Source organism: Cygnus olor, chromosome 25 (assembly GCF_009769625.2).
Source record: "Cygnus olor isolate bCygOlo1 chromosome 25, bCygOlo1.pri.v2, whole genome shotgun sequence".
In the NCBI taxonomy this organism is placed as follows: domain Eukaryota; kingdom Metazoa; phylum Chordata; class Aves; order Anseriformes; family Anatidae; genus Cygnus; species Cygnus olor.
In genome coordinates, this window is record NC_049193.1 from 5,010,491 (window position 1) to 5,249,606 (window position 239,116).

The window sequence follows — 239,116 nt, forward strand, 5'->3', positions numbered from 1 at the left end:
AATAGAACTAGTCTGACTAGAAATCTGTATGGAAATTTGGGATACAAATGGTTGTGTTTGCAGTTGTCACAGGTGACTCAGGAGGGAGGAGAGGAGGTAGCATTTACCTTTAGGCACAAGTTCTTTTCTGCTGGGAAGCCTGGACACGTGGGAGCTCCTTCCAATTTGTCCTGGTGCCCATGGCCCCACATGGTGTCTAATGGGTCTTGCCACCCCCTGATTAGCACCCAGGCACAGATGTGTAGCTGCTCTGCTCAGTGATGAGGTACACCCATGCTGTTGCTGCAGCTCCAATACCAGCAGACCCCCAAATCTCTGCTGTGTCCCTGTCATTCACTGTACAGTTATGCCCAGCCTTTCTCCTGCTGAAGGGTTGAGCCTGCACTTCAGGATGGCCCCGTGCTATTTTTGTACCCCCCTGGCTGGACCTATGTGTTACACAGTAATGGGAGCACAGCATGATGCACAGGCCTACATGGATCAGCGGGGAGCCAGTCTGTTTCCCAGTTCTGGGCTCTGTGTTCCCTATGGGCTGTGATCAAGTCAGCTCAGCCAGTTTCCTGTACTTCCCTTTGTGGGGGCTCTTGCTTGCCGCATCCTGCGGAGTAAGACCCTTCTCCACGACTTCGTGGTCTGGTTTGGGGTGCCTAGCACCTCTCCTTTTGGCCACAGACTGAAGCTGGAGCAGGGATGCCATGAGCAGCGCCTTCTGCTACTTCCCACGTTGTCCCTGTTGTTCTCATCTGCAGAACTTAGCACATGCTTTCCCTCAGCAGAACCACACTGGCACAGGGAAAATGTCCTTTCTCCAGTCTTCCCCCTCCTCTCATCAGCTCCAGAGCACTGAGGAGGTGGTTTTCTCCCTAGTCCACTGGCTAAAGCCAGACTTGGATGCAAACTCATGTGTTTTTTTTTTTAACTTCATAGTGTTGGACTAAGTAGGCAGGAGGGCTCTGCTTTCGGCTACACGTCTTTTCAGAGTCAAGGTCTGGATAGGGTGACTTTAGTTACTGCATCCTGTCCTTCTGGCACTCAGCAGTTTGTACTGCCTAGTTCTCTGGGCTTTTTATTTCTGGCACCAGAAGACCCTAGAAGTCTATGCAGTCTTTGTTTACAGCGTGTGATACCTCTTTATCCTTCTGTCCCGTTCCACTTTCCCCATAGTCAAGATGTGTACTAGCTGCCTACAATCCCACAGAGATGTATTCACAATTACAAGTGTCCATATGCATGGTTCACGTCCACAGTTCACATTAATCATCATAGCCCTGGAAAACACACTCTCCTTCCTCTCCCTCCCAGCAGTTCAGACTATCATTGCTTTCCTCAGTGCTGTATTCAGCTAAGGGGGATTTGAGGTAGTTGTGTTTGCTACTAGCTGATGTCCAGGAGAACAGCACTGTCCAGTGTCACATGCACATCAAAGGGGGCAGGGATCTTTGTTCATGTGAATAAAGAAGCTTTGAATCTGATCAGTTAAATCCTGCTTAGTCACTGTTGTAACCTAACCATCACATACAGTACATAAATACAGGGTCTTGAACTACATTGGCACATACCAAGTGCAGAAGCTAAGAGGGTGAGAAGAAGAGAGGAAGATGAGGAAAGTTCTCCGTCACATGGCTTCTAATAAGCAAATGAAGTGCTGGGTGTAGGAGCGAGAGAATGGAATGGATCTGCAGGGAAACACCAGCTGCAAAAAATGTCCCTCCATGCATGTTCTGGAAGGTGAACAAGCTCCTGGTATTGTTTTGCCTACAGATTTCTGTATACAGCTCCTTTGTCTGTGCTGTGGTCAGGAAGCGTGGAGGAGAAAGGGCTAGGTGGTGGTGGGGACCAGGCTGTCCAGGGAGTCTCTCCAGAGACCACAGCCCTCATGTTCCAGGTATAGCCCAGCTGTGCAGCAGCAGGTCACCTGAGGTTACATTGATTTGTTGGATGCAGTGTTTACTTTAACTCCCTAGAGAACTAATACCTGCTTCCAAGCTTCAAGTTCCAGCAGGTAAGAATGCCTGCGGTTACTGAAGGCAGCGCAGAGTCTCTTTGTTCTGGCAGATGAGGCTCTGGCCCCAGATCTCAACTTTAAAACAAAACCACATTCAAGAAGTTGTTTCCCCTTTCCCAGCTTTTAGTCAAGGTTATAACCCATAAAACCAAAAGCACAAGCTCAACTTGGAGGTCTTTTATAACTGCTGACTCAGCAATAGGCTGAAAATCAAAGCGGTGACTGCCCGGCCTGCCCACACATTGGCTGCAGCCACAGAGCTGAGCATGTCTTTTGAAGAGTTAGCCAAACCATGCAGACAAGGTGTCTCCTTGTGCAGGTCTGATGTGCATGTTCCAGAGCAGGTAAATTGGAACAGCCAATTGACTTCCTCTGCAGTGTCTTGGAAGGGTCTTCCTACATGGAGCTCCCAGCCCTGCCAATGTCTCACTGACCTGTGGCAGCTGTCCTATTTCCCTGGAATGCATATGTCACCGTGAGAAGGACAGTGGCTGTGTCCCATCTTGCTGTTGTGATGTCCCTCTTCTAAGAAGGCTGCTGTGAAGTACTGGGACAGCAGAAGCTTGTACGCTCATCCTGGAGCCCTGTCACCAAACCAGGTGGGATCCCAGGCTCTGCAGACAAACTCCTTGAGGTTTTCTGCAGGGCTCTTCTCACCTGCCACTGGCCAGCCTGGCACCCTTCCTTCCTTCTGAGTAAAGAGGGGAAGCACTGAGCCAGAACCTGAGTTACTCTTGAAATACTAGGATGGCCAAGGGCAGCAGCATGCCTTTACTCTGGCCGGTACAGCTGTCTGTCTCTGACAATATAACTGCCCTGGATTTTGCCAGTCTGATATTATCTGAAGTTCATCCCGATTGTCATTTCTACAGCCCATTTCCAGACTATTGATACCACTTAGTGTTCTGCTCTGGTCCCCTGTCACTGTTTTATTATCCTCTGCTCCCTCTCTTTTGCTCCTAGCTCTTCACCTCCATAAATCAAGGTGCAGAGAAACCCAAGAGTAGTGGAAGAATAAATGCCAAATGATTGCCTGGAGAGGAAGAGGGCAGGATGCTCTCAGGAATCCACCTGGGTGTGCAGCAGTTTTTGGTTTGCTAGGTCCAGGGAGAGCTGGAGTTGGGCCGAGGGTCTGTAGAGATACCACAATCTCAGCAAAAGCACTGATAACAGCATATCAAGCTAAATCTGTCTGGACCATCCTTTCCACACCAAATCAGTACGCGGGAGATAGGGAGGAGAGGACTGCAGACAGGTAAGTTTTGGGGTGGGTCTTGGCTCTGCATCACTACAAAGCAAAAAGCAGGAAAAACTGCTGGGGAACAGGGAAGGGCTTGAATACCCACAGACCTTGGGGCAAGGCAGAGCAGAGTGAAGCAAGAGCACCCTCTGTACAGCAGCTATTGAAAGTGCTATATTTACACAGTGTTATTGTGAAAACATGGTATTATCTTTGGAATATTACAGCTTACAAAGATAATTATTTTTCTTTTATGGTTGAAACATTCAATATTGTTACTATGGTCGTGTGTAACGTTATCATTGTTTTTGTTTTACTGTAAAGCAGGTGTCGATTTCTAACACCTGTCAGTTGTAATCATACATAGGGTTAACCTTTGGAAACAGTACACATATATAGGCATAGTGCTTAAGCTTTGGTTACCAGACAAGTATAAACAGCCTCTAGTACTTACCTGTACTATCTTCCTTCTAAATTAATTCTACCCCATCTAATGCACTCTATAGATACCTTAAAGGAGGCTGTAGTGAGGTGGGGGTTGGTCTGTTCTCCCATGTGCCTGGTGACAGGACGAGGGGGAATGGGCTGAAGGTGCACGAGGGGAGATTTAGGTTGGATATTAGGAAGAACTTCTTTACTGAAAGGGTTGTTAGGCATTGGAATGGGCTGCCCAGGGAAGTGGTTGAGTCACCATCCCTGGAGGTCTTTAAAAGATGTTTAGATATAGAGCTTAGTGATATGGTTTAGTGGAGGACTTGCTAGTGTTAGGTCATAGGTTGGACTCTGTGATCTTGGAGGTCTCTTCCAACCTAGATGATTCTGTGATTCTGTAATCATACAGTCATTCATTAGCTCGCCTCCAGTCTGCAAATACCTTATCCACAGTTCACTCTCCTTTTAACTACTGAAATACTGACTGCAGTTAGCATCTTTGTTTCAAAACTTTTACCTGTTTTATACCCTCCTAGATTTCTCCTACACCTATACTTACCACCTTAAAGAACACAGCTGAATCAATGATACTATTTCTAGTCTTGAGCTACCTCTTATCGTACTGAAATCCTTTAGGGGGCCACCCTGGAAGATAAACCATGAAAACCTGTCTCAGCATTTAGGTTATTAAATGCCTTTTTAAAATTATTTTTCCAAAGCTTTAACGGAGACTGCCAGAGGGCTATCTGATCTATGTATCTAGTTTATACCTGCTTCACTAGATTAAATTTTTATTTTTTTCCATTCTTTGCTAGATATTTTCTGATTTAATGATTGTTTTGTAGATGTGGGGAACTTGAATTACTGCAAAACAAAACAAATTTCAAGAAAAAGATAATCTAATACATTTTGCCCTCCAAGTTGTTCCGTTACTCTCCTTATTGAGAGCCAGGAAGGAGGGGTTAGCAGAACACCAGAACTCCAGACCTTACCACCTGCATTACTAGCCGGTAGCAGACAGGAGAGGGGTAGGCCTGGCCCTACTGCAGAGCCAAACCAGGAGCAGGCAGAGCATACGGAGGTCCTGGGTGTCTTCCTCCACAGCATAGCTCCCACTCACTTCTTCTACCACGGAGCCAGCAGAGACCACACCATTTCTACCACCCTTCTGAGCCACCACCAGTTTCAGTGCCATACAAACCTGCTGTATCACCACCGAGATCCATCACACTGGTTACCTGGCCTGCAGCCAGCATGCACACACTCCAACACGCCACAGTGGGACCAACTTTCTGCTGAAAGTCCGTGTTACCCTTCAGCATCCCTGCGAGCCTTTCTCTGATGCTGTCTTCTTCTCTGCAGAACCCTTCTCTGTTTTCCATCCACAATCAGTGAATTAGAAAGAAAATCCACCCCATGTTTACCCTCTAGCCTGAGTGCACACTTTCACCGCTGTACTGGGGCTGCCTGGGACAGAGTTAACATTCCCCACAGCAGCCCCTAGAGTTCTGTGCTCTGCACCTGTAGCTAGAACAGCATTGCCTTTGCACCAATGTTGGGTCTATTGTGGAGCAGTGCTGGCACAGCATCAAGACTCTCTCCAAGCCCCCCAAAGGCAGGAGGCAGGGGGTGGGCAAGAGGTTGGGAGGGGACATCACCAGGGCAGCTGAGCTAAACCAACCATTGAGCTATTCCACACCGTATATCATCACACCCAGCAATAAAAGCTGAGAAAGGGGAAGGGGTGGTCTCATTATGAAAACATCTGTCTTCCTGAACAACTGTTACGCTTATTGAGGCCCAGCTTCCCAACACATGGCTGAACATTGCTTGCTGGTGGAAAGGACAGAATAATTGTTTTCTCTCTGCTTCCATGCAGCCTTTGCTTGCTTTTCCTTTTCTTTTTCCTTTAATTTATCCTTATGTAAACCCATGAGCCTTTCTTTCCATCATGTTTTCTCCCCCTTCTTTCCCTTTGAGGAGGGGAATGAGAGACCAGCGTGGTGGAGTTTAGCTGTCCATCAGTGTGAAACCACCACAGTCCTTTTTTGGTGCCCGACATAGGGGGCGAAGGGTTGAGGTAACTATAGATTTGGCCAGAGCACTTCAGAGGGAACTTAAAATTAGTGTATTTGTCTAACAGTTGCTGGTCATGATGTTGACTGATTTGCTTTTGATATTGTTCCATGTCATTCTGCTATATGTGATCTATGCCATGTTCTCTCTTTCTCTATATGTCAGATCTGAGAGTTTATTAAAGGCTGTGTTTGTTTGTTTGTTTGTTTTTCAGTTTGCTGTGCTGTAAATCACTGGCCTTGAGCCTAATCTGCTGTTCAGGCCCTGCATGTTGTCATCGCTGTACATTGGGAACCATCTCTTGGAGAATATTAACAACTGCACTCTCTTTTTCTCCTCTGGGAGTGAATTGGTGGAGGATATCAGGAATGGTACCTCCTCCTCCTTTCCCTGTGGGCTAATTACAATAGCTTTCCAGTATTTTGAACATCCTTAGGTAACCAACATACTCCTATTGCTACGTTTCCAGAATGTTTCTGGTTTTTTGCTAAGGTTAAACAATTAATTAAGAATACCACCCAGGAATCTGCCCCTAGGCAGTGTGTTGATGGGTGGCAAGGTGTGTGAGAAGATACAGGCAGGTACCTGTCATGGTTCTCTCCACCAATGGTTTTAAACTTCACCCCTGAGCAAGTGCAGAATCCTAAAAAAAGTGTTAGAATGTTTAAAAGACACATGCCGTGACCCTGGCAATGCTGGCGAACTCCAGCTTGCTGCACTGTGCTGGGGCCTGGCCTGCGCTTTTCATTCAATAGTCAGCACTATTCAGCACCTGCAAGGGGAAGACAAGGCCTCTGGATCTGACAAGCAAATAAGAGAGACAGTAGCTAAAACAGAGGGCCAACTGTCAATGGAATCAGTGGCTCCTGTAGTTAAGACAAAACAATCGAAGCAGAAGTCAGCTCGTTTAGTAAGGGAAGAAGGAGCTCCACTAAGAGGTTCCAGAGCAGTAAGAGGAAGAGGAAGGCCGCTCTGGAGCAGGGCCATCACACAAACAGGAGGAAGACGATATAGAAATCATAAGGCAGAAACCACCTGATCTTTATCCCTGAGTGAGTTGCAAGATATAGGAAAGCATTTCAATCATCACCCAGGTGAGCACATTGCCACCTGCCTGCTCCAATGCTGGAATACCAGCACCAGTACCCAGGAATTAGAAGGCAAGGAAGCCAAGCAGATGGATCTTTCTCTAGGGAAAGGGTCATTGACAAAGCAACTGGGAAAAGGGGCACCAGTCCTCCACCTGTAGCTGACCTCTGTCAGGAATGAAGGCAAGGCATCCCTTCAAGGGAAATGCGTTATCAACCAGGCCCACAGGACCCACAGGAGTGCAAGGCTCTAGTGAGCATCATTGCAGTGTACCCTAATGCCACCAAGCTATACAGGGGCAGAACCTATCTGTATTTCTGGATTGACAGGGGGATCACAACAGCTAATTGTATTGGTGGCTAAAGTGAGCCTGACTGGGAACGAGTGGCAAAAGCACTCCATTGTGACTGGCCCAGAGGTTGCATGCATTCTTGGCATATACTATATTAGAAGAGGGTATTTCAAGGACCCAAAATGGCTTTTGGCATAGCTGTCTTGGAGATAGAGGACATTAAACAGTTGTCTACCTTGCCCAGCCTCTCAGAAGACCCTTCTGTTGTGGGGTTGCTGAGGGTCGAAGAACAGCAGGTGCCAATCGCTACCTCAGCTGTGCACCAGCAGCAATATTGCACTGACTGAGATTCCCTGATTCCTATCCATAAGCTGATTTGTTGACTGGAGAACCAAGGAGTGATCGGCAAGACTCACTCACCCTTTAATAGTCCCGTATGGCCAGTGCAAAAGTCTAATGGTGACGGTGGACTATCATGGCCTGAGTGGAGTGACAACACTGCTGTTTGCTGTGGTGCTGGACATTCTAGACCTTCAGTACTAATTAGAGTCAAAGGCAGCCAAGTGGTATGCCACCATCAATATCACTAATGCATTTTTCGTGACCCCTTTGGCAGCAACATGCAGGCCACAGTTTTCTTTCACTTGCAGGGGTGTCCAGTCCACCTGGAATTGACTGCCCCAGGGGTGGAAGCACAACCCTGCCGTTTGCCATGGACTGATCCAGACTGCAATGGAACAGGGGTAAGCTCCTGAACACTTGCAATACATTGATGGCATCATCATGTGGGGCAACACAGCAGAGGAAGCATTTCAGATAACAGAAGCGTCATTACACGCAGCAGTAAAAGCTGGGAAGGTAGGGGAGGAGAAGGGAAAGCTCCGATTATGAAGACATCTGTCCTGAACAACTAATTGTATAGAGGCCTGGCTTCCCAACACATGGCCGAACATCACTTGCTGATGAATAATTGAGAATTGTTTTCTCTCTCTTTGCAGCCTTTGTTTTTTTTTCTTCTTTTCAATTAAATTATCCTTATCAGATGAGCTATTTTCTTTCATATCATACTTTTTCTCCCCACCTCTTCTCTTGATGAGCAGGGAGTGAGAAAGCAGATGTAGTGGAGTTTAGCCATCCATCACAATGGAAGCACCACAGCCCTCCATATGTAGGACTTTTCTGGGTTGTTCCTGTGTGCTTCCTGTGACCTCAGCCCTCACTGAACAGGGCACCTGCCACCACAGTTCTGCCTGTGTGGGCAAACAGCCCCAGAGGCTGGAAGAGGAAACACCGTGACCCAGATACCTCCTGAAATACCCCTGCCCTATTCATGGCTGGTTCCTCTTGCTAGCAGTGCATTCATACAAGCCTTTATCTCTCACTAGTTTCAATGCCAATTTCAAATTGACTTTACAGCTCCATCCCTGAACACTTGAGTAACATTTATCCATTCCTCCTGAGCAGGCCACCCATTTGCACTTTCTGTGAACTTCTGTTTTACATCTGAGCTCAGGCATGGGTTCCCCATTCGACCAAGCCAACCTAGTACCTCACCTGCCTGTGTCCAGAAGAAGGTATTTGTCCAGCTTAAGTAATCAGGCATCAAATGTTAGCCAAGATAAAAAAGAAAAACTTAATTCTGGTTGAAAAAATCTTTATTTACATAACACAACAGATGAATCACATCATGTCCCACCCTTGTCCCCTTATGTATAAAATACTGGTTAAAAGTGTTTTGTTTTTTTCCAGAGACTAGTTAGTTTCCACAATGCCCTCTCATGAGAGCATTCCATTCAACAGCTGGAACACTTGCTGTTCCACAGAAGTTCACAAGCAAACAGCTCCACTGAAAGAAGCAGTCTTAAGAAAGGAAACGTCAGAGACAGCAGCTGCAGCAGCAACATGTGACAAGCCACCAGGATTTCAGCTCTGTCATTCCATGGTAGCACGGATGTTGATCCTACCTGTACTTTTACTGTGCCACACTAATGACAGAAGTTTTGAGGGTTTTACATTAGCCATCTGAGATGGCACAGGTGCTCTTGTAAGTCATTTTGGACTTAATATCTAGTACAAATTTGTTTGAAGTTACACATCATCAAATCCAGTCATCTAAGTGCTTCCCTTCCAGCCCACATCCCAACTCCAGATAGTGAATAGCAAGGACACTGCATACAACAGGGAAACTAGCCTACACAGGGAGACTCTAAAAGGACAAAAATAAACGGACAGAGAAACATGAATAAAAATGTTAGTCTAGTCCCTAAAGAGAGAAAATCCAGTTCCATTCATTTTATTTTATTGCTCATACCACAAGCTGAAAAGAAGAAAAACTGACTAGAGTCCTTACCTTGGTATAAGACGATTCCTGCTACGCCAAGTCACAAATATATAAACTTTAAACAATAAAGTTGTAAAATCAAGGTGGAGTTGGATCAGGACAGAAGATTTGCCAGGGATCCTTTACAAGGTGCCCAATTGATCTAATAGAAAATGATTTAACAAGTGCATTCTGTGCTAAAATCTATCATGATGAATTTCAGATGTAAAATAAATTCAAGGTAAATTTAGATTAAAGATACAGTAAGACACATGATCTCTCATTACCAACTTTCTGATTCCTTAGTACTTGTGGCTGACATGCAAAGTGATTCTGTACATGGTCTGCTAACATGTTTTCTTGAGAAAGTGCAACAGATTGACGAACACAAAGAGCTTTAAACACTTGGGAAACATCAAACACATTAAGAACAAAACGGCCAGCCAGAAGGTGTGCAGCACATAGGATATTCAACAACCACTGACACTTTTCTGCTTTCTTCTGCTGAACCCCCTGACAGGATTGTCTAGACACTGATGGCATCTTGGCCTCTTCCACTGTTGTGTCTGCAGGGCAGCAGCTAGTGCTCTGACTACTGACATTTTACTTGCCCTGGATTCCAAATACGAAGCTGACTGGACAGTGACAGCTGATCAAACTGGGGAGTCTCATTCTGGGCTTTAAAGTTATGCCACAGCACATGGATCAGTCAATACTTTAAACATGCAAACGTAAACAAGCACTGCTGAAGCCTCTTTAACTTGTCCATATTAGCTGAAATTGGAGGAATGGTATTAATAACTGAAAAAAAAAAAGTGCAACTAGCTATGTAATTATAAAAGCAAAACTTACTGGAGCAAAGAAATGCAGGATTTGTAAACTGTTATTAATTAAAAGACCCATAACCATTCCAGACAGAAAAAAAAAAAATGAACACCCAACAGAATGCCACATTATCTGAACGTGACACTGTCAGACATTTGGAAATGCTCCTGACTTGTACACAAAATGAGAATGTATCTGAAGGCTGACTGAAATGGATGATGCTTGAAATGGAAGGCTGTTTCAAACTTCACGATGGCCCTTCCAACAGAATCCCCAGTCTTCAGGGAAATGAGTACCACAGGAGGCATTTCTTAACTGTGTACGTTTAAATGGATAAATATCTACAGTCAAGAAGATACAAAATCTAAGCTATCATCTCTGTGAGATGATTTGTATGAGAATGTCCTTCACAGTAAATTCACAGGTAGAGAGAATAATGGAAATACCCTTCCCAAGGACAAGGGACATGTTTACCATCCCAAGGCACTAAGTTAAGGAAACTCTTCTGATGATCACACTGCTATTTTGAATGTTAAAAAAAAAAAAAAAAGAGCCCATTCCAGCTCTATAAACACAAATATCACAAGTTTCAATTTGAACACAGCAAGAACTTGCCTGCTTCACTGAATTCAAAAATACCAGCTATGGATCAGAAAACCCCAACCAACCACCTCAGATAATGAATACAATTCACCACAACACGATGTGCACTAGCACCAAAAACGCTCCCAGTTTTTTGGAGGTTGAATTTGGTATTGCCCAGTTTTTTGGAGGTTGAATTTGGTATTGTGTGCAGTGAGATGACACTCACTGATCTCCACCTGACTGGAAGCAGGGAGGAGTACAGCATTCAGTTTCCACTGGGAAGCAGCAGAACATAAAAAGATACCAAAACTTATTTCAAATAAGATGAGAAGCATTTCAGTCTTAACTGAAGATTGCTGGGTAAAACCGTATGGGTATACAAAAAACTAGCAGAGGTTATGACCATGCTTTTAGAGTTAAGACCCTTCCCCACAAGTCCTTTACCCTCCAAGCAGAAGAGTGCATTTGCAAATGGGAACCCTTCACTTCCTCTTTTTGCACAATCTGTAGGAGCATGCCCACAAACAGTGCAGAATTCTCCAGTGGCATTTTTTCAACAGAAAATACACTCACGAGGATCATTTCTAGCTATCACAGGAAAGGCTCACTTCATCTTATGTTGTACCTTTGCATCCTCTTCTCCCCTATCTACCCAACACTCCTGACTTGCATAACAGCCAGGCAAAAATTTCACTTCTGCCTCCTACTTAACCAGATTCTTAAACTTACAGACAATAATATGAGAGTAGTAATGGCTAAGGATATTTTTATAGGGTCATCTTAAACTACAGTGTCTCCAAAGAAATTTGTTCCCCTATGTGCTTTCCACATGACATGTCTGAGTGTGATTTGTAAACTCTGAAGTTCTCAGGAGGGGCTCATCCAAAGCAGCACTCAGAGGAAAGCACATTTTGGAGGGCAGTCCATTTTGCTCCAAAAGACGATATCCTCTGGCAATAGCTTAGTAGCTCATGTCAGATACTGCACAACGAGAAACATAATTACACAAGTCAAAATCATTCCCCCAATCATAAAATATTTATCTTGAAAGGCTCGCTTCTCAATCAGCCGCATTACAGTATTGGATAAGCCCAACATGTTGGCAACATCCAGGATCTTCTTGTGAGTACCCTAAGAATAAAAAGACAGCAAAGAAACAATTAACTCCATGGTATACTTCTTATTCTATAGAATATTTTATCATGGATGGCAAGTGATGAATTCTGAGGGAAATACTGAGGGATTCCTCAGTAAATGAAGGAACTTTCTATAAGTTCCTACAACTTCTTTGCCATATTGTTCCTACAATTTAAGAGAAGATAGCCATGGGACCCTGGAAATAAGTGGATTATTAGACTAATTCACACACGAGAACAAGAAAGAGGTAAAGGTACAAAGCAATGTGTCCAGACAGAAACATCACAGACAGCAGCTCAGAGAAATGAACTCCCTATGGAGGAATTAAGTCCTTCTGTTCCACTTCCAGACATACAGTCTAATAAGAGCTTGAAGCTCCAGACAACCTTTCTTGCAGAACTTCCCTCCTGCTGGTCCGAAGTACAGTTAATACCAAGAAGAGGTTCAAAAGGAAGTCCAGAAACTTGTAGTGTCAGTGGTCAAGTGCAATGAAAAGGCTGTAACAGTGTAATTAATGCAATTTCAAGAAATCCTTCAGGATAAAAGCAGTGAAAAGAGACCGCTGGCTGGTATGCTGCATGTCCGTATTTGTTTTGTTTCACTGCTGACGCAGCTGGTACTAAGAATGTCTGTGGATCCTACCAGTTACCGTATCACCACTACTGTGTGTACCCAGTCACTACTGCAGCACTGCAGTAATACTCTTATTTCAAGGCAACGGTCAAAGTAAACCGCATGAAATACAGGCTCATAGATGTACTTTGGACACTGTTCAGAGATGGGTATCATCCTATCTGGGAGGAAGGTAGAAAACTCATGGCTGCAGAGTCCCAGCGGTACAGGTAGATGAAAAGCACCATTCTAGATAAGCTAGACAAACAAGTGACATACAGATGTGCATTCAGAGATGCTGCACTCAGCACCACAGCTCAGCCCAGCTCACAGCACGCAATTAGCTGAAGCATGCCTCAGAGAAACACTGGGCAGAACCAACTTCCATCATACCTTGCAAAAAGATGGGCGCTGCCAGAAAGAAGCCTTATCACCATGGTGAGGATAAATGGACCTAGTCTTTCAAACTGACTTTCAGGTCCCAATGCTTAACAGAAAACCCTGCTTCAGAAGGCTGTGAGACCTTCAGGGAAGTTACTTTTTCAAGAGAGCATTCAAAACCCTGAATCCTCTTCTGGCACTAATAACCCATCCTTCCCTGCCTTTTCTTCCATGTCTGCTTCATGAGAAGGTAACAGAACCTCTCTTTGTTTCCACTAGTCCTATGGCTAGACCACTCAGCTACAACCTATCTCAGGAATGAATGCTTAACAACCACAGTAAGTTTTTCTACTGACTGCCTTTGTGTAAGAAGAAACATATATTCACTAGGTCAGTGAACAAATAATCTTAACCTTAGCTATCCTTCATCTCAGAGAAGAAAGACCTCAGCTTCAAACTCTGCTATAATGCATCAGTGTAACACTCATGGATGCAAGGACTCATCACCTGAGTATGGAGTAGAAAAGGGGCTACATTTATAATTGCCGTTATACTCTGCAGATTTTTGAGAACACCAGCTAGCCTAGACCTCTGTAATCAAGAAAGGAAGTACCCAGCCTGTAAACTGCAACGGACATTAGGATTAAAGGAAACACCTTGCAACTGTCACCGGTAACCCTTACGAAACGTGTACCATAGGTACTAGAATTTGTTCCAGCAAAATGCCTATGCACTTTCAGGGCAAGATCTGTATGTGTCTACAGTTCAGCTATCTGTATGTAAGCTGGCTAGACTGCCTTTAAAGCCAGTGGTACATTAGTCTACACAATCCATGGAATATGAGGTGTGATTCATCTGACCACGTGTAGGAATTTATGAATATCTGTATAGAAATTTAGCAATTAAAAATGCCTAAATCCTCTGACAGCTACATCCCAAAGCAGCAAAATCACAAAACAGGTAGCAATAGTTATCCCCATCTTAAGATGAGCATAACAGAGACAGGAATTTCCCTTTTCAGAGATCTAGCCTCCCCACCCCAAACACACACTTCTTATTAAAAAGCTCAACTTAGTAGCATGGTTTAGCGGTGGACTTTAGTACTAGATTAAAGGTTTGGACTAGATGATCTTGGAGGTCTTTTCCTATCTCAATGATTCTATGATTCTCTTTTTGTACCTTTGAACTCTTAACTCAAAATTTAACACCATCTTGAACAGTCTTTAAATTAAAAGACAAACATTCGTTATCTTTAACAGTAATTTGGGAAGATATATATTATTTAGATACATTAGACTTGAGTATTATCTCCATTACTGAACTTAAACATAAGTACTTTATGTGAGCTTTGTGGTTGCTCTCAGTGATATTTACCTGTACCAACGTCTTATCTGTGAGCTAGCCATTGCTTTCTTCGTTTGGAAGAAAAACAAACAAATCAAAAAAACACGGAACAGAACAAAATAAAACACAACATTTAGCACTCCAGATACTGACTATTTTGCAGACGAAGACTGCTAGCCTACCAGGACATAAAAAAAAAGAGCTTAAATATGTTCCTAGTAAAATGACAAAATATAAAGATTTTAGGCTTAGCTAAATCAGAGTTTAGGCCTTTACCATACTTATTTCTTCTACTTAGCCTGGTCATCTTAAATGCAGAAATGTGGGGTCTTTTTGGTAAAAAATGATGCCCCCACCTTTAATGTCACTCTCTGGTCCCTCAGCCCCTGAAGGATGTTGGTCCCACTGCCAATAAGATCATCCATGCCACGATGGGCATTCTGCAGGGATTCATTAAACCGTAATGTTTCGTCGATCGGTATGGTGGTGTCAGAGTCCTGTAGGGGAAATGCAGGGTCTTGGTTACCTTGCCTACTCACTCATACTCATAGATCCAGAAAGAGAACATACAGAAACAAACACCCCTTGACAGGACTAGTGGGATTATGGTTTTTTTTGGTTTTGTTTTTTTTTTTTAAATAGGGATGTTAAAACAATATTAATATTTGAGTGAACAAAGTAATTTAGAGAAGCCTATAGGAAGCAAGTCAAAAGGCAGAGTTGATCAGCTATTCAACTGCAATTAGATTTCAGGAGATAAAAGGTCAGATTAAAAATTGAGAATTTTCATAATCTATGACATAGATAGGAAAGAGTATTACAGTAGAGAAGATCAAAACTATCAGAAGGGATTAAACAAGGAAGTCATGTGATCGCTGTAAGCAAAAGATTTTTGAAAGACAATAGCACATTTATAATGACAAAAGGCTTGCAAAACACATGTCTGGGAGATGACATTCTATAAACTTGTATTAACAAGGTGCAAATTTCTGATAGGGAGGGCAAACAGACATATGAACCTAGTTCCCTGAAAGTCTCACTCACTCACTACCCAAGGCCTTATCTAAATAATAATTATAATTAAAAAAAAAAATCCAGAAAAGATGCGTTAGTGCAACTAGAAACTATAAATTTTGAAATGGAAATAACTCGGTAAAATTCTCTAACCTGGGTCACATAAGAGGTCAGAGGATGTCATCACTTTTCAAAAGGTTTCCAGTTTCATCTTCTCTGACACTACTCCACTGAGAGAGTCAAGGTAATAGTTCACAACTCCCACATTGTTTTGTGAACAGTAATCATTATATTGGTTAGAGCTAAGTGTGGAAACACTGGCTTACCTGCTTCCACGTACTCAAGAGTGGCGAGAACTACTAAAATGCATAATTCACATATTGGGCAGAAGGTGTTTAATACCTGTCAGCTGTAGGTTACTTGTGTGTAACAATATCAAATTTGCCCTGAGCAGTCTCTGGTGATTATTGTAGAAAAATTTTTAATACGGGAATCACATGTACAATCCAGTGTTAGATGTCTGACTGCCTAGATGGATATTCTGCTTACATAGTGTGAAAGAATGAAGAATAAAGGACAGAGCTATTCCCAGTTAGATGGTCAAAGATACTAGATGAAGAAGGCTATCGACGGTGTACACAACTCTTTGATCAAAAGTCAATACAGCACAAAGGTTGAAAAAATTATCTTGTCTTACAAGAGTCTGCAGAGCAACAGCACTTGGATTTGCATCTGAATGGCTATTCTTTCAGATATTTATTAAACTTCAAATCAGAAGGGATTCTGTTTCCTATGCAAGGAATTTGCAGTTGGTTTTCTTTTATACACAAGGCAGCAAGAAAACTATCAAAGTAGATCTTTGTTCATAGAAACACAGAATGTGTTGGAAGGGACGTTAAAGATCACTTAGTTCCAACCCCCTGCCACAGGCAGGGAAGGACACCTTCCTCTAGAGCAGATTGTTCAAAGCCCCATCCAACCTGGCCTTGTACCCCCTCAGAGGGACACTAGATGGCAGCATATTTTTCATTTGCTATAAGTGGTTTTCTCCAGAATTCTTCAAGGGAAGGCTTTAAAGACAACATTTATCTTCGAATTAAACAAAACATTCAGAACACTGTTACAGCTTTCAAGAGCTGTTATGTACACTACCGTGATTTATTCAGAATGCTTACACACTCACCTGACACTCCTATTTAATAAAATAGGGTAGTATATAAATAGCTATGTAAACTTCAAATGTAAACAGGCAGTAACTCACAAATACACCATTTGCCTATTAAAGGGACAATATACTTTAGAAGTTATGTTTTTGTAATGATAAGTTAAAAAAAAATAAAAAATAATCACACACCTTAATTACATCTTGAGACACCTTTCAACATGTTCAGGAATAAAAAATAGTTTGTCATGTATTTTGTGTTTGCAAGACTGCTACTCCTCTTCAAAACTGTTCTATTTACTCATGCATTTTCTTCCTGGACAAGCTTTCCTACAAGAAAATTTCCTCCCATTTGCAGAACACCACAGCTTTTGAAAACAAATCAGGTTTCAAGTGCCAGTGGTCATTTCAAGACTTGTTTATAATTTTGAAATAGCCAACAAAATGCTAGACGTCATTTATGTTGGGCTTTGAGAAGTGCAGTGAACTTTCAAAATCTCAAGAAAATATGGCCATTCACATTGCATTTTTCCTTGCCCTAACAGTGAAAGACAGCACAGAAAGCAAACAGTAAGATAAAAAAGACATGCTTTTAGTCACAGAAAAGCAAAGAATGAAAGAAAACCTACATTATTCAGAGCAAAATTTATCTGGGAATTTGCCGGGGGAGACAGCAATGGAAGAACTCAGAATGATCAAGAACAGGTTGAAACACATACCTGTCATTAAAAACTTTTGAATCATTTATAGTTAAAATGGAAGATTTCTTTCCCAGCTACACAATTTATATTTGGACAAATGAAAACTTGCTAGCATCTAACAGCAGGGTGCATAAAAGCCACTGATAAACATAACCATTTTCCAGACATTTTTTAAGTCCTGGGATTTGACAAAGACTTTTGACACAAATCCAATTAAAATGTATTCTTTGTTACCTACCTCATTCAACTTTTTGAAACTGCTATACAAAGTCAGGTAGAGCTGCACTGGATAAAACTGGAGCAGCAATCTCGAGTCTTTCACTACTGCCTCTTTTTTGACCAAGTTTTCCTCATGAAAGAGTTGTACTTTTTCAACACGTATTATTACTCTTTTCTATCTTTATTCCACTTACACCATCACACAGCAGCAATCTAATAGTCAAGCCTAGCTCTTGCTCGAAACTTCTCTGAAAGGTGAAGGGCTCTAAAACAGAGAAATCTAAAATAAAGAATATTTACATTAGTAGTGAATGTACGTGCTAGTAACTCTTCTCGCTGTCGTTCCTGCTGCTCCCGGATATAACGGCGATGTTGAAAGTTCCTCAGAGCTGTCTGCAGATGCTGAACATCATACTTCAGCTGGTCAACTCGGCTAGACAGGATCAACAATAGGAAGACATTCCCAGGGATAAAATACCAATCTTTTGTGGTGTTTTTAATGAACAACGGAGCATTATAAATTAACAGCGACAAATAGTAAGAATGATGGATTCTACTCATCTAAAAGATAAAGGACATTCAATGTTATGCTTACATCCCATACTCAGATCATTTGTGCCTCATTTTACTACTAAAGAGGTGATTATTTAATTGCAAGCTAAAGATAGAATGTGAAGCAGAATTCTTGAGCTATCTTATACATTCTATCCCATGACTAGTCTCTTCAGAGAGATTATATATATATATATATATTCTTCATTTAACACAGATTTGGAAAGACAGTAGGATTTGAACAGTTTCTACTTTATGACCTATTCACACAAAAGATTAGGTTTGCAAGTTTCATTAGTTTACATCACGTTCTTAAGGCTGAGTTTTTACAAAATGTACCTAAAAGCCAATTGGCAATAGAGGACATCTCCATTAGGCTAAAATAAATCATGTCCTGTATGAGTCCCAACTCTACTGTTTCTGATTCAATAACTACAAAGAAAGCATAGATGACTGTTTCAGATAGTGACTTTTATAATATAGGTGACATGAAATCCACCCTATCTATGAAGGCATTGGGACTAAAAATTAATAGCAGAGTCATAGAACAATTTAGAATGGAAAGTTCTCTGATGGTCTCTGGTTTAAGCTGCTCAAACCAGTGCTATTTTTTGAAACCTTATTTTAGTCACCAACAGCTAGGAAAAGTTTTCAGAAAAAATTACAACTACTGAAGTAATTTTACTCCTTACCTCCACAAATACCATTAAAAGCAAAAGAATTTCAACTCAGTATGTCATTTAAGCATCAAAGTGCTGTATTTTGCTAAGCAGCAAAGTACTCATCTCGGAACAGAGCCATGAATCCAGCTCAATCGCCAGTCTGCAGGTAAATGCAGGAAAAAGATTTTGCCTCTGTGCCTCAGTTCTGTTACAGTTGAGCAGAGATTTAAGTTGTAATGTGAAAAGGTTCAACTCAAATGAAGAGGAAAAGGGCTACAATAAATTTAATGAAAATAACTACAAAGACTACACCATTATCAAAGCAAAGAAGGTGAACTTACAGTTTAGCATTTTGTCGCTTATTGGGAGGTTCTTTACTAGACAGGATTTCCAGACGTTCCAAGTTGCTGAATATATTGTCTATTCTTGCTTGAATCTCATTTTCTACTACTGCAAGGGAACAAAAATATGTTTTGATTTGAATTAAAGAACTGCAAATTGAGTGAAGGCAAAAGTACAACAGCATTCAAACTAGTATTTAAAAACTGAAAGACACAAATTCTTGCTGGATGGAAACAAACAAACAAACCAGATGAACTAAGAACTGTACAAATCATGAAGAGCCACTTCTTCAACTGGCTAGTTTGAGACTCTTGCTTTTTCCGCCCTCCTCTGAGAAGGGAACAGGGAAAGCCTTTGCTCCTTCAAGATTCATGAATTTCTTTCCCTATCTGCTCTATATAATAGGACTTAAAAGTTCCACATTTCCCTCTGCAGCCCCTTCCTGTTTTCCCAGGTCTTGCTCATAAAAGCTAATAGCCAAGATGATTCTCACAACAATGGCAATTTAAACTTCTGAAAACTGTTAACGAAGAGTTCCATTATCCACACCTATAGCATGGGAGGTTGACAAAGCAACCAGAGGAAGTAAGTGTTGATGGGAATTGGCAGACTAGACAAACAGTTCGGAAAAGCATGCCCAGGGTTGGGGAGCCCTTACAGGTGGGAAAACAAAACATATATCTGCCTCTGTGATCATCTACTTTGCTATTGCTTCTGATAATGTGTGTGTAGAAACAGCAGAGAGACGAGATCAAAATGCAAACTCAAATACTTGTACTTTAATGAGGTGGGAAGCACATACAACTAGGAGGAAAAAAACGGATTTATATGCTTTCAGTTACTGTCACTGTACAGCAAAGCCTGGTAAAAGTCACTAAACCTTTCCTCAATCGACAACCACATATTCTAACTGTGTCACAATCCAGCATTTCACAACTTGAACTGTACAGGGAGACCTTTAATCATCTGTCATTATTGTGCTTAAAGAAAGTGAGCTTGCAAGGCTGAAGGTACGCACCCTCCAGAGCACATCCACAGAATGATTATTAGAGGACAGTGAAGCACCATCATGTCTGTGCAGTCATGAAGACAAGTCTCAGACTACCATGGCCAGTCTTAGAATAATCAACAAATTCTTTACAATTTGATCTCACACAATCAAAGAGTAGCCAACTCATATACATAAACACAGATCAATCAAATCATGCTAATTCATTTCTCCATCATTTAGTACAGCTAAACTTCACAGAAGAGCAGCCAGAACAGCAGATAGACAATTACATCACTATTAGCTAGTCCAAACAACAGTGTTACTTCCTTGGTCGTCGTATGTTTTTTCTGAGCAAGAAGGGATTATTTGCCCAAAGCTGGAAAAGAAAAGCTGCAACTGAAACTTTGATTTCCTGACACTTTTTCCTGACCTTCCGACTAAAGCTAGTTCTTTTTCCCATAAATTCTTGACTACACAATAATATCTAGAGCACATATCTGTATTTTTATATATAAAATAGTATGTTCATTTATTGACTATATAAAATGGTACATAATCCCATCTCTCACTTCAAGTAGCAGAGGCAAGACAGCAAGTTATGCTAATTTTCAAGGGGCTCCAAAATCACATTTAGTAAACAGCAGTCAAGGAAGTCGTCTGACATTGTACTAGATGTACAGGTAGCAACAACCATCATAGAAAATAGAACCCTACTGGTTCTATTTTCTATGATGGTTGTTGCTACCTGTACATCTAGTTGTTGTACCTGTACAACAAGTTGTTGTTTTTTGATAGGAAAAGTTATCACAGCCTTTTCTACAGTGAAGTCATGTTTCATGAATATAGTTAGGGTAATAGAAGTCAGTCGACCTGTGGATAAATGTATCTAGTATGCCTTCACTTCAAAAGTTTTTGATCAGGCCCATTACCAACTAGTTTTACAGGAATTCAGACTTCAAATGTGTATCCAAAATGTATTTGCCAATTCTGCACTAGGGTGAAAAATCTTGCCACAATAAATCATATTATTTTATGACAGTCATTTTATTAACACAACGTTATAGTCCAAACTTACTGAGGCAATTTCAGACCTAGTCGTTCCACATATTTCTCATAAGCAAATGGAATTACGGGTTCTCTGGACTTGATGCAAGTCTCTACAGGACTCTCATGCAAGCAGGAGCCGTTAGAATCATCCTGCTTAAATTCCGGCACATCAAACGACAGTCTTTTCCCCAGAAACTGGACTAAGAATCTTTTTGGGAAGTTTGCCAATTACTGGGTGCTTGAGGAACAGTGAAACAACAGGACAGATATCTAGTGATATTTTTCAACTTCTGAGCTTCTAACAAACTAGCTTGGTGATGTCTGAATTTGCAATTCTGCCAACATCTGTGTGTTATATTACACCTCCCTATATGCATCAATTTGATCACTTTGATTCTTTTAATCTGTTTATAACGTATGTCTCCACGGCATACTCTGACAATGCATCAAAATCTCACAGCACCAAAAAATATCTGACATTCCCAGTTCAAGACGCTTGTAGAAGCATTTACAGCAAACACCACTTCTCAATTCAAGAACTACCTACCATAGGAAGCTGACTGGAAGTAAATTTTTGTTCAGTCTTTTCCACTCTGTCCTACAAGACATCACCTTAATCAGGTCAAATGGTAAAATAATTTTAATGCATTCCACATCAGCAATTTGTCTCACCTGTTGATCATAGTAACTGAAAAGCCAAATTAGTTCACGTAATGATTGTAAATATAATGATAAAGCATACGAGGTTGAAGGTTCAGGTTACATCAGCATTGGAGTGGGACTTTTCCCTCTAATTACCTACTTACAGTGTACTGACTGTTTGTCTGAAGTTTCCAGACGTCCCATGTAAGATTGGACTTCATGGACTTGTCTATCAAAAGACAAATAAAGAAAAAGAAGTCAGTTAACATCCATAAAATGAAAAACAATTTTTCAATATCTTAACTTTCAGCTTCTCTTAAAAGTACCTTTCAGAACATAATAAGAATCAGATACATGGTATTCAGTGCAGACAGCCCATCATTAAACATATAAAAAACCCACAAATCTTCAGTTTGAAGACAGCTGTGCTTCCAATTAATATGCATCTACAAAGTAACTTTCAGTGTTAAAATAAAAATCAAGGTGAAACGGATTTTTTTTTCCTTCAATGACTTCCAATCCAGTTTTAGCTCCCTTCTTGTATTATAACCTGAATTGAGGTTCTCTCTCATGTCACACACCTGGTATGCTCAATGTCATTTAAGATCTACCTACCCCAAGACAACCATGGAGGTATCAGATTCGCAGTAGGAACTCATAAATAATAAGTATAGCAGAGGAAAGGTCTGACTGGTAGAAGAGCTGGTACAAAGGAGACCTTAATAACAGGTCTGCAGTGAAATACTACCTAAATACTCCACTAAAGTGGCAAAGAGACACCACACCTTTACGGCACTGCAGAAACAGGTAGTACGCATGTTCAGCACAAGCTTTGTCACCTCCTTGTCACAAAGAAAATAACGGTACAGGCAAAGGATCAGGGAAGGACTATAAAGATTATGAAAAGTACTGAACAGCTTTAATACAATAGAGTTGTTCAGTCTGGACTGCAGATAATAGCAGGGAGACATTCTTGAGCACAAACGGCACATGGGAAGGTGAAGCAGGAATGACTTTCACCATCTCTTACAGTACATGAATCACAGAAGCATCAAAATAAAGTAGAAAGCTTAAAATAGACGAGAAGGAATTCCTGATGTTGCACAAGCAGTGACAGAAGTAAATAAATAAATAAATAATAAAAACACATTGATAGTTGTTAAATTCATGTGTTTCAACAAAAAAAAGCCTCAAATTTCTGGGAAGCCAGGACAATATTCAGTGAAAATATTCACTCTTAAGTTACTTTTTTTTTTTTAATAACACTGTGCCACTAACCAGGTAACTCCAACTTTTACAGTACTTATGACATGTTCAGTTAACTAGAGAACCAATTCAATATCCAGTATCTTGCATCCCATACTTGTTCGATAGTTTTCTTTTCAATCAGTTTCTCTAGGATGCCTCAGACATCTTGAGACTCACACTGCTTTTAAAATGCCTGTTTAGAAATCCATGCGTAGGAGCAAAATCAGATCACAGGCAACCAGCCTAGAAAAAGATACTTCATATTTACCAGGACTTTTCCAATGGAAGATAATACAGTAAGTCTGGGAAAAGGTGGAAAAAGAGTTTACAAATTGAGATTACCTTCAGACTGACAATAAACTACAATAAAAAGCAGAGCTCAAGAGCTACAATCAGAGCAAGGCAATATGGAAACTGGAACAAGGCAAAAGCATTCCCCTTATCAACAACAGTTATATCAAGGGCTTGCATTTCTGAATCGACAGCAGGATTTCCAGCTCTTCCCTATATCATTATTTAACGAAACCCATTAACAAAAATACTAGGCTGGAATATTTGGATTAACTCCCTCCTTTGGCCTCTTTCCCATGAGTTATTTCCACCACACTGACAGGTTTTCTGCCTTATTTGTGGTTTGCATTTTTCCTACCACTTAAACCTCACCAGATTACCCTCATCTCCAAAACCGTTTCATATCTCACTGACACGTTTCCTGAGAGGGTTTAAATGCTGGCCCCGGCCATCATCAAAGCCCACTGCCATAAAAACCCTAGCAAACGAGTGTGCGTTAAATTCACGCGCATGTAGTAAAACAGAATCACTTTTTTTTTTCAGTGAACGCTTGTAATCCCACACTTTAAAACCTGAGGCCAGTAACTCCTGCCTTGACTCGGGCCTGACGTGGCTAAAGGCACGCCGGGACTTTGGACCCGGTCAGCCTGGAGGACCCGGGTTTGCTTCGCCCTGCGACCGAGAAACGACACAGCTCCCCTCAGCCCCTCGGGGGGTCCCGGCCGCTACCGCCCCCTCCCCGCCGCCATCCAGGCGGCCTCGGCCGCTCCAAAACGCGGCCCGGCCCGGCCCCCGCCTCATGGCGGCAAGGCCGCCACGGGCGCCCGCCGCAGCGCCGCACGCACGAACTTGTTGGTCTGGTGGTAGAGTGCCTCCATGGCACGACTCGGCCCGGCACGGCTCGGCTCGGCTCGGCACAGCCCACTCCTCTCCGCTCCGCCGCCCACGTCGCATCCGGCTTCGCCACCCTCGGCTTCCGCCGGCCGTGGCCCCGTCAGGAGCCCGAGCTGCCGCCAGGGGGAGCCGCGAGCCCGCGGCCGGGGACAGGGACAGGGACAGGAACCGGACGCCAGCGCCGCGCCCCGAGGGCTGCGGCCGCCATCCGTGTCCCCGCACGGCCCCAGCACCGCGCCGCCGGCCCGGCCAGGCTTTCCCCTTCGTTACTCGCCTGCAGCAGCCTCTTCGCCCCATCCCTGCCTTCCAGGGTGCTTCGCCAGTCCTCTCCCATAAACCCTTCCCTTGCCCGTTCCCCGATGCCTTTCTCTCAGCTATGCCGAAGCTGCTGCCTCCCCTCAGGCTTTGGCCTCCAGCCATGCTCACCAGAATGAGCAGGGGTCGGAGGAAAGCCCTGTCCTTCCTCTTTCACCCTGCGTGGGGCCCGGGGCCATCTTCCTCACATCAGGGCGGCTGCCCAGGAGCTATCTCTGCATGGGACATATCTTTGCCCCGGGTGTGTAGAGGCCATTTGGTGTTGATCCTGCCCTTCACCTTCCTCTTCACCTCTTCTACCTCTTCACCTGCCCTCCTGCCTAGCACCCTGTCTCTCCCCTTACATGCCGATCTCTTCCATTGCTGCTCTTCTACTTCCTGACAGGATCTCACCTTCCACCACTAAGTCTCCTGTGAGCCCGGCTAAGCTGGATGAATTGTAACTGTTCTTAATGCCCTCAGTGTATTTTTTTGTGCACTAATTTATCCACATAAGTTTTCAAGCCATAAAAATTTTTAGAATATTCAGTATCTTGCACCAAGGAGTTCCTTATCTTAACCTCATGTTCTGTAACAAAATGGTTCTATTTCTTTGTTGTGAATCAGCCACATGCTAGTTTCCTTTGGTGATCTAATTTTTGTATTGGGATAAACAGTGGGCTATTGTTCCCTGCTCTCTTTTCCCACATCAGTCCTCACTTGCAACTATCTTCACATCCCCACAGCATGGTCTTTTTCCGGCTCAAGACTGCCAGGAGAAAGGGATCACCTAACTAAACGTGGCTGTCCAAAGTGTGGGTACGCACACTGTGAAGTAGTTATTTCAGATGCCTGTTACAGACGGTGAAGGTGTTGTCAGCTAAGATGGCTGTCTTCTGTGATATGAACTGCATTCACTAAATCTCGAGAAGTCTAGGTGACCAGTTCAAACGGAAATGCAAATAAGCAGATACCTACAAGAAAGTAAGATGAATCCTGCATGTAGGCATCCCTTCTAAAATAGCTGTTCCAGCTCTTTGATCATAATGACCATCTTCTCTTCTAGCTATATAGCTGTCCTAGCTAGTCTTGTGTTCTATTTCCAGTAATTTCTGATTTCCAGTATTCTGCTTGTTTTGGGGACTACTACATGTAGCACTGATCAGACATTTTCATAGATCTGCTTACTCTGACTCCAAATACTTGTTCATGAGTGGTCATGGAGAGCTCAGGACTGCCATTGTGCAAATAGGTTTGTTTTCTTAGGAATCCCATTTTTCCACTTACACTCAGACACACTAAATACCTTGCACTGTGTTATCAGCCATTCATTTTGTAACAGCAGGTTTCTCCATAGGTTTTTTCAGGGCTGGCAGCTTAGTCCTTGCTCTGGGGTTGTATGAAAAACTGTTTTCAGTTATCTCATTTGTACATAGTTTCTTAATTGTTTTGACAAGATAGTCAACCACAACCCCTTCTTATATGTGCTGGACTACAAAAACTAACGTGCTTTTACAGTAGTAGCCTGCTGAGTCTCAAGAACTCCTTCAACCTTTTAACTTTATGGAAGAAATAGTGGGAAGATGTATTATCCAAAAAAGGTAGATAAGTAGGTAGATATGGGGCAGCTTGTCTTGGGCCGCAGAAGAGTAGAAATGCTGATACAAAAATTGATGGATTAAAAAACTAAAGTTAGGACTATAATTTGCTATTGTCAGTGTACTTCAGTGGAAAATAATTCTTGTCCGGAAACACGACTTCATGCTAGTAAGACTGAGCTTGATTGGAAATCACAGAATCATAGAATGGCTGAGGTTGGAAGGGACCTCTGAAGATCATCTGGTCCAACCCCCCCTGCTGAGCAGGATCACCTAAAGCACATTGCGCAGGATGGCATCCAGGCAGGTTTTGAGTATCTCCAGAGAAGGAGACTCCACAACCTCTTTGACCCCAATCAATCCCTCATTGAAAGATATTTCATAAAACATTCAAATTAATAGCACGAGGTCAATAATTTAAAGATTAGCAACATGCAGTATCAGTAAAATGTTAGTTTATTTGAGAACTGACTAGATGACAAATCTCCAAAACCGCTTTCAGCGGGATTCTGTTACAAAAATTGGGATTTTTGAAGACTCAGTTTTCATTCTGATAAGAATATGAAAGTCACAGATGAGTAGCAGGAAGGCAACCTGTTATGGATAAGCAGCTGGAGGGCAAGAGGAGGACTTCAACCCACTTGGGCTTTAATTTAATTATATTTAATTAAATAATAATTTAATTATGCAGTTCAGTGCTCCCCCTTTGAACTGGTGCTAGTGAGATTCTAGAGTCTAGAAACCTGAAGTAATTGAACAGTGTAAAATCAGAACAAAACAAAAAGTTTGCTTTCAATTTAGCTTTCTAAATTGTTTCACTTTGGATTCAGATGAACACCACTACCAGCACAAGGAAGGCAATGGATGTATGCAGCTTGAGGAAGGATTGCACAGCTGGAATGCTTCAGCCATGTCAGTAACTCATAATTTTAACTTCTTACTCAGTAGCGAATCATCCGTCTTTGGTTTTCCCTCTTCTGAGAGTCAAGAGATCTCAGCACTACTTGCATAAAGCAGCAAAACAGTTTTCCTAACAGGAGCAGGCCCTGCCCTCACAGACCAGGCAAGTAGGGTAGTCAGCTCTACTCTACTATTTCTTCCGTCTGTTAACTTTGTCTTTTTATGTTCGTTCCTGAGGCTATTAAATCTCCCTGATGGTGGGCTAATGCTACACTTTTCTGGATTTATGCTTGAAACTTTCTTGGACCATCCTGCCCTGCCATGCAGCCAGCCAGGTGTTTGGCAAAAGATTAACCCCTGGATTTCTAATAGTAACTCAAGCCACAGAAATAACATCAGTCCAAGAATAAAGTGTATCCATAAAAACATTAACTACAGCAGTAACAAATTCAGTTCTTGTTCTTTGCTCTCTTTTATCTGAGTCATTATAACCTGTTTTCAAACACTGTCTGCAAATAGAAACCTTGAATGAAAGTAGATGCTGGGACTTCCCTGCTGGCCAAGCCTTTGAGAAGTATCACAGGAGTTTTGATGAAGTGGCAAGCACTGAAATGCTTTTGAATGAATTTCTGTTCTTTTCTGAAGAACTTGATTTCTGCCAGGGAAAAAAAAATGCTGCAACCAAACGTCTGTTCTTGTTATACTTCAAGTCCTTCCAGGAGGAGTCCTTCAGCAAATTGGCTCATTTAGACACAACAGCCAGAAGCACGGAGAGTAAAAAAGGGTTTTGTTCAAGGAAAGCCTCTGTATTGTAAACAGGATAAAAGGGGATGGAAAGAGTCACTTATCACTGTCTAATGTGTCCCCAGGTCATTCCCATGTAGCACCTACTGGAGAAAAAGGATTTCATATTCACTGCTCACTCTGAAACTCCCAGCCAACTATGGGGATTTTCTTTATCAAACAATTTACAAACATTATGTGCATTCAGCAATGGAGTTCAAACACCCATTGGTGCACTCTCTCTTAGCCTCTGTTTGGCTTGTAGTTTAAAGCCTTGCGGCACCAAAGGAAAGATGGATCCTTGTACAGCCTCCTTTGTTCTGCCTATAGCAGTCTGTTTTCCCCTCACAGCTATGGGAGTTCTCTTTCTGAAGGAAAGACCCTTATGTTTTGCTTAAAACCAGACCCTAATAATAGGTCTGTCTCTTTTTCTAAGCATGATTCCCAATATGTGTAGAAATTCTTTCCTTCCCCCTCCTCTCTCCCTCCCTCCCTCTCTCTCTTAGGCACACAGACACAGTATTCCCCAGCTCTTTGCATGCTTTCTTGATACTAATAACTGTGGCTTTAAAAACGAAGGAGTGCTGAACCTGAGGGCATGCTGCAGGAGCAAGACATTTAGATGAATTCTTGATGGAGACTCCTCACTTAGTCCAGCTGCAGGCCATGGGGTCTGCATGTCCGAACTTTGACAGACTCTCTGACATAAGCCAGACCTCACAGCACGCCTCACAGCATTTCAAGACTGTGGAAATGGAGAAAAAGAGAGGGAAGACATGACAAGAATGTCGGAGACTCATCTATCAAATTTCTTGAACTGTTGGGTGATATGCTGGTCTCAGATCTTCCTGAGCAGCAAACTTTTTAAAGACACATTGCACTTCCTTCTATCTTTCCAAATTAATAATATTTAAGCACTAATTCTATCTCAGTCAGTTTTGAGACCAATCCATGACCAGAAAAGCCTGCATTCAGGATATATACAGCTTTGCCATCATGCAAGAGACATCACTGGGTTTCAGAAAGGAGAGAGGTGGGGAGAGTTGTGGTCTGTGCACTAAGAATATTGCAGGTCAAGACCAGGCAGAGATGAACCGTGGCTGCTGTGAAAGACCTGTGACCACACAGCATGGCAGGAAGCCACAGATACTTAGATCATCATTCCCTTGTTCATAAACATACCTGGTAAAGGGATATGGCAAGGTTTTGGAGGTCAGGCCTAAGGAAAAAGAACTTGTGCAACATCTCTACCACGTCACTAGTTCCCTCCCTTCTACAGTGATGCCAGGAAAATATGATAGTATGAAATAAAAAAAGTCACCCAAGGGTAAGAAACACTATAGCATCTCCTAGTATTAAGGATCTTTAAGGCACAAAGGGCTGGAGGTTCAGAGAATATCCAGGGCAAGCATATTTGCCTCATTCTTTAATTCTGTCTTGGGTGTCAGACACAGATCATTGCTGGAGGTGAAATACTGACCTAGATGGGTTTGTGGTACATACAGTACATTGAATATCTTTGGTATCTCCATGCCTCCATTACAGTAGAATGTGTTATATTGTTATAATAATGATTAAACATGACTCAGTTATCCATGCAGGAATGAGTTCCCTGTGCCTTCTCCCTGCTGATCACCTGTGTGACCATTTCAATGAAATTCCGAAAACAGGAACAGAAGAACCTCCTCCAACAAAGCCAAGGAAGGAGATAGGGCAAGAAACAATGTTGCCTTATCCAGCCAATGAACAAATGAATTATAATCCTGCCAAGAGATGTACCACTTTGTGTTAATTTGCCCAGCGCCAGGAACCTGTAACAAGCCTCAAATGCCTTCTACTGACATGGCATTCCCCCTATAATCCCAAAGAGCTTCCTCAGAATTCAGAATGGCAATCTCTGGATTCAAGTTTTAAAAGCTCTAGCTTCAAAAACATGAACTAGTTACTGGACAGCCCTGATTGATATATAAATGGATTAGGAAGGAGTCTGTTTCGGCACCAATGTAGTCCTAAACTCTATGTATAATTTAACACTTACATAGGAAAATTTTAAAATAGGTGAGCAAAACCATTATCCTGTTTTTCGTTTGTTTGTTTGTTTTTTCTGGGGTCAGCTACCTGACAGTCAATCTCTCTGAAATGGGTCAGGTTAAGAATGCGATCAGAATTAGACAAAATTATCAACTTATTTGGGAAATATGAGGCACAGATCTTTTATGTACTACTCCTTTTTGATGTATAAATACCCATGTGCCAGGTCAAATTTTGGCAAACCAAACTAGATAACTATACTGCTTTTTTCATTTGTTTCATAGGTTACTTCTGAACTGATTTCCAAGTCTTAGATTCAATCTGGCTCATGCTCACATTTTGTTGATATGGGGGATCTCAAAATTTAAAAACTATAAAAATTGTTTTAATCCACATTTCATAAACTGGGTAATCAACGCATAAAGAGACGGGCATGCCAGACTTCCCCTCCCTGCTTCTCACATGCTGGACTGGGTGCTCCAGGGGCTGTGACATGTTTGTTGTTAAAACAGCTTGACACAGAGAGCTGCACCCCAGGAGCTGCATGCATCCACGGGATAGGTGTATTCTTCTGCCAGCCAGGCTGGAGTCCCCCCAAGAGGGACAGCTGGGTTATCTGTAAGGGTGAGGGGAGCGTGGGGAGAGTCCTCTAAATAATGTAATAGAGGAGTTTTCCTAAAACCTCCAGTAGTCTGGGCAAAACCTTACCAAGTCTTTTGCTATTAACAAAGGCCAGAAGAAAGTGTGAGGGCTGACACAATTTTCAGTTCAGTAACTTCTATTCCAAAGAGTCCATTGTAGCCATCCTCACTGGGAGTTGCTCAGATAGAGTGTAAGGTGCAATAGTGTGGTGTTTTTCAGCCCATTTTCCAGTGCCCAAGTAAGACTAATGCTCTAGGGGCACTCAGTAGGCTCCCAGGTGTTCCTTATATGTAGTCCAAAACATGTAGACTGCTACGCCAAATGTGGCATTTAGGAATGGCATTCAAACAGACTGTGTAGCACAAACAGTGGTTTGTCTCTTCAGGAGGTTTTCTTTCTATGAAGCCCACACTCATCATCCAATGTATTGAGCTCTATAGAAAATGTGGCCCTAAAGCTGACTTTCCTGGTGCTTCTGCAGACTTTCTCCTTCGGGGTTTAATTTTGCCATCTTCTCAAAAGATGGTTTTGGTTAATATATATTATATAAATCTCTCTTTGGAGCTGAAAAGTTCTCACATATTTCTGAAAAGGGAAGAAAAGCAGGCTGTATTGCATTGGCTTTTATATTCTTGAAGCGAGGCACACCTCAAAGGCTGAGAAGTATTGTTTGCATCAGTTTGGTTCAGCCTCCTTGACAGCAGGAGTGGACCAGGTGCTGATGCAAGCAGCTGCAGCTGTCTCCTTGGAAGTGAGGTAACCCCACTGGTGCAGAGGCATTTAGCTGCTTGCCTGGATGTCTACAGGGAGAGGGAAGGTGCCACAGCAAGAGCTGTTAGACAGACTATTGCATCACTGTGTTGGAGATCTTATCTCCAGTGATTAGCTTGGCCCTGTTGTACTGCTCTGTTCACTATCCTGAGCTATCTGTCAGTTTGCTACTTCTATTTCAAATTCAAAGAAGGCCTTGTTTTTCCTAGAGCTTATCTTCCTTTCCTGACCAGACTAGCTCATCTAATTGCAAAAAAGTCTACCTCCAGCAGCCAGCCTTGGCTGGCTTGTAATCTCTTATGTTACTGTTCAGTCTTCTTCCAGGTTCAGTTGCACTTGCCTGCTCCAGTCATTGATTGCACTGGCAATAGGATTATATTTGCCACAGCACAAGGCAGGTTTATTTAACAACAAATGAGGTCTGCAAAATTACATCTACCAGTCTCCGCTGTTTAAATAAAATGGTTTTAACTTACTGCTCCTTCAAGTTTTCCAACACTGCTGGGGTGATCCAAGCGTCATGGTATAACTAGGTGCAGCACCTGTGTGGCATATACTGGGACAAAAGCACCAAGATTCATTACAGTCTTCAAGTGATTTGGGATTGTTCATGTTGGGAGGAATACATAATCCCATTAGACACTGGTAAACTAATGTCTCATGAAACTAACCAGGGGTGTTCACTTCCCTGATTATGCTGATCATGGCCAGGAGAGCTCTGCAGAACCACAGACTATTTCTTTCCTCAAAACACTTCTTAGGAAGTGGGGATGCCCTTATCTAGACACTGTCCCAGAGTGGGAAGTTGCTTGCTGGAGTTAAGTGCTGGGCTAGAACTTGGTCAGCGGCATCCTTACCTGGCTGACACTCACATTCTCCTGCCCCTCAGCAAGGAGGTTTCAGCCCTGTGGGTGCCACTGCATGTAAGAGGGAGAAGAACAAACAGGGCAAACACAAGGGCAAGAGAAAGCCTTTGAGAGGGGAAGCCAGGACCATGAGCTCTGTGAGCAGCCAGGGATCAGTGACTGTGGGTTTCGGTGGAGTTTTCCAGCTGCTGGCAAGAAGCTGTCAGCTGGGTGTTCTCTGTGCAGGACAGGATGGGCTCTGCTCTGGAGATCTGGTTAAGGCCTGTCCACAGTGGGTGGGAAATGCTCATCAAAAGGAAGGAGATGGTGACTGCGCAAGTTGACCAGAGCACAGGAGCACATTTCTGCAGTGTGCGAGCCTGTTCACCTGTGTTCTTGCTGCCAGTGTCAACATAGGGTTCTGTACAGCAGCACTTTGCCTTCTTTCATCATTACACCACCCACAGATATCAAAGTGCTATCAGTTTCTTTGTGGGAGAGTTTGAGGCAAAAGAATAAGACCCAAGTTGTCTAATAAGAAAACTGAGGGAAGTCTAGAGCACAGCCCTCTTGTCCCTGCTGCTCTGGCCACTGATCCTCACTGTTATCTCCTGCTCTCATTACTAAGGTGCCAGCTTGACCTGCCACCCTGAACTGGGATACTTTGCCCACTTGCAGACTGGGCAGGAGCCACTCTGCAGCTCCTCCCAGAGAGCTCAAGGTGCAGCAGTGCCTCAGGGCACTCAGTAAATGAATGAAAAACAGAGTCAGAACTGATTAGGGAGCTCAGGTTTTGGCTCGGACTCTCCAGAGCCTCCAAGGCATTGCAGAGGCTCAGAACCTCATTACTTCTATAAAGTGGATTCAGTAATTAGCTCAGGTCAAAAGTTTAAGGCTTGGAGACTGCTACTGGAGAAATGGTCCCTCCTGGACATTAGAAACAAAACTGCAGAAAACAGCAGTATCTGGCATTAAGGCAAAATACTTAATTAAGTAGCCTGTTGATAGGACTGCCTTTCTGTATAGTCTTACTGGACACTGATTCTTGCAGCGATGTCCCCTCAGAAGGAAATGCATCACATTGGAGAAGTAGACGGGATATTGCCACAAGTATTTGTGAACCTAGGAGTTATGAATCCAGGTCTACCTAGTCCAAAATCCTATAACAAGCAGAACACAGTTTTTCAGACAAAGCTGCAAGTACCTGTTACAGGCTGTATCCTATTCCTGTTACCTCCATACACTCCAGCTAAAGAGCAGCCGAGGCCTGAAGTAGTAATTCATTACAGTGAGATAGTTTTCTCATCGGTTTAAATAGCCAATCTCTGCTTAAATATTTCTAAGTTCCCGGTTTCAAAAATATCCCAAAGCAGTAGTTCTATATCCTTGATTAGTCCTACATACATAAGTCCTTCAGTGGATTTTATTTTCCAGTTTCATGAATATCCCCCCAAAATATGTTATGAGACAAGAAAGCACAGTATCATCTGCTCTTTAATCATTTTGGCTATGTTTTTAACAGTTTACCTGACTCCCAGACCATTAACTTTGATTATGATGGTCAGAACTCCAGGTCTCAGCCCACTCTTGGAGGTCTTTGCAATTCTGCTGTATATCATGGGACATACTGCAAGCAGTCAGAGCTGCACTACTGAGGTCTGGCATGGCACTGGAGTGTTGTCCGTCTTAGCCTTTATCTGGCATTATGCAGCTTCACATCCTGCCCACTTTCAGATCACACTGCAGAGACTGTGCCACACTGCCCAGCATGACACCCTGCCTCCTTTCCCTTGCCTGACTATTGTGGAGAGAAAGTGGAATGGGGAGGAGGGAAGGGAGGTGCTGAAGGATTAAACAAGACAGACCAGAAAGCCTTGAATTTTTCCCCTAATACTCAGCCATTTAATGACTAGTTTGATGGTAAGCATGAAATTAAATAGACAAGGAAAATTCTCACATGTCTAAGAAGTCAGCAAATAATTAGGCTTTGATGAGGACGTTCTGGGATACTTTCTCCTTATTTTGTGAGTCTGTTCTAATGCTGTGGCTGCCTTGTTTGTTCCTGCAGTTGAACTCTGCTGATCTCTCCTGGCCAGACCTTGAATAGATGCTAGTTCTGGACATTGGACCCATGTCTATTAATGCCTCCTTTATTCACTGAGGTGCTAGTTCTCTGGAAGAAGCTTCCTCAATGTGTAAAGCTTTCTGTTCCTTTCACTTGCCATTTTCCAAGGTGCAAAAATGTTCTTCCTCTTTTAAACTTGTTATAGTTCACTTCAACCAGAGCAATATTAACATTAAAGATGTATGAAGAATTTGGTATGCACATTTATCTTCTCCTCTTGTGAGGGTAAAACCAGTAACAGCAGTGTGATGAACAGTCCAGCATCTTTGAAGCTCAAATACATTATTTTTGTACCTATGCAAGTGCTTTATTTTAACTCCAAAGGTTTTGAAAGCCAGAAAAAGAATGGATTAGCTCAAAGACTCAGACCTCAAACCATTCGCTTCAAAGGTCTGAGAAATCAAGATGAGAAAATCACTGCATAGTGTGTGAATTCCCAGTACTCTAGTCCCTGCCAACGTAGTTTTGCCAGGAAACAATCCCTTTTCTTACATGTGTAAATATAGAGTCACAGAATGGTTTGAGGTGGAAGGGGGATCACCAGGTGCCATCACCTGCCATGGGCAGGGACCCCCACCACCAGCCCAGGCTGCCCCCAGCCCCATCCAGCCTGGCCTTGGGCACCTCCAGGGATGGGGCACCCACAGCTCCTCTGGGCAGCCTGGGCCAGGGCCTCACCGCCCTCATAGGAAATAAGTTCTTCCTTATATTTAATCTAAATCTCCCCTCTTTCAGTTTAAAGCCATTCGCCCTTGTCCTGTCACCACACTCCCGGAGAAGTTGTCCCTCCCCAGCTTTCTTGTACCCTTTCTTGTACCCTTTAGGTACAGGAAGGCCGCCATAAGCTCTCCTCTGAGCATCCTTGTGACTTCCTCCAGACCTGCTCCAACAGCTCCATGTCCTCTTGTTGCTGGTGTCCCCAGAGCTGAACGCAGGCTTCCAGGTGGTGTCTCATGAGAGCAGAGCAGAGGGGGACAATCCCCTCCCTCGCCCTGCTGCCCACATTGCTTTTGGTGCAGCTCGGGTTATGGCTGGCTTTCTGGGCTGCAAGTGCATGTTGCTGGTTTATGTCAAACTTCTCATCAGCCTACAACCCCAGGTCCTTCTCCTCAGGGCTGCTCACAACTGTCAGCTGTTAAGTACGCCTAAAGATATATTATGCTTTATTTTCAGGCAAATGCTGCCTCATTATGCCAGCTCTCCTGGCCAAAATCACCAAATGCAAGCTAGCTCCAAACTAGAGACCAAGAAATGCCAGGTGATTTAATGCTGCCTGCAAAGTAAGGCATACTGGCTGTTTGCCAGGAGCATCTTTAAAATATTAAGATAGGAAAGAGATGATTAAATGAGGAAGAACTAGGGAGTGGGAAAGAAGTGGAAGGAAGGGAAAGACACAAGAAATCCCATTTGTAAAGCAAAAGTGGACAGCATGACTTTTGACAGAGGATTTAAAAAATAACGCAAAGCAGAGTGCAGGAGAGAGGGGAGGCAAACCTGAGGCTACTGGCTTTTTCACCGTAAACTTCAGACTTGGAGAAAAGTAGGGGAACTGCCTGGCTTTGGCACATGGCATCAGAAGTCATGTGTCATGTCAGAGCCTGGAGAGCACAACCTTTGGTAAAAGTCACTGTTCCAAAAACAGCATCTCTCCAGGTTTCAAAAAATAGTTGTTGTCTTTATTCCATTCAAAATGCTCCAAGAACCCCTGAATGACAAATTTGATTGAACCCATTGAAAAAGCAGGCTGTCAGCTCACCCTGACAGTCCACAATTTTAGCTTTGATCACAATATATGATGGGGGAAAAAAAAAAAATCCAAATCTTGAAAAATGCCCCAGGAAGGAAAGAAAACCATTTCCTACTAAGCTCTAATCTCAAATACATTTTGCTGTTTATTTTTGGAAGGAGAAGACCAGCAAACTTGACAGTGCCCATAAGGAATGTCCAGCTGCCAGCGAGCTGTTCACGGCTTTCAGCCTCCTGGAGGAGTGATGGGAGGCGGGGGAGGGAGAGTCCACTTCAGGAATGCTGCTGGGGTGTTTAGGAAGGCTGAGCTGTGTTTGACAGTGTAATAGACCCCCAGAGAAGCACTGAGTCTTATGCATAGCCCGCAGCTATTCAAGAATTCAAAGCTCAAATATACACACAGAAAGGTTAGCTTTTAATGGATGGTAAATGTTTGGAGAAACCTTTGACCAGCTCTAATACTGCAGCTGACCATTCAGAAAGTCTGTAATGAATGACCACACATTAGGCTCGGCTGCTCACTTTAGTGGACAATAACTGTCAAGCCTTGCTGCTTAACCTCCAGCGAGCTCTTCTGCCTGTCATGTGGTAACTGAGCAGATACCAATGGGGGTTACACCTGGCTTTGGAGTGCACTTGTTCTGTACAATCATCAAAGTAGTCCAAAGCATGATGCTGAGCCAGAGAAGATGCCATGTCCTTGGATGCCTACAAAAAAATAAAATAAAATAAAATAAAATAATCTTATTTTTCAAAGGAAACAAACCTGTTTCAGCCCTGGCCACTGTGAATAGCTCCATCTGCTCCTGGAAAATTTTAGAAAGCAATCAAATATCTGGGGCTTAGGTCCTGGCTTGGCCTTTTGAGGAAGCATGAAAGGAGGCAGTTTGCTTTCCATGTTCTAAAGATATACCAGGGCTCATACTCCCCCAGGAATCTGTCACTTGAGGACTTGAAGTTCAGCATGGACACATGTGCTGATTGCCTTAAAATTTTCACTGCAGAAATTTCTGCAAGCAGTTTCTGTCAGTCTGGAAGCTCCTGGAGCTCCCAACTAAATATTGCTCACAGTAGCCATACCTCTGTGCCCTCTTCACTAGTCTTCCATGTCAGGCATTTCAGTTTTTCCCTTTTTAAAAATATAAGCACTTGCAAGAGACTTTTGACTTGCCCAAAATCATTCTAATAACCAAGGGCAAAGCCATTGATACAAAATGAGTTCTAATTCTTACTGCCAATGCCAGTCCTAACTCTTACTGTCCACAGAGCAATGCTGTCTCCATTTATAATGCCCATGTCTGGCCTGCTTTGATGACTGATAGAACAGCAGTCTCCATGACTTTTTGTCCAATGTCTTCTACTGAGAATTTCAGGAAAAAAAGTATTTTACAGAAAGGAGTCAAATGAGCAACAAGTGAGTAAGAAAGAATGCACCATGTTCCATGACATTGTATCATGGATGAAACCTGGTCAAAGTGAATAAGAAACGGTAAAGGCTCCAAGCCTTGGGCCAATTCAGGCATGGATTCTGTTGTAGGCATTGTAACACCTGCTATTTTTGGAACTAGAGAATGGTTTCAGAGGATCACGATTTAAACACAAGTGATTCTTCAAAAGATTTGCAACCTCCAAATGAAGAAATTCACAGAGATGTACATGAAGGGAAGTGCAGGAAACATCCTTCTTCCTTTTGTTATACAACTGCTACTCATTAAGCCCACTTGTCCCATAGTGCTGAAGTCCAAGGTCCCCAAATGCTCACCCCAGACCTGAAACAGGGTTATATCCCGTATATCCCTCTGAATCAGCAACCAGAAATGACTGACTGATGGGTGAACCTCTGACACAAATACTAGCTTTTCCTTGTCTCTGTGGTTAAAGTATGAGTATGTGGTTTCATGAGCCTATTGCCTATTGTCTGTTTTCCTGGGAAACTTGGAGATTCTGCAAGTTTTCTGAAGTGCCACCAAACTGCAAAACAAATCAAGAATATTACAGCTTAATAAATATCTTGGAGTGCCTACTGTCGAGATCAAGCAACATGAGTTTGTCACTGGGCCTTACAAATGGGGTGTCACACCAGTAGCAACTGTTGTTAACCCCACCTAGATCAAGGATCCACTATGCTTCTTTTAACATCATCCTGCCCACCAGTTGCCCCACTGCCTTGAACTTCCTTAAATACCACCTCAGATGCTCTGTATGACTGTTCAGTGTGAGTAATCATCTGATGGACGGCATTCAGTATCAGATTTAAGGTTGTTCTTCCTTTTCGTAACCCAGTAGTGTTTGTCTGTACATAACAGTGGGAATAAACAGAACATTTAGCAGAAGAGGTAGGATTAGGGTCAGGGAGGTGAGCTGAAACTACCAGTAACAACAGAAGCTTTTGTTGGGTGTCTCTGCTTTGAGAACTGAGAAGGAAAATCATCATGATTGATTTACAGAGATTCCCTGAGGGATGCTTGATATAACCTGACATTTTGCATGGTTGGACAGAAACAATAAACTTGCGATTTTGCTACATTTCTTATTGGCAGGTGGTATTTTCCCTTGTGGGCCCCTGGATCAGCCCTGCAGGCTCTGCCAACCCAATCCTTGTGACTTTTAAAATTCCAGCTACAGAAATAATCTCAACTCATGTGAGAATTGAAATATTTGCTGGCATTGAAGTGCTAGAACCAAAACAAGTGATATGCAAAAGTGGACTGGAGGGGAGAAAAGAATGCTTGAAGGGTCATTCTACCAGTCACTGTAATGAACGTATGGAGCTTCTTGTTGCTTGACTTTGCTTCATGAGTCCAACCCAGGTCAGAGTGCAGGAGGAACATGAGGTGCTGACAGGCTGAATGGCTGAATCTCAGTGCAGAGGGACAAACAAAGCCTGATGAAGGAAATTAAGGAAGAGCCACCCATTGTTATACTGTCATCCCTTAGCCTTCTCCTCACCCATTCTGTATCAGGGTCATGATTATGCCCTGCATTGCTATGGACTGGGAGAAAGCTGACCAAGCAACAATCCTACTGCCAAAGACCAGGGTGGCGGTGGATGCCAAGGTGAACGTGACTGAGCAGTCACTCTCTCTGCAAACAAGACAAACTGCTTGCTGGACTACATGTGAAGGAGCATGGTCAGAAAGTAGAGGGAAGTTACATTCACCCTGCTGAGTTCTGGGAAAGCTGCACCTGGAACTCTTCATCTAGTTTTGAGCCTACATTTCAAAAAGATTGTACAGAAGCTGGAGAGAGACCAGTGAAGGCAACAAGATAATCAAGGCTGGGGCATGTGATCTGTCAGGAGTGGTAGAGGGAGCAGGACTGATACAACAGAGAAGTGGAGAAAAGGCTTCAGTGCATCTCTTGGTGGAAAGTAGACTGAGAAGTGTCTAACACCAGCTTGTAAGTTTTTGAAGGGCAACTACACGGATGACAGAGCCAAACTTTTCTCAGTGGTGCCAGACAATATAGCAAGGGTCAACAATCTAGAGCTTAGGAGGTTTGGGTCAGGCATTAGAAAACACTCTGACCGCAAGAGGGTGATGCAGCCCTTGGCCAGATGTCAGGAGAGTCTTTATCCTTCAGTGTGTACAGGTTGCAGTTGTATAAAGCCCAGTTTTTCCTGCTCTAGTGCTGGGGATCATCCTGCTTCAGGGGAGGTTTGTTTGGAGACTTTGAAGCATCCCTTCCCACCAGTACTGTTGTAATTCCTCTAGTTCAGTTTCTTGAAGAGTTTTTTCCTATGGAACTTCTCCTTTTGGTTGCCACTCTTTTGTGGAGGAGGACTTGTCTTAACACTCTTGCAAGGTTTCTGCCACACACTCCACAGTCTCTGCCCTGTCACAAGTTCCAGCTAGATCTTTGTTTTGCAGCATCCTTGGCCTCCCGATAGGTTTTTTCTAGGGCTTTGACCTTGGTCCCACACTTCTCCAATCCTGCAGTACAGCAGCCATCCCACACGAAATTTCCTGGATGTAGTCAGAACTGCAACGAACAGAATTATGTCTGCAGTAGCTAAAAGAAGGACATACTGCATGCCATGGAGCTCCATGGCTTGGGGTGTGAATCTGGCTTGGAGAAGATAATAAACTGCAGTATCAGAAGGTCAACAGAATTGTGACAGTAAAACGTGATGTAGGGGCAATGAATAAGGCAAAATTCATTGGAATGTCCATGGCAATGTCAGGACCAACAATGCTGAATGTCCAAAATACGTATAAGAAATGTATAAGGCTCTAAGCTGCCCATGGAGGGTGTGGTGAGACATGGGGCAGTGACTTGAAGATTATATGAGCTGGAAGATAGCAAGATGGGACTGGTGAAAAGGCCTAGAGACAAGCTGAGAGAGGTCCAACAACATGCTGCTTCTGTTCGTATGCTGGTGGCATATATGACATGAAACATGCTGGCACAAAGTTAAGCCATCAGCCCTATTTGAACAGATCTGAGCTGGCACAGAAAGTTTGTTCCAAATGAATGCTTTGAGTCATGAGGCTATGGCATTTCTACAGTAGTGCTAAAAGCCCTCAAGTTAGATTTAGCGTATCACTGAACTGCAGCTTTAAATCACAGTTTCCCCATGTACTCTTTCAGGAAAAAACAAGCATCAAAGGACTTTATAAGGAACTTCCCCTCCTACTCCCTTCAACTCATTTTTCAATCTGAGGAAATAGATTGTATGCTAATTTCAACTCCCTTCTCTCACTTTTCCTCTTCAGTTTGGTTGATGTCTTTGGATACTATTCCAGTGTCAGTGAATATGCAAATACCATTTTGTTTGGCTTGCCTTGGGACAACAAAGTCTTTGAAATGTAGATGTGGGATCTCCAATTTGTCTTCCTAAGATCCTACTTTCATTCAGCTCTTAATTTTTATATAGTTCTATAGGAAGGCTCTTCTCTTGTCTTGCCAACTAGCTATTCACTCTCATTTAGACAAAGTGGGATATATTTTATCTGGTCAGCATTTTTGTTTGTGGAAGCAAACAAAAGCAAATGATATGTTTTGAAAAATTCTCATCACGTCTAAGCAGCAAGATAGCTGAGTATTTCTTCCCAAAATGAAATCAAGCCTGCATAATATACCTAAACATACCCAAGAGATGGACAATGAGGGCTCTCCCTATACACACTGCTTGCTGGTTTAGATATGAGGACACAAGACTATCAAATCTGAATCAAGTCCATTTGGCCCAGTGCTGTTTCCCTGGCAGTGATCAGTAGAAAACTCTAAGGAATGTGGACAAGAACAGGATGAGTAGAGAACAAAGCCCAGGCAATGAAGCACCAGGGCACTTGCATAGCAGGTGGTACCTGGGATTCTGGAACCTCCATAAATGCAGTGAATCTGGATTTGAGAAAGGACCAACACAGAAAAGGGCTATCCATGTATCAGCAGAGATCTACCTGTCCCTCACTAGAGGACCCAGTCCCTCCTGACATACCCAAGTAGAAATACTGGCAGTCCCAGTGTTATGAACCAAAAATGTCTAGGTGTATGATGTATCCTGTGGTGCAAAATCCTTTCACACTTTAAGAGTGGATATGGTCCTCTTTGAGTCAACACAATGACTGCTTGCTGATTGCTCTGAGATCCAATTTCCTGTTGACATATCATAAGCCCCCACATCCTTTATGTGGTTGTTTCAAGAAAGGACTGTCTAGCTGTGCTGGCCTTGCCACCCCTTATAGAGACACTTCTCCTGGTAAAGTACCTCAATCTAGTGTAAGTTTGTGATGAGGAGCTAATCTTGCAGCTTCCACCTCGAGAACCAAACTAGTATCCCATGAAATTTCATTCCAATGCCTTGATTTCCTTAGGGCTGATTTAAACCCTGTTTAACCAAGACTTTGTGGAATACCTGGGGAAATGTCTGAACAGGTGGTTTTATACACTTATATATAGCAGCTCAGGATCTAATATTTTTCATTCTAGTAAAGGATAGAAATTTGTACCTGGCTGTGAATTATGAAACTTCATTTAAGATTATTATATGCAATGGATAAACCTTGACCCTCTATGAAGAACAGAGAACAGTTAGAAATACCACTGAATTATTTGCCAAATCAGATTCCTCAAGCAGTGAAGGAAAGAGATAGTCTAGTGTCTTCACAGAGCACCAAATATCCATAAGGCATTTTCAGTTTACAAGTCCAGATCTGGGCCAGGTCCACTCATCCCTAGTCTGTACCTGGATCAACTTCACTTTGGTTTATCAGCAAGCCATCAAACGTAGTAAACCAGAGGCTTTTTCCTGAAAGCACAAATGTTTTGTACTGTGCTAATAACCAAGTCCATAACCTTCAGCCATGGGTGGAAATACTGAAAAGGTTTTGGTGGCTTTCCACCTCAGTGGAAAAAATTGCCACATTCTGTTGCAACTGGCCAAAATTTACTGTGTATTAATGAGCCAAAGGAGACGTAACTGTTGGGAAGATTTATACTGTATCATTACTCTCCTCTGATTGAGTACTTTCCTCTCATGAAAAGCCTTTCTGGTTGACTTGCAACTTCCACTGACCCAGGACTGTCATACTGCTTGCTCTGGATCTATAACTGCAGCATGGTGGTTGCTCAATTTACTACATACTTACTGCATCTCCACTTTGTCCCTCTCCATAGCCACGATAACCACAGAAAATATTTAATTTAGTTCTTAACATCAACTTCCATTGGCAGTTTCATCCCAGATACCCATGCCTGATCTTCTGACTAAAGGGATCTATTTTTTCTCTTTATTTAAGAAGTTTCAGTCACCCCAGAGATGGACCTTTGATCCAGGGTAACTCTTATGTTCTTTTGGCTGCTCTGCTACTCACAAGACTCATACTGACAAGTACACATGCAGCACATGTCCAGTCCCTGGGACAAAATTTCACTGCATTTCATCCCATTTAGAGAAAACTATTGGATCAGGTTAATTGAATTTAGAAGAATATCACATTAAATTCTCAGCTAAGTAATACTAGCTAAATTTTCTTATAACTCTAGATTCCTTTGTGTAGCAAACCACATTTTTATTTCAAACATAATTTTCACCTGTGGGTTCAAATGTTCCTACAGCAGCTCTTTTTTTTTCTTTTTTTTGGCTTCTGCATACGTGGTACAATGTTTTAAGAGGCCAGGGAGGGGAGGAGGTGGGGGAATTTAAGACATGGGTCAAGAAGAACTGCAAAAAATACATAGATAAAGATCCACAGGATGCATTTACCAGTTCTGGCTTAGCAGCCAGAACTAAAGTTCACCCACACAGTGCTCTCCACCGTGTTGGTCTATCATCATAAAATCTTAGCTTAAAGAAAAAGCTCATCCCGTCTTGTTACTCCATGAAGATATACCTAACTTACAGTGTCTTGTTAAAAGCTCGCATGATAAGCTTCTGTCCACACGCCCAGACCACTGACAGATCAGGCCCTGGAAGAAATTTTTGACTGACCCTAAAAAAAATCTGATACAAATTATAATCTGTACTTGACAGGGACATAAGAGCTAAGAATCTCAAAAGCAGTTTTACAAGACCGTATGAAATATCCAGGAAACGTCTGTGATGAAGAAATTTCTTCACCTGTGTTGCAGAGGAGCCCACTCGGAGCAGACCAAGCAGAACCAGTGGAGGTCCTGTGGGCTCACCTATACTGGGACAAATTTACCCTTCCTGCAACTTTGTCTCCATGCTTGATTAGCAAACACCTGCTGCTATTCTCAATAAGCTACTGGAAAGCTGCAATATATTTTATGGTTTGACTCTTGGCTTTTAACTCCACTCACTGATTCCTGTCCTGACTTAATTCATGGATTCAGCACAGTCCCCATGATCTGCCTATGACCCTCATTCCCAAAAGAGAGAGGATTTTTATCTCTTTTGCCTAATAAATTACCTCACGCTATCCTACTTTGTAAGTAACACAGTCTTCACGTACGCTGTATTTGGAATTGCACTTGATTCAACACCTTGAATTGCACATTGCACAGTTTGTTCAGCACTACCAGAATTCCTCTCATGAGTCTAGTTAGAAGTTTAAAAAAGGACCCAGAAGCAGATTTCCAGCACAAGTCAGGACTGGGAAAGAAAAGCTAAAATAAGAAACAGAAAACAAAAATCTGACAAGTGAAAAGCACTTAAAAATATAGAAATGAGTACAGATTCATTTCAAAGACAATTTAGGGAAATTTCTACTGAGGCCTCATTTATTGTCTTTTAATCTCAAGATATGTTTGTTCATTGTTGTTCCAAGGTCTCCAGAATTTAAGGATGCTTGGAACGCATTTTTGAAAAGAAAATGAAACATTCTGTATTTCATAGTAAAATGGCAAAACCTCTTTAAAATATTTTCAAGAATAGAAACAGCTTTGTTAAAAGAATGAACTGCCAGTGCAATGAAGGGTGAAATGCAATAGGAAACTAACTTCATAAAAGGATAATACCAGTAAATGAATAACACTTCCCTTGTATCACAAAATAATAATAAATAAATAAATACATAATGCTCAGTTCATAATAACAGCAACTGCAGCCCATGTTCTGAATTGTTTTTCTGGCAATGGTCAACCTGGAGGCTGCCAAGGAGAAACCTTACAGCATAGCCTAGCTGAAGAGGATGAAGTCCCAAGATCAGAAGAAATCCTACATGATCAGCACAGGTGAAAATTGCTTCAATTCATGTTACCTAATGCAGTTACAAATGCTACCCTCAGTCAGCAACAGGAGGAAGAGATATGCAGGTGAGTGTCCAGGGCCTGAGACCGGGCGGCTGGCATTCATCTTAGTTCTGGACCTGGAAAATGAGATGTCAAGTGTAAGTCAGTGGCCTTTGGCTCTGTTCATACTCAGAGAAGAAAAAATGCCTGGGGCAATTCATTTGGCTCTTTGTAGAGGCCATTTATCATTCGAGGGTCCAGTCCTTCCATTAACAATAAAGGGAGCACAGAGTAACTGGCTTAGGTAGGGACAATGAAATACTAGTCGAAGAAGCTCTGGCAAAGAGCCCCTACTTTGTCAGGACTCATTAAAAAAGATGTTTGACTAGATGACAAGCCCTAAAACTGAGTATCCCTGAAGTGGGAAGTCTTCAATTCAGAAGGAACTGAAGCCTTCTCATTCAGAAGGAATGAGGAGTCCCGTGTTTTCTTCACGGCTGTTTTAATCACTCAGCACATTATTCTAGATTAATCTCTTCCCCAGATCTTCTTTTGCTAATTACTCAATGATGGCAGTGAATTCGAGGCTCAAAGAAAAGCTATGGCTCTGGGAAACCAAAGGGCAGGGTCTGCATGATGGCTCAGCCACCACAGCCCATACAGCTCCAGACTATTAGCTAAGGGTAAGGCATGCCATTTTCCTGTTTCCCTAGAGTGCCAAGCTTTGCAGTCAGCCTCTAAAAGCACAGCTCATAGAAACCCAGGCATATATATGAACGTACTTCCATGGCCTCTGGGAGTCAGAAAAACACATTAGACACTAACATGAAACACACTGATTAGCCCTGCAAAGGACACTAAGTCATCTCTGAAACTGACACCAGTGTATTCAGAGCCATTGGATAAGCTCCTCTGCCATGAAACACACCTCAAATGGAAATTATTTTCCTATTCCCATGAAAACGTTTTAACTTCAACAGGGTCAGGAGTTGCAATGTGCTGATTTTAGAGGTTGAAGGCATTAGGAATTAGTATGTCAAGCAAGGTGAACATTTAGTCCTCCCACTTTAGAAGAGAGGTACGGGTCCTGTAGTAAATCTACATGACTTGGTGTTGGTAAGTGACAGACACTCAGCTGAGCCAACACTCAGGCCATGCTCGCTGTGTTCACACTTTTGCTGAAAATGGTGAGCTAGGAAGAGGAAGGCTCTGTGCCCAGCCTTCTTAAGAAGTGGGCTTCTGTTTCAGCTTGGCCAACCACTTTAAAACTCTTCTTCTAGCTGCTATGTTGGTGGCAGAAACAGCTGGAGCCGTTCTGAGGTCAGATAGTGGAATTTTAGCTAGAGGCATTCTTTGTCTCAACAGAGATGCCGCCAGTTTGTTCGGCTGAAAGATCTAAGGTAGGGGCCGCTGCAGCAGCAATCCACTTGCTTGGGCCAGCCACTGCCCACCCACCCTGGAATTACTCCAACACACTCACTAGACCCCCCACCTCTTGTTTAATCTTTAATGCACCTCCAATTGCCCTAGGCTGGACACCGCAGCCAGGCAGGCAAGATAGGAGTGATGATTAGCTCCCTGACCCTGTGTGCTATGCTGGGCATTGGGAAATGTATGTCTAATGGCTGACACTCCATCGATCCCGACCGTGTCCCCGGGCAGAAGGAATCATTAGCAGCGGCTTACGATGGAGGAGCATGCAATACCTCTCATTCTCCTGGGTGCAGGCACATGAAAAAGCCACATGCACAGCAGACCTGCCCTACCTGTTCTTGCTCCCCGACTCAATTTGGCTATTCTTAGGTATCTAGTGTAATAAGGAATGGGGGAGGGATGAATGAGCGTGTCCTTCACATAGCCCCTTCAGAGCTTCCATAGATCCTTTCCTTCCTGTGATCTCCATCTTGTACCACAGGGAATCAGCTCTTGCACTAGTAGGACAACAGTCCTCACTAAACTTCACAGCCCCTGATCTCCACCCAGACACTAACACATAACCTCAGAAATTCCAGGTGTAAATTTGGAGACAACTGCACTTCACTGCTTACCCAGTGCCTGACATCTATGCTTAGGGACTGAGAACCTAACTGTGGAAGAAGAAATCAGAAAGAAAAATCAAGAGATGAGGGAGCTTAAAAGAGAGATTAATAGTTCCATTGCTATCATATCCATGTGGATTTTTTGCTACAGTACAAAAGCTTCCTAGAGGCTAGACAAAGATAAATTCCCTTAAGTGAAATAATTTCTACAGGAGAAAGCAACTGGATGAGCAAAACTGAAAATGTGTTCTGTCCAGGTTCTATCCAAGGTCAAGACGCAAGAGCAATTACAGCCTAGAGGGTCAGCCATACAGGATTAAAAATATTAAGGTCCATCTGTGCAATTTCTGACAAGCTTACCAATCTTATTCCAAGGCTATAGTTCTCTCCTTGTATCCGAGAGCCATCTGTTAACCAGAAGTTAACATCCTCAATCCCACCATTATGGGTGGCAAACATTAACCGCTAGCTACTACCACACTGGAGCAACCTGATGACAACAAACCTTCTAGGTTTGTGCAGTCTCCCACTCTCTTCCCACCCTCTGAACAGCCCACTTTGGTTTTCATGGCTGCATCATATGAAGTTTCAGATTTGTTCAGTGGATGACTCTACTCATAAGCCTTTCTTCTCCACTGATGTTTCCTGGAGACAAACTACAAATTTACAGCAGAAGGTGCTGTGAAAAGTTCATAAATGTACATCTTTCTATTCCATACTCCAGAGTTACATCTGATTTCTATTACACATTGTCAGGGACATAGAGACATACTCTAGGTTATAACCATTACTTCTGTCTTGGCAGTGCCTCCTTGCTTTGTGCTATTAATACATTAAATAAAGACACATCTGACATGGATTTTTCAAGAAGAGATCATACCAAAGCAACTCAGCTCCACTGTGAGGGTAACAAGACTGGTAGTTAAGTGGGTTCATATGTTCTGAGTCACTGAAATCACTTGAGTCACTGAAGTAGAAAAACCTATGTTATGTCCCATGACAATAAGATGTATCCAGGGAGTGGTATGAAGTTTGAAGATGAAACTTTTGACAATTCCTCAGGTTCAGATGTGGTCCTGATGTTATAAGAATGTGCATTAGTTAATGGTTAGGATACTGTAATAAAGAATACTTTATCTAAATCTACAGGTGCTGGAGCATGTCCAAAGAAGGGTAACAAAGCTAGTGAAGGGTCTAGAGAACAAGTTTTATGATGAGTGGTTGAGGGAGCTGGCGTTACTTAGCCTAGAGAAAAGGAGACTCATGGGGGACCTTACCTTCTCTTACAACTACCTCAAAGGAGGTTGTTGCAAGGTGGGGGTTGGTCTCTTCTCCCAAGCAACAAGTAAAGGGACAAGAGGAAATGGCCTCAAGTTGTGCCAGGGGAGGTTTAGGATGGAGATTATGAAAAATTTATTCACTGAAAGGGTTGCGAGGCATTGGAACAGGCTGCCTAGGGGAGTGGTTGAGTCACCACCCCTTGAGGTATTTAAAGATGTGTAGATGTGATGCTCAGGGACATGGTTTAGTGGTAGGCTTGGCAGTGCTAGGTTAATGGTTGGACTTGATGATCTTAGAGGTCTTTTCCGACGTAAATGATTCTGTGATTCTGTAATGGCAGCCAAGCAAGGTCTTCCCACGTTAATGGTGTTGTGATATAACCATGGTTTAGGATGGCCAGCACAGCTCCATAAGTGTTTTCCTGGATGTGTATAATGCAGATATGGGAGTGAGGAGACGCAAGTAGGGCAGGAAATCAGCCTTTAGGACATTAAGGGAATACTACATTGTCTATATTGCCCACCATTGTTTATATTGCCCATGTGTCCACCAGCATAGATATTTTCTTACTTTTGTTCTCCACCTGCTTACACGGTTGGTGTAACTTGCCCACTACTTTATGCTCCTTAATATGACTTTTTTCTCCACCTGTGGAGTTCACACAAGTCTCTCCCAACTTTTTCTTCTATTTTTCAGTTTGACACTTAGTTACTTTAGTCTTAAGTTCATAGAATTATCAAATACCCCAAATCAGAAGGGACTCATCAGGATCATTGAGTCCAACTCCTGGGTCCCCAGAGGACAACTCCAAAAATCAGACCATGTGTCTGAGAGCGTTGTCCAAACACTTCTTGAACTCCGTCAGGCTTGGTGACCACTGCCCTGGGGAGCCTGTCCCAGTGCCTGACTACCCTCTCAGTGAAGAACCTTTTCCTGAAATCCATCCTGAATCTCCCCTGTTGCAGCTTCAGGCTGTTCCCTTGGGTGCTATTGCTGGTCACCAGAGAGCAGAGATCAGCGCCTACCTCTCCGCTCCCTCTCATGAGGAAGTTATAGACCGCAATGAGGTCTCCCCCCAGCCTGCTCTTCTCCAGGCTGATCCAAGTGACTTCAGCCGCTCCTCATACGTCTTACCCTCTTGATCCTTTACCATCTTTGTTGCCCTCCTTTGAACATTCTCTAACAGCTTTATACCTTTCTTATACTGTGGCACCCAAAACTGCACACAGTACGAGGTGAGGTCGCACCAACACAGAGCAGAGCAGGACAATCACTTCCAACCAACTAGCAATGCTGTTCTTGATGCACCCAGGATACAATTGGCCCTCCTGGCCACCAAGGCACACTTCTGGCTCATGTTCAGCTTGCTGTCATCCAAAACCCCCAGATCCCTTTCTGCAGGGCTGATCTCCAGCATCTCATCCCTCAGTCTGTACCATATTCCCAAGCTGCCCATTCCCAGGTGCACTTGCAAGAGTTCCTCCAGCAGAAGTTATTCAGGAACTCTGTGACATGGGAAGGACCAAGTCCAGTCAACCAACCACAAGAACGTTTCTTCTGTCACAAGCACAATAAGAAGCAAAGGAATCAATTTCCATAAAAACAACTTCAGTTGAGCATTCAGAGTTTTGGTGGGGTTTTGTGTGTGCGTGTGTTTCTGTTTGGTTGATTGTTTATTTGTTTTCTTTTCTTTCCCTAACAGAAGGAATAGCAAAGCCATGGAAGAAATTGCCTAAATGACTGTCGAAACTCCGTCATTGGATATTTTTTAAATGCAATATCGACAAAACTCTGTCGGGAATAGCCTAGTGATCCTACCTTCAGACAGCAATGAGCAAAATGACTCCAAAATCCTACATTGTCTTTTCTTTGTAACAGTAACTGAAGACCTACAGCTCCTATAATTCAGATTCCATGAGCTGGCAGCTCCCATCCCAGTTTGTTTGGACAATAGCTCCATTTGCTTCTAAAACTCATCTAGAATAAAGGCAGGAGATTACAGTTACAGTTCACTCAGTTCTGAACAAGACCACTCTCATCTTCACCATCCTGTGGGAATCTAGATCTCAATACTTTAAAAACCCACATAAATAGGAAGAAAAAAAAAGCATAGTGTCTGTATGTGTAGGACAAGGACATTATTGTGAAGCCAGCATGTGTCCACAGCTTCAAGCAGACACTAAACACCTATAGTTTGATTTCTCTGTCTGGATGTCTAGTGTCCAGCACTTCACTGTGGTTCAACCCACTGAATTTCTGTGTCTGAGATCACACACTCTGGTTATAAGCACTGCTAATCTGCGTTTAGACATATACAGATGTCTTTAAGACATATCTACATGACTGTTCTTCTTAGAGAAGCACAGTCAGCATCATGAAATCTCAAGTCCAATGTCTTTTCCTGCCTTTTCAGCCAGATGCATGGCAATTCCATGTTTGCATACCCACTGTCTTCGATGTGTCAACACCTACCATAGACTTGGCTGACGGCATTTTACTCTTACTCCCTTTGTTGAGAAGGTTTGATTAAAGAGCATTAGAAGATGCAGCAGTCATCTCTCTCCATCCCAGCTGTTCTACTAACTTCACTAGGGGAAAAGGAGCTCGTGCAGAGTACATGAACGACCTGTCTGACAGCTCAAAGAGTGCTGGATGCTGGCAGCCTGAGGCTAACCATTAAGGCACTCTGCAGAGGCCATCTAAAGGAAGCAGATGGGGTGAAAATTCTGCTGTACCTGAGACAAAGTGAGATACATTTATACAAAGGCAGTTCCTCCACAAGGACTGGAGTCACCAACCCTGGGAAGTGTCAGTCCCACGTTTCAAAGTATAAATGGTTATCTTTGTTCAAGCCACATGCTCGTCTTATCTTTACCACATTATGTAGCTCCTATGAGAACTCCGTTACCCCATCCTGTTTACTCTCTCCCTATATTTTTGCCCTTCAATAAGTCCTGAAGAATCCAATAAAGACTTCTACAGGAATTTGTAGCAACACATTCCTTTTCCATCATCATCTGCACTTTGAGAAAAGTCCTCCTCTTATATATCTCTTCTGACAGAATATGAAACCACAAGTATTTTAAGCTGAAACAAAGAAAGTAAAGTGCTGTAATCCAAGCTGACAGGAACGTTATTAGTCAGGGAAGAAGAGGCTAAGCAGAACAGATTGCTCAGAGATCTAAGAAACAGCATCATGATGAGAGCAGACTCCCAGGTAGATCTGGGCACTGGGGATGGGCTGCAGAGCCTCTTGCCTTGAGGACACCAGATCAGTCCCCAAAGGTAATAGCAGGAACAGAGATATAGCACAAGCTGGTGTTAAACCACAGCAATTTCCAGGGTCTGCTTCAGAGCATGGTCTGAATGCCCTTGCTCTGACCAGGACACTGATGTAAGGAAAAAGAGGCACAGGCACTTTTTTTTCAAAATGTGAAGTGGATGAGTCCCAACCATGCAATTCAAATAAGCTGTTACAATGTGATCTAGAGTACTCTTTACACCTCGCTTCTGTTTTTAATTATGTGAGATTATTTAGGTCTCCTGCAGCTTTTACTGATAATAATTTATACTAGTCAAGTAACCAGCATGTTTTGAACATCACTGTTGCAGGAATAAATGCCTCTATGGACATCCCTATTAGAGAATAATTCCTCTATAATTGCTTTTTCAGTGTCATTTTCATTGAGTTAGAATGGGCAGTAATTATTTTGAATGTTTAAACAGAAAATATTCTGTCACTGCATCAAATGAATGATTCTAGATGTGGAAAGTGTCCTTCATAACTAGTAAAGAGAATCATATTCTACTTAATTTATCAAAGAGAGAGTTAAATGGCAGACGTATAAGGAAGAGATTTTCAAGAACAGATGTCTGTTTGTTCTAACAGGCAATGGACAATGAAGATGAAGCTAGACATTTACATTAGATTTCATGTATGCTTTCCCATCATTTTTTGGGCATGAGCAAAACCAGTCCACAAATCAGCAGGAGCTTTCCCCTCCTCCCCATAACTTTTTCAGTAACCCAAGATTTGTTAATGTTGTGGCTTAGCCCCAGTACGGCAGCTAAGCCCTACACAGCTGCTCACTCACTCACTGCCCGGGAGAGAATCAGAAAGGTAAAATCTGAGAACATTTGTGGGTTGAGATAAAAGAATTTAATAGGTGAAGCAAAAGCTTTGTGTGAAAGAAAAGCAGAATGTCAAATTCATTCAGTAGTTCCCATCAACAAGCAGATATCCAGCCATTTCCAGGAAAGCAGGGTTCATCACACATAACGTTTTCTTGGGAAGACAAATGACATCACTCTGAACCTACTCCCTTTCCTCCTTCTTTCCCCACAGTTTTTATTGATTAACATGATGTCATATGGCAGACTATTCCTTTGTTAGTTGGGTTCAACTGTCCTGGCTATGTTCTCTCTCAAGAATCACAGAATCATACAATATCCCAAATTGGAAGGGACCCACAAGGATCACAGAATCATAGAATGGTTTGGGTTGGAAGGGACCTTAAAGATCATCTAGTTCCAATCCCCCTGCCATGGGCAGGGACACCGTCCACTAGACCAGGTTGCTCAAAGCTTGGCCTTGCACACTTCCAGAGATGTGGCATCCACAACTTCTCTGGGAAACCTGTTCCAGTGCCTCACCACCATAACAGTAAAGAATTTCTTCCTTATATCTAATCTAAATCTACCCTTTTTTAGTTTGAAGTCATTATTCCTTGTCCTATCACTACACTTCCTGACAAAGTATCCCACAATCCTTTTTATACTGTAGCACCCAAAACTTCCCCAGCTGCGAGGTCCTGCATCTGGGTTGGGGAAATCCCAAGCACAAATACAGGACAGGCAGACAATGGATTGAGAGAAGCCCTGAGGAGAAGGACCTGGGGGTGCTGGTGGACAAGAAGCTCAACATGAGCCGGCAATATATGCTCACAGCCCAGAAAGCCAACCATATCCTGGGCTGCACCAAAAGCAGTGTGGGCAGCAGGGCAAGGGTGGTGATTCTCTCTTTCTGCTCTGCTCTCGTCAGACCCCACCTGGAGCCCTGTGTTTTGGTCATGGGGCCCCCAACACAAGCAGAACATAGAAGTACTAGAAGGAGTCCAGAGGAGGGCCACAAAGATGATTAAGGGGCTGGAGCACCTCTCCTACAAGGACAGGCTGAGGGAGCTGGGGTGGTTCAGCCTGGAAAAGAGAAGATTCTGGGGAGACCTTACAGCAGCCTTACAGTGCCTAAAGGGGGCCTACAGGAAAACTGAGGAGGATTTTATGTGCATGCCCTTGTTTACTAATGCTATTAAGAATTAATATTTGCTCTTTGGTAACACCTGGAAGCTTACTTTCAGCCTGGGCATCTTTGTATAATGCTGCGCAAAACACTAATAGTTGGGGGGGGAATGGGGGGCTGCCCATGGTCACAGACATATCAACAGTGGAGTTAAAAGATGACATTGGACTCCTGTGCCATGAGGCAGAGGAGAGGCTGGCCATGCTGCTTTGTGCCCCTGAAAACCTATGCTTGGATGCTGGGGGCTGGGGGTTGGGGAGAGCGTTGGGTTATCGTTGTAAAAACAACCTAATACAACATGCCACTGTCTGTCTTGCAGAAATCTCATATGACCTTGGGCTATGAGCCACAGACTAAACCTCCTGTTCAAACCTGATCCATCTCTTTCCACAGCCTGAGCAGGAGGAAATGTGAGCCTAACATTGGCAGCTCTGGTTCCTGATGTGTGTCACCCTTCCCCTTCAGCAATTCCCCCATCTTTTCCAAAGCCAGGGTGGGAGAAGAGCCCTCTGTCCTCCACAACACCTGCACAGGCTATGGCTCTCAGAGCCTCTGGGCACGCAGGGCGAGCCGGAGAGCAGTCTTAGCAAAGGGTGAGGGGAAACATGTTTAAGGAGATTTTTTATAAAAAGGTGCTGGTTCAGGTGACCTCAGGGTGTTTTGGATAGCAGGAAGGGATCATTCTCCCCCACTCCCAGGTTAGTGACACAGCAGTCACAACCTGGATGAGAGCAAGCTGCTAATCTTTATTTCTCTGACTTCCATGCTGCTGGGGCTTCTCCAGGAAAACAGGCAAGCATCTGCTGGCAAACCTAGCTGTGGAAAGGTTTTTCATCTTATCTACACTTATCTCCTGGTTTATGCTACTTCTGTGGGTCACTTGTGCCATAGATGTTTTTTATCGCTCAGTTTTTATGTCCAATTTTCAGACACTGTCTTGCTGCTCTTTTCCTTTCCTCCATTTCTTTCTCCCATCTCTAGACCTGCTGAATTTGTGGAGGAGTAAAAGGATTAAATGTCAGGAGAAAATTATTCCCATATTGAGAGAGAGAAGAAACTCAAAACAGGCTTAGATTTTGACTATGTAACTGAGGAACACAAAACAGACAGGTTACTTTATATATCTCCTGCTCTGAGAGACCAGTGACTTTCTGATGGGAATTGGAGTGACTATGTGAGTACTCAAGCTTACACCCTGCTGACAGCTGCTCTTCTCAAGACAAGCCAAGTCCCAGAAGTGCCCTGCAGATGAGCAATAAACCAGAACATAAATACTGGGAACTGGGGGACAACAACGGTTCTCCTTTTCATCGTATAATATGTCTTACCTGCATGGTTTGAGCAGCCTTACAAGGTATATCTGGATTGGCCCAGCTTGCCCTGCTAACCCCAGCCATGCCTCCATGCTCTCTAGGTATTTTTGCACTGGAGCTGCCTGGGGCAGTGCAATGCCATGAATAACTTTCCTACTAACAGCAAGAGGGGATGGAGAGAAAGGAAGATGCAGGTGGGTTTGGGCCAGAGCAGCAAGGGAACGATAAAGAATCTGGGTTGAATTAAGGATGAGGGAGGGAACACAAACAATAAAAAGCAAAGGTAAGGGACATGGAGCAAAGCCAGCAATCAGCTCAAGTGGCAGACAAGAAGGTGGTATCAAGGCAACTACAGGCCATGGATTTATATCTATACAGCAGTATCACAGCAGGACTCCAAGGGCTCCTCCAAGGGCCAACATTGTGAGTCAGAAGAATAACTAAGTTAATGTGTAAGAGATGAATCCATGAAACCTCCTTCTGGAGATGTTGTCAGCAGCACAAGGTGTTTTCTTGGCTAGCTTCTGCATCCTATGCATACACAGAATTTTGTCACTTGACCTATCAGGGTCAGACAGGTCTTTGGCAAAACTCCCAAGAGTAGTATATGTAGCTGGAGGAGTAGAAGTGATTTGGGGGGGAGAGGGAGGAAATGCAACAAAATTGTTTAAGCATAGTTTTGCACAGACATCTACAATTTCTCTACATAAGCAGGGGTCTATCGAGGTGCAAAGCAAAAGAAACATGAGAACACATGCCACTACAAATGATATCACACCTGGCACTAAAGTAAAGGTGTCGTCTAGCTCAAAACATGCAGTGCTGGACCTAGGATCTAATATCTAAGATCAATTCCAGCTGCCTGTAATGATATAGGAAAGAACTTAGCAGCAGATAGAGCAAAGCTGACAATCTACGTGCCATATTGTACATTCAGTTAAAGGTGGTCCCTGTAGGTAGTAATCTTGGTTCTGCAAGGTCTCTAAAACAAGGCTAGCAGCTGAGCAATTACAACTTTGAAAGGGACCTTTCCCATGTAGTCTTAGGGGTTATTTCTGCATCCAAAATGTTTTACCAACATATACTGTCAATATCCTCAATATCCGAGAGAAAGGAGGCATCAAAATTTTCAGACCTGATATTCTACTAAAACAAAAAGGAGAAGAATCTCCAAAATGCTCTGAAAAACTTTTGTGACAATGTTTGAGAAATGTAAGAGAAATGTAAGTTCAGGGGAAAACCATGCAACTTGATGGGAAATGAGGAATATCAGTAGGCACAGAAAACAAGTGACCTGTGCCTCTATACACAGCTGAAAGGAACACATAGGTTTCAGAACTGTTTATTTTGATGGGTAGTTTCTATCAAGCTTGGCTGCCAAAATGTCTTATCTAAAGGCTCTAACATTTAAAATGTGCTGTAAAACATTAAATGCTGATAGGAATAGGTAGTTTCTCTATGAGCTGATGGAAATAATATCATCCAACACTGTCAGCTCAGGTTTCTGATGGAAGCCCTTGGACAATGTGGGTGCGTGGAACTAAGAAACCTCGTACTAGGTCCAGAAAAGCCTGCAAAAGATATCATGACTTTTACATTTCAAAAACAAGTCCTGGCAGAAAGTTTTCACAAAATCTTTGAGACAATTTCAGAAGAAAGGCACTAGCAAACACATCACAGACCACAGAAGGTACCATCCCAGCCACAGTTACATGACTTACACCTAGCATAAGCTTGGAAAAAGCCACAGGAGTTCATTTGCCTTAATTTTTTTACTATAGATGGCCTTATCCGGGAGGTGTCTGTTTCTTTTCACTAACTCAGATTTACAGCTCAAGCTTTCAGCTCTCAAAAGTTTGGTTGGAAGTCCCTGAAGCACTCAGCTTTATAAAACCAGAATCTGAAGCAAGTACAAACATACACTCAAGAATGTCTTGAGTACTGGGGAGGAAGTTCTTTGCCATTACAGAAACCAGAGCACAAAAAGAGGTTTTGTAAAAGTTGTACAGGGCAGCAAAGGCTCTCTATATGGTAGTAACTAGGCTGACCTCCAGCTATGGGGTTGCTTTGCATTAACCTGATGTTAGAGCACGAGCATGAAGAAGCTACAGCATCATCATATTTCAGCATGCGGAATGATAATGTGAATGCTAGCAAATCTGTGCTAAGTACACACAGCTCACACTTTGCAGCTGTCACTGAATGTTTGCTTTGCACAGTCGTTTAGATGCAATTGTAGATGAGAGGGAAAACATCTTGACTGGGAATTGCCAGAGTCATCCATTGCTGGTAATCCCCTTGACATGAAACAGAAACCTGATCTGTGCTATTTATTAATTGCTGACACTGAGCTGCTTGCTCCCCCAAAGCAATGGGACATTGACTGTCCATGATGCTACAGAGAGAGCCAATCTGACCTAGAAGACACTAATCTACCATGAAGAGGTATTGCCGTCATTGTCTATATCTAAGATGTGACTTGCATACTAGCCCGTGCTGTTTGTGCCTGCAGCCCCTGATGCTGTCTTGCCTAGTGACAGCTGTGCCTCTAAAGAGTTTGCTGAAGGTCTCCACTACCTGGGAGAGATGGCAGGGCTGGCCGAGACCTGTGGCAGCATGTCTGCCCCAAACACAGCACACCTCCAAAAGCAGGAGTCCTGCCTGGCCATAATGTCCCAGCTTTTCTCCATCCAGCAAGGTGGGGGATTTTCAGCATGGCCGCACAAACAAGCAGGCATCCTACTTGCCTCATTTGCCAGAAGCTCTTTCCCATGACATTTTAATCCCACCGTGACAGGAACAGCAGCACAAGGAAGTTTCATTGCACCCACCCAGTGTGGCACATGCACAACCCCTCCGCTGTGTGTATGCCTGATAAGACTGAGAAAACAAGACCTCACATCACGATTAGCCCAGCTAACAGGGCACAGGAACAGATGATCCCAGGAAGATGACCTGCCTGCTCAGGGCTTGCCTTGCTCCATGTGTGACCAGACTGGCACTGCTGAGGGACCATGTCATCTCACTTGTTCTCCAAAAGTGCTCCTTCTCTTCTGGAGCCATTTCCTCCCACAGCAAAATTTGAAGTTTCCATTTAGTCCCTGGCCTTGGACCTAACAGCCTTGCTGCCTTTTGGTGCCATGAAAATGCTGACAGGCAAAACTATCCTGTTAGGATATTTATGCTTAAGGCCATACTCTGGGAGAGATTCAGGCTGCAAGTGACTCAGAACAGCACAAGGTCAAGCCTGCTTCCCCTCAGCATCTTTTCCTCATCTGCCTGAAAGTTAATTTCTTGTTGTCTCGTTGCTGAGCATCTAGGAAAAGCATGGCAGACACTGCAGTTCATATGACAGCAGAGACAAGCTAGGGAGGAGCTCTTAACACACGTTGTCACAGACAAAAATCCCCAAGATCAGCACCCCCTCCACTGAGAAGAAGGTTAAGTAGATACCACTGCCTCAGTGGGGTAGGGGAAGTATTAACTGGGAAAAAATGGGGATGCATAATCAGCCATAAGAAAGGCTGCCAGGCATCTCCCCAGGAAGCCACATGTTGCCATCAGTGAAGAAGCCAGAGGCTGCTATGAGAACACTGTGTGGCTCCCCCCAAACTTCCAGTGACTACCTCATTACAATTGTGCTAGTGGGTTTTTTTTTGTTTGTTTTTGTTTGTTTGGGGGGAGGAGGCAGAGGAGGAGAATGGTGGGGGGGAATTCCTGGGGAAAACAGGCTGGTCAGTGCCATGAGCCATGCTGGTGCTTGTGGCAGACAGACATTCCTAGCCTGGGGCTTGTGCTTGATCTGCTACTGTTTGTCTCATTAAGTTCCCCAGAAAATGTCACTGACCTTATGAAGCCTGTCCACATAGAAGTATTGCTTTTCATGAGGACTTCACGACTTTGGTGAACCCATGCCTATGGCAGACCTTAGGAGACAACAGGAACCTCCAGAGGAGAGCAAAAGGCTGGCAGAGGACCCACGAGTGTCTTGAATTATTTATCTTCCCAATGTGCTGGCATGCTTTACCTAGGAGAACCCAACTACTCTGAACAGTATTTTTGGCACACTTTCAGCTCAGTATGTGCCAAGGAGCTGGACAACTCTGTGTAGAACTTTAGGGCTGAGCAACACTATCCTTCTTTCTAACAGGCCAGAACTGGAACTCAGAAGTTATGTGCAGAAGCTGACAAGTGAGCTGGTGGGGGAAGGATGGAGCAAAAAGATCCCAGCAAGCAAGCAATGCACAGCATGAAGTGGCTCTGCTGTGGCCCATGACTGGCAGCTCTGGGCCATGCTATGCCCAGGCAGTTACATACATTGGCTATGGATTGTGCTGAGCCTTGGACACAACAGCTATCCATGCTGCCTGTAGGGCTTAGCTTGGCACAAGCATCAGATGCATCCTGTGGCCACGGCCCTTCCTCTGGTCTTGCATGGTCACTGTTGAGCACCATAATGAGGTGTAATGAGGTGACAGCATGCTGTGGTGGCCTCGTGCCAGACCAAAGTCTGGGGAAGCTATCTGGGATCACCTGGTAAACCCACTCTCAGCCAGTGCTCAGGAATACTGGTGCCAGAAGCTCCCATGTGCCCAAGCTGAAGGGCAAAATAGCCACTGGTCCTGGTGTCATCCCTCCCTGCAGAAGGTATGATCCTCTACACATCCACAGGCTTCCCTCAGACAACTGCCCCAGGGAGAGTATGAGGAACAAAGGCTAGCCATAATCTTCCAGGCTGAGCAACATTTGCATCAGTCCAGTTGCCCAGTCACATGCAAACAACTTACAAGGAAGCACCAGGGGCACCAGGGCAGAACTGAGCAACAGTTTTGCTGCTTATGGAAATGCACCAGCCGTAATTATGGTGGGATTTGTCTCACTAGAGTCACATCTCTTCAACACAAACATACCTGAACTCAGCATGCCTGGACAGCCCTTAGTGTTGGATGGGCAGAAATGGACATTTCCAGGTAGGTTCTGGAGAGGGTGCAGGTAAAGGAGAACTAAAGGAATAAAGTCAATGTGCCAGTGGAGGAATGGAGTTATTCAAAGGTATTTCCCAGTGATTTTCCTTGAAAAGAAATGTACACTTTTAGAAATCAACTGGTATTATTGACTGACAAGAACATCAGCAGAGCAGACACTAGTGCAATACTGGACAACACAGCCAGCTACACAAATACGTATTTATAATCAAAAGGAAATCAGTTATGGATTATATAAAAACTAGGACAAGGTACAAGCAGGACTGTAACACAACTAAAAACCCACAGCACCATTTTCTTTCTAGAAGATACAAAAGAAATATAAATAACATCCATACTTCTTGTCACAAAAGTTGTACATCTTGAGGTAGTCAAATGTTTTGTTTCCCTTAAAGCACTGCCTTTTATTGCTTGTCTTTTTTTCACATGACATTATATTGCTGCAAATTGGCCTTCCAGTCCTACACATGGTGCCCAAGGGCGCAGAAGTGGTTATTGCATGAGTGGGGTTTGTTACCCTGTTCATTAATGTTTCTTGGCTTATGTCATTCTTTTTATTGATCTAATAAAGCACCCCCAAAACTAGCATTGTGCTGCTCCTCCATCACAGCAACAGTGTTGCATGGATCCTCAAGGAATTACCAGTGTCTAATCATTTTTTGGCCATTCTCCAGATAATTGATTTCTTCCCAGGCAGAGTCAGTTCTTAACTTGGGGACAGCGGGGTAAATCCACACCAGAACTTATATACACCTCACTAAACTTTTTCTGATTATTATCTCCCTCCTGCACTAAGCATGCTGGACACAATACTACCAAACCCAGCACCACAAAACACCAGGACCAGCAACAAAAACTGTACAAGGAAGCACACAAAAATATAGGGAGTAACCTGTGACTGCAAAGTAGCCTTCCATAGTAGTAAGGATTCCTGCTAGCTCGTAGGAAACACTGAGAATTGTCACTTTTCAGGTTTCTTGGATCTTAGGTACAGAGAAAAGAAGTCATCCTAAATAATAATTAAAAAAAAAACCTATACAGGAAAGCATGTGCAGCTCAGATTTTTAGTGTCAGTAGCCATATCAAGGTACATTTGTGCTTGGAAAATAATTGCTTTATAGCCATGGCATACCTTCACCTATGCTGCTAAAAAGACTTTGATGTAAATATGACCCCCTTGTATCTCCAGCTTGTCATTTCAGGAACTTCTTTGCACATATAACAGAAGAGGCAGCATATCTGCTGGATCTGTAGTACACCACAAGGTGCACAGCATAATTAAAAAGTTCACACACACATCAAATGGAGGCCCAGCTCTTTACATCTCAGATCTCCAGGAGATGGCAGAAGAGCATTGCTCAAGATGATGTTGCTTGGTCTTGATTCTTTAAGAAAATACAGTTCAAACCTGAGAATACTGAATGCCGAACAGACCCATGTTTTGCTCCCTGGCAACACAAAGCCTCTCACTAGTGTTAATTGAACTAAAGCATATCTCTGAACATCAACCCAATATATCTCAAGTTTAGGCAGTAAAAAAGTTACAGATAACTGAATGGAGAAATAAAAAAATAAAAAAAAAAAAAAAAAAGGAAAAAATAGCTATCTGCCTCAGGCAAAATTCCTCACTCTTAGGATTCAAGGATACCAAAAGGAGGGATATCAACATTGCCTTAAACACAAAATATGCTCAAGTCCTTTCCCCTGGTCTCATGTGGCATTTCCAATAATTATTTATTTCCCCATCCGTACTCATCATGTGGTTTCCAAACATTGAAAGGCTGTCTATTCTGGTTGGCAGGGACTGACCAAAAAGCCTTTTAACTGTGACAGGGAAGGGTTGAAATAGGTTTTGAGCTGAGCTTGCAGAGCAAAGCCAGGAGGATATCAGACTTCCTTGTCCAGACTTGGCTTGACAGCTCAGTTAACAACCAAAACTTAATTCAGCCAGATGCCAATCTTCTGTATTCCACTGAGCCCAAATTCAAACCAGTCATACCACAGAATGAACCATCTCTTCCTCAGGTCTTTTCCATCTTTACCATTTTAACAAGCAGCACTGAGCATTGCAGGATATAGAGCTGCAGACACAGAAGTCCCCTCTGGTAGATGAGAAACCAGTACTTAATTTTCCTCTCAAGTATCTTTTGTCCAGCTCTTGATCAACATTTTGCCTGTGCTGCCAGGGCTTCCAGGCACAACCTTACCTTTCAATTTACTTTATTTACATTATTCTTTGATTCTAACACTACAAAGTTTATGTGAGATCCCCATGAGACTGTGTTAACCCAATACTCAAAACAAAGGGCAATGCCATCTCATAATCCCTGGCAGCAAGACTAGACTAAAACACTGTGATGCCAGTTACAACAGCTCATGAGTCAAATGGTAAAACAGATCATGGCTTTAAAAAACATAACTAGAGGTAATCCCTGCACATTTCAAAGGATCCAGCATTTTCAGTGACAAGGAACTTGGTGACACCTTCTCAAAAGCATGAATGTCCATATGACAGGGGCTATACATAAAAAAAAAAAAAAAAGAGATCTTTTCGTACTAAGGATTCATCCTGTCTTGAATATATTCTCTTTGCCTGAAAGAGTGTCAGAGGTCCAACTGAGCCCAAAATATCCACATTGAGGGGGCTTGATCTAGTTGCCTAAATACAGGCATCTAGTCCTTTTGCCACAAATCTATCCTCTGTTTCCCACTGACATCAGTGTTTCAGCCACAGAAGATACAAATAACCTAAGCTGCAAGTTCTACCAGTCTGACCATATTCCTCTCTGCCTAAATAATCATCTTACCATCTTTCTAGTCTTGTTTTTTAGCCTGTTGTGCAAAACACCTAACATGCCTCTGAAATGCACTCACCCCCTGCTTGAAGCATTACACTTAGGATACAGAAAAAGGATATTACTAAAATAACACTTTTGACTGTGTGAAAGCCAGACTTGCCTTTAGGATGGATGAAAGAAGCCTACCAATTTAAAATGCTCTTGACAGGAAAGTGAAGTGTTTCCTTCCACACTCACTGCAGAGCAGGACCAGGTCATTGGAGAAGACCAACAGACTTACATACAGTGCGTTTTTTTGTTTGTTTGTTTGTTTGTTTTTTGTTTTGTTTTGTTTGTTTTGTTTTTCAGGAATGGTAAAGAAAAGCAAGTCTGAGCAAGGCAAAAAGCTTCACTTTGAAATGAGCTCATTCTGCAGGTAACTGGGGAGGACCCCGATGGCCCTACAAACACCAGCCAGGTCCAACGAGGCTCCCATCTAGCCTGTAGCCCATCAGCCACTTCAACCAACTTTCAACTTCTACTCTGTGACTGGAGTAACTGGGGAGGAAAGAAAGCAGACTTTCAGTTATACGTGAGATGAATTGTAGATCTTCTCCAGGAGGTCCATGCTGGTTTTGCAGGGCAGGAATGCATCAGAGTTTCATAGACCATAGCTCCCAGTGCACAGCTTGACAGTTCCTACTGCACGGGTCAATCACAATGCTGCTCAGCAGGGTCACCTAGAGCTCACTAAACACAAAGCTCTAAAGTGAAGACAGAACACTCCTTGAGACATAAAAAGCCTACTCTTTTCCTAAATGAGAGAGCAGATTCATAACCCCTTCCTGAAATCCAGCTGTCAGCAGGTAACACTGACTCAGATAACATTACTAGGAGATTAAAGAAGTGGATTTTTTTATTCAAACAATTTCATGGCAAAACTGGAAACAGAATGTACTAAGTCGTATAAAACCAGTTCCATCCTGAGCTCTTGCCTGCAGTGACTGTGCTGATCAGGCAGACAGGACTTGCATAATGTGTGAATCCCAATCTATAGTAATGTGTCTAATGGAATCCCCTGAGTTCACTTTGTCAACATTAGCCCAAAGAGGGAATAAAAAGGAATGAGCTCATCAAGAACACTTTCCACCACCTAGGAGCATCCTACCTGCCCTCAGATTATGAGATCTCAGTGTAGAGAATGTTTAGTGCATGCTCAGAATTTACTGGTCCAATGGACAACCAAGAAATATAATTTTTTAAGGCAAAAGGACGAGTGGTGGGTCACAGAACCACAGAATCATAGAATCATCTAGGTTGGAAGAGACCTCCAAGATCACCTAGTCCAACCTCTGACCTAACACTAACAAGTCCTTATCCACTAACAGTTGGATATCATTCTTTAATATCCAACTGTGCTTCACCCCTCTGCCCAGGTCCCAGTCCCTGTTTAAATGAGAATGCTCCATGTAATGACATAGTAAATGTATCAATATAACATTGACAAATAACCCTCAAGTGACAGGGTACTCCCTTGCCCTCAGATGTCGTGCAAGCCAAGAGGTCAGTAGAGCAAGCTGCCTGGGATTAATAGCACAGACGAGAGCTAGTTTCTTTGTCCCTTCACCTATGATTCCTGTTCCTAACAATTTTAATTCATTGGGATACTTTTTCATCAAGAACATTGAGACTCGTGGGAAGATTTCAACTCCAAAAAGATTTAAAGCAACATGTAAATAATGGTCTGCTCAATATTAATTTCTGGGGTATTTAAAAAGGCCAATTAACCCAATTTGCAGCATTATGTCTGTCATAAACACTTTAATTCAGTTCAAGTCAACTTAAGCCAGAACAAGGGATAAAAAGTAATAAGCCCATTAAGAGACCTGTAGATAGCCAAAGGGAAGGTGTTAATGGCCTCTAAACAGTTAGTTAATGGCTAGATCTGCTCTGAGCCAGTTCTCTCCCATCTGTTTATAAAGCAGAAATCAAGAATAGTTGTAAAAACCAAAGAGCAACAACGTCAAGATAATGTGAGTACACACCACTGCAAAGTAATTTTTTCAAAGTGTGTGTAAATGAACGCTCAAGAGCTGGAGCACACTCAAGAGCTGGAGCACACAGGTGAGATCTCACTGCTTTTTAGGAGAACTGAACCCCCCCCATTGAAACCCTGCCCAGTTCAGCCTATGGCTCAGTCGGTCTAAACGACCTAAACCAGCATCTTCATCCATTATATTGCCTGTGAATTTTGATCTGAGGATGAGTATTTAAATATTCTTTTTAGCATTATCCAATCTCCACAGCAGCATCCTGCTCACTGGCTTATAACCATTACCAAGGATAAGTAAATACAGCACCTTTGTTTTCTCAGGGACCCTCCAGAGCTGCTCACCGTACAAACTGGGAATCTCTAACTAACTGTAAACTCAGCACTCAGGTTGTGCTCCACACCTCTATGTGTGCATGGAGGCAAGGTCAGAGACTGCCTCACTGCCATTCCCAAGACTGCTTTTAAGACACAAAGACACAAAACAGGCTGCTTCCATTGTGCTCATCTTAAAGTTCACTAGAAAAACACGACTCAATGCCAAGGTATTACAACACTGTAATAGGCTTACATGAGTAGCCAGTGTGTCCTTGCCACAAAGAAGGCTTACACTAGGCTGCATTAGGCAAAGTATTGCCAGCAGTTTGAGAGAGATGATCCTAGCACCTGGAGCACCATGTCCCGTTCTGGGCTCCTCAGTACAAGCAAGACATGGGCATGCTGGAGACAGTCCAGCAAAGATGTCCACAAAGATGATGAAGGGACTGGAGCATCTCTCCAGGGACTGGAGCATCTTCTCCTCAGGAAAGGCTGAGAGAGCTGCAACTGTTGTCTTCCAACCTCAACCAGTCTGTGGTTCTGTGCTTCTCTGGACAATGCTCTTCTCCCAGGTCACCTTCTCTCATGCTAGATGCCTCTATTGTCTAGATATATCTAGCTTCTCAGTGCAGGGATTGTCATTCATGACTTGCAAATTTTTAAAATGCTCCAGTTACTGTAGTTCTTAATTCCCTTTGAGAAATTTTACTTCTCATTTGCACAGGGCAGAATTGTGGGATGTGATGCACACTGGGCACCAGGGCAGAGTCGTACATATAAGACAAAAGAGACAATGAAAGTTTGATTGGGAAAAACAACAACAGCAACAAAACCAAAATAGATGCTTAATTAGCACCATCACCCCGGATCCACCACCACCAAACAACCTCCTGCGAGGCAGTATACTGCAAAGGATTATTACTTCACAGACCTCAGCTGAGTTCCTGTGATACATGCACTTTATCAGATACAGTTCCAAGTTTCCTGTGTACAGCAAGGTTAATACATGGTTACAGTGTGCTTGAAGTCTAATGCCCACAGTGTACATATGATGGATGTGAGTTCCATTTGTTTGTAAAGTGGTATTTCTGAGGCACAATTCTTGCATCAAAATGAAGCTACTCAACAGTGTGTGTTTGAGTTCAAAGCAGAAAAGGTTCAACCAGCTTCCAGAGAACATAACTTAAAATCCCCTGCTGCCAGAGTCATTTTGCCTTGGTGCAGGAACATGCCTGTCTCTGCTGCATCAGAATCCAGTCTCTGCTTAGTTGCCTCTCCAGTCCCTTTCTTCTCTTGTCTCCAGGAAACAGGGCGCAAGCCCTCATTATTTCAGTGTGACCACCCCAATGCATTTACATTTGTGCAAGTGAGGGATGGTGGGGGGGGAAATATTCCTGCAATTGAGTACAAGCTCAAGAGAGAGATTTTGACTGCTTCAGTGATTCTGCTGTCCCCTTATTACTACCTCTCTCTCTCCCTCCTTCCTGATTTGTTACCTGGCAAAACTTCTGGTTTTCACCCCTCATACAGGGGCTGTCCCCAGATTTGGGGATCTCAGCACTGAGGTAACAGGAGCACTAGACATTTTTGGTGCTTGCTTTTTCCCTTACCCCACAGTAGAGAATTATGTCCCACTCTCCATACTTCTTTCTTGTACTCTAGGATTTGTTTGGACCCTCTAGAGCTGATTTTACTGCTTGCAGCTGTAGACCACCTCTTCTTGCATGCACTGTTGGCACTCAACATAGCAACACCACTGCACCTGACAGTGGCAAGAGAAGGTAACCAACCGGCTCTGGGTGTTATAGCCTCGTCCACAGCACATGCTGTCACAGTTGCCCTCACGAGAGCAGGTCCTCCCAGCAGTTCCCAGGGAGTATTTGCTGGGCCGGCAGAAACTGGGGGAGTCTTCCACATACACCAGGTCAGTGGCACGGGGTGAAGCAGGGTGCTTGGTGGAATGGCTGTGTCTCTGTGGGCTGGCCAGCTCTGAGTGGCCCACAGCATCATTGGTGGTGCTGAAGACCTTGACAGCATCATCATAGCGCAACTTGAGGAGTCGTCCAACTTCATGGAAAGGCGAAAGCTGCTTCCAACATGTCCGGACAGCACATGAACCAGAGACGCCATGGCACTTGCATGTGGTTTTGAGACCATTTTTCACAGCCTGATGAGGAAGAGAAGCAGTAATCATTATCTCCCAGGACCACGAGCCTGGTTCTGGGTAGAGATTACACTTCAGTTGCAGACAGCCTGAGAGTACTTCAGTTTTATTGACATTATTCCTATTTTACAGAAAGAAAATGAAAAAATAGAGGAATATCTACAGAGTTGGTCAGAAAGTTAAACCCTGAATGATTATAAACGTCTGAATATTGAGGCTAGCCAAATTCTTACTAAGCATATGTTTGGAACAGCAGGAGTAGTCAACCATGAAACTGTGTATCTCCAGCATGGTCAATTCCCGCTCTTAGCATATTCAAATCAAGACAGTGCTCTAATCAAACAAGTAATTAGACTCAATAAATAAAAATAATGGTAAGCCAGTAGCCTGTAATATATAAGCCAAAATGCTTGATCTAATGGCCTCCCTAACCCAAAACTGTAGCATGACTAGGTCCATAGCAAATCACACAGACATAGCAAATCTCCTCTGGACTCATAAATGATCTCAATAGTATCAACCCTTGATCTGCTTCATACTTCATACCAGCACTGAAGCTCTAGCTGTTGTCAAACCTCCCTCTGGCCATCACATAACCAACACAGTAATTCAGCCAGTGAGTTTCACAGCAGTTACTGTACTGCATATTACTACCACTCAGCCTTTGATATCGGTAGAGGGTATAGCTTGCTACTCTCCTATTCTGAACATCTAACTCCTCATATCAGCGTTCTGGAGACTTTCCAGGGAGCTCTCTCTACAAAACTGAGAGCCAAAACACACAGGTAAACAGGGGTCTGGTTTCTGACTAGGGGCAGTGAATACTCCTCTCACAAACACCCTTGGCTGAGGATGGGTTGGAAGACTTGCACTGAACCCTAACTTCTCTTTAGGCCTGCTGCTGCAACTCCTCACCTTGATGCCAACATTGGTGTTGTGGATGTCCACCTTGGCCCGTAGGTCTTTGCCAATCCTCTTCTGACCCAGGAATTTTTTCAGGAACTTTGTGCTGTATTTGAGGTTGTCTCCACAAACACCCCATTGCCAGGCCTTGCGGTTCTCCAGGTCTGGGGAGTCATCACAAGTGCAGCGCTCCATGCGCCCAGCACTACATGCTCTGGCCAATGAGTGGGTGAGAGCTGCAGAAGACACTGCATATAGGAAGGCAGTTTCCTTAAAACCTGCACAGGAGAAGGATTATGAGAGGGTAGGTGCAAGAAAGGCAAAATAAGGTGTTCATCCACCTCACTGGCTCTCCTGGCTGTCCATGAGCTAATACCAAGCACAATACTTGTCTTACAGACAAAAGAGACAAAATTCTTACACTACCTGCACATAAATCCTAGCAGAGAAACCCAATATCAGGTTTGAAGTAACTGGTATATTAACATCCCAGTCTCACCTGATGACTGAGACTGATTCAATATGGACACAGAAGACCACTCATGAATCAAAGGATTAGAAGGGCAATATACAAACAGTCTTGGGAAAATGTGCAACTACAAAAAGTGAAAGTCATGAAATTCTATTTGTCCCCCATCCTCACCACTGAGCTGATAGGTGTGAATAGGGGCAGTCGCTGAAAACATGTTGTCTAAAATCATGAACTATTTTAAAAAGTTTAAAATCATGAACCAACTATTGTTCATAATAATGTTCACATAATAATCATAATATGTTCACATAATAATCAACAATCATGTTCATATAATCATGTTTAAAATCATGACTATTTAGCAGAGACTGAAAAAAGTATTTTAAAAATACATTAAGATACATATCTTCTATTTCAAAATGTTTTTACTTGGGACTATTTTGACTTACTAGTGGTATTTCGTATCGAAAGATGACACGCAGTTTGATTGGGAAAGGTTCCATGTTGGAAGAACATCTTTGGCAAGGACAGAATCTCCAGCATATAAGTGGATTTTATAACTTCTCTGTAAAGAGACTCCCAGCGACTGTGGTGCTGCTTTCTGAAGCTATTCTCCTTTTTAAACCAGGCTTCCCAGACAGGCTATGTTCACCCTGATAGATATGACCATGACACACCACAACATATAAACCATGTAAGAAAATACAATGCCTGAACAGAAATTGCCTGAAGACATGAGATCAGATAGGAATGGCCATGTGACATGATATCCATGAGCTCCAGAGATGTCCCAGAAAGCACTGATCGGCACATACCTGACCTAAACCCCAAAATTTTTTATTTTCCTGTTTAACTCATTGGAAAATCTTAACATTTCCTCCAGAGTTTATCTGCAAAAATTAAAACCAATGGAAAATTATGAATGGAATATTGCTTAACAAGTCCATAATTAGGAAGCAGACCAAGGATGAGAAAGGCAAGTGACTAATCAATATCTCAGAATGCAGGAATGGATAAGACTGGCCAAAACCAGACAACTGTTGGTTTATGAAAGATACACTTGTACATTGCATGGAGGGAAACACATTGAAGAAAACAAATATTCCACACTGGAAAATTCCAAATTTCTTTCCACATCAGAAGGAAACAAATCTGTTCCCCTAAAAAAATGAAAGAGAGAGAACCACAGAGATCTGATCTAGTCTGCAGTGAGCCCTGTTTTGTGCAAAGGTTGGAAGGGACCTCTAGAATTCATCCAGTCCAACCTCAAATCTTTCCATCATTCTATTCCCTCAAAGAATTCCCATCCAGCTGTAATAACAGATCAGACCAATGACTGCCGAGATCCGGGTGAGGTCACCATAAATCTGACCACAGAAGAGGACAAATAGTTCTTCTGATAGCTATCAGTAAGAAGAATGACAAATTGACTAATCATACACATAATGGAGAGGCTGTATTTGCAAATTCAAGACAGACGTCAAATGTGATTGTTCAAATTCCAAAATTTTAAAAGAAATATCTAGCAATAGTCTAGACATGAGAGAGACAAGAAAATATTGAGGAAGTCAAGGAGTTCAATCAACAAACTTCTTCCTGCCTCCACATTTAAGTTGTTGTATCACAAGTAACAAGGGACAAGTAACTTCCAGCTAAGCTCTCTGATTGACAATGCTCTGTAAATGTTTGAGGGTACTGGAAGAATAATGAAAAAATGTCACCAAATCTGTCTAAAGTTTTGGAAAAACTTGTATGGGATTCAGTCATTACAGATTTTGAATAGCAAAACAATGCTCACACATTTTCAAACACTGGTTAACTCAAAAGAAGGAGCTAAGAGAGGATAAGATACATTTGGGATCCTAAACTTGAAAAACAGTTCCAGTAGCTGATCTCCAAATACTTACCAGATTCCCAGTATCCTATATGAGATACTGGTACCAGAAGAGAGGAGTGCATTTTAGAAACACTTTCTCATACCATATAAAGCTAGAAGTACCATTCAGATCCACATACTCTGCTAAATCTGACTTTGTGGAACACCACACTGCTTCTGCTATTTCTGAGTAGTGATGGTTTGGTTCTTTCTGTGGTATTCCACGTAACTGCTGGCCAGATATCAACCCACTTGAAATCAGAGACCATTGCTTGTGGTCAGACCATTGCAGACAGCAGTAACTGAAGATAAAGAGCATACTTTCAAATCATGTCCTTTTTCTCCTCCCTCCCACCTCCTTTTATGGCAGAGGTTCAGTGTCAAATGCTTGTCTGAAAAATCTATGATTCCTTCTCATTCATTGTAAGGGACTGATCCCCATTTAATTAATTCACAAGCACATGAGTAAAGAGAAAATGAAGCGTCCTTAAGGCCTTGTTGAATAACAATGAACAACAGAGCAGCTATTTAAAATGTATTTTCAGAAGGATATAGCACAAATGAGCAGGAATCCACTCCAACAAACATGTTATTGAGAAGATCTAAATGGAGGTTTCTCCATGTGTGCTGGGTACCTATCCTCCCACTGTGTTGATGGTGCTCTTGTAACCACAGCCAGTGGAACCTGGCTGTCAGAGTCTGTTTTAGGGATGACTCCCTCTCCTGCCCCTATATTCACTAGGTGGCTAGTGACTATAATAAAATCTTAAACACTCTGTGCAAGGGGGAACACCTAAACACAGACATCTTTTTTGGGCAGTAGTAGGTTCAATTACAAACAACCAGCACGAAGTTGAATTTCAAGATGCTGAAACAAGCCAGCTACTCTTGGTAGGACCTTGCACATTTCCAAGTCTTCCTCTGAGCTCCCGTGAATTATTTCTCTAACTTAGCAGCCTATAAATACAGAATGACATTTGCTGTGATGGTAAGACACTGTTCTGTGGTATGGTGTGCTCTACACCACAATGAAAACTATAACAGGAGGAGTTTAGCCATATGGTGACTCTGCCAAAGGAAAGATGCTCAAGGTTGAAGATTTGAAGATACTACAGTAAAGACAGTGTGAGTATTTCAGAGCAAGTGGAAGAAACAACTCTCTGGAAGAAAAAAAAAAAAAGGAAAAAAAGAAAAACAAAAAAACCACCAACCACAGACCAGAGAGGTATAGACCTGTATAAAGCTTTAGAAAAGAAGGACTTCTCAAGATCTTTAGCCCAACCACCTGCTCAAAGCAGGGCTAACTCAAATCAAGTTGTTCAAGGCTTTGTCCAACTGAGTTTTGAAAGTCTCCAGGGATGGAAATTCTATGACCTCTCTGAGCCACTGCTCCTGTGCTGTATCATTCCAACTTCCTCATAACATCAGTGAAACCACTGTTAGAACATCAAATAATCTGAACAACATGAAGCAAAGAAATGGAGAGAGGATTGTGGAGCGCTCAGTTCTCAAGGATTTTTCTGAATGGCTGGATCTGAGCTGTCTTTGCTATAGGTATTATTTTCCCCAAATCATCATGTTGTTTGAGATGAAATATAGCCTGCCTGACCTCCAGCAGCAACTGACTACATTTATGCCGCACCTTGGAAACCAAAAAACTCATCACTATTTCACAAGCTTTACATAAAGACATGAACTGCCACCATGCACAAAGATGGCTTGCAATGTCTTTCTGGGAACATTTTAAATCCCTCTATTTTCGTGGATTTTTTAAAAAGTGGAGAAGGAATGAAGGGAGATTTTACATGGATCAGCGGAAAGCAATAGCCACCATACATGACTGCAATAGTTATAGAAGGATTGTAGGTATGGTATGAAGGATGGTGTGTGTGTAAATATAAATATGTATATATACATGCTGTATACTTGAAATGCCAGCTTTATTTTCACCATCTACTTCATTTGTTGCTTTACATTGACAGTCTTCTGGATACAACTAGGAAACTCCTTTTGCATAACCTGCAATCCTTCTATGACTATTGCAGTCATGTAATAAAGCAACAAATGAAGCAGATGGTGAAAATAAAGCTGGCATTTCAAAAACCAGAAAACCCATGGTATACATATACATATATATATTAAAATAAGCAAATACAAAAAATAAGATGATGGCATCTGGAGAAGCAGGAAAAACATCTGTGATCCTAGCCAGTCACTGAATTTTTTTAGTTGTGAATGCAAATTAAGTGTGGCTTTTCATCTACTATAAAAATGAACCATCTCACCAGAACATGATCTTTTCTCCTCTCTTCCACTAGTAGGACCATTAAAGACTGTTAAGTGAATGCTTTTCTTGATGGCTTATCTACAACCATGACAATATCAAACTATCTAATCATTTCTAAAATTCTTCATCACTACTTGGGTGAAAGGAAAATAGTCCATTTTCTGACTGATGATTTCCAAAGCAGCAACAAAACAGCATTAGGAATTTGTGAGAAATACATCAAAAGAAGCAGCTGAAAATGTTCGTCTTCTTTGTGAAAGAAATTAACCTGTTTGCAAGATAAAGGAAAATGAGAACTAATAATTGCTTCCAGCCAACTGTCCTCTCATACAGGGGATGTACACAGCATACTTTACTGTATTAAATCATCATTTGATCCTTAAGATTGTGTAATAAAAGTTTTCAAACACTTATCCTCATCTGCCAAAACAGGTTTTAAATTACAGGTGATATTTTATTTTGTCAATCTGGAGTCCATGGAAATGTTGAGGCATGCCACCACAAGATAATTAAATGTTTTCCAGCTATTTGAAGATGAGGATTATTCAATTGTCATTTTCAAGTTCTTTGAGGTTGATGGAGGCAGACATGTCAGAAAGTCACTCAAAATGATCATGAACAGCTTCTTCGTGAGCTTAAAAAGTCACAATAGAGGTTTGCAATGAAGTAAATCTGATCTTGTATGTGCTGAAGTTTACTAAAATATTAATATATTTAATTGAATAAAATTTGATAATTTTAAATTGAAATGTTATAATGTTTCAATTCCAATGCTAATTAACATTTTAATTTCATCAAAGTTAATATTGGCTTATTCAGCTGCTTTTTTGTTAACTTTTATTCATTAATATTATTGAGGGGCTGAAACTGGGTAATACTGAAGACTGAAACTCAGCATATGTTACTAAATATTACTGAAGAACTGAAGCTCAGTAACAGGTTGGTCAGGTACTATTTGGATGAGGACAGGTTCAGAAGAGTGTATATGCATGCTCTGTGAAACTGCATTAAAAAATACTTTCAGGATCTATCCTCATTTAGTTTCCCTCAACTTCTTTTAATTTAGAGGATTTATTATGCTGTCCCCTACCTCAAATACAGCACTTACAGGACATTTTCTTCCCCTAAAGCCTTCTGTGAAACAGAAGCCATTGACTCTTCTGTTTGCTATATCTGAACTTTTGTGGAAACTCCAAATATATGAGAAAAAGTCTTAGGAGACATCTGTAAACATGCACTGAAATGCCTTAGAGCTGATAAATGGCTTTTTAAATGGAAAATTAGGATTAAATTCCGTATCAGAGAACAGCCAAGGTTTACATCCAAAGACCTAAAAAAAAGTCTTGTCTTAAAATGTCCCTTGAAATAAAGCACTAATTCTTATTTTTCAGAGCATCATTCCTGATTGACAGCCAAGAAAGATGATCAACCAAGGAAACTCCATTTTCAGACAAAAGTCCACAAGACAAGAGTATGAACTTCCTTTTATATTTCAAACCATGACAAACCATTCAGGAAAGATGAGGATAAGGCACTTGTCTATTCTGTGGCAAAAGAGCCCAAACTGCATTCCTATTCCCAGCTCTCATTCCTAGGCAAAGTAGATGATCTCTGAGCTGCCCAGTTAATGCCCCATGTCCTTTGCTGACTGTGAGGTGTATTCCAGGCAATACAGCACCAAGTGAGATTTTATACTGCAAACAAAGGACTACCTTGTACCTCGCTTCAGCAGACTAGTCCGTCCTTCCAGGCTGCAGTTCCAGCGCTCACTGCGAAACTGGTACTGGCACTCCATGATCCCAAGCCGGATGGCATCACGCAACGTCTCTGCCAAGCCAGGCTCCCTCCGGCAAAGCCTCTTCTGCTTGCGGGACAGCTTCAGCAAGTCACACTGCTTCATGTGAACTTTTCCCTGGGCAGAGTTTGTTGAGGGTCCCAGGGAAGGAAAGTGGGTCAGAGCTTCTTTCCCGGTCAGGCTGAAAGAAAGCGAAAGAGCATTGAGTCAAGGAAGACAGCAGTCATGGAAGAGAAAGGTGATCAGAGGGAAGGATAAGAGGTGATCAGAGGGAAGGATTCTGATACTCAGAAATTTCCTGGTTAGGGTATTTTACCAGCTCAGAAGTTTAATCAATACAAACTGATTAGATCGTGTACCTCTGCACCCCACACCAAGGCAAAGTAGCAGACTAACACTGCGGGGAGAAAGAAGAAACACATGGGTGTTGGCACCAGCAATGCACTTCAGGTGGGAAGCTTTTTTGACTCCATGAAGATGTGTTTTCACACCTCTAGTTTTGTTTCCTGTGCAGCTCTTCCACCATCACAGACATATTTCTTAGCCTACATTTTTCTAAATGGTGCTGCAATTCACTGTATGCCACAGCACTGTGCTTGCTCCATAAAGCATTAACCACATCCTTTCAGGGTTTTATGTACACTGGTAATATGCCACTAGACGTAGCTAGGAAAGACCAATAGGGAGATACTATTAACAAACACCTTTTTAGAGTAAGCACAACCTTTGTCAGAAAGGAAGAAGGGGTCAACTAAAACATATTGTGTTTGGTTGGTAAGTAGCTTTTTTAAACAAGAAATTAGGGTTAAATTCTGCGTTAGAGAAAAACAGGGATTTACATCTGAAAATAGTTTCACTTTTCATGGCAAGACAGTATTTTTCTTTACACATTTATCTCCCTTGGCAGATTTAGGACACCTGAAAACATGAAGGAATTATTTTGCTTTGAGGAAAGATTTGAAGGCTGCAAACAAACTGGGAAGAGTCATGCATTTGCACATTTATCTGCAGTCACTGCCACTCCTGACTGCCAAACAGAGAAGAATCGCAGAACTCCCCCCCAAAACCAGAAACATCCAGATAAATGAAAACCTTTGAAAATCTTTATTCTTCAATACACCTCAGCCCTGGCATTACCATTTGCAGACTTCCCAAATTCCACTGTTTTATTTGCAAGTCCACAGCTACCTCAACATGGACAAAAAACAGGTGAGCCAGTTGGTTCTTGTTCCTCCTCCCCAGTCAGGCAAACTGGGCTGTGCTGCTCCACAAAGCAAGTGTGGGAGTCGGACAAGCAAAGCTGGATAGGGAGGGATGTACAGGAGCAATCTCTGAAGCACGTCTACAAAGACTACCTGGCTGCTAGCACCACACCAGTGGTGTAGCGACTCTTCCATTAGCTTCCCAGCACAGCTCAGCTCTTGTGCAAACCAAGCCAGATGGAGATGCCTTGCTAACAGTGGTTGGGACCTTGGTACAGAACCAAACAAGGCAAATCCTCAGAGCAGAGCAGGATGTGAGGTTATTCACCTCACTGCATCTTTTTTGGTTCCTTCTAAAAGCATGGCTCTTTTGTGGCTGAATTATCTGACCGGGTCTGACTGGTCATGTCTCCAGGCTTATGTTTCTGTACAACAAATGCCAGTCTGCACTGGCAGAGAGAAGATGATAGTCTGTGTCAGCGAACACAAGAGTCCACATTCTCTACCACACTCCAGTTCACAAGCAAAGAACGTTAACCAATGGAGGAGACCAGACTGAAGACTTACCTAGCTCCACAAAAGACAGACATTTCTAACACTCTGGTCTCAACTGTTCAAGCAAGTCCACACTCTCATGATGGATATAACCTTCCTTACAGAGGATGCAAATCAAGTACTGCAGCTGCTGTTTTAGTTCCCCACATACCTTATAGACATCTCCTTGTGAGCTAGTTGTCTAGATCTCTCTGTAGTCAATCCAGTCTACCCAGGCATGGGACTTAGAGTACAGCTTAGCTGACCTAAGCCCGGTGCACTTCTGCACTCATTGTCACAGTAACCTGCATCCTCCAAACACTCACCATTCCATAACTGTGTGCAAGTAGGATTAATTAACCCTGGGAAATCATCCAGAGACCATCAGACTAACCAAGAAACAAGGAATCTTTATAAATCATACAACAAATATTAAACCTAAGAAACTAAGAAGAATTTCTTAACCTGTTGTCATTGCTGAACTGGGGGACAGAAACATAAGATTTAATAGTGAAAGCCAAGAGAAAAACAGGCAATACTGAAAACTGAGACAGATATTTGGGGCCAAATTCAGCCCAAGAAACTGGAATTAACGCAGCTTAATGATTTTCTGAGTGCAATGCAGACTGCACAGTTCAAAACCAAGTCTGGCAACAAAGACTGCGTAGACAGGGCTACAACACTTGGTGCACAAAGGACTTGGTGTTAAACCTGTTGCCTAAAAGCACAATAGTGTAAATAGGAGAAAAGGTGGCAAATTCAAATTTCTATAAGAGATGTGAAGATCTACACAGGAGAAATCTGTTCCAGGCACTTTGTGAGGCTACATGAACCTTTGGTCTGATGAAGGACAGCCGCTCTTGCAATCTTGGACAGGGATTATCTCAAAGATATCCTATGACCTGCCAGTGGCCAGTGAGATTTGGGAGAAGCTGATATTGCCATTCTCTAAATCCTGAATAATGTTAGATGTTATTATTTGTGAAAAACTCAGTGAGGATAATGACAGACAGCATAAAAACAAGTTTTGAAGAATTTGATTTAATTTTCAGAGCAATCTCAATAGTGCACAGCAACTGCAACCTGAGACCACTGTACTGGTTTTGGCTGGGATAGAGTTAATTCTCTTCACAGCTCATATGGTGACATGGTTTGGATTTGTGATGAAAACAGTGTTAATATCACACCAATGTTGTAGTTATTGCTAAACAGTGCTTGCACAGTCAAGGTCTTTTCTGTTTCTCACACTGCCCCACCTGTGAGTAGGCTGGAGGTGCACAAGAAACTGGGAGGGGACACAGCCAGGACAGATGAATCCAACTGACCAAAGGGATATTCTATACCATATGATGCCATGCTCATTGATAAAAGCTGGGAACAAGAAGGAGGAAAAGGGAGCACACCTGGATTTACAGCATTTGTCTTCTCAAGTAACTGTTATGCATCATGCATTATGGAGCACTGCTTTTCTGGAAATGAATGAACATCTGACTACTGACAGGAAGTAGTGAATTAATTCCATAGTTTGCTTTTCTTGCATGAGAAGCTTTTGCTTTACCTATTAAACTGTCTTTATCTCAATCCATGAGTTTTCTCACTTTTACCTTTCCAGTTCTCTCCCACATCCCAATGGGAGTGAGTGAGCAAGCGGCTATGAGGGGTTTAGCTGCCAACCAGAGTTAAGCCACAACAACCATAAAGAGAGCAAAGATATCAAGTCTAATTTATCTTTTACGCTATGCAAAACAAAAGCTTTGTGGGAAACGCACTTTCTAGAATTGCACCTAGCAATAGTTTAAATTCCTGCTGATGCAATACAACATCCTACACAAATAGCCAGTAGCACAGGCAAACTTACTTCTTCCTACTTCTTTTTTTATTGATTTGCGAAATTCTAAAGTTCCAACATACAAAATAACTTTTTTTTTTTCTCTAAAAGTGGAGGATGAAAATAACCAGATGGAAATAACACATTGGGAAGTAAACAAAACAAGCAGTAAGTGGGTTAATTTAAGATATGTGGCAAAAGCTATCTGGAATATACCTTTCTGTGAAAGTCTTCAGCATGTGAACTGTCAAACTTGTTACCTAAGACATGTGAATGAAAAAATAATTGTCTGTGCTTAGAGATTTCTTCAGAGATTGGGCTTCGTTGCGTAGGACTGGTGCACAGATGCAACTCTCAAAACTAGTCTCACATAACTTTCAATTTAGGGAAGTAGACAGAGAAATTAGGGTTTCCCAATGTCACATGGTTGACCAGTGGCACAGCTGGGAGCAGAAGCCACCACTCTCAGAGTCATAACAGACATGGCTAAGATTACTCATATGAGCAGAAGCTTGCAGGCTCTGACTACGTTAGCTATAACTGTGTTTTATTAGGGCAAAACTAACATAAAATCATATCAAGATCACAGTATGAGAACATTCTCATAAAATTAAATATAAAATACGCAGATATTTGCAGTTAGGCAAACTGCACGTCATTTTTAGATGATTTAGAGTTTATTATCTACAGATCATACAGCAAAAAAGTAAAATCTTTGAATTAATGCACACCTGCTAGCAGTCTGGAGAAAACAATAAGGATCTCAAACTTTTATTTCTCTCTAGTTTTCTGTCTAAGCACTTTACTAAATTCATCATTTTCCTTTAATCTCCTTCCAGCCACATTCCAGCTGCTTAAGAGACTTTTAATGAGAGCCCGTTCCTGTGCAATGCCTAATGTCCCCTGGATCTGAAAGGTCTTAAAAACCCTTAAAAATATGCCTTTTCTCTCTCTCCCCAGAAAGGAGAGAAATCAAAGGGAGCCACAACAGCACTCCATATCTGATTTCACAGGCCTTTCATGTTCCACAGAAATATCCACACCCCACAGATAGCTACAACAAGCATTCTGGGAAGGCTAAGAGAATACTGGATGACGACAGATCAAACCAAGGCCCCTCAGATGCACAATGGGTCCTCAGCTCTCCTCTCTCCCTGGCAGCTCAGTGGAACTGTTTCAAACCAGTAGGAAGCAACACTGTGTCTACTTAGATCTTGATTTCAGGGGCAGTGCAGTCCCTGCTACTGACTATCCAACCTAGGCTAGCAGCGAAGTCAATCATTACACAGGAGATGAGATTTTCAGTCCAACTCTGGACTGGCCGCACACCCTTGTGTGTTCCCCACATGAGACACTCAACACCCAGCAAGATGATTTTTTAGAAAATATGATTCCCTGAGATAATAACTAAAGACAAGCCAGGAACTTTAAATAATCAAAAAGCACCCATGGAAAGCCCTTCATTGCGTCTGTAGTCCCATACCCTCTCTGTCGTCCCACATCCTCTCTGTCGTGCCAGTCACTACGGACTCCATCTACAGACTCCATCTCTTCAAGTCTCGGCTGAGAGTTGTCCTCCCTTTCCATTTTTACTCTCTTTCTGCTAATATTCTCTTTTAAAATGACAATGCGAAAGAGATGCTGCAATACACCCTCCTGATACATTTTACTTTGAGGAATGGTTGTGAGGCCCATATGTATTCTGGGCATTTAGTTTATCTGTCAGAGGTACAGCTCAACAGGAGGAGAAAGATCTTCACAAATCTTTCCAGGAGCATTCAGAACTGGACAGCAGAGTCTCTTTTTGTTGTAGATTTAGTCCATTAGATTGATCACAGAAAAGTTGCAATAGAAAACAGTTACCAAAGAGGACATAGGAATGTACGTAGCTGAGCTAACTGGATGAAAACCAAAGCTCACTTGCCATCTCTAGAAAGACACGGGGGAAGTGAGGACAGAGCTTTTGAAGGTACTCATTTTTATATTAGTGTCATTTGACGTGTTGTGTTCTTTTCAAAATTATGCAAGCCCATGCTTCAACAGACCTGCAAGTCACATGTTCTTTTGTTCTCTCACATGTTCCTTTTAAACTCTAAGGGCCAAAAAAATATTATTCCGTCATGAAATTAACAATAATTGTGCCACTAACTTTGACAGACACACAACTAGGACTTTTCCCAAACACAAAGTGATAAACAAAATGGAGGACACAGATAGCTGAGTTAAGAGGAGCTGCAAAACAAGACAGCACATAACATGAAATTCCAGGAAGCCTGGCGCCTCTGTACCTACCACAGGTATTTCAGGTTGAGTTATAAGGAAATGCTCCAGTGGATCTGGCTGCCCACAGAGCACGAGCCAAACTGGCCAATGAATGAGACATGCTGCAGCCCGCTCCCCGTTTATCTCCCCAAGAAAAGGCTTTACTCAAGTTTGTTGCTTCTGCCCTCCCAACAACATCCTACCCAAGCTGGGTCTCTTCTGAATTCTGCCCTGACCTAGATCTAGGAAGAGGGCAATTGCTGCCCTCTTAGACTCTGCGAGAAGCAATACCTTCCAGCACCTCCCAGACTATTTTTCACTTTGTGAAAGGCCCTCTAAGAAGGCAAGGGGAGGCCAAGAGCTTTTAGTGAGGTCTAGAGAAACTCCCATCCACTCAAGTTGTTGTACATCCTGAAAGAAAAAATGGGGCTACTTACAGGAGGCTACAGCATGGGCTGTAAAGCAAAGGTGAAGACAAAACAAGCATGAAGGAAGTTAAGAAGTACATGCTGTCTGTATGCAAGGGAGACGGCCACTCCTGGATTCCTGCAACTAATGAGCCAGGCAAGCCCAACATAACCTGAACAACAGCCGGACCACATTGCAGTTTATTTATTTGTCCTCTTTTAAAAACTGGCTGTGATTTTGCCCTCACTGGACCCAGCACTGGCAGTTCAAGGTCTGTTCAAGATACCCAATATACTGACACCAGGCAGTCAAACAATCCCAAACACTGAGAATGTGGTCTTCTGAGATATGCCCACAGCTGTCATTATATCTCCATTGTAAGGCTGTGTTCACCCCAGCAAAACTTCTGCATCGTACATTTACAGGTGACCTTCATCTTTCCCTCGGCCCTTTGGGTATTTTTGCTGGACTGCTCTGTACACTTAATGCCTTACATCTGTCCTGATAGAACAAAATTTGGTATTTCTTTCATTTCTGCCAACTTGCAATACTTCACCATTTCTAAGCCCACTGAACACAGCAGAAATGACTCAGGTCCTGTCTCTGTGGATAGCCACCCAAATGCCTCCTTCACTTTTTATTACATCTTTGTAAGGTTTCCACAATTAAAAATAAATAAATAAATAAATATTGGAAAGCAAGGATGAGGCTCATGTCCCTACGCCTCTAACACTCGGCAAAGTTCAGAGGTAGACTGCTGAACCAGGGCCCAAGGGCCCCTCCAATTCAGCAGTAGTTTGGATGCAAGATACTTTTTTTTCCCAAGCTAAGTCATATAGGCATTCACATCAGAAATTCTAAGATATTCAGGTTCCTCCCTACTCTATCGACTCCAATTTGTATTTGAAAGCACCCACATATCTCATTATTAATCACCACCAGACACTCACTGAGTTCATGGACTTGACTTTCTTTCTTGAAACTTTTAAATAACAGATGAAAATGAAAAGGTGAAAATGCACCGGACACACCTGTGTCAAAATCCTCAAGGAAAAATAAATAAATAAATAAATTTAAAAGTAAAACTCCAACCTCAGATCCTGAGTTAAGCATTGTCAAAAGGCAGAACTCACAGATTTCTTATGACCAGAAAGCGATTCATACCAAACAGATCATTGTTACAGAATGAAGAATCACTTGGGTTGCTTTAGCAAACAAGCCCACATAGAGCAATAGCAACCGCTTTGTGTTACTTATATGAAAGGAAAACATGAACACGTTCACTTCCACTGAGTACAATCATGTGTACATGCCCCTGTAATTGGAAAGCCGAACACTCACAGCAACCCAACTCCTTTCTGAATAACCAAGAAAGCTATAGTCTTCCACAGTCAACAGACATTTAGATATGAAATAAGCTAAATGATACAACTAATAAATTTTAAACCAGATATTTTAAGGAAGCTTTGAAACAGAAATGAAATACCAACTGCAGTCATTGGTAAGCAGTGCCAAGCCAGCAGACACTCGCATGCCAATTTAGGAAGAATTGTCTTGCAAGGATTGGTAGAGGGACCAAGATCCTCCACATGTGTAAGTCAGCAAAGCTCTGCCTGGAGCATTCTGATCACCCACAGCAGGGTCTGAATGTATTAATGTTTGCACCTCTCCTACACTCACTGCGATATATGCACTAACAGCCCTGGTTACTATAAGAGAGTCTGAAAAACTCTCTGAGAAGCAGCTTACTGAGAAAAAAAAAACACATTTCTTCAGGGGAAATTCTGCACTGACCTGACCTGTTAAAAACCTATCTTTAGAACAGTAAAATGTGAGGGCAGGACCCACACCTAGGGGCAATCGCGCTGAAGCGAACCCATGCAGTATCCCAGGCTGAAGCACCAAGTCTCTGCACCCAGGTTCGCCCTTCATCCCTGCACTGGCCTTAATCCCCTGCCACCCTGGGGACCCTGCAATGCCAGCAAGTCTCTCGCACCTGCCTGCTGATCCCCGGCTCTCTCTGCCAGCCCCCTTCTCCCACTTTATTCCCTCCAGGGAAACAGTTTGGAGAGGTATTATAGCAAGCGACCCATCCGGAACTAATTTCAAAACCTGAACAGAAGCAAAGCATGGCTCAAGGGGTCAGTATAACTGCTCCCAGCTAACAGCATCTTCCACACCGTCCCTCATTCCCACTCTCGCACAAACTGATCCTTCCCCGGCCCCCTCGCCCCTTGCGCCCACCTCTCCCCCCAGGACGCCCCGCCGGGTGTCCCCGCAGCGCCGGCTGTCGTTGCAGGTGCGCTCCCCAGGGACCGAGCGCCCCCGCGGAACCTCGGCGCGCCCCCTCCCCTTGGCAGAGCACCCGCGGAACCTCCGCGCCCCCTCCCCGGGCTCCCCGCACCGCGGAGGCGGCTCCAGGGGCTGAGCCCCGCGGGCGGCGCTGACCCGAAGTAGGCGGCAGCGGGCGGCGGCGGCGGCGGCAGGAGGAGGAGGAGGAAGAGGAGGAGGAGGAGAAGGCGGCTGCAGGCGGCGGCGGCAGCGCGCATGGTGCCGGGCTCCGCAGCTCGCTGCGCGGCCGCCCGGCGCCGCGGCTCTTTAAGCGAGAGGCGGGGCGGCCTCCTCCTCCCGTCCCGTCCCGTCCCGTCCCGTCCCGTCCCCGTCCCGTCCCGTCCCCGTCCCGTCCCGTCCCGTCCCGTCCCACAGCCGCCGGGCACACCGTGGCGCACGGCGCCGGGCACCCCCGGTACTCCGCGGGGACCCGCCAGCCCCTCGCGTCGTCCCCGGGGCAGGGAGCTCCCACCAAGCCTCTCCAGCCCTGCGAGCCCCTGGGGCTCTGTAGGTCCCCACGCCTGGTGCTGGCAGGCCGTGGCAGGGCATTGGCAGCCTCTATACTGGGCTTGAGGATGCTTGGTGGTGCCCAGTGTAATAGGAACGTTGGATGCAGCTGGAGACCATCCCCCTTCCAAGCCATACCACTGCCTTTGGACGTGGAGCATGGCTTCAGGCAGCTGGTTGTGCAAGAGACCAAACTGAGGTTTCAGGGAAAAGATGAAGGAAAGAGGAATCTGCTGTGCCCAGGCTCCCATGTTCACCCAGCACATTCCTGCTTCCACTTGGTCTCACTGCCGAGGGCACCAATGTTCATGGACATGGCAGGTAGACTCCAACACATGGCTTGGAGCACACATTCAAAAACATGTATAACCAAACGTGCATTGCACAAGCAGACATCCCATGGAAATGTTGGTGGGAAGGACCCTTTAGAGGTCTCCAGACCAAATTCCTGTCCCAAGGCAGGTTGTTATCAAATCTAGATAAGGGTGGCTGTAACTTTGTCCAGCTGAGTCCTGCAGATCCCTGAAGATGGAGAATTTCACATGTCTCTGGGCACTTGTCCCACGGCCACACAGCCCTCCAGAGGAAGGATTGTTTAATGCCCAGCCCTATCATCCCAAGTGCAATTACACAAACAGCCATGGAAGAACTCAGCAACAAATTTCCAGACCCCAATAGTCACCATTGGGACCAATGTTAGCAAGGTGCAAGCAGTGTGCTCTGGAAACTTCCATGTAACACAAAAAGGCTATGCAGACACACGTGGCAAGGCTCTAGATGGGCATATAGCCACATGCAGAGGGCTGCAACCAATCTACACAGCCAATAAATGAGAACGGCTGCTTGTCCAAGCTGATGGTGCGTTGCTGCATTTCACACCCTCCTCCATCAGACTGTGTGCCTGTAAAGTTTGCTTTGCAAACAGAGCAAACGTTTGGGCAAGATTTTTAACTACAGCACTTTCTACTGACACCTAAAGAACTCAAGCTCAATCTGTAATTACTCCTGTCCCTGCAGCAATATCCTCAAATGTCTCATAATGTGTACTACTGACACCTCTATTACTAAGGGTAGTGTTCTCCTGTATGCACTTGGGCTTTTCCCTTTTGTTTTCCTACATAGGAGCTCATGGAATTTTTCCAGGGCAGAACATCTCTGCAACCATGCTTCTGCCTAAGGCTGGTAGAGGGTGGAAGATTGACATTTTCATTTCAGAACCCATTGATATGGCAAAAGACAGCATTGCATGGTAGAACCACTAGAGCACGTGAGGTGGTATATCTCCACGTCTTGCTTTACGGCCACACAGGTGACATATCAGAATGACGCTGTGCCCTGATTGTCCCCTCAGCACAGCTGCAGCATTGCAGACTCTAGCCTGCCCTGCCTGGAAGACAGTGATGGACTGCCCCACAACCCACTGCAATTACTCATGGTTTTAGGAGAGGGATCAAGGTAAGTAGGGAGAAAATCAAGAGTTACCATCACACACCAGTCCAGCTACAGTAAGACGAGAGAGCCCTGCTGTCCTCCCATGTTCGGTCTTGAGCTGGGCCATACCCCTTGAAGCATAGAGGAACAGGAGGCTGAATAGAGTTGTTGTTTGGGAAGAGAAGCAGAGGAAGATACGTGGCTGCATGTCAGAAAAGTCTGTGGTCCCATAAAGGAGGTAGGATGGGAGTCCCAGTTGCCATGAAAAATGGGATGAACAACCCAACTGTCTTCATCCCTTACAGAGCTCCCAACACCTACTACTCAGTAGTCCTAGGACATCACTGACTTGTCATTATCTTCCCTTTGAGCCTGCTCTGCTGCAGCCTCAAATCTTAATCTTGTTGCCAAATTATTCAAGGTGCATCAGTTCCATTTTGCCTACCCCTCTGAGAAGCTCTTTTCCATTTCTGCTCTTGTCAGGACTCACTAGGTACAATATAGAGACTCACTGATTTTAAGTTTGTTTAGGAGTGTCTGCATAGGAATGTCTTCCAATGCTATTTTTCACCAAATTGTATAGGAATGACTTGGGGCCGAGGAAGTGTTTTGATAGTCTTCTCATTTCTTGAATCAATTCTTGCTGCCATGGTATCAGAATATAAAAGCAAGAGCATCGAGGAAGCATGGATATTAGCATTCGCTGAGAGCACATCAGAGAGTGCAATTTGGCATTTGGGATTATTTTTCAGACACAGCCATAGTGCAGAGATACTCCCAGCCACACACCAACAGATCATGGGAGCAATTCAGGAAGAAGGCAGCTGCCTGCCTCAAAATCTGATTCTGGAAACACATGGGGAATGCCACGCTGTGGTTGCCAGTGTCACAAGCAACTCTTGATATCTATGGCAAAGAAGCCTACAATGCAGCCTCTGGTGGTCTGCAGAACTCTTGAGCTGGGAGTTGCTCTCCAAATTTGGATGCTCTGGTGCACAAGAATCTGCTACCTCTTCCTAGATGCTCAGCACTGCCAGTAACTTCCCAGAGTATCAGTGGAGCTGCCTGGGTGTTCCCTGACCTGCTTCAGTCCAAGTGAACTAGCTTAGGGAAGTCTGCTTTGTGAGTGCTGGTGGGCAGGGCAGACCTCATGCAGCACCTCTTTCAACAGATCAGAGAGGGCAGGAGGGCTGGTGGCTCCTGGAGAAAGTGGTGGCTAATAAGGTGCTTACAGCACTTCTGGCAGTTCTTGGAAGTCCAATGCTGCTATGTCCAAGGTCTGTGGACAGCTCCCCAGGCACGTTGTGAAGCCTAGCATAGGGAGGAAAAAGGCATAAACCCCATAGGACTATGCAATCCCACAGGAACCTGCTGGGGAAGCATGAAAAGGAGTGGACAGGATCCAGGTGAGATAGTGCCAGCAGAAGAGTATGATGTGTTGGTGTGTACATCTTTCGATCCTAGGCAGAGAATACTTAAGGAAAGGCCAGCTTACTGAGGGCTGTCAAGGGAGGTAGGCAAACAATGTTTGCGGGGAGGACACGAACATCTGCCTTGTGCCTCCTGAAAAGTGTCTCTGATATGAGGAACAAGTCTTCCCATACAATTTGGAGGCTACAACCATAGCCAGACTTTCACATTTTTGATGGTAGCTATTTATATTGAGAGAGATGGGGTAGGCAGAAGACATTTTGCCTTCTGGCTGGTGTGAAGGGGGTAATTTCAAATTGTATATAAGCATCTGGGGAGGAGCTGGGAACTGTAGGGAAGGTGGAGGGAGCAAACTTACTTCATGGTGTTATAGTTGTGGCCCTAAAGTCACAGCTGACTATGCATGTTACAGTCCTGATGAGGAAATGCCCACAGTGAAGAACTGAGGGGAGGAAAAGTCAAGGTTACGGACAAGCTGTGCATGTTTTTGTGCCCATGAGTGGGTCTTCTCTGTAGGCATCCACCTCTTCTTCCTCCCTCCCCCCATTCTGCCAGCAAAGGGAGTCCTGGAAGAGGGCTCAGGAAGGACAACCCTACCTGTACCTGTGTACCTGTTGTTTTTTTCATTCCAAGCCACAGTGACGGAATTACTGTAGATGAAGTCTTCAGCAGGAGGTGTCAAAGAGATAGCACAGGGGACGACATGAGAGTTCACCTTGTCCCCGGACCTTTCTTCCTTCTTGGCTTACTGATGAGCCACTGCAGCAGGGCCTCTTCCAGTAACATCTGTCCAGTGCACAAGGTGTGAGAGAGCCCAGCATGGGGAGGGAAGGTGGCTCATGCAAGGAGTGAGGAGTGCATTTGTAAAGATAGTTGTGGTGCAAAATGCAATGGGCCTGCATGATTTGGGTTTATCAATGAGGAGCTGGGTCAGAAGGAGGATCAAGTGAAAAGTAAGTTGGAGTCTGAAGCAGAGGAGTCAGGAGGGACTGGACAGATGTGGAGGAGAACTTGGTGGTGGAGGTGGGCATGAAGCAAGCCCAAGGCAAGAGATGTGGGTGGCTTAGCACATCTGCCAAGTAATGCTTTGTGCTGACAGAAGGAATGGAAAAGGCTTTCTGAGAGGAAGGGTGCATGGTCAGACGTGCTGAGGACTTGGGAGGAGAAGGGCACAACAAAACATCAGGGGAAGGAAAATTAGGAAAAGTAAGAGGATAGCAAGGGTACCTGAACATGTCTTTCTGTATAGGTGAGAGCACTGTTCTAACCGCTCCACTTCTTCCACCTGCCTAATGCATGGTCAAGGCTTAGCTTTTGTCGTGGAGTTCACAAGCCAGTAAAACCAAGAGAAGACTGGAGAAAGAACAGTTGTTTTCTGTCCTGGCTTGTTGCTTTACGCAAATTCCTGGCAAGGATGCTTCAGGACTTGTCATTGTAGATCTCTGTCCAGTTAAATTATTTTATTTCAGAGGTGATTTGATCTGTGCTGTTTTGAAAAGCAGTTTCAGGGATGACATTTGCCAAGGTAGAATAGCCATATTTCTTCTAAAACAAATAGTTTTAGTAAACTCAATCAACTGTTTATTGCTCTATTCACAGTCCTGTGGCCATTCTGAGCAAGAGTACTAATATTAGTACATAGTTAATACCCACAATTCACATAGCTTTTTCATCTACGGAGTTTTAAGGAGCTTTTAACTGAAATTCAGTTGCCACTAGACTTAAATGGACAGAGAAGAAAGAGGCACATATTGTAACACTTTGGAGAAATGTTATTTTGATTCATGAGAACTAAAGAAAAATTCTTACTATTTTTATGCTGGAGTTTGGCTTCGTAGGATTCTCAGACATTGATCATACATATTGGCAAAGCCAATACTTACACTTTGCCACCCAGGGGCTTTGCAAAACCCACCCTACTCTTCATGTAAGTTGTACATTAGTCCATCCAACCCTTTCCTGATCAAAGAGCCTGGCAGCAGGCCCCATACATTGAAGAGGGAGCCTAAGACCCCATGGTATGACCATGGCTTGCACAGGTATCTTAACCTGTGAAACAAAAACCCCTTCCTTTCATAGCAGAAGGAAGCTTTGAGTCGGGCCAGCACCAATACTGTGAGTAGCCGTGCTTGGACTCCACCAAACCTCCTAACTCCAGGCCATGGCGTGTACAGAGTGTTCTTGTACTGCCCAAGTGATCTTTTCCATGGCTGTTAGGAATTACAACCACGGACAGCTTGGCAACTGACCAAGTAAGAATTGCATTCACCATTTTGACAGACCCCAGGTCTTCCAGCGGAAGTGTCCTAGCCCTCCTTTAGTAATGTCATTATTCAGTACTTTTGATTATCTTGATTTTTACCAGTACATGCTCTGATTCTCCAGGTTATTCACTGTCAATGGGGAGACCAGAAGAGCATGTATTCCAGTCATGTTTCCGGTCTTGGTCTCTAGCAGTAATTCCTCATGTTCTAGCCACCATGATGACCATCCTGGAGATTTGAGATGACATTTTTATAGAAGATTGTACTTAATTAAGCACCTATTATATACTGGAAACTCATTGTCCATAAAGAAAAATGAATGAATTAGCTCAGATATGGATGTTCAAATCGTAGACATCCTATGTCCCATTTTGTTGCATTATTCTGTAAAAATGGTGCTTTTTTTCCCCAGCTATCAACTAAGGAGTGACTAAATCCTCAGCCCATCACAGATAATCTTTTAGGGCAATAACTGCTATTTTACTTCTTGACTAAGCATTGCTCTGCAGCTTTGCTAACACTCAGCTGATCATATATCTGTATGACTTATGACCTTCCTTAGTTCATGTAAGAAGGAATGGCAAGAAACAGTAACTGTTGCCTGTAGGCAATCTGATTTCATGGTGCTTTAAGTCCAAATCCAGGCATAGGTCAGCCCCCACTTCCATCTCAAATACGGGTGCAATAGGATTAGGAAAAGTTCAGAAAATTACAGGAAGGGTGATCAAAGACAGATAAGGGCATCTGTAGAAGGAGCTACTGGGTAGGTTGGGATTCTTCAGTTTGGAAAGGAGGCAACTGATAGGAACAGAGTAGAGGTCTTCCGGTGGCTGAAAAAGAGTGAGCAAGAACAGGTAACTATTGCAGCATCAGATTAAGCTAGCTGTTGGTATTTAAAATAAATAAATAAATAAATCACTGGATGCAGTTCTTCACACAACCAAGATATTGTCACCAGGATTTGTGGGACTGATGGCTATACTATGTCATAAAAGCAAAGAGTTTGCTTGTGGTTTAAGGGAAACCACATAGGTTTATGGAAGAGAACAAACACTGTTACTAAAACCGTCAACACCACCTTGGGCTGGGGAAGTCCCTGAGCTGCAAATTCTTACCATCTAGGCCATTTTTCAGGGGGAGTGTTTCTACTTGCGCATTCTGTTCTTGTACTTTTCCCAAGGAATCTGCTTTTGCACATTGTCCCTGCTGGGCATGAGCCCAATTTGAAAATCAAAACAGAAAATTGGGAAAATTGGGAAATAGATCAAAAGTAAAATCAAATTACAAAGCTTGTAAAACTGAAAACAAGGGAAAAGCAGAAGGGAACCTGATGAAATTTCTCTGGAAATGCCCACCACTCCCTGAGGACATCCAAGCAGCTGGTGGGGGCTTCCTAGAGTAGTCTTGTCTGGACAGGCAACAGGGCCACGGACCAGTAGTTGGATCCACAGTCACCCATGGTGGTGGGTAGCTACAGGTTTATGGTTGTCCCATGGACAGAAACTTGGCCAGGGCAGGGGCACACTGACAAGGAAGACAATGGCCCCGTGAGGCATCAGTTGAAACACATGCAGATAAAGCAAGAGGGAGAAGTATTAACAGGAATCTCTAGAGGACCTGGAGGATGGCTTGCAGCCTTGAAGTACATGTTCTCCAGAGTCTTTCTCTCACCACAGTAAGAAGCTCTGTGAAAGGTGCTATGACCTGTACTGTGAGCACACCCACCTCCACTACTCTATGCTGGATTTTACAATCTAATTTCCAGTCTGGACCTGAATACAAACTGAAACCCTAGATTTCCTCCCCTCCCTTTGATAGTAAAAAATCCTGCCACTCTGTGTTAGTGCAGCAATTCAGGACAAGCAGATGGAGTGTTCCTTGGATGCAGTTTGGAGTGAGCCATCTGGGTGTTATTTGTCCAGACAAAATGGTGTGTTGGGACAGCTAGGAAGGCTGGTGAGACTGAAGTCTAAAAATGAAGCATGCAGAGCCAAAATGAGGGGTCAGCAGAGCCTGTACTCCTGTGTGATTGCTCAAGATAGAAAAGGAGAGCAGAGTCATGTTGTCCTTGAGGAAAGAGGAGAGTAGAGGAGAGGTCATCCAGCCCCACCAGCCCTAGCTGAGGATTTTTCAGTCTTAGTAAGACCCACCAAAACCAAAGTCCATCTCACAGAGGGGATCTCTACCATCTGCCCAGGAAGACAGGTTATTCAACAGAAACTTGGCAAGGGTGATTTCACCCATCTAGCTGTCCACGGAAGGTCTGGTCATGCCAAAACACTGTCAGTCTTGCCAAGGTCCCAGGGAAAGGCCAGCGTTTTAGAAGGGCCTAAATGGAGGAGTCTCAGGTGGATGGAAAATAGCTATTGATCTTAATATTCAAGCAGTCCATGTAGAGTTGCTGGGCTCCAACAGGAGAAGCTGAAGGTGCCAATAAAGGAGAAACAGCCAGTCTCACACTTCACTGCTGCCTAAAGGAGAATCACTCTACCCCTGCTTTCTCCATCCCCATTCTGCTCCCAACAGCATGGTCCTTACCAATACTTTGGACAGGCTATTGTTGCCATATTCTACCAAATCAGGGAGCTGAACTGGTCCTTTTAGGGCCCTGAGGGTACCATGCTGGCTCCTGGTGGGATGTATGGGTCCACAACCCTTGGTGGAGAGGCAGAAAAGATGTGGAGAACAGTCGTCTTTTGTCAATAGTTAGCTGGGCTCACACTGTTTCATGGAGTTTTCTCTGGGAACATCCAGCCCCAGACTCACATGTAGTCTGGTAGACAAAGCCTTCAGCCACAGCATGAACTACATTTTAGACCACCTGCTTGAACTGAGTCCTGAACTGTCAGCTTCTGAGCTTATGTGAGCTGGACCTTACCCAAAGCATCTTAAATTCAGCTTTGTAGTCTTCAGTTTGGTCCCTTTTCCACTTTAGCCAGGTATACCCACAACTGCCAGTTGGTGCATTGGTACAAGTGGATAATTTTGCAGGTACAGACAAATCACTGTTTTCAAAGCACTTAACATACAACTCATCAGTCAGGTGCACTTAGTCTGAGTCAGGTATAGGAAAACAAAACCCGGAGAGTCAGCCAAGCATGGAGCATCCTGCCGCTTCCCTATCCTCAACCAGTGGGTCCATGTTCCAAGTGTGGGACCAAGTCCTAGATCATATTTGAGCCCACAGAGCTTAATAAATGTTTTCAGAAGTTGTGTTTTAAATCCTCTGGGTTTGCTTTAAACCACAGTTTCCTGGCCACATTGTGTGGGCTAGTAGCTTTATTTGCAATCAGCTGTACACTCTGGAAGACAGAAACTGTCCTGTGAAATAACCAAGGACAAAACAAACAGCAATGAACAGGAGCAAAAAAGTGATTAAAAGGAAACAAAGAGTGAACGTGCCTGCTAGACTTGAGTGTTCTGAGAGCAGGAATGAACTATTAGCAGTTCAGCCTCAAATCAATCATCTCCTATTTCTTAGGCAAATAAATTTAAGTGTGATAGAGCCTGGGAGAGTTAGAGGCTAAACAATGTGCTGAGATGAATAGAAATAAATCTGGGACAAGACGGAAGGTAGGAAGTGTTGATGCAATGCCCACCCAGGTGAAGAAGAAGGGAAGGGTTGAAAATGTTACAATTTGAACTACTGTGTAATAAAGCTCCAAGTAAAAAGCTATTAAAATCTACGAAATTAAACTTTTCACAGAGATTTGGTAAACTGGACTCTGCTTTGGAATTTGTGTTCCTTTCCTTTTGCAGATGGAAAAATGTTGTAGCCTGAACATTAGCGATTCTGACTGAGAGGGAAATGGCCCTCACAAAGACAACTTGACTTTAACACCTAAGATTACAACTTAAATACTTAAAACTAGAATGAGTGAATAGCAAATGTGAGGACTGCTCTAATTCTGGAAAAAGGCAAGATGCCAGGGCTGGTTTTTATTTTCACTGTATCCCATCCCTCGCTATGCTACCATCCATCGCGTTGCCAGCAGGTGGTACTGTGCCCCCAAGAATCACGCAAGGAGCAAGGCCTCCTTTGGAGGGGCTTTTCCAGGAGAAATCTTTCCAGGCACTTTGCAAAGGTTCTTGCTATTTTCCTCTGCCTCTCCCACTCACTCTACCATTCCTGGAGTCCTTTTCTCCCCAAAGCTAAGATGAGGCATGTAGGTGTCTGTTTGCAGAGGGAGATCTCTCAGCCCTCACAGTGCTACTAAGCATGCAGGTGAGTGTTAACTTGGACTTTTCTACCCCTGCACCCCCTGGAGCAGTGCCATCACAGAGTGATGGAGACAGGATGCAATGAACGAGTCCCTTGTGTATGTTTTCTTCCAGAAGAGTTGTTCTCCTCCATCCTTACAGAATGTCCCACACTTAAATGACCAGCACTGCTAGGTACCTAAAGCCACAGGGAAGTTGTTTTCAGAGTTATAATCCGGTACCTGTGCATACCTTTGCTGAGAAGCTCATGTTTGTTTGCAGCAGTACCAGGGAAACATCACATAAAGCCCAGATCTTCAACGCACATCACAAATGGACACACTTTTTAATGCTACATGGTCGGCTGTGGCAGGTCCACTGGATGGCACTGTGTCCTATGCTCCTATGCTCTTCTGGAAAGTCACCCCCATCCAATTATACTTATTCCCCAGATCACAACCCACAGAGAGCATTCGTGAGCTGCAGCTGGTCTGCAGGTCAGCATTAATTACCGTGCTGCCTGCATTGCATGTTTTGACAGTCTTCCTTTAAAATAAAGATGGTCTTTGAGAAACACTGGCAACTGAGAATCAGTCACTGGTTGCAAATGTATAAGCAGGGGACAATAAGCTGCACATCCCAGCTCTGATACACAAATCACAGTTGTGATCGTAGAGACAGTGGTCCTACTCCAATACAGGGAAAAGCAACTAATTCCTGTATGCACTTTGTGATAATGCGGTAATGTGAAACGTGATAAAACAAAGCGAGCAATATATGAAGATGACCCTGTTATACACAGAGATTCACACACAAAAAAAGGGACCGGGGGTATTTTTACATCAGTTCAGTAGTCCTTTGCTGTGATTCATCACATAGGCCACAAACAGGATACAAATACCAGGATAGCTGAGGGGGTAAGCCCAGGAAGGTAATTACAACACTATGACAGAGAAATTTGAATTAGGACAGTCACCAAGGAGAGCCTGAGAAACCCTCACTGCTCTGTCTGGGAATGGGAAACAGCACAGGGTGGGTATAGAGAGGATCGCACTGGCTGGGGGATGCTCCAGTGGGCTTTTCTGTCTTTTTATGGAACAGAAGTGGATTTACAGGGATCAAAAACAAGGTTCCAATAGCAGCTTCCCCTGGCCACACAACCTTCAAGAGAAGCAAGTTTGCCAAACTACATGATGAAAAATCATGCTCATACACTCTGAGGGGTGCAATTTCCTTTTATTTTCATCTGAAGACAGCAGGAAAGGGTGTCCTCAGGCACTGTGAAAGCACTAAGCACAAAGCCTGGAAATTATCAGCTGCTCTGCAAAACAGGTCCATGGTAGGAGCTAAGAAATCGAGGCTCATTTGGGAGTTAGGAAAGTGGGGTGCATGAGCATATGTCTGGGGAGCAGAGGAAGGTGTGGAAGTTATAGCTACACAGAAGGTTATAATGTGGCAAAGGCAGGCTAAAACATGTCTGCAAACATTTGTCCAAGTAATTCTCAATTGTTCCAGGTGCTCTTCAGTTAATGATATTAACAACGCTTCATTCAGAGAATGTTCCTTCTTGGCAGAGAGATTCATAAGTGGGAACGGGAAGCTGACCAGATCCCACTCAGCTTCTGGGCAGGGTTCACATATAAATTTATACTGTGATGTCCTCTTTCAGGACAGCTTCCAGGGGTCAAACTTTTGCTTACATTATTTTGCATATAATACTTATACGGTATTTAGATGGGCTACCACACTCCTTACATGCTGCACGAAGCCAGGGAGAGTAAACACGTGTGATCTTGGCTTTGTCGTATCAGTCATATGACTCCTGTGAAGTTTTTCTGGACTATTTAAATGTTTGGTATTGTAATTATTAAGCGCACACACACACACACACAAAATAAACTAAACAGTTAATACAACATCCTCATCAACTCATAGAAGTGCAGGTGGGAAGGGATGTCTGGATGTCTCTAATTCAACCTCCTGCTGAAAGCACGACTAATGACAGAAAGCTTCTCGTAGTTTTGTCTGCCTGTCTCTCCAAAACCCCCAAGGATGGAGATCGCACAGCCTAGCCAAGCAATAATATTCCTTCAAAGAGAGTTCTTGGTTTAAAAGGAGACCTAGGAAGCTTATGGAAAGAAAATAAATCTGCACAACCATATCAACTCCATCAATGCAGCCCCAGCATTAGCAGTTTGAAACGTCCAGTCCTGTTCAGTGTTTGGCTCCAGGAGTGGCTCTGCTGTTAGTGGCAGAAGACCACTGCAGGGTGGGAGTTGGGAACAGGTTGCCTATCCTGGTCTGGCCTCTCCTCTCTGTCCCTCTGTCTTACTTCAGCCACAGCACCCAACACCACAGCTCAGCTGTGGAAAAAGGGAGAAATGGGCTCTGGAGCAATGTCCTAAGAGACTGCAGGGAGAGCAGAACCCAGCCTCACTCACCACCCTGTAGCCCAGCTGTACCTGCTCTTCCATAGCGCACCATGAGACTTTCAGCACCAAAGGTCCAAGACTTTGACAGAAGAGCTGAATAACCCTGACAGCACATGGAAAAGGAGAATTGGGCTCTGCTATCCCAGATGAGTCCAGCTGGCAAGGAGATGAGAGCTGCAAGCTGAGGTGTGCTTTGCTCCAGTGCTGTGCTCTGCCTGTCAGAGATACATTTCTCCTGCTGGCACCTCTGCTATCCCTTTGCCTTTTTGTCCCTTGCATATAGTGTCAAGCAGGCCCAAGCAGGAACTTTTGCAGCATATTATAGTATTGACAGGAAGTGCAAGTACCCAGCTCTGAGACATCAGTGAGGAAGAGCCAAGCACCTGAGTGCTACAACACAACTTTGGGTCTTGCATTTACAACTGTCACCAGAGAAACTGGAGAAGGCACTGATCTCAGCCAAGGCAAATTTATCCCTTTCACCTTAATTTACAGCATTTGGTCAGCCAGACCCATGGGTCAACCAAAATAGATCTCCCCCCAAATAACAAGAGCCGTGGCAAGCAAGAAAACTGTCTGCAGCTCCCCTGGAAAAGGCCTTCAGCCCCCCTTGCTTGGGGAGGCTGTTTCATGATGGGGCCAATGCGATGACAGCCAGTGCAAGCTGTTTATCAGCTCTGAGCACGTAACATTTTCATAACTACAGAGGAAACAGGGGTGGCGCGCTGTGGCAGGGGGAAGAATGGGCTGAAAGAGATAGCAGCCTGCCCTCCGAGGATGGGTCCCCAGGGCAAAGGGTGCTCAACTTGCCCTAGATTTTTTTTTCCTGAGATCTGAATGTATAATTGCAGGAGGAGACAAGGGGGAAAATGAGCTGAAGACTCGTAACTGCAGAGGCCGGTCCCTGTGAGCAAAGGGCCACATGTCTCCTTTTATCGCCAGCCATAATTCCCTCCTTGGCTCAAAGGCGGCTGTGAAAAGAGCAGGACTGGTTCAAACTTCCTTGGGGTCTCCGTGGCAACGAGCCCTGCAGGAGCCTTTTCTTCCTTTCCCCCCTTTCCTCTTTTGTTGTTGTTGTTGTGTCATTAAAACTTCCCTTGCCAAAGGCCCGGATTGAATCCCTACCAGGCCGCTCCACAGGCACTGCTCCAGACCTCCTGCCAGCCTCCAGCCAGCTGCCCTCGCCTCGCTCATTCCCCAGCCCAGCCCAGCCCCAGCCCAGCAAAACCAAGCCCAAAGCCAGCCCCAGCCCAAAGCTGATCCCAAAGCCAGTGCAAATCGAACCCAAACTCAGTCCTAGCCCAGCTCATGTCCCTCAGAAGGGACATGGGTCAGTCTGGACCTGGCACCCACGCTTTCATGCCTGTACATGGCTACATGCTATGTAGCAGGCCAAGTCTGTGAAGAGGTCCTCCTGCAACAATGATTCAGGCACAGCAAGGCTGCTGGGGGCCTGTAAAGCGCAGTGCCTTGGTCAGTCAAATTCTTGGCGGTGCACAGCAATGCCACATCCAACACAGAGCTCACACCCCCTCTGTGAATGCAGGTGGTAACCCAAGGTGCAAGAAAGACTGAGATCAAGGTCATCAACACTTACCTTTCACAGTACCATTAGCATTTGCGGCTGGGAGGGAGTACAGCTCCTTGAAGACATTTAAAAAAGCAAAAAAAATATTGCTTATACCTTCTCTTGTGTTGTATTGTCTATGCTGGACACTTGCCTGCTGGAATGCTCAGATTTGGTGTGTGAGAATATGGGTACAAGTATAGATGGGTACTGCAGCCTGGGCAGGTAGTAGAATCTCAGTAAGGAGAAGGTCTCCAGCCCCAACATTGCTCCAGTGGCCATGCCTACTGTTACCCTACAGCATGGCTGACCAAACAGCCTAGGAGATATGCAACATTGACATAAATGCATGTGGCTCCTTTTGCTCCAACAGCACAAGCACTTGCCTGCATCACTGGGCCTCATACTTTCCAGCTAAAACATTGTGGAAAGTCACAGCCTGCAGCAAAAATACCTGGTCTCATTTTTTGCCATGTGTTCTTCAGCCTCCAGGATATTGCTAGTCTGGAGTCCCGGGGAGGGAAAGAAGACAGAGGAATGACTCTGCTCCCTTTGCTCTCCATCCCTTCCCCCCATCCCTGTGATGCATTCCTCCAGATGTCAGGGTAGACAGAGCTGTCTTCAAACAAGCCCAAGACCTGCGGCACAGTTTCTTCATATGCTCAGCTAGTCCAATTAGTCAGATTTACTGCAGTTATGAAAGGCAGCTCTGCCTCTCCTGTAGAGCAAGGCTGGCCTCGTGTTTTACACCTTGTGTGTTTAGAAGGTGTAAAACTGCTCTGCACTACACAATTTCAGAGACACAACATGCGCTAACCATGCAGTGCTTTTTATAGTGGACCAGTTCCCCAGAAAGCTCTGGGAGTTGTCTCGAGGCTCCTTCCCCATCAACAAGACCACAGACACCTATGATCATTGATCTACATATGCTCATCCGCCCTCAGCCATCTATGCTTGCCCACACACAGCTACGTGTAAATCACATACACACATGTTGGTAATCAGGGCTACACTCAACCACCCTAGTCATGCCTCTCCTGCATCCTGAGCTATTGCTTCAAACCAACTAATGATCATAACAATGTGCAAGAGGTCTTCCTGAGACCTTTCCTACTGGGTGTTAGCCTGCCTGGAGCCACTCAGGTGAAGTCTGAACAGAATCCTATAAATTATCTGGAAACAATGGTTCCACTAACAATTGATGGCTGATGGGAAAAGTGTCCTCCCCTACCAGACTAAAATCTCTCCTTACCTCAGAAGAGAGTACGGATGTCATGGAAAAAAATAGAAAGTTAATAGAGAAGACTTAAAAGCTTTATCACAAGTACCGCCTCTTTTTAAGCCTGTTGCTAAAGCAAGTGTGGGACATCATACAGTGTGGAATGGCACTATTTCAGGAAAAAATATGCCATTAAACACAGTATTTTTGCTCTTGTATTTACTGAAGTTTGAGAAGTGTTTCTGTGCTAGCTCTCTGGGCTCTAAGTTGTCATAGTCTCTAAAAACAAAAACAAAAAAAAAAACCCACCTGTGACTTAGGGCTTCATTAGGTGATTTTTTTTCTGAACATTTCCATGGCAAAATGGAGGTAATATCTGAAAAATCTTATCAGAGTTTGAACTGTTAGGTGCTAAAAGGTGCTTAAGTAAGTAACAGTGAAAGAAAGATGTTTATATTGAAAGTCTGTAACAGCTCCGGTTCAGTGGCACCCAGGCACTGACACAAAACATCCTTAGATTTCTCTCTTATTGGTAGTGGTGGAGGAAGCAGCAGTCAGTATTTGCAGTTCATTAATTTCCTATGATCAAGAAGAAGATATATGAGTAGAATAAGATATGTGTGAACATACATAGAACAAGATATAGAACAAGTTATAGGCATAGAACAAGATATATGTGAATAAAAAGGAAGAGAAAAACTTAACCACAAGGAGCACCATTTGTCGTTCCTTCTGCCCTTCAAACACAAGGATTGGGATTCCAGTTTTGCTCATATGTTTAGTGACAGCAGTACTATTAATAATAAAAAATAAAAATAAAAAAAAAATTATTAGGTCCGTGATTCATAGCTGTTCCTTGATGTTCTAGCTCAGGTCTGCACAAACAGAGGATGAGACAGTTCCTTCCTGAAGGAATTAATAGGAAACACATGGGACCAATTATTTCCCAAGTAATAAATACAGGCACAAATAAGGAACCTGTGCAGTCAAAATCATACAAGGAGTAACTGGCAAAGCCAGGAGCACAACCCAAGTGTCTTGAGTTTGGATATGACAACAGGTACTACAGCAGGTCACTCCACCAGTGTTTTGAATATATGATTGCTTGTTTCTAAACAAACAAAACAAAGCAAAACAAAACCCAACACAGAAGTCTCAGTCTCTGGGCCATGAGACCTTGAGGGATATCTCAGTGAAAGTTTGGTACAAAAGAGCTTCTAGCACCTCTGGGATACAGAAAATATTAATCAAGTAATGCAGGATTTCTGTAACATGGGTTATGAAGAGTGTGAAAAAATGAATGGAGTAAGGTAAGGGCATTTTCAGAAATAATAGTCATAAATTATTGCTAAAGCACTAAAAACAATGGTAAATTGTTTTGCTAAACTAAGAGCTTTCCATCACCATCCTTTCAGCAGCCATCAGACCTTCAGCTAAAGTCTGGCTTTTCCCTGCTTTATACCTGTGTCTTCAGCAAAGAGAACTTTCCAGAAAAACATCAAGCAGCAACAACAACATTGTGCTGCTCACCTGAACAGGTAAAGATCCGTCTTCCTATTTCAGTGGATGCAAGTACCCTGTTGTTACCTTTCTTGTAGGCACCTAACAGCTTTACACATCACCTGCAGGCAGGGTTCCATTGGACATAGCAGACAGGCAAACATGAAAGGCAGCCTTCCTGCAGCTCTGCATAAACCTTAGGCTTACTTGGAGGTAGAATTAAACTTTGTCAGAGTAAACATAGAGATGAGGCACCTAACAGGATTGAGTGGTATGCTAGGTGGGTCCATGAAGTGTCAGCATCCTGGAGCATGTTCCCCATATCATTGGTGATGGAATATGTTGAGAAGATGCATGGAATTAGGCGAAGATATTACTGTCCAAAGACCAGAAGTGATGTAATATCTGTGGAGGTCCTTCTTTAGGCAAATCTGCTCAGGATGCTGTTTCTTGGTGAGGAAAGGACACACTCCCTTGGTGTGTCCAGCTAACATTAAATGTGAATATGAAGAACTGGAAGCAGCAGAGGAGGACAGTTTGTTAGAGCCAGAGGAAACATAAGGATCTAGAAGAGAAGCAATGTGGCCACGAAAACTGAGAAAAAAGTTAGTATTACCTGTCAGCAGTAAACACTGCCCTCAGAAACACATAGGATTTGAGCAGTTTAAAATGGAAGGGACTCAGATGGTTCATTCATGGTTTGGGGAAGGATTTCTTCAGCCCTTTACATACTTTCCAGTAAGGATTTACTTTAGGACTGAGGGCTAGAGCCATCAAAAAACTAATTTGCTATTTTACCTACATTTTAGATACTAAGACCAAAATATAGGTCTTCAAAACGAATTCAGAGGTTTCTGGGACTTGAAACCCCCAAAGGTCCATGGTACTGAGGAACACTCCTTCTCAGTTTCTGTTTCTGTCTATGCCCAGAACTGCAAATGTGCAATCCAACATCTAGCATCCAGGTAAGGCACCCTCCAGCACTGAAACAGAGCTGATATGCAAATCGAGCACTCCGGTGCCATTGCTTAGTGCTGCACCATGGATCACAGGTCTCGTATGTTCTCTGCCTTCCCCAACACACTGAATTAGGCATCTGAATCCCCTCCATCAGCATCAAGCAGAGGTCATCCATCTCTTGACATGTGGTTTGAGTCAGACTCTTCACATCACATTGACCATGGGGTAATTCCACCAAGGGCAGCTGCACCACAGTAGGAAAGGTTTTAGTTCCTGGGTCTCACACTCATCAGTGGCTCGGTATGTTGAAACACATAGTGAGAACAAATCCAGGAGACTCCACGGTCCCATCACCTTCCCAAGGCTCTTCGTTTCTTTCTGCTGGTAGATTCTGACAGAGAAAAGAAGAGAAGCTAAGAGAAGGAAAAGTTACAAAAGTTAGAGCACCTTTCTGGGTTATGCCAAGGGGAAAGACAAGTGTGTTTTCAATGCCATTAGAATGCTCCTTTTCTGGACTGTTATTAGAAGAAACCAGAGGATCCCCTTCAATGCCTCGGTACCTACAGCAGGCAAATTTGCAGTGGGTTGTACTACAGAATTAACGCAATACAGAAGGCCATTCATATTGACATTATAAAGGCAACAGGAATTTTCTTGAGGAATGCCTCAAGAAATGCCAGTAGACAAACCTCTGGATGCCTCTTTTTTTCTTTTTTCTTTTTTTTTTTTTATTTTCTTCTTTTTGAGCATACTGAAACTGGTCTGAAAGAATCAATATTGCCAAACCAGAGAGACCAATGTGATTGAAGAGACCTCAATAAAAATAAAACTGTCACTCAGCAGCACATGGAGATACCTGTGAGTAAAAGTTTGAAATTGTACCCTTTGGGATAACTGCCATTTACTCTTAGAAAATACATTTCAAATTAACGTTTGATGTAGAAGTTAGAAGTATTTGTTCAGGTTAGTATGAAAAATCCCTAGGATAATTTTAGCATGTTCATATTGGATTTTCACTTCACAGCAGAGAAGACTGAAAGTAAGTCTGTTCGCTTCACAGACAACATATTCTTCACCCCTGTGAGATGGATCATACTCCTTGGTGAGAAATGACTGCCATTTTAATGTTTCATGTATCTAAGCTAATACAACTGTAGACACTTTTTTTTCCCCGCATTTTTCTACTCATTTCAGTAGGTGAAATAGGAGCAAATAGGACTCACATGTGTCAAGGTATGGGGCCAACAGGGACCTTCAGCTCTCAGAATCCCACAGGATCTCCAACCCAAAGCACACTCAAAACACATACTCCCTTTTGGGAGGACATCATGATTTCCTCCTGAGGCTGAGCAAACAGTCCAAGATGTTCAGAGAGAAGAAAAAAAAAAAAAAGAGCGAGCGAGCAGTGGAAGGAGAAGTTAAAAGGCAGGGAGGACCAGCAACTCGCATGAATCTTCATCAGATACCTGTCAGAGTCTAAAGAGAGCTTTCCCTTGGCTTCAGTGCACTTGGAATCAAATCTTAACCAATATGCTATTCATCTTTCAAAAACAGTCTGTGGCCACATTGATGTGGTGCTGGGCAGTTACTGGGATGTGGGTGGGTGCCATCTCTGCTGTTGTTGTAATATAGCACTTCCTGAGGCAACACTGACATCTCTGCCCAATGCACAACTTTTCTGAGTAAACAGCAAATAAAGTCTCCAGGTTTGGGGTCAGTTCTTGGATTTTGGTTGTCTGCAGAAGAATCACTTCATGGTTTGTTATTTGCTTGATTTATAAACTGTAGTGTCAGGAACTGAATAAAGAGCCCTTTTTATTTTTCCCCAGTGTCTGATGGACAGAAATTTCCCAGCCACCAAGACCTCGTTGGTAGGGAAATCCTCTTTCTCTGTTGTCTGGCCAAGCGTCCACACATGCTCCAACCAGTCACTCCATTCAGATTTCAAGAGATTTCTCCAGTTGCATGCCTGCAGTATTTGGGATTTTTTCCCCCATGGGATGCCAATTACCTCTAGTATCCCCTGAGATATCTCTGAGATATCACTTCAGTCTCTCCTTTTTCCACCTCTTCACCAATTTGACATTTAATGACTGAAGTGCTTTTATTCAGTACTTTCAATCATTATTCTGTTTGTGGAGCTCCAAAACATTCACCAATAGAGGGGCAAATTTGTGCTGCAATTTAAGGTCTGTTGTTGTCAGATAAATCTTTATAGGCTCGTTAGTGGTAATTCACCTACTCCATGGCTGTATCAGTTATAGTAAATTAGAAGTGTCTGTGATGGTTCTCTGGCACTGGGACCAGCGGGACAGGGACACAGGACCACCTTCACCCATCACGCTGAACTCACTTGAAGCCCAGAAAAGGTGGGCTACATCTTAAGTATCTGCTGGGAAAAGTTCCCGATCCCCAAACCTGTGACAAAAATTTGTTCAGGACTGTACTAGTAGGCCAGGCCAGGCCCATGTCAGGGCCAATGCTTCAGATCTAAAAACGTGGACAGTAGATTAAATCTGTCTATTTCCAAATGCCTGTTTGAAAATCATTGTTTAATTAAATACAAGTGATTGCATTCAATAAAACAGAGCTGGGTGTCAGCTAAGAGATTTTCCAGGACAGACTACACCTAATAAGTCATTTGGGATTTGAAATTTCACAAGAGGAGCAAGCCTGGTTTGACATCTATATATATAGGTGGTCATAGATGGCTGGTAAAGCTGTTGTACTGAGCTTGGAGAAGCTTGGCCTGATAGTGCTTGCTGCAGATGCAGGGACTGACAAAGAGGTGAGCAGAGTGAAGACAGCTATGGGATATCCTTTCTTGGATGAATGATGGTCAAGAAACTGATTACCACTTAGGAGAACAGCTTGGCACTACCTCGGTGTCCAAATATACTAAAATCTCTAAGTGGGAATCAAGAAACACGGTAGGATGAGGCAGGTGCATCCCAGTAATCAAATAGCAACAAAGAATGCATTTGCATTCAGAGCCTTAATAGCAGGAGAAGCTCTATAACATTCAAAACCATGAGATGAGTTAGGCTGCCCAAGATCTTGGACCGCTGTTACAGCCATTGCTCTGCACAAAATTGATTTGCAGAGACTCCTAAAGCAGCTAATCTCCATGTGGTTATAAACTGGGCAGCTTCATTGCCTGCAATATGCCTGCTGAGGATGCTTGGTGAGCAAAAACACCTTATTTTGACTTCTCCCTTGTTGCTGTTGAGTTAAGTCCTAGATCTGCTACCCTGAAACAACAGCTCCTGTAAAAACAGCCTCCCTACATAATAACAAGGTTGTTCAAGGAAAATCTTTGCTGAATCTATTTGCAACATGCAACATCTTTAGAGAACTGACATTGCTTGTGGTTATTTTTTATTTATTTTTACTTTTATCACATGCATGCATTTTTTATGGTTAATATTTTCATCTTTCTGCATCCAGGGATGCACTTCACAAGAAAGTGAATAATGGGACATCTTCCCTTCTGTCTCCTCCGCTCTCACCATGACATGGCATTTTTTTCTCAAAAGTCTGGGCTGCCACTGCCTCCCTCCTCCATCCATCCCACCCACACACTTTGAAAAACCTGGGCAATGCAGATTTCATTTAAAGTTTACAACCAGTTTTGTCCATGCGACTCAGATCAACACATTGACATGCCATCAGAGGGTTATTTTGCTTTTTTGGTGCTCCTGCAAGGGTTAATGTTCACATCCCTCTCCATCTAAAGAATAAGTTGCCTATCTCACCCCCACCGTGAAATTAAGCGCAATCACAATCACCCTTCATCCTTACCTTGCAAAGTCTTGGCATGCCAAGCCAAAAGCAGAGTCTGTGCATCCTGAGTTGCTAAATGAACTTAAAAAAATATATTAAAAAAAATAAAAAGAGGAAAACACCCACCAACAATCTCACTGCCTCAGTAAGGTCTCTTGCGAAGATGGTTTGTCTGTGGAAGCGAGGGCTAGGAACAAAGTTGTGGGGTGGAGGGGGAGGAGAACATGATTGACAGCCCTGAGCTGAGACTCATCCCTTACCTTGGGCCATGCGGTCTGATTGGCTGCCTGCTGACATCCCCAAGCCCTGCACTTTTTAATAGACGCTTTTGGATGATCTACAGGGAAAAGGCTTGGAGAGGTGTGTTTCTGACAAGCCAGAAAGTCATCCACACTTCAAGGGACTTCGTTTAACTCTTTTTTTTTTCTTTTTTTCTTTTTCTTTTTTTTTTTTTCCTGGAAGGGGGGTTGTTCTTCATTTTCACACTTAATGTTTTTCTGAAAACTTCGCTGAGATTTTCCCCTTGCACCAGCCTGGACTAATGGATTACCACCTGCTTGGATTAATTTTATCTTTTCTCTTCAGTGGCACAAAGGTCTTAGCCGGTTACCCAATTTGGTGGTAAGATTTCTTCCCTCCTTCCCTCTTTCTATGATTGATTAATGAATTAATTAATTATTAGCTATGGGATCTGTGTGTATGCGTGTTCCTTCCTTTTCAACCTTAGCACTGCTGAGCTGGCCATGATTGCATGTTTGATTCTAAGCATAATTTCTTCAGATTTGACTGGTAATTAATGAAAAGTTTGGGGATTATTTTTAAAGGGTAATGTCTATGTTTCCTTTTGCTCAAATGGAGTCTTCCCCACCACTCTTAATTTCTCCATTTTCGTCACTGTAGAAATAGACATTTGTTTTAGATGTTAAGGGATGTGTTTTTATTTTCTTGTGCAATATAAATTTTGTCTGTTGCATAACTGTTTAGCAGGTGTTTTCTTCTTTTCCATTAAACTGTGATCAATGCTTTAAAAAAAAAATAATTTAATTCTATTTTCTTTTCGGCTGCTGCAGTTTTTGGACTTCTTTCTCTTCTTTTGTTGTATTCTGTTATGTGAATTTAGTCCAGCAAATTAGCTGAGAACACAAATGGCACCTGAGAAAATATTCATTAGCAAAATTCCTCAAAGATGTGTTTTGTTATTTTTAATTATGGAAATGTCACTTATTTTCTTGCACTAACAATAAAAATAACAATAATAAAAGAATTGGTTATATCTTATAATGTGGCTGTTAAATAATCTGAGTTACTTATTTTAAAAATAAATATAACAATATAAATATATTAACAAAAGGTAATTGGGAGCAGTTTAAAATGAAAAAAATAGGGAATACAACATTTGAGGTCATTTAAACACAGCAGACAGCAAGTTGCATAACAGAGTATTTCAGATAATTTCTGTCATTATCATGTAGGATTTCTCATTGCAATATATCTCATTAAGTTTTGTATGTGCCAGGTAGGGGCTTTAAGCCTAAAGATCCGTAGGGCAAAGAGGGAGATGTTGGAATTCGCGCTACTGAGATTCTTTGGTTATTTTTGCCTTTCCAGAAAAGTCTTTTTTTTTTAATTACTGAATTAGATCCTTTCAGTGCCAACATGGAGATGGCAAGAAGTAGGCGGGAGTGAACTTGGAAATGGACTGCCATGTCTGGGAATATTTAGAAATGTGAATGGAAAGCTGATTTTTAAAATAATCTGCTTATTACCGTGGACTTTGAGAATGAAAATGTGCAGTTCCAGAAGAGAAAGACTAAGCATACAATGAGAAGTCTTTGCTCAGGAAGCGTTTAAAAGCTATGCAGGTTCATGAAATGGCTAAATCACAGCATGTTTTCCCAAAGAATTAAATTATTTCCTCGCCCTGAGCGTGGCTGCTTAACTTCAAGGCCTAAGGCTGGGGCAGGGGAGTCTACTGAAATAAAGACCACATCACTTTGATTCACAGTATCTCTTTTCTCCTTAATCTGGGGACCAGCGTGTCTGAGTGGGGGTGTGTGGTGGGTTGTAGCATGGGTCAAAATTGAGTGTCTGGATCTAAAGGCAACAACCTGCCGCTGGAAACAGCATGGGGCAATGATTCCTGGCACTGGCATCAGCCCTCCAGGGTTTTACTGGTTCCTGACCTGCCTCAGGCTCAGATATAAATTAGGATTTAACACCTGAATTGGGAGGAATTTGACTCTCAGAGAGAGGAACCCAAACCTCTTTGACAAAAAGGTCTGATTTTCCCTGTGAAGTGAAAATGTCCCCATCACCAAAATGCCCTTCCCTGTTTTCAGGAGAAGACACTGCAGACAGGTGTCTGCACCATGTGCCTTCCCCCAAACCCCTGAAGTTCACCCAAACTGAACAATACAGAGGACATGTAAGATTGCTGGTCATGGATGGAAATACCGAGGGTATGGCAAGCAGTGTCCATGGGAAAGGCAGGAGTCAAACAAGCTACCCACAGAATTTTGTTCAATAAATCTGCATCTGGCATATTTGGGGCAATTCTGGCAATATCCAAAGTGCCGAAGCATTTTTACTGCACTAAAATGGTGTGGTGAGATGCCCCATATAGGGCTGAAGGGCAAGGGAGAGGCTATCAGAAATGGCAAAGGGTTTTCAAGGTTTCTTGAAGGCTGAAGGAGCAGGACAGAAATACTGGGGGCCATGATTTCCTGATTGCTCAGGCAGAGACAATGCTTCTTACAGCATGCAAAATTAAAAGTCTCCGTCGGTCCCACCAAAGGTTTAAATATCTGCCCTGCGGAGACGAGTTTTTATGTATTGTGTGCTCTAGCATAATGTGATATATAGTCTTAAAAAACACATGCTTTTCAGGTTGTCTTCCCAATCCACTGATCTTTAGGCAGGCATAGAGCAGCCTTTGGGGGATGAATACCATTTGCGGGGTTCAACATGCCCCAAGACACGGGGAGGGAAGCAAAGATGGGGCACAGATCAGCCCAGTCCCCTGCACTGGACTCCCACAGCTGTCCAAGTCAGGCTGGACAGGACATCATTAGTGCTTTCTTATCCTTGTATAAATCCATCTCTGCTTAATCCGAGATGTTCAGGAATGCTGTGCTGCTTGCAGGACCCCGAAACTGCTGACAGTGCCCGGTCATGCTGGGGCAACCTTTCTGGGTATATTTCTCCGCTATGGGAAATATTTCTGCAGCAAAATCAAAATGGATAATTTCTGCTTTGGGGCATAAATTGGGAAAAAATATTCCTGTAGTGAGGAGGAAGTGTCTGAACATGCTAAAGGAGAAGAAGTGCAATAAGAACAGGGTCACGGCACCTCCTAAATGGGCTCAGGGCTGGCTGTAATAATCCCACTGCTCCACAGTGCAGTCAGACAATGCAGGCAAGCAGGAGAGCAGTGACAGTGTGGTAGAAGGGGTAAAAGCAAAAAGATGAATCTGCAGAGGATTTGTAGGGAGTTTTATTTTCATTGAGTGCTCAGGAAAGGATCCATCCCCTCTGGTCATATTATCTAGAGAGTGCACAGTTCAACAGCAACCTTTCAGCTCGCATGCCATCATGTCGGAGAGTGGATCCTGCCCCCGGCCTCAGTGGTTAAATGTTATGCGCCAGGCAGAGAGATTTGGCATGGGGAGCATGTGGGTGAAGTCTGAAAAGGTGTTATGTGAATGAAATGACTTTGCGGTGCATGCACAGGTCTGCAGTGCCCAGACCTGGTGGTGGCAGCGGGATGTTGGAACTGCTGGGCTGTAAAGCCAACAGGGACAGGGCCTGGGGTTCACAGCCCATGGTGTTCAGTCGCTAGCAATTCCCTGACATCGTCCTGTCCCTTAACAACTAGAATTCTTCCTAACTATGCCTGAGCAAGATCCAGGGGTAGCACAGACTGTAGAAGTAGTTTTCAGTGAGCAGGGGCTGCTATTTTGCCATAGGGCCAACTTTTGACATGCCTTCACCCTACTACAGCAGTGAAAAGGAACAAATGGGGCACAGATGGGAAAAGGTTGTCTATGTGCTACCTTTGAGAATGCTGACATGAGGAACTGAAGCCAGTAAAAGCTTCCTCAGATATGTGTCCAATGCTTACGCTGTCTGGGTTACTGCTGCTAAAAGGGAGACAAAGATGGAGAGATGTGGTGAGGTCATGGAGAGCCAGGACTGCTGTTCTTCCTGGCCATGCACAGATGGCACAGATGGAAGAAAAGTGAGCAGCGAGGCCAGGGCTGGCACGTGAGCTCCACAGCCAGCAGCCTTGGGTCATGCCAACAGACCTCTTAGGCACCAGCTGAAGGGAAGATGGTGACACCAATCACACCTGCAGTCAGTTTTTTAATCCCAAATGCTCTTCTAACAGCAGGGATAACAGCATGTGTGTGAGATGGGGAGGATCAAGGTATGACAGACTTGTCAATGAAGCATATAGGCAGAATGACAGCTGTACCAGGAGCTTTCTTGTAATGCCCTGAAAAATTTAGATGAAGGAGAAAATATGTCCCCTGCCCGGAGCTGTGTCAGTGCAGTCTGACAGAGATACTGAGGCCCAAGAAACAGCTAGAAAGTGCTGCCAGAATGCTAATACGTGTGCAGGGACTAAAGAAGACAATCAGGGAGACAACTCCACCCATGAACTGAGAAAAAAACACCAAATGCTCTCCTCTTCCATCAGCATCATACACCTTAGAATGGGGCAAGAATTCTCAAAACATTTGGCATGTGACTAGCCTGGGGAAAGGAGCCAGATTTGGAGCCAGTGGTGAAAACAGGAGGTAAAGAAATCAGCCCCAGTCCTCTCAGGGCTCCTGAGGACACAAAATCAATAGGTCACTGCCCATAGCTGTGGCTTTCACCTACATATACCTACGTATTCCCATCCAGTATTTTTTTGCCTCTAAGTAGATGATTTGGCAATTGGCAGAATCACTTTGTCCATGATATGTTATTAAATTTTGTTTCCATCCCTTAGACATGTTTCCAAGAGTGTCTGGAGGCTTTGGCAGCTCTTTGAGGATCCCAGTGGCCTTGGGTCCCTAGAAAGAGGCAGACAGAAACTTAAAATCATGTTCTCACCAGCCCCACAGTAGCTCCTCGTTAGGAAAAACACACATGTGAAAAGCATTTGCATGTAGATGCAGTTTGAGGTGACATGTAGCTTGTCTTCTTTAGCTTTCAGTGTCTTACCTTTGTGGAATGAACGGGAGACTTCACTCTCTTGACAGTCTCTGAAGGTTCAAACATTTATATCCTGTAGCCTGTGGGTTATATGCATGCGGCCCTTAAAGCTTTGTTCAAAAGGAATACTTAAAATTGCATTGCAGAATCCACTACAAGAGTGGATTTCCTGACGCAAATCCAGCTGCTGCAGCACTACAAAGGAAATAGAAGACCCCCACATATAATCTTCCCATGGCTTAAAATGCATCCAGTTCTGGGGGAAAATGACTAAAGTAATAATGGAAAGTGTCAGTGACAGAGCTGACGGCATTTATCCTGCAAGCCCAGCAGTGCTGCTCCCACTCCTCTTCTGGCACCTGAAGCCAAAGTCCCTCCACCAGCAGCTTGCACTAGCACACAAAGCTCAGAACTGGAAGAGTTGAGGCATAACCATGTGCCACCTTCTGCTGTGTTAACACTCCCCAGCAGGGAGAGGCAGGCAGCTGGTGGGTAACACCGCACACTGCTTCCCCTAGGTGTGTCAAAGTTTGACTGCCAGAGCTGTAGGTGAAGCTACCCCAGGACTGCAGTGAGGCCAGAGGTAATAGGAGAGATGCTGGGGTGATGTGTGGCTGCTCATGAAAACAGCTGTAAATAACTAAGTGGACACAAGTGACAAAGATCTTATGGTTTTAAAGGTTTTCCTCAGCATTTTTTTGCAAACAGACATGACCCAGAGGTATCCGTATCACCACCCAGACAAACAGCATGGTTAGTCCATGATACATAGTGAGAGCTTTCCAGGATCATAGAATCATAGAATATCCTGAGTTCGAAGGTATCTGCAAGGACCATCAAGTCCAACTAGTCCAACTCCTGGGTCTGCACAGGACCACCCAAAAATCAGACAATATATCTGAGTTTTGTCCAAACACTTAAGCAGAAATTCAGGCTTACCAGCTGTGCTGTACTGCCAGCACACTTGGGCAATCCCAAACATTGCCAGAGGAGAGATTCTGAGGATATACAGCCTTGTGAACTTCAACACTTTCCAAGTCTTTGCAGAGTTTTATCATGGTCAGCATCTCTTGTCAGTTTTCTGTCTCACCTGTATTATAGAGGGCAGTGCACTGGAGTCCTGAGTACAGTAACAGCTTCAAAATGCTACTAGAACACAATAGTAAGGAGCAATAAGAAAGGTATGCATTTCCCTAAACATCAGGAAGTCTCTCTCTCTTGAAAACTAGCCATTCACCTGGAGTGTCCCAGCCCCAGGGATCCACTCTGTCCTGCAGGGCCAACACGAGCTTGGAGCCAGATGGCTCCAACACATGGAGAAATGCTCTGATTCACATATATTGACTTAAAAGAGTGTCTCTGCCCTTAAGTCAGGGATCTCTTAACATTCTTGTAACTAAATTTAGAAGTAAATTTAAATGGTCACAAATAACATTTAAGAAGCAGTTTAATTGCAAGCTGATTGCTTTTCATTTGAATCGTTCATTAAAAGCAGTACATGACAGAGTTAAGCAACTGTCTAAGAGAACCTCCGCAAAAGCACTGGAAATTCAGGGGTGAATTCTGGCTCCTTGGTACTGGTAGCTCAGGGCTGCCTGTGGGGTGCTGTAGATGCTGGCAGCCACCAAGCTGCAAATTCACATGGCAGCCATTCTACGTTCTTGTCTTGCCTTCTCAGCTCTCACCTTGACATGACCACTCACCTTGATGTGGTCAGGTAGACATGTCACACCTCTCCAACACAGTTGTATGCATGCGGGCAGGGAACCAAATGAGTAAGAGCGGTGCTGAAAAGGACCAGCAGTCACCAGCAGGAATGTGAACTCACAGTTTTGCTTATCCCAAGCAAAATGAACTGTGTGATGAGCTACGCTGGGAGGAAGAGTGTGGCCAGCAGGTGGAGGGGAGTTGTTAGCCTCTGCCTGGCACCAGAGGGGCCTGCACCTGTAATGCTGTGTAGAGAATTGGCCGCCCAGTTCAAGAGGCATGTAGAGAAACTAAAGATTGATCAGTGGATGCTTCCAGGATGATGAGGATCTAGGGCACATGGCTCACCAGGGAAGATGGTGGGATATGGGCTCATTTACTATGGCCAAGAGGATACTGAGGGCTGTTCGGTAGCAGCCTATCGTTTCTTGAAGGGCTGTTACAAACATGATGGAGACAGTCTTTTCCCCCTAGTGCCAGATAATATAGCAAGGGACAATTGCTGGGCATGAGGAGACCCTCCTTGCTCTGAAGGGTGGTGCAGCCCTGAGCCAGCTGACCATGGAGGTGAGGAGGCTCCATCCTTGGACATTTGCAGAACCTGGCTGCAGGAAGCCCCCACCACTCTGGGCTGGTGCTGGGGAGGGTCCTGCTCTGAGCAGATGCTTGGATTAAAAAAGCAGGTGCTTTAAACTGAAAGAGAGTAGGTTTAGATTAGATGTAACAAATTATTTACTATGAGGGTGATGAGACCCTGGAACAGGTTGCCCAGAGAAATTGTGTATGTCCCATCCCCAGAAGTGTTTAAGGCCAGGTTGGATGGGGCTTTGAGAAACCTGGTCTAGTGAAAGGTGTCCCTGCCCATGGCAGGGGTTGGAATTAGATGATATATAAGGTCCCTTCCAATCCATACCAATCTATGATTATATGATTCTATGACTACAGACCTCCAGGGATTCTTCCAACCATCATTTCTGTCTATGATACACCCTTTGCCAGGGATAAGAGCAGTGCTGCAAAAGATGCAGTGTTAGACAGTTCTTGTAATATGGAGTCCCCACTGTATGTCTAATGGTGGTGGGTGGGAGGGGTTTCATTGGGATCCTGGACACAATTAAGCAAACTGTCAGCCATGTTACAGCTCAAGACTTTCAATGGCAACAGACAGCCCAACACCTGTGTCAAGGAGAAACCTGATGGCCACTCATGCCACCCCCACTATGCACTACACACCTTCTGTGCTCAGGTATGAGTCATTACAGGTCTTTAGCTAGTTTTCTCACTACTTTGATTTTGGGCCTGTAGATCTCAAGCTGCTGCACTGCAGTCACTGTTTTACTGGCTCTGTGAGACCAGGAGAGATGCAAGAATGCCTTCAGCCCTTCCTTTCTTCCTGCAGGCACAATACAGAGCCCTCAAAGGATTTGACTCTAAGGTCACTCAATCACTTCTGACTTTTACATTACATTTTCATAATTCAGGTATTGCTCTGAGGGTGCTTGAATTCCACTGCTGTCATGTAGGTCCATTGAACACCACCCACATAGCAGGGACACTAACCAGCAGGTAGAAAGCCATCTCCCATCTGACACTGCTGATAGGGTCTCAGTGATGTTCGTTGGGCCCTTCCACTGCCAAGTCAAACAGTTTAACTTAAACCAGTGTTTGGATTTTGTAGGAAAAGGCAGGAGAAGATCCAAGCAGTAACTTATGAGGAACTTCAAATAAAACCTTAAATATAAAATATTAAAGAATGAAGAACTGCCGTGTGTAATGAAAATAAGTAGAAATAATGCACAACACTTTCCATTATCTCTGTTGTGTATTCAACTGGAAAATTTATTCATCTGAAAAATGACTTCATCTGATGTGTGCTACATATCTCAATTTCTAGAGATCACCTGCAGACAGGCCAGTCATCTAGAAATGCACCTCATCTAATGTTTAGGCAGAAGTTGTTAGTCGATTTGCCAGCAGAAATCTCAATGTGAACAAGAGTGCAGTATTCCTTTTGCATCGTGAGAATGAAGCTGCCTTAATCAGCGCATACTTAATATACATAAATTCCTGTCAGTTGGGTTAGCAGTGGTATTTGTGTCCAGCTGCTAACTCCCTTAGCATTGTAGATCTGATTTGCACAACCAAGGTAGAGTTTATAGCAATTTGACTCAACCTGAGGACGTTTTGAAATTTTTGCTAGGCCTTCATGAAGCATCCCAGGCTAGTCTGGTAGGATGCTGGCAGCTGGTAGTTGCTGTCTTCATACAAGTTGCTGTCTTCAAGTGTTTGGCTGGTTTTCATATCTGACAGGGTGTCAGTGCACACTTCTGAGCATTAAAATAGAAAGAATTCTGTGTTCAGAGTTCAGCCAGGCAGCAAAGTGTTTGATGAAAGTCAAGGCCTTTTCTTGTGCATCCAAGAAACACTTTCATATTGCTGCTATCATTTTTACATTATGAAACTCATACTGAAGGCTTTTGAAGATGCATTCTGAGATGATTTTATTTGTGTCCATATGGATACCATCATGTCTCAGTACATACAGTCAAACTTGGGAAATAAGACTCTTGTAGGCTGGCATTCATTCTATAATCACACTCTTACTCTCAGTTTCCTAAAAGCGATGACTCTAAATGGAGCTTGTAATGGAAACTGTGCCCAATGCGGCATAGCTCTGAAGAGTTATAAGTCACTTGTGAAAATACTTATCTGTGGCAAAAGTGCAATGGGAATTATCTTCCACAAAGATAGGATCCTACTCTATGCAAATCATCAAGGCACAATTTGCTGCTGTTGGAAAGATGCTGCCTCTCTATAAAGTAGACCTCAAATTAACCTACTTTAGATCTGGTCTTGGAAAGGATGAAATCATCTTACTGCGCTCTGTCTATGGACAGAGACACTCAATTTATGCAATCTAAATACCTATTCTCCACTGGCTATTGCTGGGATGAGACAAACCTGATGTATATCAGCTGCTGCACATGTCCATAATCTCATTCATTATCAGTTCCCTGTATCACTCAGTGGATCTATCTGTGATTTTCCTAAAGGATCTGAAATGGGAAGTATTTGTCAGGAAGTTGGCTGTATGTTTAATTTACATATCCCGTATACACACAGTTATAGCTTATGTCCCTTAAATTACTCAAAATTTAATTTTAGCCTCCTGCTGGCAGATGCAATTTAATTTTTTGATGACCTAAGATTCATTTTGTATCTACAAATGGAAGTGGTTTAATATTACTCAAGTTTGGAGGTTAATATTAGAGTAATACTGAACATAATGAAACGCTTCTGATATGGGGGTATCAGGCTATATTATTTAAGGTTGTTTCCTGGAATTTTCAGGCTAAAGGCTACATCCAGAGTGCAACATGGTGAAAATAACATCCCAGTACCAACCATGGGGCAAAGGCTAAGAAAAATTGTGCTATGATTAATGTGCCTCTTTAACATTACACGTGCCCTGACTGCACATGTGTTTACACCTTTTTTGTTGATAAAATAAATTTGTTATTAATAATAATAATAATGCATATCTATCTCCACTGTCACCAAAGAAAAAACTGTGAGCCATCCTTGGCTGAAAGGGCTTCAGCTACACAGGCTTGAAAAACAGAATATTTACCCTGTAACAAAAGTGTTCTTCTCCAGGACTGTTAGTGCAGTTGCTTTGCCATCTCTGAAAACGCAAAAGAACTATGATTTGCTAAGCAAATTTTCTATAGAAAAGGAGAGAAACTCTTTCTAATTCCTTTTCTAAAGATAGGTTTCCTGATTTGCTAATTTGTCTTTTTCACAGTTCTCTGAACCTTTCTAGTTTTAATTAATCTTACAAATGTAATCAAGTTTAACTGGCATCTTTCCCAGTACTTGGACCTTTTATTTTTGAAAGAGAAATACTTTTCCTGAGCCACTGTAGCATCGCTTTGGCTCAGACACCAGAGATCTTCCCCTTCCTTTTCAACAAATAGATTCATCAATTTTAAAACAGAAGGGGTTAGTGTTAGCTGATAAATTCTTGATTTTTTTTTTTTGTTCTGATCCCATTTCTGTGTCTCGTAAACATCCGGTTTTCTTGCAAATACTTTCTAGCAATTGTGAAGAATAATACTTAACAAATTTGCAGTGATCCTTGAAAACTGTCACAGGGGGCGTTTCACAACTCCAGGGTGCCACTGAACTCCTCACTCCTTACCCCTCTCATGCTGCTGGAGACACCTGCAGCACAGGTGGCTTCCTCTTAGCTGCCTTACTGACAAGGGCATGTTTATATCATGTTTTTGAATTGCAGAGGTCTAAAATGAGATGGGAGCTTGTTTTCCTCCTTGGACTATGGTGGCAGACCAGGACAATGGTCTCTGCTGAAATATCTTTCAGCAAAAAGTTCCTCAGATGACTCCCATCATCTGCATGTACGATGCATCTGGGTCCCGACCTACCTGCATACCTCACACAAATATTTACATTATTGTAGGAGATATTGTTTCAGCCTCCAGTCCAGATTTCAGCCAATAGTTCAGATATCCCACGCCTCAGCTGTGCAATTCCCTTAGCACTGACCTCTGTTTTTCTCTTGATTTCCTAATGTGTGCTTCCCTTGCTTGTTGATGCTTTCAATAGTTTGGTTGTTTCTTTTGTTATCTTTGTTGCAAAAGATTTCCAACTGTATCTTTGAAATCCAACTGATTATTTTATTGTGTGTGCTATGACCTCGTTGTCTTTGATAACAACCAGATCACCTCTAGTAGGTTTTAATCAAATACATCTGATTTATATTTGTGAAGTCATTATGTAGTATACTGAGTTATGGTTACCTGTATGTCTTCACTTTTGATATCAGTTTGATCATTTTTTTCATATAAATCTCCTAAATATAAGATCCCCAGAAATTAACATTTCCTTTGTGGCTTTTGTGGGATATGGCCTGTTGCTTCTGGTTGGTTAAATGAAAAAGATGACAGAGTCTGAGAGCTGATATAAAACCTTACAAGAAACCTTCAGGATCATAATTTTGATGACTTAAGTTCTACCAAAAAACCTGAAAGAGTCTCGCCCAATGTCTGCTGGGGCCATGTTTTACTGTGTGTTCATGAATGGTCATCTCATACCTTGGTGCCAGCCATTATTCAACCTTTGATCAGATACATGACATCTTGTACTAAGGAACTACAAGGTAAAGTAGGAATAGCAAGAAGAGACGTTGATGATAGTGCTATAATCTACACACTAGAAGGTCTGGTTCTTGAAGTTCTTGAAAATCGACCCTTCATATCCGGAGGACACAAACAAGTCCTCCCAGATGTTCAGAAATTACATTGCTCCATTTAACTTTGCTGCCTTTAAACACAGTTGTTTACAGAACCAGGGTAGACATGGCATTGCCATGGTGGTGTCTTCCACCATACCACTAGTACTAATGCACTTACCTACACTGCAATAATTACTTTTATTTAGTCTAACCCACATGTCCTGGGTCAGAGACTTATGGACACATTCTTAATGATCAGTACAGCATCTGTTGTCTTATGGCCTCCAGATTTTGTGTCTTTAGCGTCCAACCCTACCTGTGTTCTAATTGTGCTTCTCTCTTACTGCATGCATTCAGCCATTTCTTGAGTAATATCAGGCTTCAGGATTCTCAGTAATAAGTCAACAGCCCATTTCTGCCTGACATTACGCACTGTATAACAAAATAGGAAGTTCCTATCTTCCACCAAGTTTCCCAGGGTATTTTGAACTCAGTTAAGCACAATACACCTGATATTGGCCAGAAAGAATGCCAGGTCCCCAGTGATTAAAAAGAAGAAATTTCTGGATGAAGTTTCTCAGAGAATCAGTTTCTCAAGAATCAGTTTCTCAAGAATCAGTTGAAGTTTCTCAAGAATCAGACCTTTAAGAACAGATATGGTTTTTCAGATTGATTCTTTCACATTGGTTTTCTGACCATAAAATGATTGCAATGTGTAAACAGTGATGTGACGAAGTTTGCAAATGTAACACATTACTCAGGATGGTCCAACATAAAGGTGACCACAGAAGACAGGAATGGATGACACTCAGTGGATGATAAAATACCAGATTAATTGTCAATGACTGTGAAGTAATGAAAACTGGGATAAGGATCCCTAATCTGCACAACACAGATATAGGTTAAACTTTCTATTACAACCATCTTGGAAATTATGCCCATTATTATGCAATTATGTAATGAACAGTTCTCTGCAATTGCTAGTTCAGTGCTCAATAATTGATGTGTAGAGTTGTAAACCATGTACAAGCTTTGCACCTTGCTGCTCAGTTCCTTGCTCAGCTTTCTACGAACATGTTCGTCAATTGACAGCAGGTCTCTTAGGAGCTGTTGCTGGATTTTTTCTCAAAACAGAAAGTATCAGCATGTCATTATTTCAGTCCATTATTGCATTCTGAGGTCTGTTTGCAGTCTGATCATTGCATTTGCCAAAATAGTTTATGAAATGAGAAAATCACAGAGACAAGCCAACAGCAACAAGCAAGCAAACGGGTTGAATTGCTTCAGATGAGGAGACAATATTTACCTTAGATTGTTAGCTGGGGGAAGACAATTATGACTGAATACAATACAGGCCTTGCAGATCTTGAATGATGACAATTGTGTGTCTAGGAAAAGAAGGTTATTTCTCAGGATATAAGAACCAAAGTTTGCTAAAGAAATTATCAGCCCTTGGGTTTAAACCTTCAGGGAGGAGTGCATAGATTGTGGAACTTGTACCCAGGAAGTGCTGTGAGGGCTACATATATCATGGGGTAAGAAATGACTTAGAGAAAATTATTGAGAATCACATCACTGGTAGCCCTTAAACATGATAGTCCAGAAATTAGCTTCAGCTCAGGAATCCCAGGATTTCCTGAATCCAGAAAAACAGGACTGCTGGAACCTTCAGATACCTGGGCAAAGGTATCTTTCACACCTGCCTTGTTTCTCGTGGTGTTGCCCTACATAGCAAAGATAACTTGCTAAGGAAACAGGATACTGGTAGCTTGACCTTTGAAGCAGACCCAGTGTGTTAACTGGTTCAATATATTCTGCAATATTAGGGCATCTTTCTAGAACACAGCACCCCTCTTCTCTGAGTGCTGCTGTCTTCTCCTTGGGAGGAGAGTGTCTGAGGTTTCGTTTATCACAACAATAAACCACAAGGACTAATGGTAAATCTGGCTTCCAAAAGATTCAGCTGGGCTTTCCCATGCTGCATCTGACATAAAACACTTTAAGATCGAGTTCATCCAGATGTGACAGAGTTAGGTAACTTAGTCCCAGCTGTACTGCACTGGATGAGCCCACAGCACTTGCTGTCTCCTCGTAGGTCAGGACATATCCTTCTTGGGGTAACCTCAGGCCATTCATAAGAGTACAATCACCCCTGTTATCTTCAATCCCTGTCTCAGGGCTCAGTGAAGGACTCTCCAAAAAGAAGTAGCCCAAGCATACAGCTTAGATCACACCCCAAACTGTGGGATAGTTGGGTGGATATGGTAATTCCTATCCACAGTATTAAATGGGATTTTCTTGTAGTATCTGATCATTGGGCAAATGCTTTCTGATGCTGACATTGATGCCTCACAGTGGGTGATTTCCAGAGAGTTGGTACTAACCACTTAATGAAGTTAATCACTGCCAAGGCCTCTCCAAAGCAACACCCCAATTGGAGGCATGCAGAGAGGGATTGGCTGACCAACAGGGGATAGCCAGCATCCCTGCTGGCCTAGCTTGAGAAGTCTCTTTTCCTTCCCTTGATTTCTGTGAGACTCCCTGTGGGAATGACTGTCCCACCACCTCCTCTTCCCTGGTAGGAAACGCAGCCTTCCAATGGCACCATTCTGGGAGAAGAGGCAGAAGGGAAGGCAAATCTGAGTCATGGTTTCTCCCATTGCTGCAAATGCTTTACAGGCAGGACTAGCAGTGTGAATGTTGGAGAGTCAGCAGCAGCACCAACAAATGAGGTGGTCTTGGTCACAGGCAGTCCATATGCAGAGCCACAGCCCTGGCAATTTGGAGTGAGTAGATCTCCAGATGAATTTCAGCGTCTCACTCTTTGGAGAAAAGGTTCTGCAGTGCTGAAAATCTTGTTATGTTTATTGCAGGCACAGCCTGGAAGCCAAGATTTGCATATGCAAATTATATGCATGTATGTAAATTACAGAGTGAATAATATTATCACAGCCCCTGCAGAATACATTCTCTCCCATGGCGAATCACTTGATTGTGTTTTCTAAACTGAGAGTGACATTGCTTTGACCAGGCATTACTGAACATAACATTTATATCTGATACACAGAACATAAAGGATCCCGGTTCCTGGACACACACCCTTGTCAGCAACTTTATTCAGGCTGCATTTGTTAGGAAGAGAAGCAGATTCTAACTCCCAGGCCCCTCCTCCAATCCTTCTAGCATTTGCTGGCAAATAAGTCAGAGCTGAACCTTGTAAGATGCCAAGACAAAGGGGTGGAGGCAGATGCCAAATCACTTTCAAGCCCATGACAGAGCCCTGAGTCACCCAAACTGGAGCAGCTCTCCCAAAATGGGCTCATCTTACAAAAGTGCTGTTGCTGCAGCAACACTAATCCACACACCAGTAGGCAGAGAGATAATGCAAGGGATGCAACAGCAGATTCATTTGCTTAACGCCATGCTCAGACAAGAGGAAATGATAGTAATCTGCAGGGATCTGCTTGCTCTGTTGTGAAGCACTTTGTTGTGGAGATTCTTCCAGCAAAGAGCCTCTGATATTAGAGGGAACTGGGCTTGGCACAAGCGAAGGGCTCAGGTCTGACCCTGCTCCCTGTACCTTGGCTGGGCAAGCCTATGAGCTGATTTAGGTGATGGTTTGCCAGAGTCCCCTTCTCTGTACAGGCTGGGAGAGGACTTCTCCACAAGGCTACTTGAGACCCTGACATTTCAGCTGGACATTGTGCCCACACTGGCCTGAGGAGCACTCAGGTCCTGCCCCCAATTCCTCTATAGCAATCACTCATGTCACCACCAAGCTCTGTGGCCACCAATGCTACCAAAATGACCTTCTGCAAACCCTCCTTCTGGCCCCAAACCAGGGACTGCCTTGTTCCCACACTGCAGTAAAGAAGGTGTTTCCAGGGCCAGGCAGCAGTGCTGGCACCATCACCAAAGCCTGGTAAGTGGGGTAATACAAAAAACATTTGCAAACGTGCATGTAGGCTGATGTGGGTCTGTTGAGGAAATACATCTGGGAGTTGCACAAGCTTTGGCAGATAACTACTTATTTCTGTTTGCTCACTCACCCCATGATCAAGCAGCAGAGGAAAGCCGAGTGTCCCACCAACTAGACTCAAATTGGCCTTTGCCAGGGCTCTGACTTGACCAGCTCAGAAAGCATTAGAAAACCTCAGGAGAAAACTGCAGTCCCCTGATAAGAAGGAAAAAGGACCACAAGAACAAAGAGTGGTCAGCACTGTGTTAGTGTAGCAGCACCAAGGATGAGAGATGTGGAGGTCAGGTTCATGCAGAAGGCTTCAAGGCTTCAAGGGAGTAAAGACAACTTGGGAGACTGTAAAGAGGGTTGACAGTAGTAAAGTACATTGGACCAAGCTGTTCTCTCAAGGACATGAGCAGAACAGCTGAGGATAAAGTACATCAACTGACTTCTGGAGAGAAAAACAGAGCTGGGGAGACAGTGGGAGCTTTAAAGGGAGACAACATGGCTCAGGTGACAAACAAGATCTGCATGAAGACCAGGAGGCAGGTTAAAAAAACAAACAAACAAACAAACAAACAAGAACTTTCAGTGCCTTGAAGAGGGCTTGGAGGCAGAGAAGGAGGGAACAGGATGGTTGGAAACAGGAAAGCAAAGGTGCAGGTGACTTGAGAAGAGGAGGGATAGTTAAGGCAAGAGTAAGAGGCAAGAGGACTGCAATGAGTAACAGATCAAAGGAAAGGAGGCAACTCCAGGAGTAGGAAGACTGAGTGTGACTGGGTGAATTGTGGGCAAAGGGAAGACATCTGTGGAATGAGAGGCTCTCCCATTAAAAAGAGAATGGATTTTAGGGTTGGATTCTCAACAGGTGATGTCGGGTGATAACACCCCAACTGGAAACAAGAGGATTTCTAGGACAGGTGTTAAAAATTCATGATTTATTTCAATTTTGGTTCAGCCTTACATAACTTTGTAACTTTGCAATTTTGCCTTCACAGTTCCCATCTCAGTGTTGACAGTGCCAGACTGAGGAGGACACAGGGAGAAAAGAGGAGAAATGAGAGATGGAGAGGAGGGTGAGAAGGAATGCCTTAGCAGGTTGGGTTATGCTGGCTCTGGACAAACAGAACAGATGCCAGTTCCTGCTTCCAGCAATCTAAGAAAATTCAAACAGGCAAATGAGTGGGAGTGTTTTCAAGAGTCATTGCCATTGTGGCAATGGCATTCAAACCACTTGGTACATCCTGTTTCTTGTCCTGTCTTCCCTTGCCATATGTCTCTCCATCCTCCCCTCACAATGTAATAAATCCCAGGACTGTTTCAGTCAATTTTGTCCCAGCAGCCCCATGACAATGCTTTCAATCCATCAGCATTAAATCCATGGTGTGTTGCTGCTGGACTAAATATTAGTCACAAAATCACAGAACAGCTCAGGTTGTAAGTGACCTCTGGAGGCAAGGTAGCCCAACCCTCCTGCTCAAAGCAGGGTCAAATAGAGCAGGTTGCCCAGGGTTGTGACCAGCTGACACAATGAATGTGTCCCAAGGAGGGACACTCCATGATCTCCCTGGGTAACCTGTCCCAGTGTTCAACCACCCATACAGTAAAAGAGTTTTCTTCTGTTCAGGCAGAATTTCATGTGTTTCAATTTGCTCTCATTGCCTCTTGTCCTGTTACTAGATACACTCAGAGAAGCCCAGCTGTATCTTCTCTCTGCCATCAGGTATTTATACATTGACAAGAACCTCCCAGGGCCTTCTCTACCCTAGCTACACAGTCCCAGCTCTCACAGACTCTCCTCATGTGTCAGGTGCTCCAGTCCATTAATCAGCATAGTGGCCCCAAAACATCTTGCTCCTCCATCAGCTGCACAGTTGTTTCATTGTTCCACACAGACTAATGAGGAGATAATTTAAATGCTCCTTATTCTTCTTACCTGCCCACACAATGTCTAGAATTGTAAGGCAGAGCTAAGCATTCACTGGCTGGACTCCTTTAACTCCATCCATTCCATGCCTCACCCTCTGAATCTGCTCTCATCTTAATAGAAAAGTCCTTTGTTGCTCAGAAGCTCAACGGTCACTTCACTTACCTGCAAAACATTTGTGCATGCAGATAGAGGAACTGTGGTGATACAGGTAATGGTACACACCTCATGCATGGGTGACTCTGTTCACTGAGCATTGAGCATTCACATATTTCTGTTATAGTCAAACCCACCCTGAGCAATGAGAAATGAACAGCAGTCCATGACATTCAAGGATTCCAAACAGCTTTTCTGAATTTTTCTGTAAACAGTGGGCAGGGTTCTGGCTTTTGCAGGGCACTGCAATGGGTAAGGTATGTGTTCCTGTGCTAGCTTGTGTGAGAAACACCTCTGTGGCTTTTTAAACAGCATATGGGCTTTTCCTACTTACCTTTTAAAAACCACCTTTCGTGGTTTGTGCTTGCACCGTCATACAGCATTTGTGGAAATCAAAAGTCAGTAAAAGCCATATAAGACAGATGTGTAGGCACAATTTTAAGCCCTGTGTCTAGACTACATGTCTAGACTGTGTTCCAGAGAACCTCATCCAGAAGCAAACAGGTAAAACAGGTCAGTGCATCATTTTCTAAAAGCACATAACTTTCTCCATTTGTTACAAAGGGAGCCTGAGTGGCTAGCTTAGATGGAGATGTTCCTAATGGGGACACCTAAGGGTTAGCTCCCTAAGCCAGCCATCTATTCAGTCTAAACTGACCAATGAGGCATCAGTGAAGGTGAGTTATCATCCAGTCACAGGTACTTTTTTTGGAGTGCAATGAAAAGCACCTTCCCACAGGTGCCTGTTCTTTATTGATCAGAGGAGGAACTAGCACAACCAGCTGCAGTTTTGACAACTAACATTTAGATATCTACAGTTTAGAGACAAGTGTCTGTCACTAAGAACTTCACAGCCACACTCTGAGCGAGCAAGCATATCTGCCTTTTGGAGTGCTCAATGACTAATCATATCATAGAATAATTTAGGTTAAAATGATCATGTGTAGGTCTCTTACCTGGAGGTGCTACACAAAGCAGCCCCCTGACCATCATGGTGGCCTCCACTGGACTCCCACCTATATGTCTATTTCTTTCTTGTTCTACGGAGCCCAAAATTGTCTCCAGATATCACTCACAAGTGCTAAGTAGAGGCAAATAACCACATCCCTTGACTTCCTAGTTGCTTTCTTGCTAATGCAGACCCAGGATGTGGGTGACCTTTTTTTCACGGGAGGACACACTGTTGACTCCTGCTCTACTTACTGCCCACTGGGATACACCAGTCCTTTCCTGAAAAGCTGCATTATAGTGAATCAACACCCAACCTGTCCTGTTGCATGGGGCCATCCCACCCTGGAAGCAGGGCTTTGCATCTGCTTTCTCTGAGCCCATAAGGTTCCTGTCAGCACATTTCTCAGCCTGTTGAGAATATTCTTTCAAAGACTAGCCCTGCCCTCCAGCATATCATAGCCAGCTTCCAGTTAGACTTTGAGCCACTACCCTTTGAACCCAGTGGCACAGCCACCTTACAGTCTATCTCTCTAGTCCATATTTCACCATTTTTGCAATAGAGATGCTATGGGAGATAATCTCAAAGGGTTTAATAAAGCTTCAGTATATAGTATTCACTGCTCTTCCCTCACCACAGAGCCAGTCACCTCATCATAGAGCTGTCAGATTGGTGAGGCACAATTTGCTTATGGTAGATCCATGCTGGATGTTCCCAATCATATTCTTGTCTGTGATGTATCTGGACAGGGATTCCAAGAAGATTTGCTCTGTAATCTTCTGCAACCTATGCTGTAGTTTCCCACATGTGACTGCTGAAGGTGGTTCTATTGATATGCCAGTTTTGTTCCAAGTTTGCAAGATGTAATACTAATCGTATTTAGGATCACCCAACAGGAAGACCTAGGGTCAGCTACATCTTGGAGGGAGCTGTTTATGACCTGATCAAATATGCTGAACCCTTGAAGTGCATTTAGAACTGTTGACTCATGTTCAACTTGTTGTTGACCACAACATCCATATTCCTTTTCACAGGGCTGCTCTCTAGCCTCTCATCTCCTAGTCTGTACATATACCCAGGGCTGCCCCACCCCAGAATCCAGGATGCAGCCCTTTCTCTTGTTAAACTTCATATGGCTGGTGACTGCCCAGCCCTCTAGTCTGTGCAAGGCCTCTACTCTTGAGGGAGTCAACAGCTCCTGCTAATTTAGTGTCACCTGCAAACTTATTTAGTATGCATTCAAGTTTTGCATTCAGGTAATTTATGACACTGAAGAGAACTGGCCCCAAAATAGAGCCCTGGGGAACCCCACTAGTGACCAGCCACCAGCCTGATGTAACTCAATTTACTCTATCCCTTTGAGCTCGACCCAGTAGCCAATCGTTCACTCATCATATTATGTACTTGTCTAGCTGTATGCATGGACATTTTGTCCAGAAGGAAACTTTGAGAGACAGAATCAAAAGCCTTACCAAAATCCAAAAAAAAACACCACCACATCTACTGGCTTCTCATGGCCAACTAAATGGGTAGCCTTGTTGTAAAAGCAAAGTCAGTTCATTAAGAAGGACTTGCCCCTTGTGAACTCATGTTGGCTGTGCCTAATGACTGTTGTCTTCCAAGTGTTTTTCAATAACTCCCAGAATAATTTTCTCCATATTTTTACCAGGCACTGAAGTGAACTGACAGGCCTGTAATTTCCAGGGTCTTCTTTCTTACCCTTCTTGAAAATTGGAACAACATTTACCAGCTTCCAGTTGACTGGGACCCTCTCAGATCCCAAGACTGTTGAAAAATAACTGAGAGATCTCACAACAACATCAGCCAGCTCTTTCAGTACCCTAGTATGAATCCCATCAGGCCCCATAGACTTATGTGCATTATCCCTGTAAGGGATAATGCACAAATGCTGCAGCCGTTGGGCAGGTGCCTATGGAGGTGGGAAAGCTTCACCCTTGGAGGCCTAGTGTTAGTGGTTATCCTGCTCCACATCACAGGTTGGGCCAGAGCTTCCAGAAGTCTGTTCCTGCCGTCACTTTGTGTTCCTTCACAATAGGTATTGCTCTCCTTGCCCAGCATATTAGTCAGAAGCTCAGTTCTCCTCACACACATTTTCCTGTACAGACTAATGGATAGAATAAATATGGCCAGGTACAAGGCATCCACCTTCTAACATAATAAATATTCCAGTTTGTTGTTTTAACCAAACATGACTCAGAGAACCCAAAGCTGAGGGGCTATGGGATGTTATCAAGCTGCATTATAACAGTGAGACTATGTGATCAAACTGCTCTAATCTGTTAATCCAGAATTTTCTGAATGTTTTAGTATTCTTTTCTAGAAGTTATTTTAAACCATTTACCAAATGCAATCATAATCTGGCAATACTACTTTACAGATAGATACAACCTGACAATGACTCACTGTAACAGATGAATTAATATTGCTGTAGCCTTACTGGTTTTATAACCACATTCTTCCAGCACTGGTATTTCGTGCTTTTCCGTTAGCCAGTTTGCTTCACGTTCTCCTCTGTCCTTTTGGCAATGAAATATCCAGCAACATACTTTTTTTCTGCCTCTAAAAAGAACTGATGGCAGTGAAGAGCTCTTCTTACCCTGTGTGATTGAAACTCCTGTGCATGTCATTTAAACACAGCCAATATCTTTATCTTCCTTCTGTTTGACACAAGCATCTGAATTTAATTGATTTTTTAACTATAATCACTAGATTTCCAACCACATCTACACTATCTCTGGTGCACCTTGGTGCCAGGCCCCTGCAAGAAGATAAATGCTTTTGAAGGCTTGCTAGCTTGAAATGATGGTGGCTACTTATTAATTCCATGTGACTAGAGACAGTGTTTGTGTATGTACAATAAGAAAGAGACCTTGGGAACGGAAATTATTATTTTTTTTTTCACTTAGGACTCTTTTCACTCAAAAAAAAAAAAGCAATAGGAGTTTAACAGAAGCCGCAGGTCTTCCTGCTGAGGGCATAATTTTGCAACAGTCCACAATGCCTTGTGTTCCTCATCTTCTTGTCAGAAACTAATGTCTGACAGGGAATCCATAAAAAGCATGGATCTTTCTCAGATCAACCAATACCAACATCAGCAATGAGCTGTTGTTCCAGCATATACAGATGTCTGGACTGCTCTCATGAGAGTCACATCAACTCACTCCCACCCACGCACTCTTAGCTCCATGCTACACAACTGTTCACATGAGCTAAGAGGAGGCAACCAAAATCCTGATCTAGGAAATATCTTAGTCTCCGATAAAAAGGGCTTTGCCTACATGGGAAAAGTGTGGAAGCTGCTTTACAAACTTGGTGTGCAGGGCATGAGCCATACTTGTAGCACAGCTATAGCAAATGCCTGAGAAGTGTGCTTTCTCCACACATTTGCTCTCCAAAAACAAATTATCCCCAGTAAGGATGGGGAACTAAAAGATGCAAAGGCTATGCAAAAAGTCTGCACTAGATCAGTAAACCGATCCAAGTTTGGTCCAGGGCCACTCTTCTCAGAGGTGTTGAAGTTGCTACAGGGCCCAGCTTGAGATGCAGGTCTGCTCTGGGCCCTGCAGCAGGGCTCTCTGCTCTTGAGCTATCATAACTCAAAACCCAACTGAGACTATGAAGAAGGTGCTCAGAAGACAGACACTGCAGGACATGGCGGGGAACTAGCCAGTCTCCTAGTGTGGTGGGAGCATATCCCAGGCCTCCACTGGTGTTTGCTCACTGTGGATGTTTCTGCAACATGCCAGGCAGAGCACGTGAAAAATGCTTAAAGCTAACTGCTTTACAAAGCTTGTTTGGATCAAAAAGGAATGAAACAGATCCAGCAGAGGATGTAGGACAAAGAAAAATCCACAAGGGACAGAGGAACATTCCTCAGTGCTCTTTGAGGGAAACACTTCAGCATCACGTGCCATCAGCATGCACTGGGAGGATGTTCAGCATAGCCATTATGGGGAACACATCTTCCTCTGTCCCCTGCACTAGGGACTCTGGGGTTCATGTGTGGTCTGTAGTTGTCATAATGTTATTTCCTATGTCTCTCCATGTGTAATAACTTAATGGCATTTTACCAAAAGCTGATGGAGGAATTAACTTCAGTTTAGAGGGGAAATAAGGGTTAAGTCCCCCTTACACTATATCTGGATCCAAGCTTCTCTAATGCTGCCCAAGCCCATTCTCTTTCTTTTGCTGCTTCTGACAGCACAGCCACTATAGATCAGCACAGAGGACCATTATGGCAGAAATCCCACCAAAACACAGACCATCTGGGCTTTCCTTTTTGATGAAATCATAAGACAGAAAAAAAATTAAAAAAAAATATCCTCTTTGCAAAACCAGGCAGGTCTGTGTGCTGCAACCACTGAATTTGATCTTTTTACCCCAAGAGTGAGAGATTCATTTGTATTGGCTCAAACTGTTCTTTTCAGAAAAGGGCAGGCTGGATCTGAAGACATCCAGTTAGAGAATCTGCAACAAGTGTTGGACATTTGTCTTTTGCTTTGACACTTGTGCCTTTGCATTTTGCTGGTCTGAATTCCTACTCGCCAGGCATTGTCTTGCCCTCTTCTGCTGGACAGAAAGTCTTAATCTTCCTGTTCTTCTCACTGTAACTAAATAAGCTCTCAGAAGTCTTTCCAACAGATCAATCAAACTGTCAACATAAGCCACTGCCTCAGCTCACTGCTTTTGCTCTTTTGTCCCCTCTCTATGTTTAACATCCCATTTAGAACAAGGAGGAGGCATAAAACACTCTGGTTTCTACAGTAATGGCTGCAGCTTCATGTGATCTTGACTGGATAAGAGAGCATATACTTGGCCGGAACTCAATGAAGGCAACAGAAGTACAAAACCATCCTTAGCATGTCCAGGAGGGAAGCTGTAGGCAACCTTCAGAGCCTGGGAGCTGAGTAATCCAATTTCATAAACATGACACTGTCGTCTTCCCCCTTGGATGTCTTATTTAGCTTTACTGAATGTAAAAGGAGATGGTTGCATTCTCATGGAGATACCATTATACCAGGCTACGACTTACAGTCTGCACGAGCTTCAACAAAGTACTGCACTGACTGCTACACAAGCCATCTGCTGTTAGATGTCACATTTGATATGCCCCAATAGTACATTTACATTGCAATTTTGAGTAGATGGTCTTGTAGCAATGGGCGTAGCAGAAAGAGTGACCTTTTGTGAAAGCTGCAAATCAGGCACCAGCTGTATCTGCACTGTCCCTGGTTTGCTGCCTACAGGTTTGGTCAGTGCCAGCAAGTCATGATGCCTTAGACCCTATTTCTGGCTCGTTACTCATCTTAGAGCCAGCCACTTCCTATCTCAGTTCATCCTACCTCCTGTCTTGGTAGCAGAGAGAGGTATTGTCATGGCAAGGGGAAAGCAGAGTGCCACAGAAGGCAGTTGGGCAATCACAGCCAGGTGATGACCATCACTAGGGTCATTCTTGAAGAACCTTGACATCTGGCACCCTCCACTACCATTTCAATAGATATTTCTGAGCTTTCCATGTTCCAAATATCATTGCACTACCTAAGAGATGAATATGGAAGTTCAGCTTAGGTGTCCTCCAGAGGTTTGCATTTCTTCAGCCTCTTTCAGCTGGCTTCTACCTAGACAGAAAGTACCTGATACAGCAAAGTCAGTTTAACAATTTACCCCTCTCAGAAGGGGGCAGAACCAATGCTCCATCTCTTTCCCCTTTGTCAACACCTGGTCCTCCCTGCCAGCCATTCTCCACCCCTTTCACTTGTGGTAGGTGTCTCCTCTCTTCTGATCAAAGACAAAACAATTTGACTTCCTAGTCATCAGAACTCAGCACAACTGAAAGTAAAGTCATTGGCAGAGGGAACACCTGAGTAGGCAAGACAGGTAAGTCATCCTATTTTATTTTATTGCAGTTCAGCTACAAATTCTATGGTGAAAGCTGCATGACATATTGGCAGAAGGGATGCAGGGATGTGGGTGTCGGGTGGGAAGTTCATACATGCAAGTGCAGCTCATCCCATGCCCACAGAAGAAAAGGATCTAGGAACAAAATGGAATAAAAACAAGATTGAACTCAGCTCATGTGGCAAAAATCTCACTGAAGATCTGCCCTTGTTCAGGCCTTGGAGGTCTGCCCTTGGTGATTCTCCTCTGTAGCTGGTCGTCACTCAGAAAAACCCTTGGGCATTGAATTGTTTGGGCCTCAAGGACAACTTCATTTGACCCAATTTGAAAAGTCATTCCCTAATTCTCTGTGTAGTCAGTGGGGCTGAGTATGATTCATCTTCCTACAGTAACTCCACACCACCAGATTAACTGTGCCCCATTGGTGCCTGCTTTTCTCCACCCAGGAAGACTGGGTACAGCCACCTGGAGTTTAAAGTGAAGAAGTGAACCTGGTCCCAGTGACGGAGAGAACAGGAGGTCCCATCAGTTTGGTGTGAGCGACAGCCAGGTTAGGAAGAAAGATAAATCAATGTGTTCTAAAACTTTGACCCTGCGTAACAGCACCCAGCATGTCCTGGTCCTTGCACCCATCTCATCATCCTGATGACTCTTCACATGCCAAAGTATTTCTCGTCTTAGTCTAGACCTGTTTGTACTGACACTATTTGAACTTCCCTAAAGTCTTTCATATCCAAGAACTTATACTCTTCTGAAACCTGGTAGCAATCACTGTAAGGGCCCACGGACCTGACAGTCCCTGCCAGACCAGACCAAGGAGCGCACAAATGGTAGCACTGAATTTCATCCATGTTCAGGTTAATTCCTGTGTATTGCAGAGCTGGGTGTTCATTTTTGACAGGGCTGTCTAAAGGAGGATGCTTCTCGCAGATGAGAGCTGCCGCCTCCGTCCTGTCAGAAGGCATGAGATATAAATCTCTGCACATAGACTAGTGTGTGAATTCTGTGTCTAACTAGCAACAGAGTTCATGCGTGTTTAAATCCGAGGTTGTTTTCTCCTTGTCAAAATACAGTCTACTAGTTTGCCTTGGCAGCAAACACAGGGAACAGGCAGGCACCACTGAAATGCTGACCAAAAGTGAGATTCTGCTGTAATTATTTTAGAGGTATTTATCATCTTGTGTCCTCATACAGCTGATGAGGCATAGGGTTTTGCAACCTACACAATTGTCCCAGGAGCTGTGCTCTCCCTTCCTTCTCCTTCTCAGTCCCAAACTGTGTTTCCTTCTCATGCAGCCTCTGCCAGCACACTCCTGCCTCACTCCCAGATATAACAGCTGTGCCTTTGAGGGTATAGATACTTTCCCTTCTGCCTTTAAATCTGAGCTTGTTACAGGCCAAGGATAGCAGTGCTGGTGGGAAGGGACCCTCAGGGTCCGCAATCCAATTTTCTGTGGGGCAGGGCCATCCCCAGCATCATCCCAAGGCAGCTGGGGTCTTGTCCAGCTGAACCCAACAAACCCCTTAGGATGGAGATCCCCCCAGGGCAACAGCACCCTCCAGCAAGGGGAATTTTTCCTAATGCCAATCTGAACTTCAAAACCCAGCTTGTTATATCACCCAGTACCATGGGAAGAGTTTGGCTCCATCAGATTTGCAACTTCCCCACATACAGTTGTAGACCTTTTTAGACACCCTTCAGCCTTCTCTTGTCCATCCTAAAGCAGCTCAGTTCCCTCCTTATCTCGCTGCACAACGTGCTCTCAACCCCTGACCATCATGATCTTATCTGTTGGAGACCATCCACTTCCTTTACATCTCTAGTTCACCTAAAAGGACCTAAAACTGCATGCAGAGTTCCCAGTCTGGTGTCACCAACACCAAGAGAGTACAATAATTTCCCTCGATGTGCTAAACCCACACTGACAAAGCCCAGTAAGTGGTTTGCCTTGTTGGTGTCACAAGCAACCACCGATTTGGGTACAAACCAGACATGTTGAGCCATTTCAGCGGTAGGAACTATGAGTGAACTCAGAAACAAATGACTCCCACAATCTTTACATCTTTTAATCAACTGTTTAAAATATGATTTAGTGCTGCAAGGATTTTAACCATTGAATGGCTGAACCACCACGGTGATGAAGACACTTTTTTCAGCTGGATGCCTCCATCTTCTTTTCTGCACTTGCTCTTCTCCTCAACCCCAAAATTCACAATCTTTGAGTGAGAGCTCTGCCACTCCTTGCATCTGCTCCAATTGCTTGCAAGTCATTGCCTCCTCCCATGCCCACCAGAGTGGATCTCCTTGGAGTGCTGTGCATCAAGGATGTCAGGAAATTCCCTCTGTGCCCATACCCTGCCCAAAAATGACTGATGCCTATGGCATCAGACAGCACCACCTAACACCTGGCTATTTACCATCCCCTCAGATTATGGCCAACTGCAATGGCCAATGTGGGATGGCAGGAGCAGTTCATGTTAAGTATCAAATGTGCAATAATTTTGGTTCACATCTGGCATTGTTGGGACCACCATGGGCTGTTACATCGTGGAGCTGTGTGAATCAGCCAGCACACAGCTACTTAGTGACACTGTTTAGTGGTCCTGAAAGTCCTTACAGCAAGGCTAGCAGCATCCAAAAAAAGCAACCATCATGGGTCACAGGTACTTCCATTTGAAGACACAACTCTCCAAACACCACCCAGTGGCATTTTTATCTTGCCCAAATGATGTTGGCCAATCAGCAGTTTCAGAGCACAAGGCTTCCTCTAGTACATTTTGTTCAAGCCAGACCCATGGGGACAGGTTGCCTTGCATCCAGGAGCTACACAGCCCAGTGCTCACCAAGAGTTGGCTCCTACATTTGGAGGTGATCTAGATGAAGACTGTGGAGTGACTGTAAGTGAGTCCTTTCTACCAAAGATGGTCCATGATGTGCAACTTATTTCCATTGTCTGAGAGGGGGAACATGAGTGTGAACAAAAGCCCTAACCTCAAAATTAGAGCAGACCAGTCTTCAGTGGGAAAACACCTGATTCCCAAAGCTTGCGTACTGAGAAGCTACTTTATAAGGAGATGGTCCCCTCCGAGAATTAGTGTCCTATCACCAGGACATTCACCTCAGACACCGAAATTTGCATCTCCTTGGCAGAGGTGGGATTCAGTCATCTTTCACATGCCACACACTCACCCCAAACTAAATGTGTCAGTGGAAGAGAGCATTGTTGCTGCTCAATGCGTGGCAGCTCAGCCAGGTCCTGGTGCTTACATCCTCTGACTGCCTGTAAAATAGTCCAGCAGACAGAAGATGAGGATTAGCACATTCCTACCTTGTGATTAGCAAGGGACATTATCTGCAAAATGCAGGCATTTGAGATGGTAAATACTATGCAGATTATTTGGTAGGTTAGTACCCACTAACTATTGAAGAAAATACATTTGGAGATTAACTGTTGAAATAACTGACCACACCATCAATGTGTAACTTTTACATTCAGCTAAGAAACCATTTCATGATATAAACCCTGAATGAACGTTTGGCTTCTGAGTGAAGCATCTTCCTTGCACCCCTATATGCCCATAAGCTTCGCTAAGCCTGTGAGTGTGGGTGCAACTTATAAGGGGAAAGAGGCAAACCACGTCCCACTCACATTAGTGACTTTTTTTTAGAGTAGAGGAAGAAAATTAAAAAAAAACAAACAAAAAAAAAACCATAGGACAGCACTTTTTAGGAGGGACGCTTTATTGTTACAGGGCATCATTTGGCAATTTCTTCTAATGATTAAAAACATACAGTGGGAACTACATAAAATGGTGGTTGATATTGAATGTAAACATGAATGTGAACACTCACATAGGTCTACCTGAATTGAGCAGAGCAAGTTCCTCCCTTGCTACCTCCTTCCAATGCTCATCTTGATGTTTCCTTGAGTCTCATCCTAGCTTTTTCCTTCTCTGGCTTTCCCTTCTTGCCATATAACAATACCCATTGCCATTCTTCCCATTCTTATCTCTCTGGGATTAAATACTCAGAGGTTAAAGTAATTCTGCAGTCTGCCTACATGGCGAGCCTTCTCTTGCCTTCTCTGCCATCCATCCACTCACTGGCACTTCATCCATATTGCCTGAATTGGCCCCTTTTCCCTAGTGCATGAATATACTTTTTTCCTGCTGCAATGTTTCTGTCAACCCACCCTTTGTCAGACCCATCACCCTACTCCAATGCAGTTGGTAATAGTCTGGCACAAGGCTTGCTGAGCCCTTAGGAAACTGGCTGGGGACCCCCCATCTCATAGAAAACAGAAAAAATTGTCTTCTTTACGTGTTGGTGTTGGGGCTGAGTTCACCCATCCAACTTTGAGCGGTCCAGACCTTTCCAATGCAGGATTTTGGAAGGACACTTCCCTCGGTCCTTCCTTTCCTGACAGATTTGAGGATGAGACAATTTAGCAATCAGCATTAACATAATGCAGCAGTTCATGTTCAGCCCAGCAATGCTCTAGTCTGGGCTGTCCCCTGGGTCACTGGGTCACTGGAGTACTCCCCAGATGGCAACATGACTGCTGCTAACAGCTGCGAATCCACCAGCTCGGGAGTGCAGGGGGATCTTCCTCCCCAAATTTTACATGTCTGCAGTCAGGCTTGGTATTCGGCCCCTTCAGCCAGGCAGACCCATACAGCTGCTCAGAGGAATCACACTCTCCATCTCTCTTCAGAGGCTGCTGCTGGCCCAGGTATATTCTTCTTCTGTGTGAAGCCAGCCTCCGGTGACCTTGAGGCAAGTTTTGTGAGATAAGTGGCGTTTAATTTTTCCTTCACTCTTTTCCATCTTGTGTACTGCTTGACTTTCCAAGATCTGGCAGTAGCTCCTAGGATCACAGTGCAGGCAGAACAGTTAGTTTCGCCTCTTCTGTGTATATCAGCAGATGCCAGTGGATTGAGTTAGTGTCCCACAGCCTAGGCTTTCCCAGCTTGTTTCCTGTTAGGCATAACATCAGCAGATGACAGTTCACTAGTGCCCCTCTGTGATTTGGCAGCTCTTCATACTTAGCAGGACCTGATCTGCTAGCCTCTTCCAACAGATATTTCACAATCTTGGACATTGTTTCGAAAACACACAGATGACAGGCAGGATGGAAACTTGCTCACAGCAAGCCCAGGTGTGAATTCAGAGTGCATCAACCTCTGTACACTTCAGCAACAACACGCTCATGTGCTTCATGCTGCAAGATTCATGGAGAGTAGCCAGAGGGCTTGCAATTCCTTCTTTAGTGAAATCATGGTACTTTGCCCCACTTTGAGAAGCCACTAAACTAGTGCCATTGTCATGTGTTAGTCAACTGTAAGAATGGCTTTATTGAGCTTGGCTGCTTTGTTACTTGCAATACTTTTGAGTGATAGGTCACAGGGAAATTGGACCATCACTCCAGAATGAACAGGCCATTTGGTATTTGGCCAACATGAACAAGGCTTTTTGTTTGACTTTGTGTAGATATAGTCTGTGATGTGTTTCAGTTTCAACATCAGTGTTGATAGCAAACTAAAATAAAATACTAGCCCTACCTTCTAATTTCTCAAACCCTAAGCAGCCTTCTTTTTTGCATCTCTGTAGCACTTGAGAAGTCATCATTCTGATATCTCAAAATACAAGCACATGCATCAATGACACCTCTCTCAGAGGATCATAATCATTAAGAGCTTTCCCCTTGTCTTTTTCTGGAAATAATCAACATTTCTCTGTGAATGGAGCAGGTTGCCAAATTTCTAACCAGCTGGTGCTATGAAACATGTGCCCCTAAACAACATGGGCTGGCTACCCCTGGCCTCTGCTTGAGCCTCCCATGGGTCACTTTCCCAGCACTGGGAAAGTCTTTCTGTCCTGCAGTGCTTGGAGGAAGGATTAAGCCCTCCTTGAAGAGGATCTCTGTAGCTGTAAATAGTAGACAATAAACTCATGGAGCACCACTTCGTTTTATGGACAATAAACAAAAATCATGTATGAGGGACCTAGAGGGATTGAAACACCCGGAGATGTTCCTTTGGGAGAGCTCCCAGATGGATACTTAACCTATTTCTAAGCAACCATGGCTTTGGGAGAAACTCTAGGTGAACATTTGCGTTTGTAAAGGTTTTAGAAAGGTTTCTGGTCCTCAGGTGTGATTAAATTAAGGCAGAATCTTAATTGGGCAGAAACTGGCCTTGTGGGCTGCTTGATTTTGTGCAGATCATGCAGTTCATACAAGCTAGTTAATGAGACAATTTGCAAACACACCAAGTGGAAAAAAGCCCTCTTGTTCAAGAGTTCACATCACACTACCATGTAATGTCTACAGAGCATTTCAAGGGCTGTAATACAGCAAAACTACATCCATGCTCATGCCCATGAGACTTGCCCTCATCTGGGGGATCAGCTTCTAATGCTTAGGCAGTTGAATCTCTCTCATATGAATTTTCTGTCTGCTTTTTAGAGCTTAACAATGACTGCAAAGTTTGGTGGAGAGTCTGCAGTAATTGTGATATCTCATACCAGGGACAGAAGGGACCACTCCACAGAAAAGTTCAAAACTCAAAGCATGTTCAGCACAGATTAAGTAGCAGGTGATTTGTGAACAAAGACGTGGGATCATTAATAATATCCAGTTCTCTAGTAAAATATAGTGTTCCTTATTCGAATTCTGTTGTCTTTTCATCTGATCTGCGTATTCAGTCAAGACTTGGCATTTCTCAAGCTCATATGTGCATATATATATTGCATGTTTTTACTTGCAAAAATATCCCTCATGCTGCTCTTGATCTTTAGAGAAACCCCAAAATTTGTGTTTTACTCTATTCACAAAGAGCTGTAGTCAGAAATCTGCAAGAATTAAAATATTTGAATATTATACCAGACATAATAACCCCTCTAAGGTCAGGCAGCAGAATAGAGTTAGCAGCTGGAGGCACTTTGTATATAAGGGCATCTGCTGTATATAAAGTCATCTGCTAGGCTGAGACCCATGAGCTAGGCTGAGCTAGTCAGACAGCTGAAAATGTACCATAACAAAACCAACAAGATCTGGATGTCTGGCTCGAAAATTTTTGTTTAACGTGCACTATTGTGACATCAGCTTGCAGTGATTTTGTACAGCCCTTTCTTACCTGGAAAGCAAGTGTGTGATGATGCCCCTGCTAGGAAGGGCAAAATACCTTCATTGGTAGCTGGGAAGGGCTCACACAGCACTAAATACAGAGAAAGAAACAGAATGAAAACTGCTGCCTTCCAGTGTGCATTTCAATGTATCAGCCCTACACCACTGAGCACCATAAAATGGTGGGATGCCAGCCTGTACAATTGTCCATTTTAAGCAGAACATGGCCCAGAACTGGAAAATGCCAAATACATCTAAAAATGGTACAAAGAAAAATCCTTCAGGCAGAGAAAGGTTTTCTCTAAGACAGCAGGTGGCAAACAAGAAACCTGAACTGTGATCTGGTTTTGTCCTGCTGATTCCTAGTTTTCCCAGTGTGTTATATATATTGCAGGGATCCATATGGGGGCACTGAAAGGATGGTAGAGGGCACAAGAAGAACTGACATTTGCCTTGTAATGTTATGCTGCAGTGACTTTAGTTGCTGTGGGAGGGTGGTTTAAAAGAGTCTCCTTTCTACCAGGTCCTTGGTGCCCTCAAGGATTGTTTCTAGCCATGGATCTCAAAGAGTTTAGGAAAAGCACTTGTTCTTTAATCAGTTCTGAGACAGAGAGAAAAGGTGGCTATGCCATGTCCCCCAGCACTCACACAGCAGACCCATGAACTTGGCTCTCTGTGCAGGTCAGCCCAGGCTCCAGGATAGGAGGCAGCCAAAGAAAGTCTGAGCTTCCAAGCACATAGCCCTTACTAATGTGTGTCCCATAGGCCCAGTGATTGCTGTGACCTCACTTCAGCACTGGAATCACCACCAGCGGCATCATCTGTGATGTTCACAACCACGTATTTCTGCATGGCCCTTTAGGTTTGCTGGGAGCTCCCAGGATGATAACACAAGTGCCTTTTAATGAGTTAGTTAAGGGAAATGTCACAGTGTTGTACAGGATCCCCAGAGCATGTTTACATTTCCATGGGAGATCCATCAGAGGAGGCAAGGAAGAGCTGCAATGTTGGGAGTGTCCAGCTCCTTAGGACAAGACGCACTCTTGTGTGCGTGCAGTTCTACGGCCCAAAGCTTTCCTGCCTAACTGGCCAGAGGGCTGGTGAGGTCCACAATATGGTGGGAAAAAATGGAAAAAAATGCTATGAAGATTCAGCTGTTTTCAGCTGCTGAGTTTGGAGCTAGAAAGAGCTCCTTTACAGCACATTGCAGCAGCAAAACCCAGCTCTGACAGGCAGCCTGTGGGGCATTGTGCTGTCCTGAGGGCCCTGGGCAATACAGCTTCCACTTTCTTGCAGAGAGAAAAGGAGAAAAGAAATGTCCTAGCAGCTTTTGCTCTTGCTGGCAGGAAACCTTTCTTAGTGTTCATCCTAAAAACTCCATAACATAAAAATTCCAAACATTGCAAACATAAAAATTTTATATGTTTTGGTGCAGTTCTAATGTGATCAAATCCTTCTCCTGTCAAATACTGTTAGGTTAAATTTTTCTTGTTACCATGTGTTTGTCCAACCAGTGGCCCAAATAGATGAGTGTGTCAGTCATCTCTGTAGGAAGGATGAAGCTGAGAGGTGGGCACATTATCTTCCACACTGAGACAGTGCGAAGACATGAGTCACCTCTTCAAGGACGCACCTATCCACAAGGGTCTGCACAAGCCCATCTTCTTCCAGGGCTTCAAAAGTTCATCCCTGACCAATGGGAGTCATGGAGGGTCAACTCAAGGCTGCTGGATCTACTGCTCTGCCCACTCTAGTGCTATTGGACGGGAACAAAGGAGTCACTGGCTTGACAGACAGTGTCGGGACTCCTGAGAGATTTAAGGGATTAAGCAGAGAAAGAAAAAAGGGATTTCCCATGTGTTTGCCATAGGCACTCATGCTCCTTGTGTTGTGCACTGTGCTCACACGCACACACACAAAAGCCTACCTTTATGTGCACATCTGTCCACTCACACTTGTACACGCAGGGATGAAAGGGAGTCCCCCAGACAGGCAGAGCTGTCTGGCTTTTATGGCTTCTGCCCTCGAGCATGCAAAATGTCTGGGTTGTGAGTTGACGCTGGGAAAATACGTCGCCTCCTGTGGGTAAAGCTGGGACCAGTGGAGCAGGGATACAAAATGGCTATTTCCCTTTGACGCAATGGGAACTAGAGAAATGTAGGCTCCGATAGCAAGGAAGGATGCCAACATGGAAAGAAAGACAGGAAAGTGTGGGGCCTGTTTCCCTGAAGGATTGCAAGGGTGGCAAGGGTTTGGTAGCAGGGGGGCTGCAGGGGTGGCCTCTGTGAGAAGAGTCCAGTAGCTGCCCCATGTTAGATAAGGGCCAGCTCCAGCCAGCTCCAAAGGGACCTGCTGCTGGCCAGAGCCAAGCCAAAGAGTGGTCTTTGCTGTGCCTCTGTGAGAGCAGACTTAAAGAAATTTAAAAAAAAATTAAATTTGCTGCACAACAGCAGCTGGGAGAGAGGAGTGAGAAAATGTGGAGAGAACCAGCCCTACAGCCACCAGGGTGAGTGTAGCAGGAGGGCAGGAGGTGCTCCATGCACAGAGCAGAAGATCCCCTGTGGCGTGTGGAGAGGTCCCTGGTGGAGCAGGCTGTCCTCCTGCAGCCCATGGGTCCCATATGGAGCAGATCTCCACACTGCAGCCTGTGGAGGAGCCCCTGGGGGAGTAGGTGGATGTGGCCTGAAAGAGGCTGCGGCCCGTGGAGAGGACCACAGTGGAGCAGGCCCTGGGCCAGAGCTGCAGCCCGTGGAGAGGAGCCCACGCAGGAGCAGGGGTTCTGGCGGGAGCTGCTGCCCATGGGGGACCCAGGTTGGAGTAGTTTGCTCCTGATGGATGGACCCCATGGTACGGAGCCGTGTGGGAGCTGTTCTTGAAGAGCTGCTGCCTGCAGGAAGCCCACACAGGATCAGTTCAGGAAGGTCAAAAGATTGTGGGAGGGACCCCACGTTGGAGCAGGGGCAGAGAGTGACCGTGAAGGCGTAGCAGAGTTGAAGCATTACAGACTGGCCACAGCCCCCATTCCCCGTTCCCCTGCACCGCAGAGGGGGAGGATGTAGAAGAGGGTTGATGGGGGGAAGGTATTTTTAGTTTGCCTTTTGTTTCTCACTATTCTCATCTGTCATTAGTTGGTAATAAATTTCATTAATCTCCCTATTCTGAGTCTGTTTTGCCCATGACGATAATTGGTGAGTGATCTCCCTGTCCTTATCTCAACCCATGAGCCTTTTTTCATTGTATTTTCTTGTCCTGTTCTTTCGAGGAGAGTGAGAGAGCGATGTGGTGGAGCTGAGCTGCCCACTGGTGTTAAAGCACCCCAGAGATCAAATTTACCATCCAGATAAGAAATTAGGACAAGATTTTTGTTGGTGAGCAGCAGCACCACTAGCCTGCACGCGTGACATGGGGTGGAGCCCATGGCCAGCACACCAGGCCAACTCACCACCACTGCTGCAAGAAACTTCTGCCGCAGGCACAGCCTTGTGACCTCTGACACTGAATACAGACTTCACCTCCAACACTGCATAAAACAGAGCAGAGAATCTCTGAACAGATGAAACCATCTGCAAGAGCAGATGTCTGGGGGAAGGCAACTCAAGCACCCTGCTTGTTTCCACCATTGCTGGCCCTGCTGGATGGATGATGAGGTTAAGATTACTCACAACTGTTGCTTGGAGCTGACAGGTCTTCGCAGCAATGCTGAGTCTTCCCTGATCAAATTTCACTTGGTGGGAGCCGGAAGCACAAAGCAGCTCTGGGAACCAGTCCTCGTGCACTGCCCGTTACGCTGTGCTGCCTCTCTTCATGCCTCTCTGCTGTGTGTCCTTCTGCCGGGTGTTGGAGATGGAGTCAGAAAATTATATCCTGTGCTCTGCCCTGACGTGTTGGCAGCTGCAGAACTGTCCCGCTGTGGGGTTGCTGGGCAGGGGAGGTGCAGGAGAAATGGGCTGAAGTGACTTCTCTCCATAGCTGGTACCCTGGGATTTCCTTTTCATCCTACAATCTTTAGGGTGCAATTAATTCAACCACTTACGGGTGTCAAATCAGCAACGAGGGGTCTCCCAGAGCCATTTAGTGTCCAGTGCTGTCCCCAGCAAACCAACTTCTTACTGCACCTGCTGATCCTACAACAAGTTCTGGTGAAGATCCCCATGTTTCTATGGGACATGCATCAGGCCTAGGCATCCTCCGGGGCAAAGTGAGACGTGGGGTGAGGAAAACAGCAGAAGACACTCAGCTCATTGGGGCAGGGGTCTCTGCCATTTCCATCTGTTTGTTTAACGTCCAAAGTAATGACCCTGGGAATTGGCTGAGACTTCTACAGCATATTGCTCAGGTGCAATCTCAGCATTGAGCTGGGTATCAGGATATATTAGTGCAAATAGCCTCTCTGGCTGCCATGGCCAATTTGGGACTAACTGTTGAGTCATTTGCAACCTTTTGAAACGTATGTTTGGCAGTTGTTGAAACAAGCACATCTGTTTTACCATGAGCATTTCAGGACAAGCATAGTCAACCACAGGTCCCATAAGGCAGCGGCACCTCTACCCTTGGTGGTTTTCAAATTCTAGAAGGACAAGGCCCTGAGAAACATAATCTAGCTTTAAAACTGGCCTTGCTTTGGGCAGAAGATTGGACTGGAGACCTCCTGAGGTCTCTGCCAACCTGAATTAATCTGTGGCTATAAAATGATTGATTAGCTCACAAGCATTCTTCAGATATGAGTGGGCAGATTAGGAAAGAAAAAAATATTGGGAGGAATGGTTCATACCTCAGATTGTGATGCCATTCAAAGGGAACTCTACAGACTGGGCAATGGAACAGGAATGTCATGTAACAGGAATGTTGTGCGGTTCAACCAAGGAACCTGGGGAGAAATAACCCCATGCAGCAATGCAGGCTGAGGGCAGGCCAGCTACAAAGCAGTGTACAGGAAAAGATACCTCATCTGGCATCCTCTATTCAACTCTCAACTCCCCAGTAGAAGAGAGATATGGACATACTAAGTCAAAGCTCTTTGGTATTTGCCCATGATAGCATCTGGACTGAGATTTCTGTACTGGAAGCAACTGAGTGCTTCATGTCTGCTCCTTTACAGAGCCACCTGCTCATTCACAGGTTTTACCACATGTTCTGGACATACACTGAAGGGGGATTGGATGCTAAGCAGCAGTAGCTGAAGGACTATCCTTGTTTTTGTGTAATAGCAGGTATCTTTTTCAGCAAATATGTCTTCACCTTGCACTGATCATTTCTGGACAAATAAACAATCTGATCCACATATTTCCTGCTTGGGAGCCGACAGCTTCTTAGACCAGTAGGAAAATATCTGGTCCAATCTGCCCTCCAGCACCTTCACCATGCATCTCCAGCCTCCTCTCTGGCTCACAGCTGCAGCTAGAGGCTGATGTCCATCAGGGTGGAGCCATAGTGGTTCAACATCTGCTGGGACCATTGAGAGGCTCGACCACATGACATTGACATGCCTGACTCCAAACCGGCCCCTCTCCAGTACGTGGTGATGAACTCAGCATTAGACAGGACACTTCCCACACTGGCCAAATTTTAGAAACCCTCATGTCAGTGTCTCCTGACAGCCCAGCCTCCCCTTGGTACAGCTCCCTGCAGGGCATTTGTCAGATCCATCAACCCCTTGGGGAAGTCTCAGATACTTGGGATCACTGTGAATGGCTCTAGGTGCTTCCATGTAGGGAGCTGAATCCCTCCCTCTGTGTCCACAAAGGATGATGAATTAATGCATGCACTTCTGCAGCCCAGGGTATCTTCAGGTGTGAAAGTCCTTCACTACTATTCAGTAAGAAGTCTCTTGTTTTCTTACAAAATCCCTCTTTTTCAGGACTCTCACTCTCCCTGGACTATTGGTTCATCCTGACTTATTGAATTCCCCTGAGGATGGATGCAGGGGCAGGAAGAATGATGCCAGCTGGTTTCCCACCCCTCACATTGTTCTCTCTCCTTTGCAGGTCCCTCGCATTAGGCCAGCAGTACAGCTCCCTGGGGTCCCAGCCCATCCTCTGCGGCTCCATCCCTGGCCTCGTCCCCAAGCAGCTCCGCTTCTGCCGGAACTACATAGAAATCATGCCCAGCGTGGCCGAGGGGGTGAAGCTGGGCATCCAGGAGTGCCAACACCAGTTCCGAGGCCGCCGCTGGAACTGCACCACCATTGATGACAGCCTGGCAATCTTTGGGCCCGTCCTGGACAAAGGTAAACAGCGAAGTCGGGGGCTTGGGGGGGATGCAGCTGCCATGGCAGACAGAGCTGTCTCGTTTCCATGTGGTTTTCAGCCACAACACACCCTGAACATCCTGCTGGGAACACACTGAGACTGTTGGGAAAGATTCTGATGTCCTAGCTTTCAACCCTAATTTCTCCAGTTTCTTTCTTCCATAGAACAAAATGATTTTCCCTCTCCTCTCTCCAAACACAAGTGCATGCTCCTCTTCAGCATTTCCTCCTGAAAGGCCACCTTTCAGATGCACAGACTGGGAACACTGGAAACATGTTGATGAGGCACAATAAGGTTGGAAATCCCAGTGAGATCTGGGCGTTACACTGAGAAAAGTGAGATGTTGGGCACCAAGATAGCTAGGCACCTATAACACTAGCTGCAGACAAATGCAGTCTGAAAGGAGACTGCTGGAAGACTTTGTTGTGAGAACCAAACTAGAAATGTCTTTCTGAAGGTGACTGCTCAAATGCAAGAGGAGAGGTATGAAAGCCAGGATGTCCATCGCATGCCTTCTCTTGACTCCATGCTGAGGGACAAGCGACATCAGCAGACAATACCTTGGTTTCACAGCTTTGTAAATACAACCAAAATCATTTCTAAAGCTTAGTTTCATTGGTGTCAATACGCCCTGAATTACTACAATCCAGTGAAGTCCATGTATTCAAAGAATTCATGTATTCAAAGAAATTATTCTTACAGTGCTACTTTGGAAAGGGGAACCTCATGGTACAGCTGGAGAAATTAGGGTTGAAAGCTAGGACTTTAGACTACTTCCTAAGAGCCCCCTGCAGTGTACATAACTGTGAATCTTTACTACAAACTTACAATGTTCTGCATGTAAACAGTTTATGGGTTTTTTTTCAAGACTCAACCTTCCAATAATAGTGCAGTTTCCTGCAATATCAGTAGCATATTTCAAAGAAAATGACTCATCTGGATTAAAATAAGATTCTTTATTGAAATGAGGATTGTGAAGTCACATTAGAGTGCTAATAGGGACCATGAGATTCAATTTCTTTGTGCTTTGCCAGGATGATTTTGGGATAACTGCTATATTTACAATCAATTTGTCACCAAGGCTTGTCACACTCTAACTTACTGCCTAATAAATACATGTCCTAAACTTCAGCACTTACGGGATCAGAAATTCTCAACTTCCCTTAAAACTACCATAAAAATTTTAAGCATGTTATGAAAGAACTATTATAGCATTCAGGCAATGAAAAATCTCTCACCACAATTTCTGTCATCGTTAAAGCACTAAAAATTTGGATTTGAACCATCCTCCCTCTAATGAGCAAACTGAACTTTGAATTTATGAAGAATATTTTAAGATTCTTTCAGCTGCAGGGACTAGAGCAAAACCTCATATGCTAACATGCCTCAACATTTCCATGCAGTCCAAGCTGACAAAATAAAATTTCACCTATAGCTCTGAAACTCTTCTGACAGAAGAAAATTATTGAGCATATTTGCTATACAGCTTTCCTGATCAACCCATGATGTATCAAGTCTTCTAGATTGTATTGCCAGGAATTAGCTTGAAAAACATATTAATTCTCACGTCTTACTAACATGTAAGTAGAACGGTTAAAAATAAACAATATCATCCAGAAATCATGATACATCAAAGTCCAAGCCACTTGACTGTGGTTATTATTTACATTTTTAAAATGTGCTAATGTCTTTTCACTGCTGCCTTGATAATTAATGAGCAGAGAAGGGTTTGGATTAATTTCATCTAGGTACCAATGGGTAACCTTAGGTAGTACTTAGCAATTCCCAAGGTTTGCAGTGTGAGTAGCTGCAGGGAAAAATGCAATGTTTTCAGCCATTTTTCTCAGCTGAATTAAGAGCTAACGTTGGCAATAAAAATGTTTTTGTCCTGCCAATAGAACACATTGGCTGTGATGAACCTGGGGACCAACACTGCTTGTCCCTGCTGAGGGGGCCGTGGAAGAGGTTGCTGGACACATCTGTTTTGTTCATAACATCACTGTCTCCTGGGCTGTAGTCCCACCTTCCCTAGCTGCAGCAACAACAAAATCAAGAGTTGTAAGCCCATAACACAGAATCAAGATCTACAACCCCCACCTGTGTGTTTTACACCCAGCCAGACCCTGAACACCTGTAGTGATTATTGCCGCATTCAACTTGTAGGCTTTCAGGTAACCACAGTCCTAGCCAGGACACACAGGGGGGTGTAACCCCACAAATTAAGAACCATTAATTAATAGTAAAGCTCAAACTAAGATCACAATCATTATTGCAGTTTGCACTGCACGCTAGACCAATAGACATCAAATAAGAAGCCCGAAATAGCCCATATTTAAGCTATGATAACTACCTGGATAAAATCACTTCTAAGTATCAGAGTGACATTTAGGTTAATCTCATTTATTTCTCCCTTTGGTAGATTGAAAAAAAATTTGGTATTATAGAAAAAAAAACTTCAAAGGTGTATTTCTCACTGTAGTAGCACAGAAAATCATTTCTAATACAGGTTGAAAAGAAATTGGGGATAATTCCATTTTAAAGGAACTACGAAAATATTAATTACAGTTGCTTCCATTCGAGCAAAGCTTAGTCTAAAGAGCAGAACAGTGCAGGAAAACAAGGGAGCCATGTGCTGCAGCTCAGCTGCACGGACCCCTCTCATGGCACACAGGTTGAAGCCTCTTGGTTGCTCTTGACTTTGCCTCCCTCTGGGCACATCACTCAAGCGCTGGCATCCATCCTTGAAACAGTCAGAGGGATTCCTGCCCCTGGGTCTTCTCACAGCCTCCCATTGCATCCCCATTTCGCTTCTCGTTCCAGCTGCACCATAGGACCCTAATCTCCTTCTGCAGTCTCTTGTGTGGCTTCAAACTCATTGGCATTACAGCACAGCAGAACCCCTGGGGGCTGAAATGCTCCTGTTCATGGGCTGCTGAGCGCCAACCTCTGCTGAGGGCTCTGCCTTGAACAACCTGGTTTCCACCCATGTGCCACTGCCCTACCCAAAATTCCAGCTTACAGGGGCAGCAGTATCTGGCGAGCCTTAGATTTCCTCAGGCCACTGATTATCTTCCTTAGAGTTTTCTTTTTTGCATGTCTTTTTTTTCTAACCTGGGCTACAAAAAAAAAAAAAAAAAAAAAAAAAAAAAAAAAGCAAGGCAAGGCAAGAAAAAAAGAAAGAAAAGAAAGAGAAGAGAAGAGAAGAGAAGAGAAGAGAAGAGAAGAGAAGAGAGAAGAGAAGAGAAGAGGAAGAGAAGAGAAGAAGAGAAGAGAAGAGGAAGAGAAGAGAAGAGAAGAGGAAGAGAAAGAAGAGAAGAGAAGAGAAGAGAAGAGAAGAGAAGAGAAGAGAAGGGGAGGGGAGGGGAGGGGAGGGGAGGGGAGGGGAGAGAAGGGAAGGGAAGGGAAGGGAAGGGAAGGGAAGGGAAGGGAAGGGAAGGGAAGGGAAGGGAAGGGAAGGGAAGGGAAGGGAAGGGAAGGGAAGGGAAGGGAAGGGAAGGAAAGGAAGGAAAGGAAAGGAAAGGAGTGGAAAGGAGCATAAAGGAAAGGAAAGGAAAGGAAAGGAAAGGAAAGGAAAGGAAAGGAAAGGAAAGGAAAGGAAAGGAAAGGAAAGGAAAGGAAAGGAAAGGAAAGGAAAGGAAAGGAAAGGAAAGGAAAGGAAAGGAAAGGAAAGGAAAGGAAAGGAAAGGAAAGGAAAGGAAAGGAAAGGAAGAAAAGGAAAGAAAACCCCAGAATCTGGGGTAAGATGGTAAGATCATGTTTTACAAGCAAATTCTCCGGCATGATTTATACTGCAGGTGTGCAATCTGCGGCAGCTTTAGGACAAAGAGGGAAGAAAAACCTGCTTCCCTCTCTCTCTCTTCTCCCTCTCTTTTTTCTTAAAATAAGGTCATTTTTTATTAAAAGACAATGTCTGTTCCAGCCAAGTCCTACACCAAAGCCAAGGCTGAGCCAACAGCCATGTGACTCACTGCCATGCTGGGACAGCGAGCAACAATTCCCTGTGTAAGCGATGAAATCTGGGATTTTGGCTGAAGCACAGGGCCCAAAAGCAGCCTCTTGTGAGTGCAAGGGGTGGGATGGCACCGCAGGCACCTGGCGACCATCTCCACGATGGAGGAGAGGCCACGGGCAGGGCTGGGCCTGCAGGACCAAGCTCAGCAGGAGCCTCAGCGGCCTTGCCTGCTTCTCCACCTCTTGCACACCAGCGGTTCCGCTCTTCCCCCATCTCCTCGTGAAGCAGCCGCCCTTTGCTCGCTCTCCAGGAGGATGTTGACAGCTCTCCAGAGGGTGCTCCTCAGCCCTGAGGCAGGCTCAAGCCCGCTGCAGGTTCCACCGGTCCTTCGCTTGCCGTGCGTGGCCCTGAGGAGCGTGATGGTGGCCGGGCCAGGTGCAGAAAGGCAGCTGGACCCAGGCTGCCTTCTGGGTCCTTGTGCGTTTGGCTAAGCCCCTGACACGAGCTGTGAAAAGGCAGGCAGACCACAGCAAGATAACCCATGGCTTTTCTCAGCCATGACACTTGCAGTCATTTGCATCTAAACAGGGGTGTGTGGGATCAGGGGCCGTCTTGATATAAACTCAACAGCTTAAAGGGAGGGGGAGGGAAAGGAGAGAGGGAGAGAGAAAAATAAGCTTATACTGATGAGAAAGAGCTAAGCTTCCTCCCCTACTGTGAGGCAGGGCGAGCGATACCATCCCAGCACTGCAGTCGTTTCAAATTGCTGCACCATTCACACGCCCTTTAGCCATTCTGATCCGGTGGCGGGGGGCTGGGGAGAGCCATCAATAGGGATTTCCCAGCCCGGCTGGCGGGATTGGAGGGTGATGGCAGGACAGGGGAACATTGCCCCGTTGCTACGAGGTGCTCCTGGGGAATGCCAGTGCTCTGTGCCGTGGGTACGCTGGCCGGCGGAAACATTCTGCATTATGCTGGTAATACAGTGTGACACCGCGGGAACAATGGCAAATTGAGTGTCCCAGCAGGTAACGGGCCTGGCTGGGAGACAGTCGCAGTGGTGCACTGTCAAGATCGCTCTAATCCTCCCTCGCGAGCCCCTCCCCTGGTTCTGGGAACTCTGCTCCCTCATTTCATCTCTGGGAAATTCTCCCGGCTCCTTGCCCACACCCAGGGGAGAATTTCAAGGCGACGCATTTGTGTTCGCAGCTCGCTCCCCGCCACCCCCTCCCTGCCCCAATGCCACTTGCAGGGGCTGGCTTGGAGGCGTTGGGGACGCCACACCACTGCCCGGTGAGCACGGTGCGGCCCAGCTGAGCTCATGGGGACTGTCCACAGCGCAGCGCCAACACAGCCACTGTCACACAGCCCGCTGTCCCCGTGCCACGCTCTTTAAAGAGAGACCTTCGAAACACGCAGTGGCTCTTCGGCCTGTGCCCATTGCTTTTCCCTACCCTCAGGGTGCAAAGCAAAGGCATGTCAGCAAGCAGAGTGGTTGGTGTCCTCCCCCTCTGCCCCCAAGCTGTCCTGGTTTGAGGCCAGAAGGGCTCACGAGCTCATCTAATCTGATCTACTTTAGATCACAGGCCACCCAAATAGCCTTTGTCAGGCTGAAAAACTTAAGTTAGATCAGTGATTTTCAACCTGTGGCCCACAGCCCCCAGTGGTCCCCCTATGAGCAGCAGTAAAAATAACTAAGGGAAACAGGCTTTGCCTTGGCAGACAGAGGCTGGATCTCTGCTGGCATATTGGACGCAGGGATGGCAAAGAGAGAAGAATTTGAATTAAAGAAAGTGAAAACTATGGCACAATCCCACCAGCAAGGACAGGATTGAGCAGCCTTGATTTAGGACTATGTTTGGCATCATAGATCTGAGCTCCCAACATCACATCAGAGACGTGTTTCTTTGGCTGGCACATACCCATGAGTTGCCTCTTTCTAGTGCCTACAAGAGGTGAAATTAGATCAGCTTGAGAGGCTTGATTTTTGTATGCTCCAGGAGCTAGATCGCACCTCAGCAGTGAAAACCACAGGCCAAGGAGCAAAAACTGGCACAACCAAGACCTCCCCAGGGCAGGAGGCGAGAGCATGACCCCTGCTCTGGGAAGACGGGACAGTCTCCAGGGTCTGAGTCAGGGAAAAATTCTGGTTTCATCCCGCATCCACTGAATACTGCCCTGATTACTCAGGCGAGCTACACCCATGAGGCACCTGGAAATGTCTCCTGCAGTGTACCCAAGGCACCATCCACCAGCAGTGGTACTCAGAACATCCCAGCCACTGACCATCCACCTTGAGCACAACTCCACTCTCCTGCACATTGGGCCAGTTGGTCTCCGAGCTGCTTAGATAGCATCCAAACATCCCCATTGCTTCCCTCTCCTACCTAATGCATCGCAGAAGATAGGGCTGGAAGCCATGTTTAAGGCCAAGATGAAATGTAAGTGAGCAGAAGGAAAGACACTTTGAAGAAGATTAAAAGAATTCATGAAAAGGTGCTAAACTAGCTGCATAAATTCACAGAGGAAGAAGACAGACAAAGGCCTTGTGCAGAGAGTGCAGGCAGAGAAAACGGCCATCAAGGGCAGCCCAATTTTGCCTTGGGCCATTCCAGCACTCAGGGAGAGAAAGGCATTTCCACTATATCCGTTGGAGATGTTTTGAGACAACCCTATCCCAGAGAGAGAAGCTCTCATCTTTATGAGATGCTGTGGGGGGTTAAAGCACGCCAGTGTCATTCACCAGGGTGCTGTACCTATGCAGACTTTGACCCACTGGGAAGTATGGTTCAACCGTATGCTTTGAAACAGTGTGACCAAAAAAATGCCCCTAAGGAAAAAATTGAGACTGAGATATTACTTTCAAAATGCTTGGAAAAGTCTGTATTTAGTACAGCCTTACTGAAGTCAATGGTCAAACTCCTGTTGATTTCAAAATACGTAGAAATAGTACAATACTATCTGATTTGACTTAAAAAAAAAAAAAAAAAAAAAAGCTTTAAAAACATCTTGAGCAGAGCCCTGTAGCTGAGCATCCAGGTCTCACTAAAGCAAGACCTCAGACTCCCAAGTCCAGGGAGCAAAGTTTCATGTCACAGTCCTCAGCTGGGCACAACCATTTGCTTCTCCTCACTATTCCGGAGAGTGGAATGAAACCCAGGAATAAATGCAGAGATGGGTAGCCAGGCTGATGAGTGAGCAGACAACATGTTATGGAAAAACTAAACAAATATTGAAACATAGTAAAATGTCAGGTTTGCTCTGAAAAAAAATTACCATGAAATAAATGCAAGAACCATAAAAGGCTACTTGAAGCAAAAACCAATGTGAGCTCAGGAACAAAGGGTCTAAATTGATTAGGCTTTAAAAAAAATGGTTCAGGTTGAAAATTCAAAGAAGTTAGACCTTTGCTTGCTTTCAAAGGGCCATCAGTCAGAGCACCAGCATGAGGTGGCATTAAACTCAAAGAACACATGGTAGGAAAATGCCACCATTTATTTGTACACTTAGGAGCAGACAAGGCCATCCCCTTTTCCATCATCTAAAGCTAGATCTAGGTCTTCAATGATTTTTGGTGGCCTCTCCCTGTTCTCTTCATTCATTCTTCAGACAACCCACTCTACTCTGCCTCAGCAGCACAGCTGCATGAGGGATGCAGGTAAGTCAGTCCTGCATTTAGTTCTCCACGACCAGGTCTTGATGGATTGAATAGCTGTGAGATCTTCTCTTTTCCAAAAAATGCTCTGCAATTTGGACCAAGAACAGCCAAAGAGAACCTCAACAGGGCTATATTCATTTATAGTATTGTTTCTTTGGTGCTTCTAACATCTCGTAAGTTTTGTCTGGTAGCAGGAAGCTAGGAAAATCTGTCTTGATGGCTTCGTTCCAGCTACTGCTTTGGGTGTGCTATTCAGGAGAGTCACCCACACTGCTATCTAAGGGGTGCACTTCAATACTGGGCTTTTCTCATTTCTGCCCCGAACAACTCATCGTAATCAGATGGTCCTCATGTTTCTGGAACCCATCACTGGGTGAGGAAGGAATGGCTGTGGTGCTCAGACAGAGTGCAGTGCAGCATGCAGGGCTGCTGGAGAGGTTTCAGGGCACAGGGAAAAGCAGCAGCTCCTTGGCTTCAGGCACTTGATGTGAGCTTGCAGGCTTCAGGCACAGAGCAGGCAGCTTTGGTGCTGGGGTCCCAGAGCTGAACGCAGGACTCCAGGTGGGGTCTCACGAGAGCAGAGCAGAGGGGCACAATCCCCTCCCTCGCCCTGCTGCCCACGTTGCTTTTGGTGCAGCCCAGGGTACGGTTGGCTTTCTGGGCTGCGAGCGCACATTTCTGGCTTATGTTGAGCTTCTCATCCACCAGCACACCCAGGCCCTGCTCTGCAGGGCTGCTCTCAATCCATTCTCCACCCAGCCTGTGGTTGTGCTTGGGATTGCCCCAACCCAAGTGCAGGGCCATGGGTTTGCACAGCCACATCTCTCAGGCCTGTCCAGGTCCCTCTGCATGGCATCCATCCCTTCCCTCCAGTGTGTCGGCTGCACCACACAGCCTGGTGTCATTGGCAAACTTGCTGAGGGTACGTTCAATCTCACTGTCCACTGAGCCAACAAGCTGAAACACCAAGTCAATGTAAACATTTTTATGGCTTTTGGCGGCTTTCCCATACCCATGTGCATTTTGGCTGCTGTCATCCAAAGTCCATGTTCTTTCTGGATTAAGGCCCCACAGAATGACCAGAGAAGGGGAGGTCTTGAAAGTCCCCCTCCCATGGCCATGGGTGGAAGAGGTGATGGACAGAGATGCTGCAGTTCATTAAACCCCCTGCACCTTCATCTTCACGTGGATTCTGGGTATATCTTTGTTCTTCTGAAACATTTCCTCTCATTAGCACAGAGAATCCACACATGCTCCCCTTCCTAGCTCCCAGCCCACTCGGACATCCTGGACATTTTATTTAACCTTGTATTCAGCATTCAGTGGTTTCAGGAGTTCTCTAGCTTTGTCCCTGTCAAAATTTATTCACTGCGACTGTGTACATGGAGAATGCCAATAGTTGCAGACTCAGAATTTTGCCTGCTTCATCACACTTGAGTTTCATCTGCTTTGATTTCCTCCAGGATTGTTCACTAATTAATGAGCAACTGCAAGGTTTCCTACACACCCTCAGCTGGTTTTAGTCTACTACAGAGCCAGGTGGGTTAAATGTGCGTAGGTGAACAGCTCAGCCACTCTGCAAGGGCATTTCAGCCTGGAAAGATACTCCGACACATGAAGCTGAAGCAGAAGTGACTCAACCAGGCCCAGCATCCCATCTTGAGCTCTCAGCCTGTCTCATCCTGTTGTCTGTCCCCCACCAGGAGGTGAAAAAGCCTCTGCTGTCACTGGCACGGCAGGCTGGACACCTCGACAGTCTCTTGCTGCCTGCAAAAGGTCAGAAGGGACCTCGTCCAGGAACTCATTTTCTGGATGAGAAAGTCCAAGCTTAATTCTGAAATATAATTTCAAATGGGGACAGTGTCTCCAAACCACAGTGTGTGGGGAGGGCCCCAGTCTGCAGCCCCACGGTCTGTCTTTGCTCACAGCTGTTCAGGCTGGTGTGCAGCATCTCTGGGACAATGTTGGTGACATCGTATACAGAGTTCAGTGGTGACAAGAAGGTTTTTTGGTGGCTAATAGCATCCGCTGCTGTAAAGTCACTTAGTTTAGTCTAGATGCATTTAACTTTAATCACTAGCTCTTAGGCTTTGTTCTGCCATCATCTATTCTGTCTCATCTGAAGCCTTTTCTCCGTTTCAGCATGTAGAGAAGTTACTTCGTCTCCCCTTGGGCTAATTCCAGGCACTGAGTCCCTTAGTCCTCTTTGGGTTTCCAGACCAGAAACAATCACAGAATGGAATCACAGAATGGTTTGGGTTGGAAGGGACCCTAAAGATCAAGTTCCCACCCACTGCCATGGGCAGGGAGACCTCCCGCTAGACCAGGGTATTTATTAACTACTCCAGTAACTCTTTCCCAAGGCCCTTTAAGCTCTCACCGGCATTTGGTTTAAGCAGGGTCCCCTGTGCTGGATCACATACCTCACTTGTGATACACAGAGCTGGAGCCACGCTTCTCTCCTACCTGCTGATCCTGCCTACGTGTTTCAAAGGGCAATGCCAGCCAGCAGCACTGTATTCAAAAATGTTCATTGCAAAATGAGTAAAATAATGTTTAGTGATTTAATGAGATGTAGAAGATACTGAAGAATGTTGGGAAGGAAAAAAAAAAAAAGTGCTACATGCATGACAGATAATCCCATGGGCTCTCTTTATTCCCAGCCACACGAGAGTCTGCCTTTGTCCACGCCATCGCATCAGCCGGCGTGGCCTTCGCTGTGACCCGCTCCTGTGCCGAGGGCACGTCCACGATCTGCGGCTGTGATTCCCACCACAAAGGGCCTCCGGGAGACGGCTGGAAATGGGGGGGATGCAGCGAGGATGCCGACTTTGGTGTGCTGGTATCCCGGGAATTCGCAGATGCTCGAGAGAACCGGCCAGACGCCCGCTCGGCCATGAACAGACACAATAACGAGGCCGGCAGGACGGTGAGTGCTCGACGGGCCCAGCGGTGGCCATCCATGCCTGCAAAGATGGCCCAGCCTGGCTCCAGAACTGGACTGCAACGGTGCCCAAGCAGGAGCTTTCTAGGGGTGTTTCCAGGGCACAGCATTTCCACTCTCTGCAGGTGCAGGTTTCTTAACCTGCAGGTGGAGGTTAAGAAGAGCTAAAGCATGCCTAGTGTCCAGCACAACCGGCCCGAGCCTGGTAACTCTGGCTGTAAGCAGGCACCTGTGCTGCTGTCTGCTCAGGGCCATTTGCAAACTGAGTGTGTTTTAACCATGTTAGCGTGAGACCTTGCTTAGAGCAAACTCTCAAGATCACTTTTCCATAGCACAGTAGACAGAAGTGGAAGGGCATCAGCTCAAATCTCTAACTTGTGTTAAATGATTCCAGTTTCCTGTTAAAAAAAGCAAGTCTAACAATTTTAATAAAAATCAATGATTATGTTGCACCACATGGATGAGATTTCTGGGGAAGAGAGAGTATAATGTCCCTAGATTCACAATTTCATTCCTTTTCTAGTGCAAACCAGTACACTCAGGGCATAAAATGAAGGGTTATTAGCAAAGCCGTGACAAGGGGGTCAGTCCACATCTGGGTGTCAGAGACATCCTCCAGCCCTCAACTGCTCTGGGCTCTCATTGTCCAACACACAGGACAGGGAAGATCCCAGCACTTCCCTTGAAAGGATCAGACCTTGGCATTAGATCGGATTAGATAGAGGATTAAAGCAGCTGCCCACCTTAGAAGTGTTTTTTTCCAGTGCTACATATCCAGCTAGAGATATTTCTGCCACATGCCAAAGCTCCCATGCATTAACTGCTACCCTATGCCTTCCAGACCAAGCTCAGATCAGATGTTTGAATCCAGGTAGCAGAGGGGAGTGATTCAAAACCAGCTCACGGCACTGTAATCCACTGCTGACTGCCTATTTTTTCTCCCCTGGACAGACCATTCTGGACCACATGCACCTGAAGTGCAAGTGCCACGGTCTCTCGGGAAGCTGCGAGGTCAAGACCTGCTGGTGGGCCCAGCCTGACTTTCGGGCCATTGGTGACTACCTGAAGGATAAATATGACAGCGCTTCTGAGATGGTGGTTGAAAAGCACCGGGAATCTCGGGGATGGGTAGAAACTCTTAGGGCCAAGTATGCTCTTTTCAAGCCACCGACAGAGCGGGATCTGGTCTACTATGAGAACTCCCCCAATTTTTGCGAGCCCAACCCAGAGACAGGATCCTTTGGGACAAGGGACAGAACATGCAACGTCACCTCACATGGGATTGACGGCTGTGACCTGCTGTGCTGCGGTCGTGGCCATAACACCAGAACTGAGAAACGGAAGGAGAAGTGTCACTGCATCTTCCACTGGTGCTGCTATGTGAGTTGCCAGGAGTGCATACGTGTCTACGACGTCCACACCTGCAAGTAAACATAGGCAGGTTTCCAACTGATGGGAGGTTGCTACAGAGCAGGGCCAGAGGGTCACCAGCCCTGGGATCAGCCTCTACACGGTGGCCTCACACTTCAGAGGATGGCACAAAAAAAATCCTAGTGCTCTTGGCCAATTTGGTTGGAGCAGACACCCTCCTACCGCCAGCCACAGTGCTGCCAAGAGGACTCACAGCATCACCCAGCCTCACCCACACAAGACAGTCCGAGGCTAGACCCGACACCGCAGACACATGAGATCAATTATCTGCTGACTTTTCTTGTGCTGCTTGGCATGACAGGCTGTCTGGGGAGAAGCAGGGACAGCGCAGGGACACCACAGGCCCGCACAGCCACGGCCATTGGTGTGCTGTAACGCAGCACGCACAGCTTTCGGTTCTGACCTCCTCTGCAGGTCTGGCCCACCTAGATGTTCATACGGGGTTTCAAGTGGAAATGAATTTAACATGGTGAAAGCAAAACAACTCCAGGTTCCCCCACCTGCTGGCATGGGCTGGCCTGGCCTCAGCAGCTGTGGTGAGGAGCAGGGAAAGAGCCAGCCCCCAGCAGCCAGGCCCCTTCTTTCCAGCTCCAAGTTACGCTGGAGAAACAAGCCTGAGTACACACACAGCCTTACAGCCCGTCTCCCCTTCGCTCGCTCTGCTCCCCATGCTCCAAAGCCACCTCCCCAAATTCCCCTGAGGAGCACAGCAGGAAACCAGAATCCAGAGCTGCTCCTTCAGCATTTGGCCCAAGTCCCAGGGAAGAGCAGGGCCCGTGTGGTGACGCTGCAATCTCTCATGTGGGATCACACCACTGCTCCAGCGTGCTCTTTGCCGTGCAGCTGCTCAGAAGATTTTTAAGGTTTTGCTGCCATCTTTCCAGGGCAGCCCAAGATGTGATCTGGGCAGGTGCACGCCGCTGATGCACCCATTTGCCAGGCATTCCCTAGTATGACTTTTTATGTTCCAGGGCGAGCTCAGAGCATCTCTCTGATAACGGGGTGTCCGCCAGGCTAGCTGCTACACCAGCTTTTAGCATCAACGGATGAGGAGACAGAAGCTGTAGCAAGAAGAAATGCCTGCCCAAGCCTTCTTGCCTTCTCCCATCTGACAGACTTGTTCAAACCACTTCATCCAGCATGAGAGAGGCAAGGGCAGATGAGGAAGGGAGAGTTTTATCCGTCTGCATGGAATAGTCACAGTCCCAGGCAGAGCCTCTCCTTCCCTTGGGATTTAAGTTATCAGCAACTCATTCACGAGGGGACCACGTCAAGCACAGAGGCTCCGTGCCTTTAGCAGGGATTTGGGCCCCAGGTGTGGCCGCACGCATCCCATAACCCATCCCAGTGCAGAAGAACCAGCGTTTGTCCCTCTTCCCACTCACCAGTGCTCCTTGACCCCATTGCCCCTCACTTTGGGCTCATGTTTTCATGGTGTATTGACACTGAAATTAAAACAAACAAACAAAAAAAAAAACACATTCTCTTTTTCCTGGCAGGCTCCTCCAACATAAGGGGACCAACATACCCATGTTCCAGTGCCAATTCTCATGTGTCAGTGGTTTAACATAGAAGTTGCAAAAAATGTCTAAAACTCTATAGCTGTGTCTTCTACTCCACTCATTTCTTTGTCCACAGGAAGGAGTAGTCGATTGTCCTGCAAAGAGCAATAAAATGATGGAAGACCCCTCATACAAAGAGCACAGTACATGGCCCTGACACTCACACCTGTGATTGGACCAAAATTCTCAGTCCCTCCTCTGCAGAGCATGATGAAGAGCTACTGGGTTTGAACACCCTGATAAGCATTAGTTTTCTAAAATTAAAGATCACAGCAGAGCTCTAAGAAACCTCCACGTTCCTGAAATCAGCCATCTTCAACATGCATTCTATTTAACGTATATATTAAATTCTGTCTGGAAAGACTCCAAGTACCTGACTTTAAACAAAACTCCTTTTGTGTTGTTTTTTTGTTGTTGTTGTTTTTGTTTTTAATCGAGAAAAGGTATTTAATATTAAATAGAACATTTATTGCCTTGTAATTATTTTACTGTAGCCAGGTATTCTAGCACTGAATGGAAGATCTTTTTCCATCAATCTGCTGTATCCAAAGTTTTGTATAAAGTTGTAGAGGTTGATTTTTTTTTATTTTATATTCAGAAAATTTCTCTTTTTATAAGCATTATTTATTATACAATGTATATACTTGAGTTAACTAAGATTATATATTATATAAATATATATATTTGGAGAAAAATATATTTCAACTTGCATTTTTTTGTGGTACATCATTAAACAGAAGGTAAAAAAACAAAAACATGCACTTGCCAGCTTGTATGGTTTGCCTCTTAAGGTGCTTTAAGTTCTGCCCAATGACATCCACAGGAGTGGTGGCTCCTCACCCCGTTACTTACACACAGGGACAGTCACATGAATGCAAGACAATGATAGCAAAATGCAGCCAGTGATGAGATCTTAGAGCTGACTGCTAACGTGTTTAGTTACAGAGGGGCATCGTGTAACGTGCATACACCACTAGATTACTAGATAAAAATAGCCTTTAGCCTTCAAATTGTCCCCCCACTAAATCACTTGCAAGCTGTCACTAAATCACCTTTTGGACAGACTGATACCCACAGTTTGTCACTTAAAACATCTTTTCCTGCGCATGAATAATTGTGTGGGCGTTTCTGCAACATCTCCCACACCTTATCAATGCTGTAAGTGCATGCAATTTTCCAAAGCAGTGGCCCTAAATTCCCTATTTTAAGGCTTTAAAAAGATAATAATAAATCTGTATTTCTATACTGATCCCCAATTTATAAACAAACCAAACGCATTCACCTTCTTGCAGTGTGCTGTTTGCTTCTCGTATTACGCTGCTTGTGCATTACCAATTCCTAACTCTGTTTCATTGCACCACGCTGGACACAGCACACTTCTGTGAGGACCACCTCCTCTGGCACGGCAGCAGTGATGCCTTCAGAGTTACACACGCATCAGCGAGGCGTGGTTACAATCCACACAACTGAGAAGTCTGCCCTCATCAGGCTTTTTACGCTTAACAGCTTTATGAGTGGAAGCTTTGTCCATCATCCCATCCCTTTCCCCACATGACTCTCTCTCTCAAAAAGACACCCCAACACTTTCAAACATCTTTGCCTTTGCCTACCAGCTCAATTTGTGAGACAGTTACATTTCTGCAAGGTTCATGAAAAAAAAAAAAAAGCCACAGCAACAGGATAAGGTAGGCAATGAAGAATTTGGCCAATACTGTTCAAAGCAATGTAGTTCTCACCGTAAAGCCACTCTTGCCCAGACACAGCATCTTAAACAAAATGTGATAGGACTCGTTCTCTTTCGCCACCTGCAGGAAACTCCTTAGATGGAGACCCACACAACAGGTTGTGCCCATCAGTTCTTCCTGGTTTTCCAACATGGCCTTCTTCAAGTGATAAATCACACATGTACACATACATGCATCTTAGAGACTTCCTCAGCAGTGCAAGGTTCAGAAAACTAGAATGAACTGATTGGTTTAAAATGGTCTTCTTGGCCAACTGCTTTAGGACTACCTGTGGTCAAGCTATCCAAACTTTGCGATCTATTCAGTCCGTTGATGCTCAGGTACAAACTGTAGCATCCCTCTGGCAGCAGCAGCCCAGGAATCACTTTCCTATCTTCATCAGCACTCTACATACACCTCTGGCTGACTAACACCAAAGACACAGATGTCCCCCAGACCATCACAAATAGTTGTGCTTTTTTATTGAATCCATTAATGTGCAATTGAACAAGATATTTATTCATCAATATAGTTCTGGACATAGACACAATAAGGTTTACATCATTTACTCTGAAATATAAGTTAATGTGTTCTGCTAGGACTAGCAGAAGAAAGAAAGGAACAAAAAGTCACAAGATCGTACACAAAATGAGAGGAATAATAATCACTGGGACTCACAATGCCATCACAATACAACAGCACTGCCAAAGGAAAAGAAACTAGAGTGGAGTGACTAAAATACTCCGATTGCCATAAGTATGCAATAAGGACTTGAGTACCTTCACCTTTGGGCCTGAAAGAATGTAAAGTACCCTCCTTCCCTGGGAACACCTCTTTGGGTACAAGCTGCTAGTCCTGAGCAGCATGTCTAGTCAAGTTAAGGAAGCTACACTGACTAAGATCTCATAAATGGCTTTGATGTCATGCCCCACCAAATTGAGGTATGTTCCATGAACCTTATTAAACGTGTGGAGCCAAAGAACCAGAGGGGAGTATCCTCACGCAGTTGTCAGCAGCAGCACCTCACTGATGCAAGATGACTATTGGGGAAAGACCACATAGCAAAGTTTGATACATTCCCTTGTTTCAGTGCAAAAAACATGGCAATACACATCTCGTGCATCCACAGAGTTTGGCTTCCTCTTCATCTCTAAGGAGGAATTTCATCCTTTGGTAACATGGCAGAAAAGTGGGATAATAAGGAGGCCTGCAAATGCCCAAACTGCCATCTACACTGCACAAATGAGCTTTCAGGTTATAATCAGCATCTCTAAAACTGTTTTTGAATTAACATGTTTTAATGCCTTAAAATACTGGATTTGAAAGTTTCCTCTACTCTGATCAACATACTTTCCTGCCTTCTTCCAGTCCCTAATATAAGTAGCCAGTCTCTCTCTCATCAGGCCACAAAATACCTGGGCCAGAAAATAGGTAAAAATTGATATTAGCATGTAGGAAATTCTAGAGCTGAATTATTGTGGTCATTGACTTTGGGTTAGCAGCCTCAATGTTCAGTGAGGCATACGATGACAAAGAAAAACGCTGAAGAGAGTGTTCATCAAATCAGAACAACAGAGTAGTACTTTAATAAGCCTCCACCGCAGACTACTGGGTTTTACTAGAAGTCACATTTTCTTTCCCTATCTTAGTAAGTGGATGATGGACACAAGTGAGCATTAGCTTCAAAACTTACAGAACATTTCCCCCATGCTAAAATCAAATGAGAATGCAGCCTTGCCTGCACAGAGACAGAAGCACAGTGTTCTAGAAGACACTTCCACATGACATCTGTATATTAAAGACAAAGAATAAAGATACTGTATTGCACTAAACATGCAAATTCCACATTGGGTTCTTGTAAACAGGGGAGTATTTCACTTTGTCCAGTGTGTTGAAAGCAGAAGAGTAAAGATCCCAGTGTATATTCTCCAGGTTGGTCACTTTTCCAGCTGTTGATCTTGCACTTGGTCCATCTTCAGTTTAGGGAACTCTAGCAAAAGAAACCAAATCCATCAAGAAAGCATGCACATGTATAAAAGCACCACTCACTCACATGTAGCCAAGACAGATACTGTTGTGAGTTTCCCCAGCAGATACTGCCCTACGTGCATTAGAAGACAAAGTTCCAGATTTGAGATAAACAGATGGATTTCAACTCTAGCAGAATCTCTTTTAATTTAACTTAAATTGTAGTCCAATCTCCCATTTACACTTTAGCAGTCACAGGTAAATTAAGAAAAGCGAAGAATTCGGACATGCAGGTTCTCAAAAAGTCTTCAGAACCTCCCTCTCCCATAAAAACTGGCATATAGCTGCTAAGATGGCTGATAATAATAAGAACTTATATATAGTTCTGTAAATACAGGAGGGGCCAACACTGATATCAGATATACCGTTGTGCAGTTTACCCTTAACAGGAAGCAGCAGCCTTGTTTCTGCGTGGAGAATAGAATTTTAATCAATGCTTTAACAAAGTACTTACGTTCCTTCTTCTCTCAAAAGAGCCAAGAACTTTTTCACCCGGTATTCAGGATCCATCTACACACCAAACAAAACAGATCTTCATTAGTGTTTGAAGCAAGCTACCCCAGGTAGCCACAAAGACAACTAGAAACATGCATGAGTTTGTTTGCCCATGCTTTAGCCTGGCCAGAGATAAGCCTGCTTGTCCAGAAGTTCTGCAGGTAAGCAGTCAAGACAGAACACTGAGTCAAGAGACAAAGCTGATCAACACAAGAGTAGCATGCTCATGCTGGAAACATACACAACCATTTCTATTAAGTATTTCTGTTTTAACGGCAATCTTCACAGTAGCTTCATCCTAGCTTCATGCTGTGCTGAAGATAAGGATCATGGAGTGCTGATTGATGCTTGCCTGAACATGAGCCGGCAGTGTGCCCAGGTGGCCAAGAAGGCCGGTGGCATCCTGGCTTGTAACAGGAATAGTGCAGCCAGCAGGGCCAGGGAGGTGATCGCCCCCTGTGCTCTGCTCTGGTGAGGCCGCACCTCAAGTACTGTGTTCAGTTTTGGGCCCCTCAGTACAGGAAAGACTTCGAGGCCATGGAGCATGTCCAGAGAAGGGCTATGAAGCTGGTGAAGGGCCTGGAACACAAGTCCTGTGAGGAGCAGCTGAGGGAACTGGGGGTGTTTAGTCTGGAGAAGAGGATGCTCGGGGGAGACGTTATTGCTCTCTGCAACTACCTGAAATGAAGGTGTGGGGAACCGGGGGTCAGCCTCTTCTAGCAGATAACTAGTGATAGGACTAGAGGGAATGGCCTCAAGTTGTGCCAGGGGAGGTTCAGGTTGGAGATCAGGAGACATTTCTTCTCAGAAAGAGCAGTCAGGCATTGGGACGGGTTGCCCAGGGAAGTGGAGGAGTCACCGTCCCTGGGGGTGTTCAAGGAAAGGTTGGACGTGGTGCTTAGGGACATGGTTATTGGGTGACATTGGTGGTAGGGCAATGGTTGGACCAGATGATCTTGGAGGTCTTTTCCAACCTTAATGGCTCTATGATTCCTCACAGAGGATTTTAGCCTGGCTCAGCACAAGCCAGGCACACACTAAGTCTGCTTCTATCTGCCCTTTGCCAGAGATGGGGCAGCATAAATTAAAGTCAGAAGCAGAAGGGACTGAAGATGCACCCACTTTTCCTCTGCCTTCCTTCCTCCTTACAGCTCCAGCAGCAAAGCACTAGAGAGGAGCTGTACATGCTGGGTTAGTATGTTAGGGAAGCTGAAAAACAGCACGAGGCTATCAGAACTTGCAGTACCAATTTTGTGCTGTAGCTGCATCATCCAGGAACATCCCTGTCCTAGGTTCACCTAGGATAGAGTTAATTTTCCTCCTAGTAGCTGGTAGGGTGCTATGTTTTGGATTTAGGATGAGGATAACATTGATAACACTGATGTTGTAATTGTTGCAGAGCAGTGCTTACACTAAGCCAAGGACTTTTCAGCTTCTCGCTCTGTCCTGCCAGCGGGCAGCCTGTGGGTGCAGCAGGAGCTGGGAGGGGACTGACCCAGGACAGCTGACCCAAACTGGCCAAAGGGGTATTCCATACCATCTGACGTCATGCTAAACAATATATAGGGGTGGCTGGCCGGGGTGGGGGGACCAGCTGCTCGGGGATAGGCTGGGTATCGGTCAGCGGGTGGTGAGCAATTGCATTGTGCATCACTTGTTTGTACACGTTATTATTAGTAGTACTATTATCATTATTATTATTATTTTCTTTTCTGTCCTAATAAACTGTCTCTATCTCAACCCACAGGCTTCACTTTCCTGATTCTCCCTCCCATCCCAGAGAGGGAGGAGGGAGGGTGAGCGAACGGCTGCGTGGTGCTTAGCTGCCGGCTGGGTTAAACCACAACAACACCCTGAAGATCAATCCTGCCTTTCCCCTGTTGTTTCTATCTCCATTCTGGGGAAGTGGGAAAAAAGGCTGCAAAGGAGGCAGAGATCTAGGCTGCCATCAGAAGACAGTTTGTGACTGCACCAGTCCTTTGTGCTGACGCATGAGCTTGATGATCCTCTCTGCAGTGAAAGACTCCAGGCAAATTGCCATCACTGACTGCCCCAAGATACAAAAATGAAAAACATGGGACAAACCTGAGGAATCACAGAATCCTCTTTTTATTTTTGTTTTTGAAGATTACAGAAATTGTACTGAAGATTTCACTCTGAAATCCCTCCTTCGTCGACGTCAGGTTACCATGGGTTAGCACTATAAACATTTGGAAGTTGTAAACTTGGGACTCAGAGTATCTTTGTGTTCACAGAATCATAGAACGCCTTGGGTTGGAAGGGACCTTAAAGATCACCTAGTTCCAACCTCCCTGAAGGTCTCACAAAGAGCAGCACAGAGGGGGGACAATCCCCTCCCTCCACCTGCTGGCCACTTTTTTGTTGATGCAGCCCAAGATGCAGTTGGCCTTCTGTTCTGCAAGCGCACAAGGCTGGCTCATGTCGAGCTTTTCATCCAGCAGAACCCCCAAGTCCATCTCTGCAGGGCTGCTCTCAATGAGTTCCTCACCCAGTCTGTGCTCATGTCTGGGACTGCCCTGACCCAGGTGCAGCACCTTGCACTTGGACTCGTTGAATCTCATGAGGCTCACAAGGGCCCATTTCTCAAGCTTGCCCAGCTCCCTCTGGATGGCATCCCTTCCTTCTGCTGTATCAACTGCACCGCTCAGATTGGCGTCAACAGCAAACTTGATGAGGATGCACTCGGTTCCACTGTCTATGTCGCTGATATTAAATAGCACCAGTCCCAAGACAGACCCCTGAGGGACAACAGTATTGTATTGCAGCAGTTTGTTTGGCCTAGAAGCTCCAAGTTCTGTTTATATTTGTATATTCTATCTTCAGCAACCCCTTGCATCTTTAATACACTGCCAAAAATAAAGTGGGTTCATTCTTAAAACAGTCAGTGAATGGTACTATCAAGTTGACTTGTTATAACCTTTTCCAACTCTACCACTTGGCAATAAACGAGCAAGCGCTCTACTAGAAAGTAAAAGCGGGACTTATCCTGGGGAAAAAAATAAAAAATAAAAAAATAAACAAAAAGGAAAAAAATACAACATGCAAACACTTTGAGTGTGTACCCTGGCATCCCACAAAAGATGCAGAATAGGGGAATTTAACTCCTATATCACATGTTATATCCCTAAAGGAAAATTTCCACCAATTCCAGATGTGCATAAGCCATCTATTTAAAGCCATGACCACTGCAATTGAGGGCAATACAAATATCTTTAAAAACAACCTGGAAGAAAATAAATCCTAAAACAACAGCAGTATTACCAGTGATGCGGGCAGGAAAGAAACAGCTAAGGAGAATTTCTGCTTTGTGCTAAGAAAAGCTAAAAATCTGTAACTTCCTATCGCTTTGAAATCTCTCAGCAAGGTCAATACCAACTCTGAATTATTTTTAGGTCAGAAAAATAAATTCACTGAAACGAGTTGATTTAATAGAACTTACTGAGGATCACTGAGCTACTAAGTTGGGTTTTTAACATGCAATGTTCAGCATTCTAGAAGAAATGAAAGGCTGCCCTACTACCTAAAGCAGTGTTTGAAATGTGTGATACACGGGCATTAAGAACGGTACCGTTGTGCCACATAACCAGAAAGATGGTGTCTGTAGCATCCCTTCTGGCCTAACTCTTCTCTGCCATCTCTCCCAGCTGACACTTGGCCACGAAGGGAAAGCACACCCATCACTATTTCTGTTCTCTCATTTCTATCACAACGACTGAGGACAACTGAAGTGTGAGCCACATGAGCCACACATCCTGAACATGGGCTACCTGCAAAATCCCCCTTCTCTGGAAGGAATCCACACATATAATCCCAGATTATAAGACTAAGCCTGTGACTGAGGCCTGGCAAATGGCCTCAGATCTGCTCCATCCGAATGACTCTGGCCTTACCAAGTAGCTGGCCCTGCTTAAGCAGGGGGCTGCACCACGTAACAACAAAAAATACAACAACATAATCTGAGATGGGTCTATACAAATGAATCTTTTTATTACTAGAAAACATGTGCTAAGGCCATCAGCTTCAGATTTGCCAATGCCACCGTTCCATCTTCCTAGTCAAAGACGCTGCCCCCTCAACTCATTTCACTCAGACACAAGAAAGCGGCTACGGTAAAACACTTTGTCCATCATCCGTACTAACAGAGCTTCCCAAAAGATTCTGTAGAAGAACAGCATCCCTCTGCCTACACAATATCTTGTCCAAAAGACTAAAGCATGGATCTGAAAGGCAACAAAGACAAACTTGATCAAACAGCTAATTGAAAAAACACAGACATGAAAGCAAAAGGTTTATCTGTCCTGAGAGGAGCAGAAGATGGTGTCAACAGAGTGCAAAGGGGATGCAGGTTCAGGACTCTTGAGTAGAGCCTCTAGTGACCTGTGAAAGGAGAAATGCTCCTATCAAACAGGGTGAAAGGTTTTCTAGAAGAACAGAGTGGAGACCAGCTCTGTGACACAATCCATAGAGGTGGCAAGAAAATGGCTGCTGCTTCTAGGTAAAGCAGTGTTCTCAGGACATGCCTGGGAGTCCTTAGAGGAAAAGGAAACTGGAGAGACTTCATAAATCTTCAGTCATGAGAAGAAGAGATACTCCAGCACAGTACTCCTGTAAAGCTATCACAAAATCCAAACTCTTTATAGGTCTCAGTATGTTGTTTAGTATAACATACACTGCATTTCATGATGATTTTCAAAATAAATTCCCATGTATGTTAAAATAATTTAAGCTGTTTGTAATGCAAGTTTTATTTATGCTAAACAGAAGTTACCAAATCAGGAAACATTCAAGGTTCAAAAAGGGGCTTTCTGGAGAGCTGCCTGGCTCAGTCAGGCTCCTACTCCGAGAAGGAGCAAGACCTGACAATTAAATCCAAGAGCAACAAGATGGGCAGGCAAAATAAGCAGAAGGAACCAGTCCCCTAGCTGTGGAAAAAGAAGGCTCATGTATGCAGCAGCACCCCAGGGTAAGGTTGCAGGGTTAGGCCAGAGTGAAGCTAAAGTGGCACCCGATAGCACTATGAAAAGGTCCATGTACAGCAGCCAAGGACACTTTTAAACTAAACTTTTCTGGATTCACATGGCAGACCATGAGTGTATCCATTCATCAAACACTTCTTTTGAACAAGAACTTAACATCATTCCAGGACTCACAGTGTAAACAAGATGACCAAACTATATGACACTAAATGCGAACCGTTCAACATTAAAGTAAACAGCAAAGTAAAGCATTAGCACAGTTTGAAGGAAATTAAGCTGCCAAAAAGTGTGGGTTTACAAGGTTTGTAAACAAGGTAACAAAGCAACCCAAGGCATCAAAGCAATGCAGTGGTTCATGATACTCCAAGAAAAGATATTGATACCAAGAGAAGTTGAGCAAGATTTGACTTTTAAACAAACTGGAAGTCATTTAAACAGTGTAAGAATATCTACATACAGAACACATTAGGTTCAATAGTCTAGTAAAACAAACACAGATTCAGTGACCACAGAGAAGGAAGGAAGGAAGGAAGACTATTTTTGCAAAGAATTCATTCACCGTGGGACCTAATCACTTGCATTTTGAGAAACATTGTCCATCACTTGGAATTTTTAAGGATCTCAGGTTTCTGATCTAATAATCTCTTTCTAAAAAGCTGTGTTCTAGCTCAGTGAAAAATTAAGTATCTCATTTAATAAAATTTCCTGGAAAAGCAACCCAAATTGGGTATTACCGTGGTAATACTCTTCTATTTAGTGACAGCCTGTATCGCTTTCCTGTATTAATAGCAGTTCTGAAGATGGAGACATGTAAACAGCTCAGATCTTTTACAACAGAACATCTTTGTATCTAACTTCTCTATACTATTCACCCAAATTGAATGTAGTAACATAAGTCACGCCACTACCAGCCACCCATGTATAGTAACATAGGTGGGTTACCAACCATCTATGCTGGCAGTGACAGCCCTTCCTTTTCTACTTCTTCCACATTTCAGGAGTGGCACGAACATGGAGGTTCTGCCCATCTCCTCCCAGCCTGACTGATCATGGGCTCATCTACAAAATTGTTACCTGGTTAAAAAAAAATGCACAACACCAGTTTACCCGTCTGCACTGCCCAGAGCCTGAAGACTCCCTGTCTACAGTGTCCTAGGTGTGCAGCCACAGGGCGATGCTGTGAACAAGTCTGGGGTAAGCATCTCCACCCACACACCAGATACACAACTGCCCACAGTTTACATAACCTTCACCTTCACTTTTGACAAAAACCAACACTTAAGGTCAGAGCAGCAAAAGAAAACGTCCTGCATCAAAAGAAGGAATCCATTGTCAAGGCTAAGTGAAATGGACTGCAAGACAGCCAGGCAGTCCCTGAGGCCTGCACCCCTTAAATACATTTAATACATGTGAGCAATGACTTACTGACTTGCCTGTAGGTATGGAATTAAAAGCCAAGGAAGAAGAGGAAAAAGTAATCTAGATAAATGACTTTATTCCCTGAGGTGACATCTAGTCAGAGCATATCCTTAGTGCTGTGCAAGTTTTAACAGAATTGTGAATAGTGAACAGAGGGATACATGACTTATATGCTGCTAAACTACATGCCTCTTAGCTTATGCTCAGCCTCTCCTAGGAAGATCTAAGGACAGTTCACTCAGCTGCACTAAATCCATTTGATGTGAAAAGAGAGCGTGGGGGGGGTGGGGGGGGAGGACTCAGAAGGGCGCTGAAATGTCAGCCACAGAGGATTAGGGCTGCATGCTACACCCTCTCATTTTTAGCATGCATATACTGTCGAGCACAAGCTTGATGGCTGGCTTGCAGGCATAGATGATGGGTGCGGGGGAGGGTTAAGAGCTACATATTTCTACCCTCTGCAATTATATTCTTTAAAGTGCTGAAAGTGGAAAATAAAGAGAAGAGCAGCTGAACAGCCTGACAGATTTATCTTCTTCAGGGAAAGAGCACATACACCTGCACAGGCACCTTTTTCTTTAAAAAAAAACAACAACCCGCAACACTAAGTGATTGCTATCTGCAAGCTTAGCATGCTGGGTGTAGAGAAGAAATTTCATGAAAGGTAAGTTAATCCAATCCCTCTAGTTGCCAGATGCTCTCCTCTGAAATGCAGCTCTAAACAGCCTATAGGCACTGTGGTTTTTAAAGATCTCTCCATGGACCAAGACCTGGAGATTTCTTTGTTCTGAAAATTTCTTCTCACCGAAGCTCTTTTCTCAACCTATCCAAAGGTTCCCACCACACAGCTGAAGTAGGAGTCTGCAGACAAGCGGGAACCCCTGAGACTGCTATATTTACCCCACTCCTTCCTGAACCTGAAAAATTCTTACTTGTAATGACATTTCTATCAGCATCAGCAGCTTCTTGATACCAATCCAAACAGACTTTCCTTTGACGTTCTGTGCAATGGTGCTGCGTTCCTTGTCTTTGAAGTTACCCAGGAGCTGGAAAAATAAATAAATCAGGATACCGTCATTAGGAATAATGCTACCTAACTCAGGACAAAGCAAACAAGAAGCTAGTGTGCATTTTCTAGCTTAGAAGGACAATTTTTTGCCTTGTCTGAAGACAAGGCAAAACACTTAAATTCTTTTATTCCACAATTGTTCTTTTCATAGCATCTCTTATCAGCCAGTTACTTATTTGCTTTTATGACTCATTCCAGGATTTCTCCAGATTAGAGTCTAGAAGGAACACAGTAGCTCAAGTCACAGTAAGTTTTCAAACCTGTTGCAAGAGTGGCTTTATCTTTCAGGCTTTGGTGATATTATCACGGTGGTAACAGGTTGCACAAAAGATTTGCCTGTTAAATTTATTTTAACAGCCTTCAATTTTCACTACAATTTCCACTATGGCATAGAATAAGCCATTTAGAGTGCAGATTTACAAAGAATCTATATCTTCAGCACCAATCACCTTCATTTGACCTTCCAGTTCATGAAAGCTTAGCTTTCCCAGAAGTATCCCAATCATATTCACTAAACACTTCCATGTCCTTCAAATCTTTCAATCCACTCCACAAACTTTTTTCCTAGATCTACTGTTCTCTCATTTTGCCTTCATTTATCATATGAAAAAGTAATTCAGGGAAGCTTGATACTTGTTATGACACAGTTAAGTGGGACAGCGTTCCAAAATGCAGATCTACCAGAAAATCATTCATTTCCAGCAAGTTTTGAGATTGTTTGTCATCCATTAACTTTTCTCACCTCCAAAGCCTCCATCAGCTGTTCCCCTGTTGCAATGTTGGGCACATGGATTGTGGTGCTGAAAGCATTCAACATTTCCATTTCCTGCAGGACATCTTTGCGACTGGTGGTTCCAATGATGAGAAGCTTGCGACCCTGTCCACACAACAGAATAAATCTCACAAAAGGAGAAACAAAAGAAGAGAGGAACCAACCTTGGAAAGCTTCAGCTAACAACAAATGAAAATAGAAAATGGCCATTTAAAAACACCACTTAAAATAAAATTAATAGCATTACACCTCTCAGTAAGTGAAAGTTGTCAACATCCATCATACAAGACTATGATCAAATTCCAGAAGTCTGGGGTAATTGCACCATTGGAGTCCAAAAATTAAGGTACACAGAACTCACCAATACTCACAGCTTTCCTATCTTACCTTTTCTGCTGAATTTGTCATTATAAATAGCTGAATCCTCATTAAATTTAAAAGCATGATTAAAGCTCCATTCCCAAAAGCTCAATTACAGATGACTTCTCAGAGGATCATCCTCTCTTTTTTCTCCCTCTTTTTCATTTTTATTTTTAAAGAAATCTTGTGGGTTTAGTGACATTCTCTGCCACTGTACTGACAGTTCCAATGGTTTTACAACTCACACTTTAATAGCAAAGCCTGCCATAAGTTCAGAAGACTTCTCATTGCCCGTGTGGTTGCATAAAAGGACAGTACTATGTCTGGCTGCCTCCGAGTTCAAACCAAGAGAGCACACACCAATTCCAAGCTGGCCTGTGCAATAACAGGGTTTATAAATAACAGAATCAGGGAGCAAAGAACAGAAAACATCAACTGTCAATAGAAATCAACTTCTGCTGGTCCATCCTGCATATGCCATGTGAACGTTACCACACAGTGCTCAGACACTGACTGGTGATGGCTGATGGAAGGCTCTTGTGAGTATATCAGCTGTGATCAGTTCAACTCAGCACACAAAAAGCCCACAGGCTAAGAAGATGCCTGGCTGGCCCAGTATCCTTCTCATTTGCTGTACAGAAGTTCAGCTGGTGCTCAGACCCAAAGAGCAAAGTTCTAGATTTGACTTCGGGACACAAAACATCTGTTCAGTGGTTGTTAAAAAAAAAAAAAAAAAGACAAAAAACCACCAACAAAAACTATCCCCACAGAGCAGTCAAAGTGCTTTGCATTCCTTTGACAACGGATGAAAACCTATTTAAACTTAATACATCTTTGATAAAGACCAGGCATCTTCACAGCCAGACAAATGCTTTTTCCCTGACTGCCACTGTATGTCACTGACCTTTTGTGTTTGGACAGATTACGCTCCTGCTTTGGGTGATGGACAATAAGAAAGTCCCAGAACCGGTAACTAACTCAAGCGCCCACTTCAAGTTTGTTTTTAGCTCAAGACAGCACAAGGAAGAAATGTCTGGCAGGTTGAAACCAGAGCATGCCCCAGGTCACAAGGTTTGCACAAAGGCACAGTCAGGGAAACACTGTGCTAACACTTCTGTGCAGGAATCACTGCCTACACCTCAGGAGGTACCACACTAAGGATTCAGTCACCTCTTCAGACGGGAACAACCTGAGAAACCTAATGGGGAGAAGCAGCCAATTTGTGAGCTGACGAGAGAAGTATCAGGTTTAAAACTGGGGAGCAGAGCAAGCAGAATAAGGTTTGAGTGTTCAAAAATACCTGTAGGGTGCCCTGAGCATATGACATCCACAGAAAGCGTGGCAAAATACAACAGTTCAGCAGCCTGCTGCTTCTCCTCTGTTCTGCAGGTCTAAAGCTTTAAAACTGCATGTTCTGTTTCCTTTTTTATGGACATTCTATAGCCAGGGAAACATTTTTAAAGAAAAATATTTTATCACTTTTACAAACTGGAGCCAGGTCTGAGCAGTTCAGTAAGATCATGTGTGAAAGGAGGCAAAAGCTATGCCCTCAGTGGAGAGTAAGCAAATGGGATTTGAACCTATGCTGCTACAAGGAGCATAAACTGAGGAATTACAAAACCCCCACCAGGTTCTTATTTTCAGCTGAAGAAGTTAGACTAAGAATAAATGATGCTCAGCAACGGACAAGCTTTTCACCTACACACTGAAAATTTCAGTGGTCTTCATCTTTGGAAGGGGTTGGTAAAAGACTTTAAATGCAGGCCTGGAAGCTGTGTAAAATGAGTTCTCCAAGGACACTAAAATCCTCGTCTGATCGTGCACCATAGAAGTGTGATAACAAACACTATGGAGTGCCTCGGACATTTGCTCTGAAGTTACCACCCAAGGAAAAGGTTAAAAGGTGCCTTCCACTTGCTAAGATATACTTGGGATAACAGCACATGTGACAGCAGAACTGATGCATGTTTAAAATCTTCCATGGGAGGAATGCAGAAAGAGAGCTTATCAGCAGATCTGATGGAGACATTTTCATCTCAATTCTGATTTACTTTGCCTTCACGGCTCTTCTATAGCACACTGCCCTCCGTGTTTTTATTTAATTTATAAGTAATACTGACATATCTGATGTACGTGTCAGTAAAAATTATAAGCCCCATTAGGAGAAATCATAGAATCCTAGAATGGGTTGGGTTGGAAAAGACCCTAAAGCCCATCTAATTCCAACCCCTGCCATGGGCAGGGACCCCCACCACCAGCCCAGGCTGCCCCCCAGCCCCATCCAGCCTGGCCTTGGGCACCTCCAGGGATGGGGCACCCACAGCTCCTCTGGGCTGCCTGGGCCTCACCACCCTCACAGTAAACAATTTCTGCCTAAATCTTGCTATCTTATTAAAAAAATAAATAAAATGCAACAAGACATATGTATGCTGTTAGGCACCTTCAAACAGTTTTCTCATTATACAGATAAGGTACCAAGATACAAAGGAAGTCAAAGATGGACTCTAGAACAGAACCAGGACCTCCAGAAGATGCACCAGCCCCCTCTTGCAAAGCTATACCACCAAGACTGATCTGCTTTACAAACTACAGCAGTTGTTTTAAAAAAAAAAAAAAAAGGTTTTTTTACTGCATGTGAAACCTACACAACTCTTACAATCCAGAACAGCTCGCAGAAAGGACGTGTTAATAAGTTTCACATGGACTATGAGCACTGTATCAAAAAAAAAACAAAACAAAAAACAAACACCATAACAAATGCTCAGCTGCACCCAGCAAGGCAGTTTCTGTTCCCAAAGTACAGCTAATAGCACATGCACTGTTCATGGCACAGCAGATAAGACATTGGTCAAGGGAGTAACAAGCTTGCACATTAACTACGTGAAGGATGCTACCCGAGCAACTTCTACATTGATGAAATACATACTTGATAACACCAAAAATGGAGTCTCCGTAGAAGTTTCACTAGAGACTAAAATGTCTCACCAGAAGACGACATAAACATTTAGAAAACAGAAGATATTTCAGTATGAAATGTAATCAGTGAGGCAAATTCTACCTACTCTAACTTCAGGTTTTTACACATGATTTCATTCTCTATACTTCTTTTTTGTTAACAAAGCCCAGATGACACTTACCTCCTCCCAGAGCAGCTCTGGGCTCACGCAGAAATCTGTTTTCTAAACAACTAGTTCAGCTGTAAAAAACCAAACTTGCTATGGCCACATTTATTCAGATGAATCCCAAACTTGCTGTAAATCAGGCCAGCAGACAATTACTGGACACACAAAAATGACTCTGAGTGACTTATTACAGTTTAGGAAAGCCACTGGAATCAGTCATTGTGGCAAGTTCTGTGGAAGCGTCAGCTCAATCCTAAGCTTCACTCAAAGTGCAAACACTTAAAAACTGTTAGAATGGGAAAAGAGAAAAACAGAAGTCATTATTCTACTGTGTGAATCCACAGTGCTCTTACTGCAGAGACAGTATGCAATCCTTGTCGTTCCAAACACAGCACTATGCTGGAGAAATCAGAAGAAAGCAATGAGGATATGCAGAAATATGGAATAACTTCCATAAATAGACTCTTGGTAAATTGACAGGGGGGAAAAGGGTAAACAGAGAGGTCCGTAAAATCAGCGGTGCTGCAGTGTAGGAGATGAGGGGGTAAAACTGCTGTTTCTCATCATAAAAACTACACAGCGCTACATGAAATCAGCATGCATCTGTTTTAAAGCGAACAAAAGGATGCTCGCTTTCACCATACAGTTCCGTTCAACGCAAACAATACCAACACCAAGAATGCAAAAGCGTAACAAGGTTCAAAAGTAATAGGACAAGTTAAGAGAGGGCTGATCCCTCAGCAGGTTTCACATATGACTGTTAGTATCCACGCTCAAGACCCACAGGTAACCGAATGGCAGAAAACTCATTAGAACACAGGGCTAAACTGCAAAACCATACTTCAAGTCTTTAACTGCTCCACATAAAGCATTCATTTTCCCTGCTTTCTTCAAAAGACACGCACTTCAACTTGCTACTTCTGAACTTCAACCACTGGAAAACCAGTTACTGTAAAACAAGCGTAATCTCTGCTGTACCAATTACTAAAAGAAAATTAAGTGTCAGGAGTCCCTTGTACTTTCCAAAGTTTCAGGCAACTTGCTCAGCAAACAACTGGAAAACGTATAAGTCAGAAATGTTTTGCCCCAGGCATTACCACGAAAGCATGCAAAGCCATAAGGCCAAATTGTCAAAAGCTGACCTCAGCCAATTACTCTGCAGTGACAACACAACACCACATATCAGTGGATTTATTCTTGCTGTAAAGATGCACTGCTAAATTGCCCCTGTTTTCAGAAATCTTAACTTTTTTGATCCTTAATTTCTACAGCAGCCGTCCCAAAGGCCATGTGCCACGTTCGGCCTGTAAAAGATCAGGATTCAAGGTGAACCTCCAAACATTAGACATAACTACCAAGTAAGAAGGAACTTGGTTTTTCAACAGCTTAAGATCATTTGATTTCAGACTCATCATCAGGGCAGTTTTAGGACTAGTTCCTCCATTAATGGAGATTAGATGCAAGCACGCCACCTAAGTCTGGATTCCTCTCCTACCTGTTTTTAGGCAGTAGAGGTGCCTCAGTTGGAAGCCCAGGCTCCCTCCATACTGCTAAGGAGATCCCCAGCACGTAGATGTGCAACTTGCCCCCACTGCATTCTAGAAGTGGGGTAACCCCTGATTTCACCTCTCTCTACTACACGGATTTTATCTGACTAAAGGACATAACCAGACAACTATGTCATTCAAAGTTCAAAAAAGGGAGTAGTTTTCAATGACTACATTTTCAAGCATTATGAGATTGATTCTTCTAACTTGGTACTCACTTCCTAACAGGCACCAGATTATTGTATTGACTACCTAACACAAACTAGATCATAAACGAATTTCATAGACTGCTACAAGCAAATGAAGTCTCAGCATGTCAGCGGAGTCTCAGATTACATCATTTCAGCACATCTCACCAGCCCCAGGCAAAGGGAGCTTAAAATACTCTACAGCCAAATGCTGGTGGATGCAGAAGTGCCTCTGTTGGATACTCATTGGCTGCTCACTCAACTTTGGCCCCTTCTATATTTTTAAGCATGTGTTTTGAGATTCTTCACACGTAATGGCAGAAAATGCAGTTCCCCAGGTTTACAGGTGTAAGCGTAACATCTCTATTGATTGGAGTTGCTTCCAATTCACACCAAGTGATGTGGAATCGGGAACGTACGTGGGATTATATCAAACAAGGAGATTATTTTCCTCTTTTCCCCCCGTCAACTTTCATAAATCTGCAAAAGCCTCCTGTGTCCTAGAGAGGAAAGGGGCTGGGGGCCTCTGGGAGCAGTGGAAGGGCATCCACAAGAGTGTTCGAGAGCATCTCGCTAAGCCAGACATTTCATAACACTGCACAAATTGTACGTCCAGCTTAGCGTGGGGATGCTGCAATGGTCTTTCACCCTTTGAGCCAATTGTTAGCTTTTCACAGGAACCAGCAGGGAAGCACATGTGAAACCTCTGTGGGGCTGGTGAGCGTCTCCATGCCTTGTGTGACTCTGCATGTAGATGAAGCAGCTTCGGCTTTCGGAGCTGCTGCTGCTTAGTTCTCAGAGAAGTCCTTTTCTCCCGCTTGGCTCCCCGCTGCGACAGTCCTTTTCAGTTTTTCTATCCCCCCCAGTCTCTTCTCCTGCACAACACAGTGAAACTTGATTGAAATAAAGACCCAAGAGAACATGGTTTATTTTCTGCTCTTCAGTCCATTTTAGAAAAGCTTTTTAATTGGTTTAAAAAAAGATGCTAAACAAAATGCAATGTTTTTCAGTCTTCTTGAACGAGTAATAGATACCACTATTTAAGCATTGCTCAGAGGAACTAGCAGTCATGAGCAGTGACTGGGACTTTAAAGCAAAATGACAAACGTTTCTAATTTATTTTTTTAAAGTCTAACGTGTTTACTCCCAAAACTTCTGCAAAGTACAAACAAGCTAGAAAAACAGAAGGTTTGAGTATGTGCCCTTCACACACCACGTTAAAATAATATAGTTGCAATAAGAAGAGGGGAATCTGGGAAGCAGCTTTCATAAACCAATTTAACAGAGACATATACCTCAATGCATAATTAATAAGATATCATCCCAGAAATGCTCTTCTTACACACATAGCCTACAGTAATTGTAGGAAGCTGCTTGCACATTAAGTATACTCTGCAAGTGATGTGACAACACTGTGTGAATACATAATCTGGGCCACAAAGATGGGAGCAGCAAAGCTGCACTGCTGGAATGCTCTCTGCTTCCCACTCATTCCTTGCTTGCACTTTCAACCTTGTCGTTCCCATTCTTAAGCTTTTCAAATCACCTGCGTTTGTATTTCGGGCCCCTCCGACTACTGACAGAAAAGGAGGCCAGGTACTGCCTCCCCAGCACGTTGCCAACAATTTCCCCCAGCACTGGGACACGTATGGTGTATGGTATGAGCCAGGACACTGTTTTTACAAGGAATGAGGAATGAACCTAAACCATGACCCCAGTCCCACAGAGATTTGCGTCGGTTTGACCTCACGGAGCAGGTTAGTACCACCGATGCTACTCATGTACATTTAAAGCATGTATCTGCATCTCAAATTACAACCAAAACCCTTGAAACCAGCCATTACTTCCAAATAAATTGCTCCCCAAGGGAACTAGTGATCTCAGAGGGAACTTAGAAGGGCAATGATTAACCAGCAGTATTATCTCCCTTGTGGGTTTCTCATTTGAGCCTAAAAGCCTTAAGAGTCTCCTTGCCCACATTCAATCTTTTTCACAATAAAGGTTCACAGCAGAAAACTGTTGGCCTTTCCCTGCATGAATCCACGTCTTATACACAGTTGTGTTTTGTTTTTTTTAAATGAAAAAAATAATCCCCAGATAACATGATTATCACAGAGAGCTCACAAGAAACAAACATGCTAGAAAGAGCCCTATGATCAGAACGGCAAAACCAGGTCAGCACAAAAGGCCCTTCTAACCTCATGTCTGAATTTCTACAGTAGCCAATAGTGGACACTTAAAAGAAAAGAAAAAAAACATCAATCAAACACTGACATTTCCTCAGAAAACTCTCTACCCTCCAACAATTTATGGCTTAAGTCACCATAATATTGGCTGTCAACCCAAAGTCTTCCAGCCTCGAGGGCATTTCAAACATTGCAAAGTACAAATCTCTAGCAACATGCATAAACTTGGCAAATATCTGAGAGCGTCAAGCCCGGCATCCTGCTTTCAGGGAGACTTGGGTGCCAACGAAAGTGCAACTAAGCAGCAAAATACATTCAGAGGACAGTGATAAAATGGAAAGCCTAATATTATAAGTTCCTTGGACTACTGAGCCAAATCATGTTCTATTTTTTCCTGCTGATCTATGGGAACAATCATTTCCTAGTACTATGGCAATACCTAGCAATAGGTCAATGATTACATGAGATTACAGCAATCAAAAACGGGGTTGTGCAGCTGCACACAGCCAGCCTTTCTGTTCCAACTTACATGGTAACAGAATCCAAGTTTGATATCAGAGGCTTCACATGGCACAGACAGCTCACTGGGAGAGATCTTTGTTCTCCCAGGTTGACAGCCACAAGGGGAACTTCAGGGCCTGTGGCATTACAATTTAGTTCAAAGTTCTAGATTTGAAAGGTCTTTTCACCAAACTATCTAATGAAAACAATACTCATGCATACGTAACTGTTTCCAGGATATTAAAAATGACAAAAAAAAGAGTTCAGCCAGGCTGTGTTTCTCTACTTTTACCTGACACCAACTTTCAAGGTTTTCCTGTTAGCATGTTACTTATTCATGCAGATACTTTCACACACAGTGCAGAATTCTAGTGAATGACAGGAAAAATGGCAAACAAAAAAGAAGCGTCCCTCCATGCTTGTCTCATTCAGTGCAAGCTTCAGAAACATTGCTTCTGATGTTCTTAAATCTCATCAAGTCAGAAAGTACAAATTGACAGGGCCAGAAAGAGATGTAAAATCTTGAGCTTTACTCACCTTTTTTAATTAACACCTGATAATTTCAAGTTAAGAACAAATTAAAACCCTAGCATCCACAATCATACATTACTCAGAAATCAATTCTAAATAAGAAGGGAGCACATGCTTGAGCCAGGGATCAATTTGTAGTGAACTGCTCCTCAGTTAAATCAGAAAGCAGACTGCTTGCACGTTTGAAGTTTACATGGTAAAGGTTTAACCTGTTTCCTTTGTTAGTATTTCTAGGGCTGACTCCATAAGATTCATCCTTAAATAATTAGATAATTAACGATGAATCCTTTGTGGTTATCCTAGAAATGTCTAACTGAATGAACAGCAGCAGGCTAGGATTAACTTGACTGAATCAAGAGACAATAGCACTAATACCACTGGCAGCACAGCAGTTATCAGCAAGACACAAAGCCCTCCACTGTCAAAATTATTACAGGAATAAGGCACCTCCCTCCTCGATTACTTTCTTACCTGAGGGGGGGCCTTCTTTAGCAGTACGAGAAGGGCTTGCAATACCAGATTAGAGAACCGTGGTCCAATTGGAACATAATCTGAAATGAAAAATGCATTTTAATGCCCATTAAGCAGTTGCACATATAAACCACTTCACTGTAACAAAAAGCAGTTCAAAGCTCCTAAAGTAAATGGTTCCAAACCACTTCTGGTTTGTGGTATTTCAAAACTGCAGATATTTCAATATTTCTGCACAACAGACAACACACTCCCCACTGTCCTAACTCACCTAGGAGTCTCTCAATGTCGTCCACAACAACACAGCTGAGCTGGGACTTGTACGCATCATCAAAGATCTAATAAAAACAGCAAAATGACTCATTGTTAAATCTCAGCAGCAAAACTGCAATAGTCACGATTGGAACTGTTGATTTGTTTTTAACGAAGCACGGCAGTATTTAGAAGAATAAACAGAGAATAAAGAACATAAGTACCACAAGACTAGACTCTACCTGCGTTTAATAAAGCACTGACATCTCAACAAATTCAGAGACGAGCTTTGTTTATTTACCCAATACATGTTGCAAAAAAGCCAGCTGCTGGCTGCATTTAGTTGTAAAGAATAGACAAAACAGAGCACCATTCCTTTGGTTTTTGGAGCTGGGGTAATACTGAGAATATAACAATACACACACACAGGCAAAAAAAAAAGAAACACCACCACGATCATAATGCAATTATGAAGTATTTATATGCAGGCTGGATATTGGTTATAACAAGACCTACTGATTAAGCCTCCATATCACCCTTTATAGAGCAGCAACTGCAAAGCTTGGATTTAAACTACGAGTAGCACTAAGGACTTCAGTGGTATTGCAGGCCTACCTCCAGCATACCCTGGATTCAAGTGAAATCCAAAATGATCCTTTTAGAATCTAAATTACAAACTGGGCTTACAGCCTTGAGCCCACTGCTTCTCTTAGAAACTAGGCAATCTTGCAATGAACTATTTCTCTGTTCTTAGAGTAAAACATCTCATTTACATGCCTAATCCAGTATAATTCAGCCAGAAGAAGAGTAAATTGCCTCTGTAAATGAAATCTCTTCTCTTCCACCTGACTACTTGAAACAATCTAAGTTGCTCAACTTGTCTCCGTTTCCCCTGCTCCCCAAGTTGTTAAAACTCTCATTTAACCAAACTTCGTGACCTCAAAACTGTTCCTAGTTTAATTCGGGCAGGATCTGCTCCTTCCAAGTGCAACCCTGAGCCTTTCCTATCCTCATCTTTGGAGACAGAGCTGCAGGCTTGCTCATCACTGCTCAGGTGTTTTGTTCCATTTTTAGTTATGATTATATATCAGACCCAACTGGGCCAGAACCTTGACATTTTCCGTTCCATAACCAAATAATCCATGCACAGACCACCCTGAGACTTTATTCAAAGCGATCACATGAAATCTCCTCAGCTGGGACAAAGCAAACAAACATTTTTTGAAGACAGATGACCAAAAGGCCTGTGAGCTATAAATTTATACACGCTACCTTCAGCAAGATCCTTGCCTTCTTTCAGGTCTACCCTGTCAGGCACCCTGAAAACATCCAGAACAAATGCGGTTCTTTCTATCTAAAGAGCTCCCTTTGATCTTTCAGTGCCTGGAACACAATTATCAAAGCAGCTAATTAACTCCACGGCAACACGCACAGGTAGCATCTTCAAGACAAACAGATGCCACTTCTTTGCTTTCTGTTCAGCAGCAGGAGTTTAACCAGAACCCTCTGCATTCATTTATTAGCAGATTATTAATTAGGAAAATAATTTCCAAACACACACAATGAACATTTCTTTGTGATCAGATACGGAATTACAACTGACCACAGGCAATACCAAAAAAGAAGCTTTCCTGCAGCTAGGATAATCTATAATACTAGCGATTCTGCCACAGAGCTTCAACTGAAGAGACTTTGAGTTAAATATAAAGAGAAGACCAGTGCAGAATCTAAAGCGTTTGGACATTACACACAACAACTGACTTTACTCTTCCAGGATTCCACAGTGCACTTGCTGAGTATTTGGGTGGCCTAGTGCATTATTACAGAAGGCTTTCAGAAGATGGGGGATAGCACTGCTTTAACACGACACTGTTTTACACAAACCAATATATCCATTTACATTTTTTCACAAGATCTGTTTGGTGATACACAGAGCTTACTGAACGACTGTAATTTTGTTTAACAATCACTGGTAAGTGTTTACTGGGTTTCCCAAAAGGGTTCCTAAAGAAAGTAAGTGTCATGGGATGAGTCACTGAGTGCCAGTGCCCCAAAAACATTCAGTTAGTTTTATAAACAAATGTGTATAGGAATTTAGGACCTACAGAGAAAAGAAAGTACAATCTCAAGGGATATTCACTTTTCAATCTACTACAGCACACAGAATTGAATTGTCATCAAAAAAAAGAGGAGGGCGCAGAAGTACCTTCTTCATAGCCTGGCACTTGGCTGTTTCAGAAAATCCAATCATCTTATCAGGAGAACAGATCTTGATAAAGGGGAAGTTGGATTCCTCAGCTATTTTTGCTGCTAAAGCAGTCTTCCCACTGTGGGGGGGACCTGATCCGAAGGAGAAACACAATTAAAAAAATCAAAGGAGAAAACAGTTCCGGTAAAGCTCAGCATGGATGATATTTTAAATATGGTTATGATTTCTTTCACAGGTATTTGCAGTGTGAAGTGCCCTTTTCTTCTACTTTCAAAGGGAACGCTATCTCTTTCTGCAACCCAGTCCTCCAGATGAAGGAAATTAATGCAACTATTTGAGCACATGCAGTCTGATTCGCCATGAAACAAACACAAAAGAGGATGAGGCGTGTTTTATAGAAGAGGGCACAGCAGCAAAATTAGTATGTGTTTGTATTTTGCAGAATCTTTTCGAATCACGTTCATGCCCCTTAAAGATATGTTTTCTGCAGGTACCATGGTAAACAAGCAAACAGCATGAATGCCAAGTAAATATTGACAAAGACAATTTATAATTTGCCTGAATTCACACCAGGATAATTCAAAGACCAAAACACATCTGAATCTGTACACCCAGTACAATCAATCTGGAATATAATGAGGTATTGCATACAAGCAATATGTTGAAATATGCTGACCACACAGAATTATTCAGGGGGAGCTATTCAGGGTTTAATTTCAAAGCAACAAACCACTAAACAATAGGAGCAATCCACACTTTCGGACTTCAGGTAAAGAAAGAGAGAAGTGGTAAACAACTTACACTCTAATATCTGCAACAGAGATATTGAACTAGCTTCCTAGACTCTTCATAGTCAACAACAGTCTTGATGGAGGGCAATCCTCCTCTAACAGTACACACCTAAATGTGGCCAGGTGAACCGTTGTTTGAACTCAGTTAATAACACTGTTGAGATCTCCAACAACTTGAAATAGAATCGTGACAACTAACTCAGCTAAAGATGTTTGAACTGTAAAACATCCACATTTAGATTAACCGCATACGTTCACTTTTCTATTGTTCCAAGACCAGGATTTAGATCATCCCCTCAAATTTCATGCTGAGAAGCCAGTATTAATATCTAAACCAACTTCACCCAACCTAGAGAAGGAAACTAATTCTATTTTTCCTCCCATATGTTACTTCTACATGCAGTTGCAGGATATAACAGGCCACCACGTGGGCAACAGATAAGAATCGTTTACAGAAGTTTCTTTTTTTTTTAAAATACATATTTTTCTTAAGTTTACCTTCTAGAAGAACGCTAACAAGTGGAGTACGGTCACTGTTCTTGGTCTGTTGAACAAGCAGCTCCCCGTCATCCAATACCCTTGTTACTGGATCACCCCACTTAATAATACCATTCATGATATAACTTGCATAGTCTTCCTGGTTGGTTCCAAACGCCTGTATTAAGAGAGGCGGCATTTATTTTACACGTATCCTCAGCACAAATTCTAATCCGTGCAAGTTGCCAATGGGTTTTGAATCTATGTCATTTAAAGACAATTCTCAAAAACGGGGCTTAAGTCTCCTGTTACAGTCTGCATGAAAGCTGTCATCAATTGACTGAACTAGCATAAAAGGGAGAGTGTACATACAACAAGGAGAAGAAACTGCATTGCTTTACTTGTTCTATTGCTTTTTATGATTCTTGCACGGAAGAAAAGGTATTAAATAGAGCCTTACTGTTGCAGGCAGAGAGCAGCTCCCTGCTTTCCTTCCTACAACACAGGATACAATAACTCAGACCACGGTGCATTATGGCACATCTGGTCCCAGAAGGAAGTTGTCTCTTGCATCATTAACTGTACTGCATGACTATCACCCAAGTCACATGCTGCCTACTCACTGGTTTGATATCGTTCTCCAAAGATGCAAAGAAGTCTCCTCTTGTCACACGCAAGCTTTCTGCCTTCTCCATATCCACTTCCACTTTGTTGCTGGCCTGAAGAGGGCAACAAAACACAGTGAAGTACAGCACTACTGCACCTGACCCCTTAGCAGCTTCCATCCAAGGATTCAACCCCCTAGAATTCAACCCCATAAATGGTCTGCAACAATGAAAATGCTTTTCAAAATGACAGTTGTTGAACATCTGCTGAGTACCACTGGAGCGATCATCATCTTCAGATCGACAGCCATCTGCCAGCCCCCAAAAGTCATTGAGTAACAATGGTTCCATCCCACTGGGTGAAAAGTGAAGAGTATGGCCATGATCCCACTGCTCAGAGAAGCGACCCCAGATATGAACAGGACAGAAGCTCTGCATCAGCCTTGCCGCTGCCTTACCTATATAAACCATCTGTCAGTGAAGCAGACACTAGTGCCCGATATGGGACTAATCTCACTTAAATTTAAATTTCTAGAATGTAGTGGAGTTATGTAGGTTCCCTTTAGAGTAAGGAACCACTCCCCCCCTTTAGAGGCTGTAGAAATATTTCTTTATTGCACAGTCCAGGTACTAGCTAGGAAGGTGGTGAAGCCTCTTCCATTTTGTGATTTTTTTCAGAAAGACAAATTCAGGTTTGGTTTAACCCAACTCTAAATTTCCTCACTCCATCTTTGACAACTTCAAACGATTCACTTTCCTCTCCCTACATGAAAGTCTTTAAGGGGACTGGTAAATATTAGATTTCTTACTAGTTTGTCTTTATTTGCTTCAGTTCAACCAAAGCTGTGAATGTCCCCAAGGCAGCACTGCCAGCAGCATTACTTGGAATAAATAAGCTACAGTTAGCTCAGCTCACATTGCTCTCATTTCTGGGCAGTTTGGGAACAGCAGCAACATTTAAAACCTAGTGACTGGAAGCAAACATACAGCAGACAAAGCAGTACTGCGATCTTTTCTTGTAAATCATTTCTAGTACCTCTAGTTGTGACTGAGGAGATGACTCAAAGCTGCTCACGCTAGAGCTAGAAGAGGTTTTTAATTCTTGAAAACATATTGAGAGTAGCCTTTAAAGCTGTAGGCTTCACTCAGATGTATTACTGACTACGGCTGCAGCTCTACAATATGGAGCAGCTCCATTTACTAGGATTATTTCTAGATCTGCAAGTATATTGATTGCCTTGGGCAACAATCAGGAATTACATAGATTTGAAGCAACTTTTCCACTAAGTGTCATACAAACACTGGCAATTAGAGACTAATCCTATCTGTGCAGTCTGCTGAGAATCCTGAGTGGAGTTACAGATATCAGAAAAAGGATTAGTTACAAAATGAGGCAGAAGTTGATCTGAGAAAAGCAATTCATCTAACTGCTAAGTGGCAAAGCAGAAACTTTTTTATACATATAAAGTAAATTGGAGATGAGGCAAAGGATCTAAATTCTCCTATACTTGATGTAGTGCAGTATTGAAAGGCCTTTCATAATTTCTGTACTTCAAACTCTACCATAAGAAATTCCTCTAGATTCCAAAACAACTTTCATTGAAACTTACCTGTATCTTGCAACACTACATGATTTTACCTGAGAGTGTGATGGCCCTACATGATCTCTCTGTTCAGGAGGTAAAAACTTGGGACTTCAAGGCATTTCTCAGAAGGCAGAGAAACCTCTATCACCTTTTCCTAAGACCAAGGTGATGGATAAGTCAAATAATATTCCCTCTCAAACACATGTCTAAAAGACATCATCTTCTGACTAGCATGACCTACAAGAACAGGGACTGCACTTGAACATGGGAAAGAAACACATTACGCTTATCTTGTAGAGTAACAAAAGCAGCTTCTCAACAGCAACCTCAGTAACCCAGACTGGCCAAACACATATTTGTAACCTGAGGACAGCTGAAATGATAGAGTTCCTTTTCACAAAAACACTCACCTAGCAGAAATACAGGATGCCAAGCATATAGAGGATCTTTAGTGCAGGTTAATCACTCTTCTGTTTTGCAGAGGGAAGCAAAGGTACTCAAAACGCTATTAGTATATTCCTCAAGTTGTACACTTACGAATAGGAATCTTCCTTTCTTTCCTAACCTTTAATGGATTGTACATTTTAATTTTTAACATAGAAATACTTTGAAAGGTTATCAGAAGAACTTAAATGATTCAGAAGGATAATTCCATTTGATTTTCAAATGCTATTTGTTTTGTGGCTTCCACACAGGTGCTTCTGAAATCTAGGTCAGGCATGTGATGTATATTTTAAGTTTTGCAGTGCTCATAGGAGAGAATAAAACACCTTAGTGCATCATTTGGCTGAAGACGTCTTCATACTAAACAGTGAGATTATCCAAAAATATTGTATCAAAGTGTTTGAGAAGAAAAACAGAAGTGTGGTTGCCTGACATTTGGAATACACATATTAATACATAGTAATAGTACACACAGTACACATAGTAATACGTATATTACTAAGATGTCAATCACATACATACCTAAAGGAGGAGACAGCTCTTTTATATTCATGTATTGCCCTTGTCTCCTCTCCCACAGCAAGATTTTGGCACCACAGGGATCATATCAAAATGTTAATAGTCCCCAAATTCACCCAAAATTCAAGCAAAGAAAATGCATCAATTCTAAGTTAAATTAATTATTAAAAGGAAAATGCTTTGCTTGTAAAGGGATGAAAATAAAAAGGGATGAAAATATCTCCAGAGGTGCTGATTTCTTTTTTGAGACAGAACCCGAGAAAATGAGAAACTGTTCATATTTGTGCTTTTGGTTATAGGAAACAAGCAACTTTTCTTGGCTATATAAAACATATAAGCAGAAAGAACCAGAGCTCCCAATAGATATAAATGTCAAAGCAACCAAATTATTTTTCTTGCTGAAATGAATGATTTGTTTTCTTCATATTTTAGGCTGAACAGACTTTTTATTAAAAAAAAAATAATCAGTGCTGGACAACTGATGTCAAAGGCTCTCTTCTGCAGTAATTCACACCAATTCTTGGCCGCTAACGAGGTTACATCCTTCAGCCTCTTTCTTCATGAACTAATCATCTCATATTTCAACACAATCGAATACTGTGTTCTTCATCTGGATTAATATAACCTGACATTTCATGGTCCTTACAACTTCTTTCTAGTTAAAGATACACTGACCTCCCATAATCAGCAAACAATGGAAAAAAGCAAGGCAATCTTCCTCTAGAATGGAGGGAGCTGAGATGACATTATCCATTTGGAAGTAAACACACAAGAAAAGACTCGACATATTTTCTCTTTTTCCTTCCCCTCAACAAGAGATGATAGGACTGACCTTGATGTGTCTGTTCATAGCAGTAGACTGAGCAGCTCGAACTAAGCCTTCTAATTCAGCACCACTGAAGTTTTTAGTCTCAACTGCCAGCTCTGCAATGTCCACATCTTCAGCCAGCAGCTGATGTTCCCGCATCCGTACTGTGTGGATATGGAGAATTTGAAATCTACCCTTCTCGTCTGGCAAACCTGAGATTTTAAACAGAGGGCATGCCAGTCAGTGTCTCAACACAGCAGCTGCAGCAAAACCTTCCACTCTCCTCAACGGTCCTGGTTCCAAAGGCTCTTTCTCAATATAAGCAATTCATTGATAAGTAGGATATTTAAAAAAAATTTGTTTGAAAACATGCAGTTTGCCCTTGGCAAATTCATTAGCATCACCCCCACACTACACAGAGAAACAGCATCAGTTTAATTTCCTCCAAGTTCATTGCTCTCAGGCTTCCAGACCAGGAATTCACCTTACACATGAGCAATCTGGTCAGTCCTGGCACGCTTAAACATAGTTCCACCTTGTAATTTTCATAAAATCTTAATTTTCTCAGATATAAGTGATTATTTCCCAGATTACACCTTACCAACATAATGTAAGATACAAAAAAACTTTTTCTTTAAAGAAAGATAAGTCCGGCTGGCACAACATTCTCTTGGTAAAACCATGCTTTACTTCAGTTCATTCTCCTTCAGAGCCTTTATTACAAGGATCTGATGTTCTAGGGAAGTCTTGCTCAGACTGCAATTTATTTAATTTAACTTTGTCAGCTAAAGATGCAGGTAATACACCTGCAACACACACAAAAAAAAACCTCTTACCTGGGTTTAGTAAAAACAGTTGCTACTATGCATTTGTTTTCAAGTATGAGATTGCACAAAGGCAACCGTTATTGTATGCGCAGTTCTTCATTCCTAAAACAGACTTTCTTTGCTGAGTCTTTCCTTCAATTCCTTGTAGCTGTGTTATTTTCTAAAGACTGTAAATGACAATTTTTGCTAGTGCTAGTTCTTTCTCATTATTATTCGTCAGCCTGGCCACTAACTCCATGCACTGCTCTACACTTCTTTGTCCAGCTTTCCTTTTTTGCATACTATGCCAGGAATAGGCACAAGTCTCTTAATATTTTTCTCCTGCATCCAACTGAATACCTTAGTCTCATAAGCCTTCTAAATTTTAGAAACCACCTGTGCTGCCTGTGCTCCACAAGATTTTTAAGTCTTAGCTAGTGCTCCAGTTGCTTCTCTAGTCCTCACATCTCCTATGAGATATACGCACAATACTGCCTGATACAAACTATTTCCTACAGTGATCAACTTCAGAGTAATTAGCATTAACTCTGGAGCATCAGCATCAGCTCACTGCCTGGGTTACTTCTGCGGCTGCCTCTGTAGTCATCAGCTTCTCTTCTTTTGCCTAAAATCTTCCCTTTTCAGCTATCACAAAATCTTTGTGTTTCTGGACCTTTGAAAGAGTGATGGTACCCTTTAAGGATAAGAAAAAAAATCCCTAGCAAACTCTTAACATTACATTGAAAGTTCCGATTTCAAGAGTTTCCCCACATTTTAGACCAACAATTACAAACTCTTATCTTCGCATGTAGTCTATCATATGATTTTTAGGGTTATATGGACATTTTCATCTAATTTTCCGTACCTGAAAGGAAACACACCTTAGTAATGTTAATGGCCTTCTTTGTCTGCCCTTCTCATATGGCTCACTACATTTTGAGATTTTTATTTTTACCTTTAGACTATTCAGTGCATAGCTCAGCGTACAGAAAATATTTTATGACATTTGTGCATCTGTGAAGTTCATGGGAAAACGTTTTATGGACTCTTTCAAATCACAAATCTAAAACCATGCTTCCAACCGTTAAACACCCTTCAGACTCCACCATAATCTTTACTAATGAGACTTTGCATGTCAGATCAGAAGTTAAGACTTGTTATTCTGAATCTAAGCTGATGTGGGCTTAATTTCTTAAAAAAAAAAGTAGGTTATAATAAGTATTAATTTGGAGTTGGTATCAAGTAAATGTGTACAATTACAAAAGTCCCTTTTAAATTACTAACAGGTATTAACCTTTTCCAAATCACTAAAATAAATGGCTAAGTGTGCTCTTTCGCATGCTTTTGGTTCTGTTGTTGCAAGCAATCTAGACCTTCTGGAATGAGCAAGTCTGAAACATTTAGCCAATGCTATTTAACATTTGCAGTTACTAAGGTTAAATTCACCATTATCATTTTATACAAATAGAAGGATGTTTCTCCTAGTCAAGAACTGCTCACACCCATTACAAGATCAACAGTTCTGCAGTTTCCACCTAGGAGTGGTCTGGTGCTTTCTTTGTTCCTTTCATTAGTGCAAGAGAGTCAGGGTCCTGCCTGCCCACCCCTACCCAATTTTGCTGGACAGTATCCGATATTGGTCAATACCAAGCTGAATACGACTCAGTGTACTCAGGCGGCCAAGGCCAACAGCATCCCGGCTTGTATCAGAACTAGTACAGCCCGCAGGACCAGGGAGGTGATCATCCCCTCGTACATGGCTCTGGTGAGGCTGCACCTCAAATACTGTGTTCAGTTTTGGGCCCCTCACTAGAAGAAGGGCATTGAGGTGCTGGAGTATGTCCAAAGAAGGGCAACGAAGCTGGTGAACGGTCTAGAGAACAAGTCGTATGAGGAGTGGCTGAGGGAGCTGGGGTTGTTTAGCGCGGAGAAGCGGAGGCTCATCGCTCTCCTACAACTACCTCAAAGGAGGCTGCTGCATGTTGGGGGTTGGTCTCTTCTCCCAATGCTAGGACAAGAGGAAACAGTCTGAAGTTCCACCTGAGGAGGTTTAGGTTGGATATTAGGAAAAAATTCTTCACTGAAGGGGTTGTAAAGCATTGGAACAGGCTACCCAGGGATGTAGTTGAATCACCATTCCTGGAGGTATTTAAAAGACTCACAGATGTGTTTCTGAGGACCATGGTTTAGTGGTAAGACTTGTTATTGCTAGGTTAACAGTTGGCCTTGATGATCTTAGAGGTCTTTTCCAACCTAAATGATTCTATGATCAGGTCAACGGCTTATCAATTGGTAAATCTAAAATGGTATTTTCATTTGTTGACTAAGTTAATGTGAGCTTATGTATTGACATATACTAGCTTGCTTACCAATCTCCATTTTCACCTCAAGTCTCCCTGGTCTCAGCAGAGCTTCATCAATAAGGTCAGGTCTGTTGGTCATTCCTAAGTGCAAAATTAAAACCAAAATAAGCATTAGGTCAGCTAAGTTGGCATCCAGCTCCTGAATATAGTCCATAAAGTCTCAGGAAAACAGACAGGACAGACATTTTGAGAAATACTGGAAAAAGCCATGCCCTAAAGTAGAGTCAGGGCAATAGGGATCAAACCTGCCTGAGTCCTGGCACCACAACAACTCAAAAAAAAAATAGCTAAAGAAGCCCCAGTCCTTCATATGTCAATATACCAGTGCATATTATTCCTTGCAAGTTTTCTTAATCAAACACTTGTTATTAAAAGTGAAATGAGAAAATTCTTTAAAACAGCAATATCAGCCAATTACATCTCCCTTTAAATATGCCACTGTTGCTTGTCAAATAGCAGTCATTCAGATGAGTCCAAACATATCCAATACCAACAATGATAAGTTAGCTGACCTGCAGTGAGCAAAATAGCATTTTTCAACCTGACCCCATAATAAGAAAGACAGCACTATCATACCAATCACTAGGATGTTATTGAGTTGTTCTACTCCATCAATTTTAGACAGCAACTGGTTTACAACAGTATCATGGACTCCAGTGCTACCCGCCATGCTTCCTCTCTGCTTGCAGATTGCATCAATTTCATCAAAAATGATGATATGAACACCGCTGTTTGCTCCAAGCTATTGGAGAGAAAAACATGTCAGGAATGCCACATGTCACCATTGAAAGCAATCCAAACAAAACAGTAAATTCTCAACAAGATCAGCCAGAGAGATACAAAACATTGATATCTGCAAGTGGTTTTAGTATCACATGCTATGCATCAGACCCCTTTTCAGAATATCATCTTGCTGTCTTGTTGGTGGGCTTTGTCGTAACACAGGATTTTGCAGCTGACAGTCCTAAGAGAAGCAGTGTTTCAATGGACAGGAGTAGAATAAACAAGAAATGCACAAGCCCAAAGGCAGAAGACACAGCTCAAAGGGTAACAGTACTTGGTATCTGTGAAAGCCATCTGAAAGAGAAATGGAGAACAAAATACATCTGTGGAAGGATGCACCCAATGTTGGAAATAGCCCAGGTCACAATAAAGTTAGGAAATACACAGCTTGCCACGGTAACTGTGTTCTTAGTATTTTCAAGGAGTCCATTTGTTCAGTGCCAATCAGGAATAGAATTGCTTCTTCCCAGGTTCACTCAAAGGTGAAACAGTTGCAGCTGGTAAAAGAACAGGATACTTTTTGTGACCATATTATGAAGCTTTTCCCCTTCAAATTCTACCTCTAAAACAGCTGTTGTGGACAGTGGAGACCATGTTAATACTGGGTAAATGTGCTGTCACTGGCAATCTGCCCCAGACACAAGTCATTACAATACCAACCTTTCTGAGACCTTTTTAATCTCACAACTTGTCATCAAGACCATCCCCTCCAGCCAATATGAAGTCTATTTTAACAGGTGTGCTATTGCAAAGGAAAAGAAGCTCACAGCTTTCAGTTATATAGCAACAACCAGAGAAAAGGAGATTGTTTACATCTGTATGTGTTCCCATGTAAAGCTCAGTTAGATTAATAAATCTTTTGCAGAAGAAAATTAAATAATTTCAGAATCTGCAGCACTGTCTGACAAATAAAATTAAGGTATACAGTCTCCTTTGCTAACGTTTTCTGAAAAGACCTCACTATTTAATAGCAATTTACCTGAAAATATAGCTTCTTTACCATAAAATCTTAATCACAATTAAGCGACAGGACAAATTACTACAGCACAAAGGAAAAAAAATTGTTTACACCTTCAAAGACTAGGATTTTCATAGCCAGCTCAAGTGATTGATAAAAAAACAAGTTTGGAAAAAAAAATGAATCTTTGCCTCCAGTTCCACTTTCAAAGATGCATACTCTCTGGTTTTGAGACAATATTCTTATCCATTAGTTTTCTGCTGAGAAAAATTAAGGGTGTATTGATTATAATTCTTATTATAATATTAAAATGTACACTTAGTATTATTATAATGTACCTACACTATAATCCTGTAACCCAAAAACTTGAAGACATGAGAACTTATTTGAAATTTGTCCTAGTTTATGTGCCACCTGAACCTAGTAGCAAAACTCCAAATGGACTGTTTCAAAAAAAAAAACAAAAAAACAACCAACCACAGAAGAAAAGCAAAAAATGGAGCAAAACGTTTATGATCCTATTTTTAAGCACCTTCTGAGCAGCTGACACATTGCATAATACAAAACATAGCAGGATGGGCCCTACTGTATTACCTTAAAATAACTCTGCATGAAAGTTAAACAAACTGTCCATCTTCAGCATAGCTAATAGGAAGACCAGCTACCTCTTCAGGTGCTAAGAGTGGTTTTGATTTTATTTTTCTTCCAACTGAAATCATATGAATCTGTAGAATACTAATATTCAGTGACTTGCAAGGAGTAACTATAATCACAAGTGAAGCAGTGACTCAATCTTTTAATGCAAGCAGCAATTTTCTGATTATAAACTTCCTTTCCAGTCATTCTTAAGGCACATTCATCCTGACCATGCTATTTATCTATGCTTGCATTACCCTTCTTTGTTCTTCTTCTGCATCAGCAAACAGCTTGCGGATGTTGGCCTCAGACTCGCCCACGTATTTATTGAGGATTTCTGGACCATTGACCACCTTTGGTTCTCTGGCATTCAGCATCTTGCCAATCTGTCTCGCCATAAGTGTTTTACCACAGCCTGGAGGTCCATACAACAGAATGCCTTTCACATGCTTGCAGCCTAGAACAAGAGGGAAGAAGTTTAGAAAGCAGGCTTACAAAGGAAAGAGCAATACAGTAAAGAGGGAATTGCTGCTTACAACAGGGATGCTTTTACAGAGACCTTGCAGAGATGTGCATTAGCCTCAGCTCTGCATCACGCCTTTAGCAGTGAAATACAAACATAGACTTGACAGACTGGATCAAAGTCATTCCACCAATCCAGCAATGGCCAACAAAAAATAACTCAAAGCTCGTAACAGCACAAATGCTCACTCTATATATTAAGCATGCTAAATTAAGAGCTAAGGACTGAGAGCCTGAATTATAACTTCTGGTCAGCGGTACGCTCAGTAAACAGGTGTCTGGTAAACAGGTGAATAACATACTTCTCAGTTCAACAGAACCCCAGAGTAGGTTCTAGGATGCTGATCATCCCCAGATAGTGAGGGGCTGCAGAAACCATTTAAAAAAAAAAACAAACATCACCCATATACCATGAACACCATGCAAAGATGCATTAACAATTTAGGACAAGCACACACTGCATCTGATTCGTTTCTCTCTTCTCCTACAGGAGCACACAATGCATATGAGCAGCATTCCTTTACAGAAGAGATTCAGCTGAGTTTAATTTTCAGACATGTAAGGAAAATGAAGCATCAGATCATCAAAGTTACTCAGCTGAAGCTGAGCTCTCAATGTTGATGTAAGTAAAGCAGATTAATCTGATTCACGAATCAGAAAAACATGGGATATCGTGTAATAATGCCTAACTTTTTACCCCTGCATTGGGCTTAAAAGAGTCTAGTTCTGGTTCCAGGCTGAAAAGGCTTCTTGGAACCATTAGAACCATCAGAGGCCAAAAAAAAAGAACTTGACATGTAACTAGAAGACCTGAAAAACTCCAGTATTCTTACACTACTCTTACACTTGAATATTTTATGCTCTGCCTTATACTATGTTAAGAAAGGTCATGGTACCAACACGTCTGCTATGAAACGTCTGCTATGCTTTAGTCATTTAATGGGACTACCAGCATTTAGACAAGATCTAGCCAGACAGAAAAAAACAAATGCATCAAAACAAAACTTTTTTTTTCTCCTGTAAGCAATCCAAAGGGACTAGTGTTGGAAAATCCTGAAACAGGAGAGCAATGATGATGTATAAGCACCATATTTTAAATACTGAGCACCAGACCCAGGGAAAGCCTCTAAGAAACAGAAAGCCACAGCTTTATAGCAAAGGCATCTAACTGCAGAAACAGAAAAGGAAAACAGAAGTTATCTAGAGAAATAAAGACACAGGAGCTATACATTGCCCAAATTAAAAGGCATGTAGAAGACTGATTTAGTAGAAGAGCAAGTTTGGATGTTGTCTGGTCAGAGAGTGGTAAGGAAGTAGAAGAGAGATATATGTAACTTATTTTGTCTAGATTCTAGTATTTCCAATAGACCTCTATGTTTCTATTTTCTTATTATTTTTACCCAAAACTACAAGTAAATTTATTTTCAACTTTCAGGACACAGTGGGTGTTTTAGTGATTTATTTCTTCCTACTCGATTCCAAGCACAGGAAGAAGTGTTAGGTCCCCACTGTCTTTCCCATGGGCGAAGAAGAGATAAAGGTATGTGTGCAGAGAGTGAAACAGCCTGCGTGGATACCTGATATTCTGGGATACTTCTGGATTCTTCATGGATACCTGGATATTCTGACTGCAGACCTCCCTCTCGTGTTTTAGATCCCTAGCCAGACACAGCACCAACACGCTGGCAGAGCCTTCCTCCAGTCATCTTCACCTGCTGGACCCACAGGACATCCCAAAGAAAAAGACCTGGAGGAAGCTGTATCCACTGTCACCTATGGTTGGAATCTAACCAGAGCAGCTTTCATCAGCAAGAAATCCCCACTTTAAACACAAGTGTTTAATTACAGGGCAAGGAATCCAGTAGCACCTTCTCCTTTGCTCTTGCTCCATCCAATTTCTGTGCAAAAACCCTACACATGTGTTCTGGACAACAAGTGAGGAATCAAGGTATCAGTATATTTGAAGACAAAAAACTATGTTTCCTTTCAAGATCAGATTTGTCTAAAACTTAGAAATCCTCAAGTAGTAATTGTTTGTGGAAAAAACACGTTTATTAGTGAAAACAGTTCCATACTGTAGACAACACTCATAAGACATTAATTTTTAGATTGCATTCTTGCCATTTGACTTTTTAAAGCATGTAAAACATGCAACAAGTGCCCTGCAGTGCTGAAGATACACATTAACAGCAAAAAAAATAAATAAATAAATAAAAAATGAAGCAAACTGATGGCCCAGAGCTCAGAGTTAGGGGACCTGAGTGCAGTTTCTAGCATCATCAAAAACGTAACGAGCTTGGGCCCATCAAGTTGTCACTCACACGGAACAACTATTCCCTCCTGCTTTCCATCTCATCTTAATTACATGCTAAGTTCCCCCCTTGCTGCATACCTCACTAGCAAAGTCCTCACTGCTGCTCAGACCTCACAGCAACATCCTGCATTTAAAGAATGAGTGCTTTTCTCCTTCATTAACTTACCAATGCTCAAGTGTGATTTAATTGCATTAACTCCCAAATCTTAGAGTGATAAAGAATTAATTTCAATCTGAATAACTGCTCAACACAAAATGTTTTCTATTATCTGCATGCGCTGCTCACTCTTTCAGGTTGTTCATACATGAAAATAAAGCCTCAAGAGAACATCGCTACAAAGAGCTTCTGATCCCTACCAAAACCTCCAAAAGAGACGCTGCTGCACCAGATAAGCACAATAATAAAGCTAAAAGATTTCTGTGCTTCTCTGCAGAGAAAAAAAAAGCAGAAAAAAAACCAACAAGAGATCTGGTTAAGAAGAATTCAGTCAAATTTCAGGGAATCTTGAAGTCAAAAACTACAAACACCACATACTGTCAGTAAAGACCAATTTCACACAGGAATGAATGAGGCATAGATAAATTAAAAGCTATTCCTGTCAAATCAATGTCATGAAAGGTATTGTTAACGTGTTTTGTGGAGGAACATGATCACCTATGTAGCCAAATAGCACAAAGCAGGATTTTGATGATGAGTGAAGCTTTTAAAGGAAATCCCAAGCAAAGAAAGTCACTGGTGCTCAGAAAGCTCCGATGTGCTCAAAGAGGAGAGGCCATCAAAAGGCTACCGACAAGTCAGGGCACATGCACACAAACAGCCCTGGGAGCACCCTTACTCAAGGTAGAAAAATTGTACTGTACAATCTCATTTTTGTCTAGTATAGCTTCAAAAAACAAAAACACTGCTACAGAGAACAGACTGCTCTGAATTTTTTTCTAGTTCTCCCACAGTTAAGAAACTCTCTCCTAGAAAGTGGTACAACCTCCAAGAAGTGTCTCTTCTACAGCTTTCTTTTACTTTCTTCTTCTAAGAAAGAACTTCTTGTAGAGCCCAAGTATTCTCTTTGTCTGCATGAACTAATACAGTCTTAGCAAAGGGTTCTAGCTGGATGACTCTGGGGAAACCAGACAGCCTTTGGACAAGTTTGCTTGGAAAGCCTCCTTGGATTTTCCCCTCTTCTTATTCCAACTTACTTGTCCTGAGGAAGTGTCAACTCTTACTTGATAAGCTAAAAAACTTAAAAATGAGCTGCTGAAAGGACAGAAGCTGTCGCAGGAACAACAAAGAAAGAAGGCTTCTCAAAGTTAGGCCACAGTTTCAGCAGCCACTTAAATCCTCGGGCTGTGCTTGGTCATTAGCCACTCATCCCACCTGAGCAAAAAGAGCAGCCCTGGCACCCAGCAAGATCCCAGGGACAATGTGAGAGTTACCTGACAAAGACAAGCCCAGCCCGTGTTGGTCCCTCCACGCTCACTTTTTAGCAAATAACACCACACATGGGTGATTCCCCACATCGGAAGGTGGGCAATATCACTAACCATCTGCCTAAGGCTTGGTTCACAGCAGGCACACGCTGCTGGGGACCTCCGAGAGCTGGATCTTGCTCAGGTGGAAGAGCGTTCCTGAAACCAAAGTAATTAGTTCCTCTTCAAATGAAATTGCCACAAGCTACTCCAGTAGAGATGCTCCTGTATAGCTACGTTCACCTGGCTAAAATTAAAGCTTTAAACACAAGCAGGACTTTATTAAAATAGACAGGTGATGACAAACTACAAATGTTACGTCTCAAATCACAGCGGGATCCTATGCCCCACACAGGAATTTTGATTAAGTTTATCTCCACTCTGCTGATCTCACCAATGCAGCCAAATGTCAATACTATTATGAGTATCTTATAAACACAAATTATTAGCAGTGCAGACATCTCTAACTCATTAAGCTTACCATTCGGACTTAAAATCAAAGGTCATTCCTGTATTGGGATACTTAATTATGCAATTGAATGTCATTAGGTTAGAGGCTGAATAAACAGGTTAAGGGGAACTAAACTGTACCAATATGAGATGTCTTCCACAGAAAATATAAGGGAAAAATCATAAAAACTGGTAAGAGCATTACCTAGAGAAATTAAACACTATTTTGAACCAGAACGTCATTTACCCAGAGACAGGATGAAGTTTATTTGTTCAACTCTCACTACTCACTCTTTTGAAAGATCAGAAGAAATGTTTAAGTATAACAGGGATTTTCTACTTGGGACTGTAATTCCCCTTTTAATTAAAATCAAAGCATTCTGGTGTGATTGTATCATTCAGATGCACCTATCAGAAACCTACATCGACAGCAAAGTACTGATCCTGAATGCATCAGGGAGAGATGCTTATCTTTGTACATTAATCTTCAGGCAGGTTAGAGTAAGATCACGGTCCCCAGACTTCACCTGCCACATGGACAAGATTTTCCAACTCTTGGGTGGAATTTCCCCCTCCTCTCAACCTGTAAGCCCAGCATTATTTCAGCCTACATCATTGCCTACAGTTAATCTTCCTGTAGGATTTACGTGCTACTGACAAGCAGCAAGACTGAAGTAACTTGTTCCTGCTTTCATTTCAAAGACGGGACAGGCAAGGGGCTACACCTGAAATAGAAGCTTTTATTTTAAGTGGACTCTCAATAGCCAGTTGCTTGACATAACAAATCATTTGCCACTGTAAAGAGAGGACAACAAAGCCAGTAAGTTCTTCCTAGATCTTTGAAAGGAGTCCCTCACCTTTCTCATCATGTCTTGCTTGGCTGTGAGAAGTTTAATACGCACATGTATAAGGAGGCAATAACTAGATTTACAACAACGGCAGGACATTTATCAATTTCTGATGGAATGTGATAAAAAAAGAAAATAAATCAGCGTTAGAGAAGCTTCCAACGGAATGCCTTTGGCTACACAAATGAAATCATGAAAAAGGGATTTTGATAAGAATATGTACAAAACAAACCCATCTTAAAAAGAAGTCATATCTGCAACCAAAATAAATAAAAGCAAATGCCTCTGCCTCTCTGGGGAGTTGCAAAAACAACGTCAATTGAAGACAAAGATTATGCAGAGTCCTTGGATGGATTGCTGAACACAACAGCTAATGTTTACAGTCAGATCCCACCTGGATGTTAATAGCCATAAATCTCATCGGCATTTTCTACTTTTTGGAAAAAAGCTGGATCATTTCTGTCTACTTAAAGTCGACATGAAGGAATTTGCAAATACCTTTTGGAATACTTGCCCACAGAGCACCTCCAAGTAAACAAGTAGCAACATAACAGGGTCACTGGGATGTCCCAAGGCCTGGTTTTCCAGCCAGAACAAAACTGCACTTGCCAAGCTGCAGTGACACGTGCTAAGGGACACCCCAACTGCAGCCATACAAAATAACTGCAAGAGTCCTTACAGCTCAGTGTCTGGGGATGACCATGGCCATCAATACAAAATAGCATAAATTCTTTGTGGCAGTTTCAGTGAAGCATCCCCTTCCCTTTGTTCCAAGCCTGCCATCTGTGAGCCCCATTTCACGTTTCCAAATCCCTGGGTTAGAAGAGCAAACACCCACTGGTCTCTTTGCAAGGCTGAAGATCTTCAGATCAACTGATTCCATGTTTACAAGCTTTTCTGAGCCCATTATCACAGAATCACAAAATCACAGAATGGTTTGTATTGGAAGGGACCTTAGAGCTCATCCAGTTCCAAGTCCCGACCATGGGCAGGACCCCTCCCGCCAGTCCAGGCTGTCCCCAGCCCCATCCGGCCCAGCCCTGGGCACCTCCAGGGATGGGGCAGCCACAGCTCCTCGGGGCAGCCTGGGCCAGGGCCTCACCACCCTCAGAGGGAAGAATTCCTTCCTTATATCTAATCTAAATCCACCCTTTTTTAGTTTAAAGCCATTACTCCTTGTTTTATCACCACACTCCCTGACAAGTTGTCCCTCCCCAGCTTTCCTGCAGCCCCCTTGAGGCCCTGGCAGGCCCCTGTGAGCTCTCCCCAGGGCCTTCCCTTCCCCAGGCTGAACCCCCCCAGCTCTCAGCCTGACCCCACAGTAGAGCTGCCCCAGCCTCTGAACATCCTCATGGCCTTCCCCAGACCCTCTCCAACAGCTCCGTGTCCTGCTGGTGCTGGGGGCCCAGAGCTGAATGCAGGACTCCAGGTGGGGTCTCACGAGAGCAGAGCAGAGGGGCACAATCCCCTCCCTCGCCCTGCTGCCCACGCTGCTTTTGGTGCAGCCCAGGTTATGGTTGGCTTTCTGGGCTGCAAATGCATGTTGCTGGCTCACGTCAAAATTCTCATCAGCCTACACTCCCAGATCTTTCTCCTCAGGGCTGCTCTCAATCCGTTCTCCACCCAGCCTGTCATTGTGCTTGGGATTGCCCTGGCCCAGATGCAGGACCCCGAGATGCCCAAGGCATCCCGATGCCCTGGCTCCAGCGTTTTTCCAGTTCTACCGCATCCATTCTGAGACCCAGACAAGAACTGCATCCAGCAATTCAAAATGTGAACAAATTACAGATTTATACCGTGACATAATTATATCGTTGTGGATTTTTTGAAATTGATCTTAATAATTCCTGAATTCAGCTAGGATTTGACTGACCCTCTACTGAGCTTAGAGCAATTATTTTTGGAGCTCCACTAACCAGATTCAGCCACCATGGGAGCACTTCATCATATAATCACATCAGGAGGTGAAGACGCATCGAAGTGCTGGCCCAACTCCCTAACGAGAAGAAAAGCCAACAACAGACAATGCTCAGTTCAAACTGCAAAACACTTTCTACTTGAGTGCCGACTTCATGTCGCATGGCAGCCAACACTAGTATCAGTGACAGTCAGGCAAGGTCTAAGCACCGAATAGGCAGGGAACCAGAGCGCGCCCACAGGAGCACTTAATACTCACAGGTTATACCTGGACAAGGACTTCACCCAGGAGCACTCTGAGCAAGTGAAATCATCTCAAAGTCGCTGAGAACTTGTACAGCATGGATAGGATGCTGGGGGGGGTGTGTGTGTGGGGGGGAAGTCATCCTTAATGCTACAAAGGGAAAGAAGAGCTGGGAGAAGAAAAGGCGCCATGGGGCTGGACTAAACAATTTTGAGAGATCCCTTCCAACTTCAAATATTTTCTGATTTTGTTGTATAGACCTATCACTACCTTAATTCCTGGAGAATTCTGGCATGACGTCCTTCTAAGTAGGTAGAAGAAAACAAGGATAAGAGCAATAGCCAAAAGGAATTTATTAGATCAGTCTAAAGACAACTTCCCTCTAGTAAAGCGTATGAAGTCACACGCGGAGGGCTTGAGGGGGAAATAAAAGAGCAAAATGAGGGGAGATCTAGACCTTTATAAAGCTATAAGGAGGTCTTACACATCCTCATAAGCTTGTATGAAAGACACTGTCTGAATGAAGTTAAAGGTAGATGAAAAGTGGATGAAAAAAACAAAACAACAACTTTGAAGCACAAAGAGAAAGGATCCCTCCTGGATTTACTACTATACAATGTTTTTATTACACTGAAAGGTGGGATTAATTTTTTTTTCCTCTTTTTAAATGTAACTCAATGCACAAGTTTCTACGTTTGGGTAGGAATAATAACCTGCATGTTGCAAAACGAAACAAGTCATCGTACTGAGGATTATACATAAGAACGTACACCAAGGCACAGAGAAAACCCGCCAATCCACCCCAGAATTCATGAGCACCTCTGACAGTTTCTGAGCCCTGCTTGGGTCATCACACTGCCAAGCAGTGAAGAATGACCCAGGGAAGAGAAATAACAACGATCAGTGACCTAGAGATTGTGACTATGAGAAAGGGTTTCAAAATCTAGGTGCTAGCCTTCAGAATACTGAAGAGAAACACAGACAAGTATGTAAAAGTCCCCTCCAAAAACCTAACAAAAACATTTCATATCTACCATATATAATAAACAGCTGCAAGGCTGAGTATAAGCAATTGGAAAGTTTTGACAGTGAGGATACTCTAAGCAGTAGAATAGGCTGCATTAGGAAGTTCGGGTATTTTTACCACCACAGTTACAGGTTAGACATGTCTGACTAATTTTTCGTAACAAATGTCCTATTTTAAAAATAAACTGGATGAGATCCTTCCCAATGCTATTTTTCTCTTATAGCATCTGAGTACTTCAAGAACATTAGTGCACTAATTTTAAAGATACCTTAAAAGACACATCTCCAAGTCACAGTGCTTCATTAATACCTTACTTTACCATAGCAAGCTGTACTTCACACGGAGCACTGAGACTGACCGATCCCTAAGAGTCAGAGCACAAGCTGGTTACCAGGAAATAGAAATCACCTCTGAAAAGTCTGATTGAACCTACTTATTGGTGGTAACGGAAGAGCACAGAGAATTTGAGTTCCATTTCAATTTCTCAACAAGAATGTGATCTGTAACACCAAACATTTCTGTACCTGTTACTAAACTGTAACAACCTGCGCAGCTGAAATCTACTTCTTCAACGGCCACTGGAACAACTAATGTGCCATGTAAGTCATAAAAACCACTCCTCTGCTAAAAGTCAAGACCATGTTTCAAATACATGGAGACACTGGAGCGTTCTTCAGAAAGGAAAACAGAGTTCAGCACCGGCATTTTCTTTCAGGTCTGAGAAAACGTTTTTGGTCTTGTTGATATTCAGTGCCTGGAGATATACATTTCAAAAATTTTATCTAAATGGCTGAAGTTGAAGGAAGGAAAAAAAAAGTCTGTTCCAGTTTAAAAAAGACAAGAATGATTACAACATGTATTCAGCAATATAACAGTTATCAAATAAAAAGGAGGAGCTCTAGCTTGAATGAGAGGATGCTTTTAATAGCAATAAAAGAAAAACCAAAATCAGTCTTAAGGCAACTAAATGGGGATCAATCAATTGTAATGCTGCTGTTCACAATGTAGTTGCGTGGCTTTACTTTGAGTTAAACATCATAGAGAACCAGAAAGGGCTTGAGAAACAGGGGCAGTTCCCCACAGATACTGCTTTTTAGGGCTGTCCTTTTCCCCTCTCCTACCGGTATACTGTTTTGACTTGAATAACTTTCGTATCCTTTGTGCAGTTACACATAAGCACAACAGAAAGCCCTTCAAGATGGGTGAAGTGAACACACAAGTAATTCATACGTTAAGTTACCTTTGTTACAAAGACTTCTATCTTACCTCTATCAGCCCCCTGCAAATATTAGTTTCCTGCCTTAAAAGCATCACCCCTACAATAGTGAAGCCTCGAGGATGGCACTGAAAAGGAGCATCCCTTTTGTTTGAAGGCACTTTCTCAGTTCTCATCCAGGTAAGAATTTATTTCCATTTGGCAGTCACAAGATTATTAAGAGCCTAGTACTAGGTAAAAAGATAACTACACCAACTATGTTCGTAATACTAAAGAATCTCCAGCAAAATGACTGTAGCCTTAAAAAAGCACTCAGCTTAAACTGGTGAAAGTCCCACTGTGCTGATGAGAAACCTTACCCCTCCTGCTGCCACCCGTGTGGCTGTGTCCCAGCAAGCCAACCAGGGACCCAAATGCTAACTGCTCACACATGCACACTTTTTTTCTTGCTTTCAAATGTGTTAGCTCTTTACAGAGGCATACAAGCCCGCCACAACAGAGGTGATGGATATGAACATGGGAAAGGCGTGGGTAGCGAAAAGGAAATTGCCCCTTTCCAGGGCAGCAGGGAGCTATGGAAATGTTTAATGACCAGCTGAGGTTGATCTTGGATTTCTTTTCTTGGATAAACCAGAGATTGTAGCATCAGAGTAGCATTTACACCCTCGGATGATATGGTTAACTAACACTGATTTATATGCTCCAAACCCAGAACATTCCTTGGAAGTTAGATAAACCACACACAAATTGCAAGCAATTTTTGAAGGGTCTATACTGCCTCTATGTAGTTACAGGACAGAAATATTTATTGCGTTTGGCATGGAAGTTGCAGTCTGTAAGCACTGGGCAAAAAACAGAAGTGGGTGAGCAGCAGAGCACCAGATAGCAGGCGAATTCTTTCTTTTCCTTTCCCAATAAATTATATACAAAGGTGAACAGCTGTCACACTGACATTTCAGATCTGAAATATAGTTAAGAGCAAGTTATAACTAAGGCAAAGAAAATGAATGTCAGAAAGTTCTGTTATTTCAAATTTCAGATAAGCTCTTTAGCCCTAGGGTTAATCAGAGAGCTAGAGAGCTCTGTTTGGAGTATAACTTCTTACCAGAAAAATGTTTCTTTGCATAGTATGTGTGTAAACACGCACAAGTAAGGGTATATGTATTTATATAAATAATATGGCACACCTTTAATTCATTGCCCAGGGTAATCAAAATACTAGTGGTCCGTCAGAGAGCCGCCTTCTTCCTGTATTAAGCAACCCCAATTAACGAGAGGAACCATCTGAGCAGCATATCCTGCAAAGCTGCTCCACAACCTCATGCAGCCAGCAAGGTTTCTGACCTTTGCAAGAGGTACCTGTTAGAGATGCAGGTCCTTCATGGCAAAGCTACCTGCTGCATGCTATTTCCAAACAGTGCCCAGCTGTCAGGTCGACTCAGCCATCAATAATACCAAGCAAATCCGATCAAACCCTGACATATCCCTGCTTAGCATGCTGCCAGATTGCATGCAGCCGTGGAAGTTGAATAATGGATGTTATAACAAAACGAAAACAAGCTCTCATTATCTCTAGTCTACTAGTGCATTTCTCATTACAGTCAAATGATACCAATGAGAATTCCAAGTCTTTTACCTCCACGTAGAGTCAAAGATCCTGCACTGCTGCTAGGAACATACATGTAGCTGCTTCAGAAGGTCAAAATATTTCAAGTGGGGGATGCTGGTCCATCCAAGGGCCAGCTGGCAGCAACATTTCTGAACAGGACACAGAGTGTCCCAGTAAAAGGGCTTTTCTTTCCATAGCTAACATCACTTCCCTCTGCAGAACGGCTAAATACCAACAAATTCAAGCTGTTCCTGTCTTCAAGCTGAGGCAGAGACATCATGATTTGATCACAGCCACAAAAAAAAAAGAAGAGAAGCACGATCAGCCCCCAGAAGGCCTTAACTAACAGATCAATATGAAGTAAAAAAAAGCAGTAGAGAGAATCATGCACTAACTGGATTTAGCCTACAGGGGTTCTTCAATGTTTCTCCTTAAGTGTTTAAATCACTAAGAAAAGACCTAACACACCTCACAGAGAAGTTTACTTTAACGTTAATTCCACAAACACTGGAAACGGACACACTTCATACAGCCACACACAAACAGGACATATCTTCTGATCAAAATCTGTTTTGTAATCAAAATCTTGATTGCTTCATTTGTGGGGAGAGAGAAGGTGGATCAAGAAATATAAACATAGTTAGAAATTATGTAGCTCCAAATTCCAAGTTTAAATATGATCCCACAGAGATTATTTTCAGAGAATGAAGACTAGCTATAACATCCCTAGCCACTTTATGGGACAAAATAAGATACTTGCAGCTGCATATTGCTTAATAAAATTACTTTTAAAATCAGAACCATTTATCTGCCTGCCAGCACATGTTTACAAAGTAATGGGACTGCCTTTCCTACCCTAGACCCAAAAAGGCTATATTTAAGAATCTGTGCTTTTATTTCACAAACTCCAAGACGTGCCATGGCCTGTGCATCCTCTGCAGAATTTCAAATCAGACCAACCCAAGATCACACAAGACACTCTGTTTATTGGGCTAATGCTGTGAGAAGGACATAAGTTCATAGTGCAATTGCCAGGACAATAGATACTATACATAAGGCAGGATCATTAAGGACAGAATTTCCTTTGATTTGTACAGAAAGCCCATTGCCAGTAAGTCAGAAATGGGAGCATTCAATCTCATTGCTATGAATAAATGAAGCATGCAGAAGAATAGGCAGTGTTTGGGTTCCAACAGAAAAGTATTCAGTTAAACCATATATTTCATTTGCTCAGACATTTCATGTACAGTGTTGAGCATTCAAGTTGCTTCTTTGTCCCCCTTCTCTAGCCAAGTAACAGGAGTACGAAAGACATTCGGGAGCAACAGTGGAAGAAAAGGCTTTGTTAGTCTTTTAGATCTCTAAGTAACTGCCATGTTATAGCATAAGGTTGTTAGTTGATTTCGTCTTTCCAAGCCAGAAACGGGTCTGCATCCTGTACCCCAGACATATTTCTCTCTATCATACTTACCCATTTGCTCTACAATTTCAGGTGGAAACACTCGTGAAGCAAAAGCTCGTCGGAAAATATCTGAGAATTCTTTGTCAAGGCCACCAATGCCCATTTTCTCAAAATTCCAGTCTGGGTTGATGATCGACTGGCGGTTCTCCTTGGTCTTTGATTTACCTGTAAAAAAAAAAAAAAAAAAAGCCATTTCAAACATGTGGCACAGCAGAATTACAGCAAATAAAAAAGTACAAACACCAGAAAGGCTCCGCCAGGTCAGACCCATGTCCAGGTAAATCAATGTTCACTTGCAGACATTAGTTTGGAGGACTCATTGTAACAAGGACGCCGAACCAGCTCCTCAGCTTGCTTAGTGCACTATTTCCCCAGCCTTTACCTGTTCCTGTTCATGGACTTCAAGCCAGCAATTGCTCTTACTCATTTAATAATCCTCAATGGATTTCTCTGCCACAAATTTATCTAGGCCCCCTTGAACCTATGTAAACTTAGAACACCCTGCAGCATTTGGTTCACCCTCTTTCAGGCCACCTCAGGTAGCATCAGACTTGGCCTGCGTTCTCCTCGGTTGTACCTTTTCCAGACACAACAGTCGTAACTCGCCCTTCAGTCCTTACACAGTTGCTGCTCCACACTTGAGCATCCGTGTTGCTCTCCTCCCAGTCTTCTCTATTTCTGCTACACCCTTTGAGAAACAGGCAGACCCAAACTGTGCACACCGAGGTTTGTCTGCATTTTAAATACAGGTGCAAAATTATGCTACGCTTCGTTCATACTTCTTTATTAAGAGGTAATACTTCTTAACGTCTACGCTTAATAATTCTTAACAAGAGCCAGGCAGCTTCCGAGCACGGGCCCAGCATTTCCTTAAGTCTCTCATACCTGGGATCTTGGCCTTAAGTAGCAATTATATTTGACTGAAGTTAGGAATGTTTTTCCTCCCACGCATCACTTTATGTTTATTTATATTGAATTTCCTCTGCCATTTTATTTCTTAGTCACTCAGCCCCACAGGACCAAGCTTTGTCACCTCATTACTCAGCCTTTATTCCAGCTTATTTAATAATTATAATGAAAAGCAAAGGCCCCAGCAGAGATTCATGCTGAACTCCACCGGCACTGGCTATTTACCTCTAGCCTTTCATTGTTCATCCATCTCTGTTTAGTTTCTATTTAAAGAAACTTCAATAAGGAATCGCTGAAAGACTTTTGAAAAATAAGCAGACTATGTCAGCTCTTATCCCCGTGTCTTCTGATTCCTGTAACAAATTCCAGTGGGATCATGAGGTAGGACTTCCCTTACAGGAAGACAGGCTGACCCTTCCCAGCGTATCACCTTTATATAGATATCAGTGAATTTGATTCTTTATTACAGTTTGGGTTGATTATTTTTTTTCCCTGTGCGGATTTCAGGTTCAAAGATCTGTAGCTTTCCAGACCTTTTGTGGAATCCTTCTGAATTCTCCTCTGCTCTGCTCTCAGGAGACCCCACCAGGAGCAGAGTGTTCAGCTCTGGGGCCCCCAAAAAGACGTGGAGCTGTTCGAGTGGGTGCAGAGGAGACCATGAGGATGCTCAGGGGCTGGAGCAGCTCCACGGTGGAGTCAGGCTGAGGGCGTTGGGGTTGTTCAGCCTGGAGAGGAAAAGGCTCTGGGGAAAGCTTACAGGGGCCCTCCAGTGCCTGAAGAGGGTTTACAGGAAAGCTGTGAAAGACGGACTTTCTGCTTTTTGTGTGGTGACAGGACAAGCGGGAATGGTTTCAAGCTAAAAGAGGGCAGATTTAGGCTAGCTATTAGGAAGAAATTCTTTACTATGAAGGTGGTGAGGCCCTGGCCCAGGCTGCCCCGAGGAGCTGTGGGTGCCCCATCCCTGGAGGTGCCCAAGGCCGGGCTGGATGGGGCTGGGGGCAGCCTGGACTGGCGGGAGGGGCCCTGCCCACGGCAGGTGTTGGAATTAGATGGTCTTTAAGGTTCCTTCCAACCCAAACCTTTCTAGGATTCTGTGACTGACAGCACACTTGCCATCTTCCAGTCCTCAGACACCAGAACAATTTTAAGCAAGGTTACACAAAACCATTACAAGTTCAGTTATTTCACCTTTGAGTTCCTTTGCAACTCAGGAGAATAAAAGCCAGTCCTGGCAAACTACCACTGCTCATTTTCCCCATTTGTTTGATTACCTCTGCTAGAGATGCTTCAAGTTGAGCCAGATTCCCTAAGCACAGGTTTAGCAGTCTCTGTGCAATATTCTAACAGCCCTCCTTTCCCTTTTGCTGACAAAATCCGCATAAGTTCTAGTCTTACAGAACTCCCTGCTCCCTTTTCAGAGAAGCTTAAAAGTAATTAGTACATTTAGGATGTAGACAATAAGCACAAATACTACAATAAGTGTACAGCTGAGATGCTAACAGACAGATCCACGTAGACTTGCCTTAAATTTGTGTGAGGGGAATTTATAAACAAGCACTGATACTCACATGAGTTAGATCAACATGTCTGAATGGCTTTTAGCAACAGCACTTTGTTTAGCTACCAGAGAAACTAACAGCAATATTAAAAGCCCAGGGAAGAATCAAAGATTCTCAAAATAATCTTAATTCTTGCTGCAATTGAATGTCATGTATTTTCTGGGACATGCACAGTGTCAATCCTCTACAGGATTGGCCCCGGGAACAAAACACCCCCTAACTTTACACATCTAGAAGTGCAGTAAGCACGCTAAACAGAAGTTCCATGTTTGCTGAACTAGACCACTAATAATCTTGGTTTAAATACACCTAGAAGAAACACTTTAATTCTTAGGTCAACAAAATAAACAAGAGCATGCCTCTAACACAGTAGGGACAACATTTTACCAGCTCTAACATCCAGCACTAACACACAGAACCACGCAGGACAGCAGTGATCATTTGGTTCACTGATGGCTATATATTTACCATCTCATTGCTCCACTGCAGTCTTCAGACCAGACCCCTCAGCCAGGCATGTTACTTTTCCTCCAGAACTTGGCCTACACTCCCCCCTTCTGGCTGCATCTGATCACAATAAAATTCTCACAGATTGAACTAAAACATCATCATCTGTTGGTTTTACAACACAATTTCATACTACGTACAGGAAACTGAATTAGCATTATTTCTTTTTAACGATCACAATTCTTATCTGCTGAAGAAAATAATGGCCATTAATGAAAGCAGTCCTCAATGACACTTATTTTATTTTTATCTCCTCTCCCAGAATTTAATTATTCACAACTTTACAATTCTCCAGAGACTAACAAAGCACATTAAGTAGCTCTGCCTCAGATCAATGAGGAGATTACATAAAGTAGCAATCAGAAGGAAGTAAATTGAGGCATAAGCAACTCTTTTGTCTTGTCTGCAGGCAATGAAATAAAATCGCAGTGAAGGATTCCTATTTCCAATCAATTAACGCTCCCATGGGAGCGCTCTTCACACCTATCCAGGCTAGAAAGAAGATCGCAGGTCATTTTATGGCTTTGAATATTGACCAAATAAAATACCATTGCTTGCTCTGATGTAATAAATTGGATTATGTTAATATTCACCTCCAGCTGTCCAATCAAAACATGGTAAAAACTAAATGGACTGTAACCATGTAATTGCAGGCATGAAATAGCTGTTCATGCAAACTTCATTCAGTGCTCTTAGAACTTGTATCCTTGTTAATATGCTTAATTAGTCATTTACAACCCCATCCCACAGGTCTCCTGTGCTTGTTTTATTTTCCCCAGTACAGATAAGTGGCTGTACTTTCAGATAAAAACGTCCATGTAAGATGCAAGATGTGAGGTTACAGAACAGCTTCTGTCTCCCCCCTTCTACAACAACTGTAGCTTGTTAAGCAGACAACTACAGAGCACGAAGTCACAGCCTCGCACTTAAGGAAAGTTAATACTTTAGTGCAGGGTCAAAACTGACTCTGCCACGGCTCCTGCAATGCTGAATGAGTTAAATTATCTTGTTCTAAGTGGCTATTAGCCTCACGTTTTATTTCTGTACCAAATACTCAAAGTACTGAGTACTCACAGTCAAGCAGAGCTGTTCTTTGAACACAAACCTACTACAAAAACCCTAATTGTTGGACAAGTCGCTGAGCTGAGCTACCCAGGCTCACTGAGTCTTCACTCACAGCACCCTTCATCTGCTGCAAGGGCCCTGCCACTTATCTGTGGAAGAGCAGCAGCAAAAACAAAAGATTTCTTAGTTCATGGGCTCCAGTTAAAGGAAATAAAGAGGAAAAAACATAAGAAAAAAGAAAAATTAAATTCCTGTACTGAGCAGACATTCTTATCATACTCAGCAAGGAATGCCTAGAGCCATCTTACCACCAAGGGAGGCATCTTTAACTACAGGCTTACTAAGTATTGTCGACTTCATAACACAGATAGGAAAAGGAACAGCCAGACTAGTAGTGTCTACCTGTTCCGCAGGGCAGCCAGCATGACCCCAGGGAGCATACACAGCCACCTGCAGGGAAGGTGCCCTCACTGCCCACTCTGTGGTCCAGGTCCCCTAACATTCAAGCTGGTGGGTCTGTGGGAAAGCACCAGACTCATCTCAAGCTCTACATGAGTTTAATTCTAAATGAATGTAAGGAGGATGCATCAATTATTCCCTATTTGTTTGCCAGTAAAATCTGGAATTGTACACAAAGATTTGTTTTCCTGAGACTTTAGAACATGCTTCTTAAAACAAAAAGTTCATAGTTTTGGTTAATATACTTACATTAATCTAATGCTTTGTTAACGTGTAAACAGTTAATACAGATCTCACATAATAAAAATGCTGTGCTTTATTTTGCAGCTGTCATCAATTTCTGAAGAGCAAGATTTTCAGAAGTCAAGAAAAATGAAGTGCTCTTCTAGCCTTCTAGCATCTTTTTAAGGTTCTCCTTGGAGAAGAGATCTCATTAGAGATAGGACTGTCAGAAGCTTTGCACTTATTCTGAAATGTTTGCTTCTCGTTCAAAAAAGTTCTCACTTTCCCTTTTCTCCACTGTTTAAAGTTAAACAGGTGTTGGCTTGTTAGTGTTCCTAAAAATATAATTCTCTGATGTTTAAAGAGTTAAAACATTTCAACTAGCTGCTGTATTTCACTGGAACTCCTGGTCCATGGTGTCTCTCTAATCCAGCCTTATGAGTCCAGAGCAGTCAGGCTAACCTCCCCTCTTCTGACACAATTTGTTATCGTCTGTCTCTCAACAATGGACACCCTTCTCCTTGCACTGTGTATTTCAGATACGCCATGGCAATAAGCACGGCAAGAGGCCCGCAGAACTGCCCTAGCCCCTCAGCCAGCTGTGGAGCTACACAGTGGGCTGACAGCAGCTTCCATACAGCCCCTGCTAGAAGCAGCAGTCTGTAGGAGGGATAGCACCTTCTCAGCGCAGTGGGTTCCCATAGACACCTGGCCATGTACTAACTGCATTCTAAAAGATCTGTGAAAGGTTCCTAGGAGATCAAGTACAATCATCTGCTAGTTTAAACTGATACCTAGGAGGCATTTTAAGACGGGCTTTTCAATATATTAGGTCATTTCATATAATAGGAAGAAAAACTTTTGATATACAAGTCCTTGAGGCCTGAAAAACAGCAAACTTCAAGTAGTACAAGCAGTATTTGTCTCTTTGGATAAAGATGCACTTACCGATCAAATTGAGAGAGGAGTTCTCAGCTTTTTCAAAGGCCACTTGACTATTTCCAAGAACCAAACCAACCTCAATCTGAAAAAGGGAAAGAACCAAATAGTTACATTTAAGCTATTAGACTCAACTTCAGATTCTTCTTCCGTATCTCCAAGCAGATCTCAGCAGGAAAGAAACAGCTGGAAAAGCTCTAGTACAAAAGTTTTTGGAAGGAACGTGAAATACCAACACATCCTCTAAAACCAATTTTATTAACAATTATTTAACTCTGAATGCAGTAGTTCATTGGGTATAATAAGCTGGCCTTTTTAAGTTGTTTGTTTAGTTCATAACCAACTGTTTTATTTCAGCAAGGTCTAGAAAGAGAAAAAAAGTATGTGCACAGTGTACAAAAGGAAAATCAAAACTCGACAAAAAGGCTCAAGAGAGAAGGTTTCCACAAATTAGCATATAAAGTCCAAAAGATACTCCTTGTATCTCATCCAACTCTGCACTTTAGTGGGTGCCGCTCTAAGCTCCCAACTACACAAGCACACGAGACTGCATGAAACTGAAGACACTTATCTTCTCCAAGGAAAAAGAAGCAGCCAGATGGAACCAAAGTAACTTCTCCAAATGCGAGTAACCTCAGTTCCTCTTTGTACCAACACCTGCTCCGTACTTGAGCCTCTGCAAACCCTAGGGAATGAACATGAATTCCTGTGTCCCTACCTTCTGTTTTTTACTTGCTCCAGACTCTCCTTTGAGGATGCTGGGATCCATACCTTCCATGTCCTTTACCAACAGGCCAAAAAGTTTGTCATTAAAACTGAACACAAGCTGTGGAAAGAAGAAACAGAAGTTGATTTTAAGTAATTAAAATGCTAATAAGATTTTGACAAAGCTGGTAAGATTTGAAGAGAAAAAGGCCTGAGGACAAAGCTTACCCCCCCACAAATTCTACTTCTTTTTATTCTGTAAAGGTTGGGCATACTCAACACGTCCTTTTCATGTCCCATACTTAAGGATTACAGAACAAAAAAAAGCACACCATGAAGTCAAGTGGAAAAATACAAAGAATTGCCTTCCTCCAAGAAAAAACTTCTTTTCCCTTCTTTGTTTCAAGAACAAATCAGTTCAAATCTTTTTGATGTTTCATTTTTCAGTTTGACAAGGGTACCTCAAAAACAGTGCTAGAGTGGCACTAGACAGAATGAACTTTAAGACAAGTAACAGAATGAACATTAAGAGAAGTGGGGTCCCATCGCACAGAGCATGCTGTCTCCTTTCCTCCAAGATTACATTTGCAACTGATTTAAGATTCAGGCCCTGCATGTTGCAAACTACCCTCATAGAAAGCCCTCAATCTGTCCTGAGAATGTGACAAACCAGAGGCTATCGCAGAAGTTCTTAGGGGCAGAAACCGATCTGTTACAGAGCTGAGAGGCTCTATTATAGGGATTTCTGAAAACTGATGTTCCTAAGTCAAATGTTTCACAACTATCTTACCACTGGAAGCCGTAGAGCAGTAATGAATGTTACAACAAAATACACTGCACACCAAAGATGCTATGGAGAATTAATTAAAGCTGGCATTCATTTCTAATTTTGTATATAAGGAAGACAAAAGTCACTTCTCAAAAGATTCCAGGAGCTGCCATGTTTATCGCCAACCAGGCCAAGGTGCAGAGAGAACCCAGGTTTCTCAAGCCGTTTTTCCTCACAAAGATACATTTTTTTGGCTAAAGAAAAGGCAGATTTTAAACCACTCTGCTTCTGCTTTCAGTGAAAGTCACAATGGTTCAACATTTATGAAAATACCAATCACACAATAAACAATTTCTGCTTCTTAGCTGACCTCTGCAGCTAAAGTCTAATTACTTAGATACTCTTCAGTATTTTATATCATTGCTTATACAAGCACTTAAGTGTTACTTAAGATCTTTTTAGCCTTTAAAAGAAAGAACAAAACCAAAACAAAATCACACCTGCTGGCCTATTGAGAAGGCTTGGCTGTTGAACTGCTGGATGAATTCTGCAGCCATCTTGTCTGTGTCATAGGGGTTGGAGTCAATGTTCTTCTTCTGCAGAAAATCTATCTCAATTGTCATCGTGCCAATACACTGCTTAGCCTTGTCGAAAGTATATAAGGAAACTGTAAAAATAAAAATATATAAAAATATTAAAAAACAACACATTTCATAAAGCAAGGTCTCCTCACAATCTATTAAACATGCTGTATGTTTAGCAGTGCATGTTCTTCCATTCTGAATCATTATTTTATAAAATTGAATATCCCGTTTCAGATAGAAAACCTCATTTCTCTTGCATCCTTCTTCTACTACAAGAGAAAAACCACAGCAAATTTATCTCTACTGAGAATCCCTGCATTTCTTTAAAGTCTCTAATAATGTCCTTTAAAACAGCTCAAACACGAGCCTTGGGGATAAGGACAGTGAAAGCAAGTTCACACACACTGTAGAACCACAATAGCTTCCCTCAGCATCTAAGACTTTGGAAGATATCTTCAGAAAGCCCAAAGGAAGCATGTCTTACCTGAAAAAGCAACAACCAGAGGTCATAATTGTTTTCCAGTAGCAAGAAATTGACTAGCTTGTCTGCAAACGAGGTGGCAGAAAGTTAAATTATATTACTGCACTTGAACCTGCAGATAAACTATCTGGCTTCTACAGCCCAGAGTGAGGCACCAACCACCCTTCCTCTCTGACACAGGGAACAGCCCCTGCCCCTGAGGCACGCTTGGGCCCATCCCAGCTTTCCCCAGGACACCTCCAGCAACCCAGAACCAACTGAACGGCCCTTGGAAGTGGGCAGAAAGCAAAGTGACAAAGTTACTTCGCTGCCATTGCCAACTGCCTCCAGTCCCTGCAGCTCTCAAGTTACATCAGGTCAAACCAGGAGGATGCTTGGGACCGTTGCTGCTGGAGGAAGGAGGATAAAAAGGAAAGAAGAGCACAGCTCACGTCAGGGCTACTGCCTCGGAGGCGATTAGAAAGGCAGGATCTCACAAAGCAGGCACTCCTAATAACTCACAAAGGACAGAAGCAGTTTCTCCAGAACACTGAAGTACATTACAGGCTTGCTTTGAATCTGGAGAAGAAAGTCCTGTCTGATACAGAAGTCACAGCTAAAGTAAAGCAGTAGGAGGCGAATAAGGGAAATGCACCTCTCGCACGGCTTGCTGTATCCCATCACGCCTCTCAGCAACAGAATGGTTCCAGTCAAATCCTGCAGACTTCTGGGAAGATGGCAGGTTAATACCCGTATCCACCATGCCATGAGACAGGACACGCTCACATACAGGGAAGGAAAAGAACCTGCCTCTTGCTTAAGATGAAACCAGAAGACACGTAGGTCATCACAGCACGCACGTTTAACAGCCTTCCCTGGCACACAAGGCCACCTCGAAATGAGCTACCAAAGAAAGACCTGGGAAATAGGGTGAAGAAGAAACACTAAACCCCTTCCTGAACTGAGGTATCTTTAATAGCTTGGTAAGGGATATGGCAGCAGGGCAATCACATAAGCCACTGCTAATGAGGGAGAGACGTGGGTCCTGTGAGGGAGCACCGGGAGCTTTACCTTTGGGTTGCTGCAGGGCGGTGACTTCCCTTCGCCGGCCTCACCTCACAGCCTTGTCAGACAAAAGCTTCTGGACAGAACACCCCAGAACCGAGGTGTCAGCAGGCCAGGGGCAGTCCTCACAGAGGGGTCCCCTCACAGAGGGGACTGAGCACTGGGGAGGCCTGAGGACAGGTTCTGTGGGGACAGAGAACCCCACTGCGGCCCTGTCAGCAACACGCAGCAGCAGCTACAAAACCCTGCCAAGTCCTCACACCAGAGAGGCAGGCTGAGAAGAGAGACATCCCCGTGCTGAGACAGAGCCAGCACCTCCAGCACGACACAGGAGCTGGCAAAGCCGAGCTGCACTAAAGCCAGACGCCAGCACCCACCTCAGGGGCTCAGCACCGAGTCCCCTTTCCCCAAAGGCACGGTCTCGAGATCTGCTCACCTGGGAAGCCTGCGGGCTCAGCAGCACTGTCCCGCTAAGCACAGGACTGCACCTTTAAACTGCCCTTAAAGCACAGCTCTCACATTACAAGACAGAAAGGGAGAACAAGACAGAAAGGGAGCCCTGGTGAGTCACTCATTTTCTGAATGCCTCCCTATCCGTAGAATAGCTTTACAGATCCTTTATACTCAGCAGGCAGTCGTATGACATTTAGTCACCCTGCTTGAAATTACTTCACATTTTTTAAAAAACAAAACACATTCCCACAGAGTTTGTGAGTTTCTAGCAGGGTCTCGTAGAAGTACAATCACAAATCTGTTCTAACAACTGATCGTGCTAAATATTAGTGTTCATTTCCCCACATAATTTTCATATTAAAAAGCATTTATTGTTAAGCCAGCTGGCACATGTTACTGATCAACAAACAAACAAGGGTGAGAAAGAAGCTAATCCTGAGTCTGCCCCCAACCTCAGAAAAATAAAAGGGGGGGTGATTCTTCAGTTTAAAAAAAAAATTTAACTCAGCTACCAAAAAGAAACAACTTCAAAGCAATACCTATGAGGCATCTTGTGCACAGAGGCAAACATACCCACTCCAGCTTGTCACTACAGAAAGGGATCGACAGAGTTCATACTGCTCACCCAAGTAATGATCCATCCCCATGACCTCGTTGAGACCAAAGGAGCTGGGAAAATCACCAGACAAGGGTGAGCCTCCCTAACTGCTTCACATCCACAGCTTTACCAGAGGTAACTGTGTGCAAGTGAAGGACAGATCATGCAAGCTGAGAGATGCAAATCAGCCTCTTTGAACATTAGCAAAGATTCATCAGGCTCCATTAAATTTGAGCAGTGGAATACAAATCTTCAGTTTGCATGAACTCAAAATGCAGCCCTTTCCCTTCATCACAATGCAGAATCCTTCACTTGTCAAAATTGGCATCATAGTGCCCTTGAGCAGAAAGGCATTTACTGCTTAACATGTTCAAAAGGGGAGTGACAGCAAGAAGCTATAGATTTCAGCCTTCCTGTGGACGGTCTGTCCACGAGCTGAGCACCAAACACAGTGAGACACACAAACAATACCAATCAGGCACCAAGCAAACAAAAAATCAATGAAAAGACTCGGGGCTCTCAAAAGCACTGTTCTGCAGCACTGGCCTGTGGATGGCATACCTTAAGCGTAACTTGCATGAGGAGACATCCTCTTTTTATTTTATTTTTAAAAAAGCAACTACACTCTGCAGCTGAATTTGCATATGTATTCTCACAGAGTCATTTATGTTTCTGGTACAGTGAAGTACCTTTGACCTGAAAGGCATTTGTTTAATAAAGCGCCTAAACATACAGGAACTATGCACACTGGTCTCAATTTTGCAGCTTCCCGATCAAGAAACACTGAAGAGAACACAGAAGTGTAAATGCCAGCCTCATCACTGACTGGCAGAAAATACTCATGCCTCCCACGTTCCTGCGAGAGCTCAGGTTAAACAGGAGGGCAAGAAACTCTATAAATGAGTATGTACAAACACCAACATTCAAATGACTCTTTGCATGAGAAATACGCTGCTCTTGCTGGAGTCACCTGACAGGCACACCGTGGTGTTTTCCTGCACAGGGTCATGATTTCCTGCACTCCAGCATGCTTGACATTGACATTAAGAAAACCAGCGTTACCTTTTGAGATTATATCCATATGTTGATGATCTGGAGGCTCTCCCTTAAGCAATATTCCTGTCAGTATCAGTGAAAACATCAGTGCTATTCACAAATCTCACCACGCCAGCAAATCCAGAGCAGACTGCCGGCCTTTGACAGCTCTTAAAACTTCACCATTCTCAAAGTTTAGGCACAAAGAATATTCTCAACTACAACATCAACTTTCTGCTAGCTGGTAAGTGTTCTCCAAAGCCACAAGGACAGACCACCCAGCATACACGTTCAACGTTCACATCTGTGGGGACACTGAAGTTCCATACAGAGGTAAACTGGAAGATGTCTGAAGATAAGTCAAAATACTTGTCTAGGTTTTGCAAATTTTAAGAGACGAGAAACCTGCAGACACAGGGGCAACTCCCTCTAACCAACGAGGGCCCCACATTACTTGAAGAAGGGTTGAAAGTCTGGGATTTTCCAACTCAGTTTCACTTCAGTATGGAAGCACAGAATCCATCATGATCACGCTGCGGTCTGACTTACCTTCTATCTCTTGTCCAATGGAAAGTCCAGCCCATTTTCTCTGTAAGAACAAGGCAGAAACTTCAGAAATCTCATCTTTCAATAGAACACATCTACTCAAAGCCAGCATCCTTACTTAGCAAAACAGCTCCCACCTCCCCACCATGAGAACCCTAAGAAGATAAAAAGGACAGAACCAGACCTTATAAAGACCCTCAAATTAACAGGAAACAAGTCAAAATAAAGGTATCATTTCTATTAATAATCCTATTTTCTGACCTTGGGAGGTGATCCTGTCCCATTTCCTTCATATTATTACTCACCCCACTGTCTTGGATGTTAAAGTTATCATACAGGACGTTTTAGAGTTTTTTGTGGGTTGTTTTTGTTGTTGTTAGGGGCTTTTTTTTTTTTTTTTTTTTGACATTCTGCTTCCATCCTACTAAAGCTCCGTTGATGATCAATCATAGAAGAGGTAGCACAACAGGCAAGAAAGGCTACTTGTGAATTATTTTAAAGGCTTACATGTAAAGAGTAGTTGTAGGAAATTGTTACAATGTGAAGTTATAACTTAAAAAAATTAAAATTTGTTCAGAGAACTAGTAAGAATGGAGCTTTTCAAAACCATTAGCTTCCTTCAAACTCCTTTAAAAAGATTTGTGCAGCACAGAACTACATGAGAAGTAGGAAATGGTTCAGTAACTATGTGATGTGAAAATCCATGACCTTTACAATGCCGGAAGTTATTGTTCAATAATTGCAAAAATGGTATTTTTCCAATGGTTCTTGTGACACAGACTGGCTAGTGTGTATTTACAGTCCACATTCCAGGTGATGCAGTATTCACCATCTCTTAAATATCTCAACCTTAGAGAGGCACGAATCACGAAAGTATATAAGTATCATTACAGAAGGCTCCGCTAAAATTGCGTTTGAAATGTTGTTGTTCGTGGTTATTTATGTTTGGCTTCTTATCCTAGAAGGAACAAGTCTGGTAGAAGGCATACAATGACCTTTAAAAAAAAATAAATGAAAATTTCCCCATGCTTCCTCTCGAATATGTTCACGGTTCAAAACTGGAGTTAGGCTTAAGGAAAGAATTCCCTTGGCTAACAGGGATCCACCTGTTAGAATCAAAGCCCAGAACAGGAAGTCTTACGTGCACTTACTGGTAATCCTGAGAAAGTAAAAACAAACTATTTTTCCATACTTAATCTCATTCTTTACAGCTGTTTAACTGCATGGCCAGTAAGAATTCCTCCCTTCCTCTTGAGACTCCAGTTCTTCAGCAAAAGATATCCTAAACTCACCTCCGCCTGAAATATCAAGCACCAGGGACCACCAGTGCAAGAACGGTGGGCCAGCATACCAGTACTCCCATGATTCTTAGGCTTCGCTTGAACCCTCCAAGTTAAGGCTATCACCAGCTTTTGGAACAGGAAGGAAAGCTAAGTTCAGCTAGAATGATTGTTTTGGATGTTGTCTGTGGCAAGAGGTACAGCTCAATCCCTGTGTTCATCTGGGTACTTTCTGCTAGGAAGTTTGTCATCACAACACTGCCCTTCATCTTTTGCTCTTCTCTCCAGTATACAAAATTTCCCATGGTTCTTACTATTTAAGCTTGAGAGTTCAGATTATTACAACCTGAAGGTGGTCAAGAACTTGATGTACGTAACAAATGCAGACCAGACTTCCTTGGAGTTCTCAGAGCCTCAGTGTCCATTACATGACCCTCCATGAATACATGAGATGGGACTTGAGGTAAACTTGTATTTTGTGTAACATTGGCTGCAGTTATCCAAAGCTTTAACAAATACTGGAAGTTGAACCCCAGCACTAGGAACACTCAAACAGAACATTCATCTACCAGCAGCTGTAACGCCTACTACCAGAGGCGCTTTTTAGGGGCAAGCAAACTACCTCATACCTTAGCAGAACTTTCTCAGATCAACAATAACTACCGGAATCTAAGAAAAGAAAAATCAATTCTAGACCACAAATACATTTATTTCAACTCTGTGATACAAATAACTTCTACTGATAGCTGGTTTTCAGTTTTGGCATCATAAATCTTAACTGGACATATGGTAACTTAACATTCTCTGCACCCACTCATCCGGACAAATTTGAATTTGAACAACACGTCAAAAAGCAAAAAGTGGTTTTGGGGCCTATGCCAAGTCATCTGTTGAGGAAAAAGTCTGTTTGCAGCACAGACACTCAGCAGAGACTCAGCTTCTAGACTAGTTACTAGCAGACAAATACAGAAGCATTAAGCCAGTGACCATGTTTGTTGCTGTTCTGTATTATGCAACTCACTGTGTAAGTCAGTTGATGGCTACAAGATTAATTTTTCTACTTAGAAGTTAATTGTATCAATTATTTATTCTAAGCACCATTTAGCATGCAGTAACTTGACTTAATTAAGAAAGAGGTGACTAGTTAAATCTATTTTATGCATTTAATTGCACATCTCCTCTAGAAATCCTAACACTCAATATAGTCAAGAAAACTTCCTGCAGGTCTTTGAAGGAGAAACACAGCAAAGAAAACCCTCTAAAACAAAGGAAAACCAGAGAACAATACAAATTCAAAACCAATAGCAGACATTGCTTATGCTTTTCTTTTTGAAAGTTTGTTTCTGGTGGGTTTTAAAAAGATTAAATTATACCTTTCCTAGTATTTTCCAGAATATGCTAAACATACCAAGGAATATAATCAAGCTCGCTTCAGCTATAGTAAATGCCTCTTTGAACTTTTGCTTTCAGAAATCGAATTTGCAGTACACATTTATGGAGGCATCTCCCTCCAATTAGTCTAGCTATCTTCAATCCAAATTTCAAAAGACATTTTGCTTATTCTACAGGAAAACAGTAAGTCAAACCAGGCAGTACCTGGGGCAAGCTGAACGCGATGCTGCCAGGAACAACAGAGGAATGGGTTCTCAGCGTGAAAATGTATTTGTGGTTGGGAGAAGTCTTCACAACAACATGTCTAGAAGAGAGAACAGTATTTTACTCCAATATATATCCCTGTGCATTGCTCCCAGCGCTAGGAGAATTCAAAAGAGATGAGCCAGCTTATACCTGGTCCTGTAACAGGAAAAAAAATAAAGGCTAATAATTACTATTTAAGTTCCCCCCCCCCCCCCCCCAGTAGCCTTTTACTTCAGGAATTGCTCTGTACAAACGCGATAGAACCAAACTATAACCACAAAGACAAAGGCTGCTATATTTAAAATCAACACCAGGTTCACCCCTCAAGCATATAACACCAAAACGATAAGATTTTACCCCAACACAAGTAATATATATATCCCAGCTGAGATTTTCATATGAAATAGATGCAAAGCCTATAAAAGGATCTTAGCACATTGGTTAGAAGTTTGATCACTGAAAAAATAGAAGCAAGTCCTGTACAAGAGTAAAATCCAATAGGCACTGAGGCTGTCCCTCCCATTTGCTAGGACCTACAGCTCCTTGCACAGGACCTGAAGACCAGAAACACTACTATTAAAACAGAACAATACAAACAAACCACCAGAAGCAGACAGAGGCAGCAACTGCACGTGCCTGTCTGTCACCCTCAAAAGCTAAGCCATCAGGAAGGGAAATACCCAAAACCTATGCCTGATAGCTCTTACCATACGATAGGCAGACTTCTTTTTGGCATACAAAAGCAAAACAAAAGGAAGATGGGATTTGTGCGCGCTGGCAGCAGGGGCAATGGCCGAATCAGGTTTGTTCCTTGCAGCTGCCTGCAGTTCGACGACCTGCAGGAGGCACGAGGCCACCGACTGCTGTGACCTGTGGTGTCCCCTCTTCCTGAGCCTCTTATCCATGGTTAGAAATTGAGGGCTAGACATGTCACGCTAACAGCCAAAGCCTGCATTCCCAGCCATCCTCCCCCCTGCCAGTGAACGTGCTACACACACATGCTCCACGTATCTTCGTTTGCGCACGCACAGTGACTCCAGCACCATCCAAAAGCAGATCTGCACATACACACGTTGGCTACGCTGCACATGCACGACAGCTTCAGCCACGTGGAGAGAGCACGCGGTCCTCTGAGACTAGAGGAAACATGTGGCCTGCAGACCAAGATGACCAGCCATCACTAGCTTCAGTGCGCACACAGGGCAGCTCGCAAAACCTTGCGGGAATTTCTGCACTGGTGGCACAGCAGGGTAAGAAAGCATTTGAAACGCAGCGGTACGTACGTGCCTGCTCCATCAGGCGGACAAGTGATTTGGTTCTTTACTGGTTCTGACCCTAAGTCACCCACTGGTGCCCCAACCCCAGCGGTAGGGATGTACGCCCTTCCTTCCCCATTTCCTCCTGCCCCAAGCTCAAACCCAGAAACCTGTTCGGTAGTTTGGTTCCTTGCAAGTCTTAGCAAGGGAGAAAAAGGCATTTAAGGTGGCTTCGTGGTGATCATGGAAGCCTTCTGAGGACTGGAAGAAAGCAGATGTTACTCCTATCCTCAAGAAGGGCAAGGAGGAGGATCCAAGGAACTACAAGGCTGGTCAGCCTCGCCTTACACCTGGGAACCAAAACACACTGGAAACCAAACACACTGAAGGACAAGAAAGCAACTGGGAGCAGTCACCATGAGTTTACAAAGGGGAAATCTGTCCTCACCAAGCCCAGCTTCAGACAGGCACCGGCCGAGTACCCCAGGTACACGTACCAGGGCCAACACCATCTCAATGCTACCTTAAACCTGGGTGACAGCACAGAGCATCCCCCTGACAGGTCTGCAGGTGGCACAAAACCAGGAGGACAGGCTGACCCATCTGATGGCTGTGCTCCCATTCAGCAGGGCTTGGTCTGGAGATGTGGGCTGACACAAACACCACGGAGTTCAACCAAAGGAAACGCAAAGTCCTGCAGCAGCACGGGTTGGGGCCAACTGGCCAGGAAGCAGCTTTGCGGGCAAGGGGCTGGGATGCTGGCAGACGGGCTGAGCACGAGCCAGCGCCGTGCCCTTGCAGCACCAATGACCGACATCAGGTTGGGCTGCTGTAGGAAGAGCCAAGGGCGACCGTCCTTCCAGACCGTACGTTGCTCCAAGGGCTGTTTTGTTTTAAATCTGTAATAGGGAATAGATAGTGTGTTCAGCCCTGGGGCCTCCAGCACAAGCAGGACATGGACCTACTAGAACGAGTCCAGAGGAGGGCCATGAAGATGAGCAAAGGGCTGAGCACCTTTGCTGCAGAGACAGGCTGAGGGCATTGGGGGTGTGCAGCCTGCAGAAGGGAAGGCTCCAGGGAGAGCTTATGGCAGCCTTCCTGTACCTAAAGGGGGCTGGGGAGGGACCCTTTGTCAGGGAGTGTGGTGATAGAACAAGGGGGAACAGCTTTAAACTGAAAGACAGGAGATTTAGATTACATATAAGGAAGAACTTATTTCCTAAGAGGGTGGTGAGGCCCTGGCCCTCACAAAAACCTCTCCCAGCACACCGGACAGCACAGCCTGACAGAGGTCAAATAGATGTCCAGAAAGGGGGAAAAAAGAGAGTGAGAAAAGAAAAAATAAATCAGCTTTCTGAAAAAAAAAACTATAGCCAAATAATAAGATTAGAAAAGGTCAAATCCTGACAGACTCTTCAAGAACAGCCACATCTCAGCAACAGCAGAAGCAGAGAGTTTCCCACAGACTGCAAGAAACCGAAGTATTAAGAACATTCAAAATATGGCAACAGCAGGAAAATGAAAATGCACTTTCCAACATTCATGTTCACCAGGAAGAAGCTTGGAGAGCTTATGGAGACTCATGGGGAAAATCTCCACCTCTTTAACAGCTTCTGCTTATAACCTAATAAAAGGAGTAATGAGTCACCAGGGCCAGCTATTTCCCAAGAGCTCTGATGGATGAAATTGCTGCTCTAATTCACGGCCAAAGCCTTGCCTGAAACCATCAGCACCAAAGCACGACTGTAACGCAGGTTCTTAAGGGCTCCCAGGGAATACCACCAGTCAGTAAGCCTGCTGGCCAGGCTGAGCAAGCCAACAGAAACCGTAACAGGTAACAACTAATGGACATGCGGGTTAATATTATGTTGGTGAAGAAAGAACGCGGTTCTTGTACAGGAGAGGATACCTTGCACATCTTTGTGAAGGACCCAATGAGCATCTTAAGAATTCACTAAGTATCTGCCCATGTTGTTACAGGAATCCTCCTCTGGTAGACGCTGGAAACCCATGCACATTATCCAGCAAGGTTCTTCAACCCAGATAACTAAACTGGCATGAGATAACAGGGATGGTTTCCCCATATAAAAGACAGGAATAGAGGTAAGAATAATTAGTCAGTTGTCAATGGAAAAAAAATGCCATTCACATAAAATGCCCTGGCTTCCTCCCAGACTGCTGTCCCATTCACTGTCCGGTTGCTTTCAGCATCTGCTTCTCTCTCCAAAATACTTCTGGAGCCCTCAGGAGAGGAGTATGTCACAGGAACGTCAGACAGCGCCACTTACCAAACCAGCAATGCGACCACAGCAAAGCATTCCATCCCATGAACTCCTGCGTCACAAAATTATGATTCATACTGCCCCAACACACAGGGTGTGGAAAATGAAGCGTGAAAAGATCTACAGTGGCATCTCAGGGATAAACCATCTCACTGATCTAAGGTCAAGATCTCTAGACCATGAGCACCAAACCTAAGTGTTAAAACAAAGCCCTTCGGGTAGCTGTTAGGAAAAAAAAATAAATAAAAAAATCTCTGCAGCCAGTCATGGTTAGGGCAATACAAACCCAAACTGCTGACAGCACGCACAGTACTGCAGCAGATCGTAAGGATGGTCTTGCCCAGTATATCTGCAATGCAGCAGAATGACTACATCTTTCAGTAGTAGCTGAATGCTGAGATGTTTCTCTGTACTCTAGTCTTACACTTTTCCAAACAATTTATAGCATCTGTTCACAACCAAACATATGCTGCTTTCTCCATAAGCCCCAATTTCTAGAAATAGGCAGCTCTCCTGGGGAGAATCAGCTCAGCCGGAACCACGGCCAGCCTGCTTACAAAGCAAGTCTCAGGATACCGCTGCCGGCACACTTGGATAATGAGGGAGGGTTCTCAGACTGAAAGGAAAACAGCTGGCTGCTGTAGGTCTGGAAGCTGGGTCCTTCTAGGACATCCACATTTCAGGAAATTAACTTTTTTATAATGTATGAGGTACAATGCTCAGTTCAAGTATTTTTGTAAGTCCATTACTTTGGAAAATAAAATCTACTTGGGGAAAAACATCATTTGAAGAGAGCAGGACACCCCTACCTTCAACCAGACACTTTTGCCTGCTTCCGACTAAAAGTTTTGCTGTTTTGAGAGCGGGGGAGTGAGGTGGTTTGGGTTTTGGTGTTCGTTCATTTGACACTTTGACACTACAGGCAGGGTTGTGCAACCACAGTTCTGCTGAGCAGCAGGAGGCCAGGCGAGCTCGGTGCAATGCAGGAGCTCTCCAGGGTAGCAGCACAGCCGACCGACAGCACAGAAAGAGCACAGCTGCAAACGCAGGGCCCCCGTGCTCCCTGCAGTTCACAGCCGCTCATTTTCCACCCTTAGCAGAATTTATCTGGGCCAGGTATTTTATGCTAAAGCCCAAAGTATATCATTACCATTTGTTAAACATTGTTTCCCATTTTAAAAATCCAAGCCCTTTAGCCTCCTGCTGTGTGTGATGCTCCCTCTATCAGCTGACACTAATTACTTGTCTGCAATCTGCATACGGAAGTCCTTTAGAGAGCCACCTCGCTGCTGCAGCAAAGCAAGGGAACTGAGTATTTGAATTGGCTTCCTTCAATGCAAAGCCCTTCTGTACATTCCATGCTGAAAAATTAATGTGTTTTCTGTCTTTCTGAGAAAAGTAAAGCCCAGACTCAGCTTCTATCACTCACACAGACTTGTAATTAAAGTATCCAAATTGCTGTGCCCACACTCTGGTTGTCTTGCCCTGTTGTTCTTGTGCATGCAAACCCCTAGAATGAGAGATGGTTTCTGCTGACGCTACTACTCAGTACCCCAATATGATGAGGAGTGGGAAGATGCCCCTAGTAACACAATTAAATGACAAAAATCTATTTGAAAATTACCCATTAGCTCAAATATTCTATGTAACAGCAACAACAGGAAAAAAAAAAAAGGTCAAAAAAGGCCTGAATTCCTTCACTAAGAAGTGTTTATAGTTACTTAAACAGCTCCAGTTCCCAGGCTGGGAACACTTCACAGAAAACAACATTTCTGAGTATCTCCATTGCTGATAAAGAGGCACATCCAAAGTTTTGTTTCTAAAGGTACAGAACTTTTGTTAATTAACCTACTGTATTTACATTCCCAAATGTGAAATTCCATTCCACCTCCACCCAAATTATGAAAACAATCCCTTTTTGGTTAAAAGTTGAAAGAGCAACACTGCACACTTACTGTCCGGATGGGAAGTCCTTCTCATTCACCACAGCACAGTTTGTTAACGACAGCTCATCGGTGGGACACCTCGCTGCTTGCATAGACTATGAGAAAGAGAGGGAAGGGAGAAAAAAAAGTAAATATCAACACTGTATTTTTCTCCTTTACTAAGGCAAGCGTCAAAGCTTCTGTAAACCCATAAAACACAAACTGGTCTCACGAGTACTGACGTACTGTGAGGGCACTGACAAGTTCCTCTTTCTCTTCATGGTTTCTCCAAATTCTTCTGATTGACAAAGAGGGTTGTAACCAAGACCTCTGCATTACAGTCTAGTATACCCAATATTTCAGGAAAAATACCTAAGAAATACCTAGGAGAAAGCCTGCAAGGCAAATGATGTTAACTTGCTAATGAACCCTGGTGTTCATGGAGCTTCCCTGAACTCTGCAGCCTGCCAGAAGGTAGCAAAGTGCTCCCTGGCAGATGTTTCTTGCCAGGTACCACCACCCTGGGGCTTTCTGAAAGCTGGTACGGCACAGCAGCTGCTGGCAGAGCCCTACAAGCCTGGGTAACCCCATCTCACGCTGCTGTGCTGGGTTAGAGGTGCACAATGTGCAGAATAAAGATGCTACTTTTCTGCTTCCCTCATGTCACTCAGCAAACTAAAATCTGAGACCTCCATGCTGGATATACACACTCAGTGCAGCACAGGGCATCGCCGAAAGACTGCAGGAAAGTTTAGCTCTCAGCCAGCTGCTCCCCAGCTCCACTGAATCTCCATAAAACTCCTCTACAAATGCATCAAGATGCAAATGATATTTCCTACTCTATAAGAAACATTACAGATCAGTAATAAATAGAAGAAAATTCAGTTAGGCTGCCAGCTCCAGCCTATCGCTACTTAAATACTATTGCAACCAATTTTGTGGGGGTGTCTTCCCCCCAGCCTTTTTTGTTTAAGTCAAAGGAGCAATCCTATTTCAAGAGACTATGTTCAGCTTTTTCCTCTACTTTCACAAGGGGATCAGCAGGTAAAATAACCTGATAGCCAATACCCTGCTGCCCCATCCCAAGAAAGCACCTCGGCAGGGTGGCTGAGGAGCACCAAAGAGAAACCTCACCCCCTTCCTACATCCCCAGCCCCATTTGCTTCCACACAATTATCCCAGAGAACAATAGCTGAAAGATCAAAATTGGACTCAAAACGCCTCTAGAAATAGAGGAAACAATGGAAAGGGTGAGATATTGCTAGCTACAGACTGAAATTTTTAATTCAGAGCAAACCTAAATTTGACTGCCCAGGATGTCTTTTTTTTTTTTTTTTTTTTAATTAGAATCAAAGCCCAAATATTTGTCAAATAGAAATTTGCAGCCAGGGCAACAGAAACCATTTGCCTGTGACAGCTTACTGCTAAGGGCAATCTGAAATGGGTTTTCTCTCGAGACACCCTTAAATCCACACACACGTGCCTCGATGATTCCCCACGCATTGCCATCCTGCTCAGCCTTCACCCCCGCAGCCCTCTGAGCCATTTGAGAACCAAATCACAGAAAATTCTTCTCCACGTGTATTGGAGCAAGCATACCCTGTAACAGATCAGCTTTTTATGTAACAATGCAACTCTTGTAGAGTATTTGCTATTTAGAAATGAATTAATTCATTATTTTACTGAGTAATGCCTAGTTGCCCTTGACATACGTGACAACAGAAAATAAATCTGTTTTCAGCCTTGAAATCATTTTATGTACCAGAATCTGAAGTGTAGTAAGACATTTTAATTAAATATTCTTGTAATAAAAAAATCGTGGATATCGGTGGACTTCTGAAATAGACACCCTGCCTGTTAAGGCTCACCACCTGAAAAAGCATTCACCGCTTTATCAGTTCACCTTTCATTTGTGAGGGGACTATTTTCTGAAGAGCATGCCCTGATAAATGCATTAGGTAGGATATTTCTGGAGAAAACCATCCAGAGAGCTCCTGAATTAAGCCTTTTTACAGCACTAGTCCTCAAACGCGTTTTTAATCCTCGCTGACAAACTGCTTCCTACACGAACCGCGAGCGCCTGGCAGAGCTGCCACTCCTCTGCGTTATTTCTGTCCGCCTCTGGGAACGTGCAAGCTTTGCTTTAAGGACCTGCATAAATATAAAGGAATGCATTTCAAATCCAGCACCAAGTGTTCCTTTCCCCAGCTCTACAACATGATAGATGTGTGGCAAACCCTACTTTCTTCTGCAGCAGTACCAGCACGGCCCATGCCAGCCATCCCAGCGCCCGCCCCATTCAGCACCTCCTCCAGCGCTCAGCACAAGCCCATTTCTCCCTTAGCACTGACCAACACCTCCCGCTGTACCTAGCAGTTTCGCTGTGCCCCCAGCTCCGCAGCACGTACCCTCCACAAGCTACAAAACGATTTCAGAAAACTTCAATATGTTATCGACACACAAGCGTTTTTAGCACCACGCAGCTTGTGCAAGAAAAAGGATGTCGCTCAACCGAAGCAGGTTTTCCTGAATGTCCAAGAGACAATTTGAGGAAATTCAGCCACGTAGAAGACAACTAAACCAAAAAGCACCCAGAGAGGACGGAGGTCCAGAGGCCTCCTCTTACCTCCCCACTCACATCCCCACCACCACTGTTACAGGGGCTCTTGTCCGTCTGTCCAGCAACTGAGCAAGGATGCGGGCACTGGCAGCTCCTGCATATGTTTTAAGGCATAAAGGCACAAGTCCAGGGTGTTACAGGAGCTGCTGGAGCCCAGCAGGCTTCACTGTGCTACAGTGGCAGTGCTGTCAGGGAACACTTGGAGCTCTCGCAGTTTGGGTGCCCCCAGCACAAACTGCAGGCCGTGCCTTTCCCCAGCACCACCCAGCAGCAAACACAGGGAGCAAAATCCCTGCACGTATGTTTAAGAAACCTTCAAGTATATTTACACAAGCTCTTTGTAAGCTAGTTAGTAGGTTACTGCCAGGAACTAGTCAAGACAACACAAATCTCAGCTCCAGCAAGGCACCAGAGCTGATCTTGCAGCTGACAGCAAACGGCACCTGCTGCACTCCATGGCTGTCACCTCTGGCTTGAAGGTGACCCACATACATCTTCCCAGGCCCCGTGCCCACAACAGACACTTATCAGGCTTAAAGGAGCAAGAGAAGTCTTCTCCACCTCCAGCTGCTGCTCTGATTTATCCAGGGAGAGGACTCCAAGGACAGGGAAGCTCTGTGGAGGTGACTCCAGTTCGAGGCGGTGCCTCCTTCCTGAAGCATCCTCAGCAGGAGGCATCCATCACCCGCTACAGTACTGCGGTACCGGCCACCACACCGTGCCTACGCAGAGCTCTACTCCGGTAACCCTCCTGTTTGCCAAGAGAAAAATGTGACTGCAAGATGCACTGATAAATCTTATGCCCTTGGATTTATGACACAGCAGCAATGTTGCCTCTATTCCTCTGCCACTGAGCTGATGCTAACCATGAAGATAGAGCACCAGGAGGCTCAATGATCCTGACACGTTTTACTTTTACAAAGTAAAACTTACCCCAAAGAACAAATAGCTTCCTAACCGAAGCAAATACCACAATGATCTTTCAGAGACTGGTTTTCAAAGCTGCACGGATTGCAGTGTTCCTCAAGTAAAACATGACACTGAGCTGTCCTTGTGTTTTGGGAAAGCTCAGCCCAGAAAGCAACGCAAAGTTATTTGGGTATTTTCATACATAGATAAAAATGCCTCTTCTCACCCTGAATTGCAAGACTAGCATCCTAAGCAAAAACAAGCACTGCACTCACTGGGAAAGAGAATGAATAATAAGATCTCTGGAATATTACAGAAGAGTAGCATGGGTGAGCATAGAGTACAAAAAATATGGTTAATATTTGTGAATTGTTAAGGCTGATAGAGGAAGCTAAAGAAAAACGTGTCCCATTACTCAGACCCCACAGGAGGTAAGTGGGCGGTACATAACAGCAGTGCACCACTACCTGTCAGTTGTTACCGAATAAAAGAGCGAAAACGTTAAATGCTAAGGCAAGGATGCTCTTCATTTGAAACAGCTTAACTCATTTAATGTTCTAATCCTAACCAGGGGATTATGAAACAGCTTCTGAAGCTGAGGCAGGTTTTGCTCTCTGCAGTGCTTCTGCGCTATTTGTTTATATGACAAATATCGTTAAAGCACTGTATGTTTAAAATCTTTTGTGGAAAATGTATGCACGGAGAGGTCTGCACGTATATCTGTGTACATACGCATCGTATCCGCCACGCAGATGTTGGCAAACAAGTGCTAGGCAATGTCAAACAGCTCTGAGTAATAGAAACTGAAGTTTCCTCCGCATCTGTGTACAAACGGGGATTGCCCGTTCCAAAAAGCTCTCCCGTGCCAGCTGTTAGGTGCCAAAGTACCTTCGGGCCTCCGGTCCAGAGCAGAGGCGTGGACAAAGAAAGCCGAGTGCCCGCTTACCAGGGCAGAAGCAGGTGCACTCCTGCCTGCTGGCTGCGTTTGAACTCTTTGTTGAATATCGAAAGGGAAACTTACGATACTAAAGGAGCTCTGAAGAAAAACAAGAGAACCGAGATGCTGCAACGTAAAAACCTACAGCAATATTCAAGACTCCGTTCCTGAGGGAAAGCAGGTGTGCATGAAGCATCGCCCAGTGCAGTTTGTATCAAAAGATCCAACGCATCAAGTGGCAACGGAATCCAAGGAAAGAAAACAACAAAGCAATGAACATTAAAATTGCAAACAGCAGGAGCCTGCTGCACGCAGATGACGAGCACCAGCACTAGCACGCACAAAGATGAGCTGAGGCAGAGCTGGGTCAGCAACAGCCTGGGAGAAGGAGCCAAATTAAGCTCTTCCAGCACAGAAGGCCTGAAGAGGATTATAACTACTTTCTCTCTAAACACACACACATCATAGAGCTAAATAACAGAGGAAAAATGACTCTATCCTAAAGGACAGAAGAAATAGGTATAAGATGATACCAACGCCATCACTGCTAACAACTAGCAGTTAAGAAAGGGTTCCTAACCAGCAGAGGAAGGCAGCACTGTAATAGCCTATAGTGGGAAGCAGTACAGACAAAACTAAAATTATGTGAAAATTATGAAAGGGATGGCAATGCGATGCCTACAACAGGGAATACACTCAGCAACGGATGCCGTAAATGCTGTGTTTCTAAACTTAAAAAAAAAAAAAAACCTCTGAAGGAGTTAATAACAAGTTGAAGGTTTTTTCTGGACATCTGAAAAAATCCTCTGACAAAGCTCCCGGAGTTCTGCAGCCCTGCTTGCACAAGGAGAGATCAAACACCTACAAGTGACCGTTTGGAAAGAGTCACCTTGGCAAGACAGTTTCCTTTTCTGATCTACAGCCGCGCAAAGAGCCCTGCAGCGCCCGGCGGGTTACGCACGGGGTCCCCCAGGACAAGCAGCCCTGAGGCTGCTCAGCACCGTCCTTCCCATCTGCTCCTTGTGACCGCTAGGTTAGTTGACTGGAAGCTTTTGTTCTTTCTGGACGGAGCTGCATTCTCTCTCTGCGACAAGCTCATAAACACCGGTCTTCTCCTATTAAAAGAGGAATGATTGCATTAGGGGGGCAGCAATACAGACCCCAACGAGCCTTCACTGTATACATGACACACACATTTCCATTTGCTTCATCTAACAGCAGGCGCCTGCTTCCCTCACGGGCCTGAGCAGCAATATAGAAATTACTTCCGTCTTAACACACGAAAGCCGTTTTATTAGCACAGAGGCACCTATCTTAGCAATTAGGGGATTTTGTTTTAGTAGGGTGGTGACTTCTGCTTACTTTTTGTTTGCAAAGTTTACAGCCAGGTGAGGTCAGTTCTGCAGGGAGTTTTGTTACTCCGGTGCTATTTTATTGGGTGCAGTTAAGAACCTGCATGTAGCTTTGGGGATTTGGCTGTACTACTGCCAGTACTTTGCAATGTTATCAAAAACAGAAATTATACTTCCAAGACTAAAAGGCTTGCCTGGTCAAAAGGCACATGAGAAACAAGTGTGCTAAAGGAGAACTACAAGATACCAGTAAAGTGTCTATAATCTAATTAAACAGGCTGTTCTGCCCAGCAAAGATGTCCTTCTCCGTATCAGTTCTTCACAGCATTATCAGAAAAGCGTTATCAGAAAATGTATCTGTACCCGTGCTGCTCTGCCATATAATCAGAAAGCTGTTCCCTGAGCGTGAAAACACCAGCTCCACTTTCCAATTAAGAAATAATGACCCAGAATACCTGCATTTGTAATTAACATCTCCATTTTTGGAGTTGATGTTGCCTCACATTTCTTCCAAGAGCCAAGCAATCAACTATTTAATTACAGGGAATTGCTACTTGTCGTGTTTCATCTAAACCTCTTTGAAAAATCCTTAAAAGAATGAAACTTTGCGCACCCATAAGATATTAGCCTGGGATGCAAGTCAGAGGACTCTGATAGGCTAGCTGGGAAGACACCTACTGGATGCAAATTCCTTCCATTTATTTAGAAAAATTACTCAATGGCAACAAAGACAAGACTAAAAATATTCTCTTGAACTTGGAATTTGCCCTGTGACAGCCTGAGATGCTGCCATCCCTTGCTTATTTCCAACTCAGCCCATCAGTGACGGGCTGTATCCGGCACTGACAACTGTACCAAGTGCTCCCCAATTACAGGCAGCTCATTTCTACAGAAAAAGCAAGTAACTTCACACAACTTTAGGGCATAACTTACTCCAGATTTTTTCTGACAGAAGGTCACTGCCTTATTGCGGCCCAGGAGACTGCAGAAACGGGTTCTATCTTTTTCTGCTGCAAACACTTAACCCTTCTGAACTACCTGCCCTACATACATACGAAAGAGCACACCAGCACTGGAACAGGGCACGAGAGTGCAAGAAGAGCGATATATTCAGCCTTGATTTAACAAGCAGTCGTACCAGTTGGCTCCAACCCCCAGTAACAGGATCCTGTGCTGAAGGTTTTTCTATTAACCATAGCGGCAGTGTTCCTTGCTTGAATTTTTCTGTTCACAGATCTTCTCCAACACAACTCTCCAACTCCTTAAAGTCAAGAAACTTGTGGAAACGGCCAGTAAGGAAAACTGTTCACAAAATCAGGTCTCTGCCAGAGAACAGCCTGAATTTGAGACAACGTCCTGACGGATATGCCTGGCAAATGGCTGCATCACAGAGAGACCACGCTCTGACCTTGGTCTCTCCAAAATATTTCAGTTACTACCTTGTCACTGTCTGTCACAGCGTTCAGGGGTCAGCTAACAGTCACTGCATCAGCTCTTCCTAAAGCTTGTCCCCTCAGAGTGCATTTGGCCAGTAGCCACCAACTCCCATCTGGATCAGAAAAAGACGAAGACCTACCATAAAAAGCTATATTTTAGTTTTCAGATTTCTAGTACATTTTCACATAAAAAATGAATCAACAAAAAATTTATTCCACTGAAAACCACGTCCAGCCTGGCAGGCGATTTAGCAGAATGTAACCACGACTATTTTCCAAGGACTGCTTTTCTGGGGACTTAAGCAGAGCCGATGTTATGACAGTTATGAGCTTCCTCCAGCTTTACTGCTAGGGCATCTCCCAGACCACAGGGTCCTCTCCGGAACGACCTCTGCGCTCTAAGAACCAAGGATAGGCAGAGAGAAGATCTTGTTATGGAAAAGAGAGCAACATTTAAGAAATTCACACTTAAAGGGAACCACAAAAGGATTTTTTGATTTTTTCCAGATTTTTTTCAACTCCTTGGCTACAGATGGCAAATTCTGGCCTGCCTTAGCAAGAAAAGAAGTAGCATACCAACATCTCCAAAAGCAGAGGATGAGAGGCCACACTGACATCTCCCTCCTGCATTGTCTTACTCAGTGTAAGCTTGGGGACACAGTTTCTACAACACTAAGCCAAGCAACAGATTAAAGGTAATCAAAGATGACAAGGTCAGATATCCCATGGCCACAATCATTCGTGTGGTCTCACAGCTGGCAGAATTTTATTCCAAGTAATCTAGCGTGGGTTTTCATAAACCAGCAGTCCTGTAAGAAGCACACAAGTGTATTTGCGATGAGTTCACAAGACAAGAACACAGCTGCAGAAGAGATCTAAACCATTCAGATTTAGTTTTCTTCCATTCCCCTAAAACACTGCTAAAAAAGAAAAAACAAAAACCAAGTTATTTACACTATGCTTTTTAGTATTTCCAAAAGTGTAAGCGATGACAGGAGAACGAGTACCACACTAAGAAAGAACCAAGCTGATTCACAAATGTTTCTTATGTTGCCTAATGACACCTGCACCTATGAAGTGAGGTTCCATATGTTAGCAGAAGAGGTAAGAAATCAGAATTTATAGCTTTAATAAACATGAAACCTACCCTCGCTAATTTCAAAGCTTCTACGAAACTACCCAAGATAAAACTGTCCTTTGACTGCAAGGAGTACAAGAGAGTACGCGTTAGTCCAGCAATGTCTCCAGCGTCACGTTACACTGAGGGGTACAGCCTGTCCCTCGCTGCCATTCCCACAACTGCTGTATTTTCTCAATTTGACAGTCGATTTCAACAGATATCTGCAATGCATCTTCTGCTCAAGTCACACGCTCTTCTAGAGAGGTTATGATACAGTTCTGCAAGATAAACTAAAGGCTACGATTAACTGAATGAAACCAAAATCATCTCCAACCAAATACAGATAGGAATTTCTTCTGAGAGGCAAACAGGCTAGCGTCTCCTACCACTGTGCCAACGGGAATACCATGTGATACTTAATTCACATACATGAGTCCCAAACAGCAAATAAAAAAAATGAAGGTTGGGTTACACAAGTTGCAGCTATCACAGAAACACACAAAACACACACCAGTCTCTGATGGGGATCATCACCAACTTCCACTCTACCAAGTCAACATTCAGCATGCATGACTCTGAAGGAAGACCTCCTGCCAGCTTGTAAGGGTAGAACTGCAGCCATGTAACCCTGCTTCATTCCCTACACCACTCATCTATGTAGCTCCTCAATGTGGTGCAGATACGAGCAGAAACACAGCTCGTTCTGCATCAGCAGCTTGACACTGGCTGGAATAAGGCTGAGAAGTCTCTAAACGCGCCATATGCTAAGAAATCATGTGGCTTTTCTACTTTCCTTTGAGAAGTAATCCCTAACGAGGTGCACGTCAACGACCTACAGCACCAGCCATCTTCCAGAGGCCCAGTCTCAGTGCAAAGGAAGCGGAACTGACCACGGATGCAGCCAGACAGCTTTATGCGTTCCCTCCTCTCTCGCAGACACTGACCGACGTCCTCGCAAGCTCAAGGGGCTGCCTGCGTACCTCGTGACTGCATGCAGAGATAGAGGACAAATTGGAACAGAAGCAGCCATTATTTCTAATCAGCATAAACTATTTTTCCTGTAAGCTTCCATCGCCATTAACCACTGTATCCGCCTTGCAACTGAGGAAAGGCAGTGCAATTAAGGGAGTAGAGGACTATACCTGAAACAGCACTGGGCATTAATAATATTTGGCCTATCATTTGAATACATTATTTAAAATGTTAACAGATGATTTTGTCTCTCTTCTACCTCAGGAAAGCCATTCATTTCTCTCTGTAAAAGTATGCATACACAAGTCAAATCACGTGAGTCTAATAAAATAGACTAAGCTCTAGGTTGCATTGCAGGACATTTTTTCAGGCCACAAGTACTCACTGAAGCTTTCTCTATGCGTTCTCCAGGTTTAAGCACTTTTTAAAAATGTTGACAACAGAACAGCATCAGTGTTCCAGCATCAGACTCACCTGCTGTATCTAGAGATATCACACACCTCCATCCTCCTACCCACTGTTCCTTACTTACACAGACAAGGATCACAACAGGTCCAATGTCACATCCGAAACGTATGCTGTTGCTTGCTCATCTGACCTCTGCATCATTTTCTGAGCTGCTGCTATCCCACATGCAAGCTGGAGGGAGCAGACAGCTTGTTTATTAATTTACATTAACAGCATTCACCATAGTGCAAGATTGGACCAGGCTCAGAAAACGCTATGAAACACTTTGCTTAAGAACACTCCTCACGGCATTAAATAATCTGATAATTCGGCAACAATTATATTTATAGATAATTCATGAAAATACTGAATAGCAAAAGGCTTCCTGGTAACCCAGAGAAAGTATTACCCTCTTGAACTGCCAGATTACATGACAATGAAGCTCCAACCTTTCTCCTAAATTCGCATAAATCCCCCCTTTTCTCCACAACGCATCCAAGTTAGCCAAATAAAGGCAGATTTTTTCAGGTTCTTGCGGGCACAAAAGCACAGAAATAGCTCACAGCAGCAAGAAAAGCTGGGGTCGACCCCTCTCCTTACTACCCACAACCTCAGTCACCACCACTCAGACCATTCATGAAGCTTTTCCAGCACACCAGGGCAACTGAAAACTAACTCAGTGAACTATGTGGATGGCTCTCTGTCAACTCAGCATGCCAAATAGGCTCAGGGTACCCACCGAGCAGGAATAAGACAAGACAGCTGCAGCCAGATTAATTTAGGCTACCAGGAGTATCAGAACAGTATCGTTCGTTATGGCTAAAATGATCTTACAACAGATGAAAGCACTGTGCTCCTGATTTTGGCAAGACAAGAAAACTGAAAAATGCTAGTCAAACAAAAGACAGATTCCTCCTGGATTAGCTGGTGGGATCACTGCAGCAAATACTGGGATGACGAAGAAAGGTGGAAGGAAGAAAGTGCAACCACAGATCTGGAGCAAGGACAGAAGAAAAACTCTTCATAATAGAGAGACTGCATAACAATTTTTTTTTCTCAATTAACAGCAGCATTTTTGAGGTGGCACTCCAGCAAATCTGCTCACCTGTGACGCATAGCTTAACACTGGGCCAAATTTCTCCCCACTGCTCTACACCACACCACTGCACCATCTGCTGTTGCTTCCACCAGACAATAACACCATAGAAAAAAACTACCAGAAAACCTGTTCCCCAAGATCTCAATCAATGAGATGGTTGGGTCAAGACAGAAGATTTCAGCCTGAAGCAGGCAGTAACGAGAAATGTGACTTTCACGAGCTGGTGTCCAGCAGAGGATGACTGAGCTCACGGCACAGAGCTGAGCAACCTTAACTGCGGCTTGCAGCTCTTGGAGGTTGGACCTGAAAACAGAGGGAATATACCAGGCAATACGAAAGTGATTTAACAGACAAGACTGTCCTTTTACATTTTAAGGCCTTTTTGACCACTTGCTAATTTTACCTAAGCAGTCACCAACAATTTTTGTTTAAAGTGAGCAGTAAAACCCTGCACAAACCTTAATGGGTGTTTTAACACAACACAGCTTGGACCCACGTCACAGGATGGTACTTGGCCAGTGTCGACAGGCCAGAGGAGTCAGTAGGGTCACAGAAAACCCACCCCATACCCCACCAGGGCCTCAGAGCACCCTGGGGGGACCCAATAATCCCACCCCACACTCCACAGCCAGGAAAAGGATCACCTGGGGCACCCCAAAAACCTTTCCCTGCTCCCCACAGTGCTAGAGGGCCATCATAACCTCACAGCATCCTTAGGGAACCCTAAAGCCCCTCCCAAACACCAAAGTACCACTGGGGCTTCCCAGAACTCTTAGGAGACCCAATGATCCTGCCCCACACCCCATAGGGTGCATCCCAGCCTCACAGTGCTCCTAAAGGAGCCCTAGAACCTCACCCACAGCACTGAGGGATCACCAGAGCTTCACAGCACCCTCAGGAGACCCAAAGACACGCCCCTGCTCCCCCACAAGAACCCCACAGCACCCCTGACGGATCCTAAATCCTATCCCACACCCCAAAGGGAGAGGGGTCACCAGACTTCACAGCACCCCTGAGGGAACCCCCTCGTCAAGGGGTCACCACGGCCTCACAGCACCCCTGGAGGGCCTCACAGCACCTCTGGAGGACTCCACGGCCCTACCCCACAGCCAGAAAGCCCCCCACAGCCTCACCGCACCCTCAGGGAACCCCAAAACCCCAATATACGAGGAGAGGGATCACCACGTCCTCACAGCACCCCCACCCCGCTAAGCGACTGCCCTGCGAGAAACCACCCCCTCAAAAGCCGCTCGGAGAGGAGAAAAGCGACCCGAAGGGGCCGCACCGAAGGCGGGAAGGAGCCGCGTCCCCCCCGTTCTCCTCCCCTCACTCACCCGCCCCGCCATCTTGTCGCTGCCCTCAGCCCGCAGCGCCGCCTCTCAGCCGCTCCGCAGCGCCGGGCCCGCCCCGGAGCCGCCATGGGGCGGCGCAGCGCAGGCGCCGGGCAAGCAGCCGGGGCCCGGCGGTGGGCCAGGGGCTGCGGGCACCCGGAGGGTGCCCGCAGCCCCTGGCCCACCGCCGGGCCCGTGGGTTTTCCGTCCCTAGGGGCTGGAGAATCGGCCCACGGCTCCGAAGTCGGGTAAAAACCACTAGGCAACAGCAGGGAAGTGAGGAAATGTAGAGAGAAACAAGCCCACAGACACAGAGGGCAGTGCAGCAGGAGGTGCTCCAGGCACGCTGCACAAGTTTCCCTGCGGCCTCTGGAGAGGCCCCTGGTGGAGCAGGCTGTCCCGCTGCAGCCCGTGGGTCCCGCGGCGGAGCAGATCTCCACACTGCAGCCCACAGTGGAGCAGGTGGATGGGGTCTGGAAGAGGCTGTGGTCCATGGAGAGCCACCACAGGACATGCGGCCCGTGAAGAGGAGCCCGAGCAGGGGGGCTGAGGGGAGCCGCTGCCCGTGGGGGAACCGTGTTGAAGCAGTTGGACCCCTCCACTCTGCCTTTGTGAGGCCCCACTTGGAGCACTGTGTCCAGGTCTGCGGCCCCCAGCACAAGAAGGGTTTGGATCTGTTAGAACGGGTGCAGAGGAGGCCACAAAGATGATCAAAGGACTGGAGCAGCTCTCCTATGAAGAAAGGCTGAGAGAGCTGGGGATGTTCAGCCTAAAGAAGAGAAGGCTCTAGGGTGACTTCATTGCAGCCTTTCAATACTTAAAGGGGACTTATAAAAAAGACGGAGAGCGACTCTTTGCTCAATCAGATAATGACGGGACAAGGGGGAATGGTTTTATGCTAAAAGAGGGGAGATTTAGATTAGAAGTTAGGAGGAAATTCTTCACTCAGAGGGTGGTGAGGCACTGGAACAGGTTACCCAGAGAGGTTGTGGATGCCCCATCCCTGGAGGTGTTCAAGAGCAGGTTGGATGAGGCCATGAACAACCTCATCTACTGTGTGGCATCCCTGCCTATGGCGGGGGGGTGGAACTAGATGATCTTTGAGGTCCCTTACAACCCAAGTCATTCTGTAACCCCGTGGTACAGACATGTATTGGAGGAGTTCTTGAAGAGCTGCAGCCTGTGAGAAGCCCACATAGGATCAGCATGGAGTCCCAGCTCCATGGGAGAGACCCCACGCTGGAGCAGGGGAAGGGAGTGACCATGAAGGAACAGCGGATGAGGAAGTGTGCTGGGCTGACTGCAGCCCCCATTCCCTGTGCTGCCCCGGGGAAAGAGGTAGAGAGGAAGGTGGATGGGGGACAAAGGTGATTTTTAAGTTTGCTTTTTGTTTCTCACTGCTCTACTGCTAGTACTAAGCAATAAATCATATTAATCTCCCTCAGCTGAGTCTGTTTTGCCTGTGACAATAATTGGTGAGGAATCTCCCAGACCTTATCTCAACCCGTGAGCCCTTTACATCGTATTTTCCCCTCTCTTCCTTTGAGGAGGGGGAGTGAGAGAGCAGTACTGGGGGCTGGCAGGGTGTGGCAGGAGGTCAGCTGGCTGCAGCAGGGGTCAGGCAGGGCTTGGAGACCTTTCACATCTCCAGGCCCCTGGACAAGGAGTTTTAAAGAGCTTTCAATGAGCAGTTTCACAGTTCTTTGTGGAATAAGAGGGACTTTAATCTTCCAAATTGCTGCTAGAAGGCAGTGCATCATTTAGCAGCAGATAGTACTTTAAATGGGATGCTGTGGCATTCTCCAATAATTGGTAAATCCAATTACTTACCTTTTCTTGAACTGCCTTTCCATTCAACTGCATATGGCTTATACTAACGGCATCTTGCCATGCTTTGGTTTGTGCTAAAAATTACAGGTGGGTGCAATCAGAAGGCCAGATAAGAGGAGTTTAGCACTGCTACTCCAGTCTCGTACCGTGTGCTGGAGCCTGGAGTCGAGCCCATTCTTTAGTAGGGAGGGCCAGGGGCTTGTAAAGCCAGTTGCTTGGCCTTCACTCCTGACATGGCTGTCTTCTGCCCATGCAAGTCTTGCTTCTACAGGCAGCTGGCGTAGTCTGGTCCAATTTGAGTACTTGCTGAATCTTGGCAACCAGACTTCTGGATATGGATCTGCATGGGGGCCCCCCATCCTGGGATTTGGCTGAAACAGTGCTTCACTCTTAAGAACAAATCATATCGGGTAAACTGTCTCACACTGAGAGATGAAGAGAGATGAAGAGAGCTGCATCCCCCAGTGTAATGTTCTGTGGGAGAATGAAATTCCAATTATGGTCTTTTGTCTTGACTTTGCTTTGAAGGAGGAAGGCAGCAAACAGTTGGACTCCAAAGCAAGGTTCAATACTGTCTCCAAAGCTGACCTCAATGGCTTGGAAATCAATTCTGGGCACGAGTTCCAGTGCATTAGCAACCTGTTACATCAACTTCCTGTGCAGGGCTTTGACAACATAATAAAATATTAATATTGATTTAACTGCCAGTTAGCTGCCTTGAACAGGTAGTAATGTCAGTGGTAACAGAGTGGGGAATGCAGACTTCATGCATGGAGAAAACGGGGGTCCCTTCAGCAGGCAACTGCAAGCTCATGCTCCAGGAATCTCCAACTAAGAACTGACAGGTATGGCTGCAATTTGCTGTGTATTGTCGGTGGACATGAGCTCTGCCGAGTTAGATGCTTTACAAGGAATATCAAGACTATGGAGATAAAAGCAGCAACTAAAAACATTTTGCAGCGGCTATATTGCAAACACCTGCAGTAGTGCAAATAGCCTGTCAGCTTAGGGGAGGTATCTGCTGGGCAGTTCTTGCTGGTGGGGGTTTGCTTCGTGGCCTCAGTTAAATGTGAAACCAGCTGTGAGGTCGACATGTAAAACACCAGTCAGATGAAACAGCATTTCTCCTCTGCAGTTGGCAAAGCTGCCTGGCCCGAAGGGTCCTCCTTGCAGGAGTCAGGTACCATGCTGCTGCACCCC

General features: G+C 43.7%; 4 protein-coding genes and 1 long non-coding RNA gene across 10 annotated transcripts; 2 read left to right on the forward strand and 3 right to left on the reverse strand.

Annotated features, from left to right (window-relative positions):
• The first annotated feature begins 8,161 nt into the window (after positions 1–8,161).
• Positions 8,162–11,243, forward strand: LOC121059817. Its single transcript, XR_005814654.1, has 2 exons — positions 8,162–11,021; positions 11,053–11,243. It is a non-coding gene; the product is annotated as an uncharacterized LOC121059817 (long non-coding RNA).
• Positions 11,244–11,616: 373 nt separating this feature from the next.
• Positions 11,617–24,197, reverse strand: GOSR2 (golgi SNAP receptor complex member 2). Of its 3 annotated transcripts, XM_040536973.1 has the most exons (6): positions 24,059–24,196; positions 21,835–21,899; positions 18,990–19,098; positions 17,735–17,867; positions 14,695–14,835; positions 11,617–11,995 (listed from the first exon to the last, which is right to left on the reverse strand). In XM_040536973.1, the coding sequence occupies exons 1-6, from the start codon at positions 24,085–24,087 to the stop codon at positions 11,834–11,836; spliced, it is 639 nt and encodes a 212-aa protein (XP_040392907.1). In that variant the 5' UTR covers positions 24,088–24,196; the 3' UTR covers positions 11,617–11,833. The 3 variants fall into 3 exon arrangements, with proteins under 3 accessions (XP_040392907.1, XP_040392909.1, XP_040392908.1); XM_040536975.1 differs by lacking the exon at positions 14,695–14,835 and having other exon boundaries at positions 24,059–24,197; XM_040536974.1 differs by lacking the exons at positions 21,835–21,899; positions 24,059–24,196 and adding an exon at positions 19,238–19,280.
• A 37,606-nt stretch (positions 24,198–61,803) lies between these two features.
• WNT9B (Wnt family member 9B) lies at positions 61,804–82,836 on the reverse strand. The gene is made up of 4 exons (XM_040536971.1): positions 82,714–82,836; positions 73,956–74,212; positions 67,614–67,879; positions 61,804–66,701 (listed from the first exon to the last, which is right to left on the reverse strand). Exons 1-4 carry the CDS (start codon positions 82,812–82,814, stop codon positions 66,225–66,227), a joined length of 1,101 nt encoding a protein of 366 aa, XP_040392905.1. The 5' UTR covers positions 82,815–82,836; the 3' UTR covers positions 61,804–66,224.
• A 21,310-nt stretch (positions 82,837–104,146) lies between these two features.
• On the forward strand, positions 104,147–155,790 carry WNT3 (Wnt family member 3). The gene is made up of 4 exons (XM_040536442.1): positions 104,147–104,511; positions 142,077–142,318; positions 152,614–152,879; positions 153,846–155,790. The coding sequence occupies exons 1-4, from the start codon at positions 104,432–104,434 to the stop codon at positions 154,323–154,325; spliced, it is 1,068 nt and encodes a 355-aa protein (XP_040392376.1). The 5' UTR covers positions 104,147–104,431; the 3' UTR covers positions 154,326–155,790.
• Positions 155,791–158,076: 2,286 nt separating this feature from the next.
• NSF (N-ethylmaleimide sensitive factor, vesicle fusing ATPase) lies at positions 158,077–236,200 on the reverse strand. Of its 4 annotated transcripts, XM_040536441.1 has the most exons (22): positions 230,737–230,742; positions 228,359–228,360; positions 223,894–223,979; positions 218,359–218,458; positions 215,486–215,525; positions 211,242–211,408; positions 209,986–210,093; positions 209,277–209,352; positions 203,617–203,772; positions 190,792–190,991; positions 188,734–188,899; positions 188,164–188,238; positions 185,013–185,200; positions 181,650–181,745; positions 181,048–181,204; positions 179,756–179,889; positions 177,569–177,635; positions 177,298–177,377; positions 168,362–168,496; positions 167,483–167,596; positions 160,094–160,149; positions 158,077–159,601 (listed from the first exon to the last, which is right to left on the reverse strand). In XM_040536441.1, the coding sequence occupies exons 3-22, from the start codon at positions 223,974–223,976 to the stop codon at positions 159,592–159,594; spliced, it is 2,208 nt and encodes a 735-aa protein (XP_040392375.1). In that variant the 5' UTR covers positions 223,977–223,979; positions 228,359–228,360; positions 230,737–230,742; the 3' UTR covers positions 158,077–159,591. The 4 variants fall into 4 exon arrangements, with proteins under 4 accessions (XP_040392375.1, XP_040392373.1, XP_040392374.1 ...); XM_040536439.1 differs by lacking the exons at positions 228,359–228,360; positions 230,737–230,742 and adding an exon at positions 236,090–236,200; XM_040536440.1 differs by lacking the exons at positions 228,359–228,360; positions 230,737–230,742 and adding an exon at positions 224,574–224,688.
• Positions 236,201–239,116: the final 2,916 nt, after the last annotated feature.

Bases quoted from the DNA above. Each gene is read 5' to 3' on its own strand.
- GOSR2 (XM_040536973.1), bottom strand. From the start codon at position 24,087: ATGGAGGCACTCTACCACCAGACCAACAA. The intron at 19,099-21,834 runs GTAAGTAGGTAA...GTTCCCTTGCAG, and splicing joins AGACAAACAGTCAGTACACT to TAGTAGAAAATGAGATTCAA. The intron at 17,868-18,989 runs GTAAGTTCACCT...GATCCTGTCTAG, and splicing joins AAGCGACAAAATGCTAAACT to CCGAGTTGACCAGCTGAAGT.
- WNT9B (XM_040536971.1), bottom strand. From the start codon at position 82,814: ATGCGCGCTGCCGCCGCCGCCTGCAGCCGCCTTCTCCTCCTCCTCCTC. The intron at 67,880-73,955 runs GTACAAGGTAGT...TCTCCTGTGCAG, and splicing joins GACTAGTCTGCTGAAGCGAG to GTTTTAAGGAAACTGCCTTC. The intron at 66,702-67,613 runs GTGAGGAGTTGC...CTTCCTCATCAG, and splicing joins ACACCAATGTTGGCATCAAG to GCTGTGAAAAATGGTCTCAA.
- WNT3 (XM_040536442.1), top strand. From the start codon at position 104,432: ATGGATTACCACCTGCTTGGATTAATTTTATCTTTTCTCTTCAGTGGC. The intron at 142,319-152,613 runs GTAAACAGCGAA...CTTTATTCCCAG, and splicing joins TGGGCCCGTCCTGGACAAAG to CCACACGAGAGTCTGCCTTT. The intron at 152,880-153,845 runs GTGAGTGCTCGA...TCCCCTGGACAG, and splicing joins ATAACGAGGCCGGCAGGACG to ACCATTCTGGACCACATGCA.
- NSF (XM_040536437.1), bottom strand. From the start codon at position 224,199: ATGCAGAGGTCTTGGTTACAACCCTCTTTGTCAATCAGAAGAATTTGG. The intron at 203,773-209,276 runs GTAAGTGCATCT...TTTTTTTTACAG, and splicing joins CTCCTCTCTCAATTTGATCG to GTAAATCAAAGACCAAGGAG. The intron at 185,201-188,163 runs GTAAGCAAGCTA...TTAAAATCTCAG, and splicing joins TGAGGTGAAAATGGAGATTG to GTTTGCCAGACGAGAAGGGT.